Genomic DNA, 288,358 nt, shown 5'->3' with positions numbered 1-288,358 from the left:
GTGAACGACTGGGTTGACGTGGCCGTCCGCTAAGTCTTGACAGAACTGTCTGACGCTTGGGTGGTCGGCTGAACCCTCTCGGAACGCCTGCACCGGGCACCACCGTCCGAACTGGCTCAGGTGCACTTCGCCGGCGCGTAACATGTCCTCAGCGGTTTCCAGATCCACTTCGTACGTCGATTCAAAAGGCGCGTCGGTGTTCGTCCCCAAAACCTCAGTGATTTTGCTCATCGCGGCCGACTGGGAGTCCGGACCCGACACTGTTATCCACGGGATGTTGGAAGTTTCGGCAAATTCTCGCATATCCGACAGTGCACCCTTCTCCATGTCCAGGTATTGATCGATCATGGCGTTCGATGGGAATGCAAAGCCATCCGAAAAACATTGGGATATCATGTAATTGTCGTCGGGGAATTCGTTGTTGATCATTTCGTCGATTTCGTCCAATGTATCAAAATCATCTAAATCAATGAAATCGTTGACGTCCAATCCACGGTCAATGATGATTTTTTTCTGTTTCAACGTGAGTTCAGAGTATCTGGTTAATAAATCCGCTGTGGTGGTTAGTGGAGACTTGCTGAAAGACTTATCCGATTGTTGATTCTCCTTGTCACATATGTATTTTACTTCATTCGGTCCATCTATCGTTGTTTCCACGGCAATCATTTTGATTATACGCTCTAAACGAATTTTAAGTCTGTCGATTTCTTTTTGTTTGACTAACTCCGATAGTTTTTGTTTAAAGAATATCGATCTGTTATTAACAGAATCTCGCCTTGTCTTATTATCCCGCGCAATGATCTTGTCGATCAATATATATTGGTAAGTTAACCAATTTTGAATGACTGATGCGGTGGCATGTTCTTTTGCAACGTTTCTTTCAGGATTTACTTCAATAATAATATCAGGATTTATTTCATTTTCTTTTAAATACTTCAATTCCGTCAAATTTTTAGGGTAGTTTGTATAACATATTCCTTCATTAGCTTGAAAAAATATCGAATTCATTTTTAACCAGTCCTCGTCCTTTAAGTAAGCACTTTCTCTATCCATATACTTTCTCAGACTGTTAATATTATCCTTTTGATTTTCAGGAATAAAATATTTATCCAAAATCTCCCTGAGCGTCGGTTCTTCATACATTTTACCCACCATCGGCATATTTTTTGGCAAAACATTTTGTTTAAAAACTTTATACGAGTCTACAAGGGTTAAATCAAATGTACCTAATATTTTGTTGATAAAATCTACTGAACTGAGACCAAATGAAAAAAGTAAAGATATCTTGGGTTTAGGGTACATTTTTGGGATACTAGTAAACAATGTATATTTATTAGGATTAGAAATAAAATCTTTGAAATCGTTGGACGAGCTCATGAAATAATACCTATTATGATAAACTGCCATATGATTTTTAGATCCAATAGAGAGTTTGCCTTTTGCAAACCTAACGGGGCAATAAATGGAAGTGTCACCATCATACTTTCCTTTAGTAGGTATAGCGTCCTCGATATCTGATGTGGATACGTCATAAACATTGTCTGTCAAAAACCTAAAAATTAAGTAATATAATTTAGACGATGAACATTTTAATAAAAATCAATTAGAAATTATAATTATTATTTTACTTCTTTATGTAGTATAAAGTGTCTTCGATTAATAATCTCATCAAATTTGTCGTAGAGTTGGGTTTGCATACTATAATATTAAAATTCATTGTCTGGTCTGTTTCTTTAGAAATTTGGTGTTTTAAAGTTTGCCATTCTACGAGAAGATTTTCTGTATATTGATTTAATCGCTCGGATATTTCTGGAACGATTATTTCCATTAAATGATCGTGACTTATGTAATTAACGTTAAACACCACGTTTTCCTCATATTCTGCAGTTTCAACTTCGTCTTCAAAAAACTCATCTTCTATTATAGAAATATCTAACGAGTTTTCAGTTTTTTTGACAAATTCTGGATATTTTATTCTTTCAACTGCTGTTCCATATCTCTTACCATTTTGCACATTTTCCAAAATCTTCTCATAGTTATTTCGATAATTATTGGATATTTCGTCATTCAATAGTAATACGTTATGCATTGGATCAGAGTCATGAAAAAATACCATCTGGATTGGCTTAAGACCTTCATCGATTAATTTTTTCACCAATACAAAATCTAATGGTGCGTTAACTATAATCCAATTTATGTTTTGCTGGTTTTTTATTTGTACAGTATCAACAACAACATTTATTAAATCAGGTTGAATATTTTTTTTTGTGTTAATAAAGTTGGACCTAAAAATCTTTCTATTTTTTTTTGACATATTTTGGAAATATTTTGTTAGGCTTTCTGGTTCATCGTAAACACGAATGCATTCATATAAATCATCTAAAAAGTCTATGTCATATGATTCAAAGTAGTTTTTTAGTCGCATTAATTGCCTTTTTTTGAAAAATTCGTTCATGTTTTGTTTTTCTGGAATAATTCATAATTTAATTAATTAACTATTTATTTTTACGTGCTTATCTATATTAATTAGTGTTAAAAATGAAATAATTTCGAACAACCAAACGCAATAGTTATTTAATTATTAGCCTTTATTTCTAATCCCAATAAATAAAAAAGGTGGGCATACGGGTGTCACTCTGCTGTACAGTAGGTTGCAAGCTGGTCACTGTAATAGATGGTATTAAATTTGAATCCAATGATATAATATCATTGTATACAAAAAACGATTCTGAGTGAAGACGGCCAGTCAGCCTATGATATTACTGAGTATATTTTATGATATTATTACGAATAAAGTAATTTATGTAGAACTTTGATTTAAATTTTTAATCCCTAGTTGAATAATTTATAAATTTTTAACTACAAATCCTTTTTATATTTTAAATTCGATAGATTTTGTCAAAATACGAAATTTAAATGCTTATAAAAAAATGTTGCCTATGTATCGGTATTCTTGGTTATTTAATATGTAATTTCGTCCAAATTTGAACATAAAATAACCATAAATAAACAGAGTTTTCATATTTTTTTGGGTTACAAAAAAATCTACTTTCGTGGAACTTTATTTTAAATTTTCAATCCTTAGTTATAAAAGTTGAAAATTTTATAAATTTTTAACTACAAAATCATTTTTAAATTTTAAATTTGATAAATGTTATTAAAAATCGAACTTTAAATAGTTATAAAAAAAAAATTGTGCTTATAGGCAAACCAAAATGGATTTTGCGTAAAAATTCTCGTTTTTTCTTAATTTTTATTTTGTTATTCTCTGCGCTTTTTAAACTGTTGGAAATTTTAAATTTTGACCTCCTGAATACACCAACTACGCATTAATTTTCCATCACACAAGAAAATCAAAGTTGTGTTTCTATCCCAAACATCGCTGACAGACACTGACATATTAATTAATTATCAAATTAAAAAAAAAACCAAAATTAGTGTTAACTGTCACAAGTTCAGACTAATGGAATAGTTTTTAAATTTCGTATAATTAAGTTATTTTATAATAAATACCGGTGTGTAGTGTCCATCGATTTCTTTAAGGGAGTTTTCTACGAGGACATAAAATAATAGTTACTTTGATGTGAAAATTCTTCATACATTTCGTATTCACTTTCTTCGTCTTCCATGCCGTTTAAATCAGATTGAATGGTAAAATCAAACCGCAGACGTGTCCAATCAGCAATTGCGTTTCGCATAGTGCTGATGTCATTAGGTCGAATTTCTTTCGGTCTTATGATCTCTCGTACGGTTTTAAGTATAGAACCGACGATCGCAGTCGAATACGCGTGTCTTGTGTCTTTTTCGTGTATCTGTGTCAAGTGTCCAACGTCTATCAGGTTATAACCAAAGAACTTACGTACAGCCTTTGCAGCCGGATTCGTCAAAGTCTGTGGACCGTAGAACATGGCTCTAATCGGTAATCGGCATCCTGGGATTCGCAAAAATTGTTTCGGGCATTTACCGAACGATTTCATTTCGTCGGGTCCGGCAAAGTAGTACGATTTTCCCATAAACTTCATACAATGACGGTCGCTGCCCATTATGAATCGACCGTTGAAATAGTTCACGGGGCACAGACGACCGAATTCAGACATTACACGTATTTGCTCGTTACGATCATTGATGCGTTGTAAATGTTCATCGCGTAATTGGGACATCGTATCGCTCGCTCGCTCCTCATCATTATTGGCCACAGTTTCAGCCTCGGTCGATTCCGCTTCGAATAATAACTCGGTACCGTCATAAGCGTAGTCTTCGGACGAAATTGATTTATCCTGGAAATTCACGATTTTCGGTAACACTGTGTATTGCAGTGACATCGTCATCAATTTTGCTTTAATCGTTTCCATCAATTCGTCCACTGGTTTTCTGCCGTCCAAGGTTATCACGCGTGCTGGATCGAACTGCTTGACTTTTTCGTCAATTACCTTCAGCGAATAATTTTCGTAATCCTTCACATCCAGTTCAATTATCTTCTGGTTTACAAACGACTTATAGTACCAATGTACTCGCCTGTGGTTGTATTCCACGTCGTTCAGATGTAGCGTTTGCGTGAGATGATCTTGTTCCATGGATTCTAAAGTCAATCCATTGTGTATATGGCTTAAATCCTGATTCCGACAACTCATATAAATTAATATGTCTGGTGGATTTGTTGTGAAAACGGCATCCATTTGCTCACACGCACTCAGTTCCGGATCGTGTCTGTTGTAAAACAAAAACAAAAAAAAATCAGCAAGTTAGTACCTACCAACATAATATAGTAATATTATTATAGTACTAAATATTTTAGGGAAGCGATGTTTTGCAATATCCTTCTCCAATTCAAAAATGACTTTACGCAGCCCATATGTCGTTAAGACTTTACTGATAAATAAAAATGATTAAGGTCACCGTGATATTTATAGCTAACTTTGTGATCGTTTGACCATCATTTTTTAAAATGAATCAGATACCTATTAGATGTTAGAGGACTTGGGCGCTTTTAGATAAACGATTGCAGACATACCTGGGCAATCCGGTCAGCACGTAACCCCGTTCTTGTACTTCGGTCCCTCCGATACCCAAAAGACCAATGAGCAGTGAGGCGTTAACCGCGGCGTTTACAGCTTCGCCGCGTCGTAAAGCCAAACCGGTGGGGTCGTCCGGCCGGTGGCTGGAGGCCAGCAGCCCGGTGGCCGCAGACACGTGGATGCATCCCCAGTACGCGGACAGCATGGCGGCCAGCCTGTCGTCCGCCAGACCGGGCTTGCCAAATATCACGAACGAAACTGGTTTCCGCCGCAGAAACGCCGCGTCCACGTCCTCGCTCCCGTAATGGTCGCGTTCCGCCGACTGCACCGGCCGCGTCCACCAGACGGCGGTGGCCGGCGTCTGTCGGGACCGGTGGTCCGCGTCCACTTCCAGATGTCGCGACCAGTTGACCCTCTCGGTGACCCCGTAAGACGACACCACACGAGGGTACCACGCATCACCGTCAGACGTCCGACCACGTCCTTCAGTGTCACAGTCTCCAGCGCCGCATCGGCTAGTCGACAACGACCACACGGAGTCCGTCGTCGAGTTTGTGCCGGTGTCCTGTACAGAGTGGTATTTTTTAAAATTTTTATCTAACAGACTCGAATTTTACCGATCGATTTTTGAAAATATGTGTTTTATAACGCATATTATTTTGTGCACTACCTATCCAATGACGTGACCACCTTGGCAGATAAGTGTCACCGCGGGGAACGCGAGACTATAGGTTCGATTATGGAATCTTACGAATTTTATTTTTTTATCTGATTTTTAAAGTAGAATATTTTTATTAGGAACTTTGATTTATAAATATCAAACATTATACCAAAAGTGAATTAATATCTGAAGTCCAAATAGACAGAGTATTGGAACATTTTCTGTGGTTGGACAAATCATGTAGAAAGTTTGTACATCGTTGTATATTAGATTCAATTTGGTATAATGACGTCATAGATAATTATATTAAAATAATTTGTATTTAATACCATTAGTTATGTGTTGGTGAATACGTAGGAAGTTTTTTTAAAATTCAGTAGTTATGTAAAATTATTAAATACTAAAATATAATGACTACGAGTACAATAAATTGTGCACGTAAAGAACTCTATAAACAATATCAATAATTTAATAACGGTTTATGTCACTCGTTGTCGGTTGATTAAAATTTAATAAAAATAATCGTAGTGGAATAAATTATCCAGTAAAAAAAATACCCTTTGAAAAAAACAATCAAAATTTAATTAACTTGATGTCAATATGAATTTAAATTTTTTACTTGCCGAGCATCTATGGCCTATGTTTTCCGAAACGCTACAGTTCAAGTATATTTATTTTTATTTTCTATGAAACTTAAGTAGATATACATAATATTACAACTCAAGTGCATCTGTAACAGCTGTTTTCAAATTATGGTCTACCTACGCATATTTTGCAGCTTTATAATAAAAAAAACTTCTTCGACGACAAAATAACAGGGATGGTATGAAAGAAAAAGACAGCTGTCGAAAACCGACAAGTTACTCTTAGGCGAATCTGAGAGGATTACGAAACTATGTATGTGTACTTTTGTATAGTATAGTATAGTATCATACTTGACAGTAATTTGAAAGGTATTACAAAATATGCACTTCAATTTTAATATGACCTAGTTTAATTTATACATATTTTTAATTGACAAATGGTCGGTCATCCGTCTGATAAAAAGCAGAGAGTTGATGAAATGCATTTAAGAAAGCTGAATATAAGAACGAGGGAAACTAAAAATTAAACTTCTCTAATTGTTATAATTTGTAATTATTTTAATTTAAAATAAAATGCAAGATGATTTACAATTTATTAATGCTATAGCTACTTACCTATAAATTTACTAACTTGGACATTTTGAAAGTACCTATAAATAATATAATTATTTCAAATCTATTATTTAATTTAGTAATTTTTAAGTACAAAGTTGGACATGCGCAATATATCCTATATAAACCGTGCTCAGTGTATATACGGTGTAAATAATATGTGCAGTATGTTAGAAAAGTTTGAAAATCCTAAATATGTATAGTGTCGTCAGACGTGTGACAGTATACAAATATATTTAAGATCACAATCTCCAAAAACACTTAATAGTATACATTAAAATTAATTAATATTTAATCGTGGCACGGTGTAGACGTGATCCCTACTAAAAATGGAGTGTTTTAAAACTAGCGAGGCGTTCCTATATTGCCACAAATGTAAAGGCCTGCCGAGTGGGTGGATTTTTGGTGGGGGGGAGGGGTGGGAAACTCGGCTGCTTTTATTTTATTTACTTTTTAACGAGGAATTGCTTATGGACCTATATTTATTTTTTGTACTCAATTTAAGTATTACCTTTCAGAATCGGTACCTACCAATATAAAAAATTATTTTTGTCCTCTCCTCGTAACTATATAGGATCGTTAGCGAAATTGCATTATGTATATTATCCTGTGTCCTGAGCTGGATTTATTTGACATTAAATTATAGAATATAGCAATTCATTTATTAACAACGTTAAATAATTTTCTTCATTACTTTACCCTAGAAATCAATGTTTTAAATGAATAATGGTTTTCATTTGTTTAAATTAGTTTTAACATTATATTATTAAAGAATGTTGCGCTTATTATAATATATGCTTTCTAATCAGTCAACCAACTAATTTTACTAACGAAAATATTTTCAGTAACTAACATATAAATTACGTTTTAAAATTTACTTAAAGTTATTTTATAATTTTATCAAAATCCGGAACAAGAAAAAATAAATTATATATTTTACAACGAAAAAATATTTTTAGTCCCTTAATGTAAATTAATAATCATTGCCTACTTATCATATAAGAAACTGCCTAACTTTTTAAGTGGTTAAATTTTACTGTATAATATACTCTGTAAGTAACTCACCAAGTCGTCAATGCTACTCATTATTAGTTGTATATAAACTTAGGTTTATTTTTTCGTTGAGAAGTTTGTACTAGAAACTACAAAGTTTTCTGGAACTAAACACAGACATTTTCTGAATAAAGCAATAATAATCTCATGCTTAATAAATTGAAAGATAAACTTTGTTTATAACTGCTATTTGTATAGATGATAGGTATTAGACTATTTTAACTATTTATGCTGTCGAAAAGTAGGTTAAACTTTATAGCTTATTTCACATGGTAACAGAAAAAATAGAATATTATTCTATGAATTTTTCGTCGAAGCAATTTTATTTATATATTAACTATAATTAAAATTTTCTTTTTTTAAAAATTATTTAAATTGTGTTTCTAAGGTTTAGAACGAGAATGTAAAAAAAAAAGGTGGCTCACCCTGTTTGCGTATAATAATCAAAAGGAACATGCATGTATTTTGCGTATTATATACTATTTTCTGGTTTGACGGAAAAAAATAATGACGCAGAATACCAAAATCATTACCTACTATTGATCGCATACTATTCGTTCACAATAGTGGTTTACAACTATTATTATGCCACAATATGATGAACGATTAAAAAAAAAGATAAGTATTGACACCTAATGAAATAATCAAAAATGTATTATTTTATAAAATGTGATATTATCGTAAAATAAAAACGTAAGGTGTTGGCAACTTCGTAATTTTTTTTTCATTTTTATCATATTGTACGTAATGATGGAAATCGGCTAAACGCCATTTATGACGCTTACATTTCTCTCCAATAATAATAATAATAATAACCAATGGGCGAAAATGTATAATATTCAGCACAACACCGTATTTGGTACATACCCATCATGCATATTGGGTATGCTTTTGAATACCTAAGCATATATAGAGAGTTTATAGTGTTTGCTAGAGAATAAGTAAACACGACCTGGACGATCGATATACATTTCCATATACTTACCTACCTAGCTATTATTTGAGTGCTAAGCATGCAATGGTTATTGTTCGGGGCCCGCCGATAATGACTTGGTCGTCGGTATTTAATTATAATATATAATATTGTTCAGACGGAGATATATACAGCTGGAACCGATGTCACCGGTCCATTTATACCCAATCGATAATAACTATTAACTATCTATACCTAACAAGCGTGACAACCAAACTATATCTATAACCAAATAACGTTTTTGCGAATTTTTTTTCATTTTCAAATTGCAATTCACACCATGTTTACGAATCTTTATAATATCCTGTGGTGGTATACTCATATTAATATGTAGATCTCTTATGCTTGTGTGTGTGTGTGTGTGTGTGTGTGTGTATGTGTGCACATAAGCCTACCTATCATAATATTATAATATTATGATAGGTAGGTACTTACTTAAATATTATTTAAGTTTAATTCAACTTACGACGACGATTCGGTGAGCAAAACCATAATAATATAATACGTACTTATAAGTTATGTGACGTAGGTAATAATATTAAATGTTAGGCCCGATTAAATTGTTTAATATAATTTGTATAAACCCTTTTTACCCAGTTAAACACGCAAACAATTATCTGTACTGGCTTATACGTATTTACTCTTAAACATATAATATTATTTTTTATAACTATATAGTGTTGTTGGAAAAAACAAAATATTACATTTTTTATGGATTTATTACACCTATATATATTTTTCCTTTATAGAAATCGTTTGTTTTTATTTTTAAGCTGTATACTTTGTATAGTAACATAATGCAATCTAGTTTGTTAAGCTTTGTTCTAATTTTAATTATTTGACACTTTAAATCGTAGTAAGTACTTGTTATACCATTTCCGTACAATAATATATTATAATATTAATATTTTGGGTGTATAGTTATGTTGATTGGTATTTGAAATCATAATATTATTAAATTCAAAGCACCCAATTAATTTTCGATTGGTATAGTAGAGTTAAATTTAATTACAAAATAAAATTGTCTTAAACCGTGGTGTCCAAACCAGATTTTACCTAAAAGTAATGGTAATTTTATAATATTATATGAAAAAGCATATTATACTTTAATATATTATAATTTTTAAGACGTAATAATTATATTGCTATATATAGTAATTAATAAAACTAATGTACAATACATGACGTCTGTCTGGGCGAATACCTTCTATGATCAGTATGAACGATATTGTACGTCGCGGGAGATGAAAGATCGCAGTGGTTATATTTTCAGCGAGGAGTGATGGGGAACAAAATGGACATTAAATTATAGCTGTCTGTGGGAATGTTTTTTTTTTTTTTTTTGGAAGTCGGGTGGAAACAAAATGGAATTGTTCACAGAAAATGTTGGGATTTTTTTCTAATAATATTTGAGAACTTGTTTTATTTGCTACCCGCAAGGAAAAAAACCCTAATATAATCACTATTTTCTGGATACAAATGGTGTTTCAGGTATTTTATACACATTTTAAGAATGTACTCGTGACTGAATGTAAAATCAAAGACATATTTTGTGAGGTTTTTTAAGTGTGATTTCGGGATATCTACCTATATAATCCTACTAATATTATAAACGCGAAAGTTTGTAAGTATGTTTGTTACTCTTTCACGTAAAAACTACTGAATGGATTTTAATGAAACTTTACAATAATATAACTTATACATCAGAATAACACATAGGCTACAATTTATAAAGATATATTGTGTGAATTTTTAATTTTAATTTTAATTTTAAAAAAATTGTAAATTGTATACCTATATCTTTTTTAGTAAGAAATAGTCACTGGTTGAAAATAAATAACATTCAAACAATATTATTATAACTATTTAGTTTAGCAAAAAAAAAAACAAGGGTTAGGTAGATTAGACCTCTGAGAAGAAGATAGGCTAATTTAAAAAAGGGTTAAATTTGGTTTCTTTATTCATCGGATTTTAGTACGGTTAGGTTAGGTCAGGATTTTGTATTAATTGATTATATTAATCCACCGTAGATGGTATTAAGTAAAAACGACAAACTTGGTATAACTTTGATACTTTAGAGTTAAATCATACACTTACGTACAAACAGCACGGGGTCCGTGATCTCCCACAGGTAGATTGCCTAACTGATAATATAATGCTGTGAATCAGAATTTTTATTCCGGGCAACAGAAATATTAAGATAAATTTTGAACACCGTACACCGAATATTAAATAACGAATTGAACAATAGGAGTCATACAGAGTTGGTACATTTAATGGGCAACGAAGTGCACGGGATCAGCTAGTATTACTATATTATAATGATAAGTTCGTAAATTATTTATCATTTTAATGAGTATAGATTCCTTCAAAAAAACCCGTCGTCAGAAAATCTCACGATAATCGCCGTGTGACATAATCTTATCAAAGCGAGGGTTTCGGAGAAGGGAATTCTCACGGTGCAGTATATATTTTAATATTGCAATAATTTGTTTAATCCTAAACGAGATTATAACATCCATAATATTATTATGTCTTTAAAAAACTCGCGTTCAAAAAACGTAAAAATAAGGTTTTCGATTCCATTCGCAGTCACAGTTTGTATCGAAAACTTGGAAACGCACCGTACATTAAGAGGACGCCTCACCCGCATAATATGTTGTCCTCGTCTTACACGTGCGTAACATTGCAAGCAAATTGTACGCTCAGCAGAACACGTGCAGCTCCGTTAGTTTAAAAATTAGAGTGAATAGGCCTCTTGTAAAATTGAATAGTAATATTATTATCTGGCCAATCTCATGGGTTTTTTTTTATTATATTTTAGTTAGCGAATTATGAGTATTTTAAGATATTGTACAAACAATAATTTACAATTTAATATGTCGTCCTCTTGAATCATAATGATATTATGCTAGTTTATAACTATATAAAATACGATTATTATTGTGCTGGACTTACAGATGACTGACGATTTGAAGTTTTGTACATAATATCGACTTGCGTAAAGCCAATACCGCCTAACAGAAATATTGTTGTTCTTATAATACTATCGGAAAAGCCAAAAGATAAACGGAAATCGTCGTGTACTTACAATTTACCGTCTCGGGAACAGAACGGACAATTATTATTATTTGTTTTTTAAACAACGCTATATTATTACGATTAATAAAAATAATAAACGATTAATTCCGTAAACTTTTGACTAGAGACTCGGGCTCGTTTTATTTGTTTATTTCACACTACAAGTTTTTTTTTTTTTTTTTTAACACGTATAAAGTTTAATCATTTTTTCAAGCCGTGTGCATATAAACATTGTGTGTTCTTTTTTTTTATTTTTTATAACGTCCCACATGTGTACATAGAGTTTCCGTCCGAGCTGCGACACGCGCAAAGTAAATCGTTCTGTACAAGTGTATAGGTACCTATATAATGATGAATGTTGCGTGCGCGTTTAGAAGACACAAAAGACTATTATTACGTGTGTTAAGTTAAGGTGCGTACCTATAGTCGAACAACGCGTTCTGCAGTATATAAGCGTTATTGTTATTATTTTTCGGTCCGTCGTGTGATTATTGTACGGTATTGTGATATTATTATATTATTATTATTATTATTTCGAAAAATCGACGTATACGACGTGATCGATCGATTGGAATAATTAATAATTAATAAATAAACGAGTGCGGGGATAACTGAATAATTATTATATGTGGCTACAATTTATACGGAACTATCCATTTTTTTTCAGCCAGTATGCTCAGTGTTCTCAGCAAAGGTAAAGTGGGCAAATTTCACTGAATAATATTAAAATAATAAAATGTAAATATGTAATATTATGATGTATAGTAAATAACACGACCTCGATATATTCTATTAAAAATGTATTACGTGTAATTTCTTTATTTATAAAACAAAATATAAACAATACCGAATAAAATTAGCTGTGCCGTAAAAAATCAAAATTATATTATGATATAAAAAAAAACATATTATATTATTTAATAAGGACTGCAAAAAACATAATATCGCGTATACATTGGATTTACTTATAATAAAAGTTAGATTTGTTGAAGTTTTACATTATTACTTTTATGTTCTAGATAACAAAGCTAAAATAACATTGCGCGGGTAATGGCTATAATACGAAAATCGTTTAAGGGTCTCTATAATATTATATTTATTCGAGTTGACAAATTTCAAGATATGTCAATTCCATTGTATTATAATAACCATCGATAATTCATTTACGATTTTCATTTTTTTTTTCGGGACGAATTGCCTTGTTAATATAATATAATACGTGAACATATTTCACACTTTACGATTAAAACTATTCGATTCGTTTAAAACAAAAAAAATCATAAAAACAATTATTTAACACGCATGAAAAATGAATATTTTTAACGCGGTTTCAATGTGTACAAAACGTGTGAGAATAAATAAAACACTACAGTTATATTTGATTACTATTTACTTATTAATATTGTGAAACGAGAGACGCTTTTACTAATTTGTTTTTTAACGCCTTATAATATAATAGGTAGGTAGGTACTTTGTATAATTATTATACATATTATAAAAAACACTATTAAACGCTGGTAAACACTTTTACGCTATAAGTGCAGGTAGTAGTGCAGTGTGTGCAGTGTTATTACTTATTATAATATAATAATATACAATATTTTATGAAATTATACGCCTGACACTGCTGCAGTGTTAATACTTCATATTTCATGGTATTAAAATATTGTGACTGAGTATTAAGTTTGTGTTATAGTTATAGGTATACCTACTTAACAGGAAAAATTATGCTTTTACAATAATAATAATAATCATCAAAACATTTACAACACGGGACTGTAGTCAATGCGCTGTCTTAAAATTAATTAAACATTTTAGTTGTTGTTCATATAAGTTACAAACACGTGCTGTAACGTTTGTACATTTTTCCGTTGTACCACCGCTGCTGTACTTCAATACTTAAGCATTTTGATACACTCGTTAGTTTAATCAAATAAACCACTCCACATGGGTACGTGAGTTGTTTGAGATGATCACTTCGGTAATAACGAATGTGAAAAAGTTTGCTCATAAGGGTTTTATTTTTATTCATTTCACGTCGGGACGTATATATTACCGAAAATGTATCGTATAAATAAACTGCAGTTGCCTTGCGGTTTGACATTGTTATCTGAAATAATTTGACGACTTCTACTATAGGTAATTAAATAACTTGAAAATTGTTGATAACTTACTAAAATATTACATTTCACCATTATAATTTTTATATCATTTTATGATGTTTTTGAGTTTTATATCCAGAGCAGATAATGTCCTTCAGTATATTTCGTTTGATTTTACACTATTGATTATCTTATCTTGTTATTTCCGTAAGCACTGTTCGAACAATAATTTGTGTAATATTAAAATTAGTTTCATTCAATTTTTAGATTCTGAGTGGAACGATGAGTGTATTGATTTTATAATGTGTGTTTTTTTTTTAATTTTTTTATTTTTGTGTCTGTCATCATCTTTTAGGACAGTAAAAATGTTTAGATTTTCTTCAACAGTATCTTTTCTGATAGGAAAGTGAATCAAGTTGAAACTTTGAGGGGTCAAAAGTAAAAATTTCCCTTTAGTTTTCAAAAGCACCGTAAAAAAACAAAAAAAAAACATTAAGAAAAAACGGGAATTTTTCGAGAAAATCGATTTTGGTTTTCGGTGCAACTTTTAGACAAATTACCGTAGATACATGCAATTTTGACTGAATATTTATATTAGCATTTTCTATACACCATACAGTTTTTAAAATAATTTTGACTCTTTTTGAGCTGTTTACGAACACTGTCAGTTTTAAATTTTTTTAGTTTTTTTTTCTATAAATATCAATAAAATTTTATTTGTTGGGTAAAAAAGCATAAAAATTTAATACAAGGCTCCTGATATATTGTTACAATAGCAGTAGAAATATATTAAAAATACATATGCACAATTTGTTTTTATAAGCATTTCAATTTCGAATTTTGACAACATTTATCAAATTTAAAATTTAATAACTATTTCGTAGTTAAAAATGTATAAAATGCTCAACTTTTATAGCTAAGGATAGAAAATTTAAAACAAGATTCTACGTAAATAGGTCACTATATAAATTACTTTATTCACAATAATATTATCAAATATACTTAGTAACACGAACTACTACACAGTAGTTAGTGCTTAGTAATATCATAGGCTGACTGACCGTTTTCGCTCAAAATCTTTTTTCTTATACAATGATATTATATTACAGTGACCCATTTGTAACCTACTGTACAGCAGAGCGACATCCACTAGCCCGCCTTTTTTTTTAAATTTAAATTTATTTAAATTATAAAATTGTTTTAAAATATATAGGTACTTGAATAAAATAATATCAGTTATGCTGTTTTTTTCAGGAAGAAGGAATAATAGTTTAATGTAATTCAAAAAAATAACTTATCTAATTACCATTTTCGCATACAAACAATATATTTTATATTATAACAATGACAATAATGATAATAAATCCACTTCCATAATACCTAATAATAATATAGTCCTTTTGTGAGCGGATGAGCTAGAATGGTTACTTAATGCAAACAAGATAAATTATTGTTTCCGTTTTCCGCCAAAGTACAGGTAAAGTTTCATTATACGGATTTTGATAACCCCTAGCGGTCGAAAATATCCACCATTGTAATATTATCAATAACCTCGCCGTCCTATTTTAGTTAACTCTGTGGAGATTAAAGAAAACTATTAAATTTATATTTAGTGATGCGGGGCTGCAGCATGTGGTCAATTAATTTTAGTGATTGTAATATTCTAGTAACACCGTCAATTATTCACTATTTAATATTTATAGTATTTCTATATGATAATATGCAATCGGGAAATAATTTTCCTCCTATGTCAAAAACTACTTTCATAATAACATTAAATAATTGTTCTATAAAATAATTAATTCCCAATGCATTGTTTTTTCAAATCAAAATTAAATGATTTTACTTATGTATTTCTCGTGGAACTATTATTTTCTTATTTTCTACTATATTATGTATTTATATTAATTTATATCCTGAATCGATAATATATTTATATTTTAAATAGGTAGAACAAATCAACTTTCACATAGGTATCATTTTCCTTATAGTTTTAAAATAAAATCTATGCATCGTTTATATAATATACTATAACAAATACTTAATATAATATAATACTTGTCAGATATCTTGTGGATACATACCGTGTTAAGGGTTTGGCTGTAACGAAGGGGTTGGTTTTGCTGGATATTGGTTTTTCTCATCAGTTAATATATTTTTGAGGTTATTGTGTACATTGTTTGTTTTGCTTTCATGTATCGTGATGATATTAAGCTAATGTGACATATTAAAATCTTTAATATTAAGGACGAAGCTTATGTAGTACAAAATAAAAATTTAAGTATTGAGGAGCTAAGTAGATGATTAAAAAAAAAAAATTAATGACTTATTTAAAAAATAATAATATTATATTTATTTATTTGAATAGAATTATTTCTTATTCAACTGGTTGACCTTATTATTGGACATCGTAATAACTCTCAACGCTATTATTATTTATTATTCATTGCGTGTGAATGTTAACAATTTAATATCGGACTCCTTTAATTATAATTTATAGACTACATCAGTTAATTCAAACCGTTGTTAACAAACATTTAATGGACTGGCATAATATTTAACTATTTAATTACCTACTTACATTACAAATTATTATTAATTAACTAGGTAGGTAATTGATGTTAATTGATATGTTTTGAAAAAATCAAACTAATAAATTGTATATTCAAGTGTATAAAATAGTAAATATAATATAACAGATTATATTTATATAACATCTATAATTTGTTACTTCAAGTTAAAATATATTAATTGGTAACATAATAATAAACATATAAATTATTATAAATTGTTCTAATTATTTATACGAACAAGTGGTTTTTTGTTGGTAAAAATTTAAAATAACTAATAAAAGAATATTTTAATTTAGAACTTGAAATCAAAATACATTATTGTTTTATTTGGTTTCAATAAATAAAATAAAGAATTGGAAATTAAATGGTTTTGCTAACATATTTACAAAAATCTCATAATCGATGCTATTGAGTAATGAGTATGTACACAAACTATATATTATTATAGTGCATATAGTGATATAGGTCATTAATATTACTGATTGAAAATTGAAAATTGTGTACATTGGCTTTAGAACAGTATGACTTATGTTAGGTATTCAGGCCAAAGTGGTAATTTCATATAATTTTATTTGTATTTCTGTTATCATTAAAAAGAACCACACTCGGCAAAAACTAATTATTCGTTTTAATTGATCGTTACCGACAAAAATACGAACACAATATCATAATATTGTTTTGTTTAAGTTTCTCTGCTTGTATATTATGATAAATAATTGGTAAATAAAGATATTTGATCATCACTAATTTATATACGACGCTGGTATTCGGTTAGGTTAATTTAGTTGGAGAATATTATCATGTCTGTATTTGCATTTTGTTTTATAGTTAGCAAGATCGCAATCGGATTTCTAAATCTTTCTTCGGCCGAAGAGGGTAGGTCATATTGTTTAATGTTAGTGCGACTGAAATAATGTTATATTATATTGTAACACAAAAACGTATATATTGTTGCAAAAAATATCAACCATGAAATATTTATAATTATGACCCTAAGGTATTCTAAAAATACTAGAACACTGGAGGATTACCATGCTTTAAATATTTTTAACGTAGGTAAATCTACTCACAGTTTTGGGTTTCGATAAACTTTTATAAAATTTGATTTTCAAACCTGGCCTTGTCATTTATCTTTCGAATTATTATTGATGGAGCTTTAGCCGGAATCGGCGGTTCGAATGAGAGAAAATAAATATATAATATATGATAATATCTTATTATGTGTAAAGTATTCGACCGCGAATTTTGTACGCACACCTGATATTTGCGCCTCTTAAATGGATTATTTTTGTTAGCATACGGCGGTGTACCCACGCGAGAGTAAAAAAAACAAAACTGTTCGTTGTTTACGCGCCGTTTGCTTTGGTTACTTATTATTTTTTCTCGGACTAACGATAAAACCGTGTTTGCGCAAAAAAAAAGTCTGTTTGGATAGGGTTGGAGTGCCTTTATAAAGAGGTAGGTGTACCTACAAATCTCGGCATAATGCGTGTCTTTTGAGCCGAAAACCGAATTTCCCGAAACGAATATAATAACGCGTCGGGGCTTTGTTGTGGCTCACCTGCTCGGTTTTTCGTTTTTCATTTATTTATTTTTCTCGTCCACACTCTTGTTGTTATTGTGTGTGTGCGTGTGTGTGTGTGTGTGTGTGTGCAGGCGTACGTGTCAACGTAACCCGAAGAAATATGAAAACTCCTTGTTCGCCAGACGGGAATTTATACTTTCCGCCGGTTACATTATGTGTACACGTCTCGCTCCTATTGCATTATGCATTCACACCCACCGCCTTCCCGCTTTCCCGACAACACACATCCAATCATGTCCCTGACGTATCTATATGGTTTAGGTATCATCATTATGTTCGTACACACACGCACACACATAATATATTTACTAGGACTTTGCTGACCATCACGTGGCACATATTATGAACAATGATAACGAATCCGATGGAATTCTCGTCTACACTATCAATCTAATATCTAGACATATTTAATTTCTCCCTTCTCTCCCTCCCTTCATCGCTATTCATGTCAATTCGGCCTGGAATTTATAATTTATACCTACCAATTATCATAACTCTTACTCTGGAGAGATTGCGATGGCTATTACAACAGAAGTTGTATATATTCAACCGTTAAATATTATAATATATAAAACATATGTAAAATATTGTTCGTTCTCAGCCCGCTCAGGTATATGGTATACAGTATAATACTACCAACTTGAAAATGTCTAAGACATAATCATAAAAACAACTTAGGTACCTAACCCATCAGAGGAGAGTAGAGGAAGAATGCGTTTACACAGAGTTAGTTTAAACTATAGGCCATGGAGTCTTCCATAAGTTTAGCATACTGATACCGGTGTTTTATTTTAGGTTTCGGTTCTTGAACGGATGTACAAATTTATATGGAAATTTGGAATTTATTTTTATTTAGTTTCGAAATTTCTATATTTATGAGTTGCTCACTACGACGCTGAATGCGGTGAAAAGTTTGTCCCGGCGCCTGTGGTATGCCGTGTGCAATCATAAATTAACACCGCGGTATACTCACAAAGTTCCATTATATTTTCTCACAAAGTCAAATATATATAATATACACACTGCAGTATTACATAATAATATTCAAGTTTTATGCGCGATTTATTATATCAAAATTCGGTAACATTTAGTACTTCTTGGAAGAAACCTTATACCTACTCGGGCGTGTAGTATATACTATATATATGCCCACCCCAAAATTGTTCATACTTTAATATAATATTATAATGTTGAGTGTTTGAAGTAAATTCGTCGCGGGTAATATATTGCCATGAAGTTATGTGTCCATGGTTATTAACAGAGTTAAGATTACATCTTGCCATCTCGGCACTCGCTTATTGTTATTTACGTCATTATAATACGTATGTGTGTGTATAATTTGTGGTCGCAAATAACGTTTCAAATTTTATGGTTGGTGGGTTTTAGTAAGCCCTCTATACAATCATCTATAATATTATTATAATATTAAGTAAAAATGGCTTAAATATATATCCCTTCTATCACTATATACTTAATCTATATCTAAATATACTTCAATATTTCTTCCCGTGTGTAAGTATTCAAACTCATCCTAAACGGCTATATGATTCTAAACTACCGATGTTGATGACGTTTTTTGTATGTGCTTGAGTGGCTTAGGTTCACAATTTGACCCGGTACGCCCAACCCGGGGAGCAGCTCAAACGGGGATTTTGAGATTTACGATGGACATTTTTGTTTATAAATGGTTGCTATTGGTTACGGGATAAATAAGTAGTAGAAATTAGTGTTAATTTATTATTGGCTGCCATTGGGTATTCAGGCAGATCAGGTACGTATACACAATATTCGTCAAATACACTAAAGACATTAATTAGTATTAAAATATATTTGATTGAATTTAATCCGTGCATTGCAGTTCCTAAAAAAATTGTATTAAGTAGGTACCAAGTTTTAATTATAAACATTCTCATAACTCTCTGAAATATTTCTAAGGAAAAATTAATTTTTTTTTGTCGGGGGACTTGAGACTCCAAAGTACCCTTCCCCCTATTTGCGCCTATATTTAAATACTTACCTACCTATATAATGTCGAGTAGTGTATTAAGTTTGTATCCACTATGAAATATTGCATTTTTAAATTTGTTTGTCATAATATTATTACATTTTGCGAGACTGTTGGTTTTTTACGATAAAAATCGCATGCCTTGGTGTAGATATTCGAATAACGGTTATTAAAATGGGATGTAACAATATCTCAGCGAATAATAATTTATGAGCAAAATAAGAACGGAAAAATAAAATTAAAATAACTTTAAATAATCAGTTGTGATAATAATAATAATATTACGGGTTAGGGTACTTTAAGTATAGTTGTATGAAAACAATAAATAGCGCTTTTGTGGTGTCAAATTGGTTTTCAATTTTCATGAGACTAAGCATTGATAAAATATTCATAACACTTATGAATACAATTATAGTATAACCTTTTACGAATACACAATATTAACTGAATAATTCATTAACAATAATTCGTTTTCAATTCTAATAATTATAATCAGTGGAGTTTTCGTAAAAACGTGTTAGTTACGCTTATTTATGAATTTAAGGCAAGTATGCAAGTATGCAATGAATTTTTTAATTTTATAAGCGCACAACTAATCAGATTCAACCCTTCAAAAATCCGCTCGTTTCGCTCGTGAACAGTTTGTTTACAAAGCTCTTACGGATTACATTCACGAATTCAAAGACTACCAAAATACATTTTTTATTACGGAGTTTTGTACTTTTTTATTTATTTACCTAAATATTAGCAACTATTTCACAGGTCAGATTTAACATTTTATAATATTTAACTTGATAATTATCTTGACAATTATTATTAGGCACTCTGTGTGATGGCCGCAACTCGAACACATTTTTATCAAAAAAAATTGAATCATCTCAGTCGTCCGTCATGAACGATGAGTAACTATACCAATAGGTACACTTATGACTTATAAATTGTGGTAATGCCAATATTAATTATTTGTCATACGGTTCTAACTTATAGATTATTGATAAATGTTATATGACAATAAATAATAATAGAGAGTACAGATTGTCTAATTAAAATTAAGGTACCCATCATAGTATTACGATCGTATGTGCGTATTTGTACTATTTTTACAAGGTATACGCCAATTCACCAAAATATAATGAATTGATACCTCCGTTTATACCTCCGTATATCCTCCAAAACGCCACTTATTATAATACTATAATATTATATAGTTACACTATAGGCTGGTGTTACATTAAATAATTCATATCGTATAATGTTTGAATTACTTACTTAGCTATTTATAAATGAAGACAGATTATCAAAAAAAACTACTAAATCTAGTGCGACATGTCGACCCACGACTGGGTATAATGCGATAGACAGGCGCATGTGGTTAACGTTTTCTCAATAATTGTTCACAGCAATCGGCTGACAATAATATTTCACCGCCACACGCTCTGATCTTATTGCATAATATTATATTATTAATAATATTCGGGAACGCGACTATATAATGATAGTTGAATAACTTTTATGGTGAAATGAAGAGCTGCTCCGATATAAAATAACGATGACTGTGCGTTTGAGTAAAAAAATCCTCTTGAGATGCGCCATGCGCGTCTATAATTTGTCAAGCCGGCGAGATAACGTTGAGAAATCGACTATGATGGTGGAGGGGGCGAGGGGGTTAAATAGTCGCGGGAATATCGGGAGCGGGTTTAAGACACCGCACGTGTATACTATTTGTCAAACAGTCACGATTATTAATCATCTCAAAAACAAACGAAAGTCAATTTGGACGGATGAGCTGAACTTTTATCGTTCTGCAACCACTGTTGTACGCGTGCGGTTATATATAACTTTTTTCAAAAGACACTCGTGTGTACTTGTGGTATTATTATAATGAATTGGGTATTATACTCTCATGTCACGTGACACAGCCAATATATATATTTATATACAGGGTTATTTTTTAAGCATGCTCACGCCCGTTTCATTCTTTAACAGTACATTTATTAACATTTTTATTTTTAGAATTTTTAAGTATACCTAAGATCATATTATTTTTAAATTATTAATACATTTTGTGCTACTTAAGGAGTGTCCTGTAGTAATACAAACTTTTTTTTTTCAAATTAGAATTCCTCATTTTTACTGAAAATTATATAGTGCACGATTTTTTTGTAAATATTGATGTTTCTAAAATCGAAAAAAAAATTCGGATGAGTAATTTTAGAATTATTGAAATGACGTTTATACCATGGGTAAATAATCCTTATGGTTTTACACAAATATAAACTTTATGCAATATTAAATGTAGTATTTATTATAGTATTGGACCGTTTTTAAAACTAATTTATATTGATGGATACAATAATAATTAGCAATTACTATTATTTTCAAATCACTTAAATCTACTTAACCCATTACCGCATAGACATATTATTCTTAGTAGGTACACAAAGTTATTTGACTCAAAAATTACTCTTTTAAATTTTGATTTAGATAGGTACAACAAAAATGTAAAAAAAAATATCTGGTCAGTAATTATTAGTGAAAAGGGGCCCTCCCCATTGCTTTTTGAAAAACAGGAGTCTGTATAGTCACAGGATCATCCTTAAGTGGTACAGAAATCTCAAGTATTAAATTAGTCATCAGTGTATTTAAAAATTCAAAAAATCAGAATTTGAACATAATATGCATAATTTAATCATAAAAATAGGTCGAGAATGCCTTAACAATCACTCTATGTATGTTATTTGCGACGTATCTGTTTAATCTATAATTTTTCAATGAAACTTATAGTCACACTTCCGAAGTTTTTGCTTGCCTGCTGATTTATTTATTATATGTGTAGCTCTCTGAGACTAGGTCCTATGTATGTTGAATTGTAAACAATAGGGATAAACGAATCATTGCCTTTGGATATAACCGTATGGGAGCAACATATATAAATAATTATATTGTCAACGACAAAACTTGGCTCATATCGAAAAGCGGCCTTAATATGTTTTAAAAAATAAAGAAAGTGTCGTTTTTCATTTGCATAATATGTATATGATATTATTATAAAATAATTTACAAAGATACACGTATACCTGTGTATTTTTAACATCAATTTCTATAAATTACGAGTACCAATAAATTACTAAGAATAACCCATTTTTTGAAACGTTAAATTGTATAATATGAAATATGCCGTATAAAATCTCTTCTATTTCAAATATTATAACGTATCAATTATTTAGGTTAGCTGTTCGACTATACAAACAACATAACTTGACATTAAAATCAAATAAGTAAAATCAAAATAAAAATATCTTGTTTAAATAGGTAACATAACTTTTCTAAAATGTTAAAGAGATTAAGCCGGCTTAACAATAGCAATTGTTATAATATTCGGTATTTATTTTTGAATTTGTGATACTGTCTAATGAAAAATGATATTAATATATTATCCCTACGCAGACTTTATACTATTATTCCATTGTTCAGTATTAATCAAGTGGTATAAGTATATTACAATGGTATGAACGTTGAATGATTGAATTGTTTTAGACCGAAGCCTACTCAATATTTTCACCCGTTTTTGATGGCACAGTTAGTCGAGAATCAACAATGTTCGTTTGATTTAGTTTTTAAATTTTTCGATTTTCGAATTACAACCCATGGAAAAACACGTAACGCGGTATGTCTACTACAAATGTTTACTGTCGAAACGAAAATGATATTCACACGAATCACTTATTTGATTAATCCGAGATAAATCGTATAACTAATTATTTATTATTAAGTTATAATATTATAGGTTTCGCAAAATTGGAGATGGGCTGACGATTATTTTTGTTTAATCTGTACAACTATTTGTTACATTATCAATGGTATGGATAGAGTCACAGAGATGACATTAAGCAGGCGATAAAATCATGTAACTTTAATATTTCTATACTATAGGCACCAAGGTAGTATAGAATAAAACGCGTATTGTATTAAAAGGAACCAGGTTTTTTTAAATCATAGGTATTTTTCAAGTGCATGCAGATCACACTGGGTTCAAGTTATATTGTTTTTGTAAAATCATACTTACTAGTATTTAGTTTATAGTCTCTATATATATATGCATAACTTTATTGCGAATCACCGATTGACGTTTTTATAAGCTGCTGTTTCTCGTACGAGTTTCCTGCGCATACCAACATTTACTAAATTATTATCAATTATTTTAACCAGTGAAAAATATTATGAACCAAAAAATAAGTTTAATTTTTTGTATACACGGGTCATACTATATGCAATATTATATAGTAGGTAATTGCTTACATTAAATTGTGACAGTATAATAGGCAATTAATTCATGAATAATATATTATAAATTATAATATTATAATATGATAGCATTGTGTCCACTTAGGTAGTAATAATTAGATGATCGATCAAAAATATAATGTACGCTTGTTGATCGGAAACGATTGTTGGTAATCTCTTTTTGTATAGTTCTTTGCTTATTTATTTAAATAAAGTTTCTAAGTTCTCGCCATTAATAATACAATACGCACATTTGCCAACGGGCAACGTGTTATTTCTTACTAAATTATTAATTTTATTGTATAATATGTATAACTTACAGTATTGTAAATCAAATTATATTACATTTGTTTTTTCGTTGACTGTTTTAAATATCGATTTCCTCCGGCCCAAGTCTGGAAATAACGACGTATATTGTGTTATACATTTTACGATTTTTTCTGGTGGAAGTTCTGATGAAAATTATCATAGAAATCTCATTAGATATTATAAGACTCGATGGTTTATTATTGATACTGCTAAGTTTTTATTTTCCATCCCGAACGCATGCCGTAAATAATGTGCATTTTTTTCGCATCAACGATATAACGTTTCAGTGGTACGTTTTAAGTAGGTACCTAACGATTTCGCTTCAATTTATTATGTCAAAAAGTAACGGATCACTTTTATAAAACGGGTACAGTTGGGATACTTCAAAGTTTAGGTATAATAATATATCCACTCGAAAATAATACAAATTTAAAACTAGTTGGGTTTTATAATATTATGATTGAACGGACTCTCGCCAAGGGCTAACATATTGGTTCTATAATACGCAAACAATTATTTATATATATATTGTAATGATATAATAATATGTTTTCTGTACTATGTAATATTTCGTACCTATAATGAATGATATTTGATAATTTGATAATCTAGGAAAAATGGATAAATAATACTATTAGGACGAAATGAGTTTAAATACCCACGATTTTCTCCCCAAATGCCGTCTGCACAGTTTAAACGGAATTTAGTTTAATTACAAGACGTATAATTTCGCATGACATTAAAATTAATAAAAAATAAATAAAACAATTAATTTAAGCCACGACGAGGCTTTTCAAAACGTTTTTACTTTCAGTCTATTAATTCTCTTATTTATACATGCGATATATTATATCAAACAACCCAAATTGCAACTCTTGCACTGGCACGAGTACCTACCATAATGAACCATAAAATGCACGCATTGCATATGTTTATAAAATAAATGAGGACCAAATGTGTTATAAATTAGAATAGTGTATTGTTTACAACTAATTATAAATTGTACAGTGTACGTGTGAATAAAGTCTTTATTTTTGAGTTCCTATTATTCATAATATTATTATAATACATACATTTCATCTTGTTCATTCTTGTGTATGATATATTATTATTAATTTAAAAATTCGTCAGGGAAACATAAATTAAGTAAACTGTATGCATACAGTACGTTCTATATTTGATTCGAAGAAAAAGGGTTAAGTTAATTCCCGTCATGTGTGAATATTTGTAACCAATATAATAAAGTGATTGGATATATTATCCAACTGTCGAAGAATACGTTCACGTCAATAACTCGTTGTTTATAATTTCAAAAACAGAACAACATTATAAACGTATGAAATATTTTTAGTTTTTGAGAAATTCGATAGTTCAACGTTGTTATTCCAAAAGCATAGTGACAGCGCTTTGCTAAGAAATTACATTTGTCTTTGAGAAAATACGAATTCAACCGAGTGTTAAATGGTATGAATTCGACATCGGAGTATAACGTAGTACTTTTTCATAAACCTAACTCAAGCTAAAGACTCACGGACATTTTCGCATGACTGGATCTGGAAATTAAATTTCGGAAACCCCGTCTTAATGTAATTTAAAAGACTATCAAGAGTTGTGGGAGTAAACCGTCATGATTTCATGAAATGTTCGAATGTTACGTGCTCCGTTGTAAAATATGATACCGATTATAGTATATTATTATATACTTTATTTAATGATATATTTGTGTGAACCGAATGTCGTAAACAACTACAGACTCGACTAAATGCAGTATTAACACAGCAAAGCTGTGAACTAATAATTAATGAAATACATTAATAATTGCAAACATCGGATTGTTGGTAGAATAAAAATGACCTTCAGTGTAACGGCAGTATTAAATATTAGCGAAACAACGGCTGTAAGTAAAAATAACACAACACAGAAGACTTATTATTTATTATAAAATGTACATTTTTCCGAAACCGTGTTATTATAACTCCCATCGACCTATTAACACACTAAAGTATCTATTTTTGGTTCCAGAAAGCGATCCTTTGATATAAAAATGTTAAAAATTGCGGGTATAAAGCTTGGAGTTGGACAATTGGTGTGCAGACTTTTCAGGGGCTACATATAATCGAAAACGAGTGATACAAGTGAATACTACATAACTAAAATCTGTTGCAATAACTTCGGTTGTATCAGATGTATAGGTAACCTATAGGTATTGGACTCTAGTAAATTTAGCTTAGGAACTTATCTTGGTATATGCTTATCAGCTTCGTTGTATTGGAAAAAAATATAGTTTGATCCAATCCACCTAATATCAGTAATAATCATTGAACATAGTCATCAACAAAGTTAAGTGTTCAAAAATAATCTTAGAATAAAAATAAAAATCCATAACACGAAATAATCTTCCATGTCATCTGTACGAATGTTATGATGACGTTATACTTTTGTGATATCTTGACGCTAGTAAATTTGGCTCAGGAAATGATCTTAGTGTCTATTCTTAGCCAAATACAAGGGCTCTTAGACTACTCGTCAAAAGTGTACTTGTATGCACTTGAACAGCACTAGCTGCAGAGAAACAGAAAATACACTATGTACCTAAGTTTGAGTATATTTAAATGATTTGAAGTACTTATCTATATTCCTACATTATATCATTATGTCAATGGGACGCATTCTATAATATTGTCACACTATTGTTACAAAATATTTGTTCGTGTCATCTATTATTTACGTAATGTATTTTCAAATGTATTGCAAATTGTACGTATAAATAAATAAAAGGTATAGTCATTAAGAAATTGTACTGTTACTTTTACTTTTATAAAAATCACTTATGGGAAATATTATGATTTATTTTGGACTGCTATTTTAATTGCATGTCTTTAAAATCAAAAACAAAAATAGAAAATCAACATTAATATTTTGGTAGTATAAATAAAATATTATGAATAATGTTTATATGCCTTCTATATTACACTTTATAGTTTAGAGAAATATTAATTTATATTTTATATAATATAAGTTACAAAATTATAAGAATATTATAGTTTGTTATGCATAGAAGATTTCGTTATATTTGTTCCTAATGGATTATTTTCTGAAACCTAATTTGTGTTGTATTTTACATTATGATAATTATATTAAGTATTGTGTAGAATCGTGGATGGATTAGCTACTCCAACCCAACTGTATTTATTCAGTGGTGAGTTTAGATATATTGCTATAATTTTTGGATTATATATCAATAAATATTGCGAAATGTAAAATTAAACCATTGTGTATAAACAATACTATACAAGTTATCGGGAAACAAAAAAACAAAATCATTTTTTTTAAATTAAAATTATGAGGCAGCTATCATTGGCTATAACATTAAGTCATAAAATACATATTATTATTAGTTAAGTATTAACAGTACCTATAGAGTAAATTGAATAATATAAACGTATATAAATTAGAATCTTTAATCAACTTCTTGGTTGACGAAGGATCCAGACCTAGGATTTCTCTTAGGTTCGTTTCAACATTATTATGGGTCGATTACACAAAGATTGAACTTGGGTTTTACGAACGTGTGTACATAAGTTATAGTATGTAAATACGATGAACGGAGCGAAACTAATTCACAATAATATGATACTTTACATTTATTTATTATTAAACAAATTGACATACGTTACACGACTATTTTACCAAGATTTAACTTGAATATTTTACAAATTCATCCGTGTATACATAGTACATACATGTTCTTTATCCACATTATAGTAATGTTATATGTAAATACCAATTGTAAATAACGTCAATATAATGCTGTCGTATAGTGAGTAGAAGCGTTGAATAACGTTAAATCCTCTTCAACTTACGAGCAGCCTGTGAATACTGAATATAATGTAGGTGACATTATGTGGTATTACCTACCTTGACACGCCGCCCTCGACTGGTGATCCTCCGGAAACGGACGACGATGCGTTTCGGTTATGACGAGGCTTTCGAAATATTATAAAAGCATACGGTCAATGATAGATAATACGTATAATATACAAAACTCGTTTCGTTATAATTTTGTGCTCAACTTTCGAGATGACTCGAATGACCGTTTTCTTGAGAATCGTCGAAAGTTCATCGTCGTTGGCCTGAGGGGGGAGGGGGGCGAGGAGAAAACGATCAGTGGTCACAACGTTTTCCACTGAAACCATAGCAACGATGACGGAAAACGTCGCGGTTACTTCGTGAGCCGTATAGGTACCACGATAAACAATAATATGGAAGGTGGTCGCCAAATTCGAACCACTGTCGAGACGGCTTAGGGCCTCCGACCTCGGTTCGAGGTGACAGTGTATTATCGTACCATGACCACCGGTAAAATATGTATAAACCGTATTAGAGTTTACGTTATTTGCTAGCGGATGTCTACGATATTTTCAGTTGGTTAAGCATATTTTGAAATGGCCGGATGCAGTCAAATTTTTTCTCCGCTTCCTTTGTCTTGAAATCCGTCTGATTCTCAACAATTCTCGATAAAACTGCTTTCGCGTCACTGTTTGCGAGTGCGTAAAGTATTTAGGAGAACGATGACATTCGGGTGAAACGAGTCTTGCATAATATACATATATATTAGCGAGCGTCATCACTTCCGAGCCGACGAAATGCGTCATTTCCCGAGGAATACGAACCGAGGGCGGCGTTTCAAGGTGAGAAGGACATCAGTCACCGATAATATATGTATATACTCCAGCTCGCATCTACAGCCTTTATTAGGAATTTTTCGTAGTCTCATGCATAATATAAGGGCATTTGTATACAGTATACAGTATATATGGTCTATAGTGTGGTAAAGTATGGTCTTCTATATGATATTCATACTTTGTGTACTTTTCTTAATAAGGCTTATTTTTTTTTGTTTTTACTTATGATTGGAGTTTTTTGATTAAAACTAAAAAAGTTTTGTAGACGACTAAAAATTAATAGCACCATAAAATCGGGTATAAAATTCATCTATGAATTGTTGTAGACCATCATTTTAAGTACAAAAAAGTACCTACCCTGATTTAACGAGGTACACCATATACGAATATACGAATAGCATATTGAGATCATCTTTTATCTGTTCACCATGTATAGATTTTTAAAATCTAAACAAAATCTTGATAAAATAGTTACGTTATCACTAAGTCTTGAAATGCTTTAAAAATACGTTTCAATAAACGTAACTTGATAGGTGTCCTTAAAAATTCCAAAAATCAAAATACGTTTTGGCGTGAAGTATAGCTGACTTATATTTATATATCATAGTTTAATATATTTTATATAAACTCGTAACTAAATGTCTTACCAAAGATTATTTACTGATAGCTAAACATAAACATACTAACTATATGAGTAACAATAGTTATTAAAAAAGGTTTATGTATGTTTTCCAAACAAACTAGGAATTTAAATATTTAATAAATGAATGTATTAAATAATAATATAATGTTTATACTAATATTTATCGTCATAATATTATAAGCTGAGATAACGTTTTACAATTGAACAAAAAAATATAATTTGATTTAAATTTCGTCAACTTTTAAGTATTATCTTGTGAAAATATTGAACCAACCCTCCCCTAAAAAAAATATGTAAGCCCCTAAGAAACTGCCACATTCAGACCCTCACAAATGTAGATCTGTGTAACGTGAGCCCCAATAATGAATTGTGCCGAAGCTGCATCGTCCGGATCAACATATTAATATTATATTTTCGGTTGATTGTCTGTGGTCTATGAGTTTGCATCCGTGTCCCATACGATCATTTGTAATAAAACAAAATTGCATTAATATTTTACGCCATAAAAACTAAACACGACGTGGATGGTCGTCACGCAAAATTGTTTTATCATTTAATCAGTATAATAAATAATAATAATATGTAGGTATACTATTCGAACGTTTGTATTTATTTTCCATTTTACTATATATAGGTATGCGCCGGTAACCGGATAACCAACTCTTGTCTGGCGATCGCCCTGCTTCCCTCGTGCTCGGTCGTGCATATGGGAATAAGTGCACCACCGTTGATAATAATATATCATAACGCAGTCGGGTCATTATTATTTATAGTATAATTATTGCGAAATTGGATATCGCATCGCGTGTCGAAGCTATATTTTGGTCGTACATAACATTTTTATTTTTTTTTCACCGACACCGCAAATAATTATATAATAATATTATATTGATATTATACAATACCGGTATACACGTGTATTATTGTTATTAAATCGAACTCGCGACTGTAATATTATATTAATACATTTTCAATCAAAATCGAATCTCTACAGACGTCTGACCCGAAAGTAGACGACTGCACGTGCATCCGTGCGTGCACACGTGATTTGCGCGTGTATACACTGTCTGGTGCTATAATTATCATCAAAAGTGTATTGACACCAGATATTAATATTATACCTATTCGCAATCGCTTATCGTTCCGTTAATTATTCATAACATAATGTTAGGGAAATGTGTAGTTATTATCTCGCATTCACTCGTATAAAATGCGCTTTTTGGTTTTATTACATATAGACAGTTAGACAATTTAAGTGTCGGTATATAATATTAAGACCTATATTTTACGAATTTGTTTTCAGTACCTATATTATATTGACTATTAGGCGATATTATTATAATATTAGGTATGCGTGATGAAAATTTACTATCGTTGTGAATTGGACAATAATATTATCATGTCGACATTTAGCAACGCCGAGCAAATAAAACAATACCGCGGTCCCATGTTGGGAGATTTATCGCGAAATTGTATTATTATTATAACGATAGTATAAAGGGAGTGAGAAAATCGCCGGGAAAAAATGTTCACATGACCACACATCCAAATATATTATATTTATTTGTGTGTGCACATCACTATGTAAAGGATAGGTTAGGTGCGTATGTCGTTACGTATTCGCAAATAGGTCACTTATTATAATATTTCCAAGCGACAAACCGATGACAGTTGTAGCCGATGAAAGCTGCATTAGACGACATATAGCTGTATGTTGTCTGCGTAGATGGGCACAAATAGTATAGTAAATAATAATATTAATATGTTCTATTTGCTCGCGAATATATGTCACGCGGGATTGACCTGTCAACAATCGGTATGGTCGGTCATGTGGTTTTCAAAATTTCTATCAATCCTGCCCCCACGGACGTGAAAAATATTAAGTATAAACGACGGTGATCGTAGCACAATGACACCGTGCGCAGTGACAGCTGAGCGTTGTTGTGCGTAATTTGTATTTTTACTATTCAATCGGAATCAATAATCCTGATAAATATATAATTTTGTTTATTCCCTGTAACCCCCTCCCCCACCATTATTACTACACTCGACTACTTTCTCGTCTAGTTTTAATATTTCTCATGCCTGTCAAAGACAGTGTTATAATATAATATACGTGTATATATAGGTTATTTCCTGAAACAAATAAAATGGGATCCGAGATTTGTCGTCTTTTAAAAGACCGATTTTTCACATGATTTCTTCAGTGTTTTTCATGTCTTTATCTCTGTTTATTGATTGAACAAATCGCATGGTACCTAGTAGCTGAAAAAAAAAGAAAGAAAAAAGTGTGGTTTAGGGAACAAAGTTTTACGCTGAGTCCGTTTTTTTATTTGTCTCCAGACTGACAGCGCGTGAAGCCACCAGAAACATCCTTTAAAGAATAGAGGCCAAATGTAAATGAAAACTTCACGGGAGTTAACTTCGAATAAGACATAATACAAAACAACCAAACAAATACCCCACATCTTAAACACAAACATTTTGTTGACAAATTGTTTTTAGACCAAAACCTTGACTGTCGATGTGGTATTATACATAGCACAGAATAATCTATTATGTACGAAGTTGTAATGCGCGCACTGTATAACGTCTAACAACAGAAATTGTAAATTTACATAATATATCCTTTATAATATATATATATATCCTTTATAATATATATATATATTTATTTATATATATACACACACACTTATGTATACACGTATTCACAATATAATTCTCAGGAAACATAACGGAAACATAAACGGGTTAGTCTTGTAACTCGTAACTCAACAAATGTTATAGGTATACAAATAATTATAAGATTTATTATAAATTATAAGACGTCGCCTTTTAAAAAACTTTTTACATCAAAATGTTCGAGAGATAAATCTAGGATCCACGTTTATACCATAGCGTTTTAATTTGTATGTATTGCTAAAAATAGTTTATGCATGAAACACATATAGTACCTACACTCCACTACGGATACCACTAAAGTGTAATACATTTGAAACGTACATCGTTATTGTAGGATAGTAAATATTTTCGAAATACTCGAACCAAACTAAATCATAATTGGTAAACTCTTTCAACCAAAAAACTATAATGCTCGTGGAGATAAAAAAAAAAATAAAAAAAAACTAAATGAAATTCGCAGATTATAAGTATATAATACAATATAATATGTACGATAATGTTGTTTTTTTTCAAATAATACGGTCACTAATTCCGTGTATTGTGCATATTTTGCAGGTACTCGTTGCAAATACATCTCGTTTAAAATATTGTTCATGAATAAATAACGAGGGTATTTCGTACGAAATATTTCACTCGTGTCTGTATAGCTTATACTCAAAATATAATATTTACAATAATAAATACGCGAGTTCTGAAGAAGCCTATTCGTTCGATAAGCTCGTCACAAGAGAATTGAAAATGGCAATTCTTAAAAAACGTGCGACTATAGCCTGTAGATGAGTCGCCAAATGGCTGCCCGCGACAAATTTTATCCGGCACGCCGTAAAGAAAAAAAAATATTATGCGTTCTAAAGTTGTAATTTATCATTTTTGTTCACTGGTTTTTACCGACGTTCACATTTTGATGGCCTGTGAACAATTTACAGATTCCTAATATGTCCCTATAAAAATATTAATTGGTTACCCCTGGCCTATATAGTATAATTTATTTTAAAATCTGACAAATTGGATAACTTTTGTTCGAATCAATATATATTTTTTTTATACTGAAAATTAAATTAAAATATGATATAATGAACAATTTTCATTGTAAAAACATTTATTTATACCTATTATGTAATTTATTTTTTGAGGGTTTTTGTTAAAGAAAGTTGATCCAGTCGTAAATTCGTAAATCAGTTTTCAGTTTAAAAAATAAAATTGTTAAATAGTGGTAATCGGAAAAAAAAGTCCCGTAAAAAATGAATGAAAATATATCAAAATTGAAGTAAAAATATGTTAAAATTGTATTGAAAATTACATTGAAGTTACATAAAAAATAGAAGGGAGCTTAAATACCTATATATAGTGTATATATTTAATTTTCAAGTTCCTTAATGAAGATCATATTTTTGACTTTTGCTATAATTTAGTAATTTACTATTTAGTTTTAGTGTAATGATAATAATATGGTATAGATAAAAATAAAAAGTTTCATATTATAAACTATTCATCATAAACTGAAAGGTAATTAGCAGGGGTAATTAAAAAAAAAATTTAGTTTGTTATAATAGGAATTCATTCTTTATGGTTTTTCAAATATAGTAGACTAATAAATATATACGAAATTACTATAGATACTTATAATTTGAACTTTGATTAAGAACATTACATAAAAACAAAAGTTTTTTGGTATAATAATAGGTTATATGTATACCTATATACAGGCCTTTTTATAACAGCTGTAAGTCATAACATAAGAAAGAGGTGAACCTAATTATAATATTACATTTTTATAGCATTATTATTATAATTATATAGGTACTATAATTGTATTTATTATTGACTATTGTATTACATTTTATTATTTTAGACTTGTATTCTTGTAATTCAATTTTATTATAATTTAATATGTGATTTAAGTTAGTAATTAACATTTTGTATGATATTATATGATTTTTTATGTAACTTTGATGTATTTTTCAATATAATTTTAACTTATTTAATATTTATATTTCAATTTTGATATATTTTCATTAATTTTTATCGGGATTTTTTTTTCACGATTCTAAATAATATGTAGCGCACGGGTCAATGAATAACAAAGACAAAAAATATTTAAAATATTGATTATAATCAAAAGTTAGAACAAAAGTTATTTAATATTTTAGATCTTTCTGTTACACTCTGTATACTATGTCTAATTAAAATCATTCGAGAATTTTATACTGTGAATTTTTGATAATACTGGCTTTTATTAAACTATTTTAATTTATTCTTAATTGGATTATACTTTTAATAATCTTTAAAATACACCTATTGTTGAGAATTTAAAATGTATGCAGATTTGTATGTAATGACGTCATATTAATTCATTCAAAGTAACACAATCCATAAAGAAAGATTTGTAATTCAAAGAATTATTATTGTACACTTTTCCAATATTTAGGATTGCCTTTTTCTTAAATGTTTTACACTAAACAGAGGAAGGAACTAAATTGAATAATAATTAACAATACTTAGTCGTTTTTTGGCCATTGGTTTAAGAACCAAGCATCATTAATTCTGTAAATTGTAATTCCTTAATTAATATACGGGAATACTATAGGAAAATTAAACTAACAAAATTGTTCGTTAAGAGGACACCAAACCCTCATACGTTGCCTGAGTCTTACTCCGTATTACAATCGTAATAGGATGATTCACTCTAATACTCATATTAAAGCTTACAACACAAAATTGAAACTTTTAGACACAAATTTGCTATTCTGTACTTACGTTCGTGAGACGGAGACAACATATATGCGGGTGTGGGATCCTCAGTTTTTAGTTTTATTAAATTTCTTATAACAATCTGTAGAATTCTAGGCCTTTGGGAATTATAGTCACTCTTATTCTGCGCGTTAATACCTCAAAATAGAGATCAGTTTTCGCAAGTGATGGTGGATAACTTGTTACGATTAAAAAAAAAATCATAAACAAACCGAGATAGGTACATAAAATAATCGTCGTTTTGCGCCCACCTAATTTTTGATAATTTAATAATAGGTATTATAATATTATAGTCTTAGGTGAATCAGACTCATCTCGGTAAACCTGAAATTTGAATTATTATAAACATTATTTCCTTGGATTATGGGGATCGTGAAAATATTTGAAAAACAGTTACCGATTATCAAATATAATGTACGTCATTATTATATTATAATTTATTAATTTTGCTTATCTTGTCGCTCAGGGACCTTTTTTTAGCCAATACTATTAGTTAGTACCTACTACGATTTACAACACATTCATTAGGTGGTCTGAAGAGGACCTCGTTAAGGTACACGAGACCCCTAAAATGTTGCAGATTAATGAATATCATCCTCCTAGTTTCGGCTGACTTTATCCTTAACCGGTTTAAGGTCTTCCATAGTCCGTATTTTAATTCGTTTTCTGAAGGTTGTATTTCTTCCGTACGTCTCCCTTATTTCATCCTATTGTTTTCTAGTCGTTTTTTCCCATTCCGTTTGGCTTTTATCTTCCACAGCAGCTGTCATCGTGATCTGCCGGCTTAAATGTAGGAAACTGTTTTTCGATTAAAGTATTTTTCTTTAGGCGATTAGACCATAATATATCAAGTGCCTACTTATGGCACGTCTTGTTTCTTTCTACATTCGCCTTCGTCAGTCTGCGTACACTTGGAGGTGCAATCCTACTATAAGCACTTATAACTTGTCTTTCCTTAGAGACATGCGCTATAATCATCGCAGGCATGATTCGTATAGCGTTATATATTTATTTAGACAATCTTTTTATGTATATAAGTGAGTTGTTTTGTTTGAATTGGGGCAAACCGTAGGTAAATGTAATGATAATGCCCCAAGATATTTATAATATTATTATAAATATCATATTATGTATTTTATTTTATTTTAAGCATAGCCTTGTGTACATACACACTATTATACGCTTATACTTATAAAATATGTATCTATGTTTCGATGTTCGTAATGTTTATAGGCTCTTGTATAATATATTAATAGCATATACCTTTACCTACAGCTAACCGTATTGAAAGAGATGGAAATAAATGTAACGCGCACATCGTAGGTAAACGCCCTGGTAAACGTGTAAAATGTATAATATATAGGTACTTGACTGTAGCACGTTGAGGATTGGTTCGAATTAAAAACACAAAAAAAAAAAATTTAATCACATTTTTATCTCGAGATCGCCGCTATTAAATTGTTCACGAACGTGTCGTTACACGTTTCGAATAAAGTCAAGCACAAGTCGTTACGAATAATATAGTTCCATTCAGCAGTAAGTACGATCCGTTTACTGGCTACAAAATGATATTCTGTGTAAACTTTTGTGTTTGTAAAAAAGTCAAAATAACGTATTTATATAGTTTGAAGTATTATTATAACACCACATTTTTACAAAAAAATCCGATTTGAATGATTAAAAAACATGTTTTAATCATTATTCGATGTAAATACTTATCAAAATTTTTAGAAAAATATTTTGTTTATGCATATGCAACAATAAACATATTAGGTTGTTTTCACAAAAAAAAAATAAATACAACCAATGAACCTATACAGGTAAAACAAAATACTATTATTTATAACAGGTACTATTATAATATTTAGGTAGTATTGTAAACCTTTCAAACATAATACAAATATATATTTTTATAAACCCAAATATCAGATTTTCGTGGAAAATTCTAGTTTGGTTATAATTTATCGGAACACTCCGTATGCATATAAATTGTACCATATTACTATATTAGTTATAGGTACATGATCATGTATTCATGTTCATGTATAAGTACATTAGTGACCTAGGTACCAAAGTCCTGAGCGTTCAATACTAATCGTGTACTTTACACACAATCCCAAGGATAATCTTAATAATAATAATGTAGCTACGTATATATTGTAAGGACGTTATTCCGGTAACGTTGACATTATACCATCGTCGTGTATTTATTAGTAGGTATTTTCTTATACCTATTTGTGAACACGTTATATTATCTAATTTTAAGTTGATCCTCCACGATTAATGATTATTATAAGCTAAATTAATAATTATACTTAGTGTGTGTATTGTAATGGGTGTTAACTATTAATGAACAATATTATAATTTCCATCGGCATAACTATATTGTTTTAAGCGCTACATAGGCACCTATAAAGGGATTGATAAAAAATAATTTGAATTTTAAAGTGCTGTGCTAAATGCACATCGCCATCTACACGTCACGCAATTTCTGATGACGAGGAAATTCGCGGAATACTTGGGTTTTCCGCCAGATGGAGCAGGCGTTTACGATTGAAATCTTTCGACCGATATCCCCCAAGAGTTGAACACTTGAACTTGAGCATTTGCGCTGCCCGTTTACACGCCGACTCTCCCATATCCAAAATCCCACCACAATACAAGATTTATAATCAAAACAAATCTTACGCGCACTCTTGCTTTCCACAAGACTAACCCAACCACCATCAACAGTAACACAAACATAATATTAATCTAAACATAAGATTAGTTATTTACAAACTGTGGTTTAACCCCGGTTAATAAGTCAACTCTATTTTATGTATACCAGCAATGCAAATATATATTATCTCATATTATGATAAAACGTATAAACTTCGGGTAACCGACTTAGGTACGTACATAATGTTATAAACTCGGTCGCGGTGTTAGCTTTAACGTTTCATTATTTATACCACAAATTAGTTAATTTATTGAAAAATTAGTGGCACACGTTCCCCGAAATTGCAAAATGTCATAATTATGAAATATATTTAATGCGTTTTATAAAAGTTGTATAATATGACAACACGGCGTTATAGATAGGCTAAATAGGTACACCAAATGCGGTATGTAACCAAATTGATTGTTCCCATAGACATTATTAATATGTCTAGGATTGTTCCCATTATAATAATATCAGAACTTACTATGGTATTATTTTATATTTTTGATGAGTCATTTTAATAAAGAAAAAATCATTTCGTTTCAATATTATGCAAGAGAACACCTGAAACTTCTCAATTAATACTAAATTCACGTTTGCACCAATACGCTTGAAAATTTAACTATGCTCACTTTTACGTTGGCTATGACAAGTCATAATGAATAACACGTTTGACAAGACTTCTTGTATTATTTGTTGGCTTTTATTTTACTTTTACTTTTTTTTGAAAAAAAAATTGTTGCTACTACGTCTTAATATTATGTATAAAAAGTACAATATTTTGGTCATTCAATTATTTTAAAACGACAATAAGACACAAGTATTAATATTATTAGAAAATTATCATAATGGCTTTTAATTTTTGTGATATAAAATTAAAATGTAAAAATTAAATGAATAATTCTGACACGATTTATGACTTTAACGATTCAAAATTATTATTGTAGTCCCGTAGTGGACTAAATTATACAATTTTTTATAAAGCCATTAGTAGTAGAAATGTAGCATTATATAATATAATAGTGTGAAAGTTGTTCGCATTAGTTGTTCACATATTTTACAAATTTACTATGAATAATGTTATAAATTGTAAAGTATTCGAGTAATATGATTATTAAGTTAAAGTAATATTTAGAATTCGAATACTTTTACATCAATTACTATTTTAAATGTAGAAGTTATGTGTTTGTATATTTTGTTACAACTTTTAACTTTAAAGTATTCATAACTCATATAGCAATTCAACTTTCAAGCACTTAAAATTATTAGTATTTAATTTTACATTTTTATTGATACTCATTGAATTTTCACTTAACTTTTTAGATTCTGAGTGGTTTTACAATAATGTTTTTTTTATGTTAAATTTTTCAGTTAATACATTTTTTGGGTGTTCGAAATTCCCCAAGTAATAAATATTGGGAGTCATGTTTTTATGGTACCTACTCTAAAGAGATATATTTTGATTTTATTAATGGTTTCGATAAGAATCAATAATTAATAACCGTTTATATTTGAAGAAATATCAATAAACAAATGGTTCTAACTGAACTCCCCTTGTAATCTTTTTTGAATGCGATGATATCATATTATATTAAATACAACTATATAAATATAATATAAATTATTTATTGGTCACTTATTTGATCCGATTATTCTTTTAATGAAACTATTGTGGAATATTAAAAAATGTGTACTAGACAAATGAGACTCTTGGGTAGTTAGATTGTATGGAATCCCGTGTTTAATGTTACAGGTTACCTATATATATATTTTTTATACAAAAAAAAAACAAAAGATAGACAACTACTGGATGGTGGATAACTTGGGTGATACAAAGAGTCAAAATGGTCTTATTAAGGAATTAAAATATAATACATTTACATTTTAGTAGAAATATCAAATAGTAGAGTAAAAATAAAAGACTGTGTCTATAGATACCCGGGTGCCCGTAAGTGATAAAGGCGCATTCACAGCTACGTCGTGTGTCGTTTCGTGCGAGGGCTTGGTCATTATATGGTTACGACTGGTAACCAATATGGCTTAAAAGTTGAGCAGTAATTAGTTCTTGGTATACTCGGTTGCACCTTGGTTATTACATGATACCAAAAAAGTAATATCCAATCACAATACGATTTAATCGACACGACACGACACGGCACATGACGCAGCTGTGAATCCGGCTTCAAAATGGTAAGAATGGCTATACGACGGTTACCAACTTGAGGTGGTGTTGCATAACAAGTCGGGGGGGATATTTTCGATTTTTTTGTCCGAGCGCAGCGCAGCGAGCGAGTGTCCACGCGGGCATCACTGTAAATGCTTACGATTTTTTTTCACGTTTGCCACCCTGTAGGACCTTTGCCGGGAATTGAATGTATATAAATATATATAAAAATATATACACATAATATATACGCATATATTTGCGTACACGGGCACCCGAGTACATAGACAAGTTTTTGTAGAATTCAAACTTTTGCCATCGTAATTCGTGAATATTCTTATTGTTTCGTGCTTCATAAATGTATTTTTTCGTCGTGTTCATAATGTCGTTGGTATTGCATCTTTCTTTTTTGCCACCTTTCGAGCTGAACGGCGTTCCGGCCAGTTGTGTTAGTCAGTCAGGTTCAAAGTGCAAAACCAAACCGCAAGTTTGGCGGTCTAACTACGTGTTATATTCATATTTCATTCATCGTCAAAAACTTATGTGTTTCTCGTGCTGTGGTTTGCTTCAGTAAGTATTTGCTTCATAGTCACTACACTGTGCATTTTTTAATATTATTATTTTCCCACTTCAGAACATCGAGATACTTATAGAGGCACGAGATTAATTTATTGTGGTGAATACAATATGTTGTCAGTGAATTATTCGTCTGAGCTGGTCTGCTGGTGGCTCGTTAGTCGCACGTTCTCGGAATTGTCACATATTTTTATTAATATATTGTATTTTGAATTGTGAAAATGTGTGAATCCCGAGACGGTAGCGTTCTGGGTTGAAGCCGCTAACGGACACCAGCTCTCTGGTAATCGGCTGACGAGCCGAATAAATATTACTATAGCATTATCGGATTAGCAGATATTTAACTATTTCCATACAATTTCGGGAATCGTTATTATCATTTTAATTTGTACATCATTATAATTATCACCCAATGGCCAAAGACGCAGCGGGTTTAATAAATAAATAAAAAAAAAATCGGGAATTAAAGAGTAGGCATTTTTCTTGTATATTTTTATTCCATTATATATTATAATTTTTTGCTCTCAATAACTATTAAGTAATATTAAAAAACAATACAATATTCATCTCTAGTCTGTTATAAAAGTACCTATATCTACTACAATATTAATACTACTATATTATGTAAAGCATAATCTACCATACAACGGTGGACCCACAATGTCCAATGAAAAACTTATCCACCAGATAGAGCAACAGTTTTATTTATATAAGAATTTATAAAAATAAATCTATCTCATTTGGATTTATAAAATAGAATATGGTATTAATATTAAAATAATACAATTATTCATCACTGAATTTACTATACGGTCTGGATACATGCAGCATATTTTTATTGTATACACTGCAATATTTTAATTATTTATTTTCTTAGTACACTGGAGTCTGAAAGTATGAATAATATACATTTATAGTTTAACTATAGTAAGTTCATCAATTTCATATTCAACAGCTGTGTAATTAATGATCTACCTTGCTTAAAAATCCCAAGACGCTAAATGATCGTTGGAATACGTAATTGGGCTGTGTGCAAGTATTTTTTTTCTGCAATTCCATTTTCATAGATTTATTATATTATTTGTTTACCGTTCAGACACAATCCAAGGACATTATTGTTTTTATTATCAACGACTATGAGAGCTTACACAAGTAGAATAATTGTATCGGAGAATATAATACGATATTATCAGTGTTTCTGAGATATAATCAACATATAAGTATAAATAAAATTGGAGCCCATTTGACAGGGTTTATTTCGAACAGGCGATAAAAAGTTACACGGTGTATCGTCGCAGAACTGAACCAATATAATTCATTTGGTGGTTAAAATATAATAATATATAATATAATCTTTATTGTGTGCGTGTCGTTGTGGCCTTATTTATTAAGAGAATTTAAAAACAACCGCCTTTCTCTTCTCTTTTACCGCTGTAAGTCGAGTGTATGCAAGTATTATACCTATACGTGGTCTGGAAATCGCCGAACTCGTCGTGGTCGGGGTCGAAGTGGTCGAAGGGAAACACTTAGACATTTCTAGGGCTTTGGCGGGTCATATATTATAATCCAATAAGAAGAAGAACGTGTAAGGATTCATCCTGGTGGTTTGAGTGGAGTGTACGTGTCCCGGAGCGAGAATACCTGCAGCGGTCACGTCCATATATTGCCTTTTGTTGTTATCGCAGTCATAATTATTGTTTTTCTTTTTTATTGTTCTCTGTTTTCAATTTCGTCTGTTCGCTCATCGGTTTTGGTTTTTTTCCTCCGACTACGGTGGTCAAGCTGGGATCTTCGGCGAGCTCGGAGATGCCTCCAGACGGGTAAATAAATACATACGCGTGCACGGATGATAAATCCTTTTGCATAATATTATTACTCTGCGAACAAATCTCATCACTCTAGCTAAGTTCCCTCGTCGTCCGCGTAGTGACTAGTGAGTGCCTACAGAAAAATGCGCGTACTCGGCCCTTTTTTTTCCTATCCCCGTTATTTATTGTTTCCCTTCTGTTTTTATTTTAAACATCCCGCCACCTTCCCATTCACTACCCAGGGGAAATACAGTTTGTCGAACTTTTGACCTGCACTGCAATCCCAAACCAATTGAAAAACAACGTTCTCTAGTACGAAACATCTTGCAATATTAATCACGTATAGGTTATTCTTTTAATTGCTCGTCCTATACTTGGTAGGTACCTATCTACCTACCGGTTATGTTTAATCAACATTTTAAGTATATTTATAAAATATTATTTTATTGATACTAATGTAATTTTAAAATACCACAGATAACTTTAAATTGAAACGTATCCAATGCGTTATGAATAAATACCTAGAGTTTCGATAAAGTGAAAAATATTAATTCTATCACTGAGATTTATGTGGGTGTCATTTTAAAGAAATTGAGAAATGCCCCGATATTTTAGTCACCAACTCTGATTCGTTGCCATTTTTCTAGTATAAACTAGGACGTACTATTTACTATAACATATTTTAATCAGACAATCTGTCAATATGGTTTATATTTCGCATTATTTAGCATAACGGACATCAATGGTTTTATTTATTTAGCGGTTTACTTTGGTGGAAGAAAAAACTACTAACAAATTGCGAAACTTGACGAAGTTACGGCAACTCGATTTTATTGACATCAATTTCGATTATTTTACCATAGGTAACTAATTCTTCATATTAATATCTCCAAGGACTTTAGATATTTATTGATTATATTTTGGTTAAATATTTGACAGTTTCATGCTTCAACATATAGTTTTCAATTTTGTTTGCACCTATAAACACTATACAGATTATAAACATACAATTTTTTTTTGTAGCCAAGACTGAAAATCGAATGTAAAATAGTTTTATAGGTAGTTAAAAATTTCAAAACTCGAATGTTTATTCATGTATGGTTGTGATGGTTAACTTAAAAAAATAATATATGAATAAATTACATTGCAAACGTTATTGGTCATTAAAAACATGTAAACTACATTATAATGGTTAACTTTTTTATTTTATACATTTATAATTACAAATACACAATTGTTTTATTAATTTACTTTAAAGTTTAATTGGATTTCTAATGTTAAACTTTTAAAATAAACTTTTCCGAAGGAGCAACCCACATAATAATAAATTGAAAAAATATAATAATATTATGTATGTATATTTGATTGTGCAATTAATTGGCTTGCTTGCTAAAAAGTAGAAATGTAATTTAAAGTAAATATACTTAAAAGTGAATACATATAAGTACCTACATTTATAAAGTTTAAGAAGAAAATCTGGATCAAATTTCTTATTTTGTAGTCTGACTTTTTTTCTATAGTTTTTCATTTCTGTTAAAGACAGTAGTATACCGAATTACTAACAAAAGTTTCAGTACATAATTAAAGTTTTTAAAAATCCAGTGATTTTTCTGAATAGTGGACTGTGGTATAATAATAATATTATGGTTGCACAGCCAAGTTCAAAATAAGAAAATAAATGTTTTCAATTGAAATTGCTGAAATGTCTTTATCTTATAAAGCTGTTTAACTGACAAAAAGATAAAAAATCATGTAATTTAATTTTAATTTTGAGAATATTATTTTTTAGTTATTTGGATAAAAAATATTATTTAATATAGTGTATGGTTTTTAATTTGTATGTGATATATTTACTTTTAAATTTAAATTATAATTTGAATCATTTTAGTAATATTGTTGAACTGTTTCATTGCAAACAGCAGTGTAGTAGACGTTTGAACGAAACTTTTAGAATAAAATCTAGGGGTACAACCCAGCTTTGCAACTTTTTTTGTAAATGTGTTAAAATTTTGGGGCTTTTGGATTTTTTGTTTTGTCCAGTGTATAGTAAATTGGAAAAATACTATGTTTCGTATACAAAATATTTAACTAAGCCATAAGATAGATAAAAAGTGTTAAAATCAGTGTTGAAATCTGGCCGGGGGATGACCCGTTAAATATGCGATATCAAGGGAGTCTATAGAAATAATAACCGTAGTAAGGGCCAAGGGGGTAGATAGGTATGGGTACTAAGATTGGAATTTTTTGGTGTTAATCTGTTAATCTGTAACTGCAACGCTCAAATACAAACGAATTTAATTTCCGTTTCAACTAATTACACGAACACTAAAATACCTAATCTAAATGTAAATGTTAGTTAATCTAATAATTGCAATCGTATACCTGTAAGAGTAGCTATCACGTAAGTTTCGATCTGCTATAATAATATATAATCACGTCTGAAAACTTGTCCTTACCCTTACAATAAGTATAGATATTATAAGCCTGTAACGTGGGTGTGGTATCTTTAGTCGTCCCCCCATATGTGCAGAGTCCATGCCGTATTAATAATAGTAAGTCATTGTGAGTGTGTGTGTGTGTATACTTTGTAGTTTGTACTGTTTGTTTGTGCGTGAATAATAAGCCTAATAGTCATCGTCGTATATTATAGTCGGTGTATAGAGATGAACTCAGTCAATGCGAATATGCGATTAATCGACACAAGAGAGGCGTCCCTACAGCGGCGCCGTCGTCAAAGTGTGTCAGTACCTATAATATTATAATATGTAAAGGATATTATCGTAACAGCACGTTGTTATACTGACTGCAGCAGCAGCAGTATTTGTATGTTGGCAATAACAGCACACCCGTATTACATATAATAATATATACGTGCACCCACTCAGAGGCAGTGGAGTTGCACGTGTGCTGCGAACGTGTATTTAGTTAATTAATACTCGGCGGACTTTACTGCCGTCGAACAATAATAACGGCAATGACAATATTATTATTATAGTCACAGGTATAATAGGTATATTGTAAATATATATATATATACAATATACATATATACATATACAATATATACAATATACATACATGACGTGTATCCCTATATGTGGCTATGTGGCCATGTATAACATTGTATACCGTATACGCGGTATTGGATTATATTATTATTATAATATTAGAACAATTATTATTATTACTACAACGACTCGTGATTCTAAGAGTGGTTGGGGGGTGGATACGCCTTCTCGCTCACAACCCAACCACCACCACCGCCACCCCACCGAGTATCAAAACGACATCAAACGCCGTTACGGCCTACGCTGTGTCACATCTCGTAAACCGCGAGTTTGCCGCAGCATTGTCTCGGCTGCATACGTTCGCGCGACAAGCGTGTATCTGAGCGGTACACGCCGCCGTTCCACTACCTACCGTATACCGCGTTCACGGTGAGCGAAATTATCCGTACGACGTCGTTCATGGTATACTATTCGTGACGTCTCGTGTATACGATTTCGGTTTATAACGCTCCGATCCCGTATGCATTATATAAAATATATACATAACTCGACCCGCAGCGGTGGATTTAACGATTTACCGCACAGAAATTATATTTCTCCTCCCCCACCCCCGCACATTTATATCAGCTTTATATTTCAACCGTGCACTTATATTTATATATTTCACTGTTCGTTTCAAACAGAGAAAAGCCACGATTTAACTATAATAAAATTGAAATTACTTTTTGAGTGTTGACTCGGTTTTTGTTGGCACCGCGTTGCTCCTACGCGACACACTCCGTAACCGATAGCCGCCACGTGTTATATTATAGAAATCATAATCTGAGATGACCCCAAATTTATAAACATAAAACAATCCACAGACGAGCTGTCAACAACGCGCATTGACGGTGACATTGAACGTCCATCTCGAGTAAAACTGTGGTTTTTTACTTTTTCTTATCTGTGTTGTACTATATAATATTGTCACAATGGCATGAAACGTTGTTGCAGAGTTGACAATCCGCGTGTTATGTCCTTTAAATTTTATAATGTCTTGTCGTTTTTCAAATTCCGATCGATTTCTACCCGTCAAACCACCTATAATAGCATTCGGACTATTTGTAAGATGATGTAAAAAAAACACAAAACAAAACAAAAACCCTTATTATACTTTTATACGCGAGTGTTTAAAACGCTATTAGGATATCATAAAAAAACCCTATTCTACGCGTTTGCGCTGAAATGGTTCTATTACTACCTATATAGGACCTATACAATGTTTAATGTAGTCAATGCGTAAATTTATGTTGAATTCGGTCTAGCATGCGTGTAAATATTATATTAAAAGTAGGCAGAAAACACAGTAAAGTCTCGTTGATTCAAAATAATATGTGAATTGGTTACAACGCTTGACCAAAGTTTTGTCATCTTAAACAAATTAATAAAACATTTCTCGTCCATGACTTATTATATTATAATATAAAATAATAGTTTATAATATAATAGTATGGTGTTTATTGAAACGGCTCGAAAGTGCGTGTCTTGTGTGGAGATTGTAAAAACAAGGGAACTCGCTCTGCTAGGGTGGCATACTGATAGGTATAGCGAAGTTTTTGAAAAAATCTTGTCATTGAGTAGTTTACTGGAATAGTTGAGTAAAGTTTGAATTCAACGATAAATAATATAATTATTGTGTGAAAATATGCTGTGTCAACCTCTATTTTAAAGGATATTATATTATATTAATTATCTAATGAATAATTTTTTTTTCTATAATACATATTAGTAATACGGTGGGTTAATTAATGAACTTAATTTGTCAAAAAACATCTCATAAATGATAAATTATATTATAATACTGGTTATGTAATATATTATAATGACATTATATGATTGTATTATGTTTTATTGTTATTAAATTGTAAGCCAATACCTACGTACAGTACTATGAATAGTTGATCTAAATATTTTGTAAAGGTCATTGAAAATTAGTCTATAGAAAATAATATTATAGGTAATGGAAAAAAGTTTCATTACCTGTACAGTTACTATTTTTAAAATTACAACAAAATACGTAAAATCGTTATAAGAAAAATCGTAATTTTATATATTTCAATATCCAATTTAATCAACATTTGAACTTCAAAGGATTGTAAAATATGGCTATATTTTTGATATTTTATAAAACTATTTTATTCTAACGCAATTAAATACATTAAATACAAGATGTCAAGATGCAAATCAATCATTTTTTTACATTTAACAGAACTAACTAGGTATGCGTAAAGAGCATTCTAGGGAATTTACACTTTTAGAAATTTTAAATCACCTTGCTATTAAAAGTAGGATAATAGAAGGTTTTAATATTTAGTGTATAATAATGTAAAACATCAAAATCACAAAAATGTATTATATGTACCTATAGAATTAGATCAACTATTTAAAAATAAAGGTGCATATTATGATAACAACATATTTTGGTAGGAAGTGAGAACGATATTATTACTATTTTTTTACCTATCCTGATCGTTATTAGACCGTAATTTACCGTTGTCAATAAATCGAATATAATTTATTATTAGGTATATATTTTGAGTCAAAATTATTAAAACATTTAAAACTGTACGCTTCTGATGAGAAATTATTTGAAAATATACAAACAGCATAATAGTATTAATTATATATTATTATAAACGTTATGAATTATAAAATTGAAACGCGTTCAATAGAAAACAAGAGCAGCGTTGTGTATTATATTCTATTCGACATTTTATGGAATTCTCAGATATTGTAATTTTGATATCATACGAACTATGTATTTGGGTCATCCAATTTGAATCGTTCTGGTTTTTGATTTACTTAAGTGCACGGTAGGTACTTTATTTTAACAATCAGGTAACATAACCGGTAATGCAACTGAAACTGAAATTTAGGACTGTATATGTATTGGAATTTGAGAATGTAGACATAAAGAAATAAAAAGGCATATGTTGTAGGTTGATTGATATTATGATTCAAATTAACTGAAGCTCAAAATAGTTTATCCTGATATATTGAAGGCGATTTTGATGATAAGATTTAATTTAAAAGACAACGTTTCGATCGGTATATGAAAAGTTTTTTACGACTAAAATATAATAGTAAATATCATTACAATACCTCAAATGTTTAACATACCGTAGATTTAAAATAACAAAATTACTACATTAATTATATTTATGAAGTTTTTATATATATTTACAATTTAATTAGCCTAAATTTATTTTAAATTTTTTTCTTGACATATCCAGGTGTATGGGGGGAATTCAATTATTACATTTGTTTGATATTATCTACTATATTTTTATAAACATTCATAATAAAATGAAATAATATTTTTGAATTTAACTGCGACTTAAATGCATTTGATTTGTTGTAATAAATATAAATGTTTTTGTTTGTTTCAGGTATGTTTTTGTTATTGTTACATTGTAGCCAATTACGTAAGTTTCTTTGTTATTGTAACTCAATAAGTATTTTATGTTTCTCCAAACAAAGGTCGTGAATTTAATAATATGATATATTCGTTTTAACGTTTTATGACATATTTTCTTAGATAGTTTATACTTTATAATCATTACAAAAAAAATATTTTCGAAAAAGAATTATATCTTTATATATTTTTATAATTATTATTCTATAAGTTTTTAATTTGTTTTAATAACTACCTAGTTTCTACGCCCTATATACATTCAAAATATATTTCTGAGAATTTCAATACATAAAAATCGAAAATCTTCAAGTAGTTCATTAGTAATTATAACATTATTTTTTTTTTTTTTTTTTATTAGGGTTAAGGCTTCGACTACTAGGTCATTTGTCTGTGTTATAACATTATATACTAGGCATATGTTATAATATATTACATTAATATAATATGTATATTATTATCTTAATATATACAAATTTCGTGTCACGGTGTTAGTGCTCGAACTCCTCCGAAACGGCACAACCGATTTTAATAACATTTTTATTGTATATTTTAAAATAAGTCGTAAATTATTTTTCACCCTCCTTGGTTCAACTTGGGGAGGTGCTCAAACGGGGATTTTGAGATTTACGATGGACATTTTTGTTTATAAATGGTTGCTATTGGTTATAGGATAAATAATTAACAGAAATTAGTACCTATTAATTTATTATTGATTGTCATTGGTTATTCGGGCAGATCAAGTACAAGCATGCATCAAATCGAATTTTTGAACATTGCCTACCGGCTGAGTTGCATATACTGCAGCGAGTTACACCTAAAAGGAGTTGAAAAATCATATTTTTTTTAAGAGTTGCCATTTTTTTACGAGTAAAAAAGTGGACGGGATCAGCTAGTGTTTATATATTTTTATGTTTAAGTATTTCAAAGTTACGGTTGAGTAGTAGTATACTATTATTTTGGGCACAATACCACTTTAACAGTGTCACACAGCGGTGATCTTCTATATGTGCCACCTAAATGTAACGGGGCTGGGGTGAATATTACACCACTCAACTGACCTTATAAAAAACTTTAAACATTAATAAATAATTTATTTTTATTTTAAAATTGATTTTTTTGTATTGAAATTTGCAGAAAAATATTTTTTTTTGAAATATGAAATTGAAAATTATGTTATCACGTAAATATGAAAAAAAGTAATGATTGATATTGTAAAATTGTATTTATAAAATGTCACTTATTTTTGAGAAAGTTAGTGTAGATCTTTAAAACAATCTCCTTGTTTAAGTATATATAGTGTTTGAAGTATGAAATATTTCACAAAAACGTTAAAAATTACAATTATTTTAACACAAATAAAAACAAAATTTATTTATTTTTTAACACAATGTTCAGTGTTCTAAATTCTAATGTAAGAATTCAGTAGGTATACAGTATACACTATACATGTATACTATTGTATACCTACTTGTATCATTTAAACATTAAAATATTTGAAAATGTTGAATACCATTTTAAATGTATAATACCAAAGGTCAAATATACATTTGGGTACCATACAATTATGAAGGTGATTTATGACAATTATATGTAAATATAAAACTTATTAAAAAATAAAACGACATTTAATAAAATACTGAAATATTTAATTTTTTTAAATTTCATGAAATTTTCAAACACTAAGTATATTCGTTCATAGGATAGTTGTTTGAATATTTTCGGTATGCTTTACTTTGCGTTGGTAAAGGGTTTTTTTTTTATGGAAACCAATTTATTTACTCTGAGCAGTTAATTTAAGCACTATGATGGATATTTTAGGCATTAAACACTTTTAAAAACATAATACGTTTTAAATTAATTATACCGTTATATATTATTTTAGTGTAAAATAAAACAAAAATGTACGACAAACCATAATTGATTTAAACTATTGCGTTTTCCACACCATGTAGGGCTGATAATATATTTTACGCTTTTCAAAGGGTGTTGTTTTGGAAACAATCCAATACTAGTAACGAGTGTTATTTATTATGCAAATATCATTCTGGATTTTTGACTCTTAGCCTCGAGTAGCCTTTTAAAACGTCACGGGTTTTGATTATTTATGAGATTTTTCGGTCAAAATGACTGACACGGGCGAAATGAAATCGGCGGTGGTCTCGTGTCCTACACATTAACTATTAAAGGTGATATATATATATATATATTATAAATCATAGTGAAGGTCAGGGCGCGACGACCGCGTAAGTCTAATAGATTTCGTCGACAACCAGCACGTGCACGCTATAACCCGCGATCTATTATATGTATATACCTGCATCAGTGACATAACTTTTGTGTTGCCGAACGGGTGGAAATCAGTGGAAAAAAACTAACCTAGCTTTGTACAAAAAATTTTCTCTTTATGATAATTATAAATGTCTAAGAACAAAAATAATTATTAACGGCTTTTTTTATGAAGTTGTGTGTAGGTACCTATATAAGTTCATAAATAACCTATAGATATTGTAATAAAACGTATGGGTACATATTCTTAATTACCTATTTCAATTAATATCAAAATGTTATCATAAAATAATAAAACTATAAAATTTTTTTTGTCTTTTTCCTGCAATTTTTCTATTAATTGTTCAGCAGTGATAGGAATATTATGTTTTATTATCATATTTGTATCCGCCTGAACAAGTTATGGTGATATTGGTGTTAGATATTATATTGTCTTAAACATGTATTCGCTAAATATATATAAAATATATATTTTAACAAAATAAATTAAACGTTTTTGCGAATATATACCATATAGAATTTTTAAGCTTTTTTTTTTAAAAAAAAACATTATTTCATGCAATTGTATAACAAAAAAAAAAGGCTATGAGGGATCGAAGGCTCAAATAATTCCTTTGTTGACACCCCTGATCTGCATTGTTGCTATGACCATTGTATTTTATTTTATATTATGTTTACGGTTTACCTATACGATAATATACGCGTAGGTATGTCGTTGTGTGGCGCGTATTGTGGATTCATTAAAAACAGATTGCCGGGTCATTCATAATTTAAATCATAATAATAATAACAATACGCGTACTTTCGACTTAAATTAGAAATTGTGCTGTTAAAACAGCGGCGTTGGGGATGATAATATTGGTGGGGGTGGAATGGGATGGTTGACTATGGGCGAGTGTTCGTTGGCAGTGTGCGACCGCGGGTAAGAGGGTCTTGGGGGGGGGAGGGGGGAAGGTGACTTTCGACAGATGTGACGTCAGCACTCTCGATTGTCATGGCAACCTTACATACATGTAACTCCTTATCCAGCACGCTTGCAGGGCATTTGTGTTTTTCTCTTTGGCTCATCATCGTCTAGCTCGACTGATATCATTAAACGTCTGTCGAATCAACAAAAGTGTTTTCGTTGTATGCGTAACCCTGGTGTTTTATTGTGTTTAAGGGACACCATGCACCGAAACAGTGGTTTCAAAGGTTCGCGTGAATTAACCACTTATAATATGAAGATTGAAGATAGCATATTTTGTTTTCACTTTCCGTGGACAATATGGTCTGCAGACTAGCGGTCACCATTGGTTACTCACGTGAAATACTATAGTACGAAAAAGAAAAAAATTGAATAACCCATATTCTGTTCATATGATTTATCCCCTCCCGAAAATCGCATTAATAATGGTAATGGATTTACCTATTAATGAATTGTTTTTTTTTTTGTGTATATTTCTGTTACAACAACAACGATTATAGTCTTTTGAAATGCATAGAGTATTTACACGGAAAAAGTATATACCTAATAGTAGAATATTTTACATTGTGAAAAAGGAAGATAAGGGCGGGACTATTCAACTATTGTAGTTACATATAAAACAATTCATATGATCAGATTGATATTAAATTAGGTTATACAGGCTCTTATGTCCCTGCAGCAGTTTTGGTAGTGGAAAATGATGTGCATGACCGTGATTATTTTTCCACATGTAAGGCAATGGTCTGGTTCCGATCTAGTCATGAGGTGTCTATGGGTCAACCATGTGTGGCCATTCGGAGTCAATTTAAAATATTGATTTAATTTATTTGTTTCTATATAATATGTTTCAGACGTTTTTGAATAGACTCAAAGAAGTTTCTCGTCCAAAACTTACTGTTTTAAAATTAAATTATATAGTAATATTATCTACATTAATTATTTTAGAAGAAAAATAAAATATTGGTCTTTAACCAAATATTAAATTGAAAATCAAACACATAATATATTCCTATTAAATAATTGAAATCATATCGATAATTATACTATTTGCTATTTGTTCTATTAACATATTTTTGAAATTATCATGTTTGTGTGTTGATCCGTACATTGTCAGAATTTGAGAAGTATATATTTAACTGATATGATATAGTGTACCGCAAGCTGAGTTTGAGGTGGATTTTCTTTGGCCTTGAGGTGGACACGTGTGATGCGAATGTGGTCTATTCGAAGGTTAGGATGAAATATTTATTCTAAATAAATTAAATTTTTTATAAATTAAACCATTTATACATTATTTAACTTTTTATCTTTAAATTGACTAATATAAATTTACAATTTTTAATATAATGCATTACATATTTTACCATAATATCCAATATTTTTATTCTTAGGGTAGTTCACTTCTGTTACCTATTAAATATGTACATGTTCAACTATTGCTTATTATAATAACATATTGATCGAAATGTTAATGTATCCATGTGATTTTCTTTTATGCGCTTCTAAAAATTGCTACTCAAACAATGACTGATATTTAAACTTTTATTATTTTATAAATTTTTCAAGACCAAACATTTGAATGTTTGTATTTGTCTGGCTAAAGTGGAATTATTTACATCTACCTTTTACCTATTTATTCAAAAGCTTCCCCTGAACAACATACTTTTTTTCAAAAATAAAATGCAATAATAAAACATATTTGATGAATATCAAATGTACATTGTTGGAATTATATCACGTAACCTGTCCAAGAAGTTGAAACACAAGTTGAATTACATGAACTGACATGATACATATTTATTTCCTCTATTTTTTATTTTAAAGTCTACTTATGGTAACTTGAACCTTGAAAATATGAAATTCTAAAATTCTCGAAATACAAAATTCTCTTCAAACTGTCATAACACTTATAACACTCAAAATACTCTATGGATCCAATAATTGTCATTATTTTCTTTTAACTTGAAGTTTCTGTCAATGAACTGACTTATATAAGTTGCCTGCTACAATGTTTCACCACTCGTATTAAAAAAAATAACACTCCTATATTATTAATATTAGTATATTGCGATACATACCGTCATACAGTATGTCTTACCAACTTGTTCGTAAAATAACGTCATTGTTTTTCACAAAACATTTCAACCTTCATCTTCTAATATACAAACTATAAATGACAAATTTTCACATAATATATATATTATGTATTTTACAATATATATATCATACTAAGCCTTTGTCAATCTTTTATTTTCAAAGGCAGGAAGTATAATACGTCATAGTCGTTATTATTTTTAACATAAATATCAAATACGACGTACATAATATAATATGTTATCATAATCCCTTTTTTAAATGTATTAAAATATATATTACGTATTAGATAAGTATATTTTTATCAATGAATATAATAGTGATTGAAAGACTTAAATTAGAATTAATAGAATTAAAATGTTTGAATACCTATATATAATACCTATATATGATACAATATATAAAAATTTATTGTTTTATTTGTTGTATTTGTGTTACATTCACTATAGACTAAATGTATTTATATACAGGTAGTAGAGAGAAATCGGTTGAGGGGTCACCGGGCAACAATTATATTTGCTTTTACAAATTTACAATTTTAATCATTTGTGCTTTTGTTCCACTGATAAATGGGAATGTACCAATATACATAATATAATATTATAATATAACTTCGTTCTGTGACCCAAGTCAATAAAATTCAACTAATAAACTCTAAAGACATAACACTTTAAACTGTATAATATATATTAAATCATCAATTATCATACAATTTAACTTTAATATTGTCTCGCTTTTACTAACTGTATTATTAAAAAAAAAAATACAGAGGGGACAATGTTTTTATTTTCCAAAAGTAGTGAATCAAAAGGGTTTAGGAAACTCAGATCTATACTTAAACTTGTTCAACTATAATAAAATACTCAAAATGACAAAATATAACAACTACCTACTTATAAGCATAGTTTTAATGAAAGATTAATCATTTACCTTAATGTATGCGTATAGCTTAAATAAATTAAACTTTTCAAAACTATTATGAACTTAACAATTACGTTATTACGTTCATGCAAACGACCAGAGGAGAGGTGTTCGAGCGGTTAGGTGACGTGGTGTCTGCAGGGTATATGGTAGTAAACTATAATATAGCCAAAGGTAAACGAGACGAGTATAATATTATAATATATTATATCAAACAGTTTTTATGTTTTAAATCATAATAAACAATTTATTGTACCAAGTAAAATATAATAAAATGGTAGGCACTCTTCTTATTAAAAACTACATTAATTAATAAACTTTAGATCTGAATTAAAAAAATTCTCTGGACTGTATTAGACCACAGAAAGATACAGATGACGCAGTATAATAGGATTACTTCTTTAGAACATTCGAAATAAAAAGTTAATCAATTCACAGTCGTAATAGTGGCAGTTACTATATATATTGTTGGCAGATTACCGACCGAGACGTGCTTATAATGGTGGCCGTACGCTTTCTAAAGACTATATTTTGAGCATAGTAATTTTTCTACGTTACACTGTGCAGTATAGATGTAGTACCTACTTACTATTTTAAATCGGAATAATAATAAATCTATGGTAAATATCTCAGTAGGGGTGAACTATTGGTGTCTTACTGAGAAATGTAACATTATTATGTTCAATGTTAATATAAGAAAAATAGGATAAAAGCCATGCTATGGTTACAACTATATCATGGCGATATACCTAGTGAATTAATGACATGTATTTTTGATTGTATCACAACGCATAGGTCGTATTTATATCCAAATGTTTGTACCTTTAGTGCCACTTTTAAGTTGTGATGTACTTGAGTTTACAATCTAATTTTGCTATTTCGTAGTTTATAAGTTATAACCATAATATTAAATTAAAAGAAACTACGTACTCCACAAAAATTAAATAAAAATTCATTACTTATTACTTATTTTATTTTTATCGCGTCTTATTTAATGTGCAAGATTGTAACAAAAAATTATGTTTTATGTATCTGGTACACCTCGATTTGAGCATATACCCTATACGTTAGTAGGTATTTGGCCGGAGATTGAATACATTGATCCAATTGTATGTCTGGAGGTTTTTGCATATAAAGGAATAATATGATTATTTATGAATAATTATGATTGAATTGCATTTAAAAATAATATAATATTATTATCATCATTACCTATATTATGTGGGACAATGTATTACTGTGGTGTACCTAAATTGCCTAACTTATACGCCGTATGTCCATAATTTTATCATTTGAGTTTATATAATACAAATATATGTAATATTATAATATATAACTAATTATACTGTTATTTCATACAGTACACTCATGTTATCATGTTCATAAAAAAATGTATAAACATAGGTACTTTCTACATTTAAAAACTAAATAATTATTAAATAGGTACTTGGTGCATAAAATTTAAAAGTAATATTATATGCATATTATGTAAATATATAAAATCGAATATTCCCTTATAATATAATCTAGGGTACTACGACCATGAATAGTTTAACATTTAGGACTTTAAATTATTCGTGTAGGGTTTTTCGAGCAACGTAGTCAAACTAAACTTTATCAATAGAATTTCACTTGAGTATATAAGCGTCATTTTCTTATAACTGTCATATTGGTGTAACACGGGAAATATGTCTATATAGTGTCCTTCAGCATTTTAACATTTCATCGTCGACAATTTAATATTATATTGAGTGTATAGCCGTATTTTTGGACATATAATATAACGCAAAAACAGGAAAATGCTATGACACACCCTGTATAAGGCTTATATTTTATACTTGATTATAAATAACTTTTCATATTCCATAATATTATAAATACTGCCAAACGTTCTTGCCATTACACTGTAGGATTCTTATTAATCCATTTATCGAGACATTTTCAGTATTCCACCAAAAACCTATGCCAGACGTGTAGAAGGTAAAAAAAAATATCCACATACCATTAGTCATAATATTAAATACATCTTTTTTGAGAAGAATATATACGTTGTAGTTCATAATTATTAATTAGTGAAAACAAATTATCAGGAAAAAAAATACAATATTATCATTTATACACGTCTTTCGTAAATATTATTTATTTTAATTATATTATCTACATTCTACATATATAAAAATATATAGCTGTTCGTTAGCCTGGCCAAAACTCAAAAAAAAGAATCGACTGATTTGAATAATTTTTTTTTGTTCTATTCGTAACTGTCGAGGCAAGGTTTGTATTAAATAACATTTTATGAAAATCCACCAAAAAAATAGGAAATTGGGATGGAAAAAAAAACAACATTGGCGACATCTGTCCAGCAACCAAAATAAACTGAATAATAATATTATATTTTTGCTTATTGTAAGGTCGCTATTGGTTGTGATTGAATATAGTGTTATAGACCTGTACCTATATTATATTTGGTAAAACCAGGGTCTAAGATATAATGAACTGGAAATGAGGAGCTTATCAGTGGCCACGAATGTATGTGTACAAGAGACAAGTGCGGGGGGTCGCAATGGGGATCCAGAATTTACAACTCCATCTGTATAAAGCACGGACTAAGATACAAAATGTGAACAAAGTTTGAATCATAAAGAGTTGGAATTTTTAACGGGTAACAAAGTGAACGGGATCAGCTAGTATTTGTATAAAAACGGTTTAGTAAAATCAATACAAGCTATAATATCAGCAATGTAAAATAATAAATAAAGCTAATATTGGTTTTGTATACATCCGATGATGGTACTAATAATTAAAATAATAATAATATATTAAGTGGTCATGATAATAATATTGTGCAGTGCGTAATGTATTATTTTAATTAGATTAGAGAACGAATTATGTAGAATGCTAGAACCATCTATTTTAATGTAATTGCAATCAATTTGGAGTATAATAAGTAATTTGAGTGGGTAGTCAATACATTTGAGTGTTTTTTTATTTTTATTATTATTAAAACGTTTGCGAACGAGTCATCTGCCAGTTGCAACTGACCTAATAGATCCTTAAAAGATCATATTATATACCACTAAAAGATTGCACTATTTTCATTTTTCCAAGAGTTGGCCGCATTTGTTCAAATAAAACATCATTTCCATTTCATCAATTTTTTTTTTCATATAAACTTATCTGTAAATTATTGATGAATTTATTATAATATAATAATATTGAAGCCTTTATATTTTTTTATATAGAAAAAAGACTTCCTAATTAAAAAACAAATGTATATGATGAATAAAGTTTTAACAGAGTTATGATGGATAATTTTAATTTCATAAATTATTCGTAGTCCTTTTGTTATTATTAATTCATGAGAGTTTTTATTTTGTCATTAATTATTACTCTGTACTCCATACTTAATCACATAAACTGCTAATAGAAATCCATTGAAATTTGTATTTGTAGTTAAATTAATAAAAAAATTATCCAAATGTTATAATAATGTTTTTTTTTTCAGGTGAGTGAATACATACATTACATACCAATTATTCGTTAAGTACAGTTGATAGAAGTAAGTATACTAACATATTATTATAACATAATCTTAGAATGTTTATTAAAATGTTAAAGGTATAATATATTCAACAAAAGTTCATTATAAAAATATTATACTTTAATAAGTATACCTATTATTGTGTGTGTAAAGTATTAAAGCATAAATATGAAATTATGTAACGAAACATAAAAAAACTATGACTATACTATGCAGTGATGTAGTCGTAATTTTTTTACTGAGTATACGTTTTAATGTGCTTGATATGTAAACGTGGGGGGGCTTCTCCCCCCCCCCCCCAACCACTATATATACTACGCTATTACTAATGATACATTTATAATTACATACACTTTACTACTACCTTACCGCAATTGAGTCTCTATAGTCTACAATCATACTCCTAAAATATATGATTATACATTTATAAATTGTTTATGATTACCTATGTTAATTTCTTAACCCCCCTATCACCACTTCTTTTTAAGTCAAAAAACCTAAATATTTATTAATATTTATAGTCTTAAATGTTTATCGGTTGTATATAAATTAGGTATCACAACTTTGAATGATTAAAAATAAATGAAAACATCATTTTTTGTAGATCAATTGTTATATTTATGTAGTTATTGTGTGACACAGTGTAGGTACATAAAATAATATTTTTTGACAAAATTATTTTCAGTAATGCATGTGACCGTGAATCTCAGCGTCGGCTATCGTTATCGATAAGCTTATAATTTTAGACGTATAATATATATATTATATAATAAATAGAAATCCATGCAATGAAGTTAAAAATAGATGTGTAAAATGTAAAAATAATAACAGTTCCTAATGAACATGATAACAAGGAAATATGTTTGGTATTATTGGTTATTCGTTAATATTATTTATATTATTGATTTATAGCTATACAGTATACCCGTATACCTGCGTATCACAAATTATATTATAAGTATACGCATCAACCAAAAACTGGAGAAGTCGTTATACGCCGTATACCCGCGTATACGCCCCACTACACCACTGATACTATGTTGTATAATAACCAACTCTTGTTCAGGCGATATTATTGTAAATAAATACATAATAATGAATAGACAGTATTAATATTACAAGACGTGTATTAGCTACTAATTACCATTATCTATCATTTATCAACAATAACAATGTAAACTAACATAACATTAGTACATTGTATTATTATGTACGGCTGTTACAAATATTCAAAGAATATTACAAAATAGTTGAATATATTCAACATAAATTTTATAACTATTAATCTTGTTCGACGGTTTTTTTGCTAATCCATTGATATGTAAAATATAACTGTATTATTTAATTGATTGTGATTATTTAATATTTAAGTATATACTTATATTATGTATTGTGTAATACCTATATAAATATAATATACTAATATACCTACGACTTGTACAAAATTGTTATATTTTTTCATACATTTAACTATTTAAGTCAATAATTATCTGCATAATATTATTACCATGATCCAATCGTCATTCATCGCCCAATATTATCCTATACCTGAATCATTTATCTTACATTTCTAATAATACAATATGATATTGTTATATGTTAAGAACGTACATATTATGATGTTATATTGGTTATTTTATTTAATATGTTATAAAAATATTAATTTTGTTAAACAGGTGTGTTGACTATTAAGTAGGATGTGAGATACACATTTTTAATCAAATTGATTGACACGATGTGGGTATCACTGAAATTATTGACAATCTTTGATAACAGAATAAGGTCCGACTTTACCGATTTTATTGGCTATCATTTTGTGCTTATGATTTTTGTGTATGATCGATAATAACAATTATTAAACTTATAATAAATTACAGTGTTTGTGTCTATATTATAATATAGGTACTATATGCAATAATCATATCATACTTTGTCAAAACTATTACAATTATAGCATTATAAAAGTATGAACTGTATAATATTATCATCTGTTCTAACTCCATTCAGTTCATAATCGCATACCTATTATTAGTAGTTACTGTATAATAGTTTTACTTGATAATGTGTTTAGTTATAATGTGAGGACATTTTGTCGCCATATATACCTATATTATAATATATGTATATTATTATGTCGGCGTTGATCATAGAATTTATGGCGTTGCTATGTGAATCGCCTATCGACTGTGGACAGTGCGGCTGTAATTATCACCGAATATAATATAGGTAATATCATTGAGTAATAAATGGTAATATGTCCTACGTGCCTACGCCTTACCGAAGCTGGCTGTGCCCGTTAATTAAATGAGCTTGTTGATAATATTATTATGATAACTTGGCTCATAACATTGATACTATTTGAAATTCCCAAGAATAATTTGTACATTAATCGTAATGAAAAAAAATCTCAAATTTGCTGTTATCACGGTACAAAATGTATAATGTTCCTACGCTATGCGTTTCTCCATTTATCATTTAGATTTAACATTATTACGATGCCAAAATCGCTAGATACCTGCAACTTCACCGTCACCCCATAACCCATAAGACACTCATCACAACTTCTCATCGTAATATGAATACAATAGGTACCTATTTTACAAGTGTATAACATAATAATATTATTGTTTTCATAATACAAGTATAAACTAAAAACCATTATTACGCTCTTGTTTCCGAATTAGTATTATAATGATTTTCGCCACAATAATACGTAGGTACATAATATTATTATATTGTTGTGTTTAAATATCAAATATTTTATACAAACATTGGATATTGTTACAAACGTGAATACATACAACGGTTAGTATATTCTATGAATTTGTGTCGTTTTCAAAGGTTTCAAATGCTCAATAAATCATAATATTATGTACCTCCATTGTGTGCTGTACTTACTCAATATATTATTTACTGGACCTGGTGTATGGTTTGAGAAATATAAGGAAACAATTATAATAAAGAAATGAATAAATACTTATTTTAGTTTTAGTTTTTTAATAGACTACATGAAATTGTACTGCATATAATTTTTTATTCTTTTTTAGTATTTATAATATCAAAAGGAATTCGAAAACAAAATATTTATTCTTCTTTAGTCAAATAATTTAGGTCAGGACTCCGAACTTTTGGTGGACACAGAGTGTTTGAGTAAATATTAGTTTTAAATGTTACATTTTAATCAAAGACTATCTCTACGAATAATTGTCATAATATCTTAATTTTATACCATCTAAACTGTGTCAGTCGGGTACATCTCGTAAATAAAATATTAATATTCCTTATTGTTTTATTTTTATAAATTAATATTATACACGATTACTTTTATACAATTTAGGTATTTGATTTTTGCTGTAACTATGACACGATAGAGTTATTTCTTAAAAAAAAAATATAAATGAGAATAATTTATAATTTATCAAGTTCATTTTTTTTAATATCTACCGCTACTACATATTGAATGAAATGGATTGAACATACACATGAAATGCGTTGTGCTTAATGTTGATTTATGTTTTGAGGTGTGTTTGAACGGATAATAAAAACATTGACTTTTAATAATGTAGTTGACGTACGAGACAGCTTACTCGAAAGCCTTTTGTAAATATTAAACGAATCCAATAGTAATATTATTACAACTTACACTATAATAATTGCATAGGTATTATTATGTTTGATGATTGTCGATGGAATCAAGTTAATTTACATTATAATATTATTATACTCACTAAGCGTAAATTATTTGTGGATATAGTATATGTAGTACTATGTATATTGTATGCCAATTATTGCTATGTGTAAATTTAATTATTTAAATTAAGTTTAAAACTTTAACTGAGTTTATTTCATAATATCCCTTCAACATATTAGTACAGAAGCATGAACACCATTGTGTTGGATTAATGTTATTATAAAATAATACTATCATATTGTTCTAACCATAAGTTTTATATAGAAGAAAAATATTTTTGATTTTTGAAATTCGTTGAATTTATTTATTACTTATATTAGTATTTAGTATTGAAGAGTTAATACAAAGATATTATGTATGAATGCATGATACCTATATGTACACTCGCAAATTAAATAAAAAATATATATTATATGGATCATAGTATATAATATTACAATGAAAATATTGACAAACACTGTTTTATTATACAGTATTTTACATTATAATATATTAGTATAGTGGGTATTTGAAGTTTTTTGATATTTAAAAAAAACAAAATGTGTTTTAAAATTAGATTCAAATATTGAGGATTTTAAGAAAATTATCAACAGTTATGTACGCATCTCTAACCTTCAGTAACGGATGAAGTATTTTATTAATAATTATAGGTAAACTTTAAAAATATCTTTCAATCTTTGTGTGTACCTACTAAATATTATAATATACTTTTAAAATGTGTTTGATCAACTCTTTTTGGGTGCAACTCATCCTCCCATACCGACGGTCTCAGACAATGTGTGAAAGTATATCAAGTAGGCAATGTGTGAAAATTCGACCAATGTCAACCAATAAAATAATAAATACTAATTTCTACTAATTATTTCTCATATAACCATTTACCTATAAAGAAAAAAGTCCACCGTATTTCTCAGAATCACTGTTTGAGAATCTCCTCGGGTTGGGCCTATCGGGTCTAATTGTGAATATAAATTATCCCGGGAACCACTCATACACACGCAAAAAATGGTCATCAAAATCGGTCCGGCCGTTTAAGAATGCACAAAGGACACACCCACAGACAGACAAACATTCATTTTTATATATACACAATATATAGATAATATATTGTGTTAAATTATACATTTATGTTTCAAAACAATTATTTACTAAGTTAACTACGAATTCGGAATGATGTGTAATATTGGTACGTAAAATATTTTTTTACAATGTCAATTTATGTACATTTCTAAAGCATAGAAATTATCGAAATCCTCACAGTCCTCTTTATGTTATAAATTCCATTTTTTTCCAGATTTTAAATATTTATTTATTTTAAATGTTCTCATTATTTAAGTTTTATACTTGAAACATTATAATTGTATTTAAACATCTATAATAATGCAATGATTTTATGAAGGCTGCTAAAAGCTATTGATTTTGCTCAATAACTGTTTTTCTCAGAAGATCTTCCTGAGATTATTGTAAGAGTTTATTGTTTTAAAATGTAAATGTCGGCTCTCTGGATCTCCGTAAATATTATATAAAATCATATATTTGATTGCTACTCAAAAAATAGTGATTTATTGCAAATCTCCGTGAGTTTATGACTAAATATAAGTGGGATTTGTGACCAAATAGCAACGGTGTTTCTTAGAAAACGGTTTATAAAATTATTAATATTTTAAGTAGGTTTATTTTTTTTTTAAGTATAATATAATGTACTTCTAGTATCGTTTAACTCTGAATTGACAATTGAAGGCACTGAAATTCACCAACGTTCTATATATTTAATCCATATCTAATCAGTAATATAACTGTTATAAAATAAAATAAAGTATGAGACTAGGAGACCGTACCATGAATTTTAACTTTTTCCCATCGAAACGACAGTTGTATAAACGTATCTTTGCAACTTTTAAGTGGATGACACGATAATATATTTTAGATGTCTAATACACTATAATATTATATACCTCTACATTGTGCAGTGTAGAGTAATTGGTCGGCTTAACTGTTAAAAGTGCATTATTTAAATGTTTTAATTGGACGTAATATATAAAATATTGTTACAACAAATAAATTTATCGAAGATAAAACAATATTTTTTACTGGGTTAGGTTTGTTTTTACTATACTCCACGTGACTTGTACAGTTGTACGATAAAATATTGATTTTTTAAATTTTACCGTTGTGTTCTCTTACAAAACGTAGTACCTATAATAGTGTAGGTGGGTAATCGAACTATACTACTTAACATTATACGTTTAAGATGATAAACTATAATATAAAACGGCACACGCTGGTTCTTCGTTAACGTATACGACTTATCGGTCGATTTAATTGTTATTCATTTTATTTTTTTACTGAAATTGAATACTGTAACTCAGTCTCCGCGTTTATTTTTTAACTGAATTATATACTAGTATAAGTATACATTATACGCTCAATATATAATAATATAATATTATGTTTACTTTACGTTGGGACGACCACTTGTGGAAGATAATGACAAATCAACCCAATTCTTCTCAAGTTTCGGTGATGTTTAAACAACGCAAACGATCCAACAGGTCCCTTTCCTCCCCCTTGTGACCCGCTGGTCTTATTTCGGGAAATAGCTATTTCGTTTCCGGTCGAACGACATGCACGACCGGCGGCGCCCGCCACTAACAGCCATGCTCTCCCTTGAAACGTGACTAAAAACACTGTACGTCTAATTTCTGAGTGAGTATTATACAGGGTGATATTTATCCCCATTTATTATTTAAAATAATGCATTGTTTACTGAAGTTCTAATTATATTTTAATTTTTAACTATATTTATTTTAGTATTTAATTTTGAAACACTTGGATTGTTTAATCCGTTTAAGGTGTGTCGGATACAAACTTATAAGTTAAGCCGACGATTACTTTATAAATATGGATGTATCTATTCATAAAATTTGAAACGAGTACTTTGTGAGTTATTTATCTTTGTGTAAAGTACCTATAATGATTTTAACATTAAAGTAGGTGATTCATATTAATTTAAAAAAAATTGTCTGAATATAATAGGTATTTGACTAAATATTATAGCTATTTTATATTTTATGTAAAACCATTATTATGGACTTTTTTCTTTACTATACATAATATATATATTTTTAATAACACGAAATCTAGATGTTCCAATTTTTATGGTAAGAACATCAGTTACAAAAAAAAAAAAATCAACGGTATACAATTTAGTATTTACTGTAAAATATTGTTCTCATTTGAAAAATGCAATCTTGTATCGCCTCAGAATAATTTTTTATGTTTAAAAAATCTAAGTTTACTTAAAATAAATTTTCTTCAAGTATAATACTTACTCAAAATTCAACGGAAAATCATAACTTTAATAAATACGTTATTAAAATATGATAGAAGAAGGGTGATGTTTGCCATGTTTAGAGAATCATTTTGTATAGTACCAGCATCGTATTTCGTTCACTCTATATGCCATATTATAATAAGCTTTTATTATAGAGGGCCAATTTTTATATTTCTGAACGGCCGCATATTGGTCGGGACTCGAGGATGTGTGTTGCACAAGTTTCGGGTCGACGGTGGGTGGGCCAGCTGCTGCGGGTCGGCTACAGTTTTTTTTCGCCCGGAAACGAGATGACTGTCGTGCGCGTTTATTTCCGAGACTTGAGATGATACATAACTATAGCAAATAACGATGGAAGAAATTCCAGTAGCAATGTTACCTATATTTGTGAAATAACATGTCGATAATAATTGACGACGACCAATCAATAACGACGTTTAATAATATTATATTGTAATACTGTTGTGTTGCATTCGCCGGCGTCTGAGATCGAACCGAACTATTAAGTATTCATATATTACACCAGGTATATTTGAATTCGAGGTTTGGCTAAATTTAAAAATGCTGGATACATAAAAAAAACACTGTGATTATCAATATAATAAATAAAACGAACCTTGTTTGAAAATAATATTATCGTGTCGGTTTCGCCGGTGGTTCATCGGAGTTGCGACCAACATCAGTGCGCGGAGTAAATAGTCGATAACGTTTTCGGTGATAGTAATATTATAATACTGGATAGTGGATAGGTATATTATATAGGTAACCTGGTACCTACTAATAATAGTAATTATTATAATATTATAACGTTAATAATTTATCGTGCGTACACCCGCTCGACGACCGTTCTTCGACGTCGACGCCGAACGCTTTCGGAGAACAGCCGCGTCGACGACGACGACGCCGCGCCGTCGGAGTATAGTAATATTATTATTATTATTATACCAGTCGCGTAGGACACTCTCAGTAGTCGATCAAACGCGGTATCGCGCGGACGCGGTTGCTGCGCCGCAAACCCGGTGTGAACGGTGTGCGTGTATTTATATACGCGTGTTTGTGTTTGCGTGTGTGTGTGTGTGTGTGTGTGTGTGTGTATGTGTTTGTTTGTGTGGGTGTGTGTGTGTGTATTTGTGAGCGAGTGAGTGTTGTGTGTGTGTGGCACGCGTGCTTTGTTTTTGTTTTTTTTTTTCGATCGTAATATTATTACATTAATAATAATAATAAAAATAATAATAATACATAATATTATAGTAATAAAAAAAAATCTTAGTTTTTTTCGAAGAAAAAAAACGAAATCGGATTTAACGACGTCGTAAATATGGAAACGCCGACCACATTTTGAGACAACCGCTCCCCGGACAAAAGGTTACGACAATATTTGATTTTCTTAACGTAAAACCAAAAACAACAATGATAAATTTGTTATAATAACAAAAAGAGAAAAAAAAAGTAATAATAATAAAAAAAAAAAATACACTGAATTCAAACGCACCGAGAAAAATATGTTTTAGTCTGATAGGGTTTTCGGCGACTGCACCAAATTTTTTTGGTGACTATGACGTGGTCTTCGCGTGACATTTGCATATACTGTGATATTATAATATTATTTTTTTGTCTGATAAACGCGATGCACGATCTAACCGATGGTCGGTACTCGATAAACAACTAGCATATCATTAAAAAAACCTACGTTACCTAGTGCATTTATTTCCATAGAACATTTCTGACCGTCAAACGAAATTTAATAATATAATACTCTTTATTTCATATAAATACGTAAATTTCAAGTATACGTGATCTATGAAATAATTATGTGTAAACCTAACCTAGGTACTATAATGTATAATAATATATTATATTATATTTATTTTATCTCTTCACCGCACATATTATTTTGTTCTATCACTGTTGTTTAATAGTTTGAATTGGTTTGGTAAAAATTGAAATTCTGTCTAATATTATGTTTATAATTATCTACTAAATTAATTTACATTATTTTTAAACACGCAGCGTTTGTACGTTTACAACATGGCTTCGTATATTTTGGTTCACTAGTGTATTATACGTTAACTAAAAAATTATTTTTGTCTAAAATTAAATAACTCCTGCAGGAATTTTAAAACGTTACATATGCATTATATTTTAACTGTTGTTATAAACTCGGTTAATACTCTGTAGTAAATTATGATCATTTTTATTCAAAACGGTTCCTTTTATATAAACGATAATAGAAAATTTAATTTTGTTTTAATATAAATTTAAATTTCCAAGAAGTAGGAATTTGGTAAACTTTTTTTTTATTCTATAATTATTATTAACGTTTCAATACAAATTACTCGTAACATTTAGGTAGTATATCAGTATAGTAATAGAGACTTGTGTATTAAACAGAAATAAAATCAACTATTATTTTATAAATAAACATATTTTATTCGAATTTTATTTTTTTTCCTTAAACACTAAATAAACATTGTTGGATATAATATTATAATATACTAAATGTTATGGTTTGGTACTAGGAAATGTGTATTCAATTATTTATATAACTCTAAAAAAAATATTTTTATGTACAAGTACGTTTTATAATTTAGCTAATAGTGATTTTTAAAAGATTCAAATTTGTATGGTCAAAATAATTAAAACTTGCTGTACCTTTGTTTACTTTTTCCCATTTTCCATTTAAATTTAAATATAATTAAAAATATTTTCTAAAGCTATAGGTACAACTGTAATGAAAACATTTTTATAAAGGAAAACATTTTATACAATATTTCTTTAATTGTTTAATTTTATATTTTTAGTTTAAACCAACCCTAAGTGTTCTCGTATATTAAAATGAACGGATGAGTATAATTTTTTAATTGTGAAATTATAAATGTACATGGAAAGTGATATATCTAAGCATTGAAAAAAGTTATTTATCCAATTAACATAATAGACATTAAATTAGTTATTATTTATATTAAACACTTATGCTTACCAAAAATGTAATTTATCTAATGATTTTGTATGATTTAATGTCTTAAACATTCTTAAAAACGTAACTTTTATATTATTAGCACAAATCTCAAACACATAAAATATGTTAGGTTTTTTCTGTTTATGCAGAATGTTTTGTACTACTGTAATACTAAGCATAATATGCAAATTCAAAATTAAACATTTAGTCATTAATGTTTGGACCAGTGTTAGAGCAACGATGATTTAAGAATTCTATCGAATATACAATTCTAAACAGAATTTGGTTTTCACAAAAATGGTTGAGATATTTGACGTCATGTGCTTTTCTATATATTTTTGTTGTGTTCAGATTTTCCACCATTTTTATAGTTCTGTCTGTTCAATTTAAAGTCTTTTTTGGTAGACGCTGCATAAAAACTTGTGAGGTTTTTAACTGAAAACATCGCTTTAAATGAAAAAAAATATACAAGTTAAAAGCACGAATAATCTAAAAATAAATAGGTTCTTCACTACGCATAGAATCGAACACATAAATTCAGTAAATGTATTTAAAAATGACTTTCCTCTTATAAAACTAATTTATAGTACGAGTATAAATGGTAATTTTATAATACTATTATGTATCTTGTGTTTTGAAAAAAATCTTCAAAAATATTGGTTCCGAATGCGACATAATATTCGTATAATAGAGGTAGTAAAACTACTCGAAATTTATTTTATTGGTATGGATATAAATAGATACAATTTAATGGAAAAACATCATATAAGTACTTAAATTATAACATATTATGATATTGACTATCTATCAATTTCTACCTATATTTTTTAATACCATTAAATCTCGGTGTGAATAAATTAATGAAAATTTAAATCATTTTTTATTAAAAACACTTATTTAAAAATTATGTCACTATACCACACCTTCGCCGTAAAAAGTAATGACCATCAATATTTCATGTATGAAATTGTATCATAGTATATTACGTTTTTAAATTTAAATATTTTTACAGGTTAAATTAAGGTCTTCTACACCAATTATGTATTTATTTCACGTTCAATTTGAATTATTCTGTAAGAACTAGTATTCAAACATTTCAAACATTGTTTAAAAAATAAAATATTTATTTAATCGGTTAATTATTATTTATTTATATTAATTAACACTGGATAGCCAAGAGAATATTTTTTGAAGATAAATTATTTCGTGAAAGAAAATAATTCACATTTTGGGTTATAATTTTTCAAATATAGTTTCGTATTTATGTAAATATTCTAGAAAATATTTTTTTATTATAAGTTACCTATTCGAATTCAAATTTATAAATATGATGGTTTATTAATTGTACAACTTTAATTTATTTGAGTAAAGTCGCTACATTTTATTTAATGCCTAACTAAAATACTATATACTTAGCGTTATATGTATAAACCTACTTACTCATTTTAATTAAGATACACAAAGTTGAAACGCAATATTTACTAAAGGAAATTTCAGTTAAGAGTTGGTACACTAGCTGACAAACTATATAATACGTATAAGTTTTTACTCGACTCTTAACCATAAAAACTTTGATGTGTCTCCTCTATTTTCTCTTTGAAGTGTTAATCTAGGTATTAAAAACTAATAAAAACATCTCTTTTTAATAATTTTCATGTAAACGCCGTGCAAATTGACTAACCTAATGTCTTACAGTTTACTTAAACTTTATTGTTTCAAAATTGTTTGTATTAGTGATTAGTATGCCAAAAAAAAAAAAAAAATATTAATAAATACTAATAGGTTTTCTTAAAACTTTCGTTTTTCTGTGGAGTGTCTGATCTGCAAGTAAAGCGTTTTAATAATATTTATATAGTGTTATTTTATTATTAATAAATAATGAAAACAAACTTAAAATAATAATAATACGATTTTAAAATGTATAGATCAAATAACAATTATGTTTTTATATTGATTAATTATTCTTCGTTACATTATGATTCCAAACTTTTCTCATAATTGATAGTAACATATTGTTTTCGAAAAAAAAATGTTTATTAAAGTGTTTGTATTTTTTTTACGGAAACCTATTTTTGATATGGTATTTAAGCATACAATTCCAGTAAGTATAGGTAGTAACAAGTTCTTTAATATTCGTTTTTCCTAAAGGCTAAAATATATGTTTTATTAACGAAGTTAACTTAATCTGTTTTGAACATCTGCAGCGTCAAGAATTTTCTTATCTCAAAACCTTCATGTTTGGCACACATTAAAATCACATTTTCCGCTTTCCATCTTTTCGTCAAACCATTCAATTTTGTTTCTAAAAATCACAGTCATGTTTCTCCTTTGAGTAATAACGTCATATTACCAGAGACAACAATATTTCGTATTTATTTTTCTTTCAATAAGTACCTACCCGAAAAATTGCTTGGTTGGTAACGTGCGAAGTGATTGCTCATATTTTATGAAAATAAATAAAGGGATGCTCCTTTGTACGTTATTTTCTAATACAATAGTTAAATAAGAATTTGTCTTTTATAGAATTATACCTACACGATAACACTGTTTTTCAGATATCTGATTTTTGAATTAAATATGTATAGTATATATTTTTATCTAAGTCACAATATTAAATATTTTGTACTTATATTACATAAGCTATTAAAAGTTATAACAATAATAAAAATAAGGCAGTATATAACATATCTGCTGTACAGTAGGTGTCAAGTACTCAAGTGTACATCTTACAATAGGTAAGTCACTGTAAATTATAATGAATGTGTTAATTTTAAAACCATTATTCTTGCTTTGAATATCAAATTCTAATCAACTTCTGGTGTATATTGAGTATGTGCTTGGATTTTTTTAGATTTGTTCGTTTCAGTATGAACTATTTAAGTTTATTGATCGAGTGAATATTTTTATCTAAATTTAAAGAAAAAAACGAGTGTAAATAATATCTACTGTTTCCTATTCATTTTTAAATTAAACAAAATGAGAGAATCAACTTAGTCAAAATCTAGTTTTGCGTAAAAAAATTCCAGGTTTCCTTAATTTTGTTTATTGTTTTTCCCTGATTATTTTTGTAAAGTTCTGCAATTTTATACTTTTAAACCTCCGATATACCAACTAGAATCAATTTTCTACCAGATACCACCCTTAAAGTTTAAAATCCAAACATTTTTACTTGCTGATCCTAAATGATGTCTGATGACAGACGCAAAAAAAAATTAACATATCATACACATATCAGTGCACTGTAAAATCAATACATTTATCACTCCGCTCAGAATCTATAATTTATTGAACGTACTTATTGTTCGTTAGTTCATTATAAAAAAAAGGTACCTACTGAAAATCAAACATCGATGGTTTACTAATTATGTTATATTTTTTTTTATTCAAGTCGATTGAATCGACATTAGTTTTTTGTATGTCTTATATTAATTTGAAATGTTCTGTACATTAATTATAAACGAATATCATGTGGATAAAAGACGCAAGAAATACGCAACCTTTTTTTTTTAATTTAAAGAAGGCTGTTTTTTATTCCTTGTTCGAAGATAAAGGATCGTTTGAAAATATATTATATTATATAATATACATATTAGTACCTATGTATAAATAAAACATATACCTACATTTTTTCTTTTCTGTACTAGCCAAGACGTTTTTTTTTTTAATCGACAAGTTGTATTAATATACTGAAGACCCAATACAAATAAAATACAACTGAAATATTACTAATTTATTATGCATTTGAAAAACTAACAAAGTGTAGGTATAATAGGTATATTATTGACATTTCAAATTTCAAATAACATAAATACGTGTCTAATAATTCGTGGAAATAAACAATTTTACAATATTGATTTTCATAGATAACAATATGAATGAATGAATAAAATTTTAACTATTTTTTAAACCCTCCCCCTCTCAAAAAAAAAAAAAATACTAAAAACGCACACTTGTGTCCGTATTTCCGGGCCCATACTATAGTCACCACAGTCACTGGTTCCGGCGAACAGTACAATTTAACACAATTATATTATAATACGTTCAGCGCAGGTACCTGCGGCGTACAATTGCAGCCTGTGCAGGCATTACTGAGCACGCATGCCGTCGGCTGTGGATTTCGACTAACCGATATTATATCGTCGTGATGTTTCTCACGCGTACGATTTAAATTTAAAAAGTATATCCCTTCCGCTGAATCCAGTTGGACAACAGCCAACCGCGAAGAAAACAACGTCGAAAAAAAACCACTCTTACCGCTGCGGCACACACGTGCCTCGAAAACTTTCTATACCGTTTTACGTCGCTACAGTACTCACATATTCTCCAGACATCTCGTTTGTAGGACAACGGTATTCAAACTGTGCTACGCGGCTCCAAGGGGCGATGTGAGGGTTTGTTGGAGGACCTGTGGCACAGAAGAGGAAAAGAGATAACGATTAATATAATATATTGTTTTACTCTTTTTTTTGCATTTTATTTCAGTTTTCCTATGCATAGTTATTATTAAATTTGTCGACGATCGGTATGAGATTGGTGTATTTATGATACATAATACCATCATATAATTTTAAACATTAAAACATACCTTTATTTCTGTGTCCTTAATAATTTTAGAGCTACCAACATACATATTTTGTAAAGAGACGAAAGAGCCGTGGAACGAAAAAGTTTGAATACCTCTGTTGTATAATATGTGTACCGTCAGGCTTTCCTTAGGGATTTTCAACCACCACATCAGATTGGGCAGGTGCATCGACTCGTTTTAATTGAATATTATATTTTACGCTTAGTAACTTCTTTATTAGACATATTAAAATTAATATAATAATATTTGATTTACCTATCTATATAATGTATATTGTATTGCCGAAATATATAGAGTAATTTTCATGTCATGCAATTGACCGTGAGGTTGGATCAGTTTGGGTAAAGCTTACATGTTTAAACTGGTTTAAGTGTTCACGTCGTACGAGAATACTGGTCGGTATTAATAATTTTCTTCAAGTAGAATATAACGGAATAATGTTATTTTGACAGTGATCTCGTTGGGGTAATGTTCATGAAATTCGAGTTAGGACAAATTAGGTTATGTTAAAGTATTAAACGTGTTACGTGTAAGTCAACAACGTGAAGCAAAATAATTTTTAAAGACTGTTTATCCAATATTCCTCATTTCGAGGGGAGATAAAATTTCGGAAGTACCTACGTATTAATAATATCTTTGAACAATGATTGTTGTATTGTATGACTTACGGATAAAACGATTGAGTGAAAATGCTTGCTAATCGGAGACAAATATCGAACACTATCTGTATCCACGTAGGTTTTATAAAAATAATATATTTAAGAATAATATCAAGAAGAGTAAGTGAATTAGTCTCGAAAGAAATGACCTATTCACTATCACATCCGCTACCTTACGTGCAGTGTATAATTTAACATTACTATACTGACGAATCACGATATAGTTATAGCAAAATATACGTAGGTTACCTACTTTTTGAATTTTGGTGGCTGGGATGAGCGGTGGTTAGGAATCTAGAACACTGTTTGTTTCTTCTTACTTAGTATTTTGAAATACCATACGATTCCATCGTTTTAATTATATTATATTAGGTATAGCCGTATAGAAAAAAATTAAAACTTTTTAAGTACCAATACATTTAGACTGAAAATCAAGTTCTAATGAAATAGGAAGGTAAAATAAAAAATTGATCAATTATAAATATATCAAAAATCGTATCGGCTGTAATATATAATATTTAATACAGCGATTTCATTTGAATGTGTAAGATGTAAATGATTAAAAAATAAATTAGAATACTATTTAAATACTTAGTCTTATTCCAGACGAGTAAAAATAATAATATTTTTTTTTTTTTTAAATTTTTATTAGATGATATACAATCTATACACAAAGGCATAATAAGAATATGTGCTATAATAAGTTTGAACATGAAAAGGGTGAGGGAAGAAGCCATCCAGTGATCGCACTTCCTAAAAATAATAATATGATTATAAAAAGTTGTCTATTTTTGTTAATTATGGGATTTAACAACAATAATATTATTATATTAATAAGTAAAGTCTGTAAATATGTTTTACTTGATTTGTCTATTGGTAGTAATAATATTATAATTAGTAACAGAGTGAGCAATATATAATAATATAATCTTATTTTGATATTTCAAGTGAAAGCTTATAGTATTTTTTCATTAAGGCTTATGTTAATGAATAATGTCAAATTACTATCCTTTTCTTACATCCTAAAACCATTTTTTACCGTGGTGAAACCCTATTCTATAATAAATCTAGTTTGTCCGTTATGTAACATAAACAAATTTAATTTCGTTAATTCACCGTTGACATATCAATATTAAAGAAGTGTGTTAATTTTAACATTTTTTAAATACAGACCAAATTTAAAAATAAATATTTTTTTCCTTTAATATTCATAATAAGTAATTAGTAATAACTAAAACGAAATTGAATAAAATAATATTTTCAATTTTATTTCCCTCTCACTGAACAGAAAAAAATATAAAATATAATTATTATTTTAGATTCTGGGTGGAGCGATTATTGATTTTACAATGATGTGTTTTTTTACATTTTTTAATTAATTTTTTTTCTGTCCATCATCTCCTTTTAGAGCAGAAAAAATACTAAAATTTTCAACGTTGAGGGAGGTTTTTCGATAGAAAATTGGATCTGATCGTTAGATCAAGGGATGAAAGTAACACAAAATTCATAGTACTTTTCAAAGTAACCAGGAAAACAAAACTAAATTTCGAAAAAACTTAAATTTCATCTAATGTTTATTTCAGAATTTTCTGTGCACGAAAAAATGTAAAAAAATTATGATTTAAAATAAATTAGCATTATAACAAATTATATCATAAAAATATAATATACTTAGTATTATAGTAGACTGACTTCGCATAGATTCGTTTTTCGCGTACAATGATTTATCGTCTAATTCAAATTTAACACAACATTACAGTGAATATTACTCCTTAATTACGAGGTACACTTGACACCTACTGTATACAGTAGAGTGGTCACTTAAGTCCCATTTTTTATTTTTGAACACATTAAATCTCTTGCTTAACTAATCGTCTTAAATATAACTAATAATATTAGGTATACAATGATTTTCGATTGATTTAGAAGTGAATAATACAATGTTGTTGAGTGTTATATAGGTAGAGAGACCATATTATCAATCCAAAACACTTTTGAAAGTTTGACATAAACAACAAACCTCAAGATATCTGTAGAGTGTTTGAATTATTCTTAAGTACCAATGGAGAGAGAAGGAACCATACTGTTGTGCGAATAACCCTCAATACGATTTCAGATGGGGTAAAATCAATGTGTGCGTTCATTAAACCTAAAACTAATTAGGATTTGTATTGAGCACACAGATATTCGGTCTGCTATAATTGTGTTTGACAAAATATTCATACCTATACATATTATATTATATACAAGTGTGTTAAATTCTATTTGTAGGGATTTGTGTATACAAATATTTGTAATTTTTCATAAATCAACAACCACCTCAATAGATCTATTAATTAAGTATTATACCCACGACAGTCATCGATATCGTCGAATGTCGATAATAGTTTTCAAACTTTTTAATACGTTATTTAAAAATGTAACAATCAACATGTATCGCATAATATTATTATAATGTAAAAACACGATGACGAATAAACGATGAATATAAGGATATTCAATTAAAAAATAATAAGGTATTTATGCTGCTATAGTTTAGTATAATATTATTATATTATTACCTATCTTCGTATAATAATGATCACGACTTCAGTATTTTGAATTTATTGTATTGACGTGAATCATATTATATTGCACTACGTTAGGTTTAAGCTAAGACGAAGGCGATTCTTGCAGATGTTCCGTCTCTTTGTGTGTGATTAATATATTTTGACGAACCACCGTTTATATTTTTTGTTTACTGTAGAAATTCTTATTTCACACAAAAGTACTGACAACAATGAAATCGTTTTGTTTATTAGTATAAAAATACACACAATATAATAATATTCAAGCATATTATAATAATATAATATTGATTTATACGTTTGTCGATGTTTTTTTCACTTCTGCACGGGACTGCGAAAGCAGCTATCAGTTTTACAATGAAGTGATTTTTTTAATACTTTTTTTTATAGTAAAAGTGTTTTAAAAGTTTCATATAACACGTCTGGAAATTGGAAACACAATCGGTGTGCCTCCAGTTCGTTACAGAAATTTGATTGTCAGTAGTATAGTAATTTTAGAGATTTGTAGGTAATGACTAATGACTAAAGTCTTAAAAACATTTTTTTTACCATAGTAATAAATCGTAATACAAAATAATTAATTAATTAATTAAATCAATTAATGTTGAATGATAATAAATTATAATAAATTAACGGCTCCAATATTTGAATATAATGTATTATTATTTATTAGATTGAAAATTGGTAGTAGATTTATCGAAATATTTTGATTAGAACAGCATTGGGTCAAATCTATATTATAAAGATTGTACACCGACATAATATTTTATCACAAATAATAGAGGATGTGTGTTTAGGTGCTCAATAAGACGTGTGTTGAAATAAGGTTTCTAAACAAAAATTTAGTATTAGCTTTCATACCTATACTAATGTTAATAATTTGATTAGAATGGCATTGGGTCAAATCTATATAAGAATTGTAGACTAACATAATATTATATCACAAATAATTGCGGATGAATATGTTGTAAGTGCTCACTCAGTGTACTGAGATAAGAATTCTAAAAAAAATCTAAAATTGGCATTCATACCTATACCATTATTTATTTAAATACGACTTTTTTATGTACTGGTAATACAATATGACAATATATAAAATTTGACTTGAATCTGGTAAATCATTTTATTATATTAAATTACCAATGGTAAAATATGTGCATACTAAAACCATTATTAAAGACATGTATAACAAAAATTATCCATTTTACGTTTTATATGTAGGTATTAAAAAATAATATAAACTCTATAGTCGATGATTCGTAAATATATTTGCAAATAGAAGAACTATAATTTATCAATTTATATATATAACAGTGAATTCAACATTTTTACTATATGATTGGAGCAATGTGATGTAGAAATCGTATTTTTATAAAAAAAATTTATGTGGACATAGTAATTTTTAAAATTGAACTCAATTCTTAAACCAAACAAAATATGCACATAAACTTACAATTGAATATCCTTAATTTGTATAGTGTTTATTTAAAAAATGAATTAGTGGTACAACATTTTAAAACTGATTTGAATGACTTGATTTTACAGGTTATTGTACATATACCCCTACTTCCTAGGTTTTTGACGTAAAGGGTTTAAAATTTCAGCGTAGGGGGAGCTATTCTGATTGGTCAATATTGTATCACTATTATAGTATGCAATTTTTTTGGCAATTTTGATATTAAATTATTACTATGCGTTATAATTATAACAAATTTTAAAATTCCATACCAATTTTTGAAATAATACATCCTAAAAATTAAATTAATTAAATGAAGTTGAGATTTAAAAATAATATTCAACGTGCATTAAAAATATATGCCATTAATTTCGACGTTTTAAGCCACTTAATTAGAAAAAAGGTCCAGAGGTTGATCGTAGTTATAATACGATAATTTATTACAAATATATATTATTATCTATGCAAATTTCAAGTAGGTGCTTAAATGATTTGATAGCATATCTTTATACGCTGCCATCTTAATTTTATGGTTAAAGATTTCATCAACGTGCAATAACCTATATTTATATTAAACCATGCATGAATATTGAATAGTTGAACGTAACATAATATTATAGATTTATTTACAATATTATTAAAATATTTATGTTGGCATTAATTTATACCTATGTAGAAATAACAATATGAGATTTCCGTTAAACATTGTTTTTCTGGCAAAAAGTGAATTTTATTCATCAAAGAGCTAAACCATGAAACTTTTATTTAACAACTTTTTTGTTTTAGTGACATTTTTGGAATTTAAAGAGAATTTTTTTATATTTTATAATAATGGATATATTTTGATGAACATTTACCTAAAACTATCCTACTAATTATGATGAACAATATTTTTCATAACGTGTGGGCAGTCATATAGACTGTTTCAAATTGTGTGTGACAAAAATCTTGAGGATTGCGTAAAAACCAACATAATTCCCATCAATCTTGAAAAATTTGGAAGACTCCGAGTATATACTACTATGTTATGATGTAAGCGCGTACCTACACATTATCCGCGGATAAGCTCTTTTATTTATGACTTGTATCAATAGTGATAATGCCAAATACCAGTGACGCACGTTATCAGTTTAAATGATACAAATGCATTTTTAATTAATTATTTTTATTATTACGTTAAAATCAATTTTAATGTGAATTTTTTTGGACAATTTTTTGATATTTCATTCTGGTTGAAGGACTGGGCACCAATATTTGTTGTCTCTGCCTTTCACATTTGCAACGTACCTAGTAGAAACTACCCTCTATTCGTCCACCATTATAATATGATCTTATTTAATTGCACTCCCAAATTTACTAAAATTAGATTTCAAAGTTTGAACATTTTTGAAACTTTAATTAACTGTTTAAAATATAACTAAAATTATATTGAAGAAAGTGGTTTAACCGATCCCCCGCACATTTTACTCCCAGTTTCAATCTTGTTTTAAAATATTTACCACATTTATACAAAAATGGACAGTTTTACTATATGCAGCATATTATGTGGAAAACAAAAGTGAATTAAAAAAATATCAGTGCCCAATTAAATGCCAAAATGCATGCAATTTATAAAGCGCGGTGTTCATACAATTGGAATAGGTCGTACGGAAAAATTAAAACAATCATTTAAACGAGCATAAACGACTTTAAATGAAAAACTGTTTCGCATCGTGTACCTATAGTCGAATTGTGATCACTTTATTTTTTTATAATTTGAAAGAGTAACACTTTATTCAGGTTTCATTGAAATCTAATTTTTTTTAAATTTATTTTAAATAACACCAGAATAATACTCATTAAATGTGTGATTATTTCAAAGTTTATTTCAACTACTGAAAATAGAGTTTTGACAATATGAGTCCAATGCAACCTATGTGATATGTAGTATAATAATATATGAGTCTTCTACTTAAAAAAAAAATTATATTTAAATCTGACTATTCTACATGTTGTGAGAAGTCTTATTGGGGAACCTACTAATGAAATTGCAGATCGACTAATTAATAATTTATGTCAACATTACACGTGTATATAAAACTTTAGGTACCTATCTACATAGTTATTATGAAGGCGATGCTATTGAGTTTGGATTTTTTTCTACCTCTCAAGCGGTAAAAAATCTAAAAAATGTGTTTGATTTTTTGATTTGATATCTATTCAAACTACGACCATGACTCTGTTCATATATAATATTACGTACAATGTATTATAGGACGCGATGTCACTGCTTTTTAAAGGGCTATAATATCAGTGCTTCAGGAGACGATACAGGAATTTCACATAAATCCCGTAAAGTCCATACCTACTTATATTTATGAGGCCCCCAACTGATAGTAGGTCATAATTTGAAAATAAACCTAAACCACGCAGGCGACTTTATAATCCTCAGAATATATCACCTCCAGTTCTGAATTTATTCTGATCATTAAATTCTTTATACCTACGTTTTGGACCAGAATATATACTATCGTTCTGTTTTATATTTTATATTATACCTATAGGTAATAGATACACATAGTCGATAATAATATAAAATTATTATCAACCAAAACTATAGATTTTTATTTTAAATAAAGTTTCATAAAAATGTCGCTATTCATTGAAATGTATGCATTGCATGTTTCCAACGACATATTATTGTTCTTTTTTTACGAATAGTAAAAAATTGGTCAAGGGAATTTGTCAACCGTTTATTTTAAACTATTATTGAGTAGGTATCGAAACATACAGCATAGGTTAAAAGTTCATCTAATAACATATTACATGAAATGTATTAACTTAGCGTAAGTGTTCGTTATTAATAATTTGATAATTTTATCGTAATAATATGAAATTGTTTGACTTCTCACTATAGCTTAGTATAGTCTAGGAAAAATGGAAAAATACTCATTTAACAAAGAACTTTCGATTTGGAAAATATACAGGATAGTTTCAGTTTTAGGGTATCGTAACCATGTTGTCAATCCTGTTATAGTATATTCAATGACATTGACAATTTTTACGAAATTTTGATTTTGTTTTTCTCGTTTCGTCTTCGTTTATCTGTTAATATTATTGTGCAGTAAAAAGTATTACATATAGTCCCAATTGTATTTTGTAATTATTGTATGTTGTCATATGACTAGTTATATGTTATGATATGGCTAACTTTATGTTAGCTATAGCGAAGAAAACCTGTAATTTATTGAATTACTACGGAACGTAACGTTTAATGAAATTTTATACTTATAATTTTTTTTGGGAGTAATCAGTAATACAATATCATACATTTTATTGAAATTTTTATTAGTTTTTGAACTGATTTATTTTCAAATACTATTGAAATACATTTTTGTCCATAGTTTTTTTAATAGGGTTTATAATATAAACAGTATGAGTGTGAATATCTATTTATACATATTTAATAAACGTTTATAATTAGTAAATACATTTTGACTGTAAAATAATATTATTTCACAAAAATATCCTTTAAAAGATTATTCTAAATACAATTATATTACATTTAAAAAAATGTATACAGTTTATTATAATTATTTGTTTGAAGATTTTAAACGAGAGTCTGTTGGAACATCCAAATATGAAAGATCAAATTGGATTGACATTTATTTTTAGAATTTTCTTCATACGTAGTTTGTTCTTTGTACCAAGTTTAAAAACCCGCTTAGATATTTTTCTTACACAATACATAGTGTAAAGCAACGTTTTATTTTGCTTGGAGTGATGATTGGATTTAGCTCGAACAACGAGTAATACAAATAAATCCATAAATGTTCTGAGTCTTTTAATTTACACTTGAAAAGAAAAAAGTTTTTAAACTTCTTTCGCTTTCTCCCACGATAATAATATTATATCGGTGATATCGTTATGTCGCACGACTTTTATAATGTCGGATATGATACGCTTTTCCCGTATATCGCTGCGTGTGTTGTTTTGATATCGTGAACAATTATTGATCTCGACCGTTTATCGAATATTAAATCATAATAATAATATATATCGATCTCGAGATTTCTTATAGAGCTCGACCACAGTAAGTTCACAATAATATTATACAAACGTGTGCAACGTGTCTTATCGTCTACATCTGGTCTACGTATACATTTTATACAATCATTGTCCGTTATTTCTATCATAATATTATATCGATATTATAATATTATACACGCGTATTTCGCTCTTTTTCTCCTCATCGTACTCCACCTCGTTTACCTGCTGCTAGCTGCAGCTTGCATCTGTTAATAGACGTCACTCACATTAAGTTGTCAAAAATAAATCACGAACATTGCACATTAATCAGATAAAAGCCGACACGTCAGTATTTTTTATTCATATGCATACAGTGAAAACCGTCGGAATAGACGACGGTGCTTGACGTTTTCCGCACAATTCACAATATTATTATTATTATAGTACGCCACCGCCACCCGTCTCCTCCCCCCCCCCCCCCATTTGAGAGCTTCACAGGATGGTGGCCGTCACCAAAACGATCACGAGAAATTTTAATATTTGATACGGTTATTATCGTGACAAGCCCGTGAGGTCCGTTTTATTATTGTTTTATTTTGTTTTATTATAATATTATTATACGAATGTAGCCTGCGAGGCGACACGGCTTTACAGCAAAATATTTTTTTACAAACATGCCATTTCTACTTGATGTTTACACTACTACTGTTGTACCGTTTGAAGCCTAAAGCATAAAATCATGAAATATTGATTTTTTTATTTTCACGTTGGTTTGGTTACAAACATAGACAATAATTAGTGCAAATAGAAGAAATTCAGCTATAACTTTTTGTTTGTTTTGTTTTTTGTCTATTGATTGGTTAGACTCGATTACACGAAAAAAGCAACCACCCATTGGTGACACATTCATTATAAACTTGCAGATAGTATGTTATTTTATACTAATAAACGTGCGATAAATCAATCGTTTAAATTAAATTAAACAACACAATTAATTACATAATATATAGTTTATAACATAATATTATTATATTTCTAACTTATAATATTTATTACAATCAATAAAGTTGTTGGTCTACTTTACTGCGCCTTCATTTTAATACAATTAAGACAATCAATTAGGTATTTTGTTTTAGGGTGAAGAAAAAAATCAAAACTATTTTCCATCATATTATATTATATCTATATAGTGCTTCCCACTCTTTTTTATCTGCTTTTGCAACTCTTATATTATATTTTTATAACTTAATTTCCATTACTTACGTTTATTCATTATATTTATAGCGAAAATTAAGTTTCATGTAATGATGTCAATAATATAAGGACTGAACTACCCCGTTATGCGAATGGAAGTCGTATGACATGAGATCGGTCTGCGCAAAAACACAAACGACATTAGATACCCTATGGCCTGTATATTATTCATATACACCATAATAAAAATATATATATCGTACTAAAACGTATGTGGTATACCTAATACCAATATTATATCTGTTGCTTCGTATAGTCAAGCGGAGTTAGGTTGCCATAGGGACCTATTGACCCACCATGGCGTGTGGGTACACAATCATATTTTGAAAAAGATCAAAGTGATCTGTTTTACATATAAATTTGAACCAATATAAGATTTTTTGTCACGTGCTATTATAAAAAAAGTTATTTCACCCAAAATTGTATCCTTGAAAGCGTCACGCCGATAGTGTGTTTCGAACAGACTATATTATAATATCGTAATCGCATGAGCGTTAATATAATATTTTTAATCACCAAACTTAATTAATTATTCTGGTACGGTTTTCTGTAAATAACACCGTAGACGGAAAAATTTATCATCTACCATAGTGCAGAAAAAATTGTGCGTCATTATCAATATAATTTTGAGACTATTTTAATTTTAACACCTATCGTGCAAGTTGAAAGTAATTAATTGTTTAGAATAAATATCATCAACGTCCATCGCCGACTTTTACCTCAAAGCTAAAACGTAATAAATAACAAATAACAATACATAATCAATGTGCGTTGATTACGACGAATTGCGTTTGTTCACACAATATTATGCTTTATTGATTTAAACGTCGACTTCCCGAATAATTAAAAACGTGTGCACTCCCCCCCCCCCCTCTATGGTGTATAATAACATGCACCTAATTGATATTAAGGTAAAATCTATTATAATAATTTACGACAATATTATGTGTGACATAAACGTATCGACCATAATAATATTATTGTGAGGGGGACGGAGTGGCCGAGTGGATTAAGGCGTCGGTTGCGATGCACACCGGCGCCGGTTCGATGCCGGCTGCGGGTGGCATTTTTCTTCGGGCAAGTCACGGTGTCCGAAGAGAAGTCCCTTACCCGGGCATGGCAGATACCTACGGGTGCCCACTTAAAATCTGCCAAACCAAAACACACCTGTTTAAACTTACAGTGCCTTCCCCCTCAGTAAAAACCACCCAATGGCCTAAGTTGCCACAGTTTAATTAATACAAAAAAAAAATAGAAAAATATTATTGTACTTTGACCGTTTTTTTCCCGAGTTTTTTTTTTTCAATTGAAACGAAGAACACGCGCTTAACATTTCAGTAAAAACCACCCAATGGCCTAAGTTGCCACAGTTTAATTAATACAAAAAAAAAATAGAAAAATATTATTGTACTTTGACCGTTTTTTTCCCGAGTTTTTTTTTTTCAATTGAAACGAAGAACACGCGCTTAACATTTTTACTGTTTTTGTACCCATGTCACTGTATTGTAAATCTTGAATCCAAAGTAGGGTATAGCTCGCTGAAATGAACGATATAATAAATCCCAGGTGGTCCGCAGACTTAATCAAAATTTAATTTGGCAGGTAGCTTTATTATTTTTTGTTTTAATTTTTTACTGCTCTGTCCATGAACCGGATTTAATTTAAAAAGAAAACTAAACGTGAAACAAAATCAAATAGGTAATTTCATTTATTAATCCTGCGTTTATATTCCCACACATATTATTATATCGTAAAGAAACGTATACCGGATGGTGGGATTTATCGGTAAAACAAGTAAAAAATCGTAAAAGTCGGGAATAATTTTAGTTTTAAGTTGTAAGACACATAATATATTTTAATGTGGCTAACTATGTCTCAACAATTAACTTCAGAAATATTTCGTCAGCTATCAAGTAATATATAAAGTAATATAATATCAGCAATCAATTATATTTTAATCAGTACGATCAACCGATTTTTTTTCGTCTCATATTATAGTTTATGGGAACATCATAATAATATTATAAAGTACCTATATTAAATATTATATTATGACATTCGACAACAGTTAAATCGATATTAATGCTATATAATAATATAACCAACCACGTAAAACTGAGGATAAAAAAACATTGTTTTCGTCGTTTTATATTAGCTTATATTATGTATGTATATAATATTATGACGTATTCGACACTCGTTTCCTTTTTGGATATTTTATTTTTTGTCCCGGTCGGGACGGTTGATGAAGATTTCGGGAAATGTCATAACGCTGAAAAGGAGAATATATGTATTATATTGTGGCGAGACGGAGTGACGGAGCGAGAACAAGACAACGCAAAGAGGAAAAACAATGACAAAGATGAATAAACAAATGGGCAGTGGGAGGCGCCATAATAATTCCTGGAAAAAATAATTAATGTGACTGTTATTATTATTCTGGGCACGCATCGATTGCGCCGCCTGACTTCTGTGGTAATAAACTGGCGTTAGCCGATCGCAACTATACATTTCAAAATGTAATAATATACGAAATCGTCAAATTATTTATTATAATATTATTATACTTTATGCGGCACAATTTTCGTGTACACATTGTTTCAACTTGTTGGCAGTGCACTGGTGCAAAATATATATTATTATTATTATTATACCTACACAATGCTCTGGAATAGTCTTTAATATTTTGTGCGGTTGATAAACACTCGTTATTTCGTATTAAAATTGTATAACACCGAGATGGACAATAGCGGTAAATAATTAAATAGAAGACAATTTCTGTGAGCAATGTTATTATTTATTTTAAATACCGTCGGAGTGAGTTCGTGAAGACAAATACAATAATATTATTTTAATCCCCGAAAAAGCATTTCTAGCCGGAACCATACTAAACATGAAACTAATATTAAATAATATACGTACAGTAGAACCTCGATTATCCGAACTAATTGGGACCGCACCTAGTTCGGATACGCAAAAGTTCGGATATTGGAAATATAAAATAAAAAATGCTTATAATATTTTGTATTAATTATTCATTATTTTTATAATTAAATATTTATTATTATTATTATTAATATTTTATTAGAATTACATTACATATTACATTATATTATCAGAAATACATTAAATTATTAGAAATACATTAGGCACATACATACATTATTAGAAATAATTAAATACATTACATTTATTTTATTTATTATATTTTTTTGACATAATTATCAATACCTGCCGGATACGAGTTTTCATGTTCGGATAACAGAACGTTCGTATACGCTAATTATAGTTCGGATAATAGAGGGTTCGTATAACGACTATAACGGAGGTTCGGATAATCGAGGTTCTACTGTATATCTATAATATGTATTATACTATACGTATAATGAATTATTATTTCACGATGACGACGGATACGATTCTCTGTAAAAAATGTAAATATATTGTCTCGTTGTCGTCACTGCTGCTGAGCTGCTGATATACCTTCGTCATCATCGTCGTCATCCATTAAGCACTCATTTCAAAATTATTTGCATAATATAAAGTTAACACAAAATTTATATCGCACGCATCCGTTTTATTCTTATTTAAATAATTCAAAGACTTAAACTATAGTTTCCAAACGCGCTTATAATAATAATATTATAGTAACAATAATAATAATAATTGGTATATATATAATATTTTTTTTTATTATTAATATACAATAACATGTTCTATATCTGCGAATATAATAATATACATATTAAAATGGTTTATTAATTTATGATCAGAGTGTGTTGGTTCTAGCATAGGAAAATAATTTTGTCTTGCGTCTACATTTTTGAGCATAATATACTTATAAAAAGTTCAAAAAAGTTCAAGTATCGCGTATGTTCTTATATCAAAATGGTTATCTCAATCGCACGAGTCAAAAAATAAAAGAGCTTGAGTTTAACGCAAAGGGGGTGATGTTCCAATAGATAATAAATATAATAACACTCGAACCTACCTATTTACGCTTTGTACATAATATGATTTTTTGTTATCCTAAAAACTGCTATAAATATTTCTATTGGTGTGCCTGAAACTACGAGATGAACTGTTTTACAGTTTATAAAATCCAAAGAACAAGAACGAATACAATATTTCCTTGTTTTTTTTTTTGTAGGCTCTGAACGGTTGAAGGAGAAGCTATATTAACTTTGACATTTTATCTTGAACAATAAAATTATTTATAAGAGAAGTAAATTCACTTTAAAGTTCTTCAAAAGCTTCATAAAACTTTATCTCTATTGATTGTAGGGCGAGAAAAAATATAGTTCATTGAGGAAGTCATTTTAAGGCGATTTCAAATCACAAGAAGAAGTTCCTTGAATATTTGTATTGATCATTTAAATGTTTAGTTTTGCAAAGTGCTTCAAAATGATAATACCATATTAATATATTAACTGACATTCGTTTCTCTGAACTAGTTTTCATAGTTGACTCACTCCTATTAATATTATATATTGACATATTGTTATCTTGAACTGAATTGGCTTTTATGCTCGAACCTTACAGTATTTATAATTTAAAACGATTTAGGAGAATCGTGTTTTATTATCTTAATTTACTTTTTTGGGTTTTAAAAACGTAGGTGATTTATGTAGGTATCTAAAATGTAAATTTTCGTGACCAATAATTATTGATGTTACAGTATTTAGTAAAATACCACTGATCATTCAATATTATTTCAACATTTTAAAAAACGATCAATTCATATAAGCAACACGTGACGGTAAAAAAATAGGCCACTGTATAAAGTCAAATTAACATGTGGGTACGATAGCAGATTATAATAATGTACAGTATACAATATTTACTTATTTATTATTTATTTATTTTGAATTGTGTTTAAATGTGTAGTCCAAAAAAAAATCGTAAAATCTAAATTTTTAAAAAAACAACAATTGTATTGGCAACCATAGCAATGATAGACTTGAGGATGGAGCTAATGACACAACTTATGCGTGTGTACAATTTAAAAGATTATGCACATGCAAATGCACAATATGCACATTTACGATTTGGCATTTTTAGTCTGTGCAATTGTATGATTTTACAGCACCGTCTCACTGGAAGTATTTTTCTATAGGATAGGGTATAGTTTTGAAATATAAAGTGACATGTATTATTAATATCCATTAGTCAGCTGGTTAGTTTGTCTTTATTTTAATAAAATATTTTTTTATTTATTTTGTACAAAATATATGAAATTAAGTGTTTTATCATCTTGGTAAAAAAAAAACGTCCTCAGATTGAATAATTCTGGGCCTGGCGAGCGGTTTTGAAGATAACCCATATGATGCTTATTGCTTTTTATTGGTTTTTAAATCTTGCACCTAACAATTTATAGTTTTGCAACAGCTAAAATTTAACTCTTATAAAATATCCTTGTTAGGTGTTTTAATATAAACATTAATAATATATTAAGTGTTTAATTATGTATGGTTAATAATTTATTTAAAACTATATTTTAAATAAACAAGTAAATTTTACCAATTAAATGAAAAAAAATGAATGCCGGCATACTTTCAGGTCTTAACGTCACGCGTTCTAAACTGTGTCCGGGCCAAATTAAATTGTTTATTAAATTTTTGATAAGTACTTAAGTCGAGTTTCTATAGTGTTTCCAACCACTTTTTAAGGTTTTAAAATGGTTTTAAATTGTTCCTACATCAATTATAATTTGAAAATTGCTTTTACATACTCGTCATCACCGTAAATAAAGTTTAAGCTTTTGAGTGTATTCGTAAGAAGTTTTATCAAGCTAAAAATAAAGTTATAAGTTCCTGTGTCATTTGAATTATGACGTTATACAAAAAAGACTGTAACTTGTTACAAACCAAACATAATTGTATAATATACTAACGCACGCAACACTATTATCGTATAAAAGGTCGAATTTTAAATCTGAAAAATAGTGCGTTTATCAAAATTAAATCACCTAGGACTGAACCTATACATATTGTAAACGGCGTCTCCCGTTTGGTTTTTTTCCGAAGTGTTTCACAAGAACGTTCTTGTTTCTTACGTACATTTTAAGTGACACGTAGAGCCGTCTTTTGCCTGACAAGAAGTTAAAGTTCCGGCTTTCTTATTAAAACGTCTTATTTTGTCTTTCTAACCATCCGAGTGTTTGTGTTCAAACGAGAATATACTAAGAATTTCAAGGGTATACAACTACAAATACTTGATTTTTCAGAACTAAATATTTATTTATTCATTAATACTGTACTTGTCGTTGTTATAATCGAGTGAAAAACGGAATAAAGATAAGAAGAATTAAAGCCCGTAGAAATGACGGCAACATTTTATATATTGGAATATCCTACGCGCACAAGTGCATAACCAATACACAGCTATCTTTATCTTCGCTACTTTAACAGGAATTCCTTGTATATCAAAATTAGAAGTTTGACGACCTTTTTCATCACACCAAATGAAACGGATTATAACATAACTTTGAAACGAAATCAGAAACAAATGCGTTCAACAGCCGCCGGTTAGCGCTTCTTCTTTATATTAATTTGCAAAGTGTCTGAAATCTAATGAGAACACCAACATATTTTGTGTTGCTGCAATATTGTAGAATCGTAATGTTTTAAAAAGTATATATGAAGTATGTCGTATATTATATAATTTTATAATAATATAATACATTTGATTATAATACTTTTATTATAATATTCTATAATATACTTATATCATGTACCTCTGTTGAATACACTTTTTTTGAGTGAAGTCGTAAGTATTCACGTTTTTTTTAGTTTGGATCTTACGCGCGGTGTAGGTTTTACATATTGTACACATTTGTACGTTTCAAGATGATTCTGTCGAGATTCCAAGTCAAGTCGTTAACATGATATCGCATTGTCGTGTTTAACGCCGAAAACCCCTCAAACTCACTCGTATTACGTTGTATTATATCAGAACACGATACCTTTACTTTTAATCGTCAGACCATCTTAATATCATAATTCATAATTATAAATCATGATAACCAGTGTTGTAATCTAGAATTTCTTTTTGGTGGATGCTAAACATATGTTGATAATAAAGTACCTAAACTTCGGTAGACTTCGGGGTAAAAACAAATTTAACCTTTTTTTGGTCTACAATTGATACGTTTAGACGTGATACACTGATACCTAAGTATTTAAACAAAAAAAAAAATCAATTTGTGGAATGATGGGTGCTTTTGCTTCCTACAAGCACCTCCTCCCACCAAATATTCGCCACTGTTTATGACATAGTTTTATGCTCAACAATTATTTATTCGATTGTTCCGCGCGATTATCATCGGGTCCCGTGAAAAATATAATATAAATTATAAGAATTAAGAACGTCGTCGATTCGAATGCACTTTATCATAATACTATACTATCTACTACCATAGGAATAATAAGTTCAGTGATTCAAAATTGTATGTACTCGCGGATTTTCGGAAGAAAAATATTATCATAGTTCAGACATCCAATCTTTCTTCCGGGTACCATCTATTATACGCGGGGCGTGGTTGTAACGCTACATAGCGCTGATTCGCCACTATAATAATAATAATAATAATATGTGTAGCTATTATAATATGTAGCCCAGTTCCAGTGTTCTATATTTAACTCGGCGTATTTAATATCACATCAAAACGCATTATTCTCGGCTTATACGTCGACGGATAATTCATAAACGATATCATGGCTGTTCAGCGGGGCGCTTACATATTATGACTCGTATATTAAAACGAAATTCCGAATCATTAGCCGGCCGTATCAAATTCATTTATATTTTATAATTAATATGTATAATATTATCGTCATAGCTATAAGACTCAGCTGCTTTCATCATTATCATCGGTATAATAAATGTACACACTAACGGTGGCGAAGCGATTGGAAATTGTCCTCATCACAATAATAGATGAATATTTTTAGGTTAACATTACGTATACTACGTACTGCATAGGCGCAAATTGACAAAAATTTTTGGGGGGACTCAAGCCCCCTCCTCATAGGCCATATTGCTTAGTGCCACAGAATATAAAAATTAGTACTAATTACTAGATTTTGAATTGGGGGGGACTTGACTGACATTTGGGGAGACTAAGTCCCCCCTCAAGCCCCCCCATATTTGCGCCAATGCTACGTAGGTACCTTTGACAGTAACATTTATTTAAAGAATTGACGAAAATAAGAAAATTACAAAAAATATTTTATTGTTTTTTTGTCAAGGACTAATGTATGATGAATTAGTTAGAGTATAGTAAAATAAATACTAAATTTAGCTAATGATAATATATCGAAATAATGAAATATCACTTTATATAATATGCGCTCAGTAAAAATCTATGATGCCTGAATATGACAAATATGCAAGTTATATACATTTTTTTCTTTCAAAAATAGATTTCATAAAAAAAAAGGCATAGGTACAAGCATTGTAAACAACCAAATAGATTTATTATTCTATTTTAAACATTTTAATGATTTAGTTTTAAAAAGAATATCCTCTTGAATTCGTTTTCTTACAAAAATAAAAATATGATTCTATCGTTTTGAACCACATTATTTAGGCTTTAGTCTACATAATATTCAATGAATCAGTATATTATATTTACCCATCGATAAGAATTCCCCATTTTATGCAGGTAATTTTTCATATAAATTAGTTTAAAAAACTAATTAATCAATAATTGGAGGTGTAAATTAAAAGCTAAATTTACTGTCTTAGAACTGTTAGAAGCATTATACATAGAACACGTTTAATTATTGAGCATGACAATACTATTATTACAGCTAACTGGTTAAAATGTTCTGTTCTTTTTAATTTTAATATTCTTTTGTTTGTTTTTAATATTCTAAGATTGAAAATTGTTATTTATAAACTTTGAATTGTTTGCCAAATACAATTTTTATCGGTATAATAATAATTATAGTTAAACAGTAAATATTAACGTATCACAAATTAACTGCGAATCTCGTAAAAAAAACTGAACCCCAAAAAATAAATCATTATAAAATTGCATTGCTATTTGAGTCATTGATCGTAAAAGTAATACTTTTTTATAGGCTATAAAATTAAAAATTAAAATAATTGGAAAACATTTTATTTGACAACTGTTTTCAATGTCCACTGACTATTTAACGCCACGGGTAAGTTTATGGACCGTTAAACAAAGTCAAAATTATGACCCAAGGAGTTGCAATATGTTTTCATTTCTCCCTGGAAAGGCCTCTCCCAAATGAAGAGCGATAAATCTAAGCTAATCCTAACGCGTCACTCGTTAAATAAAAAATCTGAATCAGATAACGTAGCTCATTGTTTTTAGGCGAATGTAAACTCCGAAATGGTCCATCTTCAACTTTAGGTACTATTTAAATTTAAATAAAACAACAATAGGTACAATGCACAATATACAAATGGGTGAATTATCTCGTTTCACTAATCAGAACGTAAAATCACATTATATATAATATTTAAAAGCTGTTCTAATTGAAATGTGTGGGTTTAGTAAACTGCTACAAAGTTATACAAAAACAAACTTTCTACGATTCTACATAATATTTCGAACTATATCGTTTGGTCTACGTATGATTAATTTAAAAAAAAAACTATTTTTTTCTTTATTTATAAAGTGTGCTGTGAAACTATTGTTTAGAAATTATTTGCTCTGACGTTGGCTATAAAAATATAATATTGCTTATCAGATATGTCATGATGTCAACCTTTTACCTACGAAAGTAGCTTATTATCAAATATATTCTAATCTATTTTTATATTGTGATAGGTAAACGTTTTCATATATTTTGAATTAGAAAAATTTTAAAAAATTTTGTCATTCGAACAATATTTTATGCATAAAACATCAGCTCTTAAAATACTAATGACCCGACGATAAATCATATAAGAAAAAGTATAGAAATCATTAAAACGTATTTTAAAAATAATTGTAGGTAATATTGTATATTATCATCGTTATTGATCAGACAAAGTATGTTTGACGGATCATCATAATCAGTTATAATAATTTAGGCAAAGAACTAAAAAAAGCCATCACGGAACCCTTATAATAATATTTAATTGGATTCCGTTGAGCTGAGTGTGCACACAATTCACAATTTTTATTTTTATTCACAAGTTTTCGTAATACTTTCAATATGAAACGATCTCGTGTTTATTTTTTTTTTGTTTTTGGCGGAAATGACAACGTTTAGCGTGGATTTGCAATGTTCAATAATTTACCATAATTCATATCGTTTTTGTAAGATATTTTAATACTTAAGTACCTAGGTACTGCCTATAAGATTCGTATCAGAATCTGCGTATATTTACCCACACGATTTTTTATAGACACGCGCATTGGCCAATACTGTACTACGATTGCGTACATTCTGCGAAAAATATTTTTATTATTTCCTCTCTAATGTTTCAATTATATACCTAAAAACGACGACGTCAACGGCCGCATCACGGTGATCAACAATTATTATTATTTTATGTACCGACCTATTGTGTATGAGCTTATTGGCCCGCGGAAACCAACTTCAGAGTCGTCAAATATACTCTCCGTCTTACGTGGCAGTGCAGTGTGTGTATATATCCTCTTCAGATATTATTATTGTACAATATCCTAAAATAATAATGACTAGCGATATTAAAATATATACCGGTCGTGTACGAAATAATAAAACGACAAATATTTTCTTTGTAAAGTGAATGTATTTCGCCGCGGGCATAGAGCTGCTATATCGGTCTTTTTACATTATTACTTACATAATATTATATATAGGTATATAATATGATATAATATAATAAGGAGACTCGTGAAGCCGGAACTCAAAATTACTACGTCACCGAGTGACATGTCCAAACAGGAGGCTCGGGTATAAAAAATAACCACCCCGTGACATGGAAAGGGCGTTTTCCGATACGGCTTATGATAAATGACGGCAATGTCGCACGAGAGTAAAAACAATATATATCGATTGTTTATTTTCTTTCACTTTTTTTTCCCGCTCACTTATAATATTGTAATATTATAAACAAGTAGTGTGCAGCAGGGACGCGGTTTTTATATATGATAATAATATTATATAGGTACATAATAAACTCGCTTTACGGTGTCAACAACAGTGTACTATAGCTTTGCCGTTCTGCAACAATGAAGGTATAGGTACAACAATAATATTATGGCAATAATTGTTCGCAAAACGTTAGCTTTGTGCTTGCTGTTAATTGAACGCAATTATTATTATTAACGTTTCAGTACATTATTATTGTACGTAATATTGTCTAAAACTTGGGTATTCGTATACAACAATATTTATATACTACCTATATGAAAATAACATCAAATTGCAATTTGTTTTCAATTAATGAAACAAACGTTGGAAATAATTATTATATTAAACGCGTTGCTCCTTTTTTGCAAATGATTTCGCCCCATTAGGTACTTAACTTATTTCGTACGAAGGGGGAATAACTTTGCAGCTGACTTGATCTGATTATAATAAGTTTTTGATTAGACGAAGGATTAATCGCAGGTTGTACCTCTGTCTTCTACGAACACATACATGTGTGTACCTACCTACCCACCATTTAAATTGTATTATGGGATGTTTTCACATGAATTTGTAATTCCATGACTAGGTAGCTTAAGTTTATTTTATCATACAGTAACCTAATTTTGTCAAATTGCATTCAAAATATTTTGCGAAAGTGTTGGTCAATAATATCTCAACTCCGTATCAGAGTGAACAGTATTTTACATGTCCCCGTCATACTGTTAGAATGTTGTATTTAAATTGGGTATTCGTGTTACACTAAACACGCGCCTTTAATTCTTTTGATAAAATTCTTTAGTATACGACTTTTGTTTTGAACTTTCTAGCAGTTATTGAAATGTGTAAGATTTTAATTCGACAGTTAATGTTTTTACGGAATACTCGTAATTGAACTATTATTGGATACACTATTTTTTACTGCTTTTCGCCATCTTAAAAAATGTTTAAAGTTAAATTTCGGTTGATATCTTGTTGTTTTTGCAAAGGCTCTTGGTAGATAATATTAATACAAAAACCACAAAATTTCGTTTACCTATTTAAATGAAAAAAAAAATACTCGTAACTAAGTGTGGCGATGGGTTAAAACAAACATCCTATACATATTATATTATAATACACGTACGTATACCTATTCTATAACGACATTGTTAGCATATTGTACTAATACAATTTGTTTACGAACAGAATAGGACCCTTGACAAATAATGACAATGGAGGAAACGGGGCACAAAAAGTTTTTATCCATTCTAAACAAACAAAAAATAAACAGTATATAATAATAATATTACTATTATGTTTTCTTGTATATATTTATTATGCGCGCGTGTGGCATGAACCTTTACCTATCGACATTTCTGAACGAATACAGATTTAGCGGTCGTTTTGAGATAGTTTACACGTCGAATTGTGATGGTCGCATAAAAGAAACACGATCGTCATGTATGTAGGTACCTACAAGATGATATGTGAGATTGGTATAATTCAAGTCACGTCCTCCGTGGGTATTGCTACAAAAATATAAACAAACGGAAACGAATACGTCTTAACTTTTTTGCCATTTTTCGTTTATTTTTGAAGGTCTGCGCACCAATATAATATGATCAGTATGTGGTGCATTCCGTTCGATAATCCAATACTATATTTAACAGTACATAAATCTACACGGAAGAAATTATACTATAGTAATATAATAAACGATACTCCTTGCCAGTGTATCTGCATAATCGTGCACCAATCGAAATGTAAATTGTAAAAAATAAAATGTAAATTCACAATTTTACTTCTTATTTATTTATCTCTTTTTCTTACAATAATTTAAATGTTATAAAATTGAATTTTTCAATTGGTTGTATTGTAAATTATTATGAATTAAATAGTTAGATAGGTACTTACTATTATTTTTAGATACTGAGCAGAACGAAAGAATGTATCGATTTTACAATGATGTGTGTTTTTTTTTCTGTCTGTCAATAACATTATGGGTAGCAAAAATGCTCCAATTTTCGAGATCAGCATCTCTCCTGATAGAAAAATGAATCTTGTTCGTACTTTTAGGATGTAAAAATTGAAAGTTCCAAGTAATTATAGAAAGCGTCAAGTAAAACAAAAAAAGTGAAATAAACGGTATTATTACGCAAAACCAATTTGTGAAAAAAGCTAATTAATTTGTTTAGTGTATCTCAAAAATTAATATCCGTAAACCTTTGTAATTTTCATCAAATGTTTATATTAAAATTCTCCATAAATAGTTAAATTTTCAAAATATTTAAATTTTTTTTGAGCTAGTTATAGCCATGAAAAATTTTTAAATTTAGTACATTTTATTAAAATTATTCTCGATAAAAACTTATACTATAAATATCAATAAAATTGTATTTGTTGGGTAAAAAGCGTGAAAATTTAATATAAGGCTCCTGATATATCGTTCTAATAGCAGTTGAAAAATATTAAAAATACATAAGCACAATTTTTTTTTTATAAGCATTTAAAGTTCAAATTTTGACAAAATTTATCAAATTTATAATTTATAAATTATTTTGTAGTTAAAAATGTGTAAAATGTTTAACTTTTATGGCTAAGGATTGACAATTTAAAACAAGGTTCCACGTAAATAGGTTATATATAAATTACTTTATTCACAATAATATCATCAAATATATTACTTGGTAATATCATAGGCTGACTGACCGTTTTCGCTCAGAATCGTTTTTCTTATACAATGATATTATATCATTGAATTCAAATTTAACACCATCCATTACAGTGACCCACTTGTAACCTACTGTACAGCAGACCGACATCCACTTACCCACCTTTTTGTTTTTGAACTTATAATTTTTATGATATTTGATATTCAACGCTAATTTATCGAATTCTCATTAATCGATTTTTGTAATTTTGTTGTATTTCCAAAACAAATAACCGTAGACTCTTGAAATGTCAACCAAATATTTATATTAGCATTTTCCATACATGGTAAGCTATTTTGACTCTAATTGAGCTATTTATAGCCATGATAATTTCTTCAAATTTTATAAATTATTTTTCAATAAGAAATTCATAAAAAAAAGTTTTATTTTTCATAGATAACATAAGACATTTTAATAGAAGGTTTCTAACAAGTTTTTGTACCTCTAACAAAAAGAAAATTTCACCGGAAAGTCACGCTATTTATAGCCATGAAATATTTTCGATATTTGTTAATTTTTTAAACTATTAAATTTGATTACTTATACAAGTATGCTAGGTGGACACAACGTCTCTGCTCACAATTGTTTTTGTATACAATGATTTATTTTTGAATACAAATATAACACATCCATTACAGCGAGATGCTTGACAACTACTGTACTGCAGAGTGGTATACCCACTTGTCCACTCTTCTTTGCATTGTGCTCACAAGTCACAATTATTAATGCATTAGGTATATCGTTTATTTAATTATTTCGTTTATGTTGCGTACGGGATCATCTGTAAAGAAAATATGAACAATACAATGTTTTTAATTATTTTGGACAAGTGGATTAACATATAGGATAAGTACAAAAGTTGTTATTATTCACGCACACATTTATTTGCCAAATATAAGCCCATACGTGTTACCTCGTTATTGCGTTAGTTCAAAATGTAAACATAATATATAAGCTTAATGTCTACATCCTATTTCCATCGATTTACGACCGTATTTTTCGATTGAAAGTTTAAGCATCAGGTGCTGGTGACATTTTCTCTAAAGCAATTACATAAGTACTTCGTTTTTAATATTTCGCGCCGACGATCGAACGATGTTAACAACAATAAAAAAAAATAAACCTTTCTTGCGTTTTATTATTTTTTTGAAATTCTAACAAACATGTAATTATTCTATGTGCTCTGTAAGCTCTTCGATTAAAATCGGAAATCATCTTGAAATCAATATTACAACTCTCCTCTCCCACGAAGTGCTGTACAATAATAATTGTCAAACGTATATACCCCCTAACCTCTGCGATGTCGTTCTAAGTTCTACATCAACTAAAGTACTAAATTCCAACGATTAAAGTTCAACCAGTTGTAAGATGTAATTATATAATATTATAACAGCGAGGGTAGTATGCGTTTACAAGTACCTACATTGAATTGATTCGACGATTTTAATTAGATTTAGTATATCGTAACAGATAGTAAAGTAAGCTTGTCACCATTTTGTCATTTAATAATAAATTTATTCGAATTCCGATTTTTAGAATCTTAAAATAGACTATAATAAGACCATATTATTTTAAAATTATTGATTTTTTTATAATACTGAAAGAGTGCCCTGTAGCGATGTAAACTTCTGTTTGACAAATGAATGTTTAGATCTCTAAAGTAAGTAGCATAAAAAATCTCAAGAATTTGAAAATATTTTGGTCTAAGTTTACCTATTAAAATATTCCAAAATATCAGATCTTGAATAACTGCATTATTAAAAGGGGATATTCTTGCTCTGCGTGGATCACTTTGTACACCGATTATAATAGGTGGGTACGTTATCATAATATTATTATCCAATCCACCGCAAAGTACGAATAATCGTAAAACCTCTTGCAAATACTGGTTGTAGACACACCGTACGGTATGGTGCATTCGCGCGTAATGGTTATTATTAGTATGCCGTTTATTATTATTATTATTTTTATCGAAATGTGGCTCGTTATTGATTATAACAAGACACACGTGCTTGAACGCGCTATTTTCCAAAACAGACGGGCAGCGTCAATAATAATATTTCATGCCCGTAAAAAATAAAACTACTACAGTTGATAATTACGGTCTGGGAAGTTGGCCAAATTATTATTACCGGTCTGACGTATCATGATATGCATGTATTATGCTTCACGCGTTGACGATGAAAACGAAAAATACAAAAAACAATAAGTCGGTCGATCGGTCCGAATATATGACCTAAAACATATAATATTATGTATAGGTATAGTATGTGTAGGCGATATTATAACCTATCGTATCTGTCGATACACACGTGTGACGTACGCTTTGTGCATCGCGAAATAATATATTTTCTTCTTTACAGCAGGCCATACATGGTACGTTCATCCTGCCGGCGCACGGTAACCTTATAAATGTAATTTTTGTAGTGCGTGGCCCAGATCCTCGTTAACGATAGACTCTTGTCCGCTTTTACCGATCACGCATCGTCCTGAAAACGGCGAGATAATTCGATTTTCTGATCGCACATGCGTGACCACTTGCTGTCGACTAGAAAATAAACCACAATGTAAAGAAAACGACAAAAAAATTTCGAGAAAAAGGTGTTTTATCTTTCGGTTTGTTTTACCTCCATACCCGCCCGGGTTTTCAGCGACTCTTTTTATATTATATTTTATCAACGACTATTATAATAGCGATTAGACTAGGAGGATGGTCGCTCGAGTTTTGTTGTTTGAACCCATTATTAATATTGATGTATAAGTATAAACGATACATTAGAGTAATTTATTTGGTTGATTGCCGGGGGTGATTTTTCTTATTCATGAATATAATATTATCCAAATTTTAATTTTTTTTATTCAAGCAATTATCAATACAATTACTGCATGGATGAGTGATCTGTACTTATATGCGCACAATATAATATTATGTAAACAAATAATTGTTCAAATTATTCAATGACACCAAACGCGAAATAAATACGAATTTTATATTTTAAGTGTGACAGTCGCAGAGGACATTTCACTGTATTAATAATATATTCTATAAAGATATACAAATAAAAAATTACAATTACAAACAATAAAAACTTAAAAAATTAAAATGCTTAATACTATATTTATATTTAGTTTTCGATACAATCAGGTTCAGCTCTTTAATGCATCATCATCTCGATATTTAATTTAATCTTTCGATTTTCGAAGATAGACTACAACTTTTTCTGTTCATCGTAAAAATGAAATCGGAAAAGTTTTCAAGACTGGCGTGCGTAACAATAAAGACGATATTTTGTATATTTTTTAAATGTTCTGAGTGTTCTGAGGTACTAATTTGCATACTACTGTTCTGTACATGATATTTTTTCGACCCTTCTACAGTTTTTGGATTCATGATGTTTCAAAAAACCTATTAGCCGAATTAAATATTTAACGTACACGTGCACATCGAGTATAATATTATTCTCCGCATGCAAAACATCAACGTTACATAAGTACATTGTTGTTGTTTAATAAACAATAAACGTTTTTTTTTCTCTATTCAGATAAGTAGTATTTATTGTTGTTTCTTTGCGAACCACTTTTTCCATTTTTACGGTTCGTTTTAAAACCCATACTATATAATATGTATAGTCCATATACGTGGAAAAAAATACTTACTTAACTTTTTACTTCGAAAATGTTTTATTATTACCTATTTCAATGAACCTAATAAGTACTAATTATTCAACCGCGGGTATACGTTTAAACACACCACTATGGTGGACAGTACCCAATAATATTTTCTTACAATAAAAATAACTCTATCGATAAACGAAAATGCTTTATTTTTTCACTGTACGAATATAATTTTACAACGCTCATCCGCCGGAAATGGTCCAGTGGTATTTTAAATTTTTGTGAACGATTGTTCGTTATTTACAAGTATAAATACTCGACGCCGTGACTAAAGTGTTTTCACAGTGTTAACAGGTTAATAGTATTCAGCTGTTTAAGCCAATTATAAATTCTTGTATATTGTATAAAATAATAGTGCTTTGTGTAAATCGTATTTGTATAATATGACAATGGGAGTAAACAATAACTATATTTTTCGTAATTATGTCTTCGGGGGTTTTATCACGACCACTATGGCAAGCCAGTTGTACGTATAACCTGTGTAGTGTATGCACTACAAACATATTATTATTTATATATATATTATATAATTCATAAATAATAATAGTAACTCAAAAAAATAATGAATGTTATTTATTTTTAAGTTTTTGCTTAAGAAAATGTACTTTTTCCTATATAATTTTCGTTGGATTACGAAATCATTAGCATAAATACTAAGTATTATACCGTTTTCAATTAAATAATATTAAAGTAGATTTTAATATGAAGTAAAAACTTAGGAATCGCTATGGAACTTTAGCGGAACTTTAGCATAACACTAATTACTAAATTATTTATATTTTGTATTGTTTGGAACCGAATTATTATTATCTTGACTCGAATCCCCAGCAATAAAATATTGATGACACCTTATTAACTAGGTACTGGTACCTATCTAATTAATTGCACAGTATGTTCAATATGTTTAAATAGTATTTTCACAAATATTATACATAATTACATAAATAAACCCCAATTATGCGGTTATTTACTATACAATTGTAAATCATGTTTTAATACTATTATACTTATATATCAATTGATCTTGGCCTATTTAAATTATACAACACTGTAAAATAAATGTATTAGTCAATATTATATTAGGATATTATGATATTAAATTAAAAATCAAAACTTAGAAAGTTGTATAAAACCATCAATAATTCATATTATTATATAAAAATGCATAACAACAGATGGGTACCTATAAAGTTTTTGAATAAATCCAGCGTTGGGAAATCACGAGGGTGAAGGAATTGCTTTTCATACGAAATATTTTTACTTCTACGATTGTTGGTTTTGAATCAATGACCATTGCAGATGTATCTGTCCATGTTTTTTTTTTATAAAACCATTAGTAATACAGAATACTATTCTTCTTATAAATATAATTTTAGGTACATGTATTATTTTACGCGCGCTGTATAGCGTATGTCCAACTTAAATCGATTAACACTGTCACTAAATTATTAATAATACATTTTAACCACCCTAATTCCTAAGAACATTTGTACAATAGGTACGAGTTTTGAAAAAATAGGCGCATTACCTCCGTCCGAATAAACGAAATAAAGAACCCATACTTAAAATCAAAGTTGTTACATACATAAAATACATTTCTCACATGATATAATAGAATAATTGTACATTGAACGGCGAATCGTGCTGCTCGTTTCTAAACCGTATTCGTTTTGCAACCAAGTGGTAAAAATGTCTTTTTTTAGAATAAATAAAATATCTTTCAATATATTAATATAATATCTTTCCAAGAATCTTCGACATTATATTATTTTTGTACGAACATTTCAAACATCATTCGAATAAAATGTAGAACACTGCAATATGATCATATTATATATCATCACGACACATTTGAACCTTATCGTATTCTCAACTAAATCTATATAATATAACATGCACCCACCTACATTGGTTAGTAATATTTTCTGTGTCAAATAATATTGTTCTAATAAAATAAATATGACATCAAACTAGCGTATTTATATATTATTATATTCATTTTTCATATAATTTATTATTTAGTGCCTACTTACAACATTTGCATGCAATTGTTTACGATGGCCAATAAGTTGTTTGAGTGCAACTTACACTTCTCTGATTGTGCATGACTGTCCCGGCGTAATTTCCCCTATAAAATATCATTAAATTGCATATTGCAGCGATGGTAATATCTAATAAAAATATATACTTGACCGATTGTTCGTTTTTTCTTTTTATCATGTTTCAAACCCATTGCGTATCAATAATAATATCGATTTTATTTATTACAATATCAGCTGGTTCTTCGCGTTTATTTTTCTTGTTACGTTATAAATTAATATTATAACGTGAAACTAATTATTTAATATTAGGTACCTATAATATAATATTGTATAACATCTTCTATAGCGTTGTCTATAATCAAACGCTGACGAAGACAGACTGATTGGCAAGATATTTACGCATAATAATAATAATATAATATAGATGTATAAAGTTCAATGTAGTTGTAGTAATCGTGCGCAATATTGAAAATAAAAATAAATACATTTTACCGCAATAAGTTGTATTCAATAGACGCAATAAGTCGTCCGCTGTAAAAATAAATAAAACCGTCAAATGAAAAACGATATCAGTATTATGAGAATTTCATTTGAGCGGGTTCAAAATTAATTTCCTGATGCCGGGCATTAAACGTCTCAAACGAATAAACTCGCGTTGGACAATATTCGGTCTGGTGTCAGGTCCCCGGACAGATCTGTAGTTACATCTCGCTCGAGCCGCGAACATCAGTGTACGCGTATATAAAACGGTTAAAATTATAATAAAAAGAAAAAGAGATAACGTTTTTCATTTGGTGAAAGGTATTTTGTATATACGTGCAATATAATATTGTATTATACGAGACATTATATTATGTAAGACGGCTTCCGAGGCAAATAATGAATGAACGGCCGGATTACGAAAGCTTTAAAGACGTGAATGTGCAGAACCTATATGTTTTGACGACTGCGTTTTAAACAGCGCGGGTAACCTCACTAAATCCGTAAAATCGTGACGGGAAGAGAGAGGTGTGCACCCCGGAAAATAAACATATTATTATCAGATATATATACAGCGAGGATAACGTTCGGACGACAGCGAACATTCATAATAACAGTTTCCCTCGGCTTTAATATTGTAAAATAGTGATTTTTTTTAGACTCGGGTCTCGGCACGCTGGTTGACTCCAGTCGTTAAAATCCTATAAATAATATATCTCCCACCCGTTCCGCGCTACTGATTCATTATTTCAAACACATATTATATTTTATTATATTACAATATATTATTATACAGGTATCTATATAGTCGCACAGTAAACCGGGCGCAAGGTTGTAATAAAAATGACGGAACACCGTAGGGTTCTGGACGATTAATTAAAGCGCCACATTAACCTGAAAATCGCGTTTCCCTATACGCCCGTCTATGTTGATACGTATGCAGAATGTGTATAAGCACGCATTTATCTCGAATCGGTAATCATAATATCCTTAAACTTACGTCGAATCGCAGTACGAACACGTCAATGAATCTATATCAATCACGTCTATTCAGACAAATCCATGCGATATTCTTATTATTTAAATAATATAGGTAGACGAAATCGATAGTCGTGGTGTAAAGCGCAATCTCGTAAAGTAAAACGTGAAGCAGTTACTCGCAGTTGTCCTCCATAATAGTATCCGAAAAAACACTACGACGTCTTTAAATAGTATAATGGTTTGAGATAACACTGCAGATGAAATATGTTGTACGTGAAATAGATTTCCTAATGATTTCATAGATTTTTTTTAATATAATGTTTTAAAGTTATTATTATAATAATATTTTGTCGATTGATTTGAATGGTGTCTAAATAATGGATTTAGGACAATAAAATTAGTCCCCGGTTTATAAGTTAAATACAAAATATTTTTTTAGCATAGTTAGTATTGTAATGCTAGTAATGTTATACATTAAAACCAATTAAAATTCGTCTAACTATTGTGATTTACCTTGTGTATCAACCTATGCATATGTCTATTAAAAAATGTAATTAATATAATATTATACAATGATTGTTTTGAAGTATTTTGTGTTGGTGGTGTTTTCGAAATATTAATTTTTTTACTAGTAAATACAACATAGATTTTTGGGAATAATATTATACACAGAAAAATTTATTTGGAAGTTTTGCTCATTAATTTTTACCTCACGCCCTTGTACTAAATGCATTTTAATTTTAATTATACGAGCATTCAAACAGTTCCAATTAGTTACATAATATGAAAGTAAACTAAAAATAAAGCATATTGAGTGGGAATTTTCTAGAATTATTGGAAATATAACTATTGTATCTATAAAGTGTTAGTGAATAATGTATAAATGTAACTGGAATAGTAAATGTAAGTATATTATATTTGTAGGCTTCTTCTAGGTGAATAATATGTTTAATATAAACTGTAAAGCACATAATAGACTTGACATTTTTATTTTAATAAACACTAAACGCGTTGATGCCATTTATTTTGGTACACATTTTATTTTATTCGAACACAGCATCTACGACACGAAACGTAGACAATACGTATTTGTTTCATAACTTGGGTGTTTAATTTACGAGATGTAATAATGTAATATAATCGACGTTTAATCAAAATTTGGTTTGCGTACATCTCGCTGGTGTTTTAAACTGATCCAGAATCAATTTAACTTTTAGTGATAAACCAGAATTTATTACCGTTGTAATAATATATCTAATAAAACTAATACCTGCACATATTTTTAAGTCTTACCCCGACCACGTGTTACCACGGACGATGTAGCGCGATAATATAATAGAATAGCGAATCTATAATAATAATAAATAATAATAATAATAATACGTAAGACCGAAACTAATATAGATATTGGTACTCGTCCCTGGCAGGTTAGGTGTAAAGTGTGATGGAAATAAAACAGAAAAGCGAAGTCACGTCAACCCTTAAATAGATCCCCTCCGGTGTGTCGCGATGCCGTGGCTTACGGCTTATATAGAAAGTGGGTCAAAAAGGCCAGGAAGCAGCTGTTTGAAAATAACATTATTATCGCGTACTATACTGTATAGAATTTTACGTTCGGGTCACCTTGTGAGAGGCGGAAACTCGTCGTGTATGCCGTGGACCCGAAAGGGGAGGGGGGGAGGATGAACGTGAAAAGTATGATAACATAACAATATTATGTAAGACTTACTACCTAAAATAATAATCATTATTTTCGACAGCTCGTTAAGCATACGCGGCACGGTAGCGAATAATATAACAATGATATTACAATGCATATTTTTATATTATTATATAAGTAACCCTACCATCCCTCCCCATAAGGTGCGTTTGAAGTGATTTTTCCTGGTAATTATTATCATATTGTTGTTTTTCGTTTCGTTTTGTTTTACTCTGACTGATTGGTATTAAGATCGCGTCGGTCGGTCGGTCGGTGCAGTTCACCCAAATTATACGTCGTGTACATATTGTATATAGGCGCCACGGCAAACCTAACATCGGTCATGGAACGTCTGCGATCGACGTTCAAGCGGTCGCGGACGCCAACGGGCGCCGAGATGAAGACGCAGACCAGCCTGGAGGTGCCCAAGCAGGTGCGGTCGGTGTCGTTCGACGAGATCAAGCTGGGGTGCGCCAAGCGGGACGAGGACGCGCGCAAAGAACGGACGTCGGCCGGCGGTGGCCACTCGGCGGCCGCGTCGTCGCTGCGCGTGCCAGCCGGCGGCGGCTCGGGACAGCGGTCGCGGAGTTTCGACTCGTCTGCCGCCGCGGCCAGCATCGGCGCGGCCACAGGTGATCGCGACGACCCGGGCGTCTACCTGGAGGTACCGTCGTCTAAGCACCAGCTGTTCCACCGGCGGCGGTCGTCCGGCGAAAAGGTGCCGGCCGCCGCGGCTTGCGTGCACTGCGCCTATCTGGAGGAACTGTCCAAGATGAACAGATCGTCGTCCGGTGACGAGAACCAGAGGTATTGGCAACACGATGGGCCCTAATACGGTGACCTGTTACGTTGTGTTTTTGATTTCTACTACTTCAGTCTCGTTGCCTCCGTCGACACCACCGATATAGCACGCGCGCAAGGTGATTCGTTTATCGCGAGCCAACCGCCAATACACGTGTATACGTATAACAGTAATATGATGGCTTCATCCGGAGTGGGCTGGCCCTTAATTTGCATTCTCGTGGGGTTCCGGATCATCTTAGTTACCCACTACAACCATTGGGTCCCGGATTTTTTTGAATATTACACTGGTATTGGGTCCTGGATTCGGTTCGATGATACATTGAGGTACACGTCCTGTTATCGGGGTAATTATGGGTACATATCGGATTTTTGGAAGATCTTCTCTGCCCTAATATAATGTTCCGAGAGCGCCCATAAAAAAGATATAATGGATTTTAACATTCGTTTTAATTTATAATTACATTTGTTTTCGACTTAAATGATATTTTAACGAGATCGACTATCCATTTTGTCAATGTCCGTTCAGTATCAATTGTCCTCAATGAATTTATTTTTTTCTGATACATTATCCTACATTTCTTAGGTATTTGATAAAAAGATAAAATAGATTTTTTTAATATTATTAAATATTGATAAGTGTCCGGATGAGGTGGATATGATAAGGATTATTTAATAATATAGACTAGGTCGGGCTCTACAAAAAATATCAGAGTTAACACTCCGGACGCACTTGGGCAATTAAAAAGGTAAATTTTGAAAACCGGACGCACTCTGGCAACGCCCAATCTTAAATAATTAAAATATGTTTAACGCGAACGGACAGTCGACTTACGAAACGGTGATAAGTCAAAAATATTTCAATGCAAGTCATTGGTCGCATATGACATTTCAACACGGACATTTTGAATAAATACATCGGAATGTCAGATGTGCCAAGTCGACCACATACATTTTACATGCATAATATCCTATAATATTACCACGGACCAATGACACGGTACCGTCTAATACCTACTTTTGGGACCCAACTAGTGCAGTACCTAAATCAATCGGGACCCAACTAGTTAGCTAGTTTTATCATACCTAGTGTCGTTTGGGACAACCAACTCAGATGCACCGAATGTTTTAGTGTATTGGCCACAGTTTAATAGGAATTAATTATCGATAACGATAAAAATGGCTCTCAAAGTCTAAAAATGATTCATGGAATTTTCTAAGACGTTGATTGGCGGTCACGGCGATCATCCGGTTTGTACGTCTGGTAGGGGATAGAGGGTAGGTCTCTAGCGAGTGGTGCGTCTCCATGCACGATAACAATCTATCGTTATTGGACATGCGGCCGCCGGAATGTGGGTATGGTTCTGGTCGATTGGTTGGCTGGTTGACGGATGGATAGCTGACGAATGGGTAGGTGTGTGTGGGGGGGGGGGAGATGAGTGTAAGGAGCGGATCGTTGTGTCCTTTTACCATTTTCAGGATTCATGTCCACCCGTCGGTAATAATACCAAAAACTACGACGATTTTTCTCTCGTTTCGTCTGTGCCGCCCAGTGGATTTTCAGTCCTATTTATTTTGATTGTAGAAACATCGGTCCAACAATTATTGTAAAATTAGTAACGGCCTAGTAAATATTATACCGTACAGTTTTTTTTTTATGTACGAGTTATGCGAGTTCAATAATTTTAAACATAATTTTAACAGTTTTGTTGATTCGTATTGTCATAATACTTTTTGGTCATTAAAAATTTCTGATCAACAATTATCCCAGTTTTATAAAATTTTATATTTTAAATTTGATAAACACGTTTTATGTAAATATAACTCACATCATGCGTATAATTTTAAGACTTGAATTCAATAAGTTCTGACGATGTTATTTGTTTTTTAAATACCAGTAGATCCCCAGACACTGTGTGATCAAATTCAAAACTGAAAATGTTTGCAGAATTCATCACTCGAAAATATATTGAATTTGTTTATTTGCACGTAAAATCTTGATCGGTGAAAATTAACAAACGAATAACAACTTGAAATGTTGGTATTTTTCAATATTCTATTTCGAAAGTATTTCCAGTCCTATAAAAATATAAAATATATATTTACAATAAAGACGAGAAGTGCACGATGCATTTTCTAATACTTTTATTTCACCGAAATGACGAACCGCATAGAATATATTATTATACACGCTAACTGAATACCGAATCACAATGACAGATATACGGCCAAATACTATACCGCATTGTATAGGTACAATATAAAGATAATAATATAATATATCATCATTAATATTTAGAGTTATTTTTGTCCTTTGGGCCAACACCGCCTGCCTTCGTTGTTCCTGTGGAACATGACGTGCCATTCATATAAAAATTCCGTACGATGTTCAGCGTTGACAATTAATTTAGCGTCGATACCGCATATTTTTTGCTCTCGTTTGACGATAACAAATACAATATAAACCACTAGGCACTAATATAATAATATTATTCAGTACTTACACAATAGTAATAATAATAATAATAATATTGTTAATATTAAAAACGCGAAAATATTTTAAACTAACCTTGCGCGCGGTCTCTCAAATAATATGTAGCAGTATAGTAATATCGATCCCCCCCCACTCCCACTACACCCCATCATTAGATAATACAACCATTGTTGTCAGGGCTTCCACGTGTACGCCAGCCGTAATAAAATTATATGATGGTTTTTTGTTCGTTTTTAGAGAAAACACTCGCGAATAGTCTTTTTTTTTCTCTTATATAATAACCGAAACCAATTTTTTATTTTTATTCACAACGGAACTTTTTTTTGTGATGTACAATATAATATACATTTTTTCGAAATTACATTTTAGCACATAGCCGCGGTGGATACATCGACGTACACAAAATATATATTTGCTCGAAATAACGTCGTTTTGTGTTAAAAGAAGGACTAAACATCCAAACAATTCCCATTGTTGAACATAAACGAAGGTTTCGATTGCACGGGGTGTTCTAGTGAATAAAAAAATGTTCTAGGAAACAATAACGACTATGATTATGACGGTGACGATTTAAAAAATCCGAAATCTGCATAAGTCTAGGTTGAATATCATTAAAACCCTAACACCTCCCTCCACCCCCTACATCGTAATAATATTATATTAGACGGGTGAGATGTAGTCGTACGGCTAAGCCAGCCGTGTTCGGATGTCGAGCACGGTTTTGGAAATCTGAAATTCTCAGACTCTTTCGCAGGCGGTCGATCATAGTGAGGGGGGGGGGGTTGAAAAATAATGGTTGGGGCTGGTCATTGTAGGTTAGACAAGGACACGTGCGCTATTCGGTGGACGACCGGTGGACGGTGCTTTAGCCGAAACTGACCTACGTGCGTATGTTTGTGTGTGTGTTGTTTGGACTCAGTCAGAGGTCGTTCACGTCGACGTCGGCCAGCGAGGACATGGAAGACGAAGACGACCGCGGTTGCCAGATCACCGTCACCGTGGAGGCCGACCTCCACGACGATCTCGTGGCGGCGGCGGTCCGTTTGTCCATCGCCGACGGCGGTCCCGCACTGCCGCCGCCGTCCGAGTCGGCGGACGCGTGCGGCAAGAGCCCGCTGACGCTAGAGCTGACGCCGCCGGACGAGTATCTGCAGGGCAACCGGAGGCGGTCGATCACGTCGCCGAAACTGGAACGTCAGGAAGCGTTCGCCGTCAGCGACGCGGCCGACCCGGCGGCCGTCCGCGACCTGTTTCTCACGGTTCCCGACCTGAAGCGCGACCGGGCCGCCAGCATGGACTCGTGCTTCATCAACAAGCCCACTCCCGCCGGAAAACCGGAAGAGGTGGTGCCCGTGTCGCCCACCCAGCTGCTGCTCGATCCCAACTGCGGGCAGCCGGCCTGCAACAACAACATCCGGTCCAGGTCCGTGGACATCGTGCTGCCCACCGACCAGCAGGCCCGGTACAAGGCGCTGTCCACCAATAATCAGACGTCGTCGCCGCCGTCGGCCGTACCCGCACACAGGGTACCGCCGGACAAGGGGTGAGTATATTATTAATATGATAATATTATTATACGCTTTGAGTAGTTATAACAATAGAATATCAAATATCAGTGAAAACGTTGTGAGTTCGACGTTTGTGTTCACAACGACGATAAGTGTTGTAGTGTCATGTCAATATTGTGTCGTTGTGGTTGTTGGCCCAAACACGCGCGAACCTAAACGCTTTCGATCTAGTTTTTGCTATAGAGATTTGTTTTAATCATATAATATTGAACAGTCCGTAAAAGATACAACTTTATATAATATATAAACTAAATTTTAAAAAACGTCTTTAAGTTAAATTATACTGCTTTTGGACTTGATTTGAAATATGTTACGATCAAGTATATTATTGACTAAAAAAAAAATACATACATTAATAATATAATATGTACGCATAAAACAGTACAGGTCAGTATAGCTCTGTTTTTAAATGAAAAAGAATAATGCATTAGTATAAAGAACTACGTATTTTTTTATGTAAATGTCGAGTTTTTCATCACGCTCAATAAATTTTTGCATGTGCCAATTGGTTTTTGATTTCAATTTAAAATTTTGAAATCTTAGTCCATTGTTTAATTGACCCCGACTATTAGTTTTTTAATATTTGATTTATAGTTTTAATTAAAATTAATCATTTAATACATTTATATTTAACTAGCGTCCAAAGCGTTTGTGCACACTACCCGTTTGTTAACTTAGATCCCCGCCCCCCACCAAACAAATATATGTGTTGTCTGACATTTAAGACGACCATCTGACGGGGCAATATTTTCAAGCAATCTGGACCTCCGAAAAGCACTTTATCTGTCTCGTCTAGATACACCATCGTTTGGTAATTAATATTATCGTTATATCGGGCCATCATATATCGGAATCACTTGATATAACACACATGTCAGAACACACGATTGTACAGAAAAACGTATGTGCCTATTTCAGTAAATAGTAATGTATCGATTCTCCGTAATAATACTTCAGAGAGTCAGTTGGGAGTGATTACATGTATCTCCAACTTCTGCACGGATCGCGAATGCCTATCGAAATGTTTGCCAGTAAAACGTACGTAAGTACGTACGAGTATGTAACAATATAAAGGGATATATAGATGCGATACCGTCGTTCGACTTTAATTTATTACTTATAATATGATTGTTCGGAACCATTCTTTTAAAACCACCCACGTTACAAAGCGCGAGTGGACCTATAAAAAAAAAAAAAACAATGGCACAGACATATCACAAGTTGAATGGCGGTTTTTAAGTGTTCGACGGTTATTCTACACAGCCATGTACCTATATTGCCTATGCATTACGCCGAATACGAATTATATGTCTTAAACAAAGTAACTGGACTGGTTAATATTTTTATATTGAGACCGAAAATGGCTCTCGATACGTAATCCAGAGTAATTTCAAGTAAAATTAGATTGATTATAATAGAATTAAATTATACTGTATATTATAAAAATAAAAATAGGTCATCCAAAATAAAGAAACCTGTGCTTTTTTTCTGTTTTCCGTCAAAATTATTTACGTAGTCGTTATATGAAATAAAATATTTTTTTTTTTTTTTTAATTGGTCATTAAGCCCGCCAACTATGGCCATTAGCTGTTTGTTTATTTATTTGTAGGGGAGGATACTGTTGGTTGGTAAACACGTGTGTGTAGTTTTTGGCAGATTTTCAAGTAGGCACCCGTAGGTATCTGCCATGCCCGGGTGGGGGATGGCGGCACTTGTTCTCCGGACACAGTGACTTGTTCGAAGAAAAATGCCACCCATGGCCGAGGAATCGAACTCGGGTCGACTGCGTCGCAGTCGACGTCTTAGTCCACTCGGCCACTCTGTCCCCCGAAATAAAATATTATCCTTTACTATCTCTTGTATTGGTGAAGTTATGACATATACTCTGTAGAATTACGTAAAATATGGTCTCACGGACTAGACTTAAGACTTGGCTTTTGCTCGTCTGTATAATGTTATAACAAATAAATAAATTTGTCATGTTTCATTATGTGTTTTGATCTGGAAAAGACTCTTTCAATAAAACTTGTTACGCTTTAACGTGACGTTGTTGTATTACATCTGTAATGTTAAAACAACAAAAGTTATATGTCACAATCAGTAAATTTCACAGGAAAAATGTTTTAACATATCCATTTTTTAAATTTATTTTATTAAATATCGAAGTACAAATTGTTGGTGGACGTAATGAAAGTTATACTATTATCCATTATATATAATGTTACTTACCATGCAAGGCTTATATGAAGTGTCCACATATTATATTATGAATTTATAATATTTACCTATTGAATTACCCATTGATTATAACTCATAAGTCTTTTTTACTCACAAGCAAACATAACAAAGTAGGTTTTTGTTTTCAACAAAAATAACTTTAAGTCCAGACATGGAGGATGTGTGCGCTATTTATGATTACGTCGATGAAAATGCTTTCAAAAATGTAGTTTTCTCCTATTTTTTTAAGGAATGTTTATATAAAGTTTATAATATATCTGTCCAATAAGTGTACGTGGCCAAATAGATAATATTCAATTTAAAAAAATATATTTTCAACTCACTGTCGTTTAAGACCTTGTAATATTTGGTTCAGTGATTAAATTGATCCTGGTTAAACTAATGGTCCCATGAAACGATGTTGAGAAAATCGTACGTCCATAATTCGGCTACTTGCTATTGATATATGCGTTTTTCCAAAATCGTTGGAAAACGTTTAATGTCATACCTATTATTAGACCACGTATATTTAAGTATATTAAGCTAGCCATATATATATATATATATATATAGGTACTGGTGAACTTATCTAGTGAATGGCCGTTAATAATTCATGTGTCGACTTCTCATATTGTTCGTTAAATGCCTGGTAAAAAAAAATAACACTGTTTTAGGTTGACATGAATCGTATGGACTGTGTTGAGAATAAATAACTAAAATGTCATGTTGACAATTGTATATAAAATAATCTAGTCATAGATACCTAAAGATAAATACATTTTATTTTTATAAACTTATATAAAAAAATCATAAACCAACTTTTATTAAATTTAAATATCTTAATTTTAGAGATTATTTGAATACTTTGAGTGACGTATTTTATCCATAATACATTAAACGTTAAATAGTTAATTTTGTAATTACGAAGAAATAACAAAACTCGACTTGGAAGAATCGTGATTTTAAAGTTTTTTTTATTAATTTTTCGGTAATATGACGTTTCAAAAGCACCAACTAAATAATTATTTTTTCTAGTATGTGGTAAATGGATGTACTTGTACCGATTCAGTTTATAGATAAAAATGTTTAATAAAACAAAATGGATATTATTCATGAAAAACTATACGATTACAATCAGGGTGATTTGGATTGAATTCATCTAGATAAGGATATTGTCTAAGTTAATAATTAGGTGACCGGCATGGCACAATAGTTTTAAAGAAAAGATTATAACATATGAGTAACCGTTGAACCAAATGATATTATCCATGGATAAGTCTCAACACAGCTGTGTCTGGCGGGGAACCTATCTGTGAACTTGCACTGCGTATAGTAACCTCGACTTGTACTATATCGATCGGATGAATAGTATACGAGTACATTATAATGATGGCGGCCACGTAAAATATTTATCAATCAAGCGAGGAAAAACTCGATTTTCCGACATGTGTGCCGTCGTCTCGTTCGTGTAAAATACATGCGCGGCACTATGCCCACGTTTCGCCGAGTTCACGACGAAATCGATTGTTACCGCCACACATAATCGCTCATGACGGTGTATAATAATAATAATAATTACTGTTATTATTATTACTATTATTATAGTAATGCCGAAGCTGTATAAATACGCATAAATAGAACGCGATGTTGTCAGACTTCAGAAGTCGGATAGGTACCAGCTAGTTATCTCACATCGGCAGTCCGTATTTCACTCGTCACGAATAATGGCGGTTGCGGGGCTTCGGTCCGGGAACTCGGGAAATTGCAGCGTACTGGAGACGGTGGTCTCGGGTCCCCGGAGTCTCTCGACTGTATATGTATATAATGTATATATCTGTACGCATATATCGCATATATTACCGCTGTTATTACTGCATTGATATGTACGCAGTAAAATATAATATAGTCTGGCACACGATATGGTAAGTGACTACACGAGATTGAAATAATTGGTACATTATGACGTAAGTCTAGACGAAAGTTTCTATACACGAGACAAACAATATATTATCAAGTCTGTCTTAAGTAGTATTATAAAAATTGTTTACGTATAAGCGTGGTGGCCGGAATGGATGTAACATAATAATTGAAAAAGTGAAATTTCACGATTGAAGTTCGTATTTTCTTTTTCCTATTTTTTTCCATTTGTTAATGGTACTTAAGTATAGCCATAAATAATACATCCGCCTGCCATCGTACGAGTATACATTGTACATTTTTAAGCACGTTCAACCCCGTAGTTATTTTTAAATTATGCATTTATTGAAGTTCTCGTTATAGACATTTTTAAGTAAGCCTATATGGAACGTTTTTACAATTGATTGCTTTCGATATTTAATGACTTATAGCGATCACGCAACTTACTATTTTACTAAGGTTTTATTATTCGGATTTTACAAACTTACATAGGTAATCACTATGCGTAGGTATTACACGTGCGATTGACAATTTGTAACTGCAGATTATGTGCTAAGGAATATCCAAGATTTATTCGACAGGTTTTGCATTTGCAAACGATTAACCTTATGCTCGGACTCAAATCTTAATCAAGAATTTAATTAAATTGGACCGTTGGTAAAAATGACAACACAACAATACACAAAATCCGTACACAACACTCGGTTCGCCGGAATAACGACTGTGCACTGCATTCGACGCTTTACTCACTCCCGGCGGTGGTGCGGTGGAGAAACGTTGCGAAACGGACGAGATGAAACGGTCAGTGCACCGTTGTTCATTGTGATTTGTGACTGCTGATCAACGTTAAATATCGCTGTCACCAGATCACGAACAACGTAAACCAAACGGACGGCGGTGGCCTCGACCGTGCTACAGAATATACCACTTCGACCGTGGTATTCAGTCGTGAACGCGGTCGTCTTCGGCCATTTTCCCAAGTCCATTTTGCAATCATGGACCTTATACTAATGAATGGAACAGAGCGTAGTTCGCGTGGTCATGCCAGGCTGCGCTGCTCGACTGGACCCGTTGTACTACAGTTAAAAATTCGCTTGAGTAGTTTTTAAAATGTTCGTATTAAGGATAATAGTCCTTAAAAATGGTTTTACATAAATAGAAAATAGAAAAATAGAAACTTAATCGAGTACTTATTATACTTGGCCCATTTTTACAAATTATTAATATTAATTACTACAATTTTCAAATCAACATAGCACCCATAAATTATAAAACCATTACCTTAGATTTTTTATCCTTCGCACACAAAGTTGAATAACTCAAAATTCAACGTGCACATTTTGATTCTGATACGTGAACAATTTCAGAAAAATTATTCACTGTATAATTTGCAGTTGAAAAGGGGTGCTTGTTTTAAAAACAAAAGTTTGTATCTCCACACTCCTTAAGCAGTACAAAAAAATCTCAAGAATTTGATAATATGATCTTAAAGTATATTTAAAAATTCTAAAAATCAGATTTTGAATAACTAGATTATTGAAGAAAAAAGAGAGGCGAGCATGCTTGACGAATCACCCTGTACATAATTGTAACGCAAATTTCCAAGAACCGCACCACCAAACCCCGGCGGCCTTATAATATGCTCCGTTTACTAGTGTAAGGTATGCTTGCAGTCGGTTTTCTCGATCAAATTGTTTTCCCTTCGTCCTTCACAAGTGCGTGTTGTTAATTATTTAGTGGAGCTCTGAAGTGTGACGAAAATCCAGTGGGACGAGTCCTGTACACGTATATTATTATTTATTTGTGATCCTCATCGTCCCCGACCATACACTTTGCGTCATCGCCCATCTTCCTAAAATTATCACGAACCGAGGGAGGGCCATCAAGGTGAAACGCATGTCATTATGTGACATACATCATTCACGGTGATAGACAGATATATGCTTACGCTTCTACAGAAACTGTTGGCATTATTTATTCGTATAATTAATTGTATTGATGTGATGGTGATTGTTTTAATAATTAAGAACTTCGTCAAATAAAAATTTGTAATAACCTGACCTTGGTTAGATCCTAACCATCGCCATCGCCCGTCAGCAAAAACCGGTTGGAGGGTGTGATAAAAACGAACGTCAACAAAGAGCCGTAATATTAATAACGATAATAATATTACTATATTTATGTGTTTATACACCTAGATAAATACATTTTGTTAAATACAAACTAAACTCTGGATTAAAATATAATCACGTAATGTGTCATCCACGGATGTTTAGTGGATATGTATTAGATAAAATATAATTGAAAGAGTTAATGATTAATTAGCATAAGCACGTCGGAGAATCGTTTTTATGGAAAAATCATCCAAAAAATGAATCACATTATGATAATTTTATCATAATATGATAAAATACAAATTCACTCGAAGTGTCCTGCTACACCAAAATATGCTGTACTATATTAATATTTTTCGGCCATGTAGCGTACCTTGAAATTTTTCAATTGAAATATTTCAAAATTGGAAATTTCATTGTTCTTGAAATATTTCAATGAAATTATGAAAAATATATTTTCTTCTTTTAAACGTGTTCGGTTATAGATGATTAGAAACAATAAATTGATTACACACTTAGAATTAAAGAAAAACATATTATTTTTGTTGATTTATTATTTCATATTTGTATATTCTATATTTTATAGTGCTGAAAAATATTCCTGGCATTATTTTGAGAACAAATACATTTTTTTACATGAGTTTTAAAATATTGTTGTGTATCAGAAAAGATAACGGTTTGAAATAGAGTTGAAGTCAATTCCAACAATGAATGAAATAATAGTGTATTTTCAATAATTATAAAGTGTACAAAAGTCGTATAATATGTGTGTTTATGTGTCTGAGTAATGTGAAGGTGCTCTGGGCTCATTATTTAATACTTAGATCATAGAGTTTTTTATAACTATTATAGATTCGTTAAACAACTTATATATTATATGTAAATATGTTATATATTTTCTTTGTTTCATACAATAAACCATCTTTTAAAAATATTCACTTAGAAGTTTACGACTATACAATTTTAGGTATAATAAACATTTTATTTTTATTTTTCATCAAAATGAAATGTTTCAAGAAAATAAATTTCATGAAATTTTAAAACCCTAAGCGTACCCATAAATAAATAGCTAAATAAATAGACAAGCTATTCTGAAAGTAATTCGAAGGTTTTTGTTTTCCAGTCTTTGAAGCGATGTTAATTGTTAATATTCATGGATTTATAGGGTATAATATTGCACCTACCTTTATAATTATAATATTGTTTTTTATTAATATTATGTTCTACCAGGTCTGGGGGACATATACATATATAGTCATCAATACACTTGATGGGTATATATATTCGTCAAGCCATAGAGTAAACTATCCTACCTATAGTTAGGTAACTACATTAAGTATCAGTTAATAACAGTAATATAGTATTTTTTGAAAAATCATAACTGCATTGTGCACGCGTTACATTTGTACTACAAGTTATAAGTGCAAAAAATTATAATATATTGTCATATGGTGTACGAATCATAATTATGTCACATAGTTCTTATTAAAGAACGAATCCCTTACGTTTCTATTCAATATGATTTTATTTTTTGGACTGCCTTTCTATCAATTAGCGATAACTAAGCGACTTGTATAGGTTCTTTATTTATAAGCACTGTCGTACCTATACTATATACGTATAAAAAATATTTAACTTTTACAATTTTATTTTATTTTATCGTTACTTGTATGTATAATTACTTGAATGAAATACTTTTATTTTTATTATTTTGTATATTTTTTTAGACTGACTCGCTTTTATATAAATATTTAATCATTTTAAAACTATCGAGTTACGACCCTGAAGTATTTATTACTCAATCTAACAAGATGAAAACCATTTCATTTTAATTGTTTTTTACTCAGTTCTCGCTGTATGGCGAAGTATTCATGTATCCGATTACAGTCTTATGTTTTTCTCAAAATATCCAAATGTTTTTACTCCATTATTTTACTTATTTCAAACTAATTAAAATTCATACCCATGTATTTATACATTTTCTCGTCAATGATACAAATAATCGTATCAAAATGTATCGTAACAATGTTGTTTTACGTTATCAATTATGTATTATACAACGGTTAAATGAATATTTCTAAAATATGACGTTGTAACGTAAGTACTATTGTAATGCTTGATACTTTTTGTAGTCAGTGCGTACTGCATAATTATATCGAACTAGGTATTTTTAAAAATGAAATTGCCATTTCAGCAGAATAGCGGATAATAACGTTCAGAATTTCAATTTGTAATTGGTTATGCAAAAATGTATAATATTATGCATATCATTTCCATTTATTGAGTCTTGATGGGGTTTTGTTCTATTTTTTAGTAGGTAGTAAGCAAATTATTAAATTATAATTTAATTAAATCTTTAAACCTGCAGGACCAAATCCCTAGAAACATAATAATAATATTATATCATCTGCAATTGGTGGGATATTTTTAATAACATAACGAACCTGTGTAAGAACCTATTTTAATATCTCAGAAAACATACCTAACCGTTAACTGAACTATCAAATTTCCAGTAATATTAATTATTAGTATATTGCTATACACGTGGATACTGCTCGATTTTCACTGACTGATCCCGTTAGACGTATTTTATTTTATTAAACGCATTATTTTCACGTGTGTTGTGTCACTGAACGCGCGTGACCATAATTCGGTTATAGTGATATACATATATATAATTTATTCTACGATGGAACCAACAATAGGGCACTGAATGACCGATAGCATACATATCATACTTAGAATTCTTGAGTGCGCATAATGAAAACCGCACTTTGAATTGTCAACGCGACATTTCGGAATGAGAAGTATGAATGACTCGCAGTAATCACGTGGAGGTGATCGTGACCAAGTGACCGGGATAGAGAGTCACTAACCTATCTTTATGGCGATATATTATGCGATCTATGTGTTTCTCTCAACGACGTGAATATTAGTGTACAATTTATTTATAACTTCATAATTTTTCAGATCGTTGAATAGGTTAAATAACGTATCGTAATTAAGCCAATATAAGGAGACCAATAATATAAACTATGGTTACCTGTCATGAGAATTCTATAGACACCAGTGGAACGTAATTAATCCCAATGTAAAAATAAAGTTGTTTTTACAATTGTAAACAAAATTAAATATTTAAATTAAAGTTAAATTCATTTATAAATAAGTTTAAAATAACAAGCAGGTATTTTAATACTGGCTGCAGTACAAAAATATGCAATCTTAAAATGCACCTATTATATATTTCTTTTCTACAGCATTATATTAATTATGGATCACAATTAAACTAGGGTGAAAATTGTGGGAGCACTATAACTGTTTCAAATGTTTTATGTAAATATATATAATAATATTTTGAGCTTTTTTCACCAAATTATCTTTGTTATATTAAGTTATATCTTTGAAATTTAGGTTATGTTAAGTTAGGCTGATGCTTTTTTTGAAAGTATAACAAACACATTTAAAAAATACCCTTAAAAGCACTTGTACACTTATACATTGTTTTTGTTTAATTTCAAATCTATATAATATATATCTTATATTAAAATGTTTAACCTTTTTAGTAACCCAAAATCACATAATCTTAAAAAAAACAAATTGATGAAATTCCAATATCTCTTCATTCCGCCCAATATAAAATACGTGACATAACTTGATAACCTTAAAATGTGTACCTACATAATAGTAAACTTTATAGTTTTGAGTGTAAAATCGTTAAATGGAGATAACTTACTGTTAAAAGTAGGTACTCCATTGTTCGATCTAATCTCGTCGTATGTTATATTATTTTATTCTCAGTTGGTAGGTACATTTTAAAAGTTTATGATAATTTAATGTATTGGTAAAGTCAATTTATAAATAATGAAAAAATATTTATTCAAAAAATACTGTTATACTTTGCTGTGCGATATTAAACGCTATTGAGACGATATAATTTGATTATAAAATATTTTTATTACACTACAACCCTTCTGAGACTATAAGTGTACATTTAACAGAATTTACGTTATCTATTCGGAGGAATTAGTGAGTATCCATTTAAAATGTGATATGCCTTGTTTTTTAGGCTCATGTGATTCTTGGCTGAATCATGTTATAATATAGGCCCAACTGTCTAAATTCCCGTTTTAATTGAGTCCTAGCTATAATACTGAACGATAATAATTAATTAAAACTTCAGCGTGTATACAAACAAATATTACGTCGACATCGTTTAACTCTAATGGGATACAACGAAACGTATACGGATTATGGTGATAATTTATTGCGTATGGCTTATCCGCTTGGTGGTAAACATGAATAATATTTCGGTAAATATTGGTCGTGATAACATTCAACCACATTCACGGTATACAGATACATATATTATTGTGTAATTTGATAAATCCCGGGTTACGTTGCCGACGGTATTCGAGTATTTCAAAGGGTGACAAGTCTCAGACATCAGTTGCAGCACAGCGCCAACGAACATTGAACTTCAAACAACGCGAACATTATTTAATACATCCCAAATTGTACAAGCCCATCCGATTTATTTACGATTTTTTTTAAAAGTTTTGACGCAATAATTAATATTATATTATCGTAGTTTATGATTTCAAAAAATCAACGTTTTTATAAAGTTAAATTATTTTTTTTACGAAAAACATTATTAACAAAAAATATATTTTTGTGCCTACCTGCCCTACCTATAAACTGTTTTGCTTTATTGTTCACTATACTTTATAGTTTATATTATATAGGTATATGTATACAAAATATAGTCAGTAAAAATAACAATAATTGTAACGTTATATCCGTCCAAACTGACATCGGAGTTCAAATAAAAATGCACCATTAAGAAATGCGAAAAAGAAAAAAGCTAATGACGTTAAAATATGACAACAAGAGAAAGCAGATGGCGAAACGATCAATCATCCTCAGTATCTGATACAAAAAAAAATAATAATAATAAAAATAACCCGAAAGTAAAAATTGGTGCAAGCGAAATATAAACAATAGTCAGACCGGCGTGGCCCCTGCAGGTTTATGTAAAGTTTTTGATTTTGTGTTTTCAAAATATTATGCAGAATGTTTGTAGTACAACAGTAATTAAGCGAGTACCTCTATACCTATACACTTTTGTTTGCGCATCAATACCAATTAAAACCAGGAAAGCGTCAATAACAAAATAAGTAACTATATCTGTCTTGAAAACCCTCGGGACCGCATTAATTTCAAACGAACGATGGTGGGGTGAAACGTTGCGTGGTAGAGTTATACCTATCGTGGTGGAGAAAATACGGTCGGACACGCTGACTAAAATGTCAAAGTGAACACTGTGCACTTGAGGCGACGACTCGTTCAGTTTTATAAACCCTTTGGTCGTACGCGTGTTGTTTGCGTTTGGGGTAGATAAAAAAAATAACATAATGTAGAGTTATTCAAGTGTAAGTGAATATTAATTCATCGCGACTGCAAACAATATATATAAAAAAAAGAAAGTTTGTAAAGGATATTTATTTATGTATTCATTCACGCCCAAAAAACATGTATAATAATCGTACAATGTTGGAGAATAAATTGACGGTACCTAAACATTTTACACGTAGGAACACGGGAAAAAAATTATATAGGATCGTAACTGAAAATCTAAAACCACATAATGAATTCGCTAAAATATAATGAACTAATCATATTTAAGAGGGGGGGGGGGCATACGTTTATGATTGATTAATTTAATGCGTATATTAATTGTTTAAGCAACCCGGCAACATAAAATAACTGCCCAATTCCAACTTTCACTTTTTTTCATGGAAACCAAGAAAGCTCTAAAGAAAACTTTTCTGTAGATAATTTAAATATTATTAAAATTCATATTTTGTTCACTATCTTTTTTGATACCTTAAGATGACAGAAGAGTCAAAATTATTTATAAAAAACAAAATATTTTGAATTTTGAAATTCGTTTTTCAAATAGTAAAATTTGTGTTTTTGTTCTTATTCAAGTGCTTTATTTGCTTGTTTATTGATCGAATTAAAAATCAAATATTTGATCCCTCCTCCTTACACGGAAACCATAAAAATTAACTATCAAAAACGACGTCTTGACGTTATTAAAATTCAAATTCGTAGTTAGCTCATCCTTTGTATCGTCTGGGTCTAATTAATTTTACCGACTCGACGTCTATACTGGCTATACTGAGACTGGAAATCCAAAGTACATATGTAGGTACACTGTACATTACATACGAATAATTTGCACGGTCGCGGAATATAACCATATGTGTATCTAGGTTAATACACGCATAATATTATTATTATGTTAATAATTCACCACGACTGCTCATCGTAAATCCTATATAGAGCTCGAGAGTATGCAGTGTGATAAATACACCACAACTATAGGTAGACAGTAAAACGCTTAAATCCATGATAGGTACTACGTCGTACAATATTTATACTGCGTCGTTTCGTTTAATATGTCGTAAAATATTGTATCATAATATTACAATATTAAACCTGACGGTTATTGAAATACATAGATCGGAAAAATGTATACCTATAATTCGAGAAAAATCGCTGACATTAATTTGCCGCCTAAATCCATTATTCGTTGACACCGATCGAATTACCATCGTATATGTTACATATAATTATTATTCAGAGATAGAAAATAAACGTCAATTGGTTGCATCCAGTTTTTTTTATTCATCGTGATAAAATTAGTCAACTTATCCGATCGTCGGTAAAAAATGTGTATAATATAAATACTATAAAATGTTAGCAGTTGTTTTTTTTAACTTGAAAAATAAACTTTCGTTTTCAAGTTAAAAATTTAATAAAATTTAATTAACTAAATTAAATTTGTATAAACTACACCACTTATGCTATATTTTAATAATTGTAACTGAACATATTTATTGGGTGACAACACAATTTATATAATAATTATTCTTTAGATTTTTAAAAAGAACTAAAATCATTTCTAAAAAAATCAATCCACCATTTGCAGGTCTAATAATGTTTTATGTTTTTGGGCTGGGTACAGATATTTTATTTTTCTAACCGATTTTCCAAAATAGACGTTTTTGTTGTCATGGTTACTCATTAACAAAAACATATTTATTATTCATAGATTTTCCTCGTACAGGAAAAATATTGAGTAGCGATTGCTATGATTTTTTTTAAATTGAACGATATGTACTTTTAACCTTATATATTATTATATTGGTAACCATAGCTAAACGTGAACCACATAGTTTCAGTTCAGGGCAACTCCGATACTTTAATAAATAATATAATTAATGTTATTGTTATATTGCATATTATTGTTAAAACCTACACAAAAATATGTTAATAATAAATTATTATAAGCAATGCATATTATTATAATGTTTTGCGACGAATCCTATACACAATATTATTGTGTGTTACAATATTCGGAGAGGCGGGAAACGAGTGGGGATACACGAGAACCATGCGGCTATTATACGGGGGTTATAGATGTTTTTTTCCTCCTCTAGCTGAACATTACAATATACCGTCATGTGTTTTTCGACGTAGGTACCACGAAAGTGCAAACGGTCGGTTTTTGCAAACTCCACACGAACGGTCCCGGGGTTTTATACCTACGACTACGACCGTACACTGTATAATAATAATAATAATAATAACATAGTATTTCGGTCGTTTCCAAAACAACGCTTATACTACAGTCTCGATGCGGGAGATAAAAAACATCCAACCTTGGAGATTTATAATAACATTACGCATAAATACCGATCTGACGTTTTGCGTCTACCTACCTCCATCCAATTCTATTTGCGTTATTTCCGTGTGCTCGTCTGCTGCAAGGTACCTAATACCTATACGTCGTCGTACATCCGCTATTTATTTTCTTTTGAAAGCTGCAGGCACCTGTTATATAACCGTCTCAAATTGTATTATTTAGTGAGCGTTAACTCGAAAATTCGAGACAGTAGTAGGTTTACAGTTAGATCGGCTTAAAAGTTCAGAGGTTTCTATCGAGTACATAGTAATTATTAATGAATTCATTAATTCTTATAATAAAAATGAAAACTAATGAATACCAATATAATATTATGCATGAAACACTTGAACTTTGTACACTGGCTGCTTCTATATTCAAGGGATTCTTGGTATAATTATCACGATCAGCTATTCTTAGTTGTAATAGCACCATGAAACGGTTTTTTGTTGTTGTCGTTCAAAGTTATTGATATGTTATTTTATACTTAACTGTGTAGTATTAAGTCAAGGGTTACACTGTGTAGGTATAATAATCGAGTTACTACTAACAATTATTAATATAAGTAGTAGGTACCTAGTACCTACATGGCTTATATTGTATACATCATTATATTTGTATTAAGTACTCATATTTTGAGTGATCATTATAATATTGATTACGTATTTTATTTAATTTTTAACTATTAACTCTGCAAAAAGTATGCTGCCAAAATAAATGGCATGTTCAACGCATGTTATATGTCTTGGCTGATACTCTAAAAGCTCGGTTCAAACATTCAGAGTCACACCTTGGAAAACTTAAGTTTTGCCACCCTGCACGTCATGTTTAAACACACAATATTATCTGCATAAAATTTTTTTTTTCATATAAACGAAATTGCAAATATTTTCGTGTACATCATAATATGCATTTATATACAATAGATTACAATTTATCAGACCTATGCATTTATTGACATCACCGGTAGACGTTTTTTTATTCGTCTAATATTGTCTTTACAATGTAAATCATATGTACAGTAAGTAAAATGTATAAAATTAATGAACATGTAACAATAATATGGTAAGTGGTAACAAAAGAGTCCACATCAGGGACACTAAAACATGAGCTATTGTGAATTATATTTATATAGGTTGAAATAGTTTGTTAATCATCGAGTAGATTTCCAGCTGTACCTGGTTTTAGGCACTGAGTTGAATTTCTCGGATTAGTTTTGGTATGAAGTTGGGCGATGAGGCTGTTGGGATGGTGTTGCATTTTAGAATATAGTCTAGAGTAGAATAAATAGAAGTGTTATTATTTATGGCTTTACACATGAGTACTACGTGTAATAAGTTGTTAGTGATCAACCAAGGCGGTTTAGCAATCATACAAAGACAATATATTATATTGCTTGAAATTCTTGGATGGTTCTGTATTTGAGGGTAAGCAGGAACGTCAAAGGGAATTGCTATAAAATTAAATTTTTTTGAGAATCCTTTAATATAGAAGTAGGCGGTCTATAGAAAATAACTAATAGTGAAAAAAAAAACTGTAATACAGTTATAATAAAAAGCGATTTTAATTTAGCAATATTATTAAAAAAAAAAAATAATAATAACTAGTATAAGTAAACAAATGATTTTAGAAATTGAATTTTCGTGTTTTTGTGTATCCAAAGTTAAATTATTTAAATTCATCAAGATTCAAGATAAACGGCACAATCCTTTATCGTTTGAAATCATTAAATACCTACTAAGGCCTATGACAATTATATTACTACACTTATTTCTGATATACTGCCATCAGGGCCGTCCTTAGGATTTGCGAAGCCCAGGACAAAAACCGATTTTTAAACCAATTTTACCACTTTTTTCAAACGCATGGCTTTCAAATATAAGCAAAAAGCGCGAGACCCAGGGTCTGGGCCCTGCTCGCCCCCCCCCCCCTCCTAAGGACGGCCCTGACTGCCATAATACTAGACTGTACTACTATGTATGTAGCCTGAATGCATAATATATTAATTATTATACATAGTGCTATGGTCAAGCTTAATAATTTAAAACGGAACTTATGATAATTATGGAAATGTATAAAACTTGTATCTTGATTAAAATTATATAAATCTAAACCTAAAACTTAATATTATGTTTTAATCAAAAGTAAAATATGTTTGTAACTCATGTAAAAATGATTACATTTTCTAATTTACATTTGCCCTATAAAACATGTACGGTTACTTCATAGCATATATTGGGCTAATTTGAATACGTATAATATATTTTAAACTAAAATACATTTACTGCGTTAAATAGGATTAGATTCGTGTGGCAAATTAAAACGGTAGGTTTAAGTTGTGCACCCCTAATATAATATTATTCTCAATACACACCTGTCTAGTTTACATTTACCACGAAAACGGAGGTATTAATTTTCATATAAAATGACCGAGGTGAATGTATATTTCGCCAACGGATTATGTTTAAAAAATATTATATACCTTACTATATAACTAACAAAATTTAAAATCTCCTTTTTATTTTGACACAATAAGCTATTATAAACTACCTTTTTTTTTATAGCAATAGTATACATATCAAATAAATAACAAAAATATTACACTCAGAATATACAGCATATCGTTTAAACGAACGTCTAACAGTTTTTCATTTAGCTTAACTATAGCTAGCATATTCGAAATAATATTTTTATCTTGGCGTAATATTGCGTGTAAATACTATAAATGGTATTTTTTCGTTATTTAACCACAAATTGAAATGTGAGTCTAACCAGACGGTGAAATCTAACCTATATAACCACGGTGGACGGTGGTGTAAACTACCTAGTCAACAAACAATTTCCCATTCACTGCGGTGACATAACTATCTAGATTACGCGTGTCCATCTGCTGTTAACACGATTGCAGACGGTTCAGTTGGTAATATTACATAACAAACGATTTTTAACGATATAAAATTCTGTTCCAATTTTAATTTCGGCCGCGTCGAAATGTTTTTTCACATGAGTGTGACCTCCGATTAAACCTATACACACAACAGGAATACACCAAATTGTTGATATTTTGTAAATGTATTGTATGAAAACTATTATTCCATCATCTTCAGCATTTTCGATAAACGTTTTCTGTGGCGTCTAACGTTCTTGTCTTCATAAAAATATATTATACGCATCCAAATTATGAAATATAATATGGCAACTAAAATATATCATGCACCCAATATAATTAAATTAATGAAGCATTTGTGTTTTAACTTTTATTTGCATTCATTGTTTCATTCCATGTTGATTCTTTTTACTCCCAAAAATTATTCAACCAACTCGACTCTTAAACGCAAAAACTATTTTTCTTTGACGAAGTTGAATTATAAAAATTATAAGATTTCTATTTCAGTAGTTCTGAGTATTATATGTTATATAAATTTAAAATTCGTTTATGGAACATTATTTGTCGGTATACATTCAAAGTATGAAAAGTTTGCAAAATTTGGCAAACTGAATTTGCAAATACGAAAACTTCTTTATTTCGTCCCGAGAGCCAATTGAAGTTCTATGACGTCATTCAGTCTCGAGTTCAAAATAACTTTCCCGTTAAGAATAATTATAACACTATATTATCCGTGTAATGGACTTCCAACCATTCACAATTAATAACACTGTATATTATAATTAACATTACTGCAGGACATTGTCTCGCATATACAATAAGACCTAAACAAGTTGCTATAATAATGTTTTCGATTCCATTTTTGTCGAGTTTAATTACCGTGGCACCATGACTATTTATAAATTTATAATAACACGGATTGCTTTATACGTTTTAAAATTATTTTAATTTAGCAAAATACCTAATGTAATATATATATACACGACTTTTGCATAACAATACGGTAAAACGACCCTCTGGTTATAATATTTATAACATGGATAAATTGCATTCATCCCCTGTGACAGAAGAAATAGCTTATTCCATGGCCGACATTTAGATAATAAGTTATACTTGCATACCCAATGCACCTACATACAATGCTGTGTCCACATAATACTACCAACGAATAGCTTATAGTTATATTATATTGTGTTATATTATTATTATAACGTGCGTTTTAACGAAAAATGTGTTGGACTACAAACTGCGAATTTCTCCATTCGTAAAACGTGTCTAATTAATATCCTGACCATTGTGTGTACCAACATATAAGTACAATACCGCTGCACACGAGGAGTGTCGGTGACGTTATAACACAACATTGTCCCCGCGGGAGTATACAATTATTTAGAGGAGCGACAAAGCTTTAAAAAATTAAGCACACATTAAAATATTACAATTTTAGTAGAGATGGAATCGCTTGCTCAGGGAGTGGGTAGATAAAATAAAACCTCCATATGACGAAATAAAAAAGTATAAATTCTTCACCGATGTCTGAACATACTGTCACACTGAATCTGGCACTCGATATAATCTTCACACTCAGCTATATGCCTATTTATCCGGTGTTGAAACATTTCAAACACTTAATAATTAATATCATACGTATTTAAATAATACAATTTTCAAGTAATTGTGTAATATTGTATTATTGTGTACACGATTAGGTATAAATGTATAATGTATACGTCATGATAAGTCATAGGGTATATTTAGCATTGAATACATATTATGTCAAATGTAAATGTATTTATCAATTAGTTTATAAATTTAAAGTGAAACCGCGGGATGACCACAAGTAAACATTGGTAGCTGGCCGAATCGATAGGCCGTTTGAAAATTACCTGTACCTACACCGGCGGAAGCGATGCTACGCATTAATTGCGGAATCAATGGCTTTCCGCAGCCATTACACCGAGATCCATTAATTAAGAGCCCGTACATAGGTAGATGTAATTATTTTAACTTGCAATCTACATCGTTTCTACGAAAAAAAATGGAAATCTCCGTGGCCCACCCCGCGATTAAGTTATTATAATTGTCTGGTATTTGTAAAAATAATACTATTATCATGTTGTCTATACCAACCTGTCAAATAAAACGATTCACGTGTCAAAATAGTGTGTCTCCGCGAAATTGTCTGTGTATGACATTATAACAATATTACTAGGTATACGGTCTAGTGAACCGAATTTGATCGTCGACTATTTTGTAATGTTTCAGAGCCACCGGAACCGATGGAAACGATAAACTCTTAAAGATTGTGCCCGATTGGACGGAGGAGGCCGCCAACGACGATCACCTGTGGTCCGTGACGTCCCACAACGTGGACTTCTGTTATATCGGCGAATCCGAGTGCTCGGTGAGTTGAAACGTTGATATAATATTACTATATTAAATGTGGTCTTAGATGTTTCGCGTGGACGATTAGTATCTTATGTATACACCGTTGTAAATATATTTTGTGCTCGACGAAAATCTACCAACTATACCTTTTATTATAATACATCTATCGTAAACGCGTTTGTTATTATTCCGATCAGGGCCGTTTTAAAACCGTTTTTATGTCTATTACAATATTATTATGCTGTCCCTTAAAAGTTTTATCACAACGCGTCACACATGGTTGCCTTTGTTTTATGATTTTGTGTGTTATTAAACTACATAACGGATAACAAAACCCGTAAATAAAAATTATAATTTCCGGTCAACCGAATAGGTAGGTATCCAAAACGAATAACTACTCCTACGCGTATAAAAGTATAATGTATAATAATAATATGTGGTTACCTACAGATAAAATTAATTTAGTTTTGATATTTAATTGATTTTTATGGCTTTGCAGGCGACAGAGGCCATTAGTTTTATACATTATATTTTACTAGTTTATGGTAATAATTTGATTACAATAATATAGGGAGGACTTTATGACTTATAACTATTTTGTTTGTATTTCTCCATGTTGATCCTCCTGAGGAATGCCATGACGTTTTCTGGCTGACAGTCGAGTCCGATTATTTTATTTAGTTAATGATATTAGTATTCATAATACTATTGCCTACATTATTAAAGTAAATAATTTTGAATACATAATAAAGTTGGTTATTAGATTTAAACCAATGTGTTATTTATAATACATGTTTATTTGAATGAAAAACAAAATGTTTATAAATATGCGCATATTCGAACACAGTAAAATGTCTAAAATATGCGTTTCAATAAATTATCATACTAATGAATATGCAACGAGAATTTTATTTGCTTAAAATATGACTTATTATTTATAACATAGACATTTAAAATAAACTAAAACTGATTGATCAAATACTGAAAAAGATATTTAAATAATCTCACCCTACATTTTGAAATCAAATGCACTTTTAACTTACTATTAAAACATTTTCAGATTGACATAACACTTTTAGAAGGAAAAATTGTAATATGATAAAATATCTATCATAAATAAACAATACTATAAATTCTACTATATTGGTCCTTACTACACAGGTTGTTCCTCAAATACACTTTGCATTTTAAAAAATCAACAAATATAAGTACAACTACCAACTATATTAAATTACAACTATATACGAAATTAATATAATTAATTGTACAATGGGTTCAAACTTCAAGTGGTCATACGATTAACCAAAGATTTGTACAAAAATAAGTACCATATAACATAATAAGGACCTAAATATCTAATACAATATTATATAATATTATAATGATTTATCGTCAGGAATGAAAAACAATGCAGTTGCACTCAAATCCCCAAAATAATTATACTATAATTTTGTATAAGTTTGAGTAAACAGTATCTAATAGAAGTTTTAGTTAAAATTCATTAAAAGACAATATCATATATTATATACTATTATGGACTATGATATATTATAACGTCGTACCTATAGTTAATACGTATGTTATAATGTAAATTTAACGATGTATAAAAACAATAACTTACAATTATTATAAATTGTAATGTGTTATAAGTCATAACAATAAATTACTATACAATTTAATTTATATTTGTATTTATACAATAATTATGAAGAATTTTCGTTCAACAATAGTTCATATATTATGTTCATTACCCAGTAAACAACTTGATCAATATTTTTTAATTTACTGTCGGAAAGCGTGCACTCAAGTTGTATATTTTGTGTTATTTATTGTGAAAATATAAATAATTTTTCATGCATATAGGTACTTGGTCTTTGTAAAAAAAAAATGATATAAATAGGTAGGTATGTAATATTTTATGACTAAGAATTTAATCACAAACCATTTATTTAACGAAAAATCACACACGTGACCTTCTTTTACTTCGTTGTGCTTTTGTTTTTTTTTATGTTTTTCGGTCAATAACGTATGCGAAGTACAAAAATAAAAAAAAATATATTGCTTAATATGTACCTTTCTTCATTTGTACAATTTTATAAAATGTGAAAATCATTATTTCTCATACTTTCATCTTGCCTTTTTTTCACATACTTTTTATTTTTTTATTTTAAAGTTTATTACCAACCCTGGAAAAACTACCACAGAAGACAATTTACCCAGCTATTAAAGAAAGGAAAATTAATACCAAGAATCAATTTATATTCCGTTAAAATCGTCTGACAGTTCACCAAATACATATAGAATTTCCAACCAAACAGAGCCATAACTATCCTGCATGAGAGAATATTGTCCCAACCGCTGTGTACATCTATTGATACTGCACAAACTAATTCAGCCATTTTTGACATAGTCAACCATGTGATCCGGTCTAAATATATTGTTTCAATTCTTTTCTTGAAGACCGATTTTAGACTATGAAATACTTTCACCTCACTATATAGTCATAAAATCAATGCAAAATTATCTCAAGGGAGTGACATTTACTATACTACTCATACCTCTGACTTTCCCGATGTAATCATCAAACTCGTACAACTTACGTCCAAAAAAAACCTCTATACCATAATCCAATAATAATACTAATATAATATTATTATCATTACATGATAACACGTAAAATAAATGATCAGGGAAACTAATATGAATGGAAAATCACGATAAACCTTATTTCAGTTTAAGAAAAATCTGATAACTATTGCTTCATAACGTATACAAACAAAATATGTATTCACAGTAAATAGGAATATATATTATTATATAAATGAAAATTTTTAGGAGGAACCCAAAAAGACTGAACAACGATTTGGAGTGGTGATAGGTTAACCACACTTGCTGACATTTCATTAAAATGTTTCAAAGTTTTCGATATCTAACTAATTATTTTTAACGGTTAGAGAAACTATTGATACCATTTTATTGTAAAACCAATTCGACTCTATTACCAATATATTTAAAATGTTTGATTTATTATTTTCATTTTACAATCGGCGTGACACATTTTATATCAGATACTTCCGTAACAATACCTTGGGGTTTTATATACATTTATTTCAATTTTTTACTCTCAGATATGTCTGTGTACTTTGTTTCCCAATGGAAATCAACATGACAATATCGCTGTTTGCTATTTGCTAATGGTAAGGAGAAATAATTCAAAACCAAGATAACATAAATATGTCAAACAAAAGTTTACCAAAATCAAAATTAATTTGTCTCATATCAACTAACATCTAGCTCTATAAATAAAAGCTTTTTCGGTATAACCGCAGCCTTTTACACACTGCGTTGCTATATTATATGCATACAAAATATAACTCATGGTGCTATTGAATACTTTATCGTGAAAAGTTTTAAAACTAACACGACAATGGTGGTTTCACTTTTAGGGAAACATGTTTATAATAGATAGACATTAGACGCATGCACCCAAAGAGCATCGTAACCATAAAATATATATTTTAGTATAGACAGTTATATTATAGTATGTAGGTAGGAGACTTACCCATTTGGAGGTACAACTCATCAGCGTATTTTATTGTACTCACCTACTCTCATCTAATTCATCTCTATTCTCTATAGTTTTAACTTATAATATAAAATTATTATACAAATACATTTCCGAATACAATACATTGAAAAAAAAAACATAATAATTTTCCGTCTGGAGGAATTGACTAGATTACAATAAATTGTTCGGGAATGATTCATTTTAATATCTATAATAATATTATACCTATACCTACCTAATATACTATTATCATGTACCTATACTCCCTCGTTGCTCGTTCTTCAAATTCCATCGGTGGTTTAGCTCTTTATGAAATCTATATAATGTTATGGTCGATAGTCCATTATAATTTTGGGTTATGACTACAGTCAGTTTTAACTGGAATTTTACTATATTGACATCGTACAAATTAATGTAATATCCCACAGCCGGTCGCTTCACGTGCGACGTCAATGTGGATTGTTGAACTGGGATGTAATTTTATTAACATTCAGCGCAATTAAATCTGCACAGTACCTACCCATATTTGCTACTATAGACTGTTTTTCCGTTCTTCGATAATGGCTGTACGCTCATGGGTAAGCTCTATATTCTCGGTGCCCTGCTGTACTCCACTTATAATATTATATGCGTTTCCCATGGTTGCATGTCGGTCGGTTGTTTTCGGTTGAAAGAAGTATACCCATATCATAATATGTGACTCGTGCAATTAACTACCACGTATAATATTGTTCTTCCATTTTTGTTTGATCGTCGTATTTTCAAACAGTACTATCTTCTGCCAGCGATAAATCGAAATCAAATTAACCCCAAAACACAATATAATATACTCTACCGATATCCTCGGTTAATGATTGTTTGATCAACGTGCGTGGTATGTGTAAGTAACCGTTATGTGTAGTGCATACACCTAACGTATAGAAGAGCGTATGACGTGTTGCTAATGTATCAGTCATTTTTTAGACGTCAACAAAAACATGACACGTTTTGTAACCTGTCGTGTACATTTTAACATAAAATAAACTTTATGAAATTAACATCTGAACTTCGATTCTTACCTTCTTGCGTCTTCGTTGTTCATACACGTAATATAATATTATTGTATATTAATATTATGTAGACGTGGCTTCTAGTTCACTATCAAAGTTTGTTCGACCTACGGGTCGATGTTAACATATTATCATAATATTTAAGTTTTACCATTATGGGTTTATAATGTACGAGTATTAAGATTACGTCAAAAGTTGTCTGTAGGTAACGCGTATCATACACCAACAATCGGTTATACTAACTATAACAATATACATGTTACAGTGTTTGAAATACACTTAGGATGATATCATATTATATTAGCCGTTTTAATTTTTTGTTTCATATTCAATCGAATTAAAAAAAAAAAAATGAATGAACAAAATACAACGATGTCAAGTAAATTAATTATTTCATATTATATATTTAAATTAATTTGCGGTGTGGCATAAAAGTGCTGGGCTGTGTTAAATTAATTTTCATCGCCCGATATTTAGCCCGATGTTATTATAAAAAGTGTGTATTATTATATTATGTTTCAATGTTTAAAATATCCCTCTCAAATAACCATTATATATTTTAGAATAGTGACTGCGCATACATCCCTTTTTGGCGTATCTATTAACATTAATATATTATAACCATGAGTGGTTAATATTGTTACTACCTACTGTGAATAATTTTCAACATTGTACCTCCATTATGTATGTAGAACATAATATTATTACTATCGACGTACCTTAACATATAAAAAACACTAAGTTATTCACACTACAACGGCTGTATGTAATTACGAATAAAATGATTGCATATTTGCATGAATTTATTATAAAACTTCAACATTGATTCTCAATCTAACAAATGTATTTGGAGGGGAGAATCGAAATCGGAAATATATTTATTATTAAACAAAATTATGAAATTTTACTAACTAAGAACCTACGTTAAGTGTTTTGAAGTTATCCTCAATAGATTAATGTTATTATTATGGGCGTATATATATGGGTCAAGCGTTCACTAATTAAACTATTTAATGTGGGAATGGTAAAAACACATTTCTATACCAAAGTCCATAACTTATAATGATAAGCTAATTTCTAATTAATCTCAACATAGCGATATAAGACCAGTGAACAAACTTCGTTCAGAAAAATGTAATAATTATAACATTGATTTTAATTTAATTTATGGGGTTCGTTGTTTGTTGTAGTATACGAATATTGATGCAGCTGTTTGTTTAACATTTTCATTTTCGTTAGTTTTATAAATAACTGTATTTTGAACTTGTGTAAAATAATTAAGAAATAATATCTTAATGTTAATAATTTTTCTTAGTTGTAACCTATTTACATTAACAATATGTTTAATGTTATACTTACTAACAATACTATAATACATTTACTGTCAAATTCCGATAAGACGAATAGCAAATGGTAAATAAAAATGTTATGTTATTTCCTGACAAAGCAGAGAAAACTTATACGAAATCAAATCAAACGTTACACGAGTTTTCGAGTGGTTCTATAATAATATCAATTCCTATTGCTTATATTTTATTAATAAAAAATAGGATTTTATCTAGTTTAAACGAAAACAGAAAGCGGATTTTGTTCTTAATAGTTACAATAAATATATATTTATTTATGTTTAGGTACATCACTTTAAACTACTATATTATAGTTGAATAAAAATTATTATTTATAGACAATCAATTGCAGAAAGAACATTTGGTAGACCTCATTAACATTTTCATCAATTAATTAAAGTATTATATAACATAATATAATTCACAAAAAAATTTTTTTTTCAATCTTGTAAATATTAACATTTGCCTTATGTTATCGTAATATTTGTATATATCTTATTTATTGTTCCCTATATTGTTAGGTTTATTAACATATTGTAAGTATAGTGATGAAACTATAAAAATTATAAGCCATGTAAGTGTGCTTATAATATTTACAGCAAATTTATGTGCTGATAAGAAATTATGTTTATGAAAGTCCCTATTGGTTAGAAATCAACCAGTCATAATGCAAAAAATTTAGATATAACGTTAAACGTAAATTTTCATTGCAAATTATATAATTTATAAATACACAATTAATCAATATTTTCCTTGGCAGGATTTATTAACGGACTGGCATTCTTAAAACAAACATTAAAACGTTTTCTGGAGGAACCTCATGGTTTAGTAGGTATTCAAACCTGTGCATTTAATAATTTACTGTGCGTCAAAACTGTCATTATAATTTTCTTTTATAACATTGTATATTTATAGAGAAAGAATAGTTATAATATAAAATACGTCATGTTTATAAACAATAGTACGATGTTGAAAAGAATCGTAAACAATGTAAATAGTCACTGTGATAGGAATAACAAAAGTAATGTGTGAAGGGGGATGGAGTGCCCGAGTTCGATACCTTGGTCGCGGGCGACATTTTTCTTCGGGCAAGTAACGGGTGCCCCCCAAATTAAAAATTCTGCCAAAACAAATCACGTGTAAAAACAAATCTACAGTACCACAGGCAAATGACCTAAGTAGTCGAAGCCTTAACCCTAATAAAAAAAAAAAAAAAGAAATTAAAATATCAAAATAAAATATTTCTTATTAAGTATATTCTAAATCGGTAATATCGTATTTTTATTATAGACAGTATAATTTTGTTTCCTATAGTTTGGATTTTAGATAATTTATAGATATTTTACGTATATTCGAGTTATATCGATTTAATATGTAATTAATATTTGTTTAAAGGAACTAGAATGCAAATTAAAAAAAAAAAATTTTTTTGGTATTTTTGATATACTAATATAATAGTTAATTTATTATTTACCGAGATGAGTTTCTGGAGTACAATACAATATGTGAGTGGTTTTAAATTAAAAAAAAAATATTTAGTATTCTAATATTTATTTACATAAAACGTTATTTAATGGAAAATAAGATATAAAAGGTTTCCATTTGAAATATATACTGGAAAAGTATGCAATTGTGATAATATTATGTATTTTATAGTTAATTCGTTTGTAATAGCTATATAGAGCAATCATTAATCGATAAAATCCTTTTGAGTATTGCGTATTTAATAAAAAGCTGTCTAAATGTCTGAGATTCGTTGAAAACGAGAAAATATAGTTAAGTGGTTTTATGCTCTCCGGCACTATTGAAAAAGCAAAAATTATATAGCAAATACACGTACTTATTTCAAATATTGAACCATATGCATGTATTTCAGATACAACCCGATAAAAACCTTTTTGTAATACATTTATTTAAAATGTTTGCACGTGAAATATTAAAATATTAAAGAGGCAACTTATCTTCTATTCAGCTAAAAGTGAGCTCAATCGCCCGCCGGATGAATGGTCTGAATATGTGTAACATTATTATTATTTGATTGCTTATTAAGCACCGTCCAAATGAAAACGAGCTTTGCCTGGTTAGTATATTATATTTTCAATACGGTTAATCAATTTTCTACTTTGTAACAATCGATGCGTAATATGTCTCACTGTAACTAAAAATCTTAGTTAAGTAGAAGTTCACGTATTTAAAAAAAAAAATAAGCGACTTAATGTGCACCGTAAATAATAAACGTTTCTGAAAGGAAGTGTCTAACACTATACAATTTACGGAAGATGTAGGTTATAACTATGAATGTATGATTCGTGGTCTATATTCGAAGTAAATCTGTAATATATTATTTATTCACGTATTTCCATCAACTCCAATCCGCGTCATCCGTGTAACAATAATAGACCGTTTATCCTTGAGATTTTGAAATTATTCAATTTCGAAAAAGGTCAATGTTGACATATCATACAATAGGTATTATTAGGAACCAGTGGAGATTATTTGTTCGAAAACCATTTTTGTGAAATCTATGAACCATTTTTTTCATTGAATTATAATTTTTTATCAACTCAATCGCAAGATTTCTATATTCACTATATAACTGATTGATATAATTACTTTTCCGTTACGATGTTCCAAGTCAATTAGGCATACCTGTATATGTGATATACATATACAGGATAACATGCATAATATGTTATCTATATTTTACTTATTTTACATTGACTGCAGATAATATAACGACATAATAAAACTTAAGGTTCTATTGTACTCTAAAATAGATTATACTGATATTGGACCATAATATAGTCTTTAGGATTCTGGATTTTGAAATGGTTTTCATTGTCTATAGTCTATATGATTAAGCTTATATTGTATCAACACGACGCCAACCGTCTCTAACCGTCGCTATGAAATCCAAGGTCATCACTCTTTCTTTGTAATGTAAATTTGTATTCGTTTAAAATCTTACAATTACTTAAAATTCTATGTATAAACACTTTATAATACAATTATTATAATATACTATAGTGACAGCGTGACTTTGATTGATAAAAAAATGTATTATTATATTATTAGCGATTGTATTATTCAAAAAAACCATTCTAACCGATCTTTATCCGAATTTTTCATTATATTATTTTACGATTTTGACAACATTTTGAAATCTTTGTCATACCTTTGATTTTGTATTAGTTATGACGCGTCTATCGTCGAGTCTAATCCGTTCATTGCATTATGCGTGATATGTATTTAAACTATTACTCTTTTACTAAAAAATTGATTAATTAATTATAATTTATAAAGTTAAGTATCATACGAGATCCACATTATAATAGCAGTTATACAAATGCATGGCACACACAGTTTTTCAAAGTCAATAATATTTTAAATGGATAATTTTATTCGTCCAAGTTCACAACGGATTCGATCGCAAATAAAAATATCATTCGATTTTTAGATTTTTCGTATGTCTACATAAATAGTGGTACGTGTGAGTTCTAATTTCTCTACTCGGTTCGACTAGTATTTATTATGTGGATATTATATACAGTACAACATAATATTCCATTAGGTTATTAACATTAAGCTTTAAAGTATCATCTAAGAAATTGAATAACCTTGGCCTTATAGAATTTGAAAATATTAACCACGATAGGTTTTTAAATTATTATTTTTCTAAACATTTTAAACTTCATCTCTTTGTTATTTTAACTAAATATATATAGCTGTTATGTATAGTATTTTTTTTATTTTTTTTTATTTAAATTAATATCGAAAGATTACTGGGCCTCACTGAGGAAAACTCGTGTGGAGGCCCAAAGTATAAACATAATATGTAGTGTTTCTTCTTTGATCCAACCAGCGTTGGTTTTAATGCACTTGGCGAGAAAAATTAATTTCATATCAAACAAATGAAAAATAATTAACTGGAAAATGAATTATGTTCGAATCAATTATTATACAATTTCCTGTTTAATGAATGTACTCCAATCCTTTAACATACAACGTGTAATATATTATTTTAATATAATCAATCTGTCGAAAATTGCTTCCGTACCGAGAAATATATACCTTTTACTACGTACCTATATATATATTGTTGTACACACCCGCGGGAAAAAGGCAAGACCGGAGAGATGGATGTCCGCACACGCAACTCCGACACATCCACCCTAAATATAAAATTAGTACGATATCGGGTAAACCCAAACGGTATTTACAACAGGCCGCAAAGGCCGCTTGTACCTGCGAACAACCTATGTACCCACTTGCAGCCTTTTACAATAATAATATAATCCACCCGATTTTATCCTGTACTGATGAATATTTGATCGGACAAATGTCCGGGTGATTATTTTCAACGTAAGAAGACGGCGCTCGCTCCGATGTTCTCGGACGATTTATGTGTTCTTGAACGTTATCTTCATACATATGTATACCTATACATAACTCAATGTAGATACCCTCGTAAAACCACATATTTTTGTACGAAAAAGAAATCAATATTTTCAATATATTATGTTTTATCTCGGTGTTTTTTTTTGTTTTTATACGCCCTTGCTGTAGTTGCAGCGGCAATAACCTTGACTATTTCGAACTTTATAGCTGCAGTATACCGAAGCAAAATATTTTAAGTGTCAAAACACCACATATCAATTATTGGAACAATAATCAACTGTTCTCATGTGGTTAAACATTAAAGTTAACATAACCGTGAACAATTAGACGACACATATAGGTAGGTAATAATATTATTGAACATTTTCTTGGTCACCTTAATACTTCAAAGGTTTACAACATATAGGTAATAGACTGTTGGTGAAATAATTAACATTTATAGAAACTATAATTTTCATAAGAAACGGTTGATAACACTATCTGTTGCCGTTTAATATATTAATTATTATGCTACGGCATAAGCTTTAGCTATATCACCATAATAACAGAATAACAATTAAACTCAAACATCGAGATTTTTTAATTTACTCCTAAAATATTATGTTTATTAAACGTACAATATTTCTATGCAGAGTAAGCATCATTTAAATAATATTCCTAACGTTTAAATATTTTATCTGAAAAAAAAAAATTCAATTTACCTATGTAAAGACGTATTGTAACTCAACATTTTAAAATCAGTCTACTCGGTATGAAAAATTACGTTTTTTTTGTTTCGAGTCACAGCTATCATGCCTGCGTAATAATAATATGTCATAACTTCTTACAAATAATACAAGATAGGTATGTCATTTCTATAATTTAATCTGGCTTATACATTTTTATGTTAGTACAACTTAAATTTCTCAATTTATCCGGCAGTCAGTTGAGTTTTTGAAAAGAAAATTATCTCTTCCATGCGGAAAAATAACGCAAACAACTATATACTTAATGGATTCTTTTTGAAAATAACTTTTCCAATCAATCTAACTTTTGAAAGTTTCAAAAGTTGATTTTAAAAGACCAATAGTTATAAATACGCATTTATATTTTATACAAACCGATGTTTGACGTCATTAATGTTTTTTTTATTTTATTTTAATCTGGGAAAAAATTTAAAATTTAAACTAACTTATTTGTTGTACTTACTATATAAATTATTTACCGAGTTTGGTTAGTTCATCATTACCAAATTATTTAAGGCATTATAATATAATATTATACTGTAACATCCGTTACATCCTAATTATATATTACACACTAAATAATATATAGTTGCCTACACTATAATACAATTAACCATCATAAATTTAACCTACATGCTGTAATAATATATTCTGTATGTTTATATTTAATCTTTGAGCCATCATTGTCCTTGTTATACTAATAAGTATTAACCAATGAAAAAAAAAATTTTTTTAATTGAATACGTTATGTGTGTAATATTATATTTATACACATTCGTCACTTTTCGACTAAGTCAAAATTATTACACACAACTGAGGCAGTTACCGTTCATCATTTACCATCAACCCGAGTAAACTTAAAAATATAATTATTAACAACCATGTTCCAATGTACAGTAAATTAGGTACTTATTAATACATTAGATAATGTTAGAATTGCAAACCAAACTCTTCAAACCAGCTACCAAATAATGATTCATATACCATAATTAATAAAAATATTTCCTAACGGATATCTCATATCGTAACTATAATATTATTATGTCCACAATGTAATACCAATATAACTGCGCTTTTCGTATAGCTTTAAGTAACATTGCATTTTAATTTTGGCACCATATATAACCCTTGTAATAAAATAATAATGATAATCGTTTAAACTTTACATACATCACTGTATTATAACTCTATTGTATGGCTTTATTATTTACCGACATATGATTAATCTTCTGACATAATAAATAATTAAATAATAATAATAATCGTAAATAATTACTATACGTTGTTCAAGTTTGGCACTATTATAGCGTTCGTTAATATAAACTTTAAAAACATTTTTAATCATCCGATTGGTGATGACTGATAATAATATAGTTACAACAATAATAAGTATTGTAATTATTAAATGTCTAGACTTATAAATTACTATGCTTTTTCTTTCAACTCAATTTTTTTATCGCGTCTTCCATCTCGCTCTGATAAATATAGTAATATAGGTTAATCATTTAAGACCAATAATGATTGAACATAATGGGAAGAAATACTAATAATAACAATACGCGCAGATGGTGATAATAATTAATTTCGGTTTATAAGTTGTGTATTATATAGCTTAAGTTATGAGTGCTCAATAATTTTTTCTTGACCATCGAACGATTTGAGTGTATTCGATACCGACGGCTGTTATTAAAGGTATTGGCCATCCATGATTTAATGACTTGTCACAAAACAATAGTGATGTGCCACCGTTATCAAAATATACCTACTTCCTGTAAATATTTGATGACTTTTTTTTTATTCTAGTTTTACCATTTGCTATCAATATTATTCGAACCAAGTAGAGTATTAATATTAAAAAATACAATACAATGTACTGTAAAATAATTAGCTGCCAATATTAAATAAAATATAAAGATTATAAAATCTGCATTGAGTAATAAATGTATATTACAATTATTGAAAAAGACAAAAGTGTTATTCTTGAAAAATTGTATATTTTGTTCGTTCATTTTAACTGATTATCTAAATATTATATTATTTATTTTTCAAAAATATTGTAAAACAACAATCGTTACAGTTCTGGTTCAAATATTGTGTAGTTAAACCACCAGGAACAATAGAATAGTACCCGCGACTAAGTCCGGTGTTTTCGAATTACACACATTATAATATAATATAGCCATATAATATATAGGTGCGTAATATTATCATGCACACACTATTTTCCATTATCCAGATACAACGCTAGCATAATTATTATCCGTTCCAAAACACGTACGTCGTCCCAGTTGTTGAGCTTATTTCGAAAACTATAATATTATATAAAATAAATCAATATAATATTACGTTTAGAATGGATACCTACAGCGAGAGTGGCGTAACTGATACTACTTGAGCACTACACCCCCCATTGTTTTAAACGAATTGTAACGAAAAAATTGTAGATTGTTGTAATAATAATATGTATTGATTATTATAAAATAAAAATAAAAAAAACGATAAGGGTTCAGATGCAACTTTAATTTGACGTAAATAATTTATTACGTCCATTTTGTGTTCATTTTGAACCGCGAACACGCAGCTTTTAAATTTCAATGTTCGCTTCTATTCGAGCCGCAATAACAATAAAAACGTAATCACTTTATGAAATTCTCAATTGTACAATCACCCGTTCCTTTCAGGACTATTATGTTGGGTGGCTACTTTCGTAGAAATTGTGGTGAGTGTTATATTTTTAAATGCCCCCCCCCCCCCCACGTATGTTCGATGTCCGTACCATTGTATACCTGTTATTATTATTTACCCTTTTCTGGTAGTAATAATAGTCCTGGAAAAAAAAAAATCGCGCTAAAAAGGGTTCGTATGAGAATTTTGTTTTAAACGAGTTTTAATCGAATTTATAATACTGACTGTCCTAAAAACCAATACGTTATTCGTACCCTTTTCAAACGTGGCTTTTATTTCATCATATTATTTAGCATCATATTTACTGAACAAGTCTAGGTACATATAGAGATTGATGACTTAAAAAAAAAACGACGAAAAAAAAAATCGTACCACAATCTACCTTCCTCGCCAATGTTTCCAGAAAAATATAATTTAATTTTACCGTCCATTTTGTTTGTGGACATATTCAATATTTTTTGCGTTCATTATTTTTAATAAACTCGATGATATATTGGATAAGAGTAGCTAGAAAATAAAGTTTAACTTTTAGGCAAATTACAGAAACGGTAATAATGAAAACTGTAGGTAATCAATCATAAATTAGTTTTAATTTCATAAGTTACAAATATTGCAAATATAAATAATACATTATACTATAAACTATATACCTAACTAATCAAGAAAATATGTATATTTAATTATATTTAATATTATTATGTATTGTACATTTACAATTTGCACAATTATACAGTCTTGCTAAGTACCTATTTGAGTAAAATTATCTGAGTAATAGTGATCAAATACTTTTTAAGTAGGTACCTACTCCATGAATATTATTATAAACATATCCATTTCAAATACTTTAAAAAATTAGGTACTTGAACGAAGTATTTTAAATACTTTCTCAAAGTATTTGTATTTTAAATCATATACTAATTATTATTAAGCACTTTTTCTTTTTTCTTTACATATTTTCTATTTTTGATTACATCACATTAAATAAAGAAAATATTGAGAGCATGATATATAATAGCCGTATACAATACTATATAGTTTTATGTAACTTATACAGTTATACCCAACCGACAATAATTAAATTCTTAGATCTCGATAAGGAAAACACATGAGTAATTTACAGTTACACCTAATAATACACTTTTGTAAACAATTTTAAAGTATATGTATTTTTGTACTTGAATACTTTTTTTTACTAAATAATCAATAATTTTCAAAGTAAATATCTATATCTGTATTTCAATATTTCAAAAATTAGCTTTTATAACAATTTAATTTATATTATAATATACAACCATTATACAAGTTGTAATTAATGACATAGCGATGGCAATCATCTAATTAAAAATCAAAAAATAACTAACAATATTTGATTTTTTATTTATTATTATAAAACAAGTCGCAAGACACGTTTTTATAAAGTATAAAAAACCTAAAATGTAAATAGTTTTAGTTATAGAACCACTATAATACGATACACAATATTAAAAACCTACTCAATAAACAGAGATTAAGTATGGATTGTAAACTTTGCCGTGCTCATATAGGAAGAAAGTGGTTTAATATTACTATTACTATAAATAATGAAAAAAAAAAAAACTATTCCTAGCACAGAAGTCTGTGACATAATCGTTGTTGCAGAGATCTCTTCGAAAATTGTTCGACCGTTATATGTAATTTTTCGCACGGTTTTATAGTGTAGATATTGAGAAATTCGAAAATTCCGTTTTAAGTGACAACTAGACTTAATTTCCAATGCATGTATATATACGAAGCTGCTTAAAACTTTTGTAAAACTTTTTATTCCTGGGTAGTAGTCTCTAAACTACTAACGTAAAAAATATATATCACTGTATAAAACCAATAAATTCCTGGATGAACTCCGAATATATCAGACATAATACTATTTTATCGATTATTAGTACCTGGAAACTGGTTTACTATACCTAGTTATTTTAAATATTTATAAAAAAAAATTTGGATGTATCGAAGAGTAAAATTTTCTGGCGATTGAATGTTAATCAAAAATGTTGAAATTGCTATTACCGTATAAATACAATTTTATTAATGATGCATATTGATAGTATTTTATGATTTAACTAGTCATTGGTTACCTTTTTTATTTGCAAAATTACTTATTTTTAGTATTTTGTAAACACTTGGAACTTTATAACAATTAAAACATATCCGATTGTTATTTTTTTTTGTACATTTCTTGTCATTGTCAGTGCATATTTTTAACAAATGCATGTGGTTTTAAAACTTTTAAGTAGCATTTTTGGCCAGTAAGTTTGCGTGTGAAATATATTAATTTTTGAAATGAAATATTTTAATATAATGTGAGATTGTAAGCATTATTAAAATATATTTATTTAGTAATATTGTAATAACAATAATAATATAAACTATCGATAGGTTTTTACTTTAAATAATGTGTCTCTAAGTTAGAGGGTATCCAGTATCCACACTGGTGGGCCTCTCTCCTCACGCCATTTCATGTTTAGTACCTTATATTAGCTATCAAATTTACTTATTGTATTGTATACAAATATTACAGATTGTAAATAATCTAAATAAAATTTAAAAAAAAATAATGTGTCTAGACTAGCTTGAGTGTACTTGATAAATATTAGAATATGAATAAGAAAACATAATATTGTGCCATGATATTAAGAAATAAAAATACACATTAGTTGTTGTACCCATTCAAATATTTATAGTAATATTTTGTATACCAACATAATATTATTATGTTTAGTAATTAAGAAAAAATCGTTTGATTGTTTATGTTGATGTTGATGGAATTTTATCGTTCCACAATATTTTCATATCTGAAGGTAGGCAAATTTGAATATAAGTGCAATTGCTACACGAACCATAAAATATAAGGAACGCAATTGGTACACTGACCCTAAACAAAAACTTTGTTTTAGGCGCAACATTGGTCGATTCCCGTATTTACACGTTCATTCAAATGGTTCAAACCAACATCTCTGTATAGTGACCTCAGTAAAAACCTAAAAACTATTAATTTGTTTTAAACCACAGCTTCACAAAAATCTGCTTATTTTATTTTACCAACGCATATGATGAGTCCATTTCATGCCTGTAGGCTATATAGTTGATATATTTAATTATTTTAAATCACAAAGAAATATATTTTTCAAAACTATGCACTATAATATGCTTTAAAATGTAAAACTAAGATACAGCGTATAGAAATGTTTACAATTATTATTTAAAATAATATACAACTTACTGTTCAATATTTGTTATTGATTTTTAAACGATATGTAAACCAAATGTAATTTTAACACAATACCCCGTAGATTTTTTCGATAGATCAATATTGAGTTGATTTCTTAAATGTGTGTATCCAAACTAAGTCTACAAGCAGTAGTTCATGAATTATTTATTTTAAAAGATTTTTAAAATCATTAAAAAATACTTTATATTGAAATCGCGTTGATTTAAAAAAAGATAAAATCAAAACAATAATAATATACATTGTATAATGTATGGAAATACCTATTTGTTTACAGTTTCGACTAATAATTAGTCATCATATCTATTGTATTTCATTTTAATTTTGTTCTCTGGCTGTTTTTATCGTCATCGCCGGTTCATCTTCATCAAAACTATTTAAAAGAACAGAGAACTGCTTTTTAACAATTGCTTTATCGGAAAACATTTCAATAATTGTTGTGGACATTTTATGCATTCCCTATTTTCTGACAAGGTTCAGCTATAACCTAGGTAGGTATTATAGGTTCATCAGTATCAATTATAGACATTGTTCATCATTTATTTATTCATTTATTTACTATTATTTTTTACAATTCTAATGATAATTGGACTTTTGTCGGATTATTTACTCAATCAAACAATTAGCAGCTGCACCACATGTTTCGTCCTACATCACTCCTATGAAAAAAAAATAACTTTATGTATATTATTATAATATAAACGGTAATAATAATATTGTATTACACCATTACATTTTACGTCCGTCTAATTCAATTTTTCGTTATTCAATTTATAAACAATTGTACCGTCTGCTCGGCATTCCACATAATAGTATATTATTATGTATACGGTAAAACTAAAAGTATAAAATATTACGAGCCGGCGTTACGCACGAAATTTCGTCCGAACGTATAAATTATTATATTGTTAGGCTCTTAATGCAAAACCGAACTGCGTGGGGGCGGCCACGAAAGAACAGGAGAAATATTCTTTACGATACACAAAACTCGAGTAAACCAAACTTTGATTGTTTTCGGTTTGAATTTATTATGACTATATTACCGCGGGTTCCATTGTCGTGCGCGTCGCAGATGCGGTAAATTGTAAGGGTTTGGGCGACAATTGACGGCGTATTTAATACAATGAGCGCGTTGTTATAAAAAAATAATAATTATAATATAACAATAATAAGGTTCGCTCCGTGTTTTTGAAAGGCCGAACTGCGATGCGCAAATAGTCCATGGCCGCAACCCCGCGACGACGAACCCTTATACGCTTATACCTGCAGTATAATGTCCACAGAAACGATAAACCCGCATTTGATTATAATTCGTGTATATGTAGTATGTGCCTACCCTGGGAATTTATACACTATTATAATACTGCATATTATGATATAAAATATTATAATACACGAACGCGACGTATAATTGTAAATCAGTCATGCAAGTCACCACCAAATAGGTAACACTTACCGAATACATATATCCACACTAGAACATGCTCCAATCTTCCCGAATCAATAGCTGAAATATACTACACAATAATCCTCAGTCACCCTCAAACGTCATCAATTCCATCACTACCGCCGCAGTGCCGCCAAACTACTATTGAAAATCTGTAAAACCAAACGAAAAGTAAACCATTTATTTAAGTATAACAAAATTGAAATATTGTGAAATAAGTAAATTCAACATTTATTTTACACCCAATGGCCTACATTGCCAAGGGTTCATTAATAATAAAAAAAAAATCTGATAAACTCTACGAAAAACCGACAATGTTGAATAGAGCCATGACTATAATTTTTTTTTTTTTTGTTAGTTAACCCGCGGCAACTTGGGCCATTGGGTGGTTTTTAAACTGTGGGGGAGGGAACAGCAGTAGGTGTAAACACGTGTGTGTAGTTTTGGCAGATTTTAAAGTGGGCACTTGTAGGTATCTGCCATGCCCGGGCGGGGGATGGTGGCACTTGTACTCCTGACACCGTGACTTGCCCAAAGAAAAATGCCACCCATGAACCGAGGTTCGAACCAGCGCTGGTGTGCGTCACAACTGACGGCTTAGTCCGCTCGACCACTCCGTCTCCCTCATGACTATAGTGTTATATTTGTGTATGAAATCGTATAGGTTTGGGTGACAATTGTCGCGTGCAGCAAATACAGAGGATAGCGAGTTGTTAAAAAAAATAATAACAACAATAAAGTTCGCTCTGTGTTTTTTCGCCGACAGACTTTCGATGCGAAAATAGTCCACAATCGCAACCCCGACGACAACAACCACACTGTATACGCACATAATTTGCATAATGCACTGAACTAAATACATATTATATGGAATGCACGTATTCATCAAAATATGATCCTGATTGGAAGTCGCCATTTTACTATGCATTCTTAGTCAAGGGAAACATATGATGAAATGTTATGTTATCTACGAAATTTGTTATCATAATTAATATTGAAAATCAAATCGGAATGCATATACGGTGGCTCGCGTAAAGGCCATTGTTAGTTCATAATATAATACGATATATAATTATACATGATACTCATTCCATGTAAATACATAGTTCCGTGATATAATGTCCACAGAAATGATAAATCCACGCTTGTATTTGATACCATGAAACCTCTAAACACCGGTCACTGTCGGTCACTGAAATTTTGTCCGCTATTCAGAGGATTCAGTTTGTACTTAGTTTGTTCCCAAAACCACGTCCGCTGTTTAGAGGTGTTAGTAGAGGTTTTATTTCTATTTATATGTACCTACCATAGCCATCTGTACAGTGCGCCTATATTACGATATTATAATATACCAACGTTCCGTATAAATGTATAATTGTAAATCCCTGTCAAATCGGATAAACGTTACGAAAAAACTGACAATGTAGAATGGACATTTCGCACGTCGTATTTTCGCCTCATACTATAGTTATTATTATAACTGCCCTGTGAATGCGATAGCAGGAGGGCTATCGTAGCATATCGCTTTCCAGCGAAAACGTCACGTTATTGAAAATTACCGTGTCAAAATTGGGACCAAAAAATAATAAACGACCTTGCGACGTAAAAAATTATCCGAGTCCATAAAGTATCTAGCAGCTGCACTGCTGTTGAACAACGTTTGTACGTTATCGTTTATCCCCATTAGTTATTTATATTAGTTGCATAAATATATAATTAAATACTCCAATAAAAATAAAGGGTTTAAATCAAACTTGTTTGTTCGCAATAGCTGAAATCCTATTGTTGTCGAGCACTTGAGTTGAATTTAGCTTTTAGTCCCGTTTCAACCTATTGCATAATATTATAGTCAACTTCGAAAATGGGTATCGCTATCTCTCCGCGATGGGTATATCTCGCAGAAACCAGAACAATGAGGGCTGCTCGGGTACGGCCTTCAATTGAGTACATTTTTATTCATTCTAAAAATAAACTCGTTCCAACATACCTTTCTTATTTTTCCAAACAGTATTCACATATGCTAATAAATGTATTCAGCTCAAATCCGACTACAATATAGTGGCACATATTATATTATAACACTGCAGATATTTTTATTTAAGGTAAAATTCAATGTATCATTTGAATATACCTATACTATTATATTATATTGCTATGAAATTTAATATTAAAGTATAATAGGTAGTATTAGTGATTTAATTTTTCTCATTCTGTGAATGGTTATTACTTATTAATTTTTTCATCGTTGTGTCACAGTAGCCGTGTATGAACACTAATATAATAATATAATAATACATTTTCTGAGTGAATTTTATGTAATATTATATTTTACGTCGCTAGTTATAATACTATATTATAGCATGTTGCATAAAAATAGCATCATCATTATTTAGCTTTTGGAGATAATGACATAATATCTTTATTTTTACTTGCCCACAATACCTTATAATAGTGTTGATATTAACAGTCCCATTTTATTATATTTAACTCAATTATTGTATTTTATTATGATTTCAACCTTAATTTCATAACATGTGGCATGGAATAAATAAAAAACTTTTAACGTATTATTGTATTAAATTATTAAATAAAATATATTTTTTACCCCTGGCAGCTTATACAAGATTTGTATGGTATTAAAAGCTCGGAGTTTTTATTCACGCTTATAAAAATTAAATCTGTCATGATGTGATGATTATTGAAACAAACTGGTAATATTCGGTGTCGTGTGGGTAACACTGTACACTGAAGTGGATAATAATTGGAGTTCTATATTATTATCTATAATATTATATCTTCTTCTTCTATACATATTTTGTTGTTATTTTTTTCCCTGTTTAGAAACCTAGTTATCTAAAGTTAGTAGAAGTAGTAAGAAATCGTACCATATTCGCACTACAAGAGAAAAATCAAACAATCGTTTTTCACACAATTCGTTATCAATGTACTTACCTGGATTTGAATTACGGCGACATTGACTGCGTGATGATGCTAAACTGCAGGAAATTGCTTTCTGATTGCAGTGGTGATTTATATCTGCTTTTGAGTGGTGTAATAACACAATACAACACTGTCGTACGCACCTGAGTTACATATAATAAGAGTAGATATATTTGAAGTTTCTGTATCTGGTTTTGGTATTCGTCGTTGATGTTACTTTAACATCGGTGTACGTTTTTATGACTCTTATAATATTATTATACTGGTTGGGCCACCGTGATGATTGGTATATTATGCTATACATAGACATTTCAACCCAGAAAATAAACTGTACTGCAAAATAAATGATGAAACGTTTGCTATTTTATAGTAGACATTGTTTATATACTATACCTAGCTGCAGTTTCATAATTCACACTAAGTACAAAGACAATTGGTTCCTACTGTTCCTATACGAAAGAGTAATGAGTGATGTTTATTAACATCGCCGTTCTATCATTATTATTTTTTTTTTAATTGAATGAATTGCCTAATGGTATATTATATGATGGAAGCAGTAAAAAGGAAATTTGAGTATCATTCGTTTTTATTACAAAGCATGGCGATGGTGATTATCATAATCACGGTGATGGTGTAAGAATTCAGAGGTAAATATTTTATTTGAGAGTTTGTTTTTAATAAGGTGAGGATTCCCCCTCCCCCCCAAGAGCCTTGAAGTTATATTTGTATCAGCAGCATACCTTTAAAGAACGTGCTTAAAAATTTAAAATAGTCCGTTATAGTAAATCTAAAATAATGAATCCCAATTCATATTAAAATTTACAGTGCATATCGTAAATATTACAATTTATTAATCCCATTAATTATTTTTTTTTTTTTGTAAAACTGTTTTTTTTTTGTATAGTTTTCCAACTCCACATACAAATAATAATTAGTAAATTAAATTACAACAGGCTAAGCAAAAAATTCAATTATTTATTGCGGTACAGGTTTAACCTATACGTTTAAATGTATAAAACGTAATATTTTGATCTAATAATCCTATTCTTCGAAACCATATTATATTTTTATTTACACACAGCCCACTATATTTCCAAAGCACGCTATAATATAATATCTGTACAATATAACAATTTTTTATGGTTATTGTGTGTGTAAAAATCCGATTGCGTGTCAACTGTAAAAAACGGAATAGCCATTATTATACTATTCACACGTACCTAATCTGAATTTAAATTTTACCGAACAGACACACATTACCTACTAGGTGCCTACTACCAGATGTGTATTAACCTTAGAGTAAGGCGGGGTTCACTATAGGCACTTAACCCCCTCCCTATTGTCAACCTGCAAACATTTTATATTACCACGTAAACATTTTACAGTATACAATACCCATGTTTTTTGAAAATTTAATATTTTAATATAAGCATTATATATTATAAAAAAATATACCCAAGTATTTTGATAGTAAATTGTAATGCGATATTTTTGTATTTTATAAAAGCATAATACTATTGAATAGAAGTTTTTAATATTAGGAAAATATTACTAACCCACAGTTAAATATTCCTAAGTACGGTTCTGTAAGTCCACGACAAGGAACAAAATATTATATTTTATACACTATAATATTATCATTATTGTAGAAGAAATGAGACAACTGATTTTAATATACTTCACCAATCTTATACGACTCCTGGTTTTATATATCAGTATTTTGTGGGTTGAAAATAAAAATAAAAATATGGAAAGAATCGAATAAATGTACGTGTCACGTAGGCAAGCACACACCATGATAAATTGTGGTACTGTGTCTAATATACCCAAACATTATATCGGTATGATGTGGAGTGTACGCGATTCATAATGGAGAAAAAATATGGTTTTGATAAAAAAATATGGTGACGTAAATGATGGATCTGAAACAAAAAGTAAAAATCGAAAATAATATTATATACTGCGAGTCAAACGCAAACAACAGTCGGTGAACTCCGAGATCAATTGTTCTATTTATTTTCTACTGTTCGTTCATGAAAACAAAAGTCAACGAAAGACTGCTGTTCGTTGGGAGTTGATAAAAAATAATAATTTGAAGAAGTCATTGTTACTATAATAGCACTGCACAGTATTCAGCTGTAATATATGTATTATGTACATTTTATATTTTTATGTGATGGCCATATATTATAATATGTTTCATTGTTTTTCAAATAACTATTACGTCTTAATGACTAAAACAGTAAAATAATAAAAACGCATAAAGTACAATAATGCATAAATTATGATTTTATATGAAATCTACATGACGTAAGTACAATAAAGTATTTATTTTTTTGTAACGTAAGTCCTCAGTTTTTGTTCGTGCATTGTTTGGACGACGAATGACATATAATATTTACCTACCGGAAATATAATGCAAAACATAAGACTCGTCACGCAGTGACTGTGTATAAATATATTATATTTTTATGAAATTATAACACGTAACTCACATTTTAATATACAGGTACATCGTCAACTTTTGTTTTTATAATTTTATTTCGGTGTACCACGAAAAATACGAGACATTTTATTCTCTAATACAACATAGATGTAAAACCTCTATTTATGTAGTTCGTACACCGTAGTTTTCGACAATATTTCGGTGACGAATCAATAGGTATCCGCAGTAAAATTAATGTTATGTCTGTGTCAAAAACATAATAATATTTCTACAATCGTAAGTCGTGACCTCCGTGTTTGAGTGTGACGACGCGTTTAAAAGTCTGACTTTAGAACTGAGAAAACCGTCACCATAAAGCACTCTCTCCCACTCGCCCCCTCCATAGTGGTTATGCGCAATGACACGCGTGCGACCGTGCTCGCAGTTGGATAAAAGTGACCGCATAATAATATTATGATTTATAACTATACCTTATCTATAACTGTATCGCTGTATTTGAACAGTGAACACGATATTATGTTTAGGTCAGTGGAGGCGGACCCGTGGCACGTATAGGTCAGATTTGAATAGCGCGGGTATATTATATTATTATTTTTTTTATCGCTATTCGTATAAAAAGAAAACAATTTTATTTCAATCGTTTTTTTTGTATTTTTTACGTCTATTACAGTGTAAACAGTACCTACTGAGTATATTGTATAGGTTCAAATTTCGGGATTTCTTTTATGCCTATTCGATCGTCGGTGAAATTGTATTATAAAAATACTCTACGCACCAAAGCCAAATAGGTTGGCGTTTGAATATAAAAAAAAAAAACCGTTTTCCGCACCTGTTATCGTAAAGGTCTAACGATACACGGCAGATACAGAGTTCCGGAAACAATAATAATATTATATTATATTACATATTATGTACATACACTCACATACGGTAAGTTCTATTGCCCGTGATTATATCATGTCGTTTCCGGTGAAATGTATGCATATTATACCTATCTATATTAAACAATCCTTAAATATGCATAATATTGTGCACTCTAAAAACTTTTGAAACCGTCGAGTCATGATAATAATGTATGACTTACCTAGCAATAAATCTACTAACCTGGAAAAAAAATATGCAAACGCAACAAAGTTCAAGCCCCGTTTATGAGTATTTATTACCGTTTAAGGGGTATCTATACAGCAACGGTCGATTATAGATGAACCTTTAAAATATTTATAACAACAATATTATTGACGAGGTGGTAAGCAACTCGAAAATGAACGCACTTGTTACGTGTACGCGGAAATAATATTTAGCGCCATTGGCACACTTGATCGGTGTGTGGAAAATAATAATTATTATTACTAAAACAATAAAACAACGGCAAACTAGACGTAAAAGTTCGCGACGCAAAGCAACGTTGTCACAATAAATAATTACTGAAATTGAGACATTAAAACGAACGCAGGTCGTATAATATGTAGTTGGCGTATATTATACAGTACGTATTATAGCGGGAAATAATCATTTCATCACACGCTTATAATAAAAACATTTATTTTTTCTTTTCATTTTTTAAAACACCTTCCAATTTATATTCAAATATACTGCAGGAGAATAACTATATATATATATTTATACAATAGGTACACGCTGCACGCCTTCCGTAAGACGTTCAAGTTATTGCGTTTTAAGACGGTAAACATTTCGAACCACCCCAGCCCTTATGTAGTACCCGTAGGTACCTTTACCTATGTAATAATGCGTCTATATATAATATTATATACACATACAAATGGTAAATGTTTTGGTAATGGTAAATGTAGCAAAAATAAAACGAAAAACTCGCATAGATATCTCCCCCCCCCCTGGCCACCGCACTTCCAAAAAAGGGTACGCACGCTTATTAATTTCATAGAATATCATTACGTAACACTATCGGTTTCCTTGACTCGGATTTTTATACAAAGTTCGCAAAAATATCTATTGGCGCACGTTGTTTGTATGGTGTTAATAATAATATTGGTCGCACCCTATACATATTATTATATATAGTTTAGTATACCGCAAAACTTCAAATACCCTAAAACGCCCCTTCGAGACGAGGGACTTGAACCGTTCCGGCAGTTAAGCCTTTTACGTATTCAGTGGCGTAGCCCCGCTGGGGGTTTAAGCCCCTAACCGCCCTTACCAACCCCAACCTTCCCCCCCCCCCCCACGGTTTACGTCGTCATACGATTGACCGTAACGGAATTATTTTTCATCGTCAAGACCTGCACAGTTACGATAAACAACACGAAACGGTAAATATTGTGTATGCCGCCGTTTTTTATTCATCTGAATAACATTATTTTTTTAATACATTAAACGAATACTTAAAAACATTAAAAATATTGCGAAAACAATGGTGTAGTTTTACTAGTTATGTGCATTGTGTTTCGATTAAAATTTAAAAAAAATTGTTTGCATTATTATATTTTACTGTTTATTATTAAAATTATTCAAAAGAATGTGTTTTAGTTTCAAACTTGGTACCAGCCATTCTCTCCAGTGTAGAAAGCATCGGAAAAACTACTGCACTTACTCTGCATTATAATAATATGTAACACAACAGTCAGATTTGTATAGAAACTCACTAACTGTTGTAAAATCAACCAGGTGGTTGTACGAATATGTATTTATTTACCATGTATAATAACACGTAATAATAATAATAATAATAATTTATACCTATAAGTAGGTTTTCGCGGAATGATTTACATATAAATTATGATTTTACTTTACTTGAACGATATAATAACGTAAAACAACACATAGTGCTGAAATAATAATGTTCTGTTTTATTCGGATTGCGCATTAAATTATTACTCTCGACTGTATAAAAAATTACCTTTCACGAAAAAATGTTTTATTATTTTGTACGTATATGAATATAAAAGTTACCGAGCAACAATAGTTGGCTGTCAGAAGTAAGGATTATTTTTCCGTTCATATCGTTTCGTTTAGATTTAACGTTATAATATTATAATAAAATCTTATAGAACGTTTACTCATTTTTGATATTCCATTAAAATGTTATGGTTGCTATAAATACGCGGTGCGGATATAACAATATGCTCTGTGGAGAAAAAAAATTCTTGTAACGTTCCATTCGTACATTTTACTGCACAAACTCGCGGTATGATTATTATGTTCAGACGGTGGAAAAGCTTTGCTGCACCATACAATATAATAACGGCTTGGAACGGTCTTTGGTGCTTCGTCAATAAAATTTAAAATAAATTATTGGAGTTTACAAAATTATTTTTTTGGACCACCAGAAAATTGTATCTACCTAAAACATCTATTTTCAAAAGTAGAAATTTGTTCATGAAACAATAAATTACGGTAGGTACAATATTGTTTTCAATTACAATGTTAATTTTCGTACTTGCATCACTTTAAATTACTTGATATAAATAACTACTTCACCATGCTGGCGTATCAATCAAATAATATCATTTTCATCATCAATACCTATCAATATTTAATATTTATATCAATACATTTTATACCACAAAACCAGTGTGTCAATAATTTATTTCTCAAAATGTAGGCATGTATGATATTATGTTGCCTTGAGTGTTTTTATTATTTTTCACGCCTCTAATTTTGTTTTAGGCTTTAGATTTTATGCCTGTAATAGGTTTTTTAATCAAGTCAACTAAAAAAAACTAAGTGAATTAGAGATATTTTGAGGAACAAATTCAATATTGGATACATATTATATAGTAATTACATTTTCTGAATACTTAATAATATTGAAAAAAAATAAAAATAATTTCCATTTAAATAAAATAATAGGGATTGTAATCCACCAAATAGATTAATTGCTTTGGTGGATCCAAATAGATTAATTCGAGCACCAGTTATAATCAACAAAAAAGAGGCAAGATTGTTAATTGTTTTCTGACAGTCAATATTATTAATGTTAAAATAATAAAGCTTTTACTTATAAAATAATTCAATACCTATTTTTAATTTGTGTAAAAACAAAATGTTGATGAGGGAAAATAAATTGTTTGTTGGGCACCTATTTAACAAAAAAGTTAGAGTCCGTTAGTTATCGGTTATGGAAAATATATTGAATATTCTGCTGCTCCAAAAATTGAGTCCAATTTACACCAAAACTGAGTGCGACAACGGTATGACATCGTACAATGCAACCGTGGCATTTTTGTCGTTGAGCAGTAATATTTTATTTAAATAATAGCAATAATTTATTGTACCTATACGTATTCCATCGTATCATAGTTTTAAATAAATTTCTACTCGTTCGCATTGATTTGCTGCGTTCTGTAAATCACATACGCATATTTTTGTATTATTGTTTTGATTCCGATAGATATTATATAATAAAATTTAATAGGTATGACGTATGTTTGACGTAATAATTAAATTATTTATTTCGCGTATCGCCCACGGAGCTGCAGTAAGGACTTGATTATTTTATGTGTTTTTACTCTATATTTTCATCAAATAAGTTTTTTAATAAATTTGTTGATTGATATGTTAATGAGATTTGCGTCGTAACCTCTTTTGGTAAGGTTATAAAAAAAAACTGTAATTAAAATAAATTAATACACGTGGAAAAATCGTTATCCTCTTGAAAACCAACGTAGGTGGCAAATAAAATCATACGTTTCGAATATTGTAAAAAAATACACCTATCTTATACTAACGATTTTTCATCACTTGCAATAGTTCAAATGGCACGTTTTAATAGATGACGACTCGCCCACATGTATTTTCTTAGTGTTACAAGTGCGGAATATATAGCACATTTACGCCGTTCAATAGTTCTTATTTGGCCTCGTTAGTTTTACTATAATATAAAATATTTACTATATTAGATTGAATTTATCTATTTTTAAACTTAAAGGAAAAACATATTTCACTGTAATTTGTTTAAAGTGCTTTTTAGATATTTTGGTTTTGAAGAAAATTATGGGCATTTGTAATAAATAACAATATTTTACACGCGTTCACTATCTTCAGAACTTTAGAATATCGTAAGAGCACTTCCAACAAACCACATATTACTTATTATGTCGTCACCTTTGAGTTTAATAATAATTTCAACCCATCATTCTGACATCAAATATTATAATGTATTAAGTTAGAACTATACCGAACGTAAAATATTTACGTCATGGTAAAGACGTAAAGTTACGCACATTTAAGACGGAGGCACACTACATGAGACAACGCCTTCTTAGATCGGAAATTATTGTGAACAGTGTAGGTACTGACTATATATTGTTATAATCTAAGGAATCCTGCACCCCTACTCGGCGCTTCGACTTTATAAACGTCTCGATCGTCCTTAACAAAGAAGTTATAATATTACCATGGCGTAATGTAATCAAGTACGTGCAATGGTATTTCACTTTTAGAAACGCGTATATATAAATATGCAGTAATTTCTTGTGTGTACGTTATTGTTATGTTAAACGATCCAAAATTGTTGTTTCGCAGCTCCACCTATAGTCGTTCGTAATCGTTTTTCTTACCCGAAAACCCTTCGAAATGTATATACTCTTGCGCGTTTTGAAACTTCAGAAAACATTATTTTCGACGTCAGTTTTGTATATATTCGCGAATCCCTCCTCTCACTTTCGCTCTCTCTCTCTCTCTCTCTCTCCCTCAAACACACACACTATATATATACTTGTGTATACATTTTATATTGTACCGATTATGCGCATTGCAAAACTTAATAATAATTATAAAACGTTCCATTACTCTCTCTCTTATTATCTGAGTCTTAATTTAATTATTTTTTAAGTTTAAAAATATGCATGAGCAGCTTTACTCGAGTATGGACTATGATAGGCGCCGCTTTATTTACAACAGTTGGAGCGGTAAACGATTATTTCTTAATCGCTCGTCGGAACGGATCGAAGTACAAATCATTATTTATTTCGGACATCTGCCGAGCGCGTTTATTCTGTTTAAAGATCCGCCCATCGACCGACACTTAAACTTGTATTTAACGATTTTATTTACCTCGGGACGTTAATATCTAACATGTTTTAAACAAATAAACGTCCAACAGTCGTACACATTACAAACGCTATTACGTATGTTCGGACGCTGCGAAACGCGTTACGTCTCACGATCGGGTAAACACCTTTACTTATTTTTAAGCGTTAGACTAAACAAATTTTGACCGACCGTATAGGTCCAGTCGAACGATGTCGGGGTTGATTTATTTCTGGACGTTTGAAACCAGCGAAATTCTATGCTCGCCATAACATAATATATGCGAATCGACTCGTCTACCCGGATAAAACCGCCTTTACTGTACGCCGTTATGGGATATTCCGGAATAACATTATCTCTATAATATTACATTTAAAAGTCCACGAGAGAAAACTGTATTTTTTTTTTTTGAAAATTCAAACTTTGCTGTCTCCTCGGTCCACATTCTTATGTGGCGGGTTACACGTGGGAATATATTATTATTTTCATATAAATAATGTTTTTGTTATAATGTGACATAATAATATTCAAACAAAGTGATCCACATTGAACCAATCCAAATTTAGAACGATTTACTTTAGATTTTAAATAATATTATCAAGCTGTAATATTATATGTTATTCTGCAAACAGTTGCTTATTAATAACATAACGCTTGCTCGACACTTGTAAATCTACTAACATTTTTTGTTTTTGCAAAAAAAAACCATTATTAATACACAATATTGTTATTAATAATGACTTATTATCATGCTATAATGCATTATAATATTGTACACTAAACATGTACACAGATTAATATAATATCTAATTTTAGTATATTTAACTAAAATTATTTTTCATTTCGTTCACATTTCGTTGAACCAACTGCGGTATCGGGCAACCGCAGTTGGTTGCAAACACTATGTGTGGCCGGCGTCGGGGTCGTCTCTAGTCGCATGGTCACAGCAGGGACTGACAGCACTCTGATTCTGTGAAATCGAGATCACCGAACGGAACTGAGATAACGCGCGACTTCCACCGGAAGTGCGTGTACCACCACCGGCCGCGACTGTGCGGGAAACCGGAGAAGATATTATATTATAGACAGGTCCGTCGATATATAGGGTGAATTATTGTTATTATATAATATTATTGTCTTACTATAGTATTCGATTGAAACACGCCGCAGTTACTGCACGTACGGTTCGAGCGCGTTGACGGTGGTGAATTTATGACAGAAACGGACGACTAAGGATGTACGATAATAATATTTAAGTCGATAAAATCAAAAGAACAACCCTTATTGGGTATATGCGTCCGATACGCCTGCCGCTTGTATGGTATCTGTTTGTTTAATTTATGGCTGCGATCTGAAGTAGTAACACGACCAAAAAGCAAGTAGTCACTGTGATGATTATTTGAAATTGAAGGGTTTAAATTTTGAAAACTGATTTGAATGTTCGCTGTTTTGTCTTTTGCGTTGTTGCTGTTTGATAGTTATTGAACACACAATATTAAAGTAAAAGTACAAAGTAAAAAACTTGGTTTTCAACATAGATGTGTTTTGAGGCTGCTCACGACTTTTTTTTCTAACCGATTTTTTGTAACACGCCTTGTTTATTACCAAAGAAACAAATTAAATGTTAAAATTACCTAATTATCACTAGGTATATATACAATTAACTATCCCATCCGGATAAAGTCACCACAGGTAAAAACTGATATTTTTTTACATTGACAATATTATAAAAATAATATAAGTATAAGTTGAAGAACTTAAAAACGCATTAATGTTAAATAATATGATATTATGTATTATCACGATTTTTTATTGAGTATATAGCTTGGTTTTACTCGTGTTCAGTTTTTTTGCGGCAAATCCTATATAATATATATAGACATAAAGTATACGCTATATAGGTGTATCTCAGTTTTAGTGTTCTTCGGTTCACGGACAAAAAACCCTTGTCAGTATACCTAGCTTTGTGAAATAATTCGACCTAGATGGGCAACCGAATTCACCGATTGGATTTAGCACTTGGTATATTTTTTAACATGTTTTAAACTACTTACTCTCTAAACTTTTCCAACATCTCTAAAAACAATCTCTGAGATCTTCATCAAATCCAATTGAGTAGTTTTTAAGTACTTATATATAAGCTACACACATACATTTGGTTTTCAGATAGAGTTTCTTTATTCGAGGCCATAAGATCGACATTTTGGTACCTGATCCATTCGAGTAATCAATGACAATTATTTATAATTTACAAATAAAAAAAATAATAATACAAATTTCTACTATTACTAATCTAATCTGAAACTAATGGCAAAAAATCAGGAGCTTGTAACTTCCCAGTTACTTGGAAAACCCTTCAATCATATTAATGAATTTAACCTTTTCGTTCAGATTTCTCAAATGTACATAAACTTACATCAAAACCCTTTCACTGATTAATGGTGATGGTGAACCGTGGACGAAATATAATACTTAACACTGATGGATTAGGATTATAACAGGGGATATGCGCCAATGTCTTTCCTCAGATCACGGCCTGGGTGATTTTGAACGTTAAGTCCAGCGGCATCCCTCCAAGTCATCGGAAAATGTTGGGAAGGAGTCTCTGGGTCAACATACCTTTGATTGATTGATGTCACCTGGTCTATCAGACGGATGGTCCTATCCTAGCACCGAATGATATCCAGTGGAGAAACTGTTACAACTTACTCTATCTATTGATGTCCCTGGATCGCATAAACACTAGGAGTTCAGTAGACTGCAGTGTTGAGGCGAGCACTAGTGATTCTTCAGCGTAGACGATCCGATACGTGTGAATAGTGCATAAGGTGACGGTCCTGGAAAAACAAACCCCATGGTTATTGACCGTCTTAATTTAAACGTGTGCGTTGGTAGGGGATACATACATAATTTTTCCATTAGTAGGTAATGACGATGGCCCAATTGTTTTTGCGCATTTATAACGCTACGGTGTCCAGAGCTGGTTTTAAGATATGGCTTCGTCAAATTCACCTGTGTGAGCGATTCTATTGCCGGCCTCGATGTCAGAAAAGGTTACTAATTATTGAGCTACCCGGGTGAATATTCATGTTGAGCAGGTTATCATTATAGACAATTTTCCAAAAGAAAAAATGTTCCTGTCAAAGAAATGGAATAACTATAAGAGATATTGTACAGGTACTAATACTGTATCCATATTTTGGTATTTTTAAGCCACACATAAAGATTGTACGTTAAGTTGTACGCGTTACATTCATGAGTTAAATAAAAGATGACACAATATTCATATTTGCGTTTTCATTTTGAAATCGTGTGTTTTCAAATATTAGTCTGTAATATTATATGCAATTTTTCGCTCCCTTAGTTTTCAAGTGAAAAATAAAAATCAATGGAATTCAGCATTTGTAAACCTATAAATTGTGTATTTTACCGCAACTGGTGATCATAACACGCATTGCCGTAAGTCGTATCCCGTAATTTTAAATTACAAACTAAAATTACGGTTATTTTTCTATACATTTTACATTAAGACCCTAAACTACGTGGTAAATAAATTATAATATGTATTATACCTATACCACATATACCTGCGTATATTGAAACGATACCTAAGTTTATTGAAGGAAAAGTCCTGCACAACGCGACACGACACGCAATTATCGAAGTTCGTGAATATTTTAAATAATTTTTTTTTTTTGTGGACAATAGCGAAAGTTTGGGTTTCTTTTTTTTCGTGTTGGAGTGCCTACGTTGCCGTTTTTTATTTATTCGTGTTTTTTACACTTCTTGTTAGCGTTAATCAATTATGTTGACAGGTTTTGCGAAATAATACGCGAAAACACAACGCGTAGGACAACCTCTATACCGACAGATTATGTGAATATTTTATCCGAAAATAATTGCACCAACAGCTGATGGAAATAACTTCTTCACGACTTAATTATTTATGTCCCCATTATATATATATGTGTGTGTATCAGCCGTATAATGACGAGGAGCTTTTTCAACTATTTTTTTTCACCACCTCGTAACATTATTATAAAAACTCAATAAACAAGACGGCGTTGGTGGTGTTGGAAGCGTAAGCAATATAATCGATCAAAAACGATTTATTTATTTTATTGTTTTTACGTGATAAATAAAATATTATATTATAAAACGACTTTATATTATATATTATTAGATAAACACCGTAACAGTATAATAGATATCGAGTGGTGCTTATCTGTACGCCTGCTACATCTCGACGATTTAGACTTTAGAAAATTCGAATAAAGTCCATACCGTGGTTTTCAGGAGTCAGGACTCAATTATTTCAATGATTTAGAATCATTTCTTTAGTAATAATAACGTGTTTCAAGTATTTCAATTTTATGGTTCTAATAAATAATTTTTTTAGTCCTATGGTATTACGATGTATATGTTTATACCTATGCAGTTTATACAATTCGTATTTACGTCTTCGGTGCGGAAGACTAGACATTTCGGTACATTTTTGGAAATTTCAAACCACCACCTGTCTGTATGTGGAGTTCCTGCACTTAATATTTCCGTTAAAATTCCACATTTTTTTTTCTGGTAATTTAAATTTGTATTCACACCAAGTTTGGTTTATGCATAAATATATAGCGCCAACCAACGGGGGCACGTGTATAATTTTTACATAACACGGACGGTAAATAAGAGACCCGCCAATGTGGTGCAGTGTCTCGTGCAATAAATTAATATATTATAGTGGTGATAAATCGAGCAGTACGATGCGACGGGGCCTGGACCTGAGTACAACTGCACCGAATTCGAACGGCGGTGAGCATCGGGTCCGAATAAAAGAGAACGCGGTCGACTTTTCCCTTTTCCCTCCGGTTACCATTAGGTTTTTTAGCCAATTTTGGAACCCATTTCTACTGTCCAGATGATTTAACGTTACGACTCGTGTGAATGCGACCGGTCTGTACGAATTATTTTATTGTTATATTAAACGTACGTGAGAGTGTCGAAGAGACTTCACCCGAACGAACGCACGCGTGTTATACTCCACAGTACTAAAATATAACATTTAAAAAAGTCATCACGTGTTTAAGCAAAATTTCAATTTGCTAAGGATTATTATTATTATTATTATTATTTGCTATTATTCGTGAAATCGTTTTAATACATATTATAGTTTTATTACGATATAAATATTATTTTTAAGTTACAACAATATAATTAAAATTCTTATTTTTCGTTTAAAAATCTAATTTTGACCAAATTTGAACTTGACGCTTTTGAAAACTACTGGAATTCTTTTACTTTTAACCACTCTCCTCTCCCCTTCCCACACACAAACTTACACCAACTACCAACTAGATTAACTTTCCTAACTGAAATGATATTTAAGTATAAAATTGAAGCTTTTTCCTGCAGCCCAAAAGGAGATGATGACGGACAGAAAAAAAATCATTCATCATTGTAAAATCAATACATTCATAGCTCCGCACAGAATCTTAAATTAGAAATGAGAATGCTTTGTTTTGTGAACCACCCTGTATATTTACCAATGTACGAGAGTGAGCGGCTCTATGTACTTTCCTCGTTTCTCCGTAAACCTACCACTGGCAAATTATAAAACATAGTGGTCCAACCAAGATCGTTGGTTTCGTAGAAATATATAATATCATATTTTTGGATTACAGCGTTCCTAGAAGTATCTTATAATACGCATTGCATATAAAAGTCATCCAATTACGTCATAATATTATGTTATAAATGGTTGAGAATTATTTTGAAAAAAAAAAAAAAACACGGAAAACGACTTTTTGCGTGAGACGAAGGCAATAAATTGACGATACCGCAGAACGCGTTATCGGTCTTGAACAGTGTCTTAACACTGTTCCGTCAAAACGCGCAACGACCAAAAACAATAAATATATAAGTGAACGCGGTCAAGTTTTCCATTTTTCCTCGAGGTTTATTCCCCTTAAAACCTCGTTTACCCAGGTTTTTCATTCGATTTCGGGACCCGTTTCGACTCGTCGGATAATTTGACGGCACTACGCGTGCGACTGCGACCGGTCTGTGCGCATTATATTATATTATTATTATATCATATTAAACGTACGTGAGCGTGTCGGAGAGACTTCAACCGAACGAGCGCACGCGTGTTATACACGGTACAATTAATCGCGGAGAACGCGTCGCATCACCGTTATTGAGGGTGCGCCGAAACGTGTGATGTGGCAAACAGTTGTGGCAAACGATATTATACAAGTTACAATATTATAATAATGATAATAATATCTGGAAGTCTACGCGTGTACTTACTAAAGCATTACTCGCGCTCGGTCAACAGGCCATCCACCGGCGGGTTCCCGGAGAGTTCCTCACAGGACGAATCCTAAATAATATGCGGTTCGAAATTATGCTTCTACCGTGAGAGGCGCACAAATGCACAATAATAGTGTCACATTGCACCTCCATGTGGTTCCGTATAATACGATATTATAATGATATCATGACGATGAAAATATAGGTACTGCAATGACTACGTATATAATATAATTTATAGAAATATTGTTATCCGCCGCGTACAACTAATTAACTAATGACGACCTAACTAATATAGTTCGTTTTTTCTGGTACCTTATATAATTTTATTGATCCGAATTCAGTTAAAAAATATTAAAGTTTCACACATTTCAATATATATATTACACTCATTCAATTGGTCAATATTACCTATATACGGGTAAATAACATAATAATATAACTAGAAATAAGACGTTGATGGCCTAAAGAAGTTTCAAAAATGACCAAAATAAAATGATTTAATGTCCTAAGAAATATAGAAAATTACCTAAAATATGTAAAAAAAATATTCGTAAACAAAATATAGTAAACAAAAAAATAAAGATGATATTTTTAAAAAGTAAAATATAAATAAAACCTGTATCGGTGCTCAATACATTTAGTTACAACAAAAACCCACCAATAATAATAATAAAATAATTTTTTTTTTAAATATTTCATTGAACTCTTAATTTGAAAAAATTCCCTAAAAATACAAAAGAATTATGTTAAAAAACTAAAAATGTATTTAAAGCTAAAAATCCATAAAAATGAAAATAAAATTAGTATATTCTGAATCAAGAGAGCATGAAACAAATTTTTAGCTTGGATAGCATTTCATAGCATCAAATGAAGAAAATGCAATCAATATACATGCTATCTCTAAATATAACGATAGTTAAAACTATACCCTGTTAATCGACAAAAATAAAGTTAAGTTAAATAATTAATCATGTAAAATGTTTGCATTTTTAACAATCATATTATAATATTATAGGTATTAATGTCACTTACCGTTTTACTTTTCATAGTCAAATTTTATTTATTTAGCCCCACGTATTGTGACAGGTAAATCAAGATGAAAAATAATGATTGTTTATCTTTATAAAGATATATCTCGATGATTAATAATTATATTGTAATGTTTATTTTATCTTCAACTAGATAATTATTCAATAAAATATTATCTCTATTACTTAATTTACCTAAATATTTTATAATAAATTCATCTTGATACAATATTTCGCATATGACCAGCATAATATTATGAAGCTAAATCAATTTTACAACAGCGATATTTTTAAGATTTGGCCCGGAAACATATTCAGATTAATTATTGTGTTCCTGGAATTCCTCGAGCATTAACGAATATAAAATATTATATTTAATACAATATAGTTTGGTTGTATATAATGTATAATGTTTCGTGGAAAATCCTTTAACATTTTCTGTGGCAGAATATTAATTTCAAAGCCACACGGTGAATTTCGACACGCGCAATGAGGTGCATATTATGTGACCTATTCAAACTAAAATTAAATCTTCACTTAAAAGCTCAAACCCGAAGGTTAAAACCTTTTTCTAGGAAATACAGTATTTTTACATCACGACCGCTTCAGCACAATATATTTTATTATATTGTGTAATGAACAATTATTAGACAATTATTAACAATTACAATAATTTGGCGTAACATTCATCGAGCGTTTTATAATTTAATAATATTACATACCATATTATTTATTGCGAGGTAATGATTTCGTAGTTACTATATGGCTTAATTTTACGACCCACTGACATCTACTTTAATCATTTTTCGAGAGGTGTAACTTGAAACTATAGAGAAATAATACCATAATACGACCACCGAGAAACTTGGATTAAAGTGATGACGACGACGAGATCAAAGAATTCTATCTGTTATTATATCGCGCTCCAGTTGTTTTTCCATCTTCCAGAATATCACTGTTACACACTGCGTTTTATTACAACGGTCCTTATATCCAAGTTGTCCGTAGAACTCTAAATTATGACCTTACAAAATTCTTCTACGTGACTGTTATTCGTTTGCCCACATTTTGGACCATTTTCTAACAAAAAATGTATGGACCACCGTTTGTCATTGTTGACATTTTGTGTACTTAATAGAAAAGTCGTGACACGTTTGCGCCCGTTGGAAAAATAATATTGAAATATTGTGAACCGCTTGTAAAAGCAGTTGAAAAATATGATATCGTACCTAGTGTTTATAAAACAGTTTATTTGCAATTATTATAGTAGATTGTCCGATAATTATAATTGTTTTTTTTTTTTTAATATTGATAAGTCTCGTTATCACATAGTTACGTTTAATAATATGTTACGCGATATTGAAATTTGTTGAGCGACAAACGAGAAATATTTTATTACGTACATTGATTTTAGTTTTGTGTTACTCTATCGAAGTATATTTAAGTATGGCCTCGGTATCCAGGAAACGTCTATATCTATTTCTATTTAGACCTCGAAACATTTTCATCTAGTGAGAGACTGTGTATGTGTGACGCTCCAATTAAGCATTTTTATTTTCTATATCGCTCAGGAAAACAGTTCAGAAAGTGATATTAATATTTTCAAAACACGCGGTAATCTAACTTTTAGGTGACATTTTTTTTAACACATTGATTTAAATACAGATTTCCGCCGATTTGACTGTAAAACACTTAGGTACCGATAATAATCATCGAGTGACGAAAAATGCAAAATAATAGGTATAGACACTAAATATCTTAATGACAAGTTTTCAGTACGGTTTTTTTATTCAGGGTTTTCCCAAACCCATACGCTATATTATTTTCTTACATAATATCGTAACAAATTTTTGTATAAAAAACAACAATTAATTTAGATTGGAAGCTATATATAATATATATGGTATAAGCTATATTCGACAATATTCGACTTTTTGCAAAACGAATTGTATAGAAATCATAGATTGCCACTCATTGTTATATTATGTTCTATTATGACCATTTAGACAGGTATTGTGTACCTATTATAAAGAAACAGCCATTATTTGTTTGGTGACATTAATTATAGTACATTTTCAATATGAGTAAGTTTGAACAAAATAATTGTATACTGTACTTGCCGTCTTTAATAATTATGAAACTACGGGGGCCCAAATCAGCTCACTCAGCCCACCTCCCTGAGTCGGTACCCACGTCTAGACGGCATGTTCTGCGTGCGAGCGTAACGGTAAAATGCATATTATTATAACGTAATGAGAAATATTTACATAAATATTATTATAATTTCCGAGAAACGCGCTTAAAGTCGTGCAGTACCTACGCGTGTGGGGTCGTTGCCATCCGTCCTGATTTCTCCGATACTCTACCGATTTGTAGAACACGGTCCCGGTGTTTTTTAAATCCCGGTCGGGACTTAAAAAAAGTTCCGGCCTCTTTATATTTATTAGTCCCGCGTAGGCAATTAATTATATTTGTATTATACACTGAGCGTATACCTAAATATTATTACAGTTTTTTTCTCAGAAAAAATATCATGTTTTTATCAAAATCGATTGGTGTTTATTTTTGTACACCGCTGAAACGCAGGCTGGTTGGGTACTAAATAGCGTGTATCGTTAGGTAACCATTTAATAAGATACATACTGCACGGTCGGTCATATTAATTTTCGTCGATTCAATGATGAATTAGATTTATAGTATATTAAACAAAAGAACCCAAATTCGAAATAATAAAATAGTGCGCGAATAAAACCTACAGTTATTAAATCATTATAATTTACGGTCGTGAAGGTGCTCGTGGTTCACCATCTATGGTACATATTCTGCTTGGGCTTCCAGATATCGAGATATATTATGGTAACCCCGTGTCCTAGATAGGTCCACAATTTAAATGTCTGGATTTCGAATTTCTAAACTAGAATGCCAATGTGACGGGCGTATAATGTTATAATGCGTCCATTATATTGGAATTGCGAGTAGCCGAATTCCACGATAAACCACTTAGTCGTACAACTCTGAACAACGTGTTCACGTCTCACCAAGGCTCTGATGATCGTCAGCTGCCATTCGTCGATCGTATAATATTGTGATACAAACGTAATAATATCCAAGTCCCGAGTAGCGGTACGTTCGGTGAAGTCCGTAACAGTGGCCAATATAATTATTTTGTGTTTGTAATATTTAATCAAATATTGTTTTCGTGTACCGATGATACGTACAAAATAAAACGTTCACCGTGCGACGCATAAAATGACGTCGGATGTCATCCGCAAACCAATTATTGCGTTTTATCGTGCCAACGAGACCGCGGGAAGTGGTGTGGTCTTGTAACGTTGCGCGGTTGATGTCTGCCCGGTGCAGGTGACACAATAATAATAACAATGATGTTACCCCCGAAACAATAGGACAGTTAGAGTCGGTAGGTATAGGTATAATATTATATTTTAATATCATCACATGGTAAAATTAATATCATTTTTTACGTCGTCATAATATTATTTTGTACGACTTTTTTTTTTGCGGAAAGAATTTTCGACGCATTCGTTTTACATACATTTCGTACGTACTGCAAAAATATCGTCCACGGGCGTTTACTGTTAGTTGTTTGGCTTTTAGCACAATTCACACCCGTACTCCGTGGTGACAGCCGTGACTCAGGTTTGTCGCAGTGGTCAGAAAACGTAAAATAAAATAATGCACCTATTATACATGGTGGATCACGAAACGTGCTCAACTCGATTTCAGATTCTGGGCTGAGCGATAAATGTATTAGTTTTAGAATAGTTTGTGTTTTTTTTTTTTTTTTGAAAAAGAATCTTGTTAATCTTTTTGGAAAATTTAATACCAGTTATAAGTGTAATAAAAAAATGGTGGGCGAGTGCCAAATGGGTACCACTCTGCTATATAATAGGTATCGAGTGGATCACTTAAATATATGTGTTAAATTTAAATTCATTGATAGAAACATTATACATATTATACAAACCATTCTGAGCAAATATGGTCGGTCAGCCTATATTATTTAGTATATTTTATAACATAAGTATTTTATGTTGGTACTGCGGTAGGTTAAATACAATTAACTATCGCCTAAAACATTACATTTAAAAAAGTTATCTCGTTTTTAAAATTTAATAACATACATTAAAATTTTCAAGTATCCGAGAATATTATTATTATTTATCCATTAAATCGTTTAAATACTCATTGTATTATTACAATATTAATATTATTTTTAAATTACAACCATTTAATTGAAATTCTTATTGTTTCATTAAAATATCTAATTTTGTCCAAATTTGAACTTGACGCTTTTGAAAACTACTGGAATAATCTACACACACAAAATACCATTTAGATTCACTTTCCTGCCAAAAATTATATTGAAGTAAATAAATTGAAGCTTTTTTTTCATCCAAAAATTAGGTGATAAGAGTCAGAAAAATAAACATTCATCTAAGTGAAATCAACACATTCATTGCTCCGCACAGAATCTTAAACTAGAGATGAGCATGCTTTGGTGGTGAACCACCCTGTATTTACCGATATACGATAATGATCGGCTCATCCGTATTTTCCTCGTTAACCCGTACACCTACCACTGGAAAATTATAAAACACAGTGGACCAAGATCCAAGATCGTTGGTTTCGTAGGAATTATATATCATCTTTTTGGATTACAGTGTTCCTAGAAGTGTCGTATACGAATCCCATATAAAAATCATCCAATTAGGTACGTCATAACATAACCTATGTGAAACGGTTGAGAAATATTTATTTTTTTTTTAAAAAAACTTGGAAAATGACTTTCTGTGGGAGATAAAGGCAATTGGCGGTACCGCAGAAAACGTAATCGGTCTTGTACAATGTCTTAACGCTGTTTCGTCAAAACGCAAAGACCAAAAACAATATTATCTTTTACGATTAATCGAAAGCCATCGTCAAATATTCCCCTAAAATCAAACAAATCTACTTTGGTTCGTAATTTAATTACAAATATAAGTATAAAAATAACTAGAGTGGTGTAGGCTATTAAAATATTTGTATTGTATGCAACGTCGAAAGAAGTTTATTTTAACCGATTTATTTTTTGTTTTACATAATAATATATTCAAACTCACATTGAGCCGCCTTAGAATAAATTATCTTCAATTCCTCAAAACCGCATATTATTATGTTTATCCAGAAAAAATCGAGTAAAAAAAAATAAAAATATTTTGTCACTCTGATTGTGTATACAGATTTGAAATGAAGCGAAATTTTAATGGCATCTCGCCAATATAACGTAAAAATAAATTTAATTTTCCTACAATTGTGGCTGTCGTCATGACGGTCCAGGTAGTGTTCCATTGGTAATTTGCATGCGACCATATATTATTGTGACTGCGTCACACCCGTACACTAAATACGCGCGTAAAACGAATGATAATCATTCGTCCAGCTAAATGTAATTAATAAGTAATTTGTTTTTATTATTGTTTCAATATTCGCGTTCGACGTCGAAATGATGACACTGAATCCATAACTCGACGACGGATTTATTATGAAAACGTTAGCAACTCCGATATGACTATAAATCAGTCTCCCTAATTGAAACCGTCAAATTAGCCGTTATATATATAAATAGTAAATTGAACATAGTATTATATATATTATTATTATATTATCGTGTGACTTATGGCAAATTTTGTTAGTGAAATATTCGTTTACAAACCTACACACTGGTGTATCAAAATTGCCTATCTGCCGCGCCGGCCAATTAATGGCAATAAATTGTTATTATTTTATTATTATAAAACAACAACAAGGATGGATTTTTCTATCATTTATTTGTTCAATATGTTCATCATGTATAGTATTAACTACTATTTAAAATTAAATATTATAATACATATCTAGGTTATATTATTATATATTTCTAAATATAACCTAAGATGGATGAAAAGTTATTTTAAAATTTGAACCTCTGATGAACTAAATAGTAGATTTTAATTACTTTAATACTAACTCCAAATTTAGGGTTAGTCACATTCCTCTTTTACCAGACCCACTTGTTTCGTCAATGTTGACCATGGTAAAAAAATATAGTTTAAGTGTGGTGATTGTGTGACATATAGACAATATATGAATCATAAATAATATGCATTAATAAGGAACCATTGTTTATATACATACTTAGAAGGAATTAGGTGATTTTTACATTTTATTCGTTTCATTGGTGATAAGCAAAGCGTTACTCAAAATCGGTTAGGTTTCTGTATCCAGCACAAAAAAATATTTATAATAAAAAAAATCGTATACTAATATTATATCGTCGTGAATACGCGTCGTCTAGACGTGTCACGTGTGCGCCGTTTTAATAAAATCGTATTGAATGAATTTGATTACACATTATTGGTTGTAAATTTCGTTTTATACTCGTAAATCACGCGCACGGAAAACTGCGGGAAGTCGGAGTTATATTATGGACTTTTCCTTCATTTAATTCAGCCTTCGATGATCAGTCGGTAAATAAATGAATGCATCCCTATTTTATTTTTTTTAAAAAGAACATCGCATCTTACTATGTTGCGTTTAACAGTCTATCAATTTGTGCTGTTACGTAGGATTAATATATGAATATTGAATTCCACTGACCCAATAAAGATGCACGCAATTTATTAGATTCCATGAAGCAAAAAAGAACGCACCGGATATTTTAATCGGAAGAGTACCGGTATCTGATATATTATGTATTGTATTTTTACTTTTAATAATGTTAATATATACAGGGCGATTCATTTAGAGGTAAACGCTCGTTTTCTCGAAAATTACTAACGTTTTAGGATATGTTTTATACGACATTTAAAGTCATAAAAAACAATCATTTTTTTCTTTTTTAAAAGAAAAAAACTGTTTTTATTGTTATTATTATTATTATTATTTATTGTATTATTTTTTTTTGTAACTTTTTCAAATGACAGCTTGCATACTACAATTTTATTTTCCTATTCCGAATCGTAATATTTTTTAACGATTTCAATGAATTGAATTATTTTGTATCAACATTTTAGTAGTTAATTAGTTAAAAGTATTTTGAGTTTAGAATTATGGAGTGAACAAGGGACACCATGAGGTACCCCGAAAACTTTTGGTCCACTACTCCGCTCATCGTCTAAACTTTAAACACGTATGGCTAATTGACTACTCGTAAACACCCACAAACGTAAATATACTTGTCGGAAAAATAATTGTTTACCAATAAAAGAATTACTTTGTATGCCATGACATGCGTGTATTATAAGCACGCTATGGTAAAGAAAATAATATAATATGTAACGCCATATTATATTATTCTCTCTCACCTAAATTGAAAGAATTTAGAATTTAAATCTCTATCGGGATGATGATCATAATATTTTATTCGTTAAATATGTTTGATAGTTCGTATTCTTTTCATCGCCTACAACGATCTCATAACTCAATTCACAAACTCACATTTGCAACCCTCTGTATACGTGGTATAAATATGATTAAAACAGTATGTAACACAACATTTGGATAATATGACCCTTTATATAATACTTATTTTACTCGTTTAAATTGTTGTTTTTTTTTTTTATTTAAAAGTGGATGATAATTGTTATTTTGAAAACCGTTGTAATATGAAAAATAATAATTTAAAATGTATACCAGCACGCTATACAAAAGTATCGTTAAAGTGAATATTAAGTGGTCGAACAGGAACAATATTCTCTCGAGTCTTTGAGGTGCCGCCAACCATGTAAATTCTTAAGAAGATCTATCGACTAATGTAAGAGAACCAAAAGGGTAGAAGGATGGAAATAACGGTCGTTGGTAAATTATGAAAATATCGACGTTCGTATTTTAAATAATAATAATCATTTTGAAAAAAAAACATTTTTAATAAAAAAAAGTTTTGTTTTGAAAACAGAATTGAAACTCGGCAGTCAAATTAATATCGTACACCTAACTGAATGTCGTGTATTTAATATTATTATATTATATTGTGTTTTGTGATGAATAAGCGCACTTACGGTAATTGTATAGTGATTGAATTAATTGGCTGGGGACTGGGATTAATATATTAGTTAGATAATATAATAGAAATTATACAAACATTCGAATTGCAAATAATATGATTAATAGCAAACAAAACGTGCGAATGATAATTACCGTAAACTCGTGGTTTGATATTTTTAATGCAATATTATAACGTTGAACATTATTATTGTGTTGTTTGTGTACGATTTATAACGATAGCTCGACAGACGTGCTACGAATAAAATGTGTTTCATGTAGAGATTTAAGTGTATGGCCAGTGTTTATCTTGACAAACATTTGTTTTTATCTCGTCTAAAAAAATAAAGAAAAGCATATCTAATATTTTCATTGTTGAGACATGCCCCCATCTACATGGATGAATCCGAGTCAATGTTATATTATAATAATTGTCTTTTTTTTTAAACTATTCTACCATTTATTTTCAATATGTACAAGATTATATTCTCTATTTAGATCATTATAAAAAAATAAAATGTTTAAAAAAATATTAATAATTATTGCACTTTTCTTAAAATAAATATTGATATTTCATATTTTATTGTTTTGTAATAATTACTGACGATTGTAAAACAAATCACGTGATGACTGCTAGACATATTGTTTTGTAATTGTAATATTCATGATTTATTATTGATAAAAAAGCATTACTATTTTTTCGGTATAAAAACACTACGTTCATGAATGAGATTCTATTCTATTGGAATTTTTTTAATCTACAAATGTCTGGTACAAAATAATCATTTTCTCGGTATGTTTATATATAGATGCAGAAGTGAGTAAAATAGAAAACTACAAGGTGCTGCAAGCGTTACGCATCGTTATTCGTTTGAAATATATTACCCTTAAACGATTTTGATATCTAAATAAAAATACTCAATATTTGTCTTTATTTTAGACATTTATTCGAGTCCAGTTGTTTTTTTCTGCCTTTCGAGCTCAACACCTCGATTTCGGGTAGGCATAATTGATCAAGTGCGCAGTGTTCAGTTGTATTGATTGGTTATTGTATTACTTCATCTGCTCGATCGACCACCTAGCAGAAATGTCATTCTGTCTCGGTGCTTTCGTGTCGAGAATATTGTTCATCGCGTTTTAGTCGCACGACAATTTATAATTATAATTATAACCGACTAAAAATTAAAACAGTGTGCAGCGGCATACGAAATTCGATAAGTCCAACTCGGTGTGTCGTCGTCGTCAGCCTCCGGCGGTGCATAAAATAGCATCAAAATAATATACAATAAGAGGCGCAGAGATATAATATAGTATGAACACGATACACGAGATTAACATAATATTTGTTATTGTATAATGATATGATGATGACGTATATACGCGCGTACGACCTATGGGACGAATGATGACTATATTACGTTATGCAGGTCCATATATAATATATATATATATTATATATACATTATATCGGTATTCCCTGCAGACGACATCTGGAGAGCGACAGTGTTTTAACAATTTCGTTTTCGCCCGTCGTAAAAATCTAATATTTCCAAATCCGCATACAAACTTTTTTTTTTTCATCTCCTTATTTATACGACTACCTACGAACATAACGTAATATTATTACGATAAATCGAACGTTTACACTCGCGCAGAAAACACTGCAGCAGAATGGTTACAAAAAAATATACACTCGACACCTCATTCTCCTCCATACACTGTTCCGATTGGCATGACGATCGATGGAATTTTTCTTTGTTTTTCGTGACAGTCACTACGACGGCCAAACAATTATACGTCGCCGTAAGTTCAGTCATAATAAGTGAACACTTTTTTAGTTTTAAGTAGATCAACGTTTTGAAAAGCGATAATTATTATTGTTGTTTTAGTACGGCGAACCAAGTGTTTTGCCGTGCTTTATACACAAAATATGTTTGAAAGCAACAAACACAATCAAGTTAACCTAATTTCCCTGACTGTTTAAAAAAAATTATATTTGTCTATAACTTGGTTTTTTTAAGGTCAACCCGTTTTTACTTTAGGTAAGGTATGCCAACCCCGTATATAAAAACCCTGTATTTTATTTAGTAACAACGGTATATAGGTGAAATATTATATTAAAATTGGAACATAAAGTTTATGTCAGGCGATAATTATTATATCACTGCGCAAACGTTTTAGCGTTGTCATATTATATACTATGTATAATAATACGGTATCAGCATTTCCTGACAATGTACATATTTTGTACACATCATTGTCGATGACGATGGAAATAGACTTCGCACAAAAAAGGCACTTCAAAAATATCGAATTACATTTATCGGACTGTAAAATATTATAAACATGTCTTATATTTTTCAATATAGTTTGAGTGTTTATTTTAAGCACCCTACGACTTTAGCAGTATTCGTATTACAATATTACCTACGGCCTTTAGAGCTCTAGTTCTCTGTTGTAGGCATATATTATATTATATACATAATATAGTACTGTATATGTATAGGTACTCCCGAGATAGAAAATTTCAACAAACGTAAATCTATATAATATATACTGCAAGGGGTGACTAATCTTGACATTTATACAATTTTATAAAAATTTTATTATTTTAATCATAACATTTTTTTTTGTGATCGTATTGTATGTATAATATGCGTTTGGATGTATATGTACGTAAATGAACGGTGAGCTCATTTTGAAGATCATAAACTGTTCACGAGCACAGCCGAACTGTGAATTAGAATAAATTAAAAAAAATAAACAATTAATGTATACGAATAAAAAATAAAAATAAAATGCGTTAATACAATTTTAATGTTTTTATTTCGAACTTTTTTAATAACGTTAATTTAATAATTTATTATTTATTGTTTTTATATTTTTTACTCCACTTGCATTATAACACGTATAGGTATAAGTATATTTCTTGTAAAGCTATACAACTGTTAACTTTGTATTATGATTCCGCAAAGTGAATTGAACTCTTTTTTTTTTTTGTATTTTTACAATACGTGTCCATTGAATTTATGCACCTCGAGGCTCTCGAGCCCACGCGTCTGTTATTTTGAGTTCACTGTACACGAATAACCTCCGTAAATTTCGAGACATAAATTAAAGAACCCTATTTTATGTGCTTACGCAGTGCGCACAGCTGATGATAAATGAAAACTTTGGAAAAGTTTGAATGGTACAATATATGATATTGTACCACGGAGGGGTGAAAACGCAAAGACAAATACGAAACGATAAACACCGCAAATACCAATACGATTTTCGAAAAACGCCCTAAGGCTGCAGCTAGTGTACTGATTCGATGCGTCGAACCATCTGAAAAACTCAAACTGGCGTAGGTCTGTTTGTATAATATATATATATACCTATAACAATACATAATATTGTCGTCCGCCCCTTCGACACGTCGTTTTATCGTTGATTATAATATAATAAATACTACTGTTATATTGTAGTAACTATACGTAATATACTATATAATACGATGATATGATATAATTATAAAAGTCTGCACTCAACGATATTACAGTACAATAATATGATGTCAGTGATCGAAGGGGTTGACGGATTCGCAGAACCGTAACACGGTGAGTTTCACACACGCACGGTGTATAAATCGCAAACAATGAATATAATACATAGACGCGTATAAAGTAAAGTTATTACGACCCAGTTTATTGGACGACGCAAAGCGTAGGTTTAATAGGTGACCTACCTGTATTTTTGATCGATTCTAGGTATAAAAATAAATAATTAATACGAGGCGGTATCTATTGCGAATAAATCGAAACCATCAAATGCATAGTAATAATATAGTTGATATGGAAAACGAACATTTTTGCGGAGAATGTTTGGTTCAAACACGAAAAAACAAAACAGTTGTTTGTACTATAAACATAGTAGGATTGACTGTACATTATAGTTGCTATAGGGATAGCTATAAGATTATTCAGATTTACTAAAATATTATAGTCAAGTTATTATAAGAACCTATTCGAACTGAAATATGCTATTTTAATTATATGTTATTGTTAATTCAAACATTAAAAACTGCATTAACTATACAATATAGTAAATCTAACCATAACTAATAACTATATTTATATACTAATAATAAGTAGATCATTTTAGTTATTTTACCTATTAAATAGTTATATTTACTATAATTTGTTTAACTATAATACTATAGTAATTCTTTTTTTCCGTGAATATTCCAGATATATTGATATTAAAATTAATACATTAATATTCATACCTATAATATTGCCTCGTAATAATTCGACTGAAGCATCGTGGCATAGGTCACTGATATTTTAAAAATGTTTAACCACAATCAAAAAAGTTTATTGTAATATTGTTTCACTGGTGACAATAAACTTTTATACTATATTAGTAAAATTTTCGATTTTTATAAAAAAAAAAATCATAATATAATATCGATTAAGAAAAATGAATCATTTTTTAAGCTACACGCGCAGTACATACTTAATCAGTTGCAATGGGACACGGTTTTAGAAACCGGTACTTTTTTACGTCTCGGTCGGGATTTAATAAATATTATACCAGAACCGTGTTCTAAAAACCGACTATGACACGCGGCCGAGCCGGTGGACGAATTATGTCAATCCGCCAATAATAATATAACGTAATCAACGTATATAATATTATAATACGATGTCACTGGCTCGAAGGGGGTTGACGGATTCGTAGAACAGTATAACGTCGTGGTATATTTCACACACGCACGGAGTATAATATTATATTATTATTAATAATATAATCTATATAAATCGCAAACAATAAAATATAATAATAAAAATATCATATAGACGCGTAGAGTGAATAGTATATTATTATACTATATACGGCCCAGTTTATTCGACAACGTTGCGGTAGACACGGAAAATTACTTCAACGAGTAACCGCGAAAATGTAATATACTTATAATACCTATCTAATGCCCATAAATGTATCACATATAATATATATATATATAGAATACACAACATTATCACGGTTCAGACACAATAATTAGGTATTATTAATCGACCACTCTGTGTATAATTATACAATAATATACTACCGTCGTATATTATATTATATTGTTTATAATTAATAGGTAATTACAATTTCCACTGGCGAAAACCGTTGTAATTACACAACGGCGGAGACGTATAATATGGTTTATGGCGTAATATACCACCAACCCACTATGCATACGGACGATGCGGGAAACTCGCAGCTTTTTATAGAGAACAATACTGCACGCGTACACGCTGTGACGTGTTGGTGGTCAATTTTTTTCTTAAACTTAATACCCGGTTGAATTATCCGGGGAAATATTTGTAATAATTGTAATTTTGTCTTCTCGTGAAAACTTTTAACAACACGCCGTATAGTACGGGAACTATTTTTTCCCCCGTCGCTGCGTTTTCCTCTTCCGATTAAGACGTGATACCGTCCATACCGGTGTGTCTAGTTGAGTTTATACACTTATTATTTTATTTTAATTATAGTAAAATAACTGAAAATCGTTATTTTTTTTGTACGTATGTATCTATATAAACGGTATAATCTATATCAAACGCTCGTAAAAAAAATAGTGCGGCTTTTTTTAAGCTATTTTTTTTTAATTTCAGTTAGAAAAATTTACGAGGAACCTTGCATTAAATGTTTGAGCTTTAGGTACTATAGTTAAAAATCATACGAGTTTTTTAGTTTTCTTAATTCTGTAAGCAATCGTTGTAAAAAATGCAGACTCCTATAAAAAATTGTAACTAAAGATAATATGTATTTCTAGTGTTTTTAGACTGCTTATGAATTATGAATAGCAACAATAGCATTTACTGATTTTACTGTATTCTGATATACACAATATTTGTGTTGTTCACTAAAATGTCATAGCGGTGAATCCACGTAAATATGAGTGAGCCATAAGTATAATGTGTAGAAAATCCATATAGATACTTAATATATACACGTATACCATAATCCAAGAGTCTATACTATACTGTTACCGTAATGGTTTTATGAGGTTTCAGTCATAGGGATATGGTTTATGATAAAGAAAAACATTTTATCAATCCACACTATCTACCATGTTCTGTAAACAATAAATTTTTATAATAAATACTCGTATAATAATATTTGTCATATTGTGTTTTAAAGTTACTATTTTTATATTCAATTATGATTTTAAATTATCAGTGGTGAAGATATCACAACCAGAACCATAGATTTTTAAACTTAAAAAAAATTAATCTATTTTAATGTTTATTGTAAGTGTGTGACGTATAAGCGTATTCTATATTATATTATCTCTCGGCTTTTTATTATTTACTCCTGCCATTTTAAGAATGGAGGAACGGAAAAATTAATGTCCTAGTGACCTAGTGTGTCAAATGAATTGGCATTGATTTGCACGAGTGCCCCCTTGTGGTTAGCGTAACGGGACGACGATTTAAAAAAAAAAACGTAAACGAAAAAATACACGCGATTCGTCAATACGTGTTGGTGTTCGTCAATGTTTTTGGATTTAATATCGTTTTGATGGAAAGATGTTAACGGGCTAACCGCCAGTCTAAAATCATGATAGTTCATGTTATTGCTTTGAGGGGTAGGTACATAATTAACCGCACACAATATACATTTACCCCAGACTTTGTGGGGTATTTAAACCCTGCAGGTTAAATTGATTTCTAGGCCCCATAGGGTCATTATGTCAATTGAAATAAACAGTTTCATGTGGAAACATATTTAGTCGTGGAACTATAAGGGAGATAATATTATAATATGTTGTTGCTTAATCTTTTTTTTTTAAATAACTTTTATAGGTTTAATCGGAAAAGCACGATAGACAATACAAGACAAATGTCTATTAATCGATAGGTAATAAGGTAACTGACGACTGGTCAATACACCTTTCATAGTTGCAGTCATTCTGTTAAATGAGAAACTAAAGGAAATATAATATGAACTAAAATCGCAATAAATCGTGTTAAATTGACTCAATCAAAATTAGTGTATTTCAACCTTCATATTTTTAATACAAAACGAATATTATTTTTAGTATTCATGGTACCCACCGATATTATATGTGACGGTTCTTTCCTTTATTGTCATATTTTTTTTTTTTTTGAGGGTCGGATATTGTAAAGTTGTACAACCAAAAAAAGATATACCTATATATAATAGATAATGATAAGATGTTTACCTAGTACAGCTAGTTATAACAATTTTGAATTTATTGCTGAAAAATATTCTTGTATAATTGAAATCATTCACAAATTTGTATGCATACGTACAACATCGATAGTTGTTAAAATTGCTTATAAATACATGTATACTTTTTTCATAGGATAAATAAGGTTTTTTGTTAATATTATAATTGAATTGTTGAGATGTGTAGGTATAGTTAAAATATACACAAATCAACACTTAAATGAAGCGAAAAATAAACATATCACCCAATAGTTTTGTTATTTATTTTTTAATTTAAGATATTTCTGTAAAAAGAACCATAATAATTTGACAACTCACCAATAATGTTGGTCTAACCTTGGAGGTCACTTTTTTATGCATCCAATGTTTAAAATGTTTTCTATCGAAAATTTAAATTGTAATATCAAATCTGGATTACGGAATCTCAATATGGGTTGTGTTTATGAATGTATTGATTTATCATTTATTTTTTAACACTATCACAAGTAGGTATAGCTATAGTATATTATTCTGTGTCAGTTTGAACTAAAAAGTGAAAACAGAACTGAGATATATTATGTTTAACCTTTAACATGGATATCTACTTAAGGGGGTACCACAATTGATCTGTCCCTCCATCAGTTGCACGCGTTTATATCCCGCACTTCAAATGGTGTGATTTGTGGGTCAACATTAGACTAAATAGACCTGCCCCTAAATACGGTATAATATTCCATTACGTCCTCTTAAACAAAATATTAATTTATTATAAGTAGTTAAAAATAAGTATTAATTATTATTTAAAGCTTTTTTTTAAAAACTGATGGATGACCAAATCCTAAATCATTGTACCTTAAATCATAAGTACTTGATATATTGACTTATATCACAATTAACAAACCATTAGTTAATGAGTAAAGTATATACTATGTACATTATTATACAATCATTAATTTTTGTCTTAAATAAGTCTTCTTTTTATGATTTTACTATCCATATATCATGTATGTAAAATTATAAAATAATTATTTTTTATCAAAAATAATTGACAACAGTGTGTGGTAAAAAAAAAAAGCTTAGGGCTGTTAAATTCTAAAATCCTTAGTACGTCTCTGGGCTTGACCTAATCCGACGGAAGAGGTTTACAGCTGTGAGTTCGCATACATGTTTGGATTGGTATACGCTTATTCGCACCACTAAACTTTTGACTTTCATCATTGAAATCGGGTTAAAATTATTGTAACCAAGTTAATATATATATTATGTATGCTAGTTACCTCAATGTCATAATGGTTGCTAATCGGGAAGCTGTTTAAGAATTCCAGCCCAAAATTTACTTAAAATGTTTTATGCATATTGTTTAATATTGTATATCGTGCTTGAGTCGTCTCACATTTCAACGTCATGGGTTTCACCCATTTTATAATATCAGAATATACAATAAAATTTTGAACATTTTTTAAAGGAGCGGCGTAAAATAAAATGTTTTTAAGTATAGCGAATTATGAGTTTTGGAGTACCGGGTATCCATCGTTGTTTTTTCAGCCACAGTAACTTTTTATTACGACTGATTGATATTTAATGTACTAAAAAGACACGAAAAATGTACCAACAAAAATTTAAAATACTGTTATACATTTCAAAATGGAATTATTACTAAGAGTATGTGAATGAAGAAGTTTATTCAATTATTATTTATTAAGAAAGTTCTGGAATAGTTTTAAGTTTTTAATGATTTTTTAAAAAAAGCTTGAATACGAAGTTCATCATAAAATGTTTTTATGTATTTAATTTAATTTTAAATTAGAACTAGGTATTTAAACGCAACATTTTTTGATAATCAAATTTATACAAAATTTTTCAAAACTACATGCATTTTAAAATTATTTTGTAGTTAAAAATGCATTTACCAAGCTTTCAATACGGACTTCTAAGGTTTGAAAATGTAATACAATGTTCTTCATAAGTTAGTCCTACAGTATTCTAAAAATATCAAATATCTAAAATACATAATATATGCACACATTTTTTTTTAGAAATTTGAATTATAACTCTCTGAAATTGACGAATCAATAAAAATATTCAACAATTTACTTCTCATCCACAAAACTATGTATTTTTAATTGATCCAATTAACCTTTGTAGGTATGTAATTCTAACAGATGGAATTTTTCTGTGTGTTGGTCGTCGAATTGTATATGTAAAAATCAGTACAGCCTGTTTGGGTCAATTAAATGGAAGTTCAATAAGCTGCAGCGAGTCCTAGCTGTTCATAGCTAAACACATGATACCTACAGCAGGGGCGTAACCAAGATGGATCACAGGGTACGTTCACACCCGGTCCGGACGCTAAGGTTGAGAGCGAACAATAATTCATTACTTTAACAGTTTAAAACAAACAGAAATTTAATTTTAATTTCACGAACATGGCGTATACATATTATTATGTTGTAGCCTGCATAAGCGAAAGTGTGAATGTGGTATCATAGCAGCGTGTTATGAACATCGTTAGTGTTCAGATGTACTTCTAACTATATGTACGATATATTTATAACTTATGATTACTGGGGCTTCGATATTTTTACTAAAACCTTAAAATTCTTTATCTAAGCGTATTTTGCAAGTAGCATTAAAAGGCAGACAATGGGCTCGATTAAAATTCGTTACTTTTAGTATACTCAAAATACTATGTGCCTGCTGCTTTAGTTTTGTCTACTAGTTCGTCTTTATTGAACAATATATTTAATAAAATATGTAATAATACTTTAAAAATATATATTAAATAAGTACAATGGTTTTAGCAAGCTCATTAGCCCTGCTTAGATTTCTCGAATACTTTCCCAGGTGGAAGAGTGGCTATGGAAAATTTAATTTCACATCCTAGAACAGATATTTCAGTTACGCCATTGGGCACTCACGTTCGAGTGTAACAGAAAAAATTATAATTCTCATTCAAGTCGATTTTTTTAATTTAGTTATTTTGATTATTCTCAATAGGTATTACAAATTACACCTGGGTATCGATAATAAAAAAAAAAAAAACACATTTAGTCAATACGTATACCTTCTATATTTGTATGCAGCTATTATTGTTGTACCCCGATGGCAGTATATACGGCATCCATATTGTGTATACCGATGGATATTATGCGTATATTCACATATACACGCCTCCATATGACGATGATTATTGAAACTGACGTGCTGGTGAAAGATAAACAAAACGTATACGCGTACATAACATTACTATCGTGAATAATATATAATATGATGTACAGCGCTGGGTACCTGCGCCGGGAAAACCTAAAGTTTTGTGCGAATTAATTATTATTGCGCGCATCCTGCAGACCGCGCCGCGGCTCGATGATTTATGGCCACCGACGAACGGACGAGAGCATAATAAACTGCACATAGCTAAATAATTTAACGGCAATAACAACACATATTATATATATATTATTTACCTCCATGCCCGACTTGACGCAACACGAATACGGTCCTCATAGAACGTATATAATAATGACGTGGCAGTAATATTATGTTACGCGGTCGTCGTCATGGCCGCCGAATTTATGTGAGGAGGCACGTGGCATTGTGGGCGCAAACCCCCGTGGGGCGCAAAATATTTAGTCGAATTCAGTGTAAGACATTCTTGATTAAAAAGACAAATAATAACCGAGCATTATTATTTTGTATTATTGTAATATTATTACTGTAGTTTGGAAACAAAATGTTATCGACCATACAACAATTATGACGTGTCACAGATATATTATTATGACAGTAAATTTAATATAATATAATTATACTTATCAAATCTGTTATAATTGTTGATATGTATACAGTTCGTAAACCTTGCATATTTTATTAAAATATAATACTATATTTCAAATTTTCTTCGTGATGAAAAAATGTTTTTGTTTTACCGTGAAAAGCAACGAAATTTTCATGAGCATTATGAAATAACTACTTCTATAAAATATGTGAAACGGGAAGATTGACAAAATCGCGAAATTGCCCACGCAAAAGAAATTGTTATTTTACAATATCAACTTTGGGCACTTAGTAATTATAATGTAATAACTATATAAGAATCGACGCTTCCTCTGAAAACTTAAAAAAACATTATGAAAACAGAAAAAGTATAGGTACCTAGGTGCAGAAATCGACTAAACATTTTATCAAACCAACTTGTTCAGAATTTCCCTGGGATAAATAAAGCCGAGATGGGCTATCCACATGCGGCAGATAGCATAATGCCATAATAAGTAACTCTTTTTCTTGTGAGTGGCCAAATACAAGCAGAAATAAACGAATATGAAGTTATAATTTGACTATTATTAATAGCGGGTAAGCCACCGTAAATTAAGTGGTTAAATCAGCCATTATCTAAGCCTTCCTTGAAACGGCAAAATGGATCGAATATCTTTTGATTCCATAAGCTTTAGCCGGTACACTTTGCCTCTTACCCAAAGCTTCTATTCTAATACTCTTACGACCCTTCCGGGAAAATTTGGTGCCAATTGATCAAAAACTGTGGATTTGCATAGTATTCGAAATTTAGATATAAACTCGACAAATAATAATAATCCATATTATCCGACTGTCTATTATAATCCATCTAACTATCTATCGTTTCCGTTTTGCTTCTGTTGATATATTCTCAATTTATTGTTTTTGTAAAAATAGGTCCAATTTTTATTTAGTATATAAATCTCAACCATAGGCCTCTTATATTCTTGTATATTTTTACTTTTATAAAGAATAGCTTTATCAGCCTAAATGACATAATATTATACAATACAGAAATTGTTGTGTGATCCGCCCTTTAGTGACCTGTATTGATTGAAAAATGAAGTTACAAACCCTTCTCGAGTCTCAAGACATTTATTGATGTAATTTTTATTGAAAACAGTCCAGTAGTTTTTGAGTCTATATAGGACCAAGGAAGAAAAAAAGAAAGAAATTTAATGGCGATATAAGGATTTAGGGACGGAAGCATTTTAATATTGTTCACAACCTATAACCATCTTTTACCATTATTCGTCTATCGAGGGACATGGTCATTTTTTAACATATCACCGCAATTTTATGTTAACATTATTTGATGCATAAAAATACAATTCTTTTAATTTTTGTTATCGTACTTAGTAAAATACTATTGATATGATCACAGATAATGTGAAATTGTTTTATATTATTAGTGAATTAATTATTACAATCTCAGTTAATCTGTGATATAGATAACACAGCAACAGGCTGCTACAACTGCTGTATCGTTTCAAGTCCAAAATATTATAATCAATTTAATTTATGATTTACTTAGTTATTTTACAGTTGTGTCACTTTTTATTTTATCTTTCTGTTAAGTACCTATATATTATGATATAAAATGCATAGTATAACTGAGTGAATTATTTTAATATTATTCTTAAATCTTATATCTAATTGTAATTTGGTTTATGATTCATAGCTGTATATTGTTGTATATTTTTTTTTTGTTTCACACACACCAACAAACTATTCATATGACATATACCTATAGTATATAGCTTCTCAATCTTTATTTATTTTCTCTATTTGCTAGTTAAAAATTTAAACTATTTACAATGCCATGACTTGTGCACAAGCGTTTAGAGTGTCTAAACCGGGCCAGGACCATAAAATCTTTGTCAGGATTTCGATATAACCAAGAAATATCGTTATTATAAATTCGTATAGTTGCATTGTTTGAAAATGTATAATTCCTTTATGCGATATTCGCCATCATACCCATTTATTTAACAGTGAGATTTTAAGTGTTGAATTAAGTATTTAAGAAAAAAAAATCCCGATATTATATTTTATAAAATATAATTGTATTCAACTTCTTTGTAGTTATTATTAACGGAAATGAAAGATTTGTTGAATTAAATTTTTATTATTTATTACCTACGAGGTTGATTTTTTGTTTATTTATTTTGTTCTGTTAATAACAAGTTTAATGATAAATTGTAAGGGGTCCCAGAGATTCTACCGATACAGCGTCAATTTCACCAGTAGGTACAGGTATACAAAATATAAGGCACATACTAACTATTGAATCCCAATTTTTGTTTTATATTTTTAATCAGTAGAAATGTTTTTTTAATAGAAAATTTAGCAATAAACTTGAATATTTAAATGAAATACCTACATCATTATATTTTGGCTTTACAATGCGTAAAATATGATTCATTCTCGCAATAATTTCTGTATGATTCCCGTAAATTCGCACACGTTTTCGACGTTTCTCAGCGTAGTATTTCAAGACATAAAACGGATTCGTATAGATAAATCGTATAATACTCATAAACACGGCGCATCGGCTAAGTCCGCGCGACAAAACGATTCGTTGGCGCCGAACATAGTTTTGCTGCTCACACCAACACTACTGTGGGGGGGGGGGGGGGGCACAACCCTTCCAATCTAACACCCCCCCCCCCCCCCCCACACCCACTATACTTCGTCCAATTTCATAATAATATGAATGAACACGCGTTCCTCACACGTCATCAACGTTCGTGCAACGAGCAAAATATAATAATAATAAAACTAATAATAATAATAATAATTACACGTAGGTAACGCGTTTCGTGACTAATAGTTTATTGTTCTATATTATAATTATGTACATAAACGGGAGGGAGAAATATTAAAATAAGACCTTAACGGGGTCCGAACATTATTTTTATTTTCTCGTAAATTTTTTCCGCGTTCGAGTATTTGAGTAGGTAGTCATTAAAAACTATGCAACTCTCTGTTTAATGAATTTTCTTATATTACAGCGATGATTTTATTTATGCATTATTTACGTCACTAAGCTAAACCTTGAAATTTTCAAGTTGTGATTAAAACAATTTTTTTTTTATATAATTCGACTCAAGCCGGTCAAGAACGAAATTGCAGTCGTTGCGCATTATAATTTATAATAATATTATTTTGTGACCGGCCCTAAGTATTATTACTATCGTCAATATTACGCGGGTTATATGGATAATAATATATTATCGTCATGTTTAACGCTCCAGTAAAAATTGGCGTTCCATCACATTATTATTACTATGAATTATACACCGATACGTATGAATATGAAAATTATTGTATTATAATTGCGGTATTATAGTCAGTTACGCCCCTCAAATAATATCACAACGCTATTGCACCGTGATAAGTATAAGCTCCACCGCTAGTGACCACCGTGGTAATCGGTATAAAAAAGCACAACAAATAAAAAACACAGGAAAATAAATACAACTAGGTAAAAAAAAAATCCCACGATAATAAAAGCACTTGCGAGTGACTATAAGTATATACTGTACAAAAATATTTAAAAAATGTAATATGTAAGTATGTGTAGGTATACGTACAAATAACCGCGGTTATAACATAATTTTTCACCACCTAATCTCCAGTTTTCCGAATAGTTATTAAATAATATTAAATATATTAAAATGTAAATAAATATTTTAAAAGTAAAAAATACAAAAAACGCACACTTTTAAAACTTTATATAATATTGTTTTACCAAGATATTAAACCCAACGTATTGCATTACTGGTTTTAACGTTTAATAAATAATACCTTTAAACAGATAGCTTTTAATTACACAACTAGGCGTATTGATAAGGCATTGATTGGTTAAAAATATAATATAATGTCAACTAAATTCAAACGTCAAAAAATTATGATTTTTTTTCCTCGATTACATAATTATTTTTCTATATGATATTTCATTAATGTTGGAGACGAAGAAAATACAGCATAATATTATTATTATTATTATTACATTATTTTTCTCGTAAACAATATTATTACAACGCACGCACCGCATTGTAAATACCGTTATAGCGTATCAAACGAGAAACACAATATTGTACCTACGCGTTTTACTCTTTATTCTCCGTGCACGTCACGCGTCAAATATAACTATGAAATATTATCACCCGCGAACAATGCTCCGCGTGTTACAACAAGTGGGTAGTTATATATGTATAAGGGTAACAATATATATTACCATTACCGCGGTTGGTGGCGTTGAGCGAAACACCTATACACGAACGCAATATATTTTCCACGCAGGTACATAATAATAATAATAATATATAGGTAGGTTTCCTCAGTTTGTTTAATGGACACGCTGAAATCATTATGCACGACAGTCGAAAACCGCAAATTACTATAGGCAGGTATATTATAATAATATTTTCATCTCGAAAACCACTCGATCTGGATTTAAAACTCGCGATTGAGTGGCTGTCCCACGATAGTGTGTCATCGTATCGCACCCTGCCAGCCACAGTACAGTTTTGTCTGTAATATTGTATTATTGAATTGACACAAAGCGCTTTCCAAACGTTTCCTCCGATGACTGACCCACCGCAGGCGATAAGACGAAATTTTGCATTCGCATTGACCACATAAAAGAAAACCGATAGTATACTAGTATATAATCATGTGTATTTTATTTATTTTTTTAACTATACCTAAACATATTTTACAGTGTGACTTATACGATTATTAGTTATTACCTATTCTTAAGCGACATAATATTATTACCTTTTCCAGTAAGTTATTTGAAATTATTATTTAAGTTTAATATAAATAGTGTACAAACAAACAAAAGTCAAAATATGTTCACAACGGTTTGTTCGAAAATAAATAAATAAACACGTTATTACATAATATGATATATATCCACAATACGTCACATAATATTATTGTATGCTCAAATCAAAATTACAATTTTTTAGTTTTAATTTTAATTTTGCTAACATAATTGATTTCATAACTTTATAATGTTTATATTTTTGCACAATAACGTTTTAATGGTACTTTGATAGTTTGATCTGATTTGTAGTCAAATATAACTATTCTTTTTTTTTTCTATTTAAAATAATACTTATTAAACTATTGCATTTTTACGATTTTAATTTTGATTTCTACCTACGATAGATAAAGGTCAACGCCGTTCACGAAACTGTGAAACAGCTTTAAAAAATCTAAATATTAGTTACTACTTATTACATATTGATGAACAATATTATTGAACTGTTGTCTTTGGTTGGTTTTTCAATTTCAATTTAAACTATTTTTTTTATCTTTTTTTTTTATTACACCGGAACCTTAAATTGTATACCTATCATTTTATACATAAAACAATAATTGTTTTTAATTACATAGAAGATTTTTAACGATTTTTTCTATGGTATTTGAAATCGATTTCAAGCCTTGATTATATATATATATGAATAATATTTCTTTTATGTTGTATAATTGGTGTTGCAGCCTGGCATAATAATAATATACACGTTTCAGGAGTTGATCACTTCCACAGTACACGATTATGTCAACTGCACATTTATAAGAAATAATAATTACAATGAAATATGATTTATTGTTATTTTTTCAAGAAAAATTATCGTTTAATATTGCTTTTGCCCACCCCAGTGCACTCGTATTTCTAAAAGCCAAACGCACGCCAACGAAACATAAATCTTTGGACACCTACCGTGTCGTATACTCATAATATTATTTAATATGGTATGTAATATACGACGGACGCATCTTTTTCGTAATCGTTGACTCGTGTCTAAAAAGACTTATTCGGTGTTATTCTTCTGTCTAGTAATAATGTTGTAGGTATCTGCGGTATACATGAAGTATGCGTATGATTGTCTTATATTGGAAAAGTTGTATTCGCGCCCGACTGGCGTCTCTGCAGACGTCGCATTTGTCATTTATTTTAAAATGTATAAACATGTCCCCGACCGAATAAAAATCGTGACCAGAATGACTAGTTCGTTAAAAATCTGGCAGAGTTAACAACGGTTTAGTTCTAGTCTCCGACATCACGACGCATTAAATTAATATATATCAAACAATTTTTTTTATGTTATAATAATATAAGACTGCATCGCAGGTATCCAAATGAAATAACAAAACGTCCGACCTAATGCGCAAAGACTTTGATTGACAAGACATTGTTCATTTTTCGATAATTTTTGCACTATTAAATCGGTCGATTTAAAAACTATATCGTATAGGTACACAAGCTATCTGATCGTACCGACGCCATTATATTATGAATATGTGGTAGGTATGCAAAAAAATATTGTTCACAGTCATAGTATAACGTCAGTATACTGAGACGGAATGAAACTTAATATGATATGCAAATGGCTGTCTGTCTTACAGGTTCACGATAATGCATTTTGTATGAGATAAACGAACCAAAACTTTTTGGATTTACGAAAACGAACGGAAATATTATCATCACCCATTGTGGTGTCAAGGGTAACGACTGAGACGCCCCCCCCCTCACGTAATAATATACGTCAAGCATAATAATATGTTTGCAAACGTTCAAACATCGTCAGAATAATAAAATATTTAGAACTTTTTTGGCTATAGTATTACGTACCAATGACAAAATCAGTGGTGGATTTAAGGGGAGAGAGAAGAATGAATGGATCGCCCCACCCTTTTTTAAATTTTATTTTACTCATAAATTTTTTACTTGAATTTATTCTTCAATACTTTTATCCCTCTAAAAGGAGGTGAATACCCTCCGAAATGAGTTAGACATGTATTTAGATATTTTAGATCTGTCTGTATGCGGTTGCACAACCATATGGGTATAAACATATTATTTCGGATTCGACCGCATTACGATGGATGTCCTATTATATACCTAAGATTCCTTATAGGTACCATCCGTAGTGCTTTCACATCATCATGACATAGACAAAAGATATATCAATGATCAAGGTAAAAATTTTTTTTATTTTTTCACATATTACGGTTACTGTTAACCGAGATATTCATAAAAAGTTATTATAGGTACCTACTTTCTAGTTAATATTTAAGAACATCGTCTGATCAAACGACACGTTGAATATTGATATTGAATATCTATGTTTATTAAAAGTGTGAACATAACATTATAATACTATTCAAAAGCTAAATTATGTTTTAGTTTTTGTAATATAATTTGCTCATAGTCATTGGTTTATCGTTGTAAAGCAATATAATGTGTATCATATGATATTGATCATAAAGTAATAGGTACACATTCATGAAATTAAAAAAAAACTGTTAGTCAAAAATATAGGGTTTTTATCGTTCTTTGACATAGAATATGTAGTGTAATATCATGATTTTACTCATTTTAAATAAAATAAAAAAATTATAATTATACAACAATACCTTGATGTTATATTGTTGTGTATTTGTGTTACCATGTTACCAACAAATAATAATTATAATAATAAATTACTACACGCACTTAAAATAAATAATTTTTTTTCTGTTGGGAGGGTCACAGATAAAATGGATACTTTTACATGAGCATTATTGACGTCTATAATTTTAAAAAAACCATTTTCTATTAATACAAATGTTTATTTATTGATGAACTAAGTTAATATAATTTAATTTTGGTACAATAAATAAAAAACTTATTTAAAATTAAGTAGCCGATAGGTAAAAATATGAAATATTTTATCATTAATGAATTGTCCTTCGACAAGGTTTAGACAAGATTTGGACCAATTCCTAGATCCCGTGTGAACGATAATATTATTATTACCTAATAGATAATATATTACAAAATATATTACAAAAATAATTATTTTTCTTGAAATTAGAAAACTGCAAGCATGCTGCACCATGGTATTGATATTGAATTTTTTGTTATAATAATAATATTATTATTATTATTTTATAAAACGTAATAATGTAAATTCGTAGAAATTCATTCAAATTACTATGTAATAATATATCAATACGAATATTTTTAATTTTATGAAACAGTTGGATTTTTAAATGGCTAGGAAATACTGTCATTAACTTTATTAATTGTCATTGTTGACGACTGGCCGTTCACTGAAATATTACTAAAATATAAACTTTCCACTTATTAATTATTATCAATTATAATATTATTCAAGGTAGTGATAGTAATAACATAATATAGCAGCGCCGCATTCGTGATATTATCCTAGTGTCGTGTTGTGGGGGGACACAGCCCCGCAGAGGCCCTTTGACAACCTACGCATCGTCGTCGTACAAACATTATATTATTTAACACATAGGAATGAGGGGGGGGGGGGTGTTCGAGGCGCGCAGCAACAATATTATAATTATTGCGGCCGCCACCGCGGCGTTGGTATTTTCTTGGCGGTGCGTGATACCCGTGTTCGGGGATAAGACGCACATAACTCCGGGGAAATAGCTGCCACTACCATCACCACCGCCGACATACTTTCTACAACATTTTTTTTATGATATTGTACCGCCGTCGTATTAGCATGCGTAGACATAATTTAACGATCGCCGGGGCGGCGCGCGGCGCCTTGTCCTAAACACCGTCTGATGTGCGTAACGAGCTAAATTCATTAAATAACCTATACAGCAGCGTGTCGTATATACGTATAACATAGTATTATAATGTCACGTGTGGGTGTGGGTGTGGGTGTGGGTGTGGGTGTGGGTGTGGGTGTAAGTGTGGGTGTAGGTGTGGGTTTGGGTATGCAACGACTGTAAATGCATTTTCTCGCTGCGGTCCGACGGCGCGGGGTGTACGACTTAACGGCCGTCAATATTGATTAATTCCGTACTCCGTCCGCGCGCCGACACGGCTCTGCGTGCTTGCACCCCCTCCTCCGTGGGGGTTTCTGTCGCACGAGAGATCCTACGCCGCCACGCGAGTCGATCCTCGTCGTCCCCTGACGTCATCCTGTCACGGATCCTGCTTGCGGCAAAATGCGACTCGTCGTCGTCGCGTGCTCGATCGTATTTTTTATTTTTTTGTATGGCGCCATGTCCGGTAGTAGGCCCGAAGGTTAGGATAAGTAGCTAGTTGGTACGTCGTGACGACAACTTAACAATAATCATCGTTTTAGTGAATTATTACCTTTTATTATCACTCATCCAGAGAATGGCTTGAATGAATTTGGTAGAGATTCTTATGATGGGTTTGGTGAAAGCGAGGCTGCACATAGCGGAGAGTGGTAGCGAAGACACCTACCCCCGGGCGCAAGTTGTTGGAATGTGCGTAAAATTGTACAGTAGGTACCTATACATAATTATTATGGGTGTTTATCGTAAATAAATTACCATTTATAATACATTAAACGCCGGTAGACACCTTCCCCGGCGCGCAAAAAGTCAAATTCCGGCCTTGGCCGAGAGGACGTTTTATTTCGTGACCAGAAATATTGACTAATATCCATAGATTTATTAAATGTTATACAATTTAATAGTAAACTAACAAATATCAGTAGTTGTAAACGGCTATTGGAAACGAGAAATCGTTATATCAGTGTTATTAGTAATTTATTTGTAGTAATAAATTGTAATTTACCAAATATGGTTCTTAAAATTGACAAAGTTTTTACATAACAACACAGAATACACAATGAGTTTTGATCGAACATTACGTTTTTAATGGAGCTATCCATTTAAAAACGGAAATTTCGTTTTCGATGTACCGAAAAACAATGTGGATTAATAATTTAAATAATACGATTTTTAAAAACGATTTGTGATATTTAATAAAAAAAAAGTAAAAAAAAAAACAGATGCATTTTTAATCATAGCCGTATAATTTACGGACAATCCCGATAATCTGTTAAAATGAGAGGAAAACCCCATTGATAAAATATTGCCCAAACGCCCATATATACTCAGCATAGTATTAAAAAAGGTCGCTCGAGCACACATCAATATATTTTTAATATCGTTTGTTCAAACGCAATTTCTACAAACTTACCCAGAAACAAAACACCCAAACAGGCCAAACAGTTATTCAATACCTAGGTATAATATATTATGTAATATCCGATGACGACTCTGACCGTTGATCAACCTGGTTTCGATCGTTTGATGCGCAGTTGATGCGGTAATCAAACACAGAGCTTAAAAAGCTGTCACTACGCGAATCTAAATTTTGACTATCGTAAAAAAGAGGTGTGAGTACGTCGATATATTATTGTACAAGCCAATCAAAGCAAATTTTGTACGTTCATTATTATAATGGCACAGAAATCAAACGTTGAAAAACTATTTAATATGTTCGTTTTACAATCGATTCCTGCAGTTGAATAGTAATAATTATTTATATTCAAGAACAACTGATTGATCGGTCTAACCTCTGATCACAAGCCAACTATTTCAAATCCAATGTTATATTAGGTAGACTATCCAGTTTCATAATATAGGTCTTTAATATTGGAATAGAACACGTCGCGGCTCTCCTCTCATAGTGTGTTGTATATATGGTATAAGAAAGTGGGTAGGATATAAACACAGAATCGATCATTATCGTCCCGAAAAACATTTTTTTAAAACGTAAATTAACTAGAAAAATCGACTAAGATTATCATTAAAAGATGCACTTTTTAAAGTCACGTAGTTCAATCGCCTTTAAACGCTGACGATTTCAGCAGCCAATCTGTATAGCGCGATAATTTTTTTCCGCGATATTATCCCAACAATGTAATATTATTATCATGCCTATAATATTATAATATCACTCAACAATAATATAACTATAACATATCACGACCGGAAAACAATATTATTATTATTATTATTATTATTATAACGTGTCAATAATGTGACGGTTTTCGTTTTTTCTTTTCCCACAGAAACACGGAGTCCGCCTGAAATGTTCGGGTTGCCGCATAATCGTGCACTCGGAATGTCTGGGCAATCTGCCAGAAGCGGCCAAGTGCAAGTCGAGCTTCAAGGACGACGGCGTGCGACAGTACAGGGAACACAAAACGGTCAAACACCATTGGATGCACAGGAGGACGCAAAAGGACAAGTGCTCGCAATGCGGAAAGGTGCGTATATTATAGTATAATGTTGTGACGTTATATTGTCACTGTTGGTCATTATTGCCTATTGGTCCCTTAAACCGGTCGTCACGATGATTTTCGAACGTCAAATAATCCACCGGTTTTCGTCTAGGCGTTCCAGTCGGTGCTGTCGTTCAGTTCCAAGGAGATCATAGCGCTCACGTGCTCCTGGTGCAAGCTTAGTGTCCACAACAAGACCGCGTGTTTCAACGACACGAAAATGAACGAACCCTGTTCTTTAGGTGAGCAGTACAAAAAATATTATGTAAGAAGTTTCCATAGTACATGTTTGTCGACGACGTTTTCAAACCATCGTCCCTGAAATACCTCAAGTCGTGCTTTAGGTACTCCGCAGTACCTTTATTTTTACCCGCACCCAAACGTGAAATGAATTATTATAAGTTGATTTATTAACTTAATCTCCGGATAACCGTATATTTATATAGGTATTTTAAGAGTTGAATTTACCAATGGGATTTCCGGGTATCAGATCAATATATATTACACTATATAGTTTCCGACGTTATAATATTTATTCTGCAGAGCTATGCGGCCATGCGAGATACAAGAAGAAGAATCTAATATATTATTATAATATTTAGCATAATCCCTGATAATATTAACTTTCTTCTAATTTTATTCCAATCAATTCAAATCGAAAAAATAGGTACATTATTTGTTAATCAATAACTGTATTAGAGGAAACGACCAATTTTCAAGATAATATATTATTTTAGCCACAGTCGTGTAATCACTATAAACAACTAGATTACAAAAATGTGTGTTCATATTATTTCATCAACATTATATATTGTAAATAATGTTTCCGTCATAAATCTGAACAGTTGTGTACATTATTTTTTAATGCAATTTATTCAAATATTGGCATTTAAAAACGGATATAATATTATTTAATTAAATCGTTAATATATTATTATTTATATTATATTATTATTTACCTTCGGAATAATACAGTTATTTTTATATTACATTGCCGTTACCTACATTATATTTTCACATGATATGAACGTTGATGATTTAATATCAATATTATTGACCTAATAATACTGTCTATCTAAATATAATAATACGATTTCACTCGAGACGGACGATAAACATATTATACAATTAGCTGTCATCTAATCGAGCGACCGCTCGTCGAGGGGGACAGCCAATCACATCCAATCAGATGGTAAGCAATTTCCAACCAGGTCGCAGCTTATATAGGAACACACACAGATAATGGTTATATATGGTAGCGGAAAAATTATTAGAAACGCTGTACGGATGTGATATTATTAAAACAAACAAACGTATTTAGAAAAATGAAACGCAAGCGCAAAAACACAATATATAGCAATATAAGAATATAATATTATATTATAAGGACGGAAGGTATACGACTTTCGAGTTAATGGAAGTTAAACACGCTCGCGCGCTTTACACAACGGCCTAGGTATGGATAATTGGACGCTCTTGAAAACAATAACGGACGTCTTTCTCGAAACCTAATAATGTTCATTATTTTCACGACCTTCTACTAGAAACGTGATGTACGCGAAGTGGGTGATAGAAATTCAACTTTCGTGACCGTACAGTTTGTAAAAAAAAGCGTACTTATCGACGTTTATCCGAGTGCCTAGGTAGGCACCTTTAACCATTACTAATACTAATTGGACGAATCGAAATATTATGAGTAAAATAAATTATTGATTATTATAGAACGATAAAAGTCGAGCGTTCGATGAAGACCAGTCGAAATACGAATAGCGTGGAAACGGACACCGGACGATTTTTTGATGGATAAAACAAAAATTATATTTTATACCAACACCTTTAGACTTATAATTTTACACTCGCGTGGAAAACTCTTCGTTTATTATGATTTATTTTATATACAAACATTCGGTAATGTTGTGTTTACTCTTCGACGCGTCTTCGTATTGTATTGTGACATACAACAGTATTAGGTCAAATATTACTATAAATACAAAATTATTGACTCGGTTTTATGCGAACTGGTTTTTATTTTTATATTTATATCAATTAGATATTGTATATTATTATTAGTATGTCAGTTATGATGTTCAGAATATAGTTATGCATTGTGTTTAATCGGATATTTTATTTTTACCTTATGTGTTTTTTATTCACTGCAAACGTACTCGTAAATATCAATATTGGATTTTTTTAAATTTAAATTCACATTTTTACCACATGAATTCGTATGCATAAAATACATGCGCTTTTTGGAAGCGAAATAAATTACAAAATACCATACACTTTCTCTCGATCACTATTGTTTATGAGTCTAAAAAAATTGCTTTATATCTATTGGTAGTTTTTTTTCGGATTATTTTTCAACGTGAAATTGCAGCATAGATAATTCAGTGTTAATTATGTATTTGAAATAAAGTAATAAAATACTGTTTTCGAATATTTGTGATTTTTCATACCACTTAGAGAGTGTCCTGTAGTGAAACAAGCTTATATTTTTCAAATCAACATTCTTTTTTTTTACTTAAAATTATACGCAGTATGTATTTTTTTGAAAATGTTGAATGTTGATGTATCTAATTCAAAGTTCAAGCTAGTAGTTACTAAGTATCACGGGTGCTTCACACCCTCCATGCCATTATGTACCAGACATAATTTTGACGAACTCTGATTAAATACCGAGAGTCACTTGTGACTCACAAATCGTCATTATATCTATGCCTTGTAAGTAGCTGGTGACTCTCAGATATTTTCCTTTTTACGTGGTCACGCTGATAAAAACCAAACAGCTTTTCTAAATAATTCTTGCACTCAATGATTGTAAATTGTTACACAACTCCTATATTAAATTAACTTCCATAATATGTCTATGATTGTGTTATCATTATATGATCCACATTGAGTATCACTATGTATCACCTGTAACTCTCACACACCAGAACAAACATTATATTAAAATATATTATCATTATCATTCAATCATCGCCTGATATCATTAAAAATACGATATATAATGTAATATTTATGATCAATGAATTGTTTATAAAACTTAATTACTTTTGACTTGATATCAGCATATCGCTAATAAAAAATAAAAGTTGAAGGTCACCGTGATACTCAACGTACAATACACATACCATTATTAACCAGAAGCGTATACAAGGGGGGCGTCAGATCCCTTCCCATTGGCTTTAGAGTGGATAATCCTCCATATTGTGTTTGATGTGAATTTTAAATCAATCCAAATTATACTCATTGTTCCTTATTGTTAAATATTTTACTACCTAAGTAAAAAGTTTTGAGAGGTGGGGATTTCCGTCCCATTTAGCTATGTTGTTTTTTTACCCTCCCCCCGCCCCTTTCAGAAATCATGTTTACAACTTTGATATTAATAGGTACCATACTACCAAGAGTACCACCGGTTGAACAAAATAATATATAATCGTGATTTAAATATTATTAAAAAAATAATTTATATCGAACATTTTTTTGTAAGATGTTTAGTTTCAAAGCTGATATTGACTTGGTACACTAAGAAAATCCATATTATGAGCGGCACCAGTGACTCTCATGGTACACAAGATTAGTTTTTTGAAAATAACTGGTCTGGTAGCCAACGTGTTAATACTTAATACATAATATTCAATAATTATGAAACGGCGATACTACTCGGTTCAAATTTTGATTTAGATACATTGAAATTCTCAAAAAAAATATAGTCGCAAATCCTAGTATAAAATGTAATAATGATCCATCAGGGTTTTCTACTTGCATGACAGCCGTGGGCTCTGATGGTGCTAAATTGCCTACATGATGCGCCGTCATCATTAATAATAAATTATTACTATTATATTAAATCCGTGTTATAAATATTATAATATCATTAATTTACCCAGCGCTAATTCGGTCGGACGCGAATTATTTTTCAATACCGATGAAGCCATTTTTTATCAGAAGTAATACACTCTCTGAGTGGCCCCGATTACGCAAATATAAATATATTCACAACAATAATACCAGCGTGGCATCAATCATACGAGGTGATATACTATATTTTTTTTAAAGTGATATTTCTATATTTTGAATGAGACATTTTAATGAACACATTTCGTTATGACTATAAAATCATAATTTAATGTACCTACCAACTATAATATCACATTTCAGATTTAAAATAGAACGTGGGATATAAATAAAATGCCATAATTGATTCAAATTCGTAAATTAAATAAAAAGTTCAAACGTTGAAAATGTATAAACTGATTAATAAATACCGTCTGAAGAATTTTAAATTAAATTGGTTCGCGACTCAGCATCTTTTTCATAGCCAAAGGATTAATTGGTTTTGAACATAAGAATTAAGTACCATAAAGTTAGTCATGTATCGGTCGTTTTTCATATTAAGTAAATATAATAACGTGTTTAAATTTTATACTAGTTTGAGTCGAGTGGAAAATATATGCACGTTAAATACATTTTTCCTCTGCTCTGTGGACTTTAAAATTATATTAAAAAATAATCAGAGCGGAAGTATGTAATTTTTTTTGAATAGTCCATTACTGGGTTTTAGTGAACAAAAAAAAAACCGATAGTGGTCGAAACACCAACGAGGGATCGATATTATGAGATATAAATAACTTTTGAGCAATTTCCGGTGCATGGAAAAATAATAAAGAAAAAAAAATAAAAATATACGTGCATATTGGTATATTATATAAAGGGCACATCGGAGAACCTGTCGAAATTTATTTCAAGACGATTATTGTACTGTGAAAAACCATTCACACAACAGTGATCTTCAAACTAAAAAATAACGCCAATACATTTTATTGCTTATGACCTGCTTATCCGCGTTCGTTATTATCTTGCTAACAATATTGTAATTGATCAATACAAATATAATTATGTCTCTATAGAAATGTTCCTAATTTCAACATATGAAGTATTATTCAACCCCGTGTAAGTAGTCTTTTTACCACTTTTTTACTGTAACGAATGAAGTCGACCAACATTTTGTTATTATATTGAGCTATTATTGCTATTGTTTGGACCAGTAATTTCGATCAGAATCTGCACATCAACAGAAACACATTTATTTGAAAGGGGCTCGGCAACAGGAAAAAAAATCGTAATTTTAATTGTATCACGATACGGAACTATAACGCTATGGTTGAGCGATACACTTTATCAAAGTTATCCCGTCATAATTTAATTTCAACCACTCGGTCAATTTGAAACTCGCGAGACTATAATATTATATATATGTATATGCTCGATATCGCCAAACAAAATGGAATATGGAAATTGGCAGTTCAAATAACTTAAATGACCAATCCACCTCGTTCAATTTACCATGCCTCTAATAATTTTTCCTTATTTTGTGTACATCCATACACGCACATTTTAAATGGTAAACATTTGCCAAGTAATATATAAAATAATTAATTTGATTTTTCGATGATAATTTTGTATTTTATATACTATAATATTCATTAGTTACTGTTCAATATAATTGTGCGTGGCAACAGACGATTCAAGGTCATGTTACGCGTCGTCGGTCACCGCTCGATTTTCGTGTCCCCCGTCTACAGAACATCGAGGGAGAAAAATTTATTTTTTAATTATTCTGAGTAGATTCTGAGTGAATAGTATTTATTAATTTATTTATTTATTTATTTTTTGTATCAAATGTAAAAATCAAGAAAAAATGCTACAGTTTTATTTCATTATTGAGTATGGTTTACGGTAGAAAATTGGATCAACGGTGAAAACCTTTCCAGTACTTTTCAAAATAATCGGGAAAACCAAAAAAATATATTATTGTTTTCAATGTCGATTTATAATCAATGGATTTAATAACGTAAAATAGTTTAATAACACTTTTCATACCTGTCGTATTATTTGGATCCACGTCGTACGTTGAAAATTTTTTGAAGCATGATAGTGAATACACATTTTATATTGAAAGCATCTAAAACACAACAAAACCCTTTCCAACAAAATATTAAAAATCATTAAATAAAAAACATACAAACGTTGTGACAAAGGAATATATAGACGTTTTGTTTTAAAATATAAAACCTGCATGAGTATCTGTGCCACAGTGGCGTATAAAGAGGAAAGAAAAACCGTCTAATGTCGTCATCTCTACGAATACTCCAATGTTAAACATATAAACACAAAACACGTACGCAGACAAAAAAAAATAATATTTACAATTTATATCCTCAACTTCAAATGGCAAAAAACCGAAAAACCAAAAACACTAACCAGAATCTAATACTATAAAAAAAATACGATACATATAACCATTATACGACTCGTGCCTAAAAAGGAAAGATGAAACTATCAAACACCTCTTACGAATAAGACACACGTATTTCTTACACACGGCTACCTTTTTTAAAAAAAAATAAAAACAAAGGCAATTTACAATCTACACATGACAAAATAATATAAAGTAAATTATATAACTCAAATTAGGGTTAACACATAGCATGAATGACATGACGAAGATAGCAGCTATTGCTCACTGATAATAACACCTCATCGTTATTAAATCAAGAGCCGACATGTTTACATTATTTACATTTTGGTGTGCGATACTCAGGATATAGTTCGGTAGTTGTTGTGAACTTAGCACAACTAACTTGTATCAAAAAACCAAGCACCTATATCATGCAAATCGAGTATGGAGTGAATAACATAGTGATATTCAAACACATGATAATATAATTTAAAAAAAAAAACATTTATATGTTACAGATTGAATTGTTTAAAAAATTAGATCGACCATCATCATTATAGTTATATATTATTATATTCGTTCATAGTTGGAATAAAAACTCGTGACTCGGGGACATCCAATGAGGAGTATACAATGATGGTTATTATAAATCATAATGCCATACACCGATTGGTTTGTGAAATAATTGCAAATCATTTATGTGTCAGGGTGAAACTATGATAAGTCTAAAAATACAACGCTTAAAACGTGAACGCTCTATATAGATTCAGACTAATGACACTGTGATCGTCGGACTTTGGTTCGTAAATTCGAAAATGGGGTGGGACAGGGGAAAACGAGTTTGTTTGTTTTGATAATTGGTCCACCGAACCAGCTGCATGACGCTATTTTAACACATTCGCCAAAACTTCTTCCTGTAGCCAATTATAGCGAAAATATCTCTAGACAAATGAAACTATAATATTATATGGTGTATACAAACCGGATAAACCCTCAAAAAACGTAAGAGATTAAACTGTAAAATAATAGTACTGAGGTATATACAAATATAGTGGTTTAAGGTTTTAACGTGTTTCTGAATTAGGTCAGAAATAAATAAGGATAAAACGAAAAGAGCACTCTAAAACTTGGCAAAGACAGATAAGTAAACTTAACGGCTCTTTTAAACACCACTTAATTGTTTCCAAACACAAGATGTGACGTCCGTTCGTAACCTCCGATTGAAATAGTTTACTCGGAATCGCACGATTTGATTGAAAACAATATCATATTAACAGCGGTTCGAACCATGAATCGAATTCAATAGCCTTTTCAAATTTATTACTTTAGAATACAGATAAAAATGGCAGAGGAAACTATGCATTTGTATTATTGTGCGTCAAGGATATTAAATATAAAATTTTACGCTACATATGTTTGCATATTATAAGCTTTTAGATTTTTAGTATAATTCTCCGGGTCTTAGTGCTATTTTTGTTGACAAACTAGCGGTTAATCAAACTTATTTTATTTGTATTTTTTTCATAAACCTTGTAATATTTCAATGAAATTAGTAGAACAAAAGTTGTATGGATTAATTTCAGTTTTGACGTTTAGTTGTAAATTTATGAATTATTAATATAATTAAAAGAAATTTAAATACATTTTTTTAAAAATATATTTTAGTGTATAAAATTTTTTGAGATTTTTAGGTCATTATTATAATATCGCCCATGTGACCTTTTGCCCGTGTTAACCAAGGCTCCGTCACTTGTTAGTGTACAAAATCGGATCCCTGTTTAGTAATCATTACTTTCCAAGTAATGGAACCCTCCCCCTGCCCACACCGTTAAGCCGCGGACGTCGAGAAATACAAAACACGAAATGTACACAGGGAAAAACGATATTGTTTGTATATTATATTTTATTGTTATGTCGATGGTTGTAAAACGAACTGTGGAAATGGCCGACCTTTGGAGATTTTCCAGGAAACATAATATTATATTTATTGTATACCTACCTACCTTTTTGTTAACCACTTTGTGTGTGTATGTATTTGTTTCAGGTAAACATAGTAATATAATTGTGCCACCGTCGTGGATCGTCAAGTTGCCGCGAAAGGGGAACTTCAAGTCCAGCATTAGATCGCCGAAAAAACGATCGTCCAAGAAGAAAACAAAAGACAAGGTGCGTACGCGTGTATTATGTACTGCAGTATTATCATGTAGGTCCATTATACCATGCTAAACCGTTAACGTGGTATAGGTAAAGGGGTAACCATGGTTAAACCACGCGTGCCCGACCCGCGAAGCTGCGTGCATTTACCCGTATCGCTTGTAAATTATTATTTACACCTTATCTGCTCGTCGGTAGGCTCCGTTTGTTGTTGGGTCGAAACAAAACGTTACGGACTTTTATAAATGAACGTATATTGTTCTCGAGGATCGCGTTTACCATTGTTTTATTTTCATACGCATCGGGAAACGGACGTGTTGTGCACCTTATAATAGTTAATTAAAACTGTACTTACATTTTTTATGGGCAAACGGTATGATATAATAACAATGCGCGTTTTCCGTTGTTGAAAAATTCATCGCTCGCGTTGTTCGTACATGGAGGAAGTGTGGTACACACGTCATATACCGCTGGTGGTACAGTGGTACATCTATTACCAGCGCAGAGATACCGGACACGGGTCTTAAAAATTCAAAACTTCTATTCCGACAGAAAACATGCGGCTATAATAATCGCACGATGCCACAACTAGGTACACCGGATGTCGGAAGTAAATAATATTATTATTACCGTTGTTCTATTACTTACATTATTCGCTTATGCACTTGCTATTATAATATTATTATTATCATTACTGTCGGAAGTATAGTCCGCGACATGAAATGTGGCCGATGACCGTCGCGAACCTAGCGGCCGTTTCGCCTAAGTGGTTCATAATCTAATTAAATAAATTGCCGCGTTTTTTTAAATTAACCATTTCAACGCGTAATCAACACGGTAACTCCTAAACTCCAAAACTCCTATACAAATGATTTTATATTTCAATTTTAATAGTGTTAACAAAGACGTTATACACCATAACCATTATTTATTATTATTTTATCATTATATTATCTATTTATAATTACTTTTTTTACACCATTATGAATTTTTAGATAGAAATCAGGACCGAAAGAGTTAAACATAATTTACTAAAATTACTATAATTAATTTTTTTATTCAAACCAAACAACAAAAAAAATTTAAAAAAAAATACAAATACAAAAAATTTTTAATTTAATATTATTTAAGACATATGTTATCCGTGGTTTTCTTCGTCAATATCTTCTTCATCATCACTCCAGTCACTGTCATCTGGTAATATTGTCATAATTATTGGTTCTATCATGGTGTCCCTCATTATTTCATTTTTGTTGTCCTCGTCCTGAATTTCTTCTGCATGACGAACGCATTTCGTCCAGTCGTCTATTGTTACTGCATCTAATGCCTCGTGTGTTAACCGCTCAATATCAACCATTTTAAAAGTATTGTTAAATTTCGCTACTTGGCCCTTAACTTGAGCCCAAATTAACTCAATTGGGTTATACTTACAGTGGTATGGTGGAAGACGGATTACCTCATGACCCATTTCAATTGCAATGTCATCCAGCTCATATTTTTTTTCACGTGGCAATAGGTTTTTAACTTTTTGCCGAAGTTCAGGTAATGTTTCCAATGGATGGAACTCAATATTTTTTTCATTTAACCATTGTTGTACTTCGGTTTTTCTCCAATTACTTTTCGGATATTTGTCTCTGAGGATTGAATGGTAAGGCGCATTGTCCATGACTATAACTGATGGCTCTTCTAGATTTTTAAGCAGTTGAATAAACCACTCTTTGAATACTTCACCATTCATCTGATTATGATAATCCGTGGTATTTCCGGTATTGCTTCGAAATACCAATTTTGACCCTTCTATAAACCCGTAGCGACTACATCCTGCATGGCATACAATAAGTCGGCCTCCTTTACCCGTCGGCACCTTCAGACCACCAGAATTATTTTCATTTTGCCAAATAAGGGTGCGTGAATGGTTTTGGTTTACCCACGTTTCATCGAGATAAACCACTGGACGATCGTCTTTATTTTTTCGCAGCGTACACATTTGTCGTAAAAATTTACACCGAAGTGCGACGATATCATTCCTCTCCATTAAAAACATACGACCATCGTTACATCTTTTGTAAGTAAATTTTAAATTTTTTAGGAGCCTTTGCATTGATCGAACGCACCCATTGTAATTTGTTTTTTTTTTTACGACATTTAATATTAATTGAGCCGTTGGGTACTCACCCCGGTCGTAAAACTCGTGGACAGTTCTCCTCACAACATCGGAATCGAAATCATCCAGCTCCGAAACAGTTTTTGCTCGTTTATACCCTTTACGTGGAGAAACAAATGTAGGTTCCGCACCTGGTGTTTCTGGATTAATATTATTTTTTCCTTCAGCACAAATCCGTCTTACAGTACGATAACCCACACCACAAGCTTCGGCAGTAACAACTTGCGCATTTTTAAAAAAATCAGCAGTTAAATCTGACTTCTTTGATAATTGTTTTAAAAATAAATACACACTATGAATAATTTTTTTACTCTGACTGTGAGTATCTGAATCGGAAAACGACATTTTTAAATGGATTAACACGGTAACGCAGGAGAAAAAACAGTGTAAAAAAATAGTTGTTTACGAGCGCACAGTACACAACATACAAAAAGATAAAACACGAGTGCCATAAAACGTGTTTGTATTATGTGCATTACTGTATCCCCTACCACAGCACATTCTGCAGCTGCCCTCCAGGCATTCCAGAAGATCAGCTAAGGGTGCACAAAAAAAACCAGTCTACTATAATGTATGGAATACACATTGCGCGCAGATGCATGGCACTGCGACCGCCGTGCGCCGGGCAGGAGGTGGTATAGGTTGAGAACCAATGGCTAACAGGTAGGGAAGCCGCAACGGGTCGCGGTACAAATCGGCCACTTTTCGTGTCGCGGACTATAGTTTAATATATAAATGAAACCGACTACACTGGATATACCAAACCTGTCTGACGACATGAAATCGAGACTGGAAGGTGCGCGGGTAAAAGGGAATTAGTCAATTTTTATAAATAAAAATATTTTGTTTTGTTTTGTAGGTAATTTTACGCTGAGTCGACTGGTGACACTGAAATTTGGATATCTCATTCTTAACAACATTATAAAGAAAGATAGCCAAATTGCAGTGTCACCAGTCGAACCAGCGTGAAATTACCTACAAAACAAAAAAATATATTTTTATTTATAAAAATTGACTTATTCCCTTTTACCCGCGCGCCGTCCAAGTATTTTCCGTACATGACGGCCCCTGAGTATGAATGCTGTAAATATTGTTCCTATACATTCATTACGTCGCCCCTGAATTTTGTTTATTGGTGTTGGGAAAAGCCACTATATGCGGTGAATAAAATTGATCAAGGTCATTGTATAATAAGTATAACATAAAGTTCATGAATTTTAATAAAAATACGTCTCCATTGAATTCGTCGATACCTATAGGTAGATATATATGGCTAAATATAATAATTGAAAAAATAATTTAGAATTCTTATTCTTATTTTTCTTCGCTTGCAGCTATATTTTTAGATTTAATAAAAATAAAGCCGAATAAAATTAAGCAAGGTACGATAATTGAATTTTTAATCGTAAAATATAATTAGTTTTTCTAAAAGGTTTATTTCATAATCAATTTTTTTTAAATTTTATCATAATTTATACATCATATTAATCCTTTAGTAGGTAGTGTAGGCAGTATTGACAAAATATTTAAAGATTATTTATTTACCGAAATTTATCGATTTTCAACCAGAAATGTAATATTTACTAGTTAATTTTAATCAACTTTTTTTTTCAACTATAAAACAAAATAAAGGACCTGAACATTTGTTAGAGGTAGGTAGTAATTATTTAGGTTCAACCTTGAAACGCTCCTCGACTTTATATTATTTCCCATTTGTGTTTGTATAATATTCGGGTTTCTTGTGATAATGATAAAACAACAAAATATTTTATATATTTACATTATTTAAATTGCATGAATATTAATGATCTGCAGTTAATTGCGTTTCAACTTAAATAAAGTGGTAAATTAAATAACAGTGATTTTTTTGTTTCCTATGCTTCCTTTCTACTTGGTATTAACACCAGTAATTGTATTAGAACGCTTAAATTCCTAGTAAAATTTTATGTAAAACATTTGTGTTTATTAATCCCACTAAATGTACTTCTATTTGGCTTCAAAGTTATAACACGAACCTTAATGAACCAAAGAAAAACCAATAATTGTACCACACAAAGTTTCCACCCAACCAACCTATTCTAGAAATTCATTGTAAACTTTCTTATTGCCGTGGCTTATTCTAATTGTTTTAACATAATGTTCTGCCCTAAACTTCTAAACCGTCTAAAACAGCCATTAGGTACGAAACTATTAACGTAAAATTTAATGACAGTAACCCGTCTAGTCAATTTGTGTAATTCAATTATTAAAAACGTCTACTTTTAAAACATTTATAAACTCTGACGAAAAAGAAGCAACCATTATAATTGGTTTTACCAGATAAAACAAATGAAAATATGATGTTCTCATTTCAAGAAAAAAAAACTTTTCGGACGGTATCATAATAATATTAAACAAATAAATTTAAACATAATAATATTATGTTCCAACTTGGAAACCGATTTCAATTAAAATTTGATGAAATATTATGTTGTAGTATTTAGAAGTCGATACAGGTAATCAAATAAAGTGAATTTTTTTAAATTAATTTCGATGAGTTTCTGATATTTTTGAAAAAAAGTCATTTTTGGTTTGTGCTAGATATTGGTAAAAAAAAAAACTTGGCTATCGGGCTATTGTTATAGGTCATAATAATATACATGACATACAAAACCAAGCTTTATCATCTATTGCATAATGTATATTATTATCTATAAAGTACGTATTTTATAGAATTATAGCATAGCGTTGATCATATAATATAGCTTTACTTTAATAGCTTTCAGAAAATTCGATGTGATAATTATTTTTAAATGCTTTGAATCGCGATAAGAAAACGAGAATTTTTTTGTTAATTTAATGAGATATGAATTGTTCGTGGATCTTGCGTAGTGAATCATAATAATTACAAAATCGTTAAAACGAAATAATACATTAGTGCCAACAAATACATTGACAAAATGCATTAACTTGAGATTTAAAGTTTATAATGCCAATTAAATAATAGCATATTGCAAAGTAATTGCAAGTATGGTGTCGCGTGACATGTTATTGCACGTGACATTATCGAACGACTGAACTTATACATTATAATAATAATATACAGAGTGATTCACCAAGTATGTTTACTGCCAATTTTTCCTAAAGTAATGAATTTATTTCAGAGTAGTTTTTGAGATATTTAACTATTTGTATACTAATGATAATAGGTCCATGATAATGGTTTGGAAGATTTGTGGGTTTTGACGATTTGAACATTTTATTTATTGATATTAATCCATCGATATTTTATAATTTGTAAAAAATAATCGAGTTCCTACTTTACTTTTATAATTAATATTATTCAATACTATATAAAATTTTGTAAAAACAGTAAGTTATTATAAGGATTATTATCCTTAGTACATAATATTAATTTTACTAACTATGAAACTGCTGATTCGAACATCGATTAAAATACATCAACATTTTTTAAACAGGTTTATCTGCTTAACAATATTAACAATATTAACAGCCAAAAGGTCGATTTTAGGTTTTTTTTTAAAAACATGTTTGGATCACCACAGGACAATCCTTAACTGATATAAAAAAAAATGGCAGTGATCATGCTTGATTCACACTCTGTATAATACATAAGAGCATCGTGCTAACATTCGTCCATAATAATATTCAAGTGACTTCGAGTGATTTGTGTTTAATGCTTCGTTGTAAGAATAAACGTACCATTAAACGATCGGTTTTTTTTACCATTTTCTACATTATTATAATATTTGGAATGCCTCCATATTATTTTCACACGTTTTACACAATATGCCTCTAATAATATTTAAAAATATCCTAAAAAAATATATATATTATATATCATGCGATTAAAATTGTATATTATAATATTATACTACATATATTTTTCGTATTACAAACTAAACGTGTCGAGCGATTTTAACAGTGAGATACTTTATATTTTATCAGATCACTATTTATAGTGTACATATAAGATAAAAACGACGAATTCATCTCTGTGTTAAGTGTCCCACAGTAAGCACATAAGAACAATAAATTATTTGCCTGTTGTTGAGCTGAAATAATAAACGTTTTTACTTGTGTTAATAATATTAAAAGCGATATTCCATCAAACATGTATTTTCAGTTTCATAACGAAATACTTAAAGAGATTAGCTTACTTAATACATAGATGCACTAGGTACCTACCACAGGTTTAATTTATAATTTGAAAATAAAATCACATTATAATTATATTGTAAATACTTTTAATCGAGTTGAGCAAAAATCCATTTTAAAATATCCGCATCGCACAAAATATTTCGTTTCAATTTTCATAAACACAAATTAATAATTCAAACTAAAATATTTACACTGTTCGCAAACAACATTATGCAAGGAAAACGTGTAAACATTGTACACGCTTCGTATATTATATTAGCGTGATTTTTATGTTTCATTTTTTATGAATCGAATTTAAAATTTAAATCACATGCGACTTACGCGACTCTATTATAGCAATAATTCAAACATTTATTTTTAAACAGATATTTTTCATTACCACTGACCTGAGGATATTTATTATTATCTTATCAAATCGTTCAAATTTTGTATAGGTACACGTATTTATAGTTGTAGGTAGGTTTTACGGCATGGCAAGACAATAAATAACACGACGATTAATTCACACTGTATACCTGCATCGTATTTTCAAAAGTGAAATATTTTTCACTACCTACTTGTTGTTCGTAAACTTTATTCCTCTTTGTTCGTTTTAAACTAAAAAAGTAATAAAAACGATAAAAACGTTTGTTTAGTAAAAAATGTTATGGCGCGTTGTTTTGATTTATTTATTTGTTTGTTTGCGCCTCGAACGCCATACAATGACTTGTAGCATGCGAACTATTCTATAAGAGTAGCAATACAATTTCACGGGCAGACAATCAAAGCCAATATCTATAATACTTGAGTTTAAAACGTTTTTGCACAACAACCTTGATACTGAAAATAATAATATCAACCAAAAATGATAATATCAACCAAAAAATTGTAGTAGTATCGTACATACGTTTTCACTACAGTAGACACGATATTATCATAACCACGAGTAGTTTCTGGATGGGTGAGCACTTCGGTTTTAGTGACAAATCCTTAACACGCATACGTGTGTTCAAACCAACCGCACCTTCCACCACATTTATAGGCTAATAACCTCAGTTGTCGAAGCCTTAATTCAAAATATATATATATATGTACTTACATATTATAATATATTATAATAATTGTAATACCTACATATTATTTGTCAAAGCTATGGATTTGATAAACTTTATTTCGTTGTTTCACATGACGCGTATCATACGCATATGCAGTGGAACAAAATTGTTTTTCTTTTTAATTTATAATAAACAATATTTCTATAGGCAAAAACCAAACTCCTCGTTTTTGAGATGAGCAAAAAAGACATTTAGGCCGAAACCAAAAAGTTCAATTTTGGTAAAAAAAAATAAGTACGCCCATGTTAACACTGTGAAAACGACAACAGCAAAGTGTTGGAAATGCTATAGGTGAATAGCGCAGTCACGATTTGTACTACCTTACATTTGAGTTCTGGGATGAGCATATTATAGATGTGTGTTGACTTCATCGGCAGGGTTTTCCATAAATTAAATATTTTAAAGAAATAAATTTAATGCAATTTTTAATCCCTATAGCGTTGTGTTGTGTTATCCTTGTGATGGTTTTCGCTATTTATGTTTCATGACTTCAACCGCTGACACCCGACGAAGGTAGTCATGACTGGGTGAATAAAATAAAATGTCATCCACCAAAATTCATCGTTATCCCACGATAATTCATCGCCGTGCCGTGTGCTAAGTCTAAAATATATAATACACAGACTCGAACCAACGAGCTGGTGTGTGATGTATATAAACATAATTTAATTCTCCTTATCTCTCTCTCTCTCTCTCTCTCTCTCTCTCTCTCTCTCTCCCACTCCATCTCTTTCTCTCCCCTTGTCTCTCTCTATGTCTGATATTATACTGATATACAGTGAACGCCGCCCACGGCAACTTACTATATATATTATGCTCTGCGGCCATACATTTATTTATGAGACAGTACCGGTCAAAAAGCGGTCATAAAAGTTTTAATGTCCCGCGGGGACCGATGTTGCGTGCTCGTGCGCGTAGGTATGTTGCATACAGTATATTAAGGTATATACGGTGTGTCTGAAAAGTTTGGAAACCGCCTAAATCCGTTTATTATACAGTCGCTATAGGGTGACGTGTGAAGATCAAAGGTCACGGTTCTGTACCAACCAACAGTGTGTGTTATTATTTTAAAATACTAAAACAAAATATATAATACATATTTAATACTGGTCCGGGGATTAGATGTACTAAGGGTATGAAGTATTCATGCACTCGTGCTTATAATTTTGAAAATGTGAAATTAGGTGAAACCAGATTTCTATGTACTATGAATTCACAATTACGTATATGGCTCGAAAGGTATCAAAAAATAAAATGTAAAAATATAAACAAATGTGTATAATAAAAAATAAAATTGATGGATATTCTTCAAAAAAATGTAAATTTTTAAAAGAGATTATAAACATTTTCTTTTCATAATTATATACTTTATTCGAATATTCAATAATAAATTGGTATAAAATTCTTAATTAATTTCTCCCAGAATATGCATTAAAATATTTTTAAAAAATGGAGGCGCAGACATCTGTATTGTAAGCCCTAACGTCTAAAACATAATTTCTTGAACTTTTCCACAGACCACAATAGACTCTTAAGAATTTGAAAAAATAGTTGAAAATGCTCATAACATAAATAAATAATATGATAATAATAATAAATGTATTAGTTTATTTATAAAAATATTTTTGAGTGTGATATTTTAAGTATGAAATATCAGAATTATCTAACCCGAATATCATGCCCAGTTATTTAATATAAACAGTGTAGGCATGGTCAAAAGTACTATTTTTTTATGATCATTGACATCATAATAACTTAAATACCTACAACATAACTTATTATTAATTATTATTGATAATATGATTTTGCACTGTTAAATTTTTTTCGTTTTCTTTTTAATAAACTTAGTTTAAAATGTGTTTTTGAAGTGTTTAATATGACGAGCAATGTTACATAACGCGTAGTACATATATTTTATTAGAAATGAATTTATTTTAACAAAATAATATCGAAATTTTATTTGTCTGTCCTTACAGTCGATCACAATATTATTAATTCTCATTTCGGATATTCGTATAATTTAAAAGTAATTATAAGTATTTTGTTTTTTTTTTTATCTATATTTGTTTATTTTTTCATTAGATTGTATAAATGACCTTCTGACTCATATTCCAAGTTTTAATTAATGTCCGTGTAATATACCAATCAGTTGATAAGAATAGTAACGGTTTTCGATTTTCAGCGGTTTAAAATATATCTATTATAATATATAATCTCATTTCAAAAACTGTACGCGTAAAGACGATATTGTTTGTAAATCACACAGGTTATCAGTATTTTCACCGTAAGTTTCAAATATTATACCTAATCTTCAATGTGAAAAAATCTCTAAAGCGCTGACCGTATTATATATTTGCAGTACGTATATTTTCCCCGATTAGTGTGCAGTCCTGAGCGGAATAAATTTTATTTCAACGTCCGATATAGTAATAGTAATATTATATAATATGGTTTCGTCGTTCTCTGAGAACGTGTTTAAACGGTCGATTCACACTTACCTTACGATATTATAATAGAAAAACAGTAGATGGATACTAGCCACTAGGGCCATATTATTATACGTTTAATTGCTTCGGGATGAAAAAGTCAGTTTGGGAAATAAAAAGTAATTCGTGGGGAGGAGGTCTTTAGAAGCCCGCGACCACGGTCGCAATGGCAGTGTATAAAATATTATATAGGCAACGTTTCAGGTGTTGTAATTATAGTGGTGGCGATGTTCAAAATTGTGATGTTTAGAAACTCGGCAAACGGTTGACGGTATGTAGCAAGAGTCGGAGGAGAAGGATGATATTGGAAGGATTTCGCGATAACTTAAAACTTGCGATGCACGAGACGTCCGCGCACGTGAGAATTCAAACAACGCATGTCGAAATTCGCTGACGAAACAAACTATATAACATCGTTTTCGTCGGCGTCGTCGTCGTACACGAACTGTAAGTGCCGCGTGTTTCGTGACGACGGTGAAATTCAATATTCTCACTGTTCGCGTTTAATCGTACTTAGACGGGTCTTTTGAGGAGATTACGTCAATATAATATATATAGTGTCGGGTGAAAGTGGTTTCACCACGGATGAAACTCACCTCCTATTTTTGCTTTATAAATGAATTTGTTTACATTTTTTGGTTTTTGGAATTCTTAAGTCGACCATGATAAAGGGACTAACCATCATGAGGATTAAGAAACGATATTTTAAATTATTCCTCGTTCATTTCCAGAAATCCCATGATTTTCTTTAATTTTTCCCCATCCTTAAAACAACAACTATTTAGTGTTGGCACTCCAAGAATTCCCCGGAAGTTTCAAGAGGTTAACAGAAACGAGATTGTTATTTCCGGAAATACTATATTATAAAGACATTAAAATGTTGGTTTTTTAGAGTTTTTTCCAGTTTTTTTAAATAGTGTTTATTATAATACCTTTTTTTTTTTGTGGTATCGAGGACCGGAGAAGGAACCATGATGCCAGTACTTCTCCTCAATTGCCAGTAATTTCTCCTCGCCAGTACTTCTCCTCTTTATTATAATACCTAAAGTATATCAATTTCCATGCCAAAATAAATATTATAGTCATAGTAAAGCAAGTGCCTCTAAAGGTCAATAGATATTATGCCTATATTTTAACTACTATTGTTAAACCTAGTTGATGGTCTCTTACTCTCTTACGTTTTTAATTTGTAGATAGGCTCTGGGGTGATACTGCAGCACTTTTACTATGATATTATAACCTTGGTGATAAACTCTGAGGATGTTTATATTTATCAGCTGTTGTCAATAATTAACTAGGAATTTTAGTCTCGACTTTTGTTTTATTATTTTGACTTGATATTTAATTTGAATGTCTTAAGTTTACTATAGTTTACAATATTATTATGACACCGTGAACTTTTCGTTATTCTCAAGAATTTCTTTCCACGAATTTCCGTGGAATTGATACCAACTTTACAGCTATTATGTTATCCCCAAGTATAATACTATTATGAATAATATAAAACAATTTAAAACGGTGACATTTTAATTTAATTAAAAAAAAATTTTGCTTTTATTTTATATATTATTGTATAAACCAAATGTTAAATGGAAATATTTCTATATTTTGTTGGTTCATTATATTTTATATTTATTCAGATTGTATTAACTTGCATAAATGTTACTTCGTACTTTTTCCTTTGGGACTTTAAATAAATATTACAAATGTAGGTATATACAATATAATATAAAGCGAAACTGACGTAGTTATGAACAAATTTGAGAGTGTGCAGCATAGTTTATCGATTTCTGTGCTTATAATGCGTCAGAATGCCGGTAATTTGATAACAATAGTGTTATATTTTATGATCGATAAACAAGGCTGGAATTATTACAGCAGTTGATTTCAATATACTTTGGATATAGATAAAAAAAAAAAGTTATTTTAAAGAGTGGAATAAAAATACGTTTTAAACGCATTTTCCAAGAGAAATTCACAATTTACCAATCTATATAATTTGAATAACAATAGCATTGTTTTTAAAACGAGGATATATTATATTTTATTGGCCGGATATATATGGTGTGTGGGCAGTAAAAGATAAACCAAAATTATTTTTAATTAGATATATCTTTAATATATTATTTATATTTCGTTTATTTTTCTCACTTATAAGGTAGATACGTATGATATTATTGTAAAGCTGTTCGGTGGGTACACACTGCATAATTACATAATTATATTGAAATTTGTTTGAATAGTTTCCGTCGTGAAATATAACATAATTAAAAACACTTACCTATTATAACCAACTCGTACGATAAACTAGACGATAAACATGGTATACAGTAAAACTTCCATATTACATAATAATAATTCGTATTACGGAGAATTTCGTTAAACCGAATTAAATAAACTTGGTTCTAATTTGATTTGGTACTCAAAAACATTTCGTTAAACAAAAAATTCTGTTAAACGGAGGTTCGTTATATGGAAGTTTCACTGCAATAATATCATGTCCAAGTGATGGTAGGCAGTGGGACTTGGTGTCTCTTATTTGTCTAGAATATGTTTCAAAGTGTATTCGTCACAGTTAATTTTTAAACGATTTCTAAAAATATATCAATGAACGTATGTTTACAGGAGTGCACTTTTTTAGTAAGCTTTCACCACTATTGTTTCCTGCGCAATTCAAGCGCTATTTACGTGTACAATTAGCACGTACCTATATAAATTACGAGTGTGTTTTATCTTTTTTTTCTTTATTTCGTAAAATAAATAACGAAAAATAAACATTAGACACGAAGTGCAGAAGCATCATTAAACGGGTACAAAGCTAAGCTACGGTTCATTAGTAGCGTCTGCCCATTAGTGCACGTAACTGGGGTCACATTTCACTCAATGTGACCAACCTCAGGGGTTCGTGATTTCGTTGAGACTTATTCGGTCAGGTGACGTTTACTTTATTTTCCAGAGCCACACTATGATAGTACAGTCTAAGAAAGTAAGAACACGACGTGTTCCTGCGATTTTCAGCAACTATACTTTGTAACGATATTAAATCTTGAACAAACACCTATTTATATTATATTAACTGCAACAACGGTCACAACGTTTTTATCACCATTGGTTTATAATGGTAATAATAATAAATATTATCGCGATTCGATCTTACAATATTTTTACAACTAACAGTTATTGCATCAATATAGTATCTTTTTTTATTTTTTTTTTGGTTTTTATACATTGACACAATTCCAACCAATGCTGCCATTGCTATAATATGATAACAATAGTCAATACCTATATTTGTATGATTTTCTACTACACCGTGTACTATCAAAACCAAATTTCGATCTGTTGTCCTATTATAATATGCTCCTACAGTGATAATGTTCAGCCAAGTGTGATTGATACATGTATATCTACCTGATATTACGATCCTGTAAACAGGTTGCTTTTAATAGAATTATGATTCCATAATATAGATTTTTAAATTACCCTTTATTATTATACCTAGTCACAAATTTTATAAAAATTAAACATATTATATTTTTTTGAAAATTTAAATTACAATAAATAAATGCAACTCAGTTGATGCATAGCGTAATTTAATTTTTAGTCTAACCTACCTAACCTAAAATTACCTCGGTATGTCGTTATATTTATAGATCTCATTTTACCTATTTGAAGCCATATAAATAATAAATTTAATTACCTGGTACACATAGTGATTCTAATAAAAAGTAATTTAAACATCACCTTCAAGCATAATATTATATTATGACTCGGTTTAGGTTTTTAATTCTAATAAATGGTTGATTCTATAAGCTATTTATTACATTAAGCGTAAACTCACTGTTTAATATTATATTATTCCGTTTATACCATCGATTAACCACAACCCCTTCCCGCCAACTGACAACCAACTTAAATCGACATCAAACATGAGCTCATTGAGCCCATGCGATCTTTAAACAAACGTACATAATATCGAACATTAATATTGTTTATTATTATTTATAACCAACACAGAAGCAAATTGCTAATTTTTGTTTTCAAGTCCCTCATAATTGGATTTAAACGTGACTTACAATTACTAATTATTTTTACATCAATCACATATAGTTTGCATTCAATATAATTGTATAACTTAGCGGAGTAAAATATACACAAATGATCATCATATAATAATATTACACAGTCTAGTCATATTATCCTCTCACCGCTACATTTTCTACGAAAAAATCATAGACCTTTTACTTAAGTAGCATATAGGATATAGAATATAGCATAAGATGTATTGGAAAGGTCTATTTTTTTTTATTGGGTTTAAGGCTTTTAAAACTGAGGTACTGAACTTGGGGTACTGTGGGGAGAGTACTATAGGGTTTTAACACGTGTGTGTGTGTGCGTGTGGCAAGGATTTATCACTAAAAATCTCGGGTGGTCACCCATCCAAGAGCTAGTGACACTGGCTGGTACGTACACGCAAAATGTGATTCATATCTGAATGCACACACCGCGCTACACTGAGCCACAAAACAACAATTATTATCGTCCATTAACACGTCTCATCAGGAACAATGTACTTACTATAACAAAAACAATATTTCAAATATTTCAATAATTATTTTTTTATTAATAAATTAAACATACTATTAGTAGATATTTATTTGATGCGGATCTGATTTGAAGTTTCTTAGCAGAGTGTTTTTGGGAGGAGGGGGAGGGGGTCTTAGTCTCCCCAATATCCCATATTTACTCGCCTACTGTTGTAACGTGTAAATATTAAATTATATACTGTCTTGTATAGTATTGTATTTATAATAATATATTATTATTATTATTGTCTTATGCAGCCGGACAAAGAAGACAAGCTGTTCGTTATCAAACCGATCCCGACGGTGAACGTCAAGCCTGTGATAATATTTATAAATCCAAAGTCTGGCGGCAACCAGGGTGTTAAGCTGTTGCAGAAATTCCAGTGGCACCTGAATCCCAGGCAGGTGTTCGACCTCAGCCGGGGCGGTCCCAGGATGGGCCTGGAACTGTACAAGAAGGTTCCGAACCTCCGGGTGTTGGCGTGTGGTGGCGACGGCACCGTCGGGTGGGTACTGTCGATCTTGGACCAAATAGCCAACGCTGTGTCGTTTCCGGTGGGTGTGCTGCCGTTGGGCACGGGCAATGACCTGGCCAGAGCTCTCGGTTGGGGTGGCGTAAGTATAATAATATGAACACTACAATATTACATTATATTATATGTGCCCAGGGATGTGTAGTGTCTTCGACGCAAGGCAACCCAATTGTATATCGTAAATTATGTTGATATGATGAATTGACAATGTATTATATGCAAACAGCCCCCCCCCCTCATGTCGCTTTGTCACGATGTGTATCATCTTGTCATGTCTTTGACATTTGTATTTCCAAATACGTTTTTCTTTGGTACATACTTAACTAATTTTTTTTTGCGCAAAAATACTAGACACGGATTAAGATACGTTCTTTTTTAGAAATTAAAAAATTATTATTATTAACTATTAATTTATTGTTAAAAAGATTTTTTGAAATTTTATTTCAAAATCTGATTAATTAAAAATGAATCCATCTAAAACGGTCCGCATTTTGCAATGTATAGAACAACAATTGTTTTTTAATTTGTACTCATAACAAACCATGTTATCATTGAAATATTGAATTCAGGTAATGGTGATAATGTGATATGGTGTATGACTCTTTATAGGGTCCTGTTTTTTTCTCTTATACTGAGTAAATGACATTGAAGTATTTTACATTTAATCAATTCTATTTACTATGACAATCATTTAAAAAAATGTATGTTCCGTCTGAAAGTAAACAATTGATGTACTTAGTATTTTTTCCGAAATTCTGAATGTAGGTACCTTGTAAACGTAGTTAATAATGGGCCTATCTAGTATTTATTGTGTCTAGATACTTTTGTCTCAATTATTTTTCCCAACCCCTATTACGCCTATATCGACTAAACCCGTGTGTCGGTCTTGCGATTTATTTCGAAACAATCTTGTGGGTAACCGATAAATCTACCTAGCTTACCTGTCCAAAACGTTATTTTCATTAATTTTTTTTAATACGAACGTCGTCTCGTCTTGAATCAACTGCACCGAAAAGTGAACGATTATACGTGCCTGTATTGATCGTACTATACACTATGTGTCGCGTACACAGCATGCCAAAACGCTACCCTGAGCCGGAAGTATATATATATATATATTACCTATATTCAATCATGAAAACCGCGACAAAGTACATTTTTTTATTTCTTTTTATTGTGTAAAAGTGCGATCTGTACGCCATTTTTTTTATTTCAACGAACTATGCGCCTATTTTACTGCCATATGGTTGATGTTTGGAGGCTTGAATAATAAAATCACCGTTTTCAAGTAACAGCTGATATGAAAAATGTGATGCAATTTTAAATCTTCAAATCTATTCACTCAAACGTTTATGTTCATTATTTTTTAACCGATAACTTTATTTCCACATAATATTATGCAGTGTTTTTCATACGTTAAATCTTACCTAAGTATGTAATATTATAATATAGTTGTTAAAATTTATATTGTACAATACCTATTCAAAAGTCAGTAAGCTCAACTAGCATAATACGCGTACATACAGCAATTGAAAAAAAAATGGAATAATATCGCTTATAACTTTGAACTACGGTTAAAAAATGATCGTTCAAATGCCATACGCATTCATCACTATTATATCTATTGCAATTTTTTTTCCTCTCCGATGTTTATAGATACTAAAATAAATTTTCTTCCAGGGTTATATGGACGAGCCGGTGTCGAAAATACTGACCAACTTGGAAGAAAGTGAAACGATCCGGTTAGACCGCTGGAACTTGGATGTGGTGCCCAATGAACAGGTTAAAGGGACGGACCACGCTGGGAAAGACAATTTACCATTGAACGTGGTGAATAATTACTTCTCGTTGGGCGTAGACGCTCAGATTGCACTCGAATTCCACGAAGCCAGAGGTAATGCTGATGACATTTATACCTGACACAGATCCCGATAGTGTTCTCTTTTGTGGAAATGGCTCGTTTAGTACGTCACACCATCTCTTTACAAAAATATCTGTTAATTTCCGTTTAAAATGGGTAACCCCCGTACCTTCCGGCTCTCATGTTTTGTATAATATGATACTTACACTGTTCTATACAGATAACCCTTTTTTTATCACACTGTCATTCAACAATTCGTTTTCTTTGTTCAAAAGAATACGTGGACCTTACATAATATATCATGCAAAAGTAGGCATAAAATAGTTAAAAATTTTATTTTTAAAACAATTTAACAATTTATATTTTCCCAGATAATTTGAAATATAAAACGTTCATTCAAAATCATGTTCAAATATATCTAATATCTAAACCTGTTTTTTTTTTTATTTAATCATTGTATAAACAATGATTTTAAATACTAACAAACTAATACCATCATTTAATAATTTAGTTGACAAAAACGTATAACCACTAGAACTCTCTCTTTTTTTTTTTTTTGATCTTGTGCCCGGCAACTAAGGCATTTAGCTATTTTTGTTTTGTAGGTTTATATGTCGGTTGGGGGAGGAACACGTGTGTGTTGGTTTTGGCAGAATTTTGATTTGGGCACCTGTAGGTATCTGCCATGCTCGGGTGGGGGATGGCGGCACTTGTTCTCCGGACACCGTGAATATTGTCCGAAGAAAAATGCCGCCCATAACCACCGAGGATCAAACCCGGGTCGGCTGTGTCGCAGCCGACGCCTTAGTCCGCTCGGCCACTCCGTCCCCCTAGAACTCTCTTATATATAGAAATATTAGGTATAGGATGTATTTTGAACAAAATATTTTGTTGTTAGTTTATTATCTATATTATAAAATAAATGTTATATTTATTATCTTCTTTTATCACACTTTTTAACGCGTTGACTTAACTCGATTAAATAAATTTAGTTGTTTTTGATACTTTTAAATATAATATCGTTCGTTATAACTTATAAAGAAACCAGTAACATATATTATGACATTAGAAAAAAAATAAATTCATATAAATACACGTTAATGTGATGGTTCCAGAGGCCAATCCAGAGAAGTTCAGCTCGCGGATGTACAACAAACTGTTTTACGGCGTCCGGGGTGGTATCGAGCTGCTGGACCGGAAGTGGAAAGGTTTGTCGGATCACGTGACGCTGGAATGCGACGGCAAAGATCTGACGCAGCGCATCAAAGACTTGAAAGTGCACGCCATATTGTTTTTAAACATACCCAGCTACGGGGGTGGCACGCGACCGTGGAACAAGTCAGCTGGCAACAACTCTACCGACGACGGACTCATTGAAGTCATCGGCTTAACGATCATGCAAATTGTGAGCGTTTCCGTGTTTACACAACATAATAGTAGTTCCGCCGGAACTCAAACGGTTATTTACTTACCTGCCGGCAGTTCGCGTTTCACTTACCGAAAGATTGATTTTTAATTAACGTCAAGAGGACGCGTCGTAATTTTATTGTGCACTATGCCCGCTTTTCGTCCACAGTGTTTGCCGAGCACATAATGATCGAGTGAATTAACGTTGCGCGTAACACAATACAAACGATACGCTTAGAAGTTTCGGTGGGAATAGATATTAGACTAAACAGCCAGCTGGTATTTTTCGCGTCACTCTATATATTACCCGAAATCGAAGACATCTTATAGACATTTTCTTGTTAAAAGGCCTGTTTCTGCGCGAACGAATCGCGTCCTGAATTTTGGTTCATTATTTTAAACAAATATTCAATGCTTCGCGGCGCACTTTTATTGAACGGAGAAAAAACGACTATGCGTCGAAAATTTAATTTTAATTTTGGTTCGGTGTATCGACGGATTCAGTTGTTCCGGACGAGGGAGATAAAATCGACGTTTATTATTGCCATAGAAAATAAATAAATGGGTGGACGCTGTCTATACTTAAGACGCGGAATTTTGTGTATGCCCGAAGAGTAGAGTATATTAGATAGATACCACAGTAAGCTGTGGTTATCATATTAATATGGTTATGATGAGTTTAAGTCGCGTTTATCCGGTGTTTCATAGTATATCTACCAATTGCGTGACCAAAACTCAAAACTAACTACGTCTGTATGTACCTTCTAGACGAGATTGCAAACTGGAGGGACTGGGACACCGTTGTGCCAATGTAAAACCGCTCGCATAACCACCAGTATACCGGTGCCCATGCAAGTGGACGGCGAAGCTTGCCGTTTAAAACCGTCGGTGATCACGCTGGGATTTTTCAACCAGGCAACGATGATGGCGAAACGTCGGAAAGGCAGACAGACGCCTACCCGGTAAGCTGGCAGCCGTTCGGGTTGAGATAATCGACCACAAACACCGTTGACATGATGATGATAACATCGTTTTATCTTTTTTTCAGCGAGACCACGATAGACAAACACAGAGTGTCGGTCCAAAGACTGAGGCTTCAAGATTACGAGCAACACCACTGTGACAAAGAGTTGCTCATCCAGTCGTGTGAGTAAACTTGTCCGAATTTATTTATAATTCACGACTTCCATATTATTACGTAATATATAAATCCCCAGCAAACACATTCTACGGGCGTGCGCAAATCAAACCTCTTCTTAAACTCTTCCTAAAAAAATGTTTAAATACTCGTTTTAAAAACTATTTAACCCTTGAAAAGGGTATTTTTTTAAATATTCAAAACACTTATTCAGTAGTACTTCAAGTATTTTATAAATCCCGTAATCCTGAGTTATTCGAATGATTCATAATATTCTGAGTATCTACAGTGTTTTATTATAAATACTATAAAACTCGATCTAAATACTTGTATGAAAAGTATCTTACGCCTAATATTCACACGTACTTATATACACCATATACGCCTATATACGGGTTATTTATATTGGATTGTTATTACGGTGGTTTCAGCTATCAATATGGGCGAGATCGAAGTGGAACCGGTCGCGGATTTAGAAACCGTGCGTAATTTAGTGGACAAGTTGGAGTTGAACAACAGTCCGTCTAAAGACCACGTGGGCAACGTCATGCCGAAACTATCGCCCGACTGGTGTTTCGTCGACTGTGCGTATTACACAATGATATTAATATGACTTATAAATTATTATACTTGTAACAACGACAATACGTGGTGAATAAAAAAATTAAATAATAGAAATGTTTGACTCCAAACAGGTTGCACTGCCGAACGGTTCTTCAGAATCGACCGGGCCCAGGAAAGCCTTCACTACCTCATAGACATCACTCACGACCAGCTATTCGTGTTGGACGATCCGCATAGACCGACGTCCGCCGAAGAAGACGCCGCAGTGGTCCTGAAAGCCAAAGAACCGGCCGACGACCAAGGTGCTCAGGATACGACAACGAGGTCAGTATAGAATATTATAATATGTCATATTGTGCTATAATGATCCGCCGAGGTCAGGTAAGTGGAGCATCATTTTTAAAGGGTTACTATTGTTGTTGGTGTTTAAAGCATGCGGGTAAAGTCGGAGATAAGTCGATTGGAAAGCATCAAAACAAAGTCAACGGTCAAATGTCCACAAGACGAAGGCCAGACCAACGGAACCAATCATTCCACAAGAGCTAGGTACCAGCAGGTCTTATAATATAATATTATTATCATCGACACTTACTCGATTCAATAATTATTGTTGTTCCTTACACGTTACACAGTACGTTTGTTTTCATTCAACTTCACGGCTTTAATCATTCCTAAACGTACCTAACCATTTTCGTATATCATTCTCGCCAATGAGTTTAACAAATAACAATTTACCTACAAAATAAATATTTACACGCTTATCGTTTGATTCCAATTTTATTGCGAATCGAATTAATATTATATTTATATAATGTATTTGTTTTCATTCTCGAATATTCAAAGAAAATGTTAAATTTAAATAAACTTGTTGATATAAACCATTTAAACTTAAGACGACTGTATGAAACCGTTGTACCTAACTTGATGAACATTGATTTCATACATCAAAAACAAGTGTACTTTTGTGAATAAAAATATAATTTTTACCATGAAAACATATACTATTACTATATATAACAATGCACGTTACATTCTTATTTTTTTTATAATTTTGCATGTTCGCTTAGTGAAGTATACAATCGTCTATTCGACCTTCAATCAAATGAAGATCAGTAAGTACAGTTAATCAATAAGGCCAGAATCATACAAAATTTACAAAAAAGATTCGCTAGGTATTTCGTTTTGAGGAAGTGTGCGTGTATGTTTTTTTTTAATTTTTATTTTGCGATAATATTATTATATAATATTATAATATTATATGTTAACGTCAAACGAGAGTAAAAGATAGAAATATTTATGACAGGTAATCGGCGATTCTTTTTTGTAAGTTGTTAATTGTTTTTAATAAGTTTTGTCTTCTGTTGCAGTCATTACGGTCAAGTGCGAACTTCCGATAAAATAATCGAAGCGGCCAAAACAGGGAACTTAAATATGGTAATGTACAATAACACAAATTGAATCGTCGCACCCGGGTTTCACACAGCAACATGCTGTTATTTTTGCACGAAATCCTGCAGCAGAATTTCGCACATCATAATATAATGCGTACACGAACCGTTAATTTATTTCATTGTTTGCGTACTAAACTATAGTACCTACCTGCCTTTATGTTTTATTCAAATCGTTCGCCCCCGCACTATTTTGATTTCCGTTTGAACCCGATTTACACGTTTTCTGTGTTTATTATTCTACCGACAAACGTCATAATATTATATTATTGTGTCGTTGTGTGCCCGCGGTACACCACCACCGCACAATACCGTCGTTGAACGTTCTTTTCGACATTTTCGTTTTTCAGCTGAGAAATCTGTTCGAAATGGGTTACTCTCTGATGTCCATCAACAAGGACGGGCAGACAGCTCTACACGTGGCCAGCCAGCGCGGCGATTCAAACCTGGTTAGGTACATACTGGCCAACGCGCCGTCCAACATCGTGTCGGTCAAGGACAACCAAGAGTGAGTCAATCATCAGATATTATGCATAATATTAATCAATAATCAGTGCCAACTATAGCAGTGTTAGACGGGGTATTAACTTTGTTTGTAACCGGTTACGTGGTTTCGTTAACATTTTATCCAAACAATGGCAGATAGAAACTGACAAGTACCTGCGATTTCGTAAATGTTTAAATGCTCAAAACTGTTGCTTAAAAATTAATATATCAACAAAAAAATCTACGCAGCGTCCCGGATAATATTATAATTATGTTCACCTTTAAGTTTGATAACTGCAGTTCAATAACACACTTTAATATAGAAAATGACGAAGAAAAGTGGTCATTTTCCTATCTTAAATTGTGCTGTGGTATGCGTTACTAATAAGACGGAGTCAATACAATCGAGCACGACACTTAATCGGAAACAAATTATAGAGAAGTACTATAAAGAATATTTGATTATAATATATATCTATGAATATAGAATATTCATAATGAGTATAATATTAAAAAACTCATCACAGTTCAGTCTTCGATAGTTCAATATTTTTTTGATTTGTACTTTATTTGATTAACTCTTCTCGAAATACATTTTTATAGATATTTTGTTCAAATGATATTTAATTAGGTACACAACTTCTATTTACATTGGTGTTCGATTGACAAAAAATTACAGAAATATTAGAATACTGTTTTTTTTTTTAACGCGATAGTAACACATTTACTTAATTATACAAAAGTAAGGTAGTATAATTTTATTAACGATTAAGGGAACTTCATTTCTTTGATATACGATAAACCTATAATTAAAGATAGTGAAGTAACAGGGGTACACAAAAAAAATATCTTCAAATTATTATTAAATGCTAAGTAATTGTAGTCAGAAGTAACTACTAATAACAATTTTGTCAAAATCGATTCTAAAAACAAATATCATTTATAAGGAGATATTGGGATAAAATAACCACGTGACGTCACTGTGTCGGGGTGGGATTATCGCCTATCTTACGCGTGTTAAAGTTGATCGCTTTACACAATGATTTACTAAGCTAAAGATTATTATTTTGATTTTTGATTTATATGGAAATAGGTAGTTTTTCTGAACAAAAGACGTTAGTATAAAAGTATCAGAATTTCAATATAACGTTTGGTTTTTTTTTTAATAATAAAAATACTAAAAGAGATATTTTTGTTACGTACATATATTGTAGTTATATAACGGTAATAACGGTGCAGAGCATCAATTTATTTCGATAAACATTTTAAATATTTCAAAAAAACTGAACACTTTAGGAAAATTCTGGTTCCACTAACGTTTTTGGTACATAAATAGACACCATGTGCGTACAAAAAAATAAGAAAATATACTTTAAAAGTAGGTAAATTATTGTGTGAAGCTAGTAACATTTACACGTACAAGATAGGCAATTATCGCGAGCCCTGCCCAATGACGTCACGCGTCTTTTTTCAATAACTCATTGGATAATGTGAGTGAAAACGTTAAACCTTTACCATTATTCTTAAAATTGAACATTCTTTCTAATATTCAAAAAAACTTTTGTTTTGTGTTTTGCGACCCTTTGACTAACACACGACCTATATAGGTACTAGTGTACTACCTTCTAACAAAAAAAAATATAAATTATTTTATTGGTGTTACTTAGTCAAACAAAACATTTCTGGACGTAAGACAATCAAACACATTCGTTACTTTCAAAGTCAGACGTACCTGTATGACATATTAACATATTATAATAATTATTTTCAATGAGTAGGCAGTGTCTGACGTAAAATTAAATAATCGAGTAGGAGGTATTATGTTATTAAACTATATATTATTTTAAAGAAGAAAAACTTTGACCGCTTTGTTTCGCTTCCCGAGTGGTTTCAGTATGACCGTCGGCAAAAATTGTCTTTATTTCTCTGTTGACGCGAACGCTGGTGAACGCTTGCACGCCCTTCAAATGCCCGGGGGTGCCATCGGGGTAAATCCGCCCCCGCTAATGCGATTTCGTCGTACCTAGGCGCGCACGTGTAGGCCGCTGCAACCACCCCTACTCCGCTGCAACCACATCCACCACGGTTAACCACCCCTCCGCTGCTGAAGTCGTTCGATAACTCGATATAATATAATATTGATATATTATTCTCTCGTTCAATGGCCGTCGCGTACTCGCGCCTACTCAATTTTATTGTTACCGCGTTAAACTACAAAATAAAAAAACACACACCATCATCGTCACCGCAGTCGTAATTTACGAATTCGAATTAATCTCGAGAGCCTCTCTACACCGGGAAATACACCGCGCAAGTCATAGGAATTCGATCATTCTAATTATAATTCTTCTGTTTATTGGCGATTACGATTTATTATTTGTGATAATATAATTATTATCACCGGTCCGTGCTCATATAGATATAATGCATACATCACATAGGAATCTGCTAACCGGCTAACCAGACGTATTTCACCAGCTTTTAGTACAGAGACCCGCGGAGACTTGGTTTCGCGCAGTCTATGAGCCAAATCGGTTGCTAATGAGTTGCTATTTTCTTTAGTCAGTGAATCTTGACTGGCGGTTTATTGAATATCGAACCAAACGTTGAAAAATATTTTATGTTTATAATAATTATTGACGATCAGTATGACGGCGTCATTAGATCGCTGTTGCGGTATAGATGGTATATACGCATGACCATTATATGATTCACTCGGATACTTGGCACAACTCTCGGCCCACGTCCAAAAGCGTTATAATAATAATATTTCCAATACCGTGAATAAATACGAATAACAATTATTAACTGTCAAAATATAAGTCACTGCAACTAAAAAAAATACAATCACTACAAAAAGTAATTGAATTAATTTTCATATTTTTTTCTGGTTGGTCCTATTGTATGCCAATATGGCAATATGCAAGTTCCTATACCTACAAAATATGATTCACCACATTGTTGATGAAATAACTAAAACTATTAGTGCATATATGTTTGCATATTTTTGTATAGTTTGTTGGAAATCTCGTATACTTTGGAAAGTATATATTTCGAAATCTTATATTATTTTATTCAATAATAAGTTTGTCGTAAATTTTATCGAGACCTGCAAATTGTTATGATCAATGGGTCATTCAGATTACAGAATACTACGCTGTCGAATGTAATACAGCTGTAATACACACTTTAGCTAGGTAGGTATAATAATTTATTTCTGGTGACCATTGTTTGTACTTTATTATAAAATCGTAATAAATCATATTATATCATATTTATTTTTTAGTGAATATTATTTGAGAATATTTAATACATTATTAGAGCATATTACATAGTTCTTCAGTGCGCAGAATAGCATTTGCTCTACTCAGAACAACAATACCAATAAATTAGTTCTTTTCCGCAATATCTTTATATAATATTATATCATTTCAATGGAATTTTTTTTTTGTTATTTTTTTCCGAGAAATCTAAAGACGTGTATATTGGGTGTAACATATTGGTTTTGATAAAATAAGGAAACTAATGTAAAGTAAATAATATAATGTATCAAATTATTATATCATATTATAATCATATTTGACCAATGAGGTTTGTTACGATAAAAATTCTAGTAGTTAGAAGATGTTGCTCGGTTATGTGTTTGGAGCTTCAGAAAGATGATATCGGAGATTCAAAATTCACTTCAAACTTTTGCTCGCGTACGTTCTAAATTCTGAAGGCTAAGATGTGTTTAACTTTAGGAGGGTGTCACAGCATACATATTATGGACAAATCTTTTCTCCTCGATAAATGTATTGGTGTATGTCCTACACTGAGGCTGTAAATAAAGGTCTCGTGCTGACTTGATTCTTTGTCAGCAAAGGACCAAAGATTGGTGGTTCTTTTAGCTACACGATGTTCGCCTTAGAAATTATAATATAATATAATATTTATGTAGGTACTTTTTTATTCTATTAAAGGAAATAATACCCACACAAAACGTTGTGTGTGGGTTAGTGGATTTTATTAAAAATATATACATATTATACATTATACTAGCAAAGAGTGAATAAAAATAGAAACTTATGTTATAAAATAAGAATTCTTAAAAAAGCTAGGATACAATAAAATAAAATATTAGGGAGATAGAAAAAACTTATGGATTGTCGAATAACCGATTAATTAAACGGCCCTAATAGTTTTAAAAAATCACATTATTACAGTAGATAAGAGGTATCGAAACATATTATTATATAATAATATCAAGGGGGACGGAATGGCCGAGTGGATTAAGGCGTCGGTGGCAACGCACACCGGCGCCGGTTCGATGCCGGCCGTGGGTGGCATTTTTCTTCGGGCAAGTCGTCGTGCCCGGAGAGAAGTGCCGCCATCCCCTACCCGGGCATGGCAGATTCCAACGGGTGCCCACTAAAGAATCTGTCAAACAAAAACACACGTGTTTAAACTTACAGTACCCTCCCCCACAGTAAAAAACCACCCAATGGTCTAAGTTGCTGCGGGTTAATAAATAAATAAAAAAATAATAATAATAATAATATTATACCAATACAGTATTTTGAGAAATAGGTTCAACCTATCTGACCGTAGAAATCACGTTATCGTGTTCTTGCGAAAAATAGGTAGATGATACGTTCATGATAACGGTTTTTTAGATATTATAATTCATTATTTACACTGTAGATGAATGCTTAGAAGGCCATTATTTAAAATGTATATAGGTATTATTAGGGCACAATTTTATCGGAAAAGCCAATATTGAAAAAATAGCATTTCTTAACACAATTAAGTTAAAATGTGTACGTCTGACAATAAATAATATGGCCCATACTTAAAATACAGCTGTACAGCAACCCTTCGTAACAACCTTACAAAAGATTTCACTGATATTGCGCTGGTCAGATATAAACCTTGAAACACCAACACATTTACACACATGTTTCGGACATGATTTAATGGTTATGACTGCCCTGCACTGACCGATGTCCAAATCCGCGAACCGTACTCAAGCGTGGAACGGTCAAAATAGAAACGTAGCACTTTTAAGGCGTTAGAATACAATAAAAAAACCGAACGATTTCGCACGATGATAACCCAAACTTGTAAACATTTGTATATTACGTTTATACTATTGTTCTCTGTTTGTAATGTATTTTGAACGGACATTAAATAAGAGCTTAAAACGGTACAGTTTACCTACGCGTAGAGGGTCGATATGACGAGGATGAGGTGAATTTCCGGGCCTCTGCAGTTTTTTTCATTCGGATGGTTTATCCCCCGACTTCGTTTTTTTAATTTTTTTTTCTAAGAATGACTTCCACCCCACAATTAATTATGTACAAGGAAAGCACTCGTTTTAGTTGGGAACATTTTATTTATATATTTGTGTTTACACTGCAATAAAGTTCAAACATAATAAAAACTCGAAACTTTTCACCGTCTACGTTTAGAGTGAATACTTTGACGTAATACACTTTTATACTATACAATATCTGCCTAAAGCTACTCCCAGGGCAGGAATTGATGAAGGGAATTAAAGGCACCTGCCTCATCAGGACCCACATTTTTCAGGGAAATTTTTTTCCCACAATGTAATCTATACCGACCAGAAATAAAAAAAAATTATACTTTGGTATTTTAAGGTCAACATTAACGTAGGAGGCCCCTCTATATAGAGGTTGTTGTTATTCCGTGAAAAAATAAACCACTCAGAGTCCCAACTAATCTATAATATTGGTATAACATTTTAAAATCGGTCCAGTTGTTTCGAAGATTAACCGACAAAACTCAATTTCGCATATTATAATTATTGTAATTATAATCTTATACAGTAAGTTAGATAAATTGTATTTATACCATTTTTCATTTCGCGTGTAGGGGGCAGACAGCGCTGCACGTGGCTGTCCAAAACGGCGAACGAAAGATCTGTTACCTATTGGTGTCGGCCGGGGCGCCGCTATTGGCCGTCGATAAACAAGACCGGACGGCTCAGCAGATAGCCGAACAGACCAGAGACTACGACCTCGCCAAATACTTGGAATGTAAGTACCTTCACTACACGACGTATCTATATTATTGTGTAGACAGTCGCGTAAATAATGCCAAAAACCTGCACCCGCCCCCCGCGACCACCAGGAACGAAAACCACCCGACGGTATAGGACTGAAGCCCCGTCGAGGCGGTATTCGTCCCGTTTGCACGATTATTAAATTTTGATCAATTCCGACGCAGGTCCGTACTTTATTCTACGGACGTGTTCTCTATACTTCGGTGCCCCTAAGTGTACGTTTCCGTTTCAGCGATGCATATTATTATTATTATTATTATTATTATTATTATTATTATTATTATTGTTCTCGCTTTGCAAACGCGACTAGAGACATATAATACAAATCCTTTTCAATTACTATTGGAAAATTGTGACATTTCTTTACATTTTTTTTAGACAGAAGACGAAACGACGAATTTGCTTAAGGACTAAGGAAAGGCTAAAACCGATACGGTCTGTATCTGTCTAAAAAACAAAACAAAAATAGTGTTTCATAGTAAAATCTGTATAGCAAAACAAATAATGATAATAATACGATCCCGGTATACTTAAATCCTTCATCCGTCGTAGTTCACTGCCTGCCCATTATACGCTTTTATATTATTATACGAAGGACGATATTATTATTATAGCTGATCGTAAATCAGCATGAGCAATAGTAAATAGTAAATATCATAGAGAAAACGTCGAGTTCAACATTTTTACAATACAATTTTATAACTACTATACTTATTATGGTACCTAGTTGAACTGTTACTGATGCACGTAATATTCGTTTTTTTTACGTTGCTGAAATCCTTAGATACTAGCTATTATTATCCTCGATGGATTTGAGGTCCTTAGTGGAGACGTTATATTATTATATTTTGCATAATTCGACCGTATCGGTAAATTAGGGCTACTATAGCTTCGATAGTCTAATACTAGTAAAACGATTTTGTTGCGTCTTAAAATACATACTATGTAATATCCTTGTGTTTTATTATTAAAAATATATTACCCTGCATACGTATTATTAAACCCACATCTTGTCCGTAACCCACTCTTGATATAGTCGTCTGTAATAATTTTATCGTATAAATGGCGTCTAAATTATAGTGCTTCTTTCATCACTTACAGTTATTTTCTCGGTAAATGCATATTATGTACCTGTCTCTTGATAATGTTTTGTACATGATTTAAAGTCATTACGACACAACATTTTTTTTAAAGTAATTCAATATTGGCTTTTAGTGTTTTTACCATTTTCTATTGTCACGATTTCTTAAACTTTAAATGTTTTATAAACCGCAACGTATACTTTCATTTCGTACATAATTTTATATATCAAAATTATTAGAAAATTATTTTAATTTAGAATTATGGCATTTTAAAATGCATGTTGTCAACAACATTGTTTTATCAAAATTGCCTTCAAATTTTGTAAGAAAAAATATTTTCGAAATCTCATAATTACTGCAAAAAATACTGTATAGTTATAAAAAGGCCGTTTATTGTATTGTGTTTATAAAATCAACTAGTATTATGACAACTTTTTTATGTAGATAAAAATATTATTATTGTTAACTTAAGAGTTGTATTCATATAACGCGTGAATTTATCTGCATAGATACAAATGGAGATTTCGTCAAAATTATTTTTTATAAGTCCAGCGTTGGGAAAAAAATAACTCTATGATTAATAGATTATTGAAGACGTGTATAAACATTATATATATTTTATAGTTTAAAATAGATAAATATCAATAAATAAACATTCATTGAATTTGTCAACGCTAAATGATTAAGATGATGTAGTTTTGATGTTAAAACTAATTTTATTTTATTATAAAATAATCTAGTTATTTTAATTTGTTATTAAATTGTAATTCTCATTATATTATTATATTTGAATCAAATAGGTATAGTGACAAATTCAATAAATATTTATATTTAATGAAATTCATGAATAACAGATATAATCCTCACAAACTTTAATCGGTCAATCATAGAGTTTTGTCGTCCAAAACAGTTAATATACCTATCAAAATTGAACGCCTCAAACCCTTAACCATAACCAAAATTACGGAATTACTGAGTTTAATTATATCGTTCCCCGTCGTCTCAAAAGAATAATAATAATATAGTGCCATGAAATAAAATTTCCTACATTATTGTGTTACTAATTAATACAATAGTGACTTCTTAATTCAATGATCTTCGAGTAAACATTTAAAAAAAAAACCAAGAAAATTAATAATAATATACTTATTATACGACAAAAAATAATGTATTAGATACGAAAATGACTATTTTGAAGAAAAAAAAGTTGGGTAAGTGGATGTCGCTCTGCTGTACAGTAGGTTACAAGTGTGTCACTGTAATGGATGGTGTTAAATTTGAATTCAATGATATAATATCATTATATAAGAAAAACGATTCTGAGCGAAAACGGTCAGTCAGCCTATGATATTACCAAGTATATTTTATGATATTAATGTGAATAAAGTAATTTATATATAACCTATTTACGTGGAGCCTTGTTTTAAATTTTCAATCCTTAGCCATAAAAGTTATACATTTTATACATTTTAAACTAAAAAATAATTAATAAATTATAAATTTGATAAATGTTGTCAAAATTTGAACTTTAAATGCTTATAAAAAAAAAATGGTACCTATGTATTTTTAATATTTTTCAACTGCTATTAGAACGATATATTAGGAGCCTTATATTAAATTTTCACGCTTTTTTACCCAACAAATAAAATTTTATTGATATTTATAGAAAAAAAAAACTAAAAAAATTGAAAACTGACGACGTCCGTAAACAGCTCAAAAAGCGTCAAAATATTTTCAACATTTTATGGTGTATAAAAAATGCTAATATAAACATTCAGTAAAATTTTCAAGTATCTACAGTTATTCGTTTTTTAATTACAGTATAATAAAAAAATTGTTACATGAGAAATCGAGTGAATATCAAATGTTGTAATAATATAAATTTCAGACGCTCATAAAAATTTAATTTAAGTTTCTTGTAGACATTTTTTTTTTTTGATAAAGGTAGACAAACTTATGAGTTATGAGTAATCTTATATTACATTTTCAAATCTTAGATTTAAAAAGAAAAATTTTTATGAATTCTCAACTCAAAATAATTTGCTAATTTTCGTGATTTTTCAGTATTTTGTCAAAATTTAAACTTTAAATAAAAACTGTGACTAAGGATTTTTAATTTTTTTCATCTGCCTTTGAAACAATAACCTAGGAGCCTTCTATTAAATTTTCAAGCTTTTTTACTCAACAAATAAAATTTTATTGATATTTTTAGAAAAAAAAACTAAAAAAAATTGAAATTGACAATGTCCGTAAGCAGCTCAAAATAAGTCAAAATATTTGAAAAATGTTATAGTGTATAGGAAATGCAATAATAAACATTCAGTCAAAATTTTATGTCCCTACGGTCATTTGTTTTAGAGTTACACCAAAAACCAAAATCGATTTTCTCAAAAACAGATTTTGCGTAAAAATTCCCGTTTTTTCTTAATTTTTCTTCCGTTTTTCACGTCGCTTTTGAAAACTACTGGGAAATTTTTACTTTTGACCCCCCAAAGTACCAACTAGATTCACTTTCCTATCAGAAAAGTTACTGTTGGAGAAAATCCAAGCACTGTCCTTTACTGTCCTAAAAGATGATGACAGACACAAAAAAAAAAAAATAAAAAAAAAAACACACATCATTGTAAAATCAATGCATTCATTGCTTCGCTCAGAATTTAAAATTCTTGACGTCTTAATATAATATGAGGCATGAAGTAATAATAGTACTTATAAATTATAATAATGTCGACGAGGAAGCGAAAAACGAAATTAAAAAATAACAAAACTTCGGTACATTTGCAACACACACGCGTGTGTGCAAATGTGTGTTTTGCAGGGATTATTGCTGCGACACATCCGTATTATAATAAACCTCGTCAGTAATAATTTTTTTTCTGAATACATTGACGCTTGAGGCGGGTTTTTCGTTAAAGTGCGTACATGTGCGCGCCCGTCTATTGTTCGGTACAACGAAAAACAAAAAAATATACGAGTAGCTCTTTTATCCCGAACTTTTGTATTTTAAAGATCGACTGTAAAAATACGGGCGCTGAGAACAATACACATATAATATCTTGTAATATATTATTATATAATATATATAAAAAAAAAAACAAAAAACATTAACAACAAAACTTCTCGCTGCGAAGCTCTCGTAAAAAAAAAAATACGTTTTCGTTGTACATTGTTGAATGGAAAATACCAACACGTCTCTTCCTCGCGCCGTTATAAAAATATTACATTCTGTCCGCTGTGTACGCAGTACACAATTATTATGGTGTGGTGGCAAGGACCACTAATTAAGACAGTGAATGGATGCCAAACGAGCTGAGATAGGACGTATATCGTGTCTTCTTAAGCCCGCGACCCTCCTTATCATTATTTGAGGCCCGCCAACACGTTTTAAGCACAGCCCGTGCGCCTTTTAACACAATATTTTTATCATGTATTACGTGTTTTTTGTTACGAATTTAGGTTATTTTTAAGAAAAAAACAATTATAGTTGGCCCCGCCACCACAAAAGGTCGAAGACGCCCGAACTATGATAAATCTGTCGTTTTCGTGACTACCCATTTGACCCACACAAATTATTTATTTATTTATTTATTTAAATTTATATATACTACTGATACATGTAGAAACTGAAAACCCTAGCCCGAACTGCACTTCAAGTAGTGATTTGTATACGTAACTATTACCTTCTTGCTTTTTATCATTATCAGAATAATAATTTTTTTACTGTCGTAGGACCCTATTGTTATGAATAAAAATAAAATTAGTTGTATGACTTTCATTAAAGTATATATGATAAATAAATAAACAGTAAGACATTGTTAATAGGTTCGTTTATGATTCATTGATTTTATATTTAAGTATTTATTAACTAGCAAATTAGGATTTTTATAGTTAAAATATATTTTCATGCTAATATATTTAAATTAATAAAATACTCTATTCGAGTTTCTTTTAATTTGTCTACGAACATAAAGCTATTCAAACGGGTTGAATAAAGACTATTTTTAAAACGGCAATGGTAAATCAGTTTAGTTCACAATATTATGTACTACCTAGTAGACAAAACCCATATATAGTATTCAGATTAGATGAGAATATAAGATCAATATCTTAACTATTTGTACAGGGGTGCTCCAGGAGCCAAATTACAAAAAAAAAACATATTATAATATCGACATTTTCTGAAAATTATGACTCATATCAAAAATGTCATAAATGTCTAGAATAGCTCAAAAAGCATAAACAAATTTAGTAATAATTTTCAAGTAGGTAGTACTTATCTACAATTATTTGTTTTTGAGTTGGGTACCTACACCAAAAAACAGTATTGATTTTGTCACAAACTGGTATTGCATAAAAATCCCCGTTTTTCCTTATTTTGTTTTCCTTTTCCCGATTATTAATAAGAAATAACAAAATTACTGGGAATTTTCAATTTTTACCCCTCAAAAGTACCAACTCGCTCTGCTCAGAATCTAAAATTATATTATTTATTGATTATTATGTTTTGATGTGAAACATGATTATGATAAATAATTACAAAGACCCCTCCCCCCCTCACACATGCAGTTTTGTTACGGTCCAAAATTATCATACTTGGACCGTGAGCTGATAGCTTTTGTGTTAGCCCAGCGAACTTGGACTGACCGCCCCCCCTCCTCCCACCACCACTCACAGACACAGACACATTTAAGGTTTTGGACTGCATTCCAGCTAGGCGATCTATGCTCGAGGTCGGGTACAGTCCCTAATGCAATGACACCAGACGCCCTGTGGACAAACTGTATCTGGCCCACAGATAAGACATTTGTTTTTAAATTATTATTTTTTATCTAGCAAAACTCCTTCGTGTTAATTCCAAAATTTGCTAAGTTTTTTTGGTTTTTTATGTAGGTATTTATTGTTTACCTTGTAAATCATGCAAAAATAATTTGTTTTTAAAATACCAACAAAATATTTATTGTTTTGTTAAATCTAAAATTTATTTTTTTATTTTTTATATACGTAGTTTATTGATTATATTTTACATTATACTTATTTCAAGTACATTAAACGCAGTGCTTTTCGTTTTACAAAAGGTTTCAAATAACTTAAATCAAATACTTACTTTAAAATGTAATAGCACAATTCACTTATCCAACCCAATAACTCGTTTTAATTATCGTATTCGGTGACCTTTTATTTTAATTGCACATGCATTTATAATTTAAAATGCAATTTTAATTCGTTCATATAATATAATAGTCGCACGCGTTAATGGTCATTACTCTTGTTTTTCTTTTCGGAAAATGTTTTAATTAATTTCTGATTTGAACTCAATTATTCGTCTAGTCCATTGTCCATACATTTTATTTTACGGCCCTGATCACTAATTTGCTACTGAATTACTCTCGGCGTGGCGCATCGGATAAATTGCGTGTTGACCTATAGTGTTACAATAAAGTTTAGCCGAAGTGAAAATTAATTTTAAACAATACACATCGATATAATACCGGATCTGTCGACGGATATTAATTCGAAAATTAGTTGTGCCTGAATAATAGTTATTAAAAATTAAATGGCCATCGGTTGAAAACTTTAGCGCCCCTTTACTATATATTATGTAATATAATATGGGCTAAAATTCAGCGATACAAAATTAAATTCCGACGTTCGTGACATTTGCGCATTCCATAACTCCGCGAATCCTATCCAGAAAATCGCCGGTGACCAAAATACTGACAGATAAAACGTACAACGGCATTTAATATAATATTACATAGTTACGTGATTTTATAAATCGCTCATGTATATATATATATATATATATAGGTAGGTTGTAGGTAGGTATACAGTCGAACTTGTGAACTTCCGGCTGTATAATATGATACTGCAAAGTTTTAATATTCAATAATCCAATCATAAATATATGTAACACGACGATGTGCAGCATTTGTATCGTCGTGTAATGAAGTTTTTTCCATTTAATAATATTTTGTTTGCATTCACTATAACTACAACGCATAACGAATGGTAGTCGTATCATGCCGAGCGAAAAAACAGAATCGAAATCGATTACCCCTGCGATGGCGCAATAATATCACTAAGAATATTGGAATCCATCAAAAATGAACGGTACACATGTTTAGCCATTAAGTCTGCATTAGTATGATTTGATAGAGGGTTTTATTTTTTATTTCTGTCCAACTAAATTTCCCAGTCTCGATAGTCAATCCCTCTCGGGTATTCACTAGGTATAAAATAATTTAGTCAAACTGCACTCAGACACTCAGGTTAGGTTAGGCTAAAATCAATTAAATATAAACATTTAATATTGCTCTTGATCCGATTATTATTCCATAGAACTTATTAATATAAATTGTATTGAAGATGCCATGTGTGTGTCGGTGGATTTAGAATTACATTATTTCAGTAACGTTATATTACGACTTAGCATTAAGTACTAATTAAGGAATGGACGTATTACTAAATTATTTTTTTTTAAATAATTGTAACTATGTAGTACTTGAACTGTAACTGTTTCTTAATTTAAAAAAAAATAATTTTTATATTATAATATTATTTGTTAATTTTCAAAAAATGAATATAAAATTTTTAGATTTTAGCTATCCTCCACACGAACTATACAGCAGAGCAATTTTTTTTTTTATAAATAATATGATGAACAAAAAAAACTCCTACAACATGGCAAAATATTATCATCTTTATCGTGCAAGCACGTCTTGGTTTCTTATACATCACTGTATAGATCAAGTGGTTCTTTCTCGCGCAAAACAATTTTTTTTCATGTAATCTCGTAATTACGCATCACTGCATCAGCCAACAATGGTATGGATGTGAGGACTGAGGACCACTTGTAAATTATTTTTAGTTGGTATTTACTAAGTAATTTAAAATTGTAATTTTTCTCAACATTTCATTAACACCCGTGGTTGGTCGAGATATATTTGTTCACCTCGTATTTGTTTTGGTTACCACTGTTTATATTGTATTGGTTTATCATCTTATCAATGGCATATATAATATAATATAATATTGTACGTTGACAGAATTTTGGATATTCTATCGATTCGTCGTTCTGTATACTTACACAGTGAAAGAAAGTCTCTATATATACGCGACATTAACAACAATATTAAAGCTCAATTAGTTTCTTTAAAAAATTTATATTATTTTATTTTATAATTCCCCACGAATTGCAATTGCAAACCTTAAAAACACCGCCATTCACATATTATTATAACACTCAAAATAGGTTTTCTCGATCATTGCAGCACTCTCGCAGGTATACTAACATGATATAATTATTAATTCGGTATCATAGACAAAGTACCTGCAGGGCACGGAAACCTCGGCGAAATCCTGCGTACGCATCTATTGTTCATATTATTTTATATTGATTTACACATTTTTTCCTACCAATATCTCCGCGTGATAGATATAGGCTTGCCGTTAAGTGTTGACGTATAGTATTAGGCTCATTTCGGTTCACGCACTATCGACTTTTTCTCGATGGCCTGCAAAGGTTTGCGCAAACTGCATTATTAACATCATCATCGGAAGAGCACTCTCCACAATAATAATGGTCTCGCGACGATTCCTGCTCGTTTAACCGTAATATACGGAACAAATCGTGTAGGTATAATTCCCTACGATATACTTCGATAATCTCCAGTAGTTATGCCTGTAGTAGTACCCTGGGTGTACACGCCACCGGTGTGTTGTTATATCATATTATGGACATTGGGCCCTTTATACGTACACGGTAGACTCGACAATGCCTTGACAATAATAGAACAAATCAACACAAAACATGACGTGTATCGGTCAAACGATCGCATTTCAACGCGAAAACCGAATTCGTCACGCTGTAATAATACATTAACTCTTCAGGCTTAATCATATTATATATCATTGTATATTATTACACGATTGCGATATTATATAATGTTATACCTATAGTACCTACTACTGATATTCTAAGCATCAGTCCTATCTTACGACGCTTATACGATGTTTTATAGACTCCCTTTAAATCATCAAGACCCGGCGCGGATCTAGAACCCCCCCCCCTGGATCTGAGATCGCATAAGAAAGTCTTGGACACACTCACAGTGTTAACGTGTCATTGGCCTCGATGACGACGACGAGATATTGTGAAAAGTTCGTTTTGGGGACGTGTGAAAAAAGTGTCACCCCGTTCTGCACGTAGAGTTTCGGGAACTCCCGAAAATGAAAACTAGCACGAAAGTATGTACTTTCCCCACGATAATAAATAAATTTAATATGTATTAAATTAAATTATTATATTAATCAATATAATTTAATAGCCATCCAGATAAACACGTTTATTAATGTAATATAATTATACTCACATTACCGCTGAGGATATCTTCTTATCGGTGAGGAGTTGGTAGGTATAAATAAAAAAAATCAAACAATAATAAATTAAGTATTTTCAACTAATAAGTTATTCCGAGATGCAAAAAAAAACCGTTGAGTTTTATGAAAAAAATTAATATATATACAGTGTAATCACGATAAGTGGAAACACTCCATAACTATGTGCACGCTTCATATATTTCAATTCAGCTTTTTTGGCTAACTAATTATCATTATTATACACATTTTCAAATAATTAGACTATTTCTGTGATAGTTAATTTTGCGTATGCGCACAATAATTATTATTTTTTTTTTAAATGGCATGACTTATTTTTGACCACAAATTATTTTTTTTTTATTTTTTAATGAATTCTAATGGTTGAATTTCTTTTCTAAGTTAAAAAAATGGCCGAGTTATAGTAATCTGATTTTATGTTGTTTGCATGGGTATAACAGATTATAAAATACGTAGTTTAAATAAAATACATATTTTCCATATCGGTGGATAGGGACATATGGAGCAGTTCATAGCCACCAAGTATTACTTCCTATGGGGTCACTTGAAAACGGTAGTGTATGCCAATCCACCCACGTGTCTTCTTGATTTGAAAAAAAAAAATGATTGCAGCATGCAATCAAATTACAGAGGAATAAATTATTTCTGCTATTAACCGAGAATTTTTAATTCGTATTGAATGTTGCTTACAGCACCACGGTGCACATTTTGAACAATTTGTTAGATAAATAAAACTTTTAGGAATAAAAAAAAATCCATGTTTGTATTTTTATTTTACGTATTTATTATTATTAACTACTTATTTTATAATCTGTTATACTCATGCAAATAATATAAAATCAGATTACTATAACTCAGCCATTTTTTAACTTAGAAAATAAATTCAACCACTAAAATTCATTAAAAAAATACAAAAAACAATAATTTGTGATCAAAATTAGGTCATGCCATTAAAAAAAAAATTATTGTGCGCATAAGCAAAATTAACTGTCACAGAAATAGTCTAATTATTTGAAAATGTGTACAATAATGTTTATTAGTCAGCCAAAAAAGCTGAATTTAAATATATGAAGTGTGCACATAGTTATGGAGTGTTTCCACTTAGGACTCTGGGTTATGAATACTACCCATGTTTTGATAAATTGTTAAGGTATATATTTTTTTAATATTAGACGTAGGAACATTTAATAATTTTAATTGAAACTTTATTTAATGTGTTTAAACTTACGTCTAGTGAAAACATCTGCTTTATTTTAACGTTATTAGATTGTAGGAATATCTGTCTAAATTGATCGTGATTTCTGTTGAGCATACCGGCGTTATCAACTTAAATTATTGTGTATTTGATGAACACATTTTGTGATAATATTCTAATTGGTATAAATGTATAATATTTTTCAATGGTATACCTATTATGCCATTATATTTTTTAATGGCGTTTTCCATCTGTTTAATTAATTTGCCCTACACTGGCTACACTTGACAACCATACAACTGACACCACGCCCCACGGGTTTACATGGCAACTGTGCTTAGTGCTACACTGTTGAACCATAATACGAAACGGAATATTATGTTGTCACTTATTAACAAAATATACCTAATTTGTGACACCAGCACACCATAACGTCCAAAATTCATGGAGTCGTTTTTCGTCAGCCTTGTAGATAAAAATAGGTACCATGTAGATACACCTTCATAAATCATAATATGATTATGGAATTTGCGCTATCTGGAGCAGTCGGATGAAAAACGCTCTACGTTTTTACGTAGATATAAAACTTAACTGATATTATATCATTATATGTTTTGACTTTTGAATTTAGAGTATCAAAAGTGAGAAATGTTGTATTTCATAGTAATTATCTTAAATATTATGATTCTTGTGTTGTTATCTTGAAGAGTATATTATATTTTATTTCAAATTCTAAATACTGCAAGTGTAAAATGTTGAAACATGGCGGTATATCAGTGCTTTAGTGCCCCCTTAAGTAAAATAATTATTCAAATTATTAAAATAAAATTGATTGAAAACCCGCATATTAATTATAACTAGAAATGGGGACTTCTTGTGTTTGAGTATTTTTTATAGTGGTCGTACAAGAGCAGCGCCGATTTTTCTAGGTAAGACATAAATTTGGTATGTGAGATGGTGAAATTAAATTCAAAGTTTAAGTTTGCATATTTCTACATACTTGTCATATTTAAAAAAAATACATATTTATTTAAAAAAATTGCTATTATATTAGTACATTTTTTGGGTTTTAATATGTTTATAAAATATGTAAAACTCTCAGAGAACCTTTTGTTTGGAAAAATAATTCCCAAAACAAATAATCTTTACAAGAATTATCTTTATCAATTAATAAACTACACTGTTATCGACAATCATGGAACGACGGTTAGGTTAGAAATTGAACGACGTCTAGGTTATATTATATTGTATGAAAAATTAAAAATCAGAACCAATCTTTTGTGTAGGTATACTTTGCTGTAATTGCAGCGATTGTTATTACGCAGTCGAGTCCAATGCGTGGCAGGGACTACGAACTATTTTTATAATATAATTTTAGTCTATTATTATCTACATAATTTTTTTTTTTAACTTGGTTACTAGTACGTTGATTTATTTTGTAATATTTTGCCTAAAATATTAATATAACCATCGTATTAAGCTATATACATATCCGAGTTAGGTTAGGTTAATCGATTTATTATTAATTCATAAATTATCAATTTTATTATTATTGACTTTAAACTATTTTTGACGTTTTACAATTTATACATTTATCTAATCTATATCGTTTTTTTTTCAAACAAAAACAATTTTACCTGCATATTTTCAATAAGCATATTTTGGTGATTTTAATTGTTTATTTCAAGAGTTTTTAGTGCAATTAGTCCCTAACCCTAGTTCTCAGCACTATTCCGTTTCCGGAACCGTTGCCCAAAATATTCGCGTCCCTCGGGAACAGAATATAACAAATCCAGATTGTTCCAAACAAACAGACGATATCTATAGGTATAATCGGTGCATAGATAGTATTTAAACGTAGTTTTTCGAACTTCCGGCAGCAGCACAGATATATATATACAATATAATATTATATAGTTCCGTTCCGAGTTGTTTTATGTAATATATTACATTGCGAAGACGTCAATACAAGACTTCGGTTAGGGTTATAACGCTACCCCCGCCCCCGTACACGCAACTACGTGCAATAATTATTATTATACGACCACTCATCTACGGTATAGAGAAAAACCGACAGCCACTTGTCACGTCAATTGACGTATAATACAGCATACAACTATAATATTATCATGTTATATTAATCGATTTCGTGTAACGTCATTATCTGTTTCAGGCCAAGCTCAGTTCGTATCGTTCGCGGACCAAACGGAGACGTCGGTCTAGACGGCGGCTGCGTCTGCCGAATAGGACGGCAATAAAACAAACATCAAACTATCACTATATATTCTATACATTTTAAATTTATATTATTATTATTATAATTATTATTGTTATTAATTGATTATATTTTTATTCACTATCCGTCGACGCGCACGTCGTTTTTGATAATATTATAATATAATAATATAGTCTCCGCGAAATCGATGAAAATGAGAAAAAATGTTTTAAAAAAAAGCACACTACAAGTCAATTAGAAGAAGAAAAAAACCGTATTTCACGCCGACGCGTACGTTTTTTCCACACACTCGCTCTCTATAATCACTCTCCGCAGAAGACATATATATTATACATCGTACAAAGGTACATAGTATATATATATATGGTATACCTACACATGCGACATGCCACATCCACCGTCAATATTATTATATAGGTAGGTAATACTCACTTTCGGCTGCGTTTATCGCATCACACGTTCGAACGGTTACTTTATTTTTTTTTTTCCCCCATTTAACTCTTTAGTGCATCGTATCCGTCGCCGGCGATATTTACGGTGCACACACGTCCCGCGAGTTTTCTTGAAACCGAATTATTACATTTGGCGCGATCGTCGACCCGTCACCGCCACACGACAACCCCGCAACGAAATTCGACGGGGACCGAAAATAATAAAATTTATACAAAAAAATGCATAAGGCGCGGAGCAATGTTTTTTTTTTTTTATATATATATATAATTAACGCTTGTCACGAAACGCGTACGTTGATCAGATAGATGGGCAATATATATAGATACCTACGCGGAAAAAAAGTACTTAAATACAACATAATATTAATATAATATAAAACTACTATACAGGCGCATCAGTATATTATGTTTACCTCTATAGAGTAGGTATACACTGTATAGATACACGTATAATGTACGAGGAAACTTCAACATTAATTCGAAAAGATATTAGATACTTAGGTACATTTGTGTTTTTTTTTTTTTTTAATAATTGTTTTAGCATATTTGTAAAATCGCATCACACACTATAACCTTACGAAATGTCCGCGGCCGTTCAAAGGGTTTCTCGTCGGTCTCGTCTCGCAATGTCCGAAACGTTTAAATTTCACGCGATTTGTCGAAATTCCGGACTGACGTCGTGGGCGACCCCCTCTGGCGGTCGGCGGCGGCCTATATCATATTATACTCTTGAAGACGATCCGCCGACTTGTCGGCCGACAGATATTGTTGTCGCCGTTGAGGACTAGGTACTGTGTCACGATGACGTTAACGAACACATACGACCGGTGGGAAATTCCACGGGCTACCACCGACCGCCGTTTCAGCGGAGCTCATGACTATAATATTAATAATAATAACATAATTATTGTAATACGCTATACGATAAATATTATTATTACAATGAATAATGCACGAAACGCGTGTGCAGTAAACATACATAATAATACAAATTGTTATATTATACCGTTGCAGTGGGAATAATATTATTACAGTTATTATTATTATTATTATTATTGGTATCATCGAGCGGGGTGGGTTCGTCTCGCGTGGTTATATAATACAATTATAAACGTCGCCTCGCGTGTGCGTCTTCTCTCCTCCGACACTCGCGGTTTTTGCGTCGCTCGGAGATTCGGGGCCTCGGGCGATTTCGCGTCTTCCCGACCAGGTCGTATCGTATAAAACATTACACAGTTGTGAGTTCTTTCTTTGCACTGCGACATTCTTCTCTCCGCCTACGCTTAACCGTCGCACGTCGTCGGCGACAAAAAAAACGTCGACCACATAGTCGAAAACTGCTCCGGGCACGACGACGACAATATTATACCTTTGACACGCCGCTGCGGGCGAGCAGTGAAAACGTTCGGCGCTTTTCGTCGTGAACTCGAAAAAAAACTAATCCTCCAACGCCCCCGGAGTCGATCGAATAACGACATTGTAAAAACACCTTTGCGGTGCGACGACGATAGGCACCTGCCCGTGCGAGCGCCCGTCCCCGCCAAAAGCGCCGGTTTTCGTCGGACGCGAGACCGAGGGTCGAGGGCGCGAAAATGGCGCTTACGTCGTGATGACGAAGAAGATAATAATAACGTGCAGACCGCTTATATTCCTACTTTAACCGCTTCCGGTGTTGACGAATCATTACTCGCGCCACTATAATATAGTATAATAACAATATTATAACGACGTCCGCCCAAACTATAGGCGATTAAATCGCAATAATAATAGTAATAAAACGTTTCGTGTACAATAACGATATAATATTATACGTCGTATAATAACCGATGATAAATCTGAAATCGCCAGCAGACCTGCGGCTATCGTCGCGACATCAACGTCGGACGATGAAATATAATATTTTCGTAAATACAATTTAATAGACAGATATTAATAATATGAAACCATTATCATTATTATTATTAATAATGATAACAATACACGGTGGTCGACGACCGTTTTTCTCGGTCAAAATATTATGATTACATCCGAATCGTCCGAAACTCCACACCACCCCACCTATAGCTATCTTTCGTCTTTGCGCATCTCGACCACCCTTCAAACCACAAGTGGGCCAACTATAATAATATTATAAAGTACCTACCTATATAATACGATTCGTACGGCGAGCGTCAGTATAACAAACCGAACGTGCACACGTTTTTCGATCTGGCAAAGAATTAAGGAACGAGATGACTCCATAAACCTAGAGAAAAGAAATGTTACGGCCGTATAATATTATTATGGGCTAACTTTAATGAACTTTCAAGATTGTCCGTCGTACACGACGTTATTATTGTTATTATTGTTATCATATTATAATATATTTACCGTTCGACATATGAGACGGAAAACCCAACGACCCACAGCTTACTGTTGTCTCCGTCTTACAACAATGCATAACACCGCAAACTTTACGTTCAGATTTATCCATTTTAACGCTGAAAGTTTTAATCATATTGTAAATCGACCTACTATATCAAATTTTGAGGCGGGAACATCATCATCTAGGGCCCCGCGTAGGTTTTGACATTTTAATTTAAAGCGAGTCTTGAGTCCTTTACAATTGTAAGTTTTTTGTTAATTTAAAAATGCTCATTACTTGGATGGAAAATAAAACAAAAAACAGACACTAAGCTGGGCAATTAAATAACTAACGGAGTAAAATGGATTATTTTGAACGTAAGATATTGATAATATTATATTATGTTGTGCGTTTGTAAGACAGTACTGCTACACGTATATGACCATGACATTCCCTTAGAGTGAAACGGATTCGGAAACAAAAAAATGATCTAAGAAAATTTGTAAGCCCACACGATTTTGACTTTTAATAATTACTGTAGTTATATTTTGCACTTTATGAAAAGTTAGGAGTAACTACGTTAGAGCACTGCGAGGAAAACAATGTATCTACTTTGATTTTCTTTATTTCAAAATTAATTTATTCTATAGTGTTACAATTAATAATTATTAATATAGGTACTCATCGGTACATATTATTATTATTATTATTATTATTACTATTATAATATATATACTATTTTTTGAAAACCTTAGACTATTCTATTTTTAAATTTTATTATTATATAAATGTTATCGAGTTCGTAATATTTATAGTGGGTTACTATTATTATATTATTATTATTGGTATTTTGTATTTAAATATATTTTATAAAATATATTTAAAGTAATCGCCTTATTCGAAATTTTAGATTTAAGCCTTGATTACGATTATTTTCGTCGTGAACTTATGAACACCAATACCACTGTTGTTACTATTTTACCGAGCTATTACTGTGATTTAATTTTGTTCTATAACCTCTGTCCGCCTTAACTATAACATCTTCTAAAAGTGACTTATGAATGTACATACATATTATTTACATAATTATTTATATCAATTTTTTTTTCTAAAGCACTTCCCGTTTGTATATAAATATATATCCGTATTTAATAAATAAAATTGTTCAAACTTAAAGTTGCAAACATTTTGGGAATGATAATATTATTGTAATATAATAATATAAACCTCACTATTTTTGAAAACGTAAACTTGAACAGCTCTGTGTGTAATACATAAATATTTAATCAAAAAATTAGACTACCTACCTACGTATATATAAATTATTATTGTTATTATTATTATTTTTATTATTACTATTATTAGGTACTGTTGTTATTCGGTAGCTTTCGGGGTACCTACCTATTTTTTGTTGATTTTGGTTTACACATTATACTAAATGTTTGTAATGTTATTTTTATTGTTATTATTCGACAATCAAAACGAATATTATTTAGAATTATTGATAATAGCGGTAGCGATTTTTGTTTAGTTTTACGAAAGTTTATTATATTATTATATAATACTGTTCTTTTAAAAAAAAATTATATTCACTTTGATAAAATACGTTTATTATTAGTTATAATTATATAAAATTATGATGTACACGATAATGTATAATATTATATATATAATATGGCATTCGTGCCAATGCATACCCAACAATGATGTGAACGGTAAATCTTAGACAGTTTAAAACTTTAAAATTACCGTCTGTTATATAAAACCCCAATTTAATAATGATATTTTTGTTTTACTCGGATTAACATTGTTTTATCAATTACTTAGGTACCTATACGCAATATATTATATTTTATATATGCCTAATTAATAATTATATGATATTATATTATATAGTCGTCTACTGACAATTTGACAAAAACTGCACTTGTCATTTCGTAGATATTATTATTCTTCGGAACCTATATAGGTACTCACCCAGATATAAGTTAATATATATTAATTTTCCTTAAAATCAGCAATGGTAGGTAGGTACTAATGCTGAAATCTAAAAAAAAATAATAAAATTGCTCATAAATAAGGATATTTTTTACAAACAAATTTTCCAGCTAAATTTCACTAATAAAATGTGTTGCCCATGTGCGGTTGTGCACAAAAGTTGGACATACACAAAATACACAAAATACATTTTAAGTAGGTACCTACCCTACCTATTTCTCTTCTTGGGGTGATCGTCGTCGTACATTCAGATTTCAGACCTCCGGCCACCTACGTATCAAGCTAGTTCCGTATCCGGGGAGAGTGGGGGAGGGCACTTGAGGCAATTTTAAGACCTATAATTAATTGGTATGTACACTATACCCGTCTACATGCATTAACTAATAACACTGATATGGTGATATACTGATATATCTAGTTCACGTTTCCGATGTTTGAGCAAACTTGATATTTGTCAATTAAATGATATTACATATTTTATTGTGAAACCATAATATTTCTTAATCATTTTATCTTTTATATTCCATCATTCAGACATTCTCGCCCCTTCATCTATCATTAGATACGAAACGCTCTCCCTAACATTTTGTTTTGGGCAAAATGATTATTCGCCCAAACGTTTGAGTGACATTCAAAAATAGACTGTACGTAACCATGGACGAGGACATGACGTGTAAAAATTACCATTTTATAAATGTATAGTATATTTTGTTTTTATTTGTTTGTAGAATGAGTTGTATTGTTGCATAATATGATATTTTCCATTAACTTCGCCATCACATTTGTTTGATGGTGGCGTTTAGGATGTAGCATTGGTGCATTATATATAATAATAGTTTAATGATGAACATAGAAAAGTTTGATTTAAAAATGGCCAATAACCACGAAGCATAAAATGTTATCAAATCATTGAATACTTACTACGCGTCTGCTCAGAATTATGAACTAGTTGATAGTTTGGATGGTATTATTTTCCCATGTCAACTTTTTTTTTTAAAATTCAAAATCACATAAATGCGTTTTATTCACATATCTCGTCCTACGATCTGCCATGGTCAGCGTTGAATGCTAATTCCTATGAACACCGTCGTTATTTTTTTTTAATATAATATTTTAAATCGCCAAACGCTGATTGTATAGGTGACGCTCATCAGGTGATGAGTCATCACCAACGACCCATTATTAAATCCCCGATCACATAAAATTGCAAACCCGTATCTTGATTACTTAAAACTGTCATTTTGTTAATTGATATAACATCGGTTGGGTTTGAACTTTAAATACCTACCTACATTTTTCCACAGCACATTTTGCATTCAATGTATTATCTATCACTTGGATGCTGACCCCTACGCAACAGTGGCGTAGGCAGTTATAAATTTGTCCTGGGGGACATTTTTTTAACCATGTTCATATATATTTATAAATTTCTTTATATTCTATTTAAATATATTTTGTTGTGATGTCAGCACATAACCCCACCCCACAAGTCACAAATTAATAACTTATATATATTATAAGGGCTCTGAGGGGGAGATCCAGAGATATATCCCCTTAAACCCCCTTTAATTACGCTCCTGCTGTTCAACAGTCTCAAGTATATAATATGACGTATAATACTGCCTGTTTTAACAATCATATAATATAAAGTTAACAATAATCACAACTAACGTCTCACAAGAAGGTACTAAGGTAGGTATTAAATTCAAAACTAATATAATATAATATAATAGGTAGTATTATTTAATCATTGTTATGAATTATGATTCTAAATTTCTAAATGTTTTAATAAATCGCAGGCATTCCCCCCCCCCCCCCCCGACTGTCTTCTATCTATTAGGAAATTTTCCCCCATTTTTTTTTTAAAGTTTACTATTTAATAGTATTATTTTATTATTAAATATGAAATTATTTTTTTGCCTATCGTCTAATATTTTCAAATATTTTCATAAATATAATAAATTATACAAGTATATTTTTGATCAACTGAACTACTTGAATCAAATTCAAAAGCAATCATTAAATTGTTAAATATCCAAACTGGTACATTTTAACAAAAAAAATAAATATGAACAAAGGCTAAAAAATATGTGTTTACAAATGATAAAAGAATCAGTAATCAAATGTTTTTTACAAAATGTATCATTTTTATGTCGGAATTTTTGGCCATTTTTATTATTTATTAATTTTATTTTATTTTATACTTAATTCTTTTAAATTGTTTATTGTTTCAAGTAATTGAGTAGATCAACCATAATATACATGTATAATCTATTATATATAAAAAAAATGTTTATGTTATTTTATATTTTATTTAAAAAAAAATAATTTCATATTAAATAATAAATAATATTGTATTATTAAATTCAATATTATTAGTCAATAATAAACTTTTAAAAAAAATGGGTAGAAAATGTCCTACTAGACCGAAAACAGTCTGTGGGGAAATGTCCATTTACTGTTTTAATCATTAAGTTATTGTTGCGATCATACATCCACCAATTTCATAAAATGGGTACAGAGTACAGCAATAATTGTTGGTCCACTTCCAAGACACTAATACTAGATATTTTCTTCATTACAATAAAAAAAAGTGGTATTTAGATCCTAATTGTCTGATAAAAACGTAGGACTTTGGTCAGACTTCAGTTTTTGATTCATCGATAGGTTTACTATGTTGTAACCAAAGCAATTTTTATCTTTCAAGACTGCAGTAGTGATGACTGATGAACAGTTTACAGTAATATGATAGGCATGCAGTTTAACATAGGCTACAAAGTATTAACTTCAAACATTAGGGGCCTTTTTTCCTCTTATTCTTTGTGCGGTAGGTATCACAACTGAGGTGTGGAAACCACAATAGTATTACTACTTCTGCCAACATGGCAACATTAGGGGTCAAGGATTTCACATTATTTTTTATTATAATTAATAGTACCTGAATAATATTTCTTTTAATTCTAGTTCAGAAAATATTATTTAATTTAATCATTGATTTTGCTATATAATTGGTAAATAGAAAATACTGATAATTTAGTGTAAATACTTTAACTAAAGTCAATTGAAATCAAATCAATGGTAAACCATACTTAATGAGTCATGACAGTAATTTGTAATCATACATTATTTCCAGTCTCAGATACTTGTAAACTAAATTAAATTAAAATTTAAAATTTTTAATTTTTATAGTCAAATAGTTCTTATAATGTATATTATATAACATTAGTATTTTGAAAATCAATAATAAACAAAATAATATACATTTAATATTTATAAACCAACTGACAACTATAAACACTATTATTTATGCATATTGACCGATTCTTACATGTTTAAAATAAATCACACCCCTGAAAGAATAGTGACGCAAATCAAAATGTTGGGAAATCGACTTTTAATGTTTCATTATGTAATTTAGTCATTATAAATAGGATTTTTAATTAATTTATCATTTTTCAATCTTATATTATTCTTAATATTGTATAGTTTACTTATATATGCTTAAAATAACATGAGTACCATTTCACCTTTGTTTTATTAATATTATTTATAACATTCAAATGTATAACTTATCTTATAACATTTAAGATTGATAACTCTTAAATATAAAATAATAGGTATGTAAATATTTGTTATTGTTACATGTTTTAACTACTTGATAAATTTTAGGTATCTATTTTATCTTAAAAAAATATTAGGTAGTACTTTTGAGATAATATTTATTAATACAACATATTATAATATTGATAAAACTACTATAGTTATTCTTATAATAGGTATAACAGTATTATATTAATAAAATTAAAATAATTTTCCATGTGTGAAACTGTTACTTTTAAGATATGACTTTATTCTGGCTAGAAAAATATTGTGTAACAACATAAGTCAGGCCAGAATAAAGTCACATCTAAAAAGTGTCGGTATTCCATCTGGAAACAAATAAACTATATTTTATTTAAAGCAGAAATAAAGACATGAAATTCTGCAAATTTTGATGGTAATAACTCGAAAACAATTTTTTTAAGTTTTGTCACTATTCTTTCAGGGGTGCTAAATTACAATCAGTTTTATAGACACATGAAATGTTACCACAATGCAATATACTAAACCAAAATCCAATAACTTAATCATGATTCATGGTATCATAATATGTTCAATTAAAAAAAAATTATTTAATCATGGTTAATGCCTAGTGGTTATTATCTAGTTTAGTAGTGTAGTATTGTAGTAAAGTTAGTAAGGTTTTGTAGGTATACAAGATTCACATCTACATTTGTTTTTCAATTAATTCGAAAATGTAATCATTATACAATTGTTATGATGATAAATGCCTTTAATACTCCACAGTGGTTTGAGATTTAATTACTGGTTTTATCACATTATATTATACAATACACAATAGGTAATGTATTACTATATTAGTTATTGCATTTTTACAGGTCGTGATTAGGTAATACATTAAGGATGGCTTTGTAAATAGCCAAGCCACCTGAAACTCTAAAATCTCTACCTAAAAGTTTCGATCGAAAAAATGAGGGTTTTCCAATAAAAAATGGTATTGCACATTTATGTTTAAATTAAAGTTATTAAATAAGTATAAAACATTGTATAAATACTGTACAAAAGAAAATAAGTAAATCTTAAAATAACTTTGGTGTTAGTGGATAAGTTCAGTCTTGTTTGGATGTACCTACGCAATATAGATGTTTAGCATAGTTAAATTATTGACTGATCAGTCTAGAATAAAAAAATTATAAACAATTTTTTTTTAACATATCTGGTCATCTGGTTTATCAGTTGGTTTAGTGTGCTCTTCTGAATTAGTAACCTCATCATTCTCCACTTCTACCACATTACAATTTTCAAATTCTGCATAGTTAACTCCACTAGAAAAAAAACAATAACAACAATAATAATAATTAACAATAATTGTATGCTATTTTAGGTGATACTTTTTTGAAGTTTGTGAGATACTAATGCTGCATTTAAGCCTTAGAAATATTATTAATCAGAATGTTGTACAAGTCTACATTAAAAGCATACAGAACTAATCTAAGGAACAAAACAAGTAGAGATGAATAAATTCAAAAGTATACAAATGAACGCATGTAGTTTTATAATTGTTTTCAATAAAAATTGAATGATAATAAACAAAAATATATTGTTTGAACACGATACAATAACAATAGTATTTATGAAAACAATTAGTAAAATAATAATTATTCACATGAACTCAGTTAATTAAGTTAAATTCATAAAACAAACTTTACATATTATACTACAAAAACATACTAATAATAATTATAATAATATTAAAAATAAATTATAGTTTTAATACTAAAATTACGTGCAACCTGTGAGATCATATATTTTCGAACTCTTCGGACTGAAAATATTAAAGAATAAGAAGATTCATTAAGTGTACATTTATTTTGATAATCGTAATATCACCAGAACCATTTGCGCAAGACAGGGGTTACATTTTCCAAATCTTATTTGATTTTTTCTCAAAAAGCAGACGGTGGCTACAGTACAGTAAACATGCAATAAGCTACAACATGCACAATGCAAAATATCAATCGTGGAACATACCTGTAGAATACATAATGTTGTAAGAAAAACAATATGTCAAAAATCACTGACAGCAAACCCAAACCAAATTTGGTCGGATCGCCAAACACTGAGGCCCAATCATCTACAATATAAAAAAAAGGTTAATAAATTCATAAACAAAATATTTACAGTAAAAAATTATGGTTACTGTAGTTATATGCGTTGATAATCATCTGCAATATACTAAGTAATCCTCCTGTGAAATCTAAGAATATGTTGCCGATACTCCAACCAATTGTACTCTTACGCTTGTAATTCATTACCGCCTAGAAATAAATTATTTTTATTGTAAAACACAAAAAATATAAAATAACTATAGTGTATTCAATAAAATAGTACATGAATAAAACCAAGAACAAATTTAAGTATATATTAATTTTAGACTTCCAATTACAATGATCCACTAATAATCTAAAGTTGGAGATGTTTGTTTTAGTAAAAGTTATAATTTATTAAAAAATAACTGGTTTGAACATTTTTAGATGATGAGTGTAACACATACTTGTGGAATGTATTTGATGAGTGTTATGGTCAACTTGATATATGAGCAATAATAAAGGAAGTCCAGCCATACTATCTTTTGTAAATATACTAGAACTAATAGTATGGCTATTAGCAATCCGTAAAAGGACATGATTGATTTCGCTGTCCGAGAAACTTGTTGATCACCTTTCTGCAAAATATACATATATTTAATTAAAACAGGACACTACTTTACATAACACACATGTTTTATATTGTGATGCAATAATATAATAATAATGATAGTATTATTACATAAGCAATTTCAATAAACAAATTTAACTGAAGATTACCTCATAAAAATAACATTGGGTCACAGTTATGAAAGTAGCAAATACAGCATGAATAGAAAAGAATATGTCGTTTAATTGAACTGGATTTAGTCCACGAGGATTTCGGGCAGAGTAGTCTTTCTATTCAATCATAAAAAACAGACAGGTAAATATAAGGTGATCAAACGACATTGATGACTATTTACATTACTTCAATTTCAGGTATCCATAGACCAACATTGAACATCGAATATAACATAAATCCAATCAAGTTCAATGCAATGAAGTCAAAGTTTAAACCCACAACACTAGAAATAATAATACAAAATATTAATAAATTAATCAGATTTTAATCTAAACTGCATGTGCAGTGTTATACTACAATATTATCAAAAATATGAAGAACTATATAAAAAAAGACTTATGTCCATATGCATAATCAATTTATGTGCCACATAAGGCATGTTAAACTATGTCTTATGTGACATACAAATGGACAATGCATACGGACATTTAAGTACTAAATTAAAATTGATGATTAGTGGAACAAATTTATATAATTAAATTTGTATTTGTTATGTCATTTAATATGTGGCTTTATAAATGCTGTTGGCCATTAAAATAAAACATAAAAATGAATAAATACAATCTGTAAATATCTTGGTTAGCATTACACATGATTTATAAAAACCAAAATGCAAAAAACATCCAACAACCTATACTTGTAAATAATTTTTAGTGATACAAGACAAGGCCCTTTAATTGAATTAACTAAATAATAATAATACAACTTAAATACTAATTGGCATTAGTACATTCAAATTTTTACTTTAACTTGTTGAAATTTTTAATAGGTCGTAAATTGTTTTAACACTTATAAATTATACATAAGCTGTCTAACGGATGTTTACCATGTAGAATAATTCAATTGAATTATATTAATACTTCATCAAATATCTAGTAATTACCATTAAAAAATGAATAGTAAAATATTTCTTAATACAACATGAAATTATTTTGTTAAATACTAAAAATGTTAAATTACAAGGTTGTAGTTAGTTAATTATTATACATTTGTATGTTATAAATGTTATAATAATAAAAATAAGGCTTCTTGGGCAGGTGTTTGTAATAATATCTACCTCTGCAGCCATACTATATGATGTATTATATAAGATGTCTATAAAACATTTGAATCACTTACTACAGAAAAGGGCATGTCCATTTTTACCAAATTATTTTTATTTTCTTGGTACACATGTACTAACATAGGGACATAATTTTCCATAGAAATTAGTCATACCCAATTAATCTAATACAAATAAGAAGCACATTAATTATAGTAAGTCACAGGGTCTACATAATATTATGTAAAATTGTTATAAATTTATAACCAAAAAGAAAAATTCAAAAATTATCATTTCCATCAAAATGTATAAGAAGACATACTGTTGGTAAAAATTATGGTTATTTTATTTTATACTAATGTACTATGTATATACTTTACAATAAAAAGTGGTTTGTCTTAAAGCACATTATATTTCTAGTTATAAAATTATTAATAAATTGAGTCAAATATTAACATACAATCTTCTAAGTTGTATCTTTAAAAGAAAAAACTATCAATAAATTGTGTCTTTTAGCAAGTATATTTATTCTTTAATATAACTAAATTGTTTATACGATTTATAGTACATAGTAATATTGATAATAGGTTATATTTTCTAGAAAAAAGCCTTAGTATGAGTCACCTTTTACGTTTCCAGTTTTCATACATTTGAGGATAGAATGATATTGACCATGCAACAAAATAAATCCATCCAACAACAACACTGAATAAAGCCAATTCATTAGAATGTTGCAGAGTGACTCGCACAAAAGCATCACTGGATCTGTAATAATACAATTAATATAAAATATAACTGTGCAAAATAAAAATAAAAACATTGAAAGTGTAATTATATTATAAGTAGGAATCCATGAAACATCCCCATATTTTTATATTAAATATAACTGTTTAAAATCAAATGCATATAATTTTTCCATGATATAAAGTATAAGGGGATATAACATATATATTTCAAATACAGTGGTATTGTAATATTGTTCTATGCAAAACATTATTTACATTTCAAAAAAGAAAACTTAATTTTTTTAATGATTTAAAATTTTGAATTAAAATACTCTTATGAAAATACATTGTATAAAAAATAATCAATACCTATATGCTATATTAAAACTACTTTTCTACCAACTTCCTAAGCAAGTCATTAAATGTAAGGTAATAATAATTGTGCTATTAAGCAATATAATATATTTGCTGAAGGTAATCTGCAACAGCCTCATGTCAAGGATTTATATCAAATACTATATAGGTAGTAGGTACACAGTTCAGTATTGAATAGGTACACTAACAATTGAATAAACCACTTGAACTCAGTGAATACAGGAATAAATTTTATAAGAAATAAATATTTTCTTTATAAATATATCAATGGTCTAACAATTTATTTTTTCATTGGTAATCTATAAATTCACTTGATATGATTTGGATGTTCTGTCAAGCACTCATGCTTAAAACGAAAACAATTAAAAATATGTGTAATATTAGGTTTTATTACTTTATGGAAGAAGGATAAGCATCAACTTTTAATAAATCGTGGCCGGCATCATGACCAAACAACTCTACTGGCCATACATTTGGACCTGTAGAATTGGTGACTTCTATTCTTGAAATATTTGTCGTCAGTAAGTCTTTATGATTAGTGCTGAGGATTAATGTGGTATTTTCTGGTACATTGTCCCTGGAATAAAAAGGTGCAGGTCAGATTAAACTGTGAAATAGGTATTGTATGTACCTAGGAAACAAAAACAAAAATAAAATATTTTTTCAATGTACATACGTTAAGGTCAATGTGAGCGTTGCTGAATCATTCACCAACAATACCAAATCCTGGGTATTGAATGAAAATTTCGCACATGCACGGGATGCACCTGTCAGAAGAATCAATTAATGTTAACTTAAAACACAACGTCGACATGGTTCTTACTGTAGGCGATCAGGACGAACGCTACTCGAGCAATGCTCCTCATGGTGAATTTCTCAGGTCGGACTGCCATCGGTTGCGGACTGATGTGGCTGGGGAAAAAAAATAATGTTGAATAACAATAAAAACGAACACACTCTGACGCAATTGTAGCCCAAACAACATGTGCATCATATTATTAATTATGTATTGTAATTGTTTGTATTTACATAGGTAACACATGTGTGTGCGTGCAATTATTTGTCTGACAAAAAACGCGAAACCGAGATCGATCGAACGACGACTGTGACGAGTGTAGGTCGTTACTCGTTTCGTTAGGTACCCGACATCAGTCGTGGTTGCCGATCGGACGCATGTGCGATCATCCGAGAACGATCGGCGCCACTGTATTCTCGACTCGCACACATCATAACGTAGTAATAGTATTTCGTTATTAATTTACTACCAATAATGAGATCGTCAGTCGATAACTGCGGTGCCAGCATTCGTCCGTCGTCCGTCTCGCGGGTCGAATATTTATAATTACATCTTATTATTTTTATTATTATTCTATAGTTACTCGAAGCGTATTACACTATTCATAACAGTAAGTTGTCCGATTTTCTCGTACCGAATCGACCACCGTGTAGGAACATGTTATTATCATAATAATATTATTATCGTTGTTTATTTAAATACGATACGCCGAACAGACGATAAACAAGGTTGTATGGCCTGTACCTACGATGTACCTACAATCTAAAATCAGTTAAATCGATATGTTACAACCAATCGTGGTTACAATATTGTTATATTCTGTGTTACAACTGAATCGATGGCGATCGCGCGATCGAGCCGGTCAAAAAAATAATCAATGAATGTCCGCACAGTTTTCAGCCGGCCGTTATCATCGCAAATACGGCCGTAACACTTCGAACGTGACTATTATAATCGCTAAAATATTACATCACGTTCAATGTCGATCTGACCGATCTGTTCGACAATGTAGGTCGCGGACGTGCATAAAATATTATAGTCATCCTCGGGTATTAAAATATTCAATAAAAAATTATTAATTATTATGCAGTGGGAACAGGGAAACAATAAGCGACTATAACAATAATAGACTATATTATAGTAACGCGATAGTTTTTTGAAGTTTTGAATGCAAAACGAGCGCGCGCTTGAGATAAGACGGGTCGGCGGTCGCGACTGATAACGGTACAGCTGCAGCTGCAGTGTTAAGGGGACGCTACACTGATATATTTTGTTGTTTCCGTCTTACAAGTGCGTAACATAGCAAATTTACGCTCAGCAGATCGAGTTAGCTCCGTTAGTTTAAAAATTTGAGTGAATCGACCTAAAACGAAACGTGATGGTAAGAACATTATCCGTATTTGTAAGTGGGTTTTCTACGGTGATTCAGTTTTTAAGTGAGTTATAAGCATTTTTAATTGACGCTATATTAGGTATATGGTACGCATAACTTGCTAAACAATTAAACCATCGTAAAAAACCCACATTAAAACACAGATAATATTATTGCCATCAAATTTCATAATAGGTCGATTAATTCTAATTTTTGAACTAACGGAGCTAAACATGATCTGCTGAGCCTAAATTTTCTGTGCTACCTACGTAGGTACTTGTAGAACGGAGACAACAAATGGACGTACTCTCTTAACGCTATTATTTCAATAAAACAAAAACCTTCTCGGTGGCAGACGGCGGTGGCATGATATCGATCCTATCAAAGAGCGTCAAATATTACATAATATTACATAATAATTAAAATTATTATTATGATTGTGAGGATGTCAGAGCTACACTATTAATTTTTTCTCTCCCTGACCACCGACCACCACCCACGCCCGTGTGGGCCATTAGGCCATATACCTACATATTATCTAATATAGTTGACAAATTTGCGTTCAGCAGATTCGCTAACCACTCAGCTTGTGTGTTTAGGTTTATTGATTTAATGCTTTATATTAGAGTAGTATACCTTAAACACTTGAACATTTCACCAAATGTTTATATTAATATTTTCTATACATTATAATATATATATTAACTCTTTTTGATCTATTTATAAGCAAGTGAATTTTGCAATTTTTTTAAATAAAAACATTTTTGCTAGGTCAAAACACTGGAAATATTTAATACATGGTTTCTTATAAGTTGTTATTACTATATTAAAAAGATTATTTTGAATTTACCCTCACATTTTGACGCTTTTGAAACTATACAGAGAATTTTCCATTTTAACCTCTCGGCTCTAAATAGTACCAATTAGTTCCACTTTATCACCAGAATAGATACTCAAGTTGAAAATCGATGCATTCTTTCAAAAATATATGTATTATCGTGTATCCACAAGAAATCAAAAAACAGTATTATACAGTACATATTGTAAAATCAATAGGTAATATACATCGCCCAGTCCAGAATCAGAAATATATACCAATTTAGGTAGGTAGGTAGTAGGTACTTATAATAGGTAGTGACATATGCCGAGTGCTGACTGATCATCTCCACTCAGAATAGATTTTGTATACAATAATAATATATCATTGCATTTAAATTGAACACCTATATTACAGTCAAGGGCTCCCGCAATGCGGCCATTGCCCACCCCCCCCCCCCCAGCTGGGACTTTTGAACTGCATGTACTTTAGTATCAATCACTAAAACTATTATTAGATTTAAGTCATTCTTATATCTTGCCCCAGGTGGGATTTTATCCTGCGGGCGTGCTTTATTACAGTGACTTTATAGTTTATACTTAATGACGAGGTCGGATCAATCGACGCCTCAACTTTACAGTAGAGCAGTACCCGCAGTTGCCGAACATTTTACGATATTTCTGCAACTTTTTTGTGATTTATGAGCATTTTTTAATGTTGCAATATTTTACATAATTGGTACTATAATAGGCCTTATACAGGTAATTTAATTTCATAAGTCATAATACATGATTAGTTAAATACCCGATGGGAGTTATAGTAGATACCTAATTATTAACTATTGAAGTATTTATAGTTTATACACTAAATATGTGTATATTATACTTTTATATAATGTATATAATGCGTAGTTAGGTACCTAGGTATTTGTTGTCATAGACGTTCAAATTTTAAGAGTTGCAAAAAATGTAATTTATTTTTAATCCAAATAAATCAAAAAATTATATGAACTATAGTCACTATGGAAGTTGTGGCTATCTGTAAATTGTAATTGGTACTGCGTAGATAATCATTTGTCAATACTATTAGTTGAAAAAGGTTATAACATATAAGACGTACTAACAGGACAAACACTACAGTGATACGTTATGTTTAATATAATATATAAATATACCAGGTGATCCATTTAAGTGTCTACATAAATTCATTATTTCAAAAAGTTTTAACTTTTTAAAAATATTATTTTTATATAATTTAATGTCATTTAAAAATAATATTCAGAAATGTTGTTTTGAAATGATATCAAATTATATTATGTAAAAAAAATGTTTTCAATAAAGTTGAAAATAAAAAAATGAGGATAATACTTAAAAGGATCACCCTGTATGTACCTATATATTATATATTTGTTCCGGACTTCCTGTAAACTGTGAACTTATCAAACAATTTCCTAAAATGATCATTCATTAGTTCAAACTTAAATTAAAGGGCGTATATCAATTGCGTCGAAATGACCTTTTTATCTGTAATAAATCTATTGATTGAGGCGCGTATCATTTCCGCCAAACTTTTTTACATCTTGATTCCGCAGCCTGTCAAGTTTTAACTATTATTCAAAATAAAAAAAATCGATGGATTCACTTATATCAAACTGGCAACAAACCACTATTTTAAAAATGACAAATTAATTACATTTTGTAAAAAATTTTACATTGTATATATTTTATTATTTTAAATATAATATATATTATATAAATCAGGCAACAATACAATATATTATGCAAATATCAAATTACTATTTAAAAAAATTAACAGTGTATTTAGTTTTATAAAAATAACAATCACTAGGTATCTGAGTTATATTATTTTAACGAATTTTACATAGTATTTTATTGTTTTTATTCGCCATAATAATATGCATAATAAGGTTATACCTATAATAGATACCTATACATTTTGTAAGTTTTTTCGTTGTGAACAACAATGTTTGACAATTATTTAAATAAAAAAGATATAGTTACTATTATGAGTATTAGGTGTGGTATAAGCTAATGTACCTAAACTGTTAATTAAAAAAATCTATATAATATGTTACATCGGTTAAATCGATTTTAAGTATTTGTTATGTCTTATGTAGTTCGAGTTGAGTCACCATGTGATGAGTTAATACATTTTATTTTCATTCCATCCATTTGATTAAATTCTGTCTATCTAAAATATTTAAATACATTTTTTTTTCATGAATACAAATTTGAAATTATTACTGAAAATAACTATCAGCAATATGCTATAATATAAAAATATATAAGGTTTATCAATATAACATTATGAGCCAGGGTCACGAAAAAAATATTTTCATCACGGAAAAATAATAATCAAACAAAATATAAGTGCCTTCTGTCATATTTTTGAATTTCTACAAAATATGTTATTTGTTGAACATTCATAATATTATATTGAATAAATAATAATCTTTTCTTATTAGATAACTCAGTAGTAATATTTAAAAATAGCTGCTAATAGTCAATCGTAATTTGTAGTAAGAAGTAATTAGTTAAAGAATAATAATTATAATCATTTAACTTTTAAGCTTGTAATTAATCCTATCATTGAATTAAAATCACTAATTCATTGGTTATAATAATATGTCCTTATATAAATTTAAGTAGGTATAATATAGGTTCCTACCTAATATGTGTATATATATTAATACCTATTATAGTTGTATATCATAGATATTATGCATAAGTGTTAAGTAGTACGTACAATGGACGCGTTAGTCCTTGTTAAAGTGGATGATGTATTATTTCAAATGTTTTCATGATGTATAACAAAAAAGCACACGCAAAACTTTTATCATAAGTGGAAATCAGACGTTATTATTGGTTGGTGGACTGAGTGGAGGGGGATAACAACTTAAAGTACTTAAATGGTAAATAATGTAATAGAATACTCAAATACCCAAATTTTCTCGCTGCAATGTTTTCTTTTGGTTTAATAGGTACCTAACTATCCAAAACCTAAACAATTTACTAATTACATTAGTCACTGCTTATTGGATTCACCGCGGTGAATGGACTCATTCGCCTATTAGACTCAAACAGCTTATATATCATATGTAAACTTATTCATATAAGAAAAAATTCATATACTTATTGAACTCACACACATGGTTGATAGGGTCAATGGATATTTTAAGTGCACATTTCCTGAATTTTTAATCAATTTTCACGATTTTTTCATTTACATTTTGACGATTATCAGTTTTTCCTCGAATTATCCTATCAAAAAGTATAAAGTATTGAAAAGATTTATAATATTTTTTTACATCATTCAAACTCATTATTTACAAAACAGTGTTTTTGAAAAAATAAAATACTTTATATTTTTATAGATATAATTTTTCACGTTTTTGTTATTTAAGATTGACACCGTACATTTAAAAATTGAAATATATAAATAAATAAATAATAATTAATATTTATCAGTACCTTCCTATACATGGCCAAATTTAAGTTTTTTTATTACATTGATTTATAATATTCATATATTTTAATTCTTGAACATTTCGCTTTATTTACTCACTCAGTTAATTGACTCATATACTCTGGTCCCAATATGAGTCAAATAAGCTGAAAATACTGTATTTTAAATTAAAATGTAAAACTTTTCAATTTAAAAATCTATAGTTTAAAAATTTGATACAATGTCCATCCGAAGTTCTAATTTAACAAAAATGTAATAATATCGAAAAGATGTGATTTTGGTTGTGAAACTTAATTATATTTATTAGATAAGCGGTTGAAGTTCAAATTATCTGTCTCCTTCGCACGCAGAATAATTTTTTCGTATAATTCTGGATAATGCTTATGTAGAAAAATATTTAAATTATTTTTTATTTGATTTTAGGGGAACATGAAAGATATTTTTGGGTGGGGGCTTAGCCTTCCCACCCCTCTTCAAGCTTTCCACAGATCACATCAATCAATAATTAAAAAGTGATCTTATAACTTATATAAACACCAAACTCTCTATTTCAATATAGTTATTTTTCAAAAAGTATTATGACTGTACAGATGCTGTAGAATAAAAATAAGTCTAAAACAAATTAATATTAAGGATAGACTTTTTAATTAAATAAGAAAATTCAAACATTGTGCTTACGGAAACTGATACTATATAACAATATGACTCTTATTTCCGATTTCGTTGTAAAAGAGTAATTAACTGTGAATTTTTAAATTTTTAAATAATTTACATTAATAAAAAATCGTTTTTATCAGATAAATTATTTAAAAATTAAAAAATAACTTTTTGTATACAAACCTTATACCTATAGGTATAAATTATGTTTTTACACCCAAAAACTACAAATATTTATATGAAAACGAAAAGCCAATATATACTATGACACAGTTGCAATAGGTATTTTAAATGTCAGTGGGTACCTATAGTTAAAATTTTAAACATAGTAGGTATATAAGACGCGGTGAAATAGCTAATATATTATTCTATTGAAATACATTAAGATTTTAAAACATAGGTAATTACTAGTTTCAAGTTTGTAATTTTGAAGGATAGGACACTGACGTCTGACACTCTAATAAGACGTAATAGTGTTGGACAGTGGATACACATTGTATATAAAAATCATGCTTAATGAGTAGGTAATGACATTTTTAAAAATTGTTTGAAGGTGATTATTATAAAATATGTGTCGAGAACTATTGAAAACATCGAAAAATATACAATATATTCATACATATAATACGTAATCCATATCATACAACATAGATACACCATATATACCTGTATATTATATTGTGTAGAATCAATTTTTAGTTTATAAATTTTATGATACGTGATATTATTAAATATGGCTCATTCTACTCGAAAGTAATTGTTTACGATAAAACGTTTAAAATGAAAAACATTCATTAATGAATCTTGTGTGACACATGCAGAGTCTATAATATTTGTGCGTGGTTATAAATTTTAAACAATTTAGTTATTAATATTTCAATTTGAACATTACATTTTAGAAAAATTAAATGCTGCATAGCGATTATTATTAATTATGTTTATAAATAACCTATATGAAAGTGTAATGTTTTGTGTTTATATATAAAGTAAAAACTAAAAGTTTAATAAAATTCAGTTTAAAAAAAAATATGTTATAATATTCGTGAAAATATGAATCATAATATAGAGGTACCTACTGGCTACTACACATTTTATACTTAAAAAAAACAGTTACTATATTTTAAAAACTTACGTTTATTTTAATAATATATAAAACAATGATATATTAAAGGTTACTTACTGCTTTATAATACAGTAAGTATATGCCTCTTAAAATTTCAGATGGGTTTTTATTTTATTAGTTAAAACCAAAGTTAGTTCTTAGTTTCAAAAACCAAAATTAGATTACTTAAATTATTTTAAACATACATCTGTCAGCGGATCAAGATACTTGTGCAGGTATGTAATATACTTACTTCTTGCTTTACATGTGATGAACAAGAAAAATATCCAAAGTAAAAATGTCGTATAAAAATATTATACCAGAAAGAGAAAAATACCCGAGGAAATAATATCCGATAAGTATCCTGCAATAGTGCATCACCATTTATTTAATTGATATGATTATATTTAAAGTATACAAAATTTAAAATAATGATAATGATAATATCTAATAATAGTGTAATAATATCATTAGTTATTAATTATTATAGGTATGACTAATTAGTAACATGAATATGGTGTATAGCACGGTGGTTTTTTTTTTATCAAGCACTATTTATTTTCACAGTAAGTAGGTAGGTAGATACTATTCCCAATAAATAAGTAATTATTTCCCACATATACCATTAAAATTTAAAACTCGACTAGTCGACGCAGGTCATAGTTCACCGGGCAGAGGAGATATTTTAATACCTACCTATATTATACTATGTACGAATATATTTTATCGTTAGACGCGTTATTCGATTAAAACACTTATGGTTATAATAAAATTATATACATATAGTGTAAAAAAATATAAATTGTGTTAAATCCGTTTGTATTTATACTATTATATTATAATATGTAGCTGTATGGCCTGTATCCCAATTTATTGCAATCGATGTTTTTGCCGTGATGTTTGAATACACAATATTAAGTTATTACAGTTGTGGTCAACAGCCGGTCAATTAAATTATCTTTTTAACAACCAGTACGCTACACGTCTCCTCTAATAAATTACATTTTTACTGCTTCGGACAACTACACGACACGTTTGATTGATTTGTACGGTTTTTACGACGATCAAAATTATCCTGTTTTATCAATGTATACATGTTTATGTTACAATGCGTCATGGTATTGTATCAAAAATAAACACTTTGCTTTCAACCCAACAAGACGTAGGTACTGAAGTACTTTCCGCAACTATTATAATATTGATTTTATATCTACTAACTGTTTGAGATATGACACAAATCCAAACTAAACTCCAAGTAGCTGATAATTGTGTAATTCACTAGTGATAACTGATAAGTATAATATATTATAAACCAGGTATTAAGTATATTGTATACATCGTACCAAATTTTCAGAAATTATCGGTTGTAGGTATCTAGTTGTACGTCAAACGAAATGTTTGTTGTTATTTGTGCCATTCATTTGTGTATTTTACTTCAAATAGAACATGTCAACCACTCCAGATGAATTAATTGCTGCTTTTTAAAATAAATAATTTGAATAAAATAATATAATAATGTCTTACGCATAGGTATTATAAACGTGTAACATTGCTAAGTTATTTTTTCAATTTATTGCATTAATGTATCGACTACACATGTATTATATTATTAGAATATACCGAATTATTGCAGGAAAATTTCAAATTCAGAGACAAGACGTAAACCTCGCACAGTATCACCATCTATGTACCTACTGCAATTAGGTTTATGGAGCAGTCTGATTTGGTTTGACGAAATCATATATCGAATATATTCTAAATTCTATTCTAAACGATTTTTTTTTTATATAAACGTTGATAAGACCACAAAAAAAAATTAAAACAATATCTCAAATCGGATTTTTAAATCCAATGGCCAATGCTCTATATAGATAACACTTATTTACTCTGTTTACGCTCTAACGCCGAATACTAACAATTCGAAATTTCGTTTTACCGATAAACCAGCTATTATATACTCTGTACAACTGTACAAGTATACTAACTTACTACAGAATATTGGGACAGTTTGACATAATATTATCTCCGATTTCGTACAGAATATCTAGTACAGAGCAATATCTCACCCGAAAATCTATACAGCCATATCTTTATAAAACGTAGGTACCAAATAATATCTTCTACCGGATAATTCGTTTGAACTCGGTGTACGATGCACAATATTAATACAAGTAATACAACGCGCTTATGGCGCGACGAGATCCCGTTACAGCTATTGTACGCCGGGCTTATTGAAAACGAAGAACAATAAACTTAATAATTATTATTTTTATTCAAATATTTCATATGATAAACCGTTCGAGAGCTCTATCTACCATGTTATATATTATACTTATATTATGTATTCGCGAACTAAACGAAATATGACTATAAAATATTATACTATTGTCATTTTCGTTTGGTCGATTTACGAAAGAAAAATAACAAAATAATATTTAATTGTAATTTCTAATAATTGTATATAATAATAATGTATACCTACATCGATGTCATTATAAAAACGAAAGCGTACAACAGCTCCCATGTTACACAAGAATATAATATAAAATTATATTATAAACAAAATATTTAAATTGTTCCACGCGGTGTTTATTTTAACAGGTATGCACATTTCGGCAATTGGAAAAATAAAAGTGTACGCAAAAGAGATAAAAAATTTAAATATTTGTCCCAAAACAAAATGCATTGTATCGATCGCATTCTATATAATAGCTAAGTATTATATATTGCAACGACGTCGAGAACTGCAGTCTCGTACATCGCATAATACAACTTGTAGAGTCACAGTATTTACCATTTAATTTTTTTCTTAAAGATAATTGTTTTTTTGTTACAAATGCCGTTTGTCAAACTATTCAACATTTTAAAATTCTATATCTTTAGAACATACTAAAAAACCAAACACTTATATTAAGTCAAAATATACTTTAAATCGTTTTAAAAAAATTAAATAGGTTTTGACAACTTACCCCACTTCTGGCTTGGTTGTCACATCATCACGGGGTTAATCGTCCCAGGTAATTGAAATGATAAAATTAAGTTTTTAGTTTTCAATGTTGAATTTGTGTCAGATTTAGAATAACTCCATACAAATTAATTGAATCCATAGTTAAAAAACAACAAGTTAATAAAGTGTAATAAGTTTAAACATATTTAGTTTGAACTTTTTAAACACATATGACAATCAACCCCTCGTAATTTGTGATGCAACAATCCCCAATCTACATTTGATTACAAAATATCAACCTTACGAGTTGTCGAGTTATATTACTTTTCAATACAAACGAAAATAACACACCAAAATATCCGTTATACACTAGTTATTTGTGAACTTAACAATTACAACGTTATAGGTATATTCCTAGTATGTAAATGGTGAAATATATAAAATGTATTTACGAGAAAAAAATTACTGACAGACTTAGAACTCACTTTTTTCATCCTTAAAATTCGTTATATGACTACAACCAGTCTTTGGTCGAGATAAAAATTAGGTACCTATTTGGAGGTACCGTCTTGTTTCAGATTTATTAACATTGTGACAACCAACCCGCGTGTGACAACTAGTCCGGCCTCCCCTACAGCAAAAACCGAAAAGTGGACTTCGCGAGGTATAAGAAATAACGAAATAATAGTGTGTAATACCGTAAGTAACTTACCGACAATATTATTTATAATATCTGAGGCAGGCGACAGCTCTGCTCCGCGGGCGAGTGGTGCGACAGTCGGCGGCAGACTGGCGCGAGATTGTCGTCTGTGCCCAATCGATGGTCGTCTTCGGCGGTAAGTGCAATGCCGCTAATGATATATTATCAGCCTTTGATCGCGCGGCGGTGGAGGGAACGCAGACGATTCGGCGGTAGCTGCAGACGATTATGATATGATATTATCATTAATAATGTTGTTGATAAATCGCATTATTCCCAAAGAACATTATGGTACGTACAATATTGAAACGCGCAAGGAATAATGGTGGTGACCGCACAGTATACGAGATGACCTAACCGGACGGTCAGCTTGCGTCAGATTCGAGGAAGACAAAGAAGACGAAGAATAATGTAAGAATAAGATAAAAGAAAATCAACAAAAAAAAAAAAAAAACGATTGTAAATAATGTAATACTACGTTATAATGATATAATTATGTATATATATATATATTATGTATAATTTATGTAGATCGACGTCCGATTTTTTTTTATCTGCAAATAATAAATATAATTATATTATATTATTAAGTATATTACGACTGCGGCGTTTTACAAATAAGAAGAATCGCGGAGGACGGGCGCAATCGCGGAAAGCGTATAGCCACGCGGCGGCGGATTTCGAATAATGAGCGCGCGCGCGACAGTCGCCGCGACCGTTCTTCGTTGTATTAATGTTAATATTATTATGAATATTATGATAAATAACAATACCTGGCCCGCGCGACCTCGGGAGCCTTTCCCGCGCGAAATTTCTCCACCTGTCGCGATCCACTCCCCCCCCTCAAAACCATTTTGCCCCCCCACCATCCAATCGTATTCGCATTTGCTAGGGCACCCGCCGGATTTTATTTTGTGAGAAAAAAATAGAATCTGGTTGGTTTCCACCCCGCGCCAAACTCATACTTACGTTTTTCACGCAGAGCAGACAATACTGCTCATCTGTTGCACGCAATAACTTTGTTAAATATTAATTGCAATTTGAGGTTTTTTCCGGCAATTATTGAACTTATAGAAACCTTCAAATTTTGTTCGCTCAATGTATTGGCATAACATAATATTATGACTTTCCTAGCAAAAAGTTCCAATATTATCACGCGTACCTAATCAATTCGACTTTGAAATGTTTATTTTAAATTTTTGCATATTTTGATATTTTTGGTTTTTTATGTTATTTTATAATTTTTTTCTGTTTTTGCATTATGCTACTGCATTATCAACAAATTCCGCCAATCGACAATTTCACATTTTTTTTATACACATTTTATAAATTATTTATCATTTTACACAGGCTGTATAACTGTTTTTTTTAGTTTATTAGCACATTTCGTCTAACTTAACAATTAATGAACTATGACCCAACTTCATTCTTATTTTCTTTTAAAAATGTTTAATACATATTTTAGTGCACTTAATAGAATTTTAAATTATATATTGAAATTGTTTTGGATATAAAGCTCATTTTTTTAAAGGTTTTCTTGTGCATTATAAGTGGATTATAATTACATGATTAATATATGAAAACGACTGTGGTCCGTAATCGTCACTAATCGAACGTAATTATTACGATGAATGTTATAATTATAAACTTACTATGTTGTATTATATTATATACCTATTATAATACATATTATGTAGATTCGAGTGGTTCGTCCTTATCATAATATAATACACTATACTCAGTACTCAGACCGTTCGTTTTCGTGACGCGAACGTGAGCTGAAAAAAAATCACAATTTCGTTCCTGGTTCGTAAGCATACAATATTACATTTCATAGTAGGTACCTTTCTACCATTATAAATAGTACTTGGAATTGTTTTCGAAATTGAAAACAATCGTCGTGAAGTGCGAGACCTTGAACCCGCGATACCGCAGTAAACAAACGTCCGAAATGTAACATAATAATATTATATTATATTATTAATATCTAATATTATAGTACGCTATTAAGAGGATGTCAGCGCATTATTTGTTTTCTCTCTCTGACCCACGCGCAACATGGACAAAAGCATTTGCGCTGAATCGTTTTTTCTATGTTTTTAAGTAATTTCAGAGTAAAATCACCCATTACAAAAAAGATAGAGAATAATATTTTAGAGGGAATGATATATCGATTTTATATTTTATTGTTACTTGACTTTGTATTCGATTTTCAAAATAAACAAAAAAATTTTGTAAATTTAAATTATGTTTTAATCGTTTTGAAACAATATTTAGAGAAATCGATGTGTCATTCCCTCAAAAATATTATTCTCTATCTTTTTTGTAATGAGTGATTTTACTATAAGATTACTTAAAAACATAGAAAAAACGATTCTGCGCAAATGCATTTTGTCTATGTTGCGCGTGGGCTAGAGAGAGAAAACAAATAATGCGCTGACATCCTCTTAAATGCAGAATGTTAAAATCAATATAATAATATTATAATACCTATTATACATTCATAATATGTACCTACATGTGTTATGTGTACATAAATAAAACCGGTATTCTGATATTATTATATTAATGGAATACCCGTTATCTCAGCGATTGATTATCATACGTGACTATAAAATGTGTGTGAACATTTTTTGGGACCGGAAGTAAATAAAATCTAAATAAACTAAAATCGATCAAAAGTCAATGAGCTATGGAGAATACGTGTCCTTGGGTCAAAATAAAGTGAATAATAATGAATATGCTTATCATCACACAACTATTGTTCGAACGGGTCAATATAAGTACAGATCTTAAAATTTTGTAAGATCTGATAATTGTGTTTTTCCACGAAGAATGATGGAAGAACTCCATCTACTTTAGAACGATCTACATAATATCTCATAATACTATAAATTACAATAGTGTGGCAGATCGTTGGATACAATTTTATTCCTGCAGCTGCCCAAATATATTATTATTAATTTAAATGTAAAATAGAGATCCAATTAAAAATATGTCTAAAACAAAGAAGCGCACGCTTCTTACCTCGCACAATCTTATTATAGTTAAGAAAAAAAAATTTAAAGTAAAAGATAATTCGTAAAAAAAATGAATGAGAAAAATTGAATGACCGTCAAATTTTGAGTTTGCAATACTTAAAAACGGAAAAGTGAGTGCCGAGTGGGGTTGTTGTAGTTTATAGACTCAAAAACTCACAGTTTTCCATATTGCACTACGACGACTACGTGTCTATAGAAGTCAGTGCAAAAATTACAATACTGATTTTGACGACCATTTCAAGGTTTTTGTTATGCTGAGATACCGGGAAGGTTCAGAGAGTAATTAGAACCATATCCGATAGGTGGCAATGACCAAACTTTTAAAAACAATTTTTTGTTGATTACATACACATAAACACAGTATGTATTATTGTACCAACTACAAATGCAAACAATAATAAAAAGTGTCATATTTTAAAATTTTCGTTTTCTTAAACTAAAATACACAACTTGTCGTAGACACTGACATGCCTGTAAACGGCGTGAACTGAGGTACACTAAAACCAAAATACACCGAGTGCCTTATTATATAATTACTTATTTTTTCTCGGACGAAGTAGGGTGTAATACAGCTATATTATAGTGCAAGGGTATAGCCAAGGAGTGGCATGGGGTCAATGGGTGAAAGGAGTACCGCCCGGGGAAATTGACCCTCACGCGTCCATATAGCTAACAAATATATTAATGTTTAACAAAGTTTTAAATTAGGGTAAACGTTTAAAAATACACCTAGTTGCTCCCCTCTACGATGAAATTTCTAGCTACACCCTTTAAACAAAAAAAAATATTCCTTAAATATTTCAGCAGGTACCTATTTAAAGTTATCAATTATTATTATAGTTAACTGAAACGCTCAGGTAGCTGTAAGAATACATTTTTTTTTGATGTTGCGGTCTGTGAACAGTCTAAAATTCATATACCCACTCCCCCTTTCAAACAATTTGAAGCATTCCTCCGACGCTCATAATAATAATATTACGAATTATGATATAAGTACGCGTACAATAATAAAACCCGTAATATTATGTTGACGATTATCGCGTTATTATATCGGCGCGGCGTATGGGCAAGACCCACGGGAGTTCGCTATATCGCCATGTACGGGTTTATTTCAATAAATTCGCTATCGATGTAATAATATTATGAATATATTATTATATACAACGCGTAATATGCGCGACAACTAGCGGACCATAAAATGGGTCGCGGGAATATTATATTATTATTATTATTAATGAACAATAATTCATGCCGTCGTTTGTGATCACAGCGTTCACCGACATCATCAGTAGTGTAACTCTACACACGATATTCACCACATACTCGTATTATCATAATTTATAAGAAATGTTATTATTTGACCTAAACCAACGCTGTTAACCGGCGGTTTTACGTGATTTTTTTTTAAAAATATTTATTTATTTCCTTTCCTCGAACGCGTAAAAAAACAACAGTAGGTAATAATAATTCGGCGATGCGCACAACAAGCGCGTTGTCTGTATAAATAATATATAATAATGTGAGTTTGTCGTATATAAACACTGCAGGTCGACGGACAATAATTTATTATTTATACTGCGCACGAATTTCGACTTGATCGAGGACATCGTATATATTATGAGAGTTGTTCGAAACAAACATCGCGATTTATATACATTCGTTATATTATTATATTATTTTGATAAAGGTATGCTCTCGCGAGTACGACAAGTAAATACCACAGAGGTCATAATAAGTGTTATACAATATATTATTATTATTATGTTAATGCTGTGTGTATAAATATTTAATAAATAAGCACACGTAAATGTGTGAGATAATATTATATTTTACGTAATCATGTATGTCGTAGGCTATTGCTGTATAATATAATCTGATGAATTCGTCTCTTTGCCAAAAAAAACTAGGCAATGGGTCAGGCTGTTTGTGTATAGTTTTTTTTTTTTCATCCAATCTGCTGGCTTATGTTCGGGTTCATTGCATATAAGCTAAGTGCTGACAATAACCCATTACTGATATTTTTCATAAGCGTGCTTACGGCCTTAAGACTTATAGAAATCCTAATCTGACTCGGACATAAGATTATTATTAAATTATAATCAGTGTATCGTTTTACGTCGCGTCCTTAGCCGTTAAACATTTTCAAATTTAAAATATCAGGATAACTGAGAAATAGTTGAATAAATTATAAAGCGATTTACTGATTTCTGAGAAGTTGGAAAGATATTGGCATACCAATAGTAATGTGGCACGCATTAACAGCAAAAAAAAAAGAAAACCGGGGAAATAGCTATGTTGCATTATAGGAAGTGTCGAGTACTCGAATGTATTGCGTCATTCAGTAGGTCACCTGGATAAGTTAAATATTTTAATTCAATGTTAAATCATTGAATATTAAAAAGTGAAAAACGATAAATTCTGTCCATTAGGATAAATTTACTCAGCGATATGGCTTATACAAACAACAATTTCATAATTTTTTATTTATTTGTTCAAAGAGCTTTGGCAACCATTAGCTTTTTTCGGGGGCCACTGTATGGTGGGTTGTGGAGCACGTGTTTTTATGTGGAGCCAGCGACGTTGGACGGTACTTAAGGGATACGAGTATTTCTTGTTTCCGTCTTACAAGTGCGTTACATACTTACATTGCAAATTTACGCTCAGCAGATCACGTTTAGTTTAAAAATTTGAGTGAATCCACCTATTATGAAACTTGATGGAAATAACATTATATTTGTTCATATTTTGGTTTTTTACGATACTTCAATTTTTTAACAAGTATTATGCGTATAGAGTAAATTAAAAATGCTTATAACTCACTTAAGAACTAAATTAACGTAAAAAACCTACATACAAGCACAGATAATGTTATTACCATCAAGTTTCATAAGAAGTATTCACTCTAAATTGTACACTAACGGAGCTAAACGTGATCTGTTAAGTGTAAATTTGCTATGTTACGCACTTGTAAGACGGAGACAAACAATAATATATCCGTGAGGCGTCCTCTTAATTAGTGACACATTAGTGACCATGTTCACCTCCATGCTACACAAGACTCATTTGCATTTTTATTCTTAAAATGACGACTAAACTTTAAAACCTAATATACCATTCCACTTTCAATTCAAACAAAACGATAAAATATTATAATATATGACGTCACATGATGTTTGTTCTGTTTCATCATTTTGGTGTTATATTGTAAAAAACTAAGAACCATATATAGGTATTGTGGTTCATCGTTCAATAGACACCTGTAACAAGTGCTCGTGATCAATATTTATCAACAGTTAGCAACTGTTGACAGGTATCGTTGACAGGTACGAATAATGAAAACATTGTGGTAGCAACTACAATTTAAGTAATTTATTATTAGTTTTTTTTGCCCATAATAATAGTATAGTAAAAAATCTCGGGTTTCTCACTCAAAAAACTTGCAGGTATAAATAAGTATAATACAAACTACAATAGGTTCAACGTAAATTGTTCTCACAGCATTAATAATATTTTAAGCACACGGGCACAATGTTTTTTTTTAGAGACATTTGAAGTTTGTTGGACGAAAATATTATGATGTTTCATAATGTATTATTAGTTTGTAATTGTTATATTATATTATGTTATTCTATTTTCATCGGTTTATTTAGTTTATTATCGATTAACCGGTTTTCATAATATGCTAAGACTTATTACAAATTGAACACATCCATTACAGTGACCATTCTAGTATTCTACTCTAGGTATATGACCAAGTACCTAAATATACTCGAAACCTTAACCATATACTCAGCAGACGCTTAATATATAATATAACATAAGCATCTTTCCCAGATTTTAACATTGCATATTTATAAAATCAATACATAATATGTTATGGATCGGAAATCTTTCGAAGTAATTCTTTTAGGGAGTTTCCATTAGGTATAGACTCAACGAACGTCAGTTTTCATCGTACCGGTACGACCTTTAGTAACTCGACTTTTTTTTTGGTACGCACGAGTTTTTCTGTCCGTAATCGTATTTCGAGTGCTCAACGATTTATCATCGTTTTCAAATAATATTATATTTCAGAAAAGACGCCCGCCTCCCCGCCACTTGGCCCGTTCAACTTTTGGATTACCTACGCGTCATATGACACATACCTATATTGCACGGTGGCGCATTATTAATACGACGCTTTTCGATGGTGCACAGTAAATCTGAGGCCACGACAGCAATATTGTTGTTATGTATATAATAACATTCCGGTTGTCGTCCAGAACAGAATAATAACTCGCGTATCTTTTACGGTGATTAATTGCGTTGCACAACCGTCGGGCATCGTCCGCATTATTTTTCTATACGACGATCGGGCGCTCTCGGTCTACGGTCGCGACAATCGCCACGATAACGGTGGACTTGGGCACCAGCTATTAACCTATTCACCTATAGGTACCTTATTTCTATCGGCCATTCACCATTATACTGGAGGAATCGATAGATAGAGAGGCCAAAGGAGAAAAATCACAGAAAAAACTGCAGTGTATAGTAAATTGCCTTTATACAATTACACATAACATGCCGTGTAATGTACTATAATATGATTATATTATAGTTATTCACACTCTCCAACGCTTATCGTCATCATTACACAATTTACACAACGTATTATAGTAGGTACAGGTGGTAGTGTGGTACGTGTAGTACATATTATACATATTATGTATATTATTATATTATATTATAGTATAGCTGAAAACATTAATATATTATATTGCTATACGATAATAATAATAGACCATAATATTAATCACATTTTCTTTGGATTCATTAATTCAAGGCCGTTCTCATCCATACATTATACTATCATGTATACGGGACGATTTAGCAGGCATTCTCACCCTATTTTTTCTTTTATAATATGACAAATTTATTCAAATTCTGATTTTTGGAATTTTTAAATAGATATATACAATATACGTACTTAAAATCCATACATTTTCGAATTCTTGAGACACTTGTATACTACTGCCAATACTTAAGGAGTGTCCTGTGTTTTTTTCAAATGAGAACCTCATATTTTACTTGGTAGATAATTTTTTAGACCGTTTTGATGTACCAAATTCAAAATTAGTTTCTCTGTTATTACATTGTCTGAACTAAAGATTCAAACAGATTTTATAGTCCTTAAAAAATAGTTTTACAAAAATAGAAAATAGATGTAATAGTAGCTCTAGTATTTATTACACTCGAAACATTTTTAAAAATTATGATAGATTAATATTAATTATTAAAATGTTCAAATCGCCATAGCTCCTATATATTCCAAAAACCCGAAGTTATGTATGTTGGTACACAGACCTATTCTAAAGTTTTTATACATTTATTGAAATAATATTTTCAAAAAAAATATATTAAATAAATATTTTGAATACATTCCAAAAGTATTTTTTAACATGTTGGTATGCTTAATATATTGTTGTCTTGCTACCACTCTGTTTCAACAGTGCTGTATTTTAGCTGTAACCACTGTGGTGGTTATTATATTATATTTTATTCGTCATATATTATTTAAAATTTTAAACACAATTATTAAGTAGAAGACAAACAAGGTAACGCGTTAACAACCATCGACAGCAACAATATTAGTTATCTTATAGAATATTTTATACGCATTGGTCATTTATTTAATAATAAAATTAACTGTAAAATAATAGGCACCCACCTTAGCGTCCAGTGTTCAATGAAAAACGATGACGCGCGGAATCGAAGTAAATGTAGAAAACTGAAAAGTATTATAATTATTATGAAGACCCTATGTGTACAATTCATTGTGATATGCCCACAGAATAGGTAGATTAAATAGATTAATCTATTCAGTGGTATATGTATGAAAAAAATATAGGTAGAGATTTCGTTTCAAATTATTGATAACCTATGTGAATTTCGAGTTTGATGTGCAACATTTTCATGTAGGTAATGTAAATTTCGGATAAAGTATCATACCATATAGGTTGGTAGGTAGGTACCGGAGTACTACATTTTAAGACCGATGGGAATTGTGTGATAAATTATTTATAACAATATTATACAGACCACCATCTTACGAATTTCAGTGAACCGTACATATACGATATTGAACGATTGTAATGATATGAGTACAACATAATATTATAATAATAATAATGATGATCAATATTATACCATATAGTAATATAATACGCATTGATATGAAAAAGGTTAGACGTTGGTTGAATTTCAAATTGTAATATCTATACTTATGTACGATTCTGCTTTCTGCATCATTTTATTATTAAAAATATAATTTAAGTAGGTAGGTACTCGTTTGTGTTTTTAATGATATTTAACCAAACACGATTCCTGGTATATAGGACCATAATATATCATTAATATGGAACATTGGAACCACTGTACACTGTACAGCGTGATTATTTTAACACCCATTTTCCCGAATCTTACCGTTTGTAAAGTTCATAGTGTTAACGTGAATAATGTAGGTATATTATAGGTATATTTATTTTATAATTAGTTAAAGTCATAAAAATAAAAATAAAAAAACGATATAGAATAATATGAAAATTGTATTTCTTAGCGAGTTAAATTTATGAAAAAAATAGAAAATGTTTAAAAAAAACCAGTAATACTTTTTGGTATAATCAGCGTGTTTAAAGAATCACACAATTTAATATGACGTAAGTGGCAAGAATATAGTTACCTACATGAATAATGTATTATTTTTATTTTGTAGGTACATACTTTAATTAGATACTTAATACCTGTTACACAGATCGCATACTCATCAAACGCGTTTCATTTATCTGGTAATTGGTATGATTGTATTTATTTTTCATCACAAATCAATTTTTATACACCGAGGCATCTGTTTGTACAATACACCTTGTGCATTCTAAAACAGACGCACCAAAAATTGTGTAACCTTTGTGGAAGGTCAGTGGAAACAAACAAGACACAGTGGTGGCTTATTTTATTTAGGTCAGCATTTGTCGGACGCAGACTTAAATAACATATCTTATAATATTATGTCTTTACCTACATAAACGTGATTAATATTGAACTAAAGACTTTATGAATTCAGCTACTAGAAAATTAAAAACGTGTTACATCAATAATAATAATAATAATAATAAGTTAATCTACTTTTCAATTGTATAATATATAATATCCGGTACCTAGTCGTTTAAACGATATAGATTCGAATTTTAAAATAGTTCAACAATGACAAAAAAAACATTCGTAACAAATTGAGTATTAACTGTGACTTAAATGATTATATATTATTTTACTAGGTTTTTAATATATAATAATATGCATGTAACATGCGGTGTACTCGAGTGTGTCACAACGTTGCTAATGATTTTTTAATTATCTTTGTGCATAGAATAAAACAATACTATAACCAAGGAAAAATACTAAATATATAAACGTTTCCCATACATAATATATCTATACTGAAAATATATTGACGCATATTGAATTGGCCCCGAGCCGTTTTATTTTAGAATGAAGTATAATGTTTATTTTTTGTACACGTATAACGTATTTAGCATTGTAAAAAATAAATTTAAATAAATAATATCATTACCGTATCAGATAGAATCATTGAGTTTAATATTATTTTCTCTATACGTACCTATATCTATACCTATTTAATAACGATTATTGTCACATTAGGACAATATTCTGTCTTAGTGAAAATTTGTGAGGATATATTATTATTATATAAGTATAGAAGAGAATCGCGCGTGGAAAGTAGGTGCGATGTCTGTAATCTCGGTCGGAATATTTTTGTTTAATAACATACATAAGTATGATACTATAATATCATTTGGTTTCGTATTCATATTGTTTTATACAAAACAATAAGACTAACAAACATAATACATTAGTACACTAGTATAATATTATATAATATAGAAACGCACTCGATCTCACATCTATTTAAATATAATATAACCGCCGCTTGAGTGCTACAGCTCACTGCTCAGTGTAAAATGTGCGTTTTTTAAATCACTATTTTGTACACTCGAATAGATAAGAAGATTCTATCGCAACGAACTAATGAAGGCACCTAAATTCCAATCGTTACCATGTTCCTAATCGTCTAATTACGTAACCTAAGGATGATAGGTGTAACGCGTATAATGTATTTTTGTAAAGAAACTAACAAAAATGTATAGCAATTATTTGATCGATTTTTTAATGATGTACGTACCGAATGATCGAGAAGAAATATTAATAGCTCAACGCCAAAATAATATATCCGGTAAATTATACGATTCCAGTTTAGAAAATAATAACTTCTTTTTTTTTTCACTTTGAGCCGACATTGTCGCGAGAATGATTCGCAGTACTTCCGCGACGCCACCATCGTTTATTAATTATTATTATACAATAATACAAAATATGTACCTACATAATATTATAAATAATTATGATACAACACATAGCATTTTTAGCGGACATCCGGTTTACAACAAAATTGATTGATTAAACTCGAAAACAAATAACCGTAGATACTTGACATTTTCACCAAATGTTTAGTCGATAAGAATACGTCATGTGGTAAATGGTATAATATATAATTTATATAAACATTCTGAATCGTTTAGGGAAAAGGAACCTATTATGAGTATTTATAAAATATGTGTTACATGCCAGCCCATCGGGAGGCAACTATCATTGAATTCAAATTTGACACATACATTACAGCGATCCACTCGCCACTTGCCCACTTTTTATTCATTTACCTATCTATTCATCTCGCGTATCAGAAATTAAAAGTACATATTCAAATTTTTTATAGGTACGCTGTGAACGCTTTATAAAAGTACAAAACTAGATGTGATAGGTATTGCACGAAACACGCACAGCTGATACATTTGGCTGAAGTGTGATTGTCTGTTTGTCTGGGAAAGGGTTCGAAACGGATGAACCAACGGTTGTCCTCAAGTATTGTATTACTACCTGGTAAATAAAACAGTTATTATGATATGTTACTCCTGTATTTCATATTTGATCAAAACAACCAAAATAACTACTGTGTTAAAAATCTGTGCATCTTACATTTTGACAGAGTTTAAGAGGACGCTATATCAAATTGTCACTCTACAGATCACAGATACAGATCATATCTAATGTTCGTATAATAATAATAAAATTGTATTAAATACTAGACCCACTTACGTTGTGAAGGTGATTATTATTATTATTATTACGTGTACAACGACAGAGTTTGTTTGCCCGTTCGATTATGACGTTTAATATTAATAATGCACATAGTATAACCATTGATTGATATGAAACGCAATAAAATTGTATGTCGACGAATAATATTACCATAATAATATGAGAAGGGGAAAAGAAAATGTATAACATCGACGGGACAACTAATTGTTACGATGTCGAAGATACCTACTTAAATTTACGCTGCGAATGTTTCTCGAGTAGAGATTATTGTGATATTAATGAGTGGATTCCGAGTATGCGTTATCGGGTCGTAAATGTTTAACAAACATAAAACAAATAATCGAAATATATAATATGATGTATTATAACCAGCTACTGTTTGCGACTAAAAAGCTTAAGACTCTTTTGCTCCAAAAAAAAAATAAAATAACCCGATAACCTCGCTGACCCAGGGTGAGCACTCCCGACTCCCGAGTATACATATTATAATAGTTAGTACCTATAATAGTTATATCACTACTGTACATAATAATAAAAATAACAACTCAATGGGAAATTACAATATTTTATACATTTAAATATTTTATTATATATTATAGCTATTTTAATTTCGTTTTAAAACGATACGTAAATTATTAATACTAGGTAACAATAAAATCACAATGAATATTATAGAACATTAATGCTATATTATCGAACAAGATGTTTTATTATTATTATTATCATCATTATATTAACACGCCATGTACATGTTTATAATATGGCATAAGTAAAGTTTAGTACATAAACGACATATTATATTGCATAACAATGTGTGCGTAGGAGAAATGAGACAGATTAAGTCATCGCAAACGTACAATAACTGCAGTAGAACGTAGTGTTTAAATAATAATGTAACATAATACGTATACAAACGTTCAATAAATTATTGATAGATTTTAACACGTCGTAACATATTATTGTTATGGTTATTACACATGTACATCATATTATATTATTGTAGGTATTATATTTCCTACAAAAATATATTATTGCTCTAATTTCCATCACAAATTTTTTTCGAGACGTATAGAAAACAAAAAAATGGGCAAGTGGGTACCGCTCTGCTGCAGTGCAGTATAAGTTTCGATTGGGTCACTATAATAATAATTTGAATGCAATGATATAAAATAATTGTATATAAAAAAGGATTCTGAGCGAAGACGATTTGTCAGTCTATATCACCAAGTATATTTTAAGATATTAATGTTAAAGTAATTTTTTTACTATTATAATAACACAGAAGATTAATTATTTTATTACGAATACATTGCATTTGAAAATTTCATTGCGTGTATAAAATATAATAATAGTATACATAAAAAGTTTCAAGTACACCCACAAATAATATTTTTAGACTACAGCAAAATAACTATAACATCGTTATTCTTCGTTTAAATTTGTAATTATGTCCAAACTTTAAATGATTTTAAATGTCAATAAAGATAAATTGTGTTAGTAATTTTTTGGATTAGTAAGCGCATAGCCCGCACACTCAAACCCACAAATTCCAACCGAACAAAATACGTCCACGGAAAAGTATGAAAACGGCGATCAGTCTTTAATGCTTATACTCATAGGCAGAAATGCATTACGATTTCAGAGAGCCCTAACATTTTTAATATCAGTGCGAACCGCGAGACTGCGAAAGCTACGCTTCCACACAACTAAAACACTATCTGTTTTTTTTTTTTTTTTGGGGGGGGGGGGGAGAGGGCTAGTGAAATATTAGGCTTAGGATCTCCCTCCAATTTCCACACATATGCATAGCATACATACAACATCATATTTAGTGATATTTGTTACACATACAAAAAAAATGGACGGCGTCAATAACATAATTTATTATCATTAACATAAATATTTTTCTTCAAAATATTATATTAAATAGCGTCACAAAATATGTTTTGTTTTTGTCTGTCTCTACTGCAGTCTACACGTCAATAATTATAGTAAAGATAATCATCTTGCGCGCTGGTGTGTGTGTGTGGGTTAATGTTAATAGTCACTTAGTTAGTATACAAGTTAGTACTGCCATATTATATTTTACACTGTGTAGAAAAAAATCAAGTTTTGTCGAAAAGCATTTTTTGCTATGAGGAGGAATCAACGAAACAATTATGTATAAACATATTATTTACGGTTTTGAGATTTCGCACTGATTTAATTCGAAAATCATCAGCTGTCGGCCAACTGCCGCAGGAAGAGTGTATATAGACTATAGACTGTCGGCGACCAGTGACCATTATCACGGTCAAGGTGGCCTAGACGACCCCGTCAACTCGTTGACCTCGTTATAAGGTTTTCGCCTGCAATTTTGAAACAGTATACATTATAATAATACAGTATTACAATAATACAAAATTATAACATATTATTTTACAACACCGTAATACGAGTACGCACCATTTAATATAAACACTATTAAAAAAAATATATTTATGTATAAATTATATATGGCTTTGTATAATTATTTGCAAAACTGTGATTATTCCTATGCTACTTACCTATACTTGTTTTCATTTGTTCGATCGGAGGTCGGCGCACAATTTATAATAATTATAGACTATAGTGATGATGCTCTATAACGGCATAATTTTAAACCTCGATATCAAAAATATCGTCTTAATTACCATTACCATTATCATTAACCATTACCTATACGTCTGTAAATAAAAAAATGTCCACATTTTGTAATTTCGAATGCCTAATGGAAATAATGGAACAGCTGAATCGATTTTTGATTTATTTTTGTATAGATACTATCTTGGTCGTATGTTGGTGATATACATATTGACCCATTATACGTGCCTACCTATGAAAGGTTTTCTGGATTCATTACAATAGTAGGTAACAAGAATTTATATTATTCCAAAATCAAATTCTTGCATTATTGGTTATTGAATCAATAGAACAATAACGCACTATCATATTGTCAACTTTATAGTCGTCCCATTCTCAACATTTCATTGGTTACTGAACACCATGGTTTGTGCATACGATAAATTATAATAATAATATAATATGCAATATACATAATAATATATTATTATTATGTGGCCATCACGCATAATATACAATACACATAATAGGTACCTAATAATATATATTGAGCTTTTGTCGTCAATAGTTCGTGCCACGCGTATATTATTATATAGCGACAATGCATGTATGTGTTCACAACAACGGATTTAATATTAAAACTTTTTTCTACGTCCAGTGAAGTTAAATCGAATTTGAATTTTATGACCCGAGTAAATCGAATACCTATACAATTTATTTGCTATCAATTTTTTCGAGTAAACGGTTACCGGGAGAATAGTAAGCATTAATATTTTTAACGTTATTAGTCGTAATAACTAATATTAAATCGTAATAACTTATTACCCATGGAATACCTACCTATTCTATGTCATTCCTATGGTGCTGTGTATTCTGACGCGTATTGTGGTCGACGGTGACTATAATATGAAATGTGATGGTAATAATAATAATAAAAAAAAAGAAAGAGAGAATTTTAACTGGAAAAAGGAGAAAAAATAACGTCTCTAGCAGGTGTTATATATTATAAAATCATACAACAAGAACTATAGAAACGAGAAAATTCGGCTTTGAGGTTCAAAATGGGGTAATATGGGTCAGTGGGTTCAACAGGGAAATAGGGAATATATTATGATGAATATGGTATACGCGCGGTGGTATATATAATTG

General features: G+C 30.5%; 3 protein-coding genes across 11 annotated transcripts in view; 1 reads left to right on the top strand and 2 right to left on the bottom strand.

Annotated features, from left to right (window-relative positions):
* Positions 1-4,839, bottom strand: part of LOC132946354 (adenylate kinase 9-like) — an 8,758-nt gene extending 3,919 nt beyond the window's left edge. The window contains exons 1-3 of the mRNA XM_061016325.1: positions 3,578-4,839; positions 1,629-2,466; positions 1-1,552 (exon numbers count right to left, since the gene is read on the bottom strand). The exon at positions 1-1,552 is cut by the window's left edge and continues 3,919 nt beyond it. Coding sequence (XP_060872308.1) covers positions 1-1,552; positions 1,629-2,466; positions 3,578-4,676 — 3,489 coding nt within the window. The 5' untranslated portion in view covers positions 4,677-4,839. The remainder of the gene's footprint in view (positions 1,553-1,628; positions 2,467-3,577) is intronic.
* Positions 4,840-66,071: 61,232 nt separating this feature from the next.
* LOC132946355 (eye-specific diacylglycerol kinase-like) lies at positions 66,072-247,183 on the top strand. 3 transcript variants are annotated; one of them, XM_061016327.1, is made up of 21 exons: positions 66,072-67,514; positions 106,603-107,092; positions 110,500-111,123; positions 130,299-130,437; positions 197,537-197,734; positions 197,862-197,991; positions 206,038-206,159; positions 220,897-221,253; positions 222,852-223,065; positions 224,148-224,437; positions 225,208-225,401; positions 225,488-225,585; positions 226,009-226,161; positions 226,273-226,465; positions 226,574-226,687; positions 227,209-227,253; positions 227,509-227,575; positions 227,940-228,097; positions 233,953-234,116; positions 234,521-234,577; positions 246,990-247,183. In XM_061016327.1, the coding sequence occupies exons 2-20, from the start codon at positions 106,629-106,631 to the stop codon at positions 234,547-234,549; spliced, it is 3,753 nt and encodes a 1,250-aa protein (XP_060872310.1). In that variant the 5' UTR covers positions 66,072-67,514; positions 106,603-106,628; the 3' UTR covers positions 234,550-234,577; positions 246,990-247,183. The 3 variants fall into 3 exon arrangements, with proteins under 3 accessions (XP_060872310.1, XP_060872309.1, XP_060872311.1); XM_061016326.1 differs by lacking the exon at positions 234,521-234,577 and having other exon boundaries at positions 66,096-67,514; XM_061016328.1 differs by lacking the exons at positions 226,574-226,687; positions 227,209-227,253; positions 234,521-234,577 and having other exon boundaries at positions 66,099-67,514.
* A 7,818-nt stretch (positions 247,184-255,001) lies between these two features.
* Positions 255,002-273,073, bottom strand: LOC132946679 (cystinosin homolog). Of its 7 annotated transcripts, none has more exons than XM_061016729.1 (12): positions 272,370-273,073; positions 272,143-272,288; positions 261,304-261,392; positions 261,157-261,247; positions 260,875-261,057; positions 260,005-260,145; positions 258,465-258,561; positions 258,275-258,394; positions 257,962-258,132; positions 257,608-257,725; positions 257,439-257,541; positions 255,002-256,732 (listed from the first exon to the last, which is right to left on the bottom strand). In XM_061016729.1, the coding sequence occupies exons 3-12, from the start codon at positions 261,371-261,373 to the stop codon at positions 256,615-256,617; spliced, it is 1,212 nt and encodes a 403-aa protein (XP_060872712.1). In that variant the 5' UTR covers positions 261,374-261,392; positions 272,143-272,288; positions 272,370-273,073; the 3' UTR covers positions 255,002-256,614. The 7 variants fall into 7 exon arrangements, with proteins under 7 accessions (XP_060872712.1, XP_060872710.1, XP_060872709.1 ...); XM_061016727.1 differs by lacking the exon at positions 272,143-272,288 and having other exon boundaries at positions 272,370-272,573; positions 272,657-273,072; XM_061016731.1 differs by lacking the exons at positions 255,002-256,732; positions 272,143-272,288 and adding exons at positions 256,940-257,232; positions 257,304-257,371 and having other exon boundaries at positions 272,370-273,071.
* Between the last annotated feature and the right edge of the window lie 15,285 nt (positions 273,074-288,358).

Source organism: Metopolophium dirhodum, chromosome 6 (genome assembly GCF_019925205.1).
Source record: "Metopolophium dirhodum isolate CAU chromosome 6, ASM1992520v1, whole genome shotgun sequence".
In the NCBI taxonomy this organism is placed as follows: domain Eukaryota; kingdom Metazoa; phylum Arthropoda; class Insecta; order Hemiptera; family Aphididae; genus Metopolophium; species Metopolophium dirhodum.
This window is presented reverse-complemented; position numbering and strand designations above follow the sequence as displayed.

Excerpts from the sequence above, each read along its gene's own strand:
- LOC132946355 (XM_061016326.1), top strand. The coding sequence starts at position 106,629 with ATGGAACGTCTGCGATCGACGTTCAAGCGGTCGCGGACGCCAACGGGC. Across the intron at positions 197,735-197,861 it reads AGTGCTCGCAATGCGGAAAG|GCGTTCCAGTCGGTGCTGTC; the intron begins GTGCGTATATTA and ends GTTTTCGTCTAG. Across the intron at positions 221,254-222,851 it reads GAGCTCTCGGTTGGGGTGGC|GGTTATATGGACGAGCCGGT; the intron begins GTAAGTATAATA and ends ATTTTCTTCCAG.
- LOC132946679 (XM_061016729.1), bottom strand. The coding sequence starts at position 261,373 with ATGGCAGTCCGACCTGAGAAATTCACCATGAGGAGCATTGCTCGAGTA. Across the intron at positions 261,058-261,156 it reads ACGCTCACATTGACCTTAAC|GGACAATGTACCAGAAAATA; the intron begins GTATGTACATTG and ends TTTTTATTCCAG. Across the intron at positions 257,726-257,961 it reads TCATCAAATACATTCCACAA|GCGGTAATGAATTACAAGCG; the intron begins GTATGTGTTACA and ends ATTTATTTCTAG.